Source organism: Mercenaria mercenaria, chromosome 8 (assembly GCF_021730395.1).
Source record: "Mercenaria mercenaria strain notata chromosome 8, MADL_Memer_1, whole genome shotgun sequence".
Lineage (NCBI taxonomy): Eukaryota > Metazoa > Mollusca > Bivalvia > Venerida > Veneridae > Mercenaria > Mercenaria mercenaria.
Genome location: NC_069368.1, coordinates 33,447,615 through 33,711,817, shown reverse-complemented (window position 1 = coordinate 33,711,817; position 264,203 = coordinate 33,447,615). Strand labels below are relative to the sequence as shown.

General features: G+C 36.5%; 8 protein-coding genes and 1 long non-coding RNA gene across 11 annotated transcripts; 6 read left to right on the top strand and 3 right to left on the bottom strand.

The window, feature by feature from the left end:
* Positions 1–2,174: 2,174 nt before the first annotated feature.
* On the top strand, positions 2,175–29,719 carry LOC123566620 (kelch domain-containing protein 1-like). The gene is made up of 9 exons (XM_053549102.1): positions 2,175–2,220; positions 2,541–2,660; positions 3,993–4,137; positions 8,965–9,036; positions 9,516–9,541; positions 17,774–17,926; positions 22,932–23,087; positions 27,921–28,094; positions 29,585–29,719. Exons 1-9 carry the CDS (start codon positions 2,175–2,177, stop codon positions 29,638–29,640), a joined length of 948 nt encoding a protein of 315 aa, XP_053405077.1. The 3' UTR covers positions 29,641–29,719.
* Positions 29,720–41,316: 11,597 nt separating this feature from the next.
* Positions 41,317–46,726, bottom strand: LOC123566614 (uncharacterized). The gene is made up of 2 exons (XM_045360884.2): positions 46,638–46,726; positions 41,317–43,063 (listed from the first exon to the last, which is right to left on the bottom strand). The coding sequence occupies exon 2, from the start codon at positions 43,054–43,056 to the stop codon at positions 41,317–41,319; it is 1,740 nt and encodes a 579-aa protein (XP_045216819.2). The 5' UTR covers positions 43,057–43,063; positions 46,638–46,726.
* A 980-nt stretch (positions 46,727–47,706) lies between these two features.
* On the top strand, positions 47,707–49,324 carry LOC123550837 (uncharacterized). Its single transcript, XM_045339234.2, has 2 exons — positions 47,707–48,222; positions 48,700–49,324. Exons 1-2 carry the CDS (start codon positions 47,939–47,941, stop codon positions 49,322–49,324), a joined length of 909 nt encoding a protein of 302 aa, XP_045195169.2. The 5' UTR covers positions 47,707–47,938.
* Positions 49,325–49,326: 2 nt separating this feature from the next.
* On the top strand, positions 49,327–49,800 carry LOC128558870 (uncharacterized). Its single transcript, XM_053549101.1, has one exon. It carries the CDS (start codon positions 49,327–49,329, stop codon positions 49,798–49,800), a length of 474 nt encoding a protein of 157 aa, XP_053405076.1.
* A 7,609-nt stretch (positions 49,801–57,409) lies between these two features.
* LOC128559010 (uncharacterized) lies at positions 57,410–81,068 on the top strand. Its single transcript, XM_053549702.1, has 3 exons — positions 57,410–57,968; positions 72,012–72,164; positions 80,162–81,068. The coding sequence occupies exons 1-3, from the start codon at positions 57,950–57,952 to the stop codon at positions 80,287–80,289; spliced, it is 300 nt and encodes a 99-aa protein (XP_053405677.1). The 5' UTR covers positions 57,410–57,949; the 3' UTR covers positions 80,290–81,068.
* A 48-nt stretch (positions 81,069–81,116) lies between these two features.
* LOC123566622 (ubiquitin-like modifier-activating enzyme 6) lies at positions 81,117–160,052 on the bottom strand. 2 transcript variants are annotated; one of them, XM_053549701.1, is made up of 33 exons: positions 159,953–160,052; positions 157,562–157,621; positions 155,879–155,973; positions 152,930–152,958; positions 129,380–129,474; positions 126,197–126,308; positions 124,217–124,291; positions 122,275–122,397; positions 121,048–121,171; positions 120,348–120,457; positions 119,745–119,807; positions 115,499–115,575; positions 114,827–114,896; positions 110,594–110,740; positions 108,744–108,811; positions 105,781–105,859; positions 104,900–105,055; positions 104,493–104,541; positions 101,169–101,304; positions 100,776–100,881; positions 100,024–100,113; positions 98,841–98,921; positions 97,010–97,138; positions 96,376–96,427; positions 95,646–95,709; positions 91,901–92,039; positions 91,402–91,519; positions 89,291–89,370; positions 88,576–88,689; positions 88,018–88,145; positions 86,156–86,243; positions 83,583–83,677; positions 81,117–82,868 (listed from the first exon to the last, which is right to left on the bottom strand). In XM_053549701.1, exons 2-33 carry the CDS (start codon positions 157,597–157,599, stop codon positions 82,748–82,750), a joined length of 3,051 nt encoding a protein of 1,016 aa, XP_053405676.1. In that variant the 5' UTR covers positions 157,600–157,621; positions 159,953–160,052; the 3' UTR covers positions 81,117–82,747. The 2 variants fall into 2 exon arrangements, with proteins under 2 accessions (XP_053405676.1, XP_053405675.1); XM_053549700.1 differs by lacking the exon at positions 159,953–160,052 and adding an exon at positions 159,770–159,884.
* Positions 160,053–160,116: 64 nt separating this feature from the next.
* Positions 160,117–217,720, top strand: LOC123566621 (microtubule-associated protein futsch-like). Of its 2 annotated transcripts, XM_045360895.2 has the most exons (5): positions 160,117–160,309; positions 186,847–186,945; positions 199,963–199,992; positions 203,438–203,586; positions 205,941–217,720. In XM_045360895.2, the coding sequence occupies exons 1-5, from the start codon at positions 160,177–160,179 to the stop codon at positions 211,107–211,109; spliced, it is 5,580 nt and encodes a 1,859-aa protein (XP_045216830.2). In that variant the 5' UTR covers positions 160,117–160,176; the 3' UTR covers positions 211,110–217,720. The 2 variants fall into 2 exon arrangements, with proteins under 2 accessions (XP_045216830.2, XP_045216831.2); XM_045360896.2 differs by lacking the exon at positions 199,963–199,992.
* Positions 217,721–234,112: 16,392 nt separating this feature from the next.
* On the bottom strand, positions 234,113–254,104 carry LOC123566624 (F-box only protein 33-like). The gene is made up of 5 exons (XM_045360899.2): positions 253,702–254,104; positions 251,448–252,136; positions 250,648–250,799; positions 249,296–249,436; positions 234,113–247,875 (listed from the first exon to the last, which is right to left on the bottom strand). The coding sequence occupies exons 1-5, from the start codon at positions 254,073–254,075 to the stop codon at positions 247,846–247,848; spliced, it is 1,386 nt and encodes a 461-aa protein (XP_045216834.1). The 5' UTR covers positions 254,076–254,104; the 3' UTR covers positions 234,113–247,845.
* A 7,705-nt stretch (positions 254,105–261,809) lies between these two features.
* LOC128559167 (uncharacterized) lies at positions 261,810–263,533 on the top strand. Its single transcript, XR_008372230.1, has 3 exons — positions 261,810–261,892; positions 262,507–262,748; positions 263,167–263,533. It is a non-coding gene; the product is annotated as an uncharacterized LOC128559167 (long non-coding RNA).
* The last annotated feature ends 670 nt before the right edge of the window (positions 263,534–264,203 follow it).

Genomic DNA, 264,203 nt, shown 5'->3' with positions numbered 1-264,203 from the left:
AAAACTAGGTCAGTAGGTCAAATAATAGAAAAACATTGTGACCTCTCTAAAGGCCATATTTTTCATGGGATCTGTATGAAAATTGGTCTGAATGTTCATCTTGGTGATATCTAGGTCAAATTCGAAACAGGGTCATGTGCGGTCAAAAACTAGGTCAGTAGGTCTAAAAATAGAAAAACCTTGTGACCTCTCTAGAGGCCATACTTGTGAATGGATCTCCATAAAATTTGGTCAGAATGTTCACCTTGATGATATCGAGGTCAAATTTGAAACTGGGTCACCTGCGGTCAAAAACTAGGTCAGTAGGTCAAATAATATAAAAACCTTGTGACCTCTCTAGAGGCCATACTTTTCATGGGATCTGTATGAAAGTTGGTCTGAATGTTCATCTTGATGATATCTAGGTCAAGTTTGAAACTGGGTCAACTGCGTCAAAAACTAGGTCAGTAGGTCTAAAATTATTAAAATCTTTTGACTTCTCTAGAGGCCATATTTTTCAATGGATCTTCATGAAAATTGGTCAGAATTTTTACCTTGATGATATCTAGGTCAGTTTCGAAACTGGGTCACGTGCGGTCAAAAACTAGGCCAGTAGGTATAAAAATAGAAAAACCTTGTGACCTCTCTAGAGGCCATATTTTTCATGAGATCTTCATGAAAATTAGTGAGAATGTTCACCTTGATGATATCTAGATAAAGATCAAAACAGGGTCATGTACCTTCGAAAACTAGGTCAATAGGTCAAATAATAGAAAAACCTTGTGACCTCTCTAGAGACCATATTTTTCAATGGATCTTCATGAAAATTGGTCAGAATTTTTATCTTGATAATATCTAGGTCAAGTTCAAAACTGGGTCACATGAGCTCAAAAACTAGGTCACTATGTCAAATAATAGAAAAAACAACGTCATACTCAAAACTGGGTCATGTGGGAAGAGGTGAGCGATTCAGGACCATCATGGTCCTCTTGTTAAAGAAAAGCCTTTCAGTTCAGTCTAATATTAGCGCAAGACATGAATTTGTGCATGCCCGATCCCGTTTATTGCGCGAAAATTAGTATTCCGCTAATATTAATACACTTACACAGTATCAGTCATGGAAAAATACATGGAAATACATGAAGATTTCTGAAAATAATTACAGTGAATTCTGAAGTAAACATATTATTAACATCAGACGTATGCTAATCAAATCTAACTTGTAGAGAAAAAATAGTATCTTGTTGTGTTATGCTCCGATGCTGGTGTCTTGGGAATCAATCGGTTAATGTCTAAATTGCAAAGACTCTGACTGAATTTAGTTTCTGAAGAAGGCTTTAGTGTACAGTCAGCAAACTTCATGGGGTGAATGCCTGTCATCAGTAAATGACAATCAATAGGACAAAATCATTGTCATTTTTACCTTAACCTGAAAATTAGTTTTGAAACTGACAGAAGGGTGATGGTCTGAAGTCAAAGTTGATATGATAATTGCCTGTGGTCAGGTGATGACACTTGATATTGGTGTCAGTAAGTCAAAGATCAAGGTCACAACAAGCTTGAATCTGAAACAGTTATTACATTATAACTTAAGAACACCTTGACCTACAGTCGTCACACTTCATAGGGTGTCCTATAACATGTGCAGTGGTGACTTAGGGGAGCATCTCATAGCCTGCAGCCTCAGGTCAGTATTGCAAACCCTCTGGTCCTTATATAATGTTCTTTTCTAGTCTCCATGGTAAGTGGTTTGGTTTTCCTAAACTTTTTACATATTTCAGCCAAGATTGTCCGTATTAAAATTGAAACATTATAAATAATATTCTGGTTAAACAATTAGGAATCATGTTTTGAATAATCTTACTGAATCCTACATCCCTGATATATCAAATTAATGTAGGTTGTATTTTGCATATTTACATCTTGCAGTCATTCCAGTATTTAAACATTTAAGAATTGTGGGGAAATTTATAACTGATATATATTTCTGAGAATTACGAAGAAGTTTATCACAAATACATCATTGTAATGGGGGAAGGGTGCGGTGGAGGGGTTGCAGCAGAAGTTTGGTGCTTTTAAAAACATGGCAACAAAATGTTTGTGTCCTGAAGAAAATAACTGCGAGTTTCCCCTTGCGTGAGGCATAGTATGCATGCTTCCATGGTAAAAGTTTGTGTTTGGTGGAGTCATAAAAGATGGGGATAATCACACGTAAAAGCACTGATATGATAAAAGTTCAATGTAGGTATGTAAAACATTCATTTTATTGTAGGTAGCTTTTCTTATGTTTGTCAACATGAGTGCTGCTTTTTCATGCTTTTCCTTATTAGAAAATTCCTCATTTATATGTAGATTGTCTGTTTTGAGAAACTTTGTTCCTTTCAGCATGTTAGCTTATATTTGATAGTCAAAATTGGTATAAATCTGAAATTTAAAGAAATGGAAAGTTCTTTGTAACATGTTTTATTTGATTTTACTTTCTGGAAATCTGTGTCTAAGGAGTAATTGTGTGTTATTAACATCTTTTTATGGAAAACATATACATAAAATACCTTTTTCAGTTAGACTTCACATGTGGACTTTAATTGACACTAAAAGAACACTTCCAGTTGGTAACAAGCTTTACCTGAATCAGGACAGTGGATGGCAGGACAGCCTACATGTATATGTTTTTGACACAGGTAAATAAACAAAAGTGTACCTATATGTAGGTTTGCCAGGTTTGTTTTTTTAGCTCGACTATCTCTGTAATTACTTGATGGATTTGATTCAAACTTGAAATACTTATTTCTCATCATCATCCACATCATCTGATATAAGGGCCATAACTCTGGCACCAATATTTCATGAATTATCTCCCCTTTTCACTTAGATTTTCAGGTTATAGTTTTGATGCACTTTCACTCTATCTCTGTTATTACTGAATGGACTTGATTCAAACTTAAAATAGTTGTTCAGCATCATCACCCACATCATATGACACAAGATGCATAACTCTGGCACAATTTTTCATGAATTATTCCCCTTTTTACTTAGAATTTCAGGTTTATGCACTTTCACTCTATCTCTGTTATTACTAAATGGATCTGATTCAAACTTAAACAGTTGTTCAACATCATTACCCTTATCATATGACACAAGGTGCATAACTCTGGGACCAATTTTTCATGAATTATTTCCCTTTTTACTTAGAATTTTAGGTTAAAGTTTTGATGCACTTTCACTCTGTCTCTGTTATTTCTGAATGGATTTGATTCAAACTTAAAATAGTTGTTCAACATCATCACCCATATCGTATGATGCAAGGTGCATAACTCTGGCACCAATTTTTTATTAATTATTCCCCCTTTTTACTTAGAATTTTAGGTTAAAGTTTTGATGCACTTTCACTCTGTCTCTGTTATTACTGAATGGATTTGATTCAAACTGAAAATAGTTGTTCAACATCATCACCCACACCATATGACACAAGGTGCATAACTCTGGCACCAATATTTAATGAATTATGCCCCTTTTTGCTTAGGATATACTTATATAGTGTTTTGATACATTTTATCTTTACCTCTCTTATTACTTTAAGATGATATTTTTGACATAGACTCAGGCTATTGTGCAATATCTTCATCCACAATTGGAGTCATTAAACACTCCAGTGACAGCTCTAGTTTCCTCAAATGTTCCCAGTTTCACTATCCAGCATCGAAATAGTCGAGCGCGCTGTCTCCTGTGACAGTTCTTGTTTAGCAAAACTGTAGCTAAGTTATTTTACTATGCAAGGCTATTTGGACTGGCAGCAGGACTGACCAGATTTAGTAAAACTGTAAATAGGCTACTTCACTGATGCTGAACCTAACTGTATGAAAGTAATTCTCGCGAACAAGGAGTTGATGGCATATCCAGACACGATTTAATGTGTTTTGATGATCTTTATTTTAAGTTAACTTTATGAACATTTTCACTAGATAGTACACAAGTTGCAGGGAAATAACATAAAGTTTTTAAACTATTTTCAGAGAACAATACATGGTACGAGTTAGAGGGTGAAGGTAACAAACCAAGTGCAAGAGACAAGTTACAGGGATCTGTAGTGGACTCGTGTATATACTATATTGGAGGGTTTGGACCACAATTTACAGGAGATGAGGAAGACTGGGAAAAGTGAGTTAGATTTTACGGCGAACCGACACAAAAAGGCCATGTAAGATTGTAGGCGTAACAAAAAATAATCATTTGTTTGATCATAATATGATAAGGAAGTGAACAACCACTAGCTAGATATCATCACTCCAGTTCAGGTGACATGAGGTCTTCTTTTGTTCACCACAAACTTGCATAATTGTATTCATATACTTGGTTGTTTTAATTAAAACATGGATTTAAGTTTATGTTGTGTTTAGTCGCCAAATTTGCATTAAGTTTATAAACATAGTTATAAGGCATACAATGTAGTATTGCATATCTGCATGTTGTGAAAATAATTGCTTTCTGGAAAGCCTAGAACTATTTTCAGTGATGTTGTTAGGATGGTCTTAAGAACTGGCAGATTTTTCTAACTTAGTATACATTTTGACACTGGTAGCAGCAGCCACTAATAAACCTCTCATAAACATCTTGATGGATCTTGATCAGCTTTGTCTGCAACATCATGTTAAAGTTTTCTCCTAGATTTGTTGAAATGGTTCTACTTGGTCCCTTTTAGGGAATACCAGAGCTAAAAACAGAGAAAAAAAATATATTGAAGGTTGGTAACACACTTTTGGGGAGTCACACCAAAATACTAGAAAAAAAAACATTTAAATAACTTTTATTAAAATGAACGTTCACCAAACTTTAGAGACAGGGACAGATGGTCAAAGTCCTCTTCACGTGAAAGACTTCAGCCCGTTGTATAATTTGGTTTGTTTGGATTATATTACCTCAGAGACTGGTCACAGTCCTTACATTTGCCAGTCATAGTCTCTTTATGCCCCCCTTCGAAGAAGGTGGGATATATTGTTTAGCAGATGGTCGGTCGGTCGGTCGGTCGGAATGTAGACCAATCCGTTTCCGGATGATAACTCAAGAACGCTTGGGCCTAGGATGATGAAAGTTGATAGGGAGGTTGGTCATCACCAGCAGATGACCCCTATTGATTTTGAGGTCTGTATGTCAAAGGTCAAGGTCACAGTGACCCTTAATAGTAAAACGGTTTCCGGATGATAACTCAAGAACGCTTGGGCCTAGGATCATGAAAGTTGTTAGGGAGATTGGTCATGATCAGCAGATGACCCCTATTGATTTTGAGGTCAGTATGTTAAAGGTCAAGGTCACAGTGACCCTGAACAGTTAAACGGTTTCCGGATGATAACTCAAGAACGCATAAGCCTAGGATTACAATTGTTGATGGGAAGGTTGGTCATGACCAGGAGATGACCCCTATTGATTTTGAGGTCAGTATGTCAAAGGTCAAGGTCACAGTGACCAGAAACAGTAAAATGGTTTCCGGACAGTAACTCAAGAATGCTTGGGCCTAGTGTCAGGAAAATTGATAGTTAGGTTGGTCATGATCAGCAGATGACCTCTAATGATTTTTAAGTCAAAGGTCAAGGTCACATTGGCCAGGAACAGTTAACAGTTTCTGATCTTCTTGTCCAAAACCACAGAGCCTAGGGCTTTGATATTTGGTATGAAGCATCATCTAGTGGTCCTCTACCAAGGTGATTAAAATTATTTCCCTGGGGTCTAATATGGCCCCGCCCCGGGGGTCACATGGTTTATATAGACATATAGGGAAAAACCTTGAAAAACCTCTTGTCCAAAACCACAGGGCCTAGGGCTTTGATATTTTGTATGTGACATCATCTAGTGGTCTTCTACTAAGATTGTTCAAATGATCCCCCTAGGGTCAAATATGGCCCCGCCCCGGGGGTCACACGGTTTACATAGACATATAGGGGAAAACTTTGAAAATCGTCTTGTCCAAACCACAAAGACTAGGGCTTTGATATTTGTAATGTAGCATCATCTAGTGATTCTCTACCAAGTTTGTTCAAATTATCCCTCTAGGGTCAAATATGGCCCCGCCCCGGGGGTCACACGGTTTACATAGACTTATATAGGGGAAAACTTTGAAAATCGTCTTATCCAAACCACAAAGACTAGGGCTTTGATATTTGTAATGTAGCATCATCTAGTGATTCTCTACCAAGTTTGTTCAAATTATCCCCCTAGGGTCAAATATGGCCCAGCCCTGGGGGTCACATGGTTCATATAGACTTATATAGGGAAAAACTTTTAAAATCTTCTTGTCAATACCTACAACATTTAAATTTTGACCACATGTATAGTTTTGAGTGGCAAGATGAACCTTGACATGAGTTGACCTTGATTTTGACCTAGTGACCTACTTTCACATTTCTGTAGCTACAGCCTTCAAATTTGGACCACATGCATAGTTTTGTGCACCGAAAAAAATTTTGACATTGACCTTTTGACCTACTTTCACATTTTTGAAGGTGCAGGCTTCAAATTTGGATCACATGCATAGTTTTGTGTTCTGAAATGAAATTTGACCTTGATTTTGACCTAGTGACCTACTTTCACATTTCTCAAGCTACAGCCTTCAAATTTGGACGACTTGCATAGTTTTGTGTACCAAAAACATTTTGACCTTGACATTGACCTTGTGACCTACTTTCACATTTTTGTAGGTACAGGCTTCAAATTTGGACCACATGCATAGTTTAGTGTACCGAAATGAACTTTGACCTTGAGATTGACCTAGTGACCTACTTTCACATTTCTGATTGTACAGACTTCAGATTTTGGACCGCATGCATATTTTTGTGTTTTGAATTGAAATTTGACATTGATTTTTACCTGCTACCTACTTTAACATTTCTCAAGCTGCAGCCTCCAAATTTGAAGCATATGCATATTTTTGTCTACCGAAATGAACTTTGACCTTGATATTGATCTAGTGACCTACTTCCACATTTCTCAAGCCACAGCTTTCAAATTTGGACCACATACACATTATTTTGTACCGAAATGAAATTTGACCTTGATTTTGACCGTGAGCTAGTCTTGAAATTTGGAACATTCAAAAAGGGTTCAGTGGATGGCACCATGATCACTTTGTTATCTCTTGCTAGGTTAAAGGTCAAGGTCAGATTAAACCAGAATGGTAGAACTTTTGTTTACAGTGAGCATATAATTTCTGTTCCTTGTGCAATTACTGAATGCATCAAGGGGGGCATTTCGTGTTCGACGAGCTCTTGTCTTACATATTTTCGTGTCGCTAGAGCTGTAGGTCTGTCAGTCCTTCCATCGACCACTCAGTTTCTGGATGATAACTCAAGAATGCTTGGCCCTAGGAGCATGGAAGTTGATAGGAAGGTTGGTCATGACCAGCAAATGACTCGTATTGATTTTGATATCTGTAGGTCAAAGGTCAAGGTCACAGTGACCTGGAACGGTTAAATGGTTTCCTGACGATGACTTGAGATTACGAAACTTAAAAGGGAGATTGGTCATGACCAGCTGATGACCCCTTTTGATTTTGAGAACATTAGGTCAAAGGTCAAGATTTCATTGACCTTGAACAATAGAATTTTTTTATGTCCCCGGCATCTACTGATGTGGGAGGCATATAGTGATTGTCCTGTCCGTTAGTCCGTCCGTACGAGGTTAACCAAATTGGACCGTTTCATCTAGCATCAATACCCCTTACTAGAATGACTTGATATTAATGCAGATGTAAACTGTGACCATTCCTCATCTTCAAACATCACCTGACCTCAGTTTGACCTTGACCTTGACCTCGTTTTGGACTTAGGTGCAAAATCTATCGACAAGGATGCCAACGGGGGCATCAAGCGTTAAATGAACGTAGCTCCTTGTTTTGCCAAATATCTAGGAAATGCTTTGGTCTAAGATTTAATACGGAAGCCACTTATGACTGGTAAATGGCCCAAAACTCTTGATTTGAGGTTAGTATGTCAAACATACAGTGCACAATGCATCAGCAGAGACATTTCGTGTTGTACGAACTCCTGTTTACGGTAAGTTACTTTCCTTCATAGTTATTACATGGTTAACTTCTGCTGCTGCTGAATGTAAGTACAGTCAGATATTCAACAGCTTGCAATCCATAAATGAAAGCTCTCTGACTAGGAAATATGAATATATAAAAAATAAAGTTTTTTTAACCAGAAACTCATTACCAGACAATTAGCTTGTCTTCTCCAGAGATAGTTCAGAATGAACTACAGTGTATTATACTATAATATTCTGTTTATTTTGATAGAATCTAGTATACATATGTACAGACATTTAACCATATGAAGATATTACACGTGAACAGTTCATGAATACTGGGAGATTTCCTTACAGTTTACAATAACGGTAGTATGTAGGAACAGTACATTTAGTATTTGCATTATTGTGAAATCAATTCAATTATTGGCATAAAATATCACGATTTGGGTAAAAAAAATGGATATTTTAGCATGAGACATGAAATTCTTTGATTTCAATGATTAAAGATACATGCCTAGATTTATGCCAACCTTTTTTTGGGAAATTTAGAAAAGAACTTTAGGTCGTTATTCCACCTGCGTGCAACATATTTTTTTTAAATATTTACAAACTTTTTATCTACAATAACACTCTTAATAAAAAGAAATATTTGTAGAAAAATCTCAGAAGTGTCAAGTCAAATTATTTACATTTGACAACATTTAGAAGGAACCTAGCTGTGCTTTGTGTTATATACATTAAAATATCTATTTGAACAGTACTAAAAAGTTAATACACCATTACAGTTTATTTTGAAAAGATTCTGATGTTTATCTGGAGGCATGCCCCATATAAGATAGAATAAATAGGAGTATTCTTTTTTGTCAAGGATTGACTCAGATAAAAAGTCAACAAAATTTAGTCCCGCATGAATATGAATTATTTTACAGTATACATTTGTAAAACTGTTGATGAGTCTTGTTCTAGTTATGACAGTTTGAAGACCTGGAGAAAGTTGTCATGTTTGTCTTGTCCAGTACAACAGCTGAAGTACAGTCTGTTTGTTTCAGCACACCAACAGACAGCACGGGGACGATTGAGGTCCTTCAACACAACCTTTCCTGTAGAACAGTCACCTGCTATCTCTTCTATAACATTTCTCTGTCTGCCACACACAAAAACAGTACCATCATCTGACAGTGTTATACTTTGAGGCTCAGTCATACCTCCATAACTACCAATCACCTCACCCTGCCAGTTTAACCTTGTAATTTTTTTCATTTTCCAGTCAGATACATAGATAGAATCAGTGTTAGTGGTAACATGTATTGGCTTGCTGAAAATATTTCCTCCTCTGACTGTTGTCAGTATAGTACCATTGATATCAAGAATTTGAAGTTTTGCAGGATCAAGAAATGACACAACAAGTTTCCCCTGACAGCAACTTATACCATAACATTCTCCATCAACCTTCAGAGTTTGTTTCTTCTTGAGTTTGTTTGAGGAGACTGATATAAACTGAATATTTTGTTTTTCAGGAAGTGTGACAGCAAGTTCTGTACTGGTAACTGAGATGACTTTACTTGGCCCAGTATCTAGTTGTAATTGATCAGTAACAGATAGACTGCGGGTATCCACCATTTTTACAGCTCTGTTAATGTAGTCAGTGATGATAAGTAGATCAGGAGTAAGGAGAGTCATTCCTGTTATCCAGCATCTGTTTTTATCTTTTGATGTTTTTACACAGATTTCACCCTGATGTGAAGTTTGTCTGGATTTTATATCAACAGCTGGAGGAGGACTTGGTTGTTTTAATGATTTCTCTGTGAATGTACCCAGTGACCTCTCCTTGTCAAGCAGGGTTGCTATTGATTTATCTGGCATAAAGTTGTACTCCTTGACATCATACGCTGCTGACTGATGGACACGTTTCTCGTGATCTTTGATCATTTGCTCAGCAAGTTTCAGCTCCATGAACAGTTTGTCTGCTTGTTTGGTTTTGTTGAGTAGTTTTATGGAGTCAGATGATGTCTTCAGAGACTTGATAACATCATCACAAGTTGTTTCTACTGTCTTCAGGTTCTTGTTATTTTCTTGTTGGATAGCTTTTGCTGCATCTTCAGCTTGTCTTTCTAATTCATCTAGTCTTTGGTTTATTTCTTTCCGAAACTTTTTTATATCAGCCAATACATCTGTCAGAGAACTGTTGGACTTTGCTGTAATTATCTTCATATCTTTTGATTTGTTGCAACATTGCTCAGTAACGGTATCCATAGCTTTCAAGATATCTCGATGTTCTTTACTATTAATGACCTGGCCAGAAATATCGGGGATGTAGTTGACTTTGCAAGATGTACTTGTGTGTTCAAGAGTAACGCATACACTGCAGAGTAAAGCTTCATGGTTCTGGCAGTAGAACTTGATCATTTCTTTCGTATGTTTAGGGCACGGTTTTATCAGGTTGTCAGGCTGGCTTGGATGAACAGAGGCTGAAGACATGGTTTGTGGCATGCTGTATTTATCTAGAAGGGTATGATGCCTTGAAAGGGTATGTCTCTTGTGAAGTGTAAAGCAGGTCTCACACAGGTGTTCCTTGCAGTCAACACAGTAACCATGGGCAGGGAGTCGAGGACCATCATGGTCACAAGGCTGACAGTACAATACTATGTCTTCATCAGAGCCAATAGTTGACAAGGAAAAATGTTTCGATATCTTTTTACCGGGAACAGCCATTTCTAAACTGAAATGTAAAATAAACAAGACTGACAGTAAACTTTACGGTCTTTATCAGAGCCCATTATTGAGGATGTAAAATTTTGGAACATCTTTCTACCAGGAACAGCTGTGTGAAATAAACATTTTCCATGTACATGTACTGCAGAGTTATGTACCTTTCAACATAGACAAAATCTGTATATTGGCATTATTAGCAATTATTTGAATATTGTTGTCCAAACTTCTTCCACAATTTTAAATGGATTCTAATGAAACTTTATGCACATGATTAACGTGAAATGTAGATGTGTGTGATTTTTGTGCCCCCCCATGAGTGGTGGGGGCATATAGATTTGGTCTTGTCCGTGCGTCCGTCCGTCTGTCCGTGCGTCCGTCCATCCATCCGTCCGTCCATCCGTCCGAAGTTCATGACACGCCTAGCTCATAAAGTATTTGATATAAATTCATGAAACCTTGCATGAGTCTTTATCATGATATGAACTTGCGCACCTCCTATTTTTCGTCTGGCTCCGCCCCCTATTTTTAGAGTTATGGCCCCTGAAATAGTCAAAAGTGCACATTATCAGCTTGTGACGCGCCTAGCTCAAAAACTATTTGATATAGATTCATGAAACCTTGCATGTGTATTAATCATGATATGAACTTGCGCACCTCCTATTTTTCATTTTGGTCCGCCCCCTATTTTCAGAGTTATGGCCCCTGAAATAGTCAAAAATGCACATTTTCACCTTGTGACACGCCTAGCTCAAAAAGTATTTCATATAAATTGATGAAACCTTGCATGAGTCTTTATCATGATATGAACTTGCGCACCTCCTATTTTTGTACCCCCCGACAACAAAGTTGTAAGTGGGGGTATACTGGTTTCAGGTTGTCTGTCTGTCTGTCTGTCCGTCTGTCTGTCTGTCCATCTGGCCGTCTGTCCGTAGACGCAATCTTGTGCGCACCATCTCTCCTTATCCCCTTGACAGAATTTAATGAAACTTCACACAAGTGATCAGTACCAACAGTAGTTGTGCATGGGGCATGTTAGGTTCTTTTAGAAAAAAAATTTGCAGAGTTATGGGACTTTGTTTTTTTGTTACTATACTATATACATAGACACAATCTTGTGCGCACCATCTCTCCTCATCCCCTTGACACAGTTTAATGAAACTTCACACAAGTGATCAGTACCAACAGTACTTGTGCATGGGGCATGTTAGGTTCTTTTAGAAAAATAATTTGCAGAGTTATGGGACTTTGTTTTTTTGTTACTATACTATATACATAGACACAATCTTGTGCGCACCATCTCTCCTCATCCCCTTGACACAATTTAATGAAACTTCACACAAGTGATCAGTAACAACAGTAGTTGTGCATGGGGCATGTTAGGTTCTTTCAGAAAATTTTTTTGCAGAGTTATGGGACTTTGTTTTTTTGTTACTATACTATATACATAGACACAATCTTGTGCGCACCATCTCTCCTCATCCCCTTGACACAATTTAATGAAACTTCACACAAGTGATCAGTAACAACAGTAGTTGTGCATGGGTCATGTTAGGTTCTTTCAGCTACAAAAATTGCACAGTTATGGGACTTTGTTTCTTGTTAACATACTATGTACATACAGTCTGCATATGCAATCTTGTGCGTGCCTAATCTACCAAACCCTTACACACAATTTAATGAAACTTCACACAAGTGATCAGTACCAACCCTAGCTGTGCATGGTGCATGTTACATTCTTTTAGATAAATATTCTGCATAGTTATGGGACTTTGTTTTTTGTTACTATACTGTATACATACAGTCTATATACATACAGTCCACATAATTATGCAATCTTGTGTGCGTCAAATTGCAATGTACTGTGTCAGTGCATGCCGGGGGTACATTCATCACCTTTAGTGATAGCTCTAGTTCATCTGGCTCCACCCCCTATTTTTAGAGTTATGGCCCCTGAAATAGTCAAAAATGCATATTTTCACCTTGTGACACGCCTAGCTCAAAAAGTATTAGATATAGATTCATGAAACCTTGCATGTATATTAATCATGATATGAACTTGCGCACCTCCTATTTTTCATTTGGGTCCGCCCCCTATTTTCAGAGTTATGGCCCCTGAAATAGTCAAAAATGCACATTTTCACCTTGTGACACGCCTAGCTCAAAAAGTATTTCATATAAATTGATGAAACCTTGCATGATTCTTTATCATGATATGAACTTGGGCACCTCCTATTTTTCATTTGGCTCTGCCCCCTATTTTTAGCTCACCAGAGCACAAAGTGCTCAGGGTGAGCTATTGTGATCGCTCACCGTCCGGCGTCCGGCCGTCCGTCCGTCGTCCGTCCGTCCGTCCACACTTTCCTTTAAACAACATCTCCTCCTAAACCAACAGGCCAATTTTGATGAAACTTCACAGGGATGTTCCTTGGATGGTCTTCTCTTAAAAATTGTTCAAAGAATTGAATTCCATGCAGAACTCTGGTTGCCATGGCAACCGAAAGGAAAAACTTTAAAAATCTTCTTCTCAAAAACCAGAAGCCCTAGAGCTTAGATATTTGGTGTGAAGCATTGCCTAGTGGACCTCTACCACGTTTGTTCAAATCATGACCCCGGGGTCAAAATTGACCCCGCCCCAGGGGTCACTTGATTTTACATAGAAAAATCTTAAAAAATCTTCTTCTTGAAAACCAGAAGCCCTAGACCTTAGATATTTGACATGTAGCATTGCCTAATGGACCTCTACTAAAGTTGTTCAAATCATGACCCCAGGGTCAAAATTGACCCTGCCCCAGGGGTCACTTGATTTTACATAGGAAAATCTTGAAAAAAATTTCTAAAAATAAAGCAGAAGGCCTAGGTCTTAGATATTTCACGTGTAGCATTGCCTAGTGGACCTCTACAAAATTTATTCAAATCAGACCCCCGGGGTCACTTGATTTTACATAGGAAAACCTTAAAAAATCTTCTTCTCAAAAAGCAGAAGCTCTAGAGCTTAGATATTTGACATGTAGCATTGCCTAGTGGACCTCTACTAAAGTTGTTCAAATCATGACCCCCGGGGTCAAAATTGACCCCGCCCTAGGGGTCGCTTGATTTTACATATGAAAATCTTCAAAAATTTTCTTAAAATAAACCAGAAGGCCTAGAGCTTAGATATTTCACATGTAGCATTGCATAGTGGACCTCTACAACATTTGTTCAAATCATGACCCCAGGGTCAAAATTGACCCGCCCAGGGGTCACTTGATTTTACATAGGAAAATCTTCAAAAAATTTCTAAAAATAAACCAGAAGGCCTAGGTCTTAGATATTTGACATGTAGTATTGCCTAGTAGACCTCTACAAAATTTCTTCAAGTCATGACCCGGGGTCAAATTGGCCCCGCCCCATGGGGTTACTTGATTGTACATAGAAAAATCTTCAATATTTTCTAAAAATAAACCAGAAGGCCTAGAGCTTAGATATTCAACATGTAGCATTGCTTAGTGGACCTCTACAAAATTTGTTCAAATATTGACCCCCTCAGGGTCAAATTGACCCAGCCCCAGGGGTTACTTTATTGTACATAGGGAAATCTTCATAAATTTGCTTAAAATAAACCAGAAGGCCTAGATCTTAGATATTCGATATGTAACATTGCCTAGTCGACTTCTACAAACTTTGTTCAAATCATGACCCCCGGGGTAAAATTGGCCCCGCCCCATGGGGTTACTTGATTGTACATCGGAAAAATTTCCAAAAAATTTCTAAAAATCATCAGTTTGACATTTGAAACATATTACTCTGGTGAGCGATCCAGGGTCATCATGACCCTCTTGTTAAGATACAGCCTTGAAATTTTGATGACATACACAGTTTTGCACACAAATCGTAAAACTGAATTTCATTGACCATGAACATGTGACCTACTGACTTTCTTAATATTTTATCATCAGTTTGACATTTGAAACATGTAGCTCATATTACTCAGGTGAGCGATCCAGGGTCATCATGACCCTCTTGTTTGAGTTATGGCCCCTGAAATAGTCAAAAATGCACATTTTCACCTTGTGACGCGCCTAGCTCAAAAAGTATTTGATATAGATTCATGAAACCTTGCATGTATATTAATCATGATAAGAACTTGCGCACCTCCTATTTTTCTTTGGGTCTGCCTCCTATTTTTTGAGTTATGGCCCCTGAAATAGTAAAAAATGCACATTTTCACCTTGTGACACCCCTAGCTAAAAAAGTATTTCATATAAATTGATGAAACCTTGCATGAGTCTATATCAAGATATGAACTTGCGTACCTCCAATTTTTCGTCTGGCTACGCCCCCTATTTTTAGAGTTATGGCCCCTGAAATAGTCAAAAATGCACATTTTCACCTTGTGACGCGCCTAGCTCAAAAAGTATTTAATATAAATGGTTGAAAACTTGCATAAGTCTTTATCATGATATAAACTTGCACACTTCTAATTTTTTGGCTGGTTCCACCCCTATTTTTAAAGTTATGGCCCCTGAAATAGTAAAAAAATGCACTTTTTCACCTAATTATGTGCCTAGCTCAAAAAGTATTAGATGTAAATTCAGGAAACCTTGCAGGAGTCTTTATCATGATGTGGCCTTGCACTCTTGGCATTCTTCTTGAGAATCTTACTCTTATTACAGAGTTATGGCCCTTGAAATAGCCAGAATAGTGGATTTTTTGTTTGTGATGCTCACAGCTCAAAAAGTATAGGGCCTAGAATAATGAACCCTTTTCATAAAATGTTTGTTGAGGCTATACCCAATTAAGACTGCAAACATTTGAATTATTGCCCCTTATTTGTGACTAATGTACCAGTGGGGGGGGGGGGGGGGCACACCCTGTGTCCTACAGACACATTTTAGTTTTACCTCAACTATGAATAAAGTGCACATGGTGAGCTACTGTCATTGCCCTGTTAACAAGAGTAGTGTTATTAAAAATTCTAGAGAGGACAATTTTTGCCTGATTTTTTTAAACTGTCAATGTTGGCTTCTATGAAGTTCATCAATGGGTCAAATACTAGAACAAAGAATATAAAAACCTCATTAGCAATCTACACACCACATATTTCTTACTGAACTTCATTAAACTTTGTCAGACTGTTTATCTACATTCAAAACTTGTTTTACCTCGAGTATAAAACTAGGTCACTAGATTAGATCAGGGATAACTTGGTTTACACTCAAAATGCCACATTTCCTACCAGATTTACATAAAACAAAGTCAGAATATTTGTCTTAATGAAGTTTTGGACAAACTGGATACCCGTTTTATTTTCGATAAGAAGTAGATCATGTTTGTTACAGTGCATTATTGTCCTCTTATTTCTGATATTGTCAGCACATAATATCATGAAACTTTCGCTTGAGCTAAAATTTCAATCATGTATCTATCAAATTATGAATATAGAATAAAATTATATACCTTTAGAAAAAGTCCTATTCTTGTTTAAAGTTTACAATCCTTTCTATTAATCTTTGAGGTTTATTGTTTTGCTGTTTCTATTGGTGATATCATATCAATTTGCTTCCTTGTCATGTGACACTGATTTAACAGATTTAAGAAAGAAGTTATTTCACGAAATAATAACTTCAGATAAAGTTTTGAAAACGGTATGTATCTGTATTAGGACTTAATTGATCTTTTAAAGGACCAAAAAGTAAAATACAGTTTTCTTTGAATAGTAAGTATTTATCTCTAATTGTTCTTTTTGAATGTCACTGAAGTAAGGCCATACTGAAGTAATTGTTAGATTATCATCCAAGTATTCTTTTAGAAAAAAAAAGGAGCAGGATGCTGAAGGATTAAAATTTTTATTTCTGACAGCTGTATCCTGTATGAAAACATTAAAAAGAAATGACAAACTAAAACTGAAAAAAAAATATATAGGAGTGTTTATGCCAATCAGATAAATGGGTTTTATAAAACATTTACAAAATTGAAAAATTAGTATCTTAACAATAAAAAGTGTCAGAGCAATTAATTTATCATGGCCTAAATAAATATTTGGCTAAAAAGAAGGGAAAACTGAGTTAAGATGTTCATGTTTATATAGTCATATGGATTAAATAACCACTGATACTTGACTGAAATGATGCTAAAATGACTTGAACTTTTATCAAATAATCTAGAAAGAATTGAAAACAAGTAAATTTCTATGTAATTTGATCAGAAGTACTAGTTCCCTTTTTGTGATAATATGTGGTTTAGTTTTCAGTTACTTGTTAGCTCGACTCTAGCTATTCTACTCACCCTGGCTTCGTAGTTGGCGTCAGCATCATACCTTGGATAAAGTTTTGCATGCAAGTACATATAGCTATCAATTTAAGGCATATAGCTTTGAAACTTATTTTTTCTTTTTCTGGGTCAACTACCAACCTCAATTGGTCAAGCCCCTTAACTCTGAAGTGTATTTTTGGCAAATTAGCCCCTTTTGTACTTACTATATCCTTATTAAAGTCTTACATTTAAGTTTCTATCTCCAAACTAATGCAGATATGGAATTGAAACTTCAGAGGTGTCTTCAGGGTTATAAATTTTAAGTTAGTTATAGTCTAAGGCCAATACCTTTGACATGCATTTTGGCCAAAAAATGCTGCCTTAAAGCATCCTTGTTAAAGTTTTACATGCAAATCATATCTGAAATTTCCAAAACTTATGCAGATTCTGGATTGAAACTCTATAGATAGTTTAACTTATAGGGTGATATTCCTGCTTCTGGGACAATAATTTGAATAGTCGAGCATTGGCTGTGTTATGGACTGCTCTTGTTTTCAAAAACAAGTTAGTCCTAGGAAATCTGCCTCCTTCCGTCCACCCATGTTTGGGTTATGCTTCAGTTATATTTGAAAACAATTTAGTCCTAGGATACCCTCAAGCTCACCCTGAAAGGTCAGAAGGGTGCAAGCACATTATTGCATAAGTGCACACACTGCCATTTTCCTGAATTGAGGGGTCATTTATTAGGGAGAATATGATACCTTCAAAATCTTATTTACCGAGGCTGCATTTTGTTGATGTTGATCCTTCAAACGTTCTTTTTATTTTTCAGCTACAAGTAAATGGTCACAACCAATGCAGATGAATCTTGGTGTGCCAACAGCACGTGCAGCACATGGTATGTGCACAGTGGGGCATGACCTTGTTATATTTGGAGGTAGAGATACAGAGAAACGGACGAATGATCTTCATATTTTCAATGTTGGTATGTTACTAGTATGCAAATTATGTCTCCCACCACACAGTGGTGTGGGAGACATATTGATTTACTCCAGTCTGTGTGTCCGTGTGTCTGTCTGTCACAAAGCTTGTACGCACTCTAAGTCGCACATTTCTCATCCGATTTTCACCAAACTTCAACAAAATGTGTCTGCCAATAAGTGCTCGGCCAAGTTCGATAACTAGCCAAATCGGCCTAGGCACTTTGGAATTATGGCCCTTGAATTACCGAAAAATGCTCAAATATTAGGCGCATTCCTGGAGCCAAAAGCACCCCTATACTACTCATGAGTAGTATAGGGGTCCTTTTGGCATGAGTAGTAGAGGGGTCCTTTTGGCTCCAGGAATGCGCATGCAGCCTGAGTAGTATAGGAGTCCTTTTGACTTGATGAATGTGCATGCGCTCTAGTAGGGCAAGTTCGATAATGAGCCAAATCGGTCCAGGCACTTCGGGGTTATGGCCCTTCAATTACCGAAAATCGGCCTTTTTACTCTTGTCCGTGCTCTAAGTCAAACATTTCTCACACGATCATCACCAAACTTTAACAAAATGTGTTTGACCATAGGTCCTCGGCCAAGTTTGATAACTAGCCAAATCGGCCCAGGCACTTTGGAATTATGGCCCTTGAATTACCGAAAATCGGCCTTTTTATTCTCGTACGCGCTATAAGTCCAACATTTCTCACCCGATCTTCACCAAACTTAAACCAAATGTTTTTGACCATAACTCCTCAACCAGGTTCATTAACTAACCAAATCGCCCGAGGCACTCGAGAATTATGGCCCTTGAATTACCCAAAATCGGCCTTTTTACTCTTCAAAGGTATATTTGTAGTGAGTAAACAGTATATAAAGACTGACTTGAAGTTTAGATGATTAGGCAGTTGTGGGAGACATGCGCTTTTCTCAAAAGCAACTCTAGTTGGTATCTTCTAATATCATTGGCTTAAAATTTCACAGTTTACTAAGAAATTTCATTGGTTTGAAAATTTAACAGGCGAGTTATTGTGTTCGCTATATGTCCGACTGTCAACATTTAGCTGGTATATGCGATACAGGCAGTATTTTTCAATTGATCTTTATGAAATTTGGTCAGAATAATTGCCTTGATAAAATCTAGGTCAAGGTCTAATATGGGTAATCAGGGGTCAAAAGCTAGGTTGCGAGGTCAAATAAAAGAAAAACCTTGTGTATGCAATAAGGACTGTATTTTACACTGGATCTTCATAAAATTTAATCAGAATGTTTGTCTGGATGAAATCTAGGTCAAGTTCGAATATGGGTCATCTGGGGCCAAAAACTAGGTCACTAGATCAAATCAAAGAAAAACTGAATGCAATAGGGACTACATTTCAGGCAGGATGTTCATGAAATTTGATCAAAATGTTTGCTTTAATGAAATCTAGGTCAAGCTGAAATATGGGTCATGTTGGGTCAAAAACTAGGTCACCTGGTCATCTGCCTATGCAAAAGGGGTCGCATTTTAAGCAGTATATTCATTAAATTTGAAATCTGATATTCATTAAATTTGATCAAGTTGTTCTCTGGTGACCAACCTAGGACCTAATGGTCCTCTTGTTTAATTTTGAATACATTCCATTCAAAATAATTTCATTCGTCAGGATCAATTTTACATAACATTTATTATGTACACATCAAACATTGGTTTTCTGTTAAATTGATCCTGACTAATGAAATCATTTGCTTCTTAGTAACATCCTTAACTTTTTGCAGGATATATTTCTTTGCCATTCCTCATTACAAACCCATTTGGTGGGGGATACCAATTCATCGAATTTGGTTGTTTGTTTAAATTTAATATTGGGATTTTACTTATTTGTTTGGATTTGATTGCGTGGAATGACACAATTACAAATTTCACAAAAAAAAACAAGTCTTGTTAATAATAATTTCAGAGTATGAATTTGGTACAAAGTAAGTCATCACATATTGGTATTTGTAAAGAAGGTTTGAACTTGACTATAAAAAGAGATTACATACAGCGGATGCAACATTGCTGTTACACTGACAATTGCCAGCAATGTTTCCTCAGGCCACATGTTCACAAAACATTTTTTGGTCTCAAGAGTTTGAGTTTGAAATTTTAATGTCAATTTTACTAATAAAATGTAAAACTTAAATTTCAACTAAGACTGACCATCAATACTGAATAGCTAGTTGAAAGTAGTTATAAACTTAAAAATTATTTTTAAGGTAGTAGAGGTGTAATAACAATGTTTACAAAATGGCATTTGCTTGGTATATTCTTAAAGATGACCGTGTTTCGCACTGCTTTGCAATTTTTTAACAACATTTACCATGCCCTTTTTTCAAAATTTTGTATAACTTATGGTATCTCCTCTAGCTCAAGTAGAGACAAATTTCAAAGTGATGACCACTTTACAAAACGTTCGCAAAGAACTCATTTTACCATTAATTTTAATAAAAGAATCATCAAACTATTGGTAAACAATTATAAAACACAAATTAAAAATATGAATATCATTTTATCTAGGGTTCCTCAAGTACACGGACTTAATGATACAGAATTCTAACTTCAACATAGAAAAAATAAGGTCGAATCCTGTGTTTCTGTTTTGAATTTTGCTTACTTCATTCAAAAATGACCTTGGGACAGACGTAAAACCTACCTAAATTTCTTCCACAATATGTAATCTAAAGAGTGAAAGCAAAATAGAGAACTTTTACCACATGTAACTCAATATTTTTAAAGATGTGTAACTCTACCCCTTCTGTTTAAGTAGTAAATTCAATTTGAACAGCAAGAAATCGCTTATCAAATTACTTTTTTTTCCATTTTTGTACAATAAATCAATCATAAGTCTTGAAAGAAGTAAAAACATACCAGAAAAAAATGGAAAATAAGAGAAAAAAAATTTGGTCCCAGTAGGGCTTGAACCTACGCCCCCTGAGAATTGCAGTAAAAGTGGGTTTATGTTAGGAAGTGAATACTCTTCAAAAAGGAGGTACTCTATTACACCTCTACTACCTTAAACAAGCTATGTAGATATAAATGACAAAGTTTTCTTATCAGACTCAGCTGAGACTGAAAAAATGTTTTGTGAACATGGGTCAGATCCTGATGTTAGGTTATTGTATTGTGCACTTTCCATTTGTAAGCAAGCTTTTAATAAAGAAAAATTCTTGGCTGAGGGAAGAGTGCCAACTTTCTGATTGTTCTGACATTAACTGAAGTTTGGAGTGGAGATATTTCAGTGAAACTTTCTTTAGATGCTCATTAATAATACAAGAGGATTTGGGATAGATTTTAGGGCACTCATCAATTGCAGATATTGTCATTTATCAGTGTCAGTGATATTTATGTCTCCCCCAGGAGACATATTGTTTTTGTCCTGTCCGTCCGTCCGTCTGTCCGTCCGTCCTTCCGTCCGTCCGTCCGTACGTCACACTTCATTTCCGAGCAATAACTGGAGAACCATTTGACCTGGAACCTTCAAACTTCATAGGGTTGTAGGGCTGCTGGAGTAGACGACCCCTATTGTTTTTGGGGTCACTCCATCAAAGGTCAAGGTCACAGGGGCCTGAACATTGAAAACCATTTCCGATCAATAACTAGAGAACCACTTGACCCAGAATGTTGAAACTTCATAGGATGATTGGTCATGAAGAGTAGATGACCCCTATTGATTTTGGGGTCACTCCATCAAAGGTCAAGGTCACAGGGGCCTGAACATTGAAAACCATTTCCGATCAATAACTAGAGAACCACTTGACCCAAAATGTTGAAACTTCATAGGATGATTGGTCATGAAGAGTAGATGACCCCTATTGATTTTGGGGTCACTCCGTCAAAGGTCAAGGTCACAGGGGCCTGAACATTGAAAACCATTTCCAATCAATAACTAGAGAACCACCTGACCCAGAATGTTGAAACTTGATAGGATGATTGGTCATAAAGAATAGATGACCCTTATTAATTATGGGATCACTCCGTCAAAGGTCAAGGTCACAGGGGCCTGAACATTGAAAACCATTTCCGATCAATAACTAGAGAACCACTTGACCCAGAATGTTGAAACTTAATAGGATGATTGGTCATAAAGAGTAGATGACCCCTAACGATTTTGGGGTCACTCTGTGAAAGGTCAAGGTCACAGGGGCCCGCACATTGAAAACCATTTCCGGTCAGTAACTTGAGAACCACTTGACCCAGAATGATGAAACTTTGTAGGATGATTGGTCATGCAGAGTAGATTAACCCTAACGATTTTAGGGTCACCCTGTTAAAGGTCAAGGCCACAGGGGCCTGAACATGGAAAACCATTTCCAATCAATAACTTGAGAACCTCTCAACCCAGAATGTTGAAACTTCATAGGATGATTGTTCATGCAGAGTAAATGACCCTTATTGTTTTTGGGGTCACTCCGTTAAAGGTCAAGGTCACAGGGGCCTAAACATTGATAACCAGTTCCGATCAATAACTTGAGAACCACTTGACCCAGAATGTTGAAACTTCATAGGATGATTGAACATGCAGAGTAGATGACCCCTATTGATTTTGGGGGTCAGTCTATTAAAGGTCAAGGTCACAGTGGCCTGTTCATGTAAAATAATTTTTTGGAAATAACTTGAGAACCACTTGACCTACAATGTTGAAACTTAATAGGATGATTGGACATGCAGAGTAGATGACCCCTATTTATTTTGAGGTCACTTGATCAAAGGTCAGGGTCACAGGAGCCTGAACAGTGACTTGAGAACCACTAGGCCACGAGTGTTGAAATTTAGCGGGATGACTGGACATGCCAAGTAGATGATCCCTATTGCAGCCAACCATCAGTGTCTCTTTGACTTTCGCTCCTGACCCCTATTGACTTCTTGCCTATAGGACTTTGCATTGGGGGAGACATGCGCTTTTTTACAAAAGCATTTTCTAGTTTGTCAATAAAATTCCTTTTCTTTCCTAATAAGTAGCCAGATACATGAAAAAAAAGAACTTTTTTTACAGATACAAGAAAATGGGATCTAGAGATGGAGGTGAAAGGTCAGTGGCCGGCTGCAAGGTCATTTCACACAGCAACAGGTGTTGGTAAAAGAGTGGTTGTTATGGGAGGCAGGGGACAGGATAATAACCATCTTGCTGACTTTCATATATTTGATACTGGTTAGTAAACATACTGTAGATAGAAAAGGCAGGCTATTTTGTGTTTTTATTAGCTCACCTGTCACAAAGTGACAAGGTGAGCTTTTGCGATCGCGCGGTGTCCGTCCGTCTGTGCGTCCGTCCGTAAACTTTTGCTTGTGACCACTCTAGAGGTCACATTTTTCATGGGATCTTTATGAAAGTTGGTCAGAATGTTCATCTTGATGATATCTAGGTCAAGTTCGAAACTGGGTCACGTGCCATCAAAAACTAGGTCAGTAGGTCTAAAAATAGAAAAACCTTGTGACCTCTTTAGAGGCCATATATTTCAAAAGATCTTCATGAAAATTGGTCAGAATGTTCACCTTGATGATTTCTAGGTCAAGTTCGAAACTGGGTCACGTGCCATCAAAAACTAGGTCAGTAGGTCTAAAAATAGAAAAACCTTGTGACCTCTCTAGAGGCCATATATTTCACAAGATCTTCATGAAAATTGGTCAGAACGTTCATCTTGATGATATCTAGGTCAAGTTTGAAACTGGGTGACGTGCCTTCAAAAACTAGGTCAGTAGGTCAAATAATAGAAAAACCTTGTGACCTCTCTAAAGGCCATATTTTTCATGGGATCTGTATGAAAGTCGGTCAGAATGTTCATCTTAATGATTTCTAGGTCAAGTTTGAAACTGGGTCACGTGCCATCAAAAACTAGGTCAGTAAGTCTAAAAATAGAAAAACCTTGTGAACTCTCTAGAGGCCATATATTTCACAAGATCTTCATGAAAATTGGTCAGAACGTTCACCTTGATGATATCTAGGTCAAGTTCGAAACTGGGTCACGTGCCTTTAAAAACTAGGTCAGTAGGTCAAATAATAGAAAAACATTGTGACCTCTCTAAAGGCCATATTTTTCATGGGATCTGTATGAAAGTTGGTCTGAATGTTCATCTTGATGATATCTAGGTCAAGTTCGAAACTGGGTTACGTGCGTTCAAAAACTAGGTCAGTAGGTCTAAAAATAGAAACACCTTGTGACCTCTCTAGAGGCCATATATTTCATGAGATCTTCATGAAAATTGGTCAGAATGTTCACCTTGATGATATCTACGTCAAGTTCGAAAGTGGGTCACGTGCCATCAAAAACTAGGTCAGTAGGTCAAATAATAGAAAAACCTTCTGACCTCTTTAAAGGCCATATTTTTCATGGGATCTGTATGAAAGTTGGTCTGAATGTTCATCTTGATGATATCTAGGTCAAGTTTGAAAGTGGGTCACGTGCCATCAAAAACTAGGTCAGTAGGTCAAATAATAGAAAAACCTTGTGACCTCTCTAGAGGCCATATTTTTCATGGGATCTGTATGAAAGTTGGTCTGAATGTTCATCTTGATGATATCTAGGTCAAGTTCGAAAGTGGGTCACGTGCCATCAAAAACTAGGTCAGTAGGTCAAATAATAGGTCAACCTTGTGACCTCTCTAAAGGCCATATTTTTCAGGGGATCTGTATGAAAATTGGTCTGAATGTTCATCTTGATGATATCTAGGTCAAGTTCGAAACAGGGTCATGTGCGGTCAAAAACTAGGTCAGTAGGTCTAAAATTATTAAAATCTTTTGACCTCTCTAGAGGCCATATTTTTCAATGTATCTTTATGAAAATTGATCTGAATGTTCACCTTGATGATATCTAGTTCAGTTTCGAAACTGGATCACGTGCGGTCAAAACTAGGCCAGTAGATATAAAAATAGAAAAACCCTGTGACCTCTCTGGAGGCCATATTTTTCAGGAGATACTCATGAAAATTAGTGAGAATGTTCACCTTGATGATATCTAGGTAAAGTTCAAAACAGGGTCACATACCTTCGAAAACTAGGTCAGTAGGTCAAATAATAGAAAAAACCTTGTGACCTCTCTAGAGACCATATTTTTCAATGGATCTTCATGAAAATTGGATAGAATTTTTATCTTGATAATATCTAGGTCAAGTTCAAAACTGGGTCACATGAGCTCAAAAACTAGGTCACTATGTCAAATAATAAAAAAAACGACGTCATACTCAAAACTGGGTCATGTGGGAAGAGGTGAGCGATTCAGGACCATCATGGTCCTCTTGTTGGGTGTGTGGATAAGTCAAGGAATATTTTTATTAGTGATTTCAATAACTTATATTTAAATATAATTTTGCCTACTGGTACAGTCCCATACTTTAAATTACATGCTCCTTACCGATGTGGGTTCGATCTTAATCAGGGTGTTGAATGTCTCATGTGAGGAAGCCATCCAATTTACTTACGGAAAGTCAGTGATTCTTTCTGGGTGCCTGCCATGATAAAATGATGCATGGAAGGCCATTTGGGGTCTTCTTACACCATCAAAGTTGGGAAGCAACCATATGACATAACTGTGTCAGTGCAATGTTAAACAAAAAAACCCAAAGAATTCAAATGCTGTCTACTTCATTTACATGTTGGGCCCTCTTGTGGTGAGCTCAACTTAGTCGCAACTTTTGGTGGTTTGATGTATATGCATGCGTCTGTCCGTACGTCCGATTTTGTCCTGACCATAACTTTGACATCCATGGACCAATATTTGGCATGAATGTTTACCTCAATGAGAAGGTGTGTCATGTGCAAACCACATGTTCCTTATCCTATCTCAATGGTTAAGGTCACAGTTGGAGATCAAAGTTCAAATGGAAGTTTGTCCGGAGCATTTCTTCTTCATGCATGGTGGTATTTTGATGTAACTTGGCATGAATGTTTAACGTTATGAGACAAGAGTGTCATGCGCAAGAACCAGGTAGGCATAGGAAATAGAGATCAATATAATTGCACCTTACTAATCCTACCAGGTGTTCTGTATTACAAAAGTGATTCTCATGTGACATTTTGATACAAGCAAAACTGTATTATCTGCACTATAAAATACTTACAAGTATTTCATTTTATTATCGGCTTGTTAAAAGTTATTTTTTCACCATAATTTTAAGTTGACAAAATCATAGGAACCAGGTTTTGAGGGGTAAATAAAATACATATGAATAAATCCTAAATGTTTTTGTTGTGCAAAAAAGTATCATATTGTGGTCTTAAACCGTTTTCATTTTCCACTCATTTGTGTAACTGCAAGGGAAGTAAACTAATAGATATCTCTGCTTATAAGTACTAGCCCAAGGCAAGAGTTGTCATTCTTTGTGGATCACAACTTTAAATTAAATATTTAAACTTCTGTAATTGATATTAACAAAACTATCATAAATTTCACAATTGTGAAACCATTTTTGGTTATGTCAAGGATTTGGAAATCAATATCTAGACTTAATTTAATGTGTTTCTATCATTGAAAATTTTAGGGTCTATCTCTAAATCAGGTCTAAGATCAAGGTCACACTTGACAGCTGGAGGGCTTGACATTCTACCGGTGTGCATACTTGTTTAATATGATGGTTAAGTCTAATGGTTAAATCACTTTTGGGAAAAGGAAAATACTTTTATGCTTATTGTTGGTTTTATACAAATGAATATGGTTGAAACTTCATTTTATATACCTGTCTGAAAGACTGGATGTATTATGGGAACGCCCCGAGCGGGAGGTCGGGTGGCACCCACAAACTGTCCAGAGCATACCTTCTTCATGCATCGAGAGATTTTGATGTAATTTTGTACAAATGCTCATCATCATGAGATAAAATGTTTTGCAAAGAATAAGACCCCTAGGTCTAAGGTCAGGGTCACACTTAGAGGTGAAAGGTCGATACATTGTTTGGAGCATTTCTTCTTCTTACATAGATAAATTATGATGTAACTTGACACAAATTTTCACCACCATGAGATGGAGTGTTATGTGCAAAAACCAGATTCCTAGGTCTAAGCTCAAGGTCTCAGGCAGAGACCAAAGGTCAGATACAAGGATTAATTACTTTTTCCGGAGCATTTCTTCATCATTCATGAAGGGATTTTGATGTAATTTGGCAAAAATGTTCACCACCATGAGACTGAGTGTCATGTGCAAGAACTAGGTCTCATGTTTTAGAATTACTTCCCTTTGTTGTTACTATAAATAGTTTATATTTTAACTGTTTTGTTACTGGCTGTAGGGAAATATCTAGACCACTTTTGGTACAACATGCATGTTACATGTGTCCAATGTTTAGGTGTATTTTGAACTATTTGTACCTGGTGAGGATTTTTGTTGGGACTAAGAATCTTTTTTTTTACAAAGGTTTAACTTCCCTTTGTTATAACAGGCGTATATTGTGACATTCTTGCACTCTTGTTATAAATCAAGTCAATACTGAGCTCCTTACTTTATGACTCTTGGAAAACATTAAAACTTCTTTGCAAGGAAATGTGCTTGTTTTTCACAGTAGAAGGCTAGGGCCTATAAAAGGGCTGTTTTTGACATTGTTATCTGGATTCCCTAATCATCTAAGAATGAAGTTGACTACTTTAATATATTGTAAATAATTTGAAAAATTTGATCAGTGCTATAGCATTAAATCTAACCATTTGAAGTTCAATAGGTACGATTTCATACAGTGAAAACTGGTCTTAGTTGTTTGTGTCTGGTTCCTGCTTTATCCAGATGTCTTCAGAGTTGATTCTATCTTTGTTTGACAGGTTAGTAAAAGAAGGTGGCATTAATAAAACATAATCAATTTAAAAGACTCATTCTTCTCTATTTTACTAAATTTAAACAGCACATACTAGGTCAACACTGATGCTTTGGTCATATTGTACAAGATGTATTCAGCAAATTCATCAATACCAGTGCTTGTGCACTTGATGTTTTAACAATTAAACGAGGTAAAATTTATGCAGTATGAAAGTGTACAAGGCAAATTGTTCATATTGTTGCAGAAACTAAGGAATGGCTACAACCCAATGTGTCTGGGGATATACCAGAAGCAAGGGGGCAGCACTCTGTTGCAGTTGTTGGAGACCAGCTGGTACTGTATGGTGGATCCTCAAAATTTAGTCCAGAAATAATGATGTGCCAAAATTTCCATGGAGATACTTATGTTTTACAAATAGGTAAATGTTGAACTGCTTACATTCAGTTTGTACAGCATATTTATTATCTTGAAGTACCCATTGCTCAGAGAGCTCAATGGAGAGTTATTGTAATTGCCCTTCTTCCATTATAAATGCACTGCAGATTTTAAAATATCTTGAACAGTTTTCTAAAGTCTGTCTCATCTCATTCTGGACCTCAGGTTTGACCTTACATGTAATAATGGAAAAGGATTAAAAGTAATTAGCATGTTTTTGTTAATTATAAAAAAGTCACCATCGAAAATATCAAGGATATTTTCAGCAGTCTTCTGGTTGTTTGAAAGAAGCTTTTTAGTGAAGCATGCACGGACATTATTGAATGCACCAACCAGCATTTGCTCACAATAATTTATTTGGACTGACCGTCTGTATTAGGGCTAAAAACCATTAGTCTTAATCCTTTATGACTTTGACAGTAAACATCGGTAACCCAGTTACTGGAACATAAATGAAAATCAGTGAAACAGTGTGCGTGTACCTCTGCTGAGACTGCTTTCTGCACCTTAATGGCTTAAACATTGGTACACATTTGACTTAAATTTCACTGACATCTAGAAAAGATTCTGTTCTGATTAAGTGAAAAAACAAAAGAACACTTTTTAGCAAAAAGCTGAAAAGGTATAACAGAAATAACTACTTAATCATTTGGAAAATGTGAATTCAGGGACCACATTGAAAGTAAATTCTACAAGTTTTCCTTGAGGTCATAATTCTTTCATGTCTATTAGATCAATTCAACATTAAGTAAACAGATGTTGCAACTTTGAGCAAACCTCCAAATTATGGTTATAAGAATGTAGCCGTCTTAGTGTGGACATCATGTCCTTTTACAACTTGAGTCAGTGGGGGAAAATCTCAAAATTTTGAATTTTAACTTAATTATAGATATTTTCCAAAGATAAAAAACACGCCTATTTTAGATAATTTTACAAACAAATTATACATGTACATAAATTATTGGAGATACAAAATCAGGGGAGGTAGACTTACAAAATAGTATGTTTTAAACACAAAATCTTGATAAAAGACATGGTAACGAAGAAGAGAAACTGTTGTTGCCTCTCCATTAGTCAAATTTTTGACACATTTCTTGAATGATCTTCATGAACTTTTCACAAAATATATATGGCAACAATATACTTAGCAAGTTTGTCCGCTGGCAAAAAAAAAAAAACCCACCATGGCATTGTGAATTTTCATTTACTGGGTAGTGTATTCAGATTTAGAATACATATCATTAAACTTTGAAGGAAGCTGCAACATTATTTATACTGTATTCTATTTGATGGATTCTCTGCTACATTTCAGTGTTGTGAAAATATTCAAAATTGATACAGTACATTAAATTTTATGCATCCTCTTCAACAGTTCAGTGATATGAAAGAATTTTCAATATTTGTTCCCAAAATTTTATTTAAACTTGAAAATGTTACAAATGCTTTAATAATCGATTCTATTGTCCATTTCAGCTGATGTATTGAAAGGCAAGGCAGAGACAGTAGATACTAATGGTACAGGCTCCTGATACCAACACTGATTGTAGTACTCTCATGCCAAGACCATTCATAAAGCAATAAAGATACCTTTACTTGTGAGATTTTTAAGTAGTTGTTAGGGTGATCATAATTTCTTTATACATACACTGTATAATAACTGTGATGACTAAATATTAACAATGAAGTGTTGGTGTAATTTTAGTGTGACAAATAATTCATTTACATCTGCATTTAAAGTACAAAGTAATGGAAGAAAGGAAATATTTGACAAACATACATGATCTAAGTAAAAACGCTGTAGACAAGGTCTTCAAAAGTGATATGAAAATGATTTTATGAACTAAATGGCATCGTATTGTTAAGAGCTGTTAAAAATTCAAGGATACTGGTGCTGTGAAATCTTTAATGATCTTTGGGTTTAATTTTGTGAATTTGGAGGTTGCATAAATCCATGAAAAACATTTGAAAACGTCTGTTTTCAGTTATTTTATTGAATACATGTATATACATCTTCATTTTGGCATGAAATAAGTTTGAGCTGAAATCATTAGCCCACTTGCTTAGCTCAATAGGGAGAGAGCAAATGTACAGATTGCCAGATCATGAGTAAGGTTTTGATCCCCAGCAGTGTGTATGTTCTCCATAAGGCTTTGATAAAAGACATTGTGTCTGATATCATGTTCTCCACCTCTTATTCATGTGGAGAAGTTGGCAGTTGCTTGAGGAAAATAGGTTTGTACTGGTAGAGAATTAGGTTAACTGCCCGCCGTTACATAACTGAAATACAGTTGAAAAATGGCATTAAACCCAAAACAAATGCATACCGGTATTAAATTTTATGCTGATGAAGAAGTGATCTTGCACCCTGTATTTGACTGTCTTTACCATGGAACAAATGATCTAAATATTAAACAAATTATTAAAGTAATTGCTTGTTTCATAATTATGATAAATGGACTTTGTTTTCTACTTTTATTATATATGTATAGTCAATTGTATAATAAATCATAAAATGCTGTGAACAGCACATACCATTTACTTCTTCATATACTGTGAAATTTCAGTGCAGAATCTGTCTTGACCTCTACACCCTTACCCATATGAAAGGATGCCAGCCAGTACACTAAGATTAAACATTAGTTATATACTGCATAATACAGTATCTTACTGGTATAGATATTGGGAAAATTATGATACAAAGGGTACAATGCAGATCGAATGAAACATTACTAAACATTAATTGTATACATGTACTTCTTTTGCATAAAGGGGTCTAAGTATATACTTACTTATACAGTATGTCTGGTAATCAACTTATAATTCTGCTGTGTTTAAGAAAATACAAGTACTGCATAATGACACAAAAGGCCATAAATGTAGACCTTTTAATAGAAAACCATAGTTGCAAGGTAAAATTGTAAAACTGCTGGACCTGGTATATATAATAATATGTTGGGTCAAAACTTCCGTAAGATTGAATAAATATTTGTTCAGTTCTAGATTACATTGTCACTGTTACTTGAAGGTCTTGTTGGTCACAATTTGTATTGAAACATTCATTCCTGCATTTCAGCAGCATATTGGGAGACATATTGTTTTTGCCCTGTCCGTACGTCTGTTCGTCCGTACGTCACACTTCATTTCCGAGCAATAACTGGAGAACCATTTGACCTAGAACCTTCAAACTTCATAGGGTTGTAGGGCTGCTGGAGTAGACGACCCTACTGTTTTTGGGGTCACTCCGTCAAAGGTCAAGGTCACAGGGGCCTGAACATTGAAAACCATTTCCGATCAATAACTAGAGAACCACTTGACCCAGAATGTTGAAACTTCATAGGATGATTGGTCATGAAGGGTAGATGACCCCTATTGATATTGGGGTCACTCTGTCAAAGGTCAAGGTCACAGGGGCCTGAACATTGACAACCATTTCCGATCAATAACTAGAGAACCACTTGACCCAGAATGTTGAAACTTCACAGGATGATTGGTCATGAAGAGTAGATGAACCCTATTGATTTTGGGGTCACTCCGTCAAAGGTCAAGGTCACAGGGGCCTGAACATTGAAAACCATTTCCGATCAATAACTAGAGAACCACTTGACCCAGAAAGTTGAAACTTCATAGGATGATTGTACATGCAAAGTAGATGACCCCTATTGATTTTGGGGTCACTCCGTTAAAGGTCAAGGTCACAGGGGCCTGAACATTAAAAACCATTTCCGGTCAGTAATTTGAGAACCACTTGACCCAGAATGTTGAAACTTAACAGGATGATTGGTCATGCAGAGTAGATGACCCCTAACGATTTTGGGGTCACTCTGTTAAAGGGCAAGGTCACAGAGGCCCGAACATTGAAAACCATTTCCGGTCAGTAACTTGAGAACCACTTGACCCAGAATGATGAAACTTCATAGGATGATTGGTCATGCAGAGTAGATGACCCCTAACGATTTTGGGGTCACTGTTAAAGGTCAAGGTCACAGGGGCCTGAACATGGAAAACCATTTCCAATCAATAACTTGAGAACCTCTCGACCCAGAATGTTGAAACTTCATAGGATGATTGGTCATGCAGAGTAAATGACTCCTATTGTTTTTGGGGTCACTCCGTTAAAGGTCAAGGTCACAGGGGCCTGAACATTGATAACCAGTTCCGATCAATAACTTGAGAACCACTTGACCCAGCATGTTGAAACTTCATAGGATGATTGAACATGCAGAGTAGATGACCCCTATTGATTTTGGGGTCAGTCTATTAAAGGTCAAGGTCACAGTGGCCTGTTCATGTAAAATCATTTTTTGGAAATAACTTGAGAACCACTTGACCTAGAATGTTGAAACTTAATAGGATGATTGGACATGCAGAGTAGATGACCCCTATTTATTTTGAGGTCACTTGATCAAAGGTCAAGGTCACAGGAGCTTGAACAGTGACTTGAGAACCACTAGGCCAAGAGTGTTGAAATTTAGCGGGATGACTGGACATGCCAAGTAGATGATCCCTATTGCTGCCAACCATCAGTGTCTCTTTTGAATCGCTCCTGACCCCTATTGACTTCTTGCCTATACGACTTTGCACTGGGGGTGACATGCGCTTTTTAGCTCACCTGTCACAAAGTGACAAGGTGAGCTTTTGTGATCGCGCAGCGTCCGTTGTCCGTCGTCCGTCCGTCCGTGCGTGCGTAAACTTTTGCTTGTGACCACTCTAGAGGTCACATTTTTCATGGGATCTTTATGAAAGTTGGTCAGAATATTCAACTTGATGATATCTAGATCAAGTTCGAAACTGGGTCACGTGCGGTCAAAAACTAGGTCAGTAGATCTGAAAATAGAAAAACCTTGTGACTTCTCTAGAGGCCATATTTTTCAATGGATCTTCATGAAAATTGGTCAGAATGTTCATCCTGATGATATCTAGGTCAAGTTCGAAACTGGGTCACTGCGGTTAAAAACTAGGTCAGTAGGTCAAATAATAGAAAATCCTTGTGACCTCTCTAGAGGTAATATTTTTCAATGGATCTTCATGAAAATTGGTCAGAATTTTTATCTTGATGATATCTAGGTCAAGTTCAGAACTACGTCACATGAGCTCTAAAACTAGGTCACTATGTCAAATAATAGAAAAAAACAACGTCATACTCAGTTCATGTGGGGACAGGTGAGCGATTCAGGACCATCATGGTCCTCTTGTTTACAAAAGCATTTTCTAGTTTCCTTTAAACATTTGAAAAATGTACACCGGAGTCAATAACCTATCGGTTGGTTGCTAAATTATCTTGTGATAAAAATTTAATGCAGATTTTTTTTTATCCCCCGCCGATGAAATCGGGAGGGGGGTATTGAATTTCATAGAATTTCATAAAACTTGACATAAACATGCACCATCATACTGCGATGATGCCCGTCAAATTTTATAAAGGATTGGTCAATTTCTCTTAGAGTTATTGCCCTTGATTTAATGAAAAATCTACATCTGCAGCCATTTCTCAGTAACAAGCAGGTAGAATTTCATGAAACTTGAAATAAATATGATCCAACATACTTCGATGATGCCGGTCATTTTATTTTTCAATTGGTCAATTTTCCTTAGAGTAATTGCCCTTTAATTGTTTAAAAATCTACAGATTTGTACATGACAAACCAACCCATTAGTAGAATTCCATTAAACTTCTTCCAATATTTTCCATGATCATTTAGTATAAGCATATGAAGTTTTGTACCCACACCTGGTCACCACCTTGCCTTGTGTAGGTTAATGTCTAAATTGCTGAGACTCTGACTGAATTTAGTTTCTGACTGTATCTTAAGAAGGCTTTAAAGTACATTCAGCAAACTTCATGGGGTGAATGCCTGTGATCAGTAAATGACAATTAGTAGGACAAAATCATTGTCATTTTGACCTTAACCTGACAATTGGTTTTGAAACTATATAGCAGAAGGATGGTAGTCTATGGTCAAAGTTCATATGATAATTGCCTGTGGTCAGGTGATGACCCTTTAGGTTTTGGTGTCGGTAAGTCAAAGATCAGGGTCAAAACAAGCTTGAATCTGAAACAGTTTTTACATTATAACTTAAGAACACCTTGACCTACAGTCGTCACACTTCATAGGGTGTTTGCCTGTCCTATAACATGTGCAGTGGTTACTTAGGGAGCATCTCATAGCCTGCAGCCTCGGGTCAGTATTACAAACTCTCTGGTCCGTATATAGTGTTCTTTTCTAGTCTCAGTGGTAAGTGTTGTGTTTTTCCTAAAACTTATTACATATTTCAGTCAAGATTGTCCCTATTAAAATTAAAACATTATAAATAAAATTCTTGTTAAACAATTAGGAATCATGTTTTGAATAATCTTACTGAATCCTACATCCATGATATATTAAATTAATGTAGGTTGCATTTTGCATATTTACATCTTGCAGTCATTCAAGTATTTAAACATGTAAGAATTGTGCAGTGTGCCCAATCACGTGATTGCGCTACGTCATTTTCAGCTCTAAGGTGAAAGTAATAAGGTAAACAAAAATTATAGACTAGGGCGTAAGTTTTTAATTCAATATATCGTGTTAATATCATGCACATGATTCGACACCTATTTTGAAAATGCTACCCCCAGTACTACGATTTCCCCACCAAAGCCTCGTTTTAACGCTATTCCTGTTCAACCACTTTCGACAATGTGCGCTCATTGTGCAAGTCAATTGAACAGGAATCGCGTTAAAACGACAAAGTTTTGTTGAGGAAATCGTGGTACATGGGGTAGCACCTTCAAATAGGTTTCGAATAATGTGCATGATATTAACACAATATATTGAATAAAAAGCTTACGCCCTGATTTATAATTTTTGTTTACCTTTCCACTTTCACTTTCGAGCTCAAAATGACGTAGCGCAATCACGTGATTGGGCACACTGTATGGGGAAATTACAAATACATGGGTGTGTGTGTGGGGTGGTGGGGGGGGGGCGGGGTTCCCCTTGCGTGAGGCATAATGTACATGCAACTACGGTAAAAGTTTGTGTTTGTTGGAGTTGGATGAGATTGGGATAATCACACGTAAAAGCACTGATGTGTTAAAATTTCAATGTAGGTATGTAAAACATTCATTTTATTGTAGGTAGCTTTTCTTGTGTTTGCAAACATGAGTGCTGCTTTTTACGCTTTCCTTTATTAGAAAATTCCTCATTTATATATGTAGATTGTCTGTTTTTAGAAACTTTGTTCCTTTCAGCATGTTAGCTTATATTTGATAGTCAAAATTTGTATAAATCTGAAGTTTAAAGAAATGGAAAGTTCTATGTAATATGTTCTAATTGATTTAACTTTCTGGAAATCAGAGTCTAGGGAGTAATTGTGTGTTATCAACATCTCTTTTTGGAAAACATATACATAAAATACCTTTTTCAGTTGGACTTCACATGTGGACTTTAATTGACACTAAAAGAACACTTCCAGTTGGTAACAAGCTTTACCTGAATCAGGACAGTGGATGGCAGGACAGCCTACATGTATATGTTTTTGACAGGTAAATAAACTAAAAGTGTACCTATATGTAGGTTTGCCAGGTTTTTAGCAAAACTGTAGCTAAGTTATTTTACTATGCAAGGCTATTTGGACTGGCAGCAGGACTGACCAGATTTAGTAAAACTGTAAATAAGCTACTTCATTGACGCTGAATCAAACTGTATGAAAGTAATTCTCGCGAACAAGGCGTTGATGGCATATCCAGACGCGATTTAATGTGTTTTGATGATCATTATTTTAACTTGATGAACATTTTCTCTAGATAGTACACAAGTTGAAGGGAAATAACATAAAGTTTTTAAACTATTTTCAGAGAACAATACATGGTCAGAGTTAAAGGGTGAAGGTAACAAACCACGTGCAAGAGACAAGTTGCAGGGATCTGTAGTGGACTCGTGTATATATTGTTTTGGAGGGTTTGGACCACAGTTTACAGGAGATGAGGAAGACAGGGAAGATGTAAGATTGTAGGAGTAACAATAAATTTTACTTTGTTTGATCATGCTATGATAAGGAAGTGAACAACCACTAGCTAGTTATCATCACTCAAGTTCAGGTGACATGAGGTCTTCTTTTGTTCATATGACCATAAATTTGCATAATTGTATTCATATACTTGGTTGTTTTAATTATGCCCCCCTTCGAAGAAGCAGGGGTATATTGTTTTGCAGATGTCGGTCGGTCGGTCGGAATGTAGACCAATCCGTTTCCGGATCATAACTCAAGAACGCTTTGGCCTAGGATCATGAAAGTTCATAGGGAGGTTGATCATCGCCAGCAGATGACCCCTATTGATTTTGAGGTCTGTATATCAAAGGTCAAGGTCACAGTGACCCTGAACAGAAACGGTTTCCGGATGATAACTCAAGAACGCTTAGGCCTAGGGTCACGAAAGTTGATAGGGAGGTTGATCATGACCAGCAGATGACTCCTATTGATTTTGAAGTCAGTATGTCAAAGGTCAAGGTCACAGTGACCAGGAACAGTAAAATGGTTTCCAGGCAATAACTCAAGAACGCTTGGGCCTAGTGTCAGGAAAATTGATAGTTAGGTTGGCCATGACCAGCAGATGGCCCCTATTGATTTTGAGGTCATTAGGTCAAAGGTCAAGGTCACATTGGCCAGGAACAGTTAAACGATTTCTGATCTTGTCCAAAACCATAGTGCCTAGGGCTTTGATATTTGGTATGTAGCAAAATCTAGTGGTCCTCTACCAAGATTGTTCAGATTATTTCCTTGGAGTGACCTTTGACAAACGGCTAACCTGGAAGCCCCACATTAGTCAAGCAGAAGGGAAGGCCCGTAAAAAGCTTGCCATGATGCGCAAACTTGCTGGAACAACGTGGGGAGCAAATGAGCAAATACTCAAGACAGTATATCAGGGAACAGTGAGACCCCATTTAGAGTATAGCTCAACTGCCTCCACTACTGCCAAAACTAACCAACAGGCTTTGGACAAGGTTCAGAACCAAGCATTGCGGATCATGACAGGTGCTACAAAGTCTACACCAATCTCCTTCATGGAGAAGCTAACAGACACACAGCCGTTACAAGACAGAAGACATGCAAAGGTTCTGCTTCAAGCAGAGAAGTTCAGGTCTTTTCAAGACCATCCCATGAAAGCCAAGCTAGATGGCTATACAAAGAATCGGCTCAAACGTAGCAGCTTCGTACATGAGGCAAAGAAACTCAACCGAGAGTTCAAAACTGAGCTGAGCATTCCAACGACTCCCTTAGGTAGTGAAGACATCATAAACCCACTAGCGAATGATCTGTCCTCAGTGACTGTGAGACTTGCTGTTCCTCGTCTTGACCGCGGGAAGCAAGAGGATGAAGGCATTCGGAAGAGCCTCACACTTGCTATGATCAATGAAGACTATCCTCCGGAATTATGGACTCATGTCTATACAGACGGATCAGCCACATGCCCGTCAAAGATGGAGGAGCAGGAGTTTTCATTCAATACCCATCTGGCAAGAGAGAAACACTACATGCAGCCACAGGAAAACACTGCAGCAACTATAAGGCAGAGACTGAAGCACTCATGAAGGCCGTCTCAATGGTTGAAGACTCGGCAGAAGAAAGCTCCTCAGTCGTCTTTTTCACAGATGCACTGTCTGTCATGGAAGCTCTGATCAACAATAAAGCTCCGCAGCTAGCCAGGAGAATGCAGAGCCTGAGTATAACCTGCAAAGTAGCACTTCAGTGGATTCATTCCCATTGTGGACTTGCAGGCAATGAAGAGGCAGACAAACTGGCTAAGCTTGGAGCTCAGTCAGAACAACCAACAGTACCTGTGAGTTACAAGGAGAAAGTCACCATCATCAAGTCACTAACGAGACCAAGGATGGAGGAAGATGCTTTTCATCTCCTTGATCGGTCTGAACAAGTGATGATGGTCAGGCTCCGCTCAGGGCACAACAAGCTCAATGCTCACATGAACAAGAAATACAGACTGACATCATCGCCAACTTGTCCATGTGGTGAAGAAGATCAGACTGCGGAGCATATACTTCAGAGATGTAAAAGGCACGACCAGGAGCGAGCTGCGACTTGGCCAATAGATACCTCAATCCACCAGAAACTGTATGGAGGCATTGAGGATCTTAGGCAAACCACAAGTTTCATCGAGGCTACTGGTCTGAAAGTGTAGATGCGAACGACAAGAAGAAGAAGAAGATTTCCCTGGGGTCAAATATGGCCCCACCCCGGGAGTCACATGGTTTATATAGACTAATATAGGAAAAAACTTTGAAAAACCTCTTGTCCAAAACCACAGGGCCTAGGGCTTTGATATTTTATATATGACATCATCTAATGGTCCTCTACTAAGATTGTTCAAATTATTCTCCTAGGGTCAAATACGGCTCCGCCCTGGGGGCCACATGGTTTACATAGACTTATGTAGGGAAAAACTTTGAAAATTTTCTTGCCCAAACCACAAAGACTATGGCTATGATATTTGGTAATTTAGCATCATTTAGTGGTTCTCTACCAAGTTTGTTCAAATTATCCCTCTAGGGTCAAATATGGCCCCGCCCCAGGGGTCATATGGTTCATATAGACTTATATAGGGAAAAACTTAGAATCTTCATGTCCATAACTTACATCATTCAGATTTAGACGGCAAGATGAACCTTGACATGAGTTGACCTTGATCTTGACCTAGTGACCTACTTTCACATTTCTGTAGCTGCAACCTTCAAATTTGGACCACATGCATAGGTTTGTGTACCGAAAAAAACTTGACCTTGTTATTGACCTAGTAACCTACTTCCACATTTTTGAAGGTACAGGCTTCAGATTTGGACCACATGCATAGTTTTTTGTTCCAAAATAAAATTTGACCTTGATTTAGGTTAATAGCTTAAAGGTCAATGTCAGATTAAACCAGAATGGTAGAACTTTTGTTTACAGTGAGCATATAATTTCTGTTCCTTGTGTAATTACTGAATGCATCAAGGGGGGCATTTCGTGTTCGACGAGCTCTTGTTAAAACATGGACTTGTGTTTATGTTGTTTTTAGTCGCCAAATTTGCATTAAGTTTATAAATATAGTTATTGTCCAATTTATTTGACCTGTCAAAAAATGGACCCGGCTTTCATTATATTCTGTTCGAGCCTATATAAGATTAACATGAAAGCCGGGAACATGTTTTGACAGGTAAATTAATTAGTACAGTATAAGGCATGCAATGTAGTACTGCATATCTGCATGTTGTGAAAATAATTGTTTTCTAGAAAGCCTAGAACTATTTTCAGTGATGTTGTTAGGATGGTCTTAAGAACTGGCAGATTTCTCTAACTTAGTATACATTTTGACACTGGTAGCAGCAGCCACTAATAAAACTCTCATGAACAGCATGCCGCCGTTACATGACTGAAATACTGTTGAAAAAAGGCGTTAAACCCAAAACAAACAAACAAACATGAACAGCATGATTGATCTTTATCAACTTGGTCTGCAACATCATGTGAAAAGTTTTCTCCTAGATTTGTTGAAATGGTTCTACTTGGTCCCTTTAGGGAACACCAGAGTTAAAAACAGAAAAAAATATATTGAAGGTTGGTAACACACTTTTGAGGAGTCACACCAAAATACTGAAAAAAAAAACATTTAAATAACTTTATTGAAATGAACGTTCATCAAACTTTGGCCGAAGACAGGGACAGATGGTCAAAGTCCTCTTCACGTGAGACTTCGGCCCATTGGATAATTTGGTTTGTTTGGATTATATTACCCCAGAGACCGATCACAGTCCTTACATTTGCCAGTCATAGTCTCTTCTTATATATTTTCATGTCACTAGAACTGTAGGTCTGTCAGTCCTTCCATAGACCAATTAGTTTCTGAGTGCTTGGCCATAGGATCTTGGAAGTTGATAGGGAGGTTGGTCATGACCAGCAAATGACCCCTATTGATTTTGATATCTGTAGGTCAAAGGTCAAGGTCACAGTGACCAGGATGGTTAAATGGTTTCCTGACGATAACATGAGATTACGAAACTTAAAAGGGAGATTGGTCATGACCAGCTGATGACCCTTTTGATTTTGAGAACATTAGGTCAAAGGTCAAGGTCACATTGACCCAGAACAGTAGAATCTTTTTCTTGCCAAATATCTAGGGAATGCTTTTGACTAAGATCACATTTAATACGGAGGTCACTTATGACTGGTAAATGACCCAAACATACAGTGCACAGTGCATCAGCAGGGACATTTCATGTTGTACGAACTCCTGTTTACAATAAGTTACTTTCCTTCATATTTATTACATTGTTAACTTCTCCTGCAGAATGTAAGTACAGTCAGATATTCAACAGCTAGCAGTCTATAAATGAAAGCTGTCTGACTAGGAAACATAATATATCAAAAGTAAAGTTTTTTAACCCAGAACTCATGAGCAGACAATTAGCTTGTCTACCCCAGAGATAGTTCAGAATAAACTACAGTGTATAATATTCTGTTTATTTTGATAGAATCTATTATACATATGTACAGACATTTAAACATATGAACATATTAAATATGTGAACAGTTCATGAATACTGGGAGATTTCCTTACAGTTTACAAGAAGGATAATATGTAGCAACAATACATTTGGTATTTGCAGAATTGTGAAATCAATTCAATTATTGGCATAAAATATTACGATTTGGGTAAAAAATGGCTATTTTAGCATGAGACATGAAATTCTTTGATTTCATTTTTTAAAGATACATGTCTGTAGATTTATGACAACCTTTTTTAGGAAATTTAGAAAAGAACTTTTAGGTAGTTATTCCACATGCTTGCAACATAATTTTTTTTAATATTTACAAACTTTTTATCTACAATAACACTCTTAATAAAAAGAAATATTTGTAGAAAAATCTCAGAAGTGTCAAGTCAAATTATTTATATTTGACAACATTTAGAAGGAATCTATCTGTGCTTTGTGTTATATACATTAAAATATCTATTTGAACAGTACTCGAAAGTTAATACACCATTATAGTTTATTTTGAAAAGATTCTGATGTTTATCTGGAGGCATGCCCCATATAAGATGGAATAAATAGGAGTATATTTTCTTTTGTCAAGGATTGACTCAAATAAAAAGTCAACAAAATTTAGACCCGCATCAATATGAATTATTTTACAATATACATTTGTAAAACTGTTGATGAATTTTGTTCTAGTTATGACAGCTTGAAGACCTGGAGAAAGTTATTTTTATCTGGTAAAGCATTACAGCTGAAGAACAGTTGTCTTGTTTCAGCACACCAACATACAGCATAGGGAGCATTGAGGTTCTTCAGCATAACTTTTCCTGTAGAACAGTCACCTGCTATCTCTTCTATATCATTGCTCTTTTTGTCACACACAAAAATAGTACCATCATCTGACAGTGTTATACCAATAGGCCAAGTCAAACCACCATAACTACTGATCACCTCACCCTGCCAGTTTAACCTTGTAATTTTTTTCATTTTCCAGTCAGATACATAGATAGAATCAGTGTTAGTGGTAACATTTACTGGCATGCTGAATATATTTCCTCCTCTGACTGTTGTCAGTACAGTACCATTGATATCAAGAATTTGGAGTTTTGCAGGCTTAACAAATGACACAACAAGTTCCCCCTGACAGTAACTTATACCAAAACATTCTCCATCAACCTTCAGAGTTTGTTTCTTCTTGAGTTTGTTTGAGGAGACCGATATAAACTGAATATTTTGTTTGTCATGAAGTGTGACAGCAAGTTCAGTGCTGGTAACTGAGGTGACATCCCATGGCCCAGTTTCTAGTAATTGATCAGTTACAGATTGACTGCAGGTATCCACCATTTTTACAGCATTGTTATAACTGTCAGTGATGATAAGAAGATCAGGAGTAAGGAGAGTCATTCCTGAAATCCCACATCTGACTTTGTCTTTTGATGTATGTACACAGATTTCACCCTGATGTGAAGTTTTTCTGGATTTTATATCAACAGCTGGAGGAGGACTTGGTTGTTTTAATGATTTCTCTGTGAATGTACCCAGTGACCTCTCCTTTTCAAGTAGGGTTGATACTGTTTTATTTGGTTTAAAGTTGTACTCTTTGATATCATATGCTGTTAGCTGTTGGACACGTTTCTCGTAATCTTTGATCATTTGCTCAGCTAATTTCAGCTCCATGAAAAGTTTGTCTGCTTGTTTAGTTGTGTTGAGATGTTGAATGGTGTCAGATGATATCTTCATAGACTTGGTAACATCATTACAAGTTGTTTCTACTGTCTTCAGGTTCTTGTTATTTTCTTGTTGGATGGTCTTTGCTGCATCTTCAGCTTGTTTTTCTAGTTCATCTAGTCTTTGATTTATTTCTTTCCGAAACATTTTTATATCAGCCAGTACATCTGTCAGAGAACTGTTGGACTTTGCTGTTATTTTCTTCACATCTTCATATTTCTTGCAACACCGCTCAGTGAGGGTATCCATAGTTTTCAAGATATCTTGATGTTCTTTGCTGTTAATGACCTGGCCAGAAATGTCTGGTATGTAGTCGACTTTGCAAGATGTACTTGTGTGTTCAAGTGTAACACATACACAGCAGAGTAGTGCTTCATGGTTCTGACAGTAGAACTCGATCATTTTTTTCATGTGTTTAGGACAAGGTTTGGTAAGGTTGTCAGGCTGACTTGGATGCACAGAGGCTGAAGACATGGTTTGTGGCATGCTGTTTTTATCTAGAAGAGTATGATGCCTTGAAAGTGTGTGTCTCTTGTGAAGTGTAAAGCAAGTCTCGCACAGATGTTCATTGCAGTCAGCACAGTAACCATGGGCAGGGAGTCGAGGACCATCATGATCACAAGGCTGACAGTACAATACCATGTCTTCATCAGAGCCAATAGTTGACAGAGAAAAATGTTTTGGCATCTTTTTACCAGGAACAGCCATTTCTAAACTGAAATGTAAAATAAACAAGACTGACAGTAAACTTCACAGTCCATAGTTGATGATGAAAAATTTTGGAACATCTTTTTACCAGGAACAGCCATGTAAAATAAACATTTTCCATGTACAGGTACTGCAGAGTTATGTACCCTTCAACATAGACAAAATCTGTATATAGGCATTAATAGCAATTTTGGGATATTGTTGTCCAAACTTCTTCCACAATTTTAAATGGATTCTAATGAAACTTTATGCACATGACTGCCATGAAATGTAGATGTGTGTGATATTTGTTTTACCTCAATTATGAATAAAGTGCTCATGGTGAGCTATTGTGATTGTCCCGTTAACAAGTGTAGTGTTATTAAAAATTCTAGAGAGCACAATTTGTGCCTGGTTTTTTTTAAAGTGTCAATGTTTGCTTCCATGAAATCGAAGACCAGTTCATTGGGTCAAATACTAGAACAAATAATAGAAAAAACTTCATTAGCAATCTGGACACCACATATTTTTCTTACTGAACTGCATGGAACTTTGTCAAACTATTTATCTTTTATGAAAACTAGTGCTAGTTAATCCCCGCCACAAGTGGTGGGGGTTATAGGAATGGTCTCCTTCCGTCTGTCCGTAACTTTGTCAAACTATTTATCTTTTATGAAAACTAGTGCTAGTTAATCCCCCGCCACAAGTGGTGGGGGGTTATAGGAATGGTCTCCTTCCGTCTGTCCGTAACACTTTTGTGTCTGCTCCATATCTCCTAAACCCCTTGATGGATTTTCATGAAACTTGGGTCAAATGATCACCTCATCAAGACGATGTGCAGAACCCATGAGTCAGCCATGCCGGCTCAAGGTCAAGGTCACAATTCGAGGTCAAATGTTTGAGCCTTCCATTTTGTGTCCGCTCTATATCTCCTAAACTCCTTGAAGGAATTTTATAAAACTTGGGTCAAATGATCACCTCATCATGACGATGTGCAGAACCCATGAGTCAGCCATGCCGGCACAAGGTCAAGGTCACAACTGAAGGTCAAAGGTTTGAGTCTTCCATTTTGTGTCCACTCTATATTTCCTAAACCCCTTGAAGGATTTTCATCAAACTTTGGTCAAATGATCACCTCATCAAGACGATGTGCAGAACCAATGAGTCAGCCATGCCGGCCCAAGGTCAAGGTCACAACTGAGGGTCAAAGGTTTGAGCCTACCATTTTGTGTCCGCTCTGTATCTCCTAAACCCCTTGAAGGATTTTCATAAACTTGGGTCAAATGATCGCCTTCTCAAGGCGATGTGCAGAACTCATGAGCCAGTCATACCGGCTCAAGGTCAAAGTCACAACTCAAGGTCAAAGGTTTGAGCCTTCCATTTTGTGTCCGCTCTATATCTCCTAAACTCCTTGAAGGAATTTTATAAAACTTGGGTCAAATGATCACCTCATCATGACGATGTGCAGAACCCATGAGTCAGCCATGCCGGCACAAGGTCAAGGTCACAACTGAAGGTCAAAGGTTTGAGCCTTCCATTTTGTGTCCACTCTATATTTCCTAAACCCCTTGAAGGATTTTCATCAAACTTTGGTCAAATGATCACCTCATCAAGACGATGTGCAGAACCAATGAGTCAGCCATGCCGGCCCAAGGTCAAGGTCACAACTGAGAGTCAAAGGTTTGAGCCTACCATTTTGTGTCCGCTCTGTATCTCCTAAACCCCTTGAAGGATTTTCATAAACTTGGGTCAAATGATCGCCTTCTCAAGGCGATGTGCAGAACTCATGAGCCAGTCATACCGGCTCAAGGTCAAGGTCAAAACTCGAGGTCAAAGGTTTAAGCCTTCCATTTCGTGTCCGCTCTATATCTCCTAAACCCCTTCAAGGAATTTTTTAAAAGTTGGGTCAAATGATCACCTTATCGAAACAATGTGCAGAACTTATGAGTCAGCCATGCTGGCTCAAGGTCAAGGTCACAGCTTAGGGTCAAAGGTTAGAGCCTTCCATTTTGTGTCCACTCTGTATCTCCTAAACCCCTTGAAAGATTTTCATCAAACTTGGGTCAAATGATCGCCTCATCAAGAGCTCATGAGTCAGCCATGTGAACTCAAGGTCAAGGTCACAAGTCAAGGTCAAAGGTTTTAGCTTTGTATCTCCTAAACCCCTTGAAGGATTTTCATGAAACTTGGGTCAAATGATCACCTCATCAAGACGTTGTGCAGAAATCATGAGTCAGCCATACCAGTTCAAGGTCAAGGTCACATCTAAAGGTCAAAGGTTTACCCTTTCACTGTCCATAACAGTGGCGGGGGATCCATTTTGTGTCCACTCTATATTTCCTAAACCCCTTGAAGGATTTTCATCAAACTTTGGTCAAATGATCACCTCATCAAGACGATGTGCAGAACCAATGAGTCAGCCATGCCGGCCCAAGGTCAAGGTCACAACTGAGGGTCAAAGGTTTGAGCCTACCATTTTGTGTCCGCTCTGTATCTCCTAAACCCCTTGAAGGATTTTCATAAACTTGGGTCAAATGATCGCCTTCTCAAGACGATGTGCAGAACCAATGAGTCAGCCATGCCGGCCCAAGGTCAAGGTCACAACTGAGGGTCAAAGGTTTGAGCCTACCATTTTGTGTCCGCTCTGTATCTCCTAAACCCCTTGAAGGATTTTCATAAACTTGGGTCAAATGATCGCCTTCTCAAGGCGATGTGCAGAACTCATGAGCCAGTCATACCGGCTCAAGGTCAAGGTCAAAACTCGAGGTCAAAGGTTTAAGCCTTCCATTTCGTGTCCGCCCTATATCTCCTAAACCCCTTCAAGGAATTTTTTAAAAGTTGGGTCAAATGATCACCTTATCGAAACAATGTGCAGAACTTATGAGTCAGCCATGCTGGCTCAAGGTCAAGGTCACAGCTTAGGGTCAAAGGTTAGAGCCTTCCATTTTGTGTCCACTCTGTATCTCCTAAACCCCTTGAAAGATTTTCATCAAACTTGGGTCAAATGATCGCCTCATCAAGAGCTCATGAGTCAGCCATGTGAACTCAAGGTCAAGGTCACAAGTCAAGGTCAAAGGTTTTAGCTTTGTATCTCCTAAACCCCTTGAAGGATTTTCATGAAACTTGGGTCAAATGATCACCTCATCAAGACGTTGTGCAGAAATCATGAGTCAGCCATACCAGTTCAAGGTCAAGGTCACATCTAAAGGTCAAAGGTTTACCCTTTCACTGTCCATAACAGTGGCGGGGGATTTATTACTGAACTTTATGAAACTTTGTCATACTATTTATCATTTATAAAAACTAGTGCTAGTTCAAAACTTGTTTACCTTGAGTATAAAACTAGGGCACTAGATTAGATCAGGGATGACTTGGTTTATGCTAAAAATGCCAAATTTCCTACCTGATTTACATAAAACAAAGACAGAATATTTGTCTTAATGAGGTTTTGGTCAAACTGAATACAGGGTTACTTTGGGTAAAAACTAGATCATGTTTGGTACAGTACATTATGGTCCTCTCATTTCTAACTTTGTCAGCACATAATAACATCTTAATATTGTATCTTTCAAATTATAAATAAAGATTAATATTCAACATACCACTAGAGAAATTCCTATTCTTGTTTAAAGTTCACAATTCTCTGTAATGATCTTTGTGTTTATTGCACTTATCAGTTTACTCCCATGTCATGTGACAGTGATAAAACAAGGTTAAGAAGTTATTTTGGGAAATGTTTAAATAAGTTAGATAAGTTTTAGATAGGTTAGATTAAGTTTTGAAATCCATATATCAGTTAATAAATCTTTTTTAGGAACAAAAAGTACAGTTAGCTTTGAATAGTAAGGGTTTAAACTGCTTTAATATTTTCTGTCACTGTTGTTCTTTTAATAATAGACATGTATTTTGGGCTAATTATGCCCCCTTTTAGACTTAATAAATTCTGGTTAAAGTTTTGCATGCAAGTTACTGCCTGCAGAACAAATGCAGATATTAAATTGAAACTTCACATGTGCCTTCGGGGTTATAAAACTAGTTGATTGCATCAAATCCCATATAATAACTCTGACATGCATTTTGGTCAAATTATGTCCCTTTTTTTTAGCTCACCTGAGCACGAAGTGCTCAAAGGTGAGCTTTTGTGATCACCCTGTGTCCATCGTCGTGTCGTCAACAGTTTGACTGTTAACACTCTAGAGGTCACAGTTTTGGCCCAATCTTAATGAAACTTGGTCAGAATGTTACCCTCAATAAAATCATGGACGAGTTCGATATTGGGTCATCTGGGGCCAAAAACTAGGTCACCAGGTCAAATCAAAGGAAAAGCTTGTTAACACTAGAGGTCACATTTTTGGCCCAGTCTTAATGAAACTTGGTCAGAATGTTACCCTTAATAAAATCTTGGACGAGTTCTATACTGGGTAATCTTGAGTTAAAAACTAGGTTACCAGGTCAAATCAAAGGAAAAGCTTGTTAACACTCTAGAGGTCACAATTTTGGCCCAGTCTTAATGAAACTTGGTCAGAATGTTACCCTATATAAAATCTTGGACGAGTTCGGTATTGGGTCTGTCTGGGGTCAAAAACTAGGTCACCTGGTCAAATCAAAGGAAAAGCTTGTAAACAAAGAAAACGAACCTTATCTGTCAAACATCGAAATTGACAAGTTAAATGTGTCACAATTGAAAGATTATTTACGGTTTCACAATCAGTATGTGTCGGGAAAGAAGAATGAACTTGTTTTAAGAGCTAAAGGTGTACAGAAGTTAGGCTTAAACGATCTCCAGCAGGAACAAAGGAACGCGGAAGTGAATTTTGAAAAAAGAAAAACTGAGAAACTTGTAACACCGCTCGGTGAGAAATTACCGAATCCAGAGACATTAAAAACGTGGAGTAATGATCTAATGGAATTTCCTAACTTCAGTGATGGAGATATTTACAATTATTTTGTATTAAAAATGAAAACAAAGAAACAGCTGAGATCCAAAGTGTACTACGCAGATAGACATGTACATAGCATATTGTACCATGACATTAACGAGAAATGTGAACACTGCTTTGTCAAATGTAAAGTTCTGCCATCCTTGCCAAGTGCCAATGTAAAAGACAATCCAGATCACAATGTTTGGCTTTGCCTGTCAAAAGTCACTGGTCAGGTCCATTCTGCAGAATGTGATTGTACAGCGGGGTGAGTGCATTGTCTCATTTCATTCACTTATACACCATATTAAAATATAATACATCCTCGAAAAATAATCTTAAAGCTTTAAAAATGAATTTGGTTTTAGTTGATAGTTGCGATTTATTTTCAAGGATTCTCTCAACCGGTTGACATATAACTTGAGGTTAACATAGTATTTTATTTACCTTGCCTTGATTTACCTTGATGTTGATAGCCGTCTTCTGAGTTGAAACTTGTGTTGGCCCAATTTAAATCATATATTCACAATAAAAAAGTTATGTTACACATGTACGCACACATTAAGGATGGTGATATATATGATTTGTTGCAGAAACTTTACTTTTTCGCGTACTTTTTCCTAATTCTTTTAATGTACATTACACACGTATATGGTGTACTGGGAGCACTGTTAGAATTTTATTTTCTTAGTTCAGATTTCTTATACAAAAATTCTTAAACCAATCAATTTTTCTTAACTTTCAGGAGTGGGGAAGCATGTAATCACATTGGAGCTCTGATGTACGCCCTTGCTGACCTAACAGCAAAGAAGAAGGATGGAACTCTGGCGTCGACTTCAAAAAAATGCGTATGGGGTCAGTTTAACAATCCACGGAAAAGAAAACTTACTCCAAAAAAATCTAGTGAATTAACATTTAGGAAATATACATTTGATTCTAAATTGGAGGCGGTAGAAAAGAAATCACGAAAAGAACTATTCATAAATTCTGTAGATGAGGACAGGTTTCGGTTAAGTCTTGAAAAGTGTAATCCGGCTGCAGGCTGGCTTCTTAACTTTGTTGAGAGCAAAGCAGTGGAGGAGGTTCCCCAGTTTCTTGATATAACTTTTAACTTTAAGGATAGTGTCGACCTAACATGTGCTGATGTACAGAAGACAATCACCACAAAATTTAATGAATTAAAAATGAGTGATGTAGACTGTAAGACAGTTGAAAGGTTAACACGAGGTCAAGGAAAAAACATTTTGTGGGAAGATGAAAGAAAAATGAGAGTCACCGCATCAAACTTTGGTGAGGTGATGTCACTGAAATCCGAGACACCTCGTGAAGGACCAATAAAAAGAATAATGTATTCTAACATTACAGAGTGACGATGAAAAAAACATACCAAGACTTTAAAGTGTCAGAGTGTGGACTGTACGTGAAAGGAGACACTCCATACCTTGGTGCAAGTCCTGACGGAATCGTCACCTACATTTCACAGGGCCAGATGGAAACTGGTGTTCTGGAAATTAAGTGTCCAGCATCGGACAGATGGAGAAATCTGCACCCAACAGACTGTGCAAAAGATCCAGATTTCTGTTGTGTGTCGAACCCAGTAACTGGTTTGTGTCATTTAAAGATCGGTCACAAGTATTATTACCAGGTTCAGGGCCAGATGGCACTGACCGGCATGAAATGGTGCGATTTTGTGATCTGGACATTAGGTGGCATGTCGGTTGAAAGAATAGAATTCAATGAGGAATGTTGGTTGGGCATGTTAGTTAAACTCAAGGACTTTTACCAGCATGCTGTTTTACCTGAACTGTTCTCAAGAAGGGTACAACGTGGATTGAAACTTTATTAGGTTTAAGTCAGAAACTTGCCTAATGAATTGTGCAGGAACAAGTTAAAAACTATATTAGGATCAGGACTTATCAATGATCAGTAGAAAATCTTCCAGTTTTCAGTGTTACCTCTTGAAATTATAAATGTTGAAATATGATATCTCATACAGTTGATTCCCTTAGTTCTGTAATTATAAATTGAAAAGAGATACCAAGTTTAAATTACATTTATTCACTTTAAAGTAATTGGTTTGTTGTCAGAAATCATTCCACCCCCACCCCTGAGCCAGGCAAAACACTTTTTAGCGGAATAAGTTAATACATTTGTAATTTAACCCTTAACCTGCTGGCGGCAAGTGATTCTGCCTTTGCGACCTGTGCAGTCTGATCAAGATCTACACTGTTTACCATTCAGTCAGTATATTTTTAGTAAGCACCCCTTTTAACATTTAATAATACTGTCCAGATTGAAAGATGGACAAGTTCATTACAGAAATTTAACAGAGTAAGGGTTAATTACTGGTACTGGTTTGACTGAATATTATGTTCAAACATATATATTTTTTGATAATTATATATATATATATATATATATTCAGCCTTTTACTAATAATTTTGTTTGTTGTTGACTGTTTATAAATCATAAAAATTTGCTTTTTCTTATGTTTTATTTTATGTAAAAATTTGAGGCATGATTGAATTAAATGTTAGATTCTCCACATTCACAAAGGACACAGTATGTTTAAGCTTTTTAAATGTTAGCCAAAAAGTCCATTTGGAAAATAAGAATTTGTCCAAAACTAGTGCCCAATGTAATAACACAATAAATTTTGATACCATACAAATATTTTTAAGACAAAGAGAATCTAACATTTTATTTGATTCAGCCTGAAGTAAATACACAAAAGAGCCTACATGGTTTTACAATTCCTTAAATATGAACATTTGACTTTCTTCGGTATCACCAATATATAAGAAATAATGGGCAAAGGATTGCCACGGAGTAAAAAAATTGATTTCAGTAACACGACCTACCAGTGAAAAGATTCCCTACCAACCAACCCACACAAAAAACATTGGGTTCTGTTACCGCAAACAAGCAATTTTTAATTATGGCCTTATAGGTGTAGGTAACAGCTGTTTGGTTTTAAAATCATCCTAAATAGAAGGTCTAAAATTTTGGGAGCTAAAGTCAGCTATGTCAGGTGCCTTTACTGTAAAGTACGGCCTAAAAGTTGTTCTTTTACGGTAACCATTACCAAAACTACTTTTAAAAATTACTATTTTTTAAGTGACCTTGACTTGAATACTTTATCATTCTTTCTTGCTGTATGGAACAATCTTGAACACATTTACACAATGCACAGTTGGCAACCACATAGGATTTTTCATACACAGTAGTTGTTGATGAAATATATAAAATGCAACATGCTGATTTAGAAACCTAAGACCCTCTTCTTTGATCTGATATGGAAGTCATTAATATTCATAAAGAGCAAGTGTGTAACTAATTAAGAATAAACAGAAATGTTTAAATGGAAATTGTCAAAAATCTGCAAATTGCTAGTGACAATGATAATTTCTGTACCCTCAAGGGTTAACAGGCCAAATGACATGCACATGTTAAAGATAACAGATCAGTAATGTACTGTAGATAAAATTTTATCCCCAAAATTATATTGTCACTTGATAAAAGGAACATCTGAGGTAGAACATTTTCAGATATGATCAGATTTACAGATTATCATCAGTTGCTAGTACAGTCAAACCTCAGAATAAAGGCCACTACTTTAAAACCTGTTTTCAGTGGTCAATATTTTCCACAAAAGAGACCACTTGCGTTTTCTTTCATTTTCCAAAGACATTATTGCTATGTACAGTAAGGTCTTACTTAAAATTGTTTGCTTCCGGTGACTTGACCCTAAATGTTTTAAGTCCCTTGGTGAATTTTTTAAAGTTTTTAACAAAAAAAGTTTTATTACTTAAACATGATCAGTGACGTCGGCAATCAACTAACTTATGCTCAAAAGGTATAACCCTGCTACTTGTATTCATTTAACATTTACCATGATGGACATGATTGATTCTGTCTGCGACCAGTGCTGGTCATCATAAACAGTCTGCAAATCTGTGCAGTCTGATCATGATCTGCACTGTTCGCCATTCGGTCAGTTTCTTTTTTGGTCTGCACCCCTTTTAACAGTTAATGGTGCTAAAGCCCAAATAAATAAATGTCCAGATTGAAAGATGGGCAGGTTCGTTATAGAAATTCAACAGGGTAAGGGTTAACAGCACAAAAGTAATTTAAAAAAAGTACTACTTGTTAATTTTTTTGCATGTTACTGGAAACAAACAATTTTTTAAGGCCTAATGTTACACTGTACATAGGCTTACACATTTCTTTCCAATCTACCATATACAGAGCACCAACATTGTAAGAGCAAGAAAACAACATAAATTTTGAATAAATTTATTAACATAAATAAAAAGATAACCACTTTAACCATGTTAACTGCAAGATCACAAGGCTGACAGTACAATACTACGTCTTCATCAGAGCCAATAGTTGACAAGGATAAATGTTTTTTCATCTTTTTCCCTGGGACAGCCATTTCTGAACTGAAATGTAAAAAAACAAGACTAACAGTAAACTTACGGTCTTTATCAGAGCCTATAATTGAGGATGTAAAAGTTTGGAACATCCTTTACCAGCAGCAGCCATGTGAAATAAACATTTTCCATGTACAGGTACTGCAGAGTTACGTACCCTTCAACATAGACAAAATCTGTATATTGGCATTATTAGCAATTATTGGGATATTCTTGTCCAAATTTCTGCCATAATTTCAAATGGATTCTAATGAAACTTTATGCACGACTGCCATGAAATGTAGATGTGTGCGATTTTTTAAGCTCAACTATAAATAAAGTGCTCATGGTGAGCTACTGTGATTGCCCTGTAACAATCGTAGTGTTATTAGAAATTCTAGATAGCCCCGTTAACAAGTGTAGACAAGGTGAGCTATTGTGACCGCTTGATGTCCGTTATGCGTAGTGCGTCGTCCGTCAACAATTTCTAAAAAATTCTTCTTCTTGAAAACCACTGGGCAGAATTGCACCAAACTTCACAGGAATGATCCTTGGGTGGCCCCCCCCTTTCAAAATTGACCACCTCGGTAGCCTTGTGATAGAGCGTCCGCTTCGAGTGTGTGAGGTTGTGGGTTCGATCCCTGGCCTTGTCATACCAAAGACGTAAAAATGGTACTAGCAGCTTCCTCGCTTGGCGCTCAGCATTAAGGGGATAGTGCTAGGACTGGTCAGCCCCGTGTCAGTATAATGTGACTGGGTGGGTAATCATGCCATGTGTCTACGGCGTGATATTTCAGTGAGGCAGCACTATAAAGTTGGGCATTGTGCTCACTGCTACAAGTAGACACCGTCGTTTATATGACTGAAAAATTGTTGAAAAAGACGTTAAACCCGAACACACACACACACACCCTTTCAAAATTATTCAAAGAATTGAATTCCATGCCATGGCAACATAAAGAAAAATCTTTAAAAATCTTCTTGTCCAAAACCACAGGGACTAGGGCTTTGATATCTGGTGTGTAGCATCATATAGTGATCCTCTACCAAAATTGTTCAAATTATCCCCCTATGGTCAAATATGGCCCCGCCCCTGGGGTCACGTGGTTTATATAGACTTATATAGAGAAAACTTTGAAAATCTTCTTGTACAAAAAAAACCACATGGCCTAGAGCTTTGATATTTGGTATGTAGTATCATCTAGTGGTCCCCTACCAAGAGTGTTCAAATTATCCGATTATATGGGTCAAATATGGCCCAACCCCGGGATCCCAATTTTTACATAGACTTATATAGGAAAAAAAGTTTAAAAATCTTCTTGTCTGAAACCACAACACTTAGACATTTGATATTTGGTTTGTAGCATTATCTTATGGTCCTCAACCAAAATTGTTCAAATTGTACCCCTTGAGTGAAAAGAGGCCCTGCCCTGGGGGTCCCAAGTTTTATATAGACTTCTATAGGAAAAAGCTTTAAAAATCTTCTTGTCTGAAACCATACAACCTAGGCTTTTGATATTTGGTTTGATGCATTGTCTAGCAGTTCTCTACCAGAATCGTTTAAATTATGCCCCTGGGGTTAAAATAGGCCCCATCCTAGGGTCACTTAGTTATCATGTGAGTTATATAGGAAAAATATTTAAAAAAGCATCTGATCCTATTTCCAAGACTGTGTCTCTTTTCAGGACGACCCCAAGTATTTTGATGTCACTTGACTGTGACCTTGACCTACTGACCTACTTTCTTGTTTTTTTAGCTCACCTGAGCAGAAAGTGCTCAAAGGTGAGCTTTAGTGATCGCCCTGTGCCCGTTGACCGTCCGTCCGTCAGTCGTCAACAATTTGACTGTTGACATTCTAGAGGTCACATTTTTGGCCCAATCTTAATGAAACTTGGTCAGAATGTTACCCTTAATACAATCTTGGACGAGTTTGATATTGGGTCATCTGGGGTCAAAAACTAGGTCACCAGGTTAAATCAAAGGAAAAGTTTGTTAACACTCTAGAGGTCACATTTTTGGCTCAATCTTAATGAAACTTGGTCAGAATGTTACCCTTAATAAAATCTTGGACAAGTTTGATATTGGGCCATCAGGGGTCAAAAACTAGGTCACCAGGTTAAATCAAAGGAAAAGTTTGTTAACACTCTACACTGCGAAAAATATGTGCATATACGGGAGTATACGGTCCCGTATATGTCTAATATACGAATATCATATAAAAGGTACCTTTCCTGAAAGTATGATCAAAACCTACGCCTTAAACATACTTTTGGACCTTGACAATCCCTAACTTTGAATACTGACATAAACTGTTGAAACGTATTTATGCTAAGTATGAATAAACGGATCCATGTGAGAAAAACATGAATGTCCAATTAAAGAATACGGGATTCCCGTATATGGAATGTTCCATATACGGGAAAAATGTTTCCGTATACGCCCGTATATTAGGAGTATACGGAATGCGTACACTCCCGTATACGGAACCATTTTCCGCAGTGCTAGAGGTCACATTTTTGGCTCAATCTTAATGAAACTTGGTCAGAATGTTACCCTTTATAAAATCTTGGAAAAGTTTGATATTGGGTCATCTGGGGTCGAAAACTAGGTCACCAGGTCAAATCAAAGGAAAACCTTGTTAACACTATAGAGGCCGCATTTATGAATGTATCTGCATGAAACTTGGTCAGAATGGAAATATTGATGATCTTAATATCCAGTTTGAATCTGGGTCATGTAGGATCAAAAACTAGGTCACCAGGTCAGATTAAAGGAAAAGCTAGTTTACACTGTAGAGGCCACATTTATGACCATATTTTAATGAAACTTGGTCAGAATGTTAATCTTGATGATCTATAGCTCAAGTTTGAAAATGGGTAAGGTGGGGTCAAAAACTAGGTCACCAGGTCAAATCAAAGGAAAAGCTTGTTTACACCCTAGAGGCCATATTTATGACTGTACATTTATCTTATGAAACTTAGTCAGAATGTTAAATTTAATGATTGTAGGACAGGTTCGAATCTGGGTTATGTTGGGTCAAAAACTAGGTCACCAGGTCAAATCAAAGGAAAAGCTAGTTAACACTTTAGAGGCCACATTTATGACCATATCTTAATCAATAAGTTAATGACACTTGGTCTGAATTTTAATCTTGATGATCTTTAGGTCAAGTTTAAATCTGGGTCAGGTGGGGTCAAAAACTAGGTCACTAGGTCATATCAAAGGAAAAGCTTGTTAACACTCTAGAGGCCACATTTATGACTGTATGTTCATGAAACTTAGTCAGAATATTAAACTTGATGATTTTTAGGTCAAGCTCAAATCTGGGTCATGTCGGGTCAAAAACTAGGTCACGGAGTCGAATCAAAGGAATAGCTAGTTAACACTTTAGAGGCCACATTTATGACCATATCTTAATGAAACTTGGTCAGAATGTTAATCTTGATGATCTTTAGGTCAATAGGTCAGGTGAGCGATACAGGGCCGTCATGGCCCTCTTGTTTACGATACAGCCTTGAAATTTTGATGACATACAGTTTTGCACACAAATCCTAAAACTGAATTTCACTGACCATGAATGTGACCTTAGTACTGACTTTCTTAATATTTTATCATCAGTTTGACATTTGAAATATGTAGCTCATATTACTCAGGTGAGCGATCCAGGGTCATCATGACCCTCTTGTTAAAAACTCTAGAGAGCACAATGTGTGCCAGATTTTTTTAAACTGTCAATGTTTGCTTCTGTGAAGTCGAAGATTTGGTCAATTTATACTAGAACAAATAATATGAAAACCTTATTAGCAATCTACACACTACATATTTCTTACTGAACTTCATGAAACTTTGTCACACTATTTATCTTTTATGAAACCTAGTTCTACATCAAATCTTGTTTACCTTGAGTATAAAACTAGGTCACTAGATTAAATCTGGGATAACTTAATTAGTTTTGAACACTTAAAATGCCACATTTCCTACCTGATTTACATAAAACAAAATCAGAATATTTGTCTTAATGAAGTTTTAGTCAAACTGGATACTGGGTTATTTTTCGGTAAGAAGTAGATCATGTTTGGTACAGTATATTATTGTCGTCTTATTTCTAACATTGTCAGCTCTTCGTAATGTCATGAAACCTAAGTATGCTTAAGCTAAAGTCTTAATCATCTATTAAATTACAAATAAAGAAATTACATACCAGTAGAGAATGTCCTATTCTTTCCTATTCTTGTTTAAAGTTTACAATCCTTCATAATGATCTTTATTGTAAATATTTTGCCCTCTCTATTTGTGATAATAATAACAATTTACTTCCTTGTTATATGACATAGTAATAAAACAGGTTTAAGAAATTATCTTACGAAATAATATCTTTAGGTTTTGAAATCGATATAATATCCATATACGAGTTTCTACATCTTATAAAGGAACAAAAAAAAATTAAATATACATTTATTGAAATACAATTTGCTTTGAATACTAAGGGTTTAAGGGGACGCATACTTTGAAATTAGAAAACAGTGGGTGGGGTATTATAAAATTTACCTGCAAAAAAGTACAAGGTTTTGGTAAATGAAATGAATACTGTTGAAACTGTTATAAGTACACAAAGGATTGCTCACTAAAATAAAAATGAGAAAAACTGAAACAAGAAAGTTATTGTTGAATTACATAAGACTTCTTGTGTACATTCAAAGTCAACAATTAAGACTTTTTGGTGCGAAAATAATAGTGCTTCACTTTGTCCAAACATTTATCAATGTCCTACAGATTCTAATTTAAAGAAAGAATGTGAAATAAGTTCACTGTCTTGCTTTTCATTTCGCATATGTGAGCTAAAACACATTATTTAGTTTGTTTACAAAGTAGTGCATAAGAAAAGATACGGTGGTCAAGGAATGCCACATTACAAAACTAAAAGAGTATATTCCCCTTAATACATTAAACATCTATCGTTACAGAAGTCTAGTGGCTTACAATAAAGGCCTAGAAATGTTGCCATTATTAATTTTTAACTTTGTATTCATGAACTACAATGCACTTTAATATCAAAACACATTCAACAAACTTTTGAATTGTATTGTCTTAAAAATCCCAAAAATAAGGTATGAAATTTGGTTGAGAGGTCCAATCAATGTGTATATGTGCAAAAGCAACATTCTAATCTTGTTCACAAAAGTTACTAATAAACAGCAGGAATGTCAATGATCAAAACTGGACGAATATACAGTTATCCTCACTTTAATGTCATTTATAATTTGTCCTTGAATTCTCCACCATACTTTTCATAATTCTGTTTGCACGAGTTGCACGAAAATGCTGTCATTCACGTAAAAAACGGGGTCAAATAAGTTGTAAATGCAATATCATCTAAACATAATTAATGGATTATGCAGTTCAAGATAAACTTTATATCATAACGTAACGAACATGTATAATGTTGTAACAACAACTTTACTTACACTGATTTAAGTAGCAGTCGGTTTATAAGTGACTTTATTGATTCATTTTGTGTTTTGTTATTGTTGTCAAAAAGTATAACGGAAGTGCCTCACAACTGAAGCGGAAACCAGTTTGATGCGCAAAGTAGTCCACTGTAAGTAATATTATTTGACAAATGTCCACAGAAATTAATAATTTTCTAATATTAAAGACGAATATCTGAATAGGATTCATTATTTGATAAGAAATTATAATCATCGACATGTTTTTTTAAAAATCGTACACGTGCTGACACCTAAGTTGTCTCCCGTTGTTTATTAGAGTTACCTTTCGTCCGGCACAGTAATACATTTGCAGTGAATCGCCGAGAAGTCGTGGGAAAATTAAAAACCATGTAAACAAACTAAAATTAACCACCTTTTCAAGATGAATTTCAAGTGATCGACATCATGCATTTAACCCGCCTGACCTGTGTAGCATCTTAGATATCTGTTCTAAGGTATTCATTGTGTAGAATGTCATGTTATGCCCTTGCAATGCTAATCCCACTCTGAGTTTTTTGTTTACATTTTTTATCAATGACAAATATGGCGTCCATCCCGAGATGAACAGACGTGGCGTTAAATTTTTACATGTTTAAGCAAACCTGGTGTGTTAGAAAGAAAATCTCATCCCTTCAACATTATTTGGAACACTGTTATCGTAAAAAACCTGTTTTTTCCTTATACAAAAGCTTAATATTTTGTGTTGAATGTACTTTCACAAAGACCTCTGTTTTCCTATTACATTCATAGTACCACATCCTTATCTACAAAATACTGAATATTACAGGTGTCCATCAGTATTATATCAGTTTAGGAATATGTTTTTTATTTTCCCACCATCGATTTTTAGCTCGACTATTCGAAGAATAGTCTAGCTATTCTACTCACCCTGGCGTCGGCGTCGGCGTCGGCGTCGGCGTCACACCTTGGTTAAGTTTTTGCATGCAAGTACATACAGCTGTCATTTAAAGGCATATAGCTTTGAAACTTATTTATTCTTTTTCTAGGTCAATTACCAACCTCACTGGGTCAAGTTCCATAACTCTAACATGTATTTTGAGCAAATTATGCCCCCTTTTTGACTTAGAAAATTCTGGTTAAAGTTTTATATGCAAGTTACTATCTCCAAAACTAATGCAGATATTGAATTGAAACTTCACATGTGTCTTCGGGGTTATAAAACTAGTTGATAGCAGCAAGTCCCATAACTCTGACCTTCATTTTGGCCAAATTATGCCCCCTTTTGGACTTAGAAAATTCTGGTTAAAGTTTTGCGTGCAAGTACATACAGCTATTACTAAAAGGCATATAGATTTGAAACTTACTTTTTCTTCTTCTAGATCAATTACCTACCTCACTGGGTCAAGTCCCATAACTCTGAACCTTATTTTGGCCAAATTATGCCCCTTTTGGACTTAGAAAATTCTGGTTAAAGTTTTGCGTGCAAGTACATACAGCTATTACAAAAAGGCATATAGATTTGAAACTTATTTTTTCTTCTTCTAGATCAATTACCTACCTCACTGGGTCAAGTCCCATAACTCTGAACCTTATTTTGGCCAAATTATGCCCCTTTTGGACTTAGAAAATTCTGGTTAAAGTTTTGCGTGCAAGTACATACAGCTATTACTAAAAGGCATATAGATTTGAAACTTATTTTTTCTTTTTCTACATCAATTACCAACCTGACTGGGTCAAGTCCCATAACTCTGAACCTTATTTTGGCCAAATTATGCCCCCTTTTGGACTTAGAAAATCCTGGTTAAAGTTTTACATGCAAGTTACTATCTCCAAAACTAATGCAGATATTGAATTGAAACATCATATTATATGCTTCCAGAGATTCCGGAGATTTTCAGATACGGGATGTTCACTTTCATTGATAAAACAGCTTTTCAGGTGAGTACATCTATAATATTGATACAAAATTCTTAAAAGCTCAAAAGTAGTACATTTGTAATTGCATTCTTTATTCTATCCCAGAAGTGCACTGCAGTCTAAGAAATATTAGTGCTCTCAGAATTTCAAACACAGTGCATATTAATGGCAACAAAATAAATATTTTTTCCTCTTTGTCCATTAAACACAATTTTCTGGCTATGGCAGCTTGCAGCAAATTTCCGCTACACACATTTCTGATATAACCATCCCTTTAAATCTGTGTGGAAATATGTTACATGCTGAAAGAGACATGTCACACCTCTTGCCTCCAGAGTGACAATAAAGTAACTGTTGATGTTTTCTTAAAACTATCCATTTCTATTTTCAGATTAAATACACAATGGAAGACAAAAAAATATTAGACAATATAACGGATCTAGAGCTTCAAATTCTTGGGATTGCTTATAAATTGAAGCAGAATAAAAGTGTTCCTGAGGCAACACATGCTCTAGAAACTCTAGCCAGAAGAGTCAAATGTAATTCTATGTCTCTAAACATTAGAAATCAAAAGGCATTAGAAGAACTACATGCCCTTAGGAGTGAAGTAAACAACTTGAAGGAAAAACTTAATACCACTGCTCGTGAAAAATCTAAATCATTGGGTGAAAATGGAAAGCTGCTATTCAAGTTAGCAAACATAGAAAGGGAATACAAGCAGTTACAAGAAAAAAAAGCTATAGAAATAGCCAACTTGGAAGAAGAAAATAAAAAATTCCAAGAAAAGATTACCCATCTCCAAACCCAGATTGAAATCCAGGCATCTCAGGATTTGTTTAGAGAACTGGATCAAGATGAAGAGGATGAAAACATCAGTAATAGTGATAAAAGTAGTGATGATGAAGGTAGCAAGGAAAATAAACTGAACAATGCTGATGTAAATAATGGAGATGTGAACAAAAATCAGGATGAAATCAACAATAATAATCAAAATAACAATAGTGATGTGAGCAATGTGGATGTAAACAATGTTCATGCAAAAATTGGGGAGAATGAAAACAGGAATGAACCACCTCAGAAAAAACTGAAAACTTAAAAAAACTATAAAGCTTTAAGTGCACACATCTGATGAGACATTTCATGTGAATTATGTAATCATGTCTCTTTTTGGACAAAACTTCACTTTGAATAATAGTACAAATTATCTGTACACAATACCTGGTTCGATTTTTTTACTATATATATATGCATTTCAAAAATGAACTACATATGTTTCTTTAATACTACAGTTGTTATATTTATAAAACTTGGCATGGTAATTTGTGTCCAATGGACACATTCCTACTAGTCCTAAACGTCTTTTGTATTTGTGACATGAATTATCACTAATAGAATTAAATAAATTTCAGATGTTATGTCATGGAAGTACGTAAGTAAGTCAACATTTTAGAGGTGATGGATTGTCATTACCAAAATACATTTTGGCAAAAAGCATAAACAGTCTTATTTTTAAGTCAACATACATTTATCTACTGTTTGCACATAATTTATTTTCTTTTTTATACTTAACTTATACTTAAATTTAAATGAAATTAAAGCCAAAATGTGTTTTGGACAATTGTTTTGTTTACTTTCTTACATATTTAACTTGTTTGCTAGTACACTATCAGAAATGAAGAGGATACACACAGTTGATAGTTTTCTAGCTTACTTGTTTTAAACTTATCACTTCTAAATGACTTACTTATTCTAATAACCTTAAATTTTTTATTTTTCAGAAGAAATAGTTTGCAGTCTAATAATCACTTTTAGAGGTTCTGGTGAAAATTATGTTTACTTCATCTTCAACTGACTGTCAGATGTCCAAACTATGAGGCACTGTAACAAATCACTTCGTTCATGATAATTCATTTACTTACCCTAATTTCAGGTAGCAGGGTAGAAAAAAAAATGATTACCTTATACATGTCAGATGTTCAGGTACTTATATTCTTATATTTGATATACTTCAAATAAATGTCTTGAACTTTGGATGGCAACAGAACATCAAATATTTATGGACAATTAATATCTTATAAACAATAATCATCAGTTGTTAAACATATTAAAAAGTAATTATTTTCTGATTTACACATTTAGTGTTAAGCTGTCCGATTTATATAAAACTACTTTATGTAAGTGGTCTTTAACTAAGTCTGCTATTTTCACAGTTTGTTTTGACTTAAGTGTGTCCGAATGATCTCCTTATTTGATACATTATACATAAGTACACTGATATTAAAACTTTATTTACAATTGCTTATTTCCTTTTCAGCTCACAGACACTTCCTTCTATCAAACAGAGGAGCACATGCTTACTTTGGAAATAAAAATTGTCCGCAGTGTCATAGAACATTTAAAACAAATCAGAAATTCATTGAGCATGAATGCTATATTTGTTCTGCATGTAGAAAAACATTCACAAGGAAGTTTAACTTTGTCAATCACCATTGCTCCACAGCTACCACATTCACCTGCCAACAGTGTAAAAAACTGTACAAGTCCAAAAGTAATTTAGAGAAACATAAATGTACATATTGTTTACTATGTGAAAGGATTTTTTCATCTTTTCAAAAAAAAAAAATCTCATAAGTGTGTTGAAGCAAAGCATAGACATCTACAGTCCAAGTTTAAAAATCACAATCACTTGAGCCTGGATTCTGCACATAGGCAGGAAAAATTAGTCTCTACTACTAATAATAAAATTCCTGCAAGCAATCAGTTAAGTGATGAAGACATATTTACACAGGATTTGGTAGAAATTAATAGTGTCATCGATGAAGAAAGAACTGCTCAGTACTTTGAACCTGTCAGATCTTCATGGCAGAGGCAACAGTGTAAAATGTTAAATCTGTCAGGACATACTACATTTGAATCTGATCATGTTAGGAAAGTCATTGGCATCCCAACAAATATTAAAACTATAAAAGGTGACGGAAATTGCTTTTTCAGAAGCATATCCTATGTTGTGACTGGAACTGAAGAAAATAACACATTTTTTCGATCAGCAGTGGTGAAACATCTGAAAAAAAATCCACAATTAGGCAAATCTTTATTTGATGGCAATCAAACAACACAAGAGTATTTAAGAACTACCAAAATGGACTGTGATAAAACTTGGGCAACACAAGTTGAAATCTTTGCCATGGCCCATTTACTGAAAACGAATATCTTTGTGTATTCACAACCAGAAAGAAGTAATTCATACAACTGGCTGCTCCACTCTGCTAATTTTGTGTACAGAAATTTTCAGCCACACCATCACAGTATTTACCTCAATCATAAAAACAGAAATCATTATGAAGTTGTATTAGATGTACAAACAACAACATTGGATATTCCGGAATATTTCAGACATGAAAGTCAAATATACAAAGAAATTCAAAATCAGTTTCAAATGTCTCAAAAGAAAAAAGAAATTCATAATAATAATAATAATAATAATAATAATAAAGACTTTATTTAAAGAGGCAACACAGTCAGGTAACCCGATCTTCCCTGTGAGCCTCATCATATATACAATATTTACAACAGTGTAGACTTTCAAATTAACATAGTAATAAAATACATAATTATAGTCGTGACAAAAAGTTATATAATGCAATAAATAATTTGAAATATATGCACACAGGCACTCACACACATACACTCACACATGCGCACACACATACAAAATGCACAATTATAACAGTAGAAAATGACACAGATATTTCTATAATTAATAAATGTGGAATTTGCCCCTGAAAACCATTTTTAGACCTGTGACCCTTTCCAGTATGCCAGGTATTTTAGTTTAAAACAACTTAAGTTTTCTGCAGTACGGACTTCAACAGGCAACTCATTCCATAGACTGGGACCTGAATAATCGAGACATTTCCGAAATATTTCTATGTTTGGCTTTGGCAAGTACAGATTTTGTTTTGAATCTAATGACCTTAAGTTAACTTTTTTGACTTTGTGCAAGTATGTGAATTTTGTTCTGAAGTAGTCTGGGCATATGTCATTAAGTGATTTGTACACAATGATTGCTTTTTTATATTTAACCCTGTCAGTAAATTTCATCCAATTTAGTGTAGTAAATAGTTCCTCTGATGGAGTGTCAACATTAGTATCAAGAATTGTTCTTGCTGCTCGTTTCTGAAGTGGATGAACAGCCAAACAAATCTAATGAATGCATTCAAAACAATAATAACAACAGTAACCTGTCCAAAAAGCAAAAAAACAACCTGAGAAAAATGAGATGGAGAAGTGTATCAAACAATCGACAATCAGAAAATGCCTACAAGAGACAAAGTCTTACAAACAGAACAAAGGAAATGCATCATAAGAGAGAAGTGAGAGCCTTAAAAGAAATACGGAATGAGGAAAACAGAAGGAAAAGAGAAAGTATCAACAGCAGAACTGTAGAGAAGAAATTAAAGCAGACAAGTAGAAAATCAGAAGAATTTAGAAATGAAGAAAACAGAAGGAAAAGAAACAGTTCAACAAGTAGAGACATGGAAAAGGACATAAAAAGAAGAAAAAGAGCATCTCAAGAAATGAGAGATAAAGAAAACAGAAGGAAAAGAAACAGTTCAACAAGTAGAGACATTGAAAAGGACATAAAAAGAAGAAAAAGAGCATCTCAAGAAATGAGAGATAAAGAAAATGAGAAGAAAAGATGTAATGTCAGAAGCAGAGTTGTAGAAATGAAAATAAAAAGAAAAAACAGAGCTTCAGAAGAAATCAGATTTCAGGAGAATAAAAGGAAGAGAGAAAATCCCAGAAGCAGGTTTGTGGAAAAGGAAATAAAATGTCAAAAAAGATGCTCAGAGGAATTTAGAGCCTTGGAAAATGATAATAAGAAAAAAGATGTGTCTAATAGATACAAAGAGAAAGAACACAAACAAATGAAAAGGGCAGACAATACATACAGGAAAATTGAAAAGCAAAGAAAACATAACTCAGCAACCTCTGAAACAGTGGAATCTCTCATTCACACATTCCATGATTTAGTACAGTCCGGCCCATCTTATATTTGTGCATGTTGTGACCAGTTGTGGTACCATGAAAGTGTAAAACAAAAAGAAAATGTAAGCTTGAACTCTGAACTAAAAGAGAACATATTTGTTGGTAGACAAAGTGTAGATGGAAAGCAATGGATCTGTTCTACATGTTATTTATACGCCAAGAAGAACAAATTGCCTCCATTGTCCGCGATCAATGTTAGCTTTCCTGTTAAACCTGAAATTTTGAATATTACCCATCTTGAAGAGAGACTTATAGCACCAAGAATTGCTTTTATGCAGCTACATGAATTGCCAAGAGGGGGTCAGATAAGTTTGACTGGTAATGTTGTAAACGTACCAGCCAACATCAATACAACAGTGACACACCTGCCACGAAAGACTGATGAAAATGCCTGCATACCTCTAAAGCTTAAAAGGAAAATTTCCAACAAACATCACATTCAGTTTCAGAGCATACGGCCAAACAATGTTCATCAAGCCTTGTCTTACCTTGTGAAAACAAGTGAATTATACAAGGAAGAAGGAATTACTATAGATGAGGATTGGGATGTTCCAACTGAGGACCCTGGAGATCATTTTACAGAAGTGCAACAAGAAGATGATGAGTGGGAAGAAACAACATTAGAACAGCAACCTGCTGGGACATTAGATACAATGTTGCAGCCAGCAGATTTATTTTCTGAAGAAGAAACACAAATATTTTCATTTGCACCAGCTGAAGGTAATCGGCCACTGAGTGTTTTTTTAGATAAATATGCTGAAGAATTAGCATTTCCAACAATTTTTTGTGGTCAAAAAAGACAAAATAGCAGCAGTCTTTCATACAATGACATTTGTAAATCTGAATTAAGAAGATCAGACAGGAGAGTTGCTGAAAACATTCCAAATATATTTTTCAAATTGAAAAAATTACAAGCTAAACACATATATGAAAAATCAAACTTAGTCCTTAGAAAAACAAAAGGCAATTCAAATAAAACTGCAGCTGATTTGAGATCAGTAGAGAATTTAGCAAAGTTATGTAGACTCAATGAAGGTTACAAAATTTTTAAAGATCTTAGAGGCTCTCCACCATATTGGGAAAAGACAAAAAAGGATCTTTTCGCTATGCTTCGAGTACTTGGAATTCCGACTTGGTTCATGTCATTTTCCTCAGCTGAGACAAAGTGGTCACATTTGCTACAAATTCTTTCACAAACAGTCAATGGGAAAATACTTTCATCAGAAGAAATTGCTAATCTGACTTTCTTCCAAAAATCTGCACTTATAAGAAAAGATCCAGTGACTTGTGCAAGACACTTTGACCACCAGGTAAAGAAACTTATCAATAATGTGTTACTAAGCTCTTTAAATCCAGTTGGAAAAATTGTTGACTTCTTTTATAAGGTGGAATTCCAGATGAGAGGCTCACCACATATACACATGTTTGTATGGGTAGATGGAGCCCCAAAGCTACAGGAAGATGAAGAAAGTAAAAAGGCTGTTCTTCACTTTGTGGACACATATGTGACATGTAAGAGAAACACACACTTGGACAATCTTATACCATTACAAGAGCACAACCATAGTAGATCTTGCAAGAAGAAGGGCGAGTGCATCTGTAGGTTTAATTATCCATTACCACCAATGGAGGAAACCTGTATTCTTGACCCTTTAGACGAATGCACAACTTCAGAAGATAGACAGAAACATACAGAGAACTGGAAAAAGATATCAAAAAAGATGGAAGATTTGAGAAAAACTACAGAAATTTACAATTTTACAGACTTCCTTAAAACCATGGAAATGACAAAAGAAGATTACATAAATGCCATTAGGTCTTCAGTCACTACAAAGAAAATCTTTTTAAAAAGAGGTGTTCATGAAACACGACTTAATTCTTACAATGAAACCTTGCTGCAGTGCTGGAGAGCCAATTTAGATATCCAGTATGTGTTGGATGCTTATGCCTGTGCAGTATATGTTGTTACATACATTGCAAAGTCTCAGCGTGGCATGTCCAACTTGCTTTACCATGCAGTCAACGAAGCCAAAGAAGGGAACACTGATCTTAGACAACAGGTCCGCTCGATAGGACACAAATTTTTAAATCATGTTGAAGTTTCAGCACAGGAGGCAGTATACTTTATTCTTCAAATGCCGTTAAAACAGTCTTCAAGAGATGTTGTCTTCATCAACACTTCACCACCACAAGAACGTGTTATGATGTTGAAAAATTTGTCTGTAATACAAAGCTTACCTGATGATTCACATGATGTACATGCTAAAAGTATTATTGACAGATATGCAGAAAGACCAAAGAAACTTCAAAATCTGTGTCTCGCTGACTTTGTAGCAAAATACAAAATTGTCTACAAAAAGAAAATTGACAGAAATGAAACAGAAAGTGATGAGGATGCTGATGACGCTGATGAGGAAAACCATGATACATTTATTCTACCTGATAAGAACATTCTGAAAAAAAGAAAAAGACCTGTCATCATCAGGTATGTTCGATACCAACAGTCGGTGGACCAGGAAAATTACTTCCGAGAAATTTTATTACTGTTTCATCCATGGACATCAGAAAAATCAATCATTGGTGACTGTCTAACATTTACTGATTACTATTTTGCAATAAAAGATAAAAGTGTCATTGAGGAGAAGATAAAAGAATACAACCACAATTCTGTTGAAATTGAGCAAGCAGTGGAAACTGCCAGTACTTTACTCAAAGAACAAATTCAAGCAGGTTGGTGTAACATTGCTCCTCAAACTCAAGCTGAGGAAGAGATGGATGAGCAAGAAGGTCACAGAGAAAGTGCTGAGTATGGGCCATTAGCAGCAACTTCAGAAGAATTAGAAGTATATTCTGAATTCATGTGTGACAGCACTTCCCAGAAACTTGAAATCATACAGAATGCAATTCCACATGAAGAATATTACAAACAAGTGGCATCCCTAAACACAGACCAACGCAGATTTTTTCTGTACTTACTTCATCACTTCAAAACAACGAATGAACCATTGTATGTGTTCCTCAGCGGAGGAGCTGGTGTTGGAAAAACAGTAGTGGTAAAATTGATCTACCAGGCTCTTATTCGCTGGTTCAACTTTAAGCCAGGTTCCAATCCAGATCAGCCAAAGGTTTTACTTGCTGCTCCAACAGGAAAGGCTGCTTATTTGATTAAAGGAAATACGCTACATTCACTTTTTTCAATATCAGCTAGCCAAGGATTTTCATACCAGAGCCTTACAAGTGACAAACTAAATACACTTAGATGTAAATTTGCCAAAGTAAAATTACTCATCATTGATGAAATCTCAATGGTTGGAAACAGAATGTTTTCATTTATCAACCAGCGTCTCCAACAGATAATGGGATCCACAAAAATATTTGGTGGAATATCCATTCTTGCAGTGGGAGACCTCTTCCAGCTGAAACCAGTCTTTGATGGTTGGATATTTTCAAACCTAAAAGATGAATACGGTCCTCTTGCAGTAAATCTTTGGAAAGAAAATTTCCGTATGTTTGAATTGCTACAGATAATGCGTCAAAAAGACAGTAAACAATTTGCTGAACTTCTTAATAGATTTAGAGAAAACAAACAAACTAAATCTGATATTACAGTTCTTCAGAAACATAGCATCCAGACAGATTTACATCACCCAGATTATCCTATCCATATTCCACATATATATCTAACAAAGGCAAAAGTCCAGACACACAATGAAGTGGTATGTGAAACCCATCAAGCACAGAAGATAAGAAACAAGTCAATAGATGTGGTTCTTGGAGATGTAACACCTGAAGTAAAACAAAGAATACTTCTGAAAATCCCAAAAGACCCTTCTAAAACCATGAACCTGGAAGAAAATCTCAACACTGCTATAGGTCTTAGAAATGAACTTTCAACAAATTTTGATGTTGAAGACGGCCTTGCAAATGGAGCACCTTGTATTCTAACTGCATGTGGGCCAGTGGATAAATCAGGACGTTACAAGTATTTATGGGTGGAGTTTGAAAATACTGAAATGGGTAAACAGTGTCGACTTCAGCACAAGAATCTGTACACAAAAGGCATCAGTCTGACTTGGACACCATTACATCGTATCAAAAGGCAATTTTCTGTAGGAAAGTATAAGGCTGCTAAGGTTTTGAGAGAGCAATTTCCTTTACGTTGTGCAGCTGCTAAAACTTGCCACAGATGTCAAGGAGACACTATGGAGTCACTTGTTGTGGATTTTTCAGGAAAACATTTCCCACATTCCCATTATGTAGGCTTATCAAGAGTTACGAAACTAGAAAACCTCAAAATCAGAGATCTAAATATGAAAGCATTCAAAGTTGATAATGATGTAGTCAAAGAAATGGAACGTCTAAGATTGTCCTCACTTTCACTTACTTGTCCTATTCAGACAGTTGGTTACTTCAGTATTGTATACCAAAATGTGAGATCACTCAGGAAACATTTCCAAGACATTCTAGCTGGTGAATGCTACAATTCATCTAATATTACTATTTTTGCTGAAACTAAACTTTGCACTCAAGATGAAGCACAAACTTACTCCATTTCAAACTTCAAACTGCAAAGGTTTGACAGTCCTGTCAACAGAAGCTATGGATTAGCTGTTTATTCAGAAAATTCTCTGGATATTTCTGTGCAAAATGGACATGAATGTTCACAGAACAATTATGTGGAAATGGTTAACATTGAGGTAAATTGTGATATACAACAGATGCCACTGCTAACCATAGTTGCTATGTATGTGTCGCCAAAAACAACTACCTCCTTCTTGAAGGATTTTCTTCGGAAGCTTTACCACACTTTATGCGAAAAGGATCAACCATTCATTGTCCTTGGTGATATTAATTTAAATATCTTAAGCCAAGAAACCAATTTCATTGAGGAAATACTCCACTGCACTCAGTGTATCAAAGTTCCTACTACAGATTTTGGATCAGTTCTGGATCACATATATGTCAGTTTAAACATGACAATACCATATGAATGTAGTGTGATAGAAAGCCACTTCTCAGACCACAAGGCAATATATATTTCTTTTAAACAAAACGAAGAGACATAATTAACTAAATATCTGTGACAGTATATATACATACATATATAAGTATCATGTGTATATATATTTATTATTGTGTGACATTCCATACCAAAGGAGTACCAGTAGTCTAAGAACTGTTTTAATATTTTATAATCAGCATATACTGCTCATTGTTACATTTGTTCTTTGCGCTCTTTATTTATTTATACTACTTCCTACAGAACAGACTTTGTGCATTTTGATACAACTTAATTCTGAAGAAAGTGACTATATCGAATAAAGGAATGGGCATCATGTCAAGAAACTAACCAACTTAAGATGCAAGTGTGTGACATTATGAAAATGCCAGAACTACACTACCTTTGCAATATCAGATACATTTTACATCTGATTATGTCAATATATCAAAACACCACACTGATCTTTTGCGGTCTATTCAAGAACTCCATTTCTTCATGTGTCATTACATTATGGCAAAGGAGTGCAGACTACTACTTTAATAAAATGGTATGTTTTACTAATTTTTTACAGTCTTCTATGACAAAAGCATTTATGGCCTTTCTACTTTATTTTGTTTCTATAGTTTGATAGTGGCATTTTTGTACTAAATAAACTGTTTCCCCATATACCAAATGATCTGTCCTTTATAACTCCTTTTATTGTATCAGGTCTCAACTTTAAACACTATAATAATGAAATACCTGTAGAAGTTATCTTAATATACAATCATTAATTTATATTGAAGTATAATTGCTCTTGTTGATCATTGTGAACATCCATAATATGATTTCCTTACCCATTATCTTGGTTTAGAAGTAAAAAGTCTCCAGAACTAATGTACATATTGCATTGAAACTAACAGTTCTTTTTTCATTTACTGTAATATTCTTGCTTCTGGGACAGCAATTCGAATAGTCGAGCACTGGCTGTCTTACGGACAGCTCTTGTTTGAATATGCACCCCTTCCGCATTGCTATATGAACCGTGAATGTAGCAATATGCTTCCACTTAAGGTATAGGTCCATGTTTCAGAGAAAAAAGTTCGAACGTCATCAAATCATGGAAAGAAAGCATTGTTTTACTTGAAAATTTGACAGCATATAAAACATTTATATTATTCTACAAAACCATTATCAATTTACTGATATATGTATTGAATTCCGGAAAGGGACTGCATGAAGGGGCCACACTTCTGGACAGTTCAGCGCCTTTAAAAACTCACCATTTTTTAAAAGCTGTTTTCACATCTTCGTTTTGATGCATTTGCAACATCGTGCGAGTGTTTAAACTTTACATAACTAGGTAAAACATCGTTTTTGACAATTGTTTACATTTTTTCTTTACAAATGGCATTCTTATTTAAAGGGGGACAACTCATTAAGAATATTTTAAGTATCCAACTCTGTGGGACAGAGCAGTAAAACATGTACTGGACAGATAAGTTGTGTGTCAAGATGCTGTTCATTCGTTAAAAAAAATCTGTTGTTTTGTGATATACTGCTAAACCTTAAATAAGTTTTCATATTAACTGCCGAGTGTCACGCAGGTAAGGCCATTATGAATAAGTTGGTATGTTATTAGTATTCTGTGGTATCTTGTAATTTAATTGGCTTGAAATTGCACACTTTTCTCAGAAATTTGTTGGTTTGAAAATTAAACCAATGGGAAGTTTTACTTACTAATGTTTGGATTTAGTTGCATGAAACGAGACAACCATAAATTTCACCAAAAACTAGTCTCCTTTGAATTTTAATGATGTCAAAGTATAATTTGGTAGCAAGCAAGCAATCACATGTTGTGTTTGTAAGGAAGTTTTTAGCTCGACTTTAAAAAAGGATTACATACACTGGAAGCAACATTGCTTATGACTGTCAGCATGACTCGGCAATATTGTCTCCAGATCCTGATGTTTAGTTAATGTGCACTTTCCATTTGTAATAAGGTTTTTAAAGAATAAAATGATGGTTGTCTAAGGGAAGGATGCCAACTTTCTGGGTTTGTGTGGAGATATTTTAGTGAAACTTTGTTAAGATGCTTATTTTTACTGTTACAAGGGGCTTTGGGATATATTTAGGGCACTCATCAGTTCCAAATATTGTCATTTATTAATGTCAGTAATATTTGGTCAAGAAAATGTCTTTTTCTTCTTACCCTTGGTAATGTAAAACAATGAACTTTTTACAGACACAAGAAAGTGGGATCTAGAGATGGAGGTGAAAGGTCAGTGGCCGGCTGCAAGGTCATTTCACACAACAGGTGTTGGTAAAAGAGTAGTTGTTATGGGAGGCAGGGAACAGAATAATAATCATCTTGCTGACTTCCATATATTTGATACTGGTTAGTAATAATATGGTCTTTTGAAAATGCATGGAGTGTTTTATAAAGCATTTCAAGTGAAGTACTGGTACTTCAATATAACCGTGAAAATATTAGGTTTATTTTTCACCAGACAGAACTACAAAATGCAGAAAATTTAGCTGTTGGAAACATAAGGAAGAAAAAGAAAATTTGTTTTAGATGAAAGATTGAAATATGTTTCATAAGTGAACACAAAATACTTTCAGGAACATTCTTACGTCTTGCATAAAAAAATGCATCCAATGTTCATTCAGTGAATTTTTTTCTATCATGTAGAGCTACTGAAACAAAAAGATATCCCCTGTGCAGGTTTATAGCGTTAGTTGTTAGACAGTCCTGTTGACGTATCTTGAGAAAATGAGCAAATAATTTGAAAATTTGTGAAGTGTTATAGCCTTCAGCCCAAAGTTCAATTGGTGGATATTTCATACAGTGAAAGCAAATCTAATCATGTATTTAGAAATTATTTGTTTTGGTGTGGTTGTTCTAATCCGGCCCCCACCAAAGATGAATGAATAAAGGTTTGGCATTGTCAATCTGGCTGCCTGTGTCTGAGTTTTTCCGAAATAGTATTGTAGTTAAAACCATCAAACCTCAAATAATCATTAACTAGCACATGAACCTTGCTCACATATAGTATTATTTCCCTTCAGTATTTTCACAGAAGGAGGGGTATTTTTTTTTCAGATGACTTTTGGTCTGTATGTAGACCAGTCCGTTTCTGGATGATAACTTAAGAACACTTGGGCCTATGACCAAGAAAGCTGGTAGGAAGGTTGGTCATAACCAGATGATGACCCCTTTTAATTTTGAGATCAGTAGATCAAAGGTCACGGTCACAATGACCCGGAACAATAAAAAAGTTTCTTGATGATCACTCAAGAATGCTTGGGCCTAGGATCTTGAAAGTTGACCTGAAGGTTGGTCATGACCAGCAGATGACCCCTATTGATTTTGAGATCAGTTGATCAAAGGTCAAGGTCACAATGACCCGGAACAGTTAAATGATTTCCCGATGATAACTAAAGACTGCTTGGGCCTAGGATCATGGTAGTTGATAGGGAGGCTGGTCATGACCAGCAGATGACCCCTTTTGATTTTGAGGTCAGTATGTTGAAGGTCAAGGTCACAGTGACCCAGAACAGTTAAACGGTTTCTGGACGATAACTTGCGAACGCTTGGGCCCAGGATCACAAAACTTGATAGGTTGGTTGATCATGATCAGCAGATGACCACTATAGATTTTGAGGTCAGTAGGCAAAAGATCAAGGTCACAGTGACCCGGAACTATCTTTCCAAATGATAATTCAAGAACACTTGGGCCTAGGATCATTAAAGTTGATTGGGAGGTTGTTCATGAACAGCAGATGATCCCTACTGATTTTGAGGTCAGTGGGCCAAAAGTCAAAAGCACATTGACCCAGAACAGTTAAACATTTTCCGGATTATAACTTGAGAACGCTTGGGCCTATGATCACGAAACGTTACAGGGAGGTTGACCCTATTGATTTAGAGGTCAATAGGTTAAAGGTCAAGGTCACATTAACCCAGAACAGTAGAACTTTTGTGTTCATTAACCAAATAATTTTTGTTTCTTGTGCATTTACTGAATGCATAAAGGGGGGCATTTCATATTCTACGAGCTTTGTTCCTATTGATTTAGTAAAATATTGGAATTTTTGACTGTAACTTAGTAACCTTTTGATCGATCTAAGATCACTGTAGGGTGCAACTTTTATCAGGATCACTTCATTTACACTGTACTATGGAGCAATAGCCCTTCAATAGTTTGATATATACACTTCTACATAACAAAGTAACCCAATGATAGATCTTCATGAAATTTAACAGACAGATCAATGATGGGCATGGTGCTTGGATATCTTTTATCAGGATCTCTTTAGTAACTGCAGTGTTACTGCCCTTTCATATAAAATCTATAAATTCCATCATCAGAAGTAACCGATTGATTGATGTTAGTGAAATTTAATACAAATATAGATTTAGGGCAGTTATATACAATCAACTTTTGTCAGGATATATTAACTAACTTAAGTTAGTTATTGGCGTATTTTGTGTTACCTTAAGCATTTGCTTAAAAATAAATCACATTATAATAAATTGCTCACTCCTGTTGTATGTAGCATATCTGGAAATTAAATATTTTTCAAAATCTAGACCCCTCATTCGCACAACAACCTATTTGTTGGGGGATATATATGCACTGAATTTGCTCGTTTTATATGATGCTGATATCATCAGACTTGGGGCTGATTACATGTGTCAGTAATTGATTACATTACAATTACTTTCATATTTTCTAATTACAATTACATTTGATTACTCTAAATTTGCATCAGTAATTGATTACATTACATTACTTGCACTCTAGTAATCATGATTACATTTGATTACTTTCAAAATAACCGTATGTTTGGATGACAGAAATTATATATAACTGAATATATGGTTTTTAGCTCACCTGTCACATAGTGACAAGGTGAGCTTTTTTGAACGCGCAGCGTCCGTGGTCCGTGTGTGCGTGCGTAAACTTCTGCTTGTGACCACTCTAGAGGTCACATTTTTCATGGGAATTTTATGAAAGTTGGTGAGAATGTTCATCTTGATGATATTTAGGTCAAGTTTGAAACTGGGTCACATGCGATCCAAAACTAGGTCAGTAGGTCTAAAAATAGAAAATCCTTGTGACCACCCTAGAGGCCATATTTTTCAATGGATCTTCATGAAAATTAGTCAGAATGTTCACCTTGATGATATCTAGATCAATTTCGAAACTGGTTTACGTGCGGTCCAAAACTAGGTCAGTAGGTCTAAAAATAGAAAATCCTTGTGACCTCCCTAGAGGCTGTATTTTTCAATGGATCTTCATGAAAATTGGTCAGAATGTTCATGTTGATGATATCTAGGTCAAGTTCGAAACTTGGTCACGTGCCTCAAAAACTAGGTCATTAGGTCAAATAATAGAAAAACCTTGTGACCTCTCTTGAGGCGATATTTATCATGGGATTTGTATGAAAATTTGTCAGAATATTCATCTTGATGATATCTAGGTCAAGTTTGAAACTGGGTCAACTGCGGTCAAAAACTAGGTCAGTAGGTCTAAAAATAGAAAAACCTTGTGACCTCCCTAGAGGCCATATTTTTAAATGGATCTTCATGAAAATTTGTCAGAATGTTCAACTTAATGATATCTAGGTCAAGTTTGAAGCTGGGTCAACTGCGATCAAAAACTAGGTCAGTAGGTCTAAAAATAGAAGAACCTTGTGACCTCCCTAGAGGCCATATTTTTCAATGGATCTTCATGAAAATTGGTCAGAATGTTTACCTTGATGATATCTAGGATAAGTTCGAAACTGGGTTATATGCGGTCAAAAACTAGGTCAGTAGGTTTAAAAATAGAAAAACCTTGTGATCTCTCTAGAGGCCATACTTTTCAATGGATCTTCATGAAAATTGGTCAGAATGTTCACTTTGATGATATCTAGTTCAAGTTCGAAACTGGGTCAAGTGCCGTCAAAAGCTAGGTCAGTAGGTCAAATAATAGAAAAACCTTGTGACCTCTTAGAGTCGATATTTTTCTTGGGATCTGTATGAAAGTTTGTCTGAATATTCATCTTGATGATATCTAGGTCAAGTTTGAAACTGGGTCAACTGCGGTCAAAAACTAGGTCAGTAGGTCTACATTGTCCGTGTCCGTGCGTAAACTTTGGCTTGTGACCACTCTAGTTTAAGATCCAGCCTTGAAATTTGGATGACATGTACAGTTTTGCACACCAATCTTTAAACTGTCTTTCAGTGACCATAAATTTGACCTACTGATCTACTTTCTAATATTTTAGCATCAGTTTGCCATTTGAAACATGTGGTTCAATTTACTCAGGTGAGCGATTCAGGGTCATCATGACCCTCCTGTTAACTTTTACAGATTTGATAATGCAATTAATGATTCAAAAGATTTGACAATGCAAGTAATGATTCATTAATCTGGAAACGAGAAACTTCATTTTTGGCATTGTCTGTCACTGTAGGCTATCATTGCACTAATCATCATTAACTTGTAAAATTTATTGCATTTATTTAACCTTTATTGAAAGCTGTGGCAAACAAACTAAAACATAATTTCCATTTTCTAATAAATATTCGTTATTTATGCTTCCAGGTATTTTTATATAAAATCAATTACCTTTAGTAAAAGCTGCGTAAAAACTTATCTTCAAATAGGTTGAAAAGTCAGATATCAGCAATGCACCCACAGAAATTATGGATGGGCACATTTTACATTTTGGCCTTTATGGGTCCAGAACAACCCTTGGGTTAAAATGAAATAATTCAGCACCCACTATGACATCTTTCAGTAAAGTGTTGTCAGTGAAAGGAATGGTTGGTTGCAGAGAAGGGACTGCTTACAAAAATTTTGAAGTATAAATTAGCCTTAATCTAATAATTACATTTTGGTTTCAATTCAGGCATGACATGTTTGCATTACCCAGGGGCATTGTGGTGTAAATTGTTGGTATGTTAACTGCTAATGTCATATTTTCTCACCTGTGCATAATACCTGAACCCACTGTACATAATGTAGGTGACACAGTGGGTTATTGATCCTTAATAAGTTAAGACTATAATAAGATGGCAAACTGCATTTATCATACCTCTCAATTGTTAAGGGATAATAATGAACTGAACTGTTTTTGAATACATTAGGAATATTCTTCAGATGAAGTGAAGCAACCATATTAGATAATCACATACATTTTTATATTTATATATTTATACCCTGGTGTCATACTATTCCTCCAGTAATCAAAGAGTAATCAAAAGTAATCATAATTACAAGCAGAAAATTCACTGGAATGATTACATGTAATCAGATTGAGGTGAGTAATCAACTACATTTGAATACTTGTATTTGAGTAATCAATTCCAGGTGATTACAATTACTGTATTCGATTACCCCAAGCCTGGATATCATCTGAATTTGCTCTGATTTTTCCTGTTGATTTTAACTTAGTTTGGTTCTAAGTTAATGTAGGTATAATTGTGTTGGTGCAACATTAAACAAAACAAAACAAAAATAAATAATACTGTAGGTGTCATAAATAGCAAATAATCAGTTGGACAGTTTCCCCGTTCACATACATATGTAACACGAAACGTGCACAAAACACAGAAAGTAGTACAGATTTTACAAGAAAGTGGTTTTGAACAAAAAATGCACATACACAGAATGTTTTAGTTTTCGGTACCTTTTTAGTAGTGTTATTGTACTCGCCCCAGCGCCAGCGTCTGCGTCGCCATTGGTTAAAGTTTTTGATAAAGTCAAATATCTCTATTATCAAAGCTATTGACTTGAAACATAAAATAGTTCTTTACTATCAAAGTCTACACCAGGAGAAACAATCCCCATAACTCCGATTTGAATTTTGACAGAATTATGCCCCTTTTTAACTTAGAATTTTTGGTTAAAGTTTTTGATAAAGTCAAACATCACTGTTACTATCAAAGCTATTGACTTGAAACTTAAAATACTTATTTACCATCAAAATCTACACCAGGAGAAACAATCCCCATAACTCTTGTTTTGAATTTTGACGGAATTATGCCCCTTTTTAACTTAGATTTTGTTGTTTAAATGTTTGATAATGTCAAATATCTGTTACTATTAAAGCTTTTGACTTGAAACTAAAAATAGTTATTTACTATCAAAGTCTACACTAGGAGACACAATTCCCATAACTCAGGTTTGAATTTTGACAGAGTTATGCCCCTTTTTAACTTAGAATTTTTGGTTAAAGTTTTTGATAAAGTCAAATATCTCTGTTACTATTAAAGCTTTTGACTTGAAACTCAAAATAGTTATTTACTATCAAAGTCTACACTAGGAGACACAATTCCCATAACTCTGGTTTGAATTTTGACAGAGTTATGCCCCTTTTTAACTTAGAATTTTTGGTTAAAGTTTTTGATAAAGTCAAATATCTGTTACTATTAAAGCTTTTGACTTGAAACTCAAAATAGTTATTTACTATCAAAGTCTACACTAGGAGACACAATTCCCATAACTCTGGTTTGAATTTTGACAGAGTTATGCCCCTTTTTAACTTTTAACTTAGAATTTTTGGTTAAAGTTTTTGATAAAGTCAAATATCTCTGTTACTATTAAAGCTTTTGATTTGAAACTTAAAATACTTATTTACCATCAAAGTCTGCACTAGGAGAAACAATCCCCATAACTCTGATTTGAATTTTGACAGAATTATGCCCCTTTTTAACTTAGAATTTTTTGTTAAAATTTTTGATAAATTTCAATATTTCTGTTACTATTAAAGCTTTTGACTTGAAACTCAAAATAGTTATTTACTATCTAAGTCTACACCAGGAGACACAATTCCCATAACTCTGATTTGAATTTTGACAGAGTTATGTCCCTTTTTAAATTGGAATTTGTTTTACTGGCAGAGCTCTAATTCAGAGTCAAGCACTGAGAAAAGTTGAGCACGCTGTCTTACGGACAGCTCTTGTTAATAAATTGAGTCTGTGAATCTGTTTTGCTCTTAAGGATGTACGAGCGTTTTTTTTTCAGGATATCCGCCATTTTGAAAAATGTTTCTTCGAATATTGCTTTCTAACAAAAGTTTTGCCAAAAAATAATGCTAAATAATTAAAATATGGCTAATAATGTACCATTTAACCAAATATATTATGCTTTTTGCGAAAAAAAATTTTTTCACCCTTATTTTTGGCTGGCATTTGCCTAAAATTGACGTAAGATTTACAATGGGGTAGGGACAGGTAATTTCAAATATCTATTAATGTAGATCAGGTTTGGTTTTGATATTTTTCTGACTGATACATATAATGTTAAGCTATAAATAAAATAAAAGTTTTCAAGATAGCACTTTATATTATCTGGAAAAATAAATTAAAACAAAAAGAACAAAAAATATCAAAATTTACCACTTTTTAACAGTTTTTTCTTAATAAATCTCTTAGATGCACGGTGACCCCAACTTTTTTTCTTTCCATTTTGAAGCATTGTTGTGTGTCATTAATGCTGCAAAATATTTTAAAAAATCTTAACGTCAGAGTTTTTTTTTTAGATCTAAATACGTTTTTTCCATTGAAAATGAAGTGGGTGGGGTAATTATGTCAACATGTAAAAATTAAAGAGATTTGTTAGTGACATTTGTGCTTATATATAACTGACATCACCATATATTCATATTAACCTGTAAGACCTGAAATCCCTATAAGATTAAGTAGGATATTATATGTTTTATAAAGTACCAACATTTTTTCAATTTTACAAAATTTCAGAAATGCGTAAACAGTAGGTGAAGAAAATACCATATAAAATTTAAACGAGTTCGGTGACCTATGTTTTTTCTGCTCTTGTTTGTCTTAGAAACTAATGTACTTCAAGCTCACAGGGTATGAAAAAATTCTTAACGTTAGAAAAAATTCGCTCGTACATCCTTAAGTAAATCTCTGCATTGCATACGTCCATTTTAAAATGGAGATTCCCTGTGGGTGCAGAAAGTAGGCATAGGTTTTTACAGTATGACGAGGGCAATGCCACGGTACATCGCCTTTTGTGTGAGGAAGCCAAACAAAAGTTATCAACCCCCAGTAATTCTGCCTTTGTAAAAGGATCGAAAAAATCAGTTATATCTGTATTCCCTTGACATATTTTATGCTTGCACCCCCAATTTTTATAGAAAACCCAAAGAATTTGAAACTGGTCATATAGGGGATGTAGAAAACCCTCATTTATAATTTAGACAACACATATTTTACAGATTCTTTGAGCATATTATGCAAGAAGTATTAAGCAATGTATATGTTGACTTTATCAAGTTATGCACTTTTTCAGCTTTAAGATTTGATTGCGAGTGTAAAAAGGGATGGAATTTAAACATACTAGCGTAAAAGGCATATTGTTCATATTGTTGCAGAAACTAAGGAGTGGTTACAACCCAGTGTGTCTGGGGATATACCTAAGCAAGGGGACAACACTCTGGTGCAGTTGTTGGAGACCAGCTTGTACTGTATGGTGGATCCTCAGAATTTAATCCAGAAATAATGATGTGCATCAATATATAGGATATAATGGCAGATGGAAAAGCGCAATCCTAGTTCTAGAGAACTTATAAATTACATGGAGATTAATTAAACATGTCCGGGAAATGTTTTAGTTGCTATAGTATTGCAGTCTGAATTTTCAGTTAAAATCCCAGCACTTCAAATAATATTTTGAGGTGAGACAGCCTAAACTTTCACTCTGATTTGTTATCGGGCCAGTTATGACCCAGTAATATTAACAAAATGACTGTGAACTGGAAGATGCCCGTCAGAATATCTAACTTGCACAGTAATGTTGTTTAAGCTCTCCAACTTCATTTTATTGGGTTTGTATAGGGTTTAACGATATTTTTTAACAATATTTCAGTTATGTAACGGTGGCATTTACCAAACAGTTTTCCTGGATTCTGTACCAGTACAAACCTGTCTCCGCAAGTAACTGTTAGCTTTCCCACATGAATCCGAGGTGATGGACAAACAATTTCAATGTCTAGTATCAAATTGTCATGGAGAACATACGCCTCTCCTGGGGATCTAAATCAAGACCCCACAATCCACAGATCTGCGCTCTCCCTATTGATCTAAGTGGGCGGGTCCAATCCAACTTCAGTTCAACAGGTTATGCTTAGAAATATCAGTGGATAAAAACTAAAAGAATCCAACAGTTGGTAATTTATTCACTGAAACAGTAAAAACTTATTTTATTCATCTTTAAACTTGTTCAGTCATACAGAACTACAGAAATGTTACCGGAACTTTAATGTAACAATTGTACATGCATGTGTACATCAATACACTGCTATGAATAAAATAATACAACACAATGCAATCAATGCATGTATAAGTTTAATTCATCACATCTATAGTTTAGAATTATCAATATAAACAATAACTACATGCACAAGCTTCAAAAATTCTTTAACAATAATGTAATTCAGATACAGTGAAATCAATTTTGCAAGTAAAATCATTTTCACAACAGTTACCCTGTGTATGTTAGTAAGGTTACCCCTGTGTACGTTAGTAAGGTTACCCCTGTGTATGTTAGTAAGGTTACGAAATAATACAGTCAAACTTCTTTAACTCGAACTCGGATAGTTTGGCCACCACCGTTCACTAGAACTCCTCGACAGGTCCTGGGAAAATCCCTATACAATGTATATCACTAGAACTCGTTGACAGGTCCTGGGAAAACCCCTATACAATGTATAATATTTGGTGGCTGGAACTACAGGTAACTTGCACAAATTTTTCTGGTCCTGTCCAGTTCGAGAGCACAAAGTTCAACTGTATATAGCAGAAGTGTGTTAAGAGGTGGTCAATCACATTTAAGCAACATTTACAACATCTTAAGTTTTGATGTATTTCTGGTAGAGGTATATCTAAGAAAACAAAAATTTCATTACTTTGTGTTACATCATTTTGTCCTTACCATGCTGACACAATTGATTCTGCCTTTGCGACCAGTATAGATCATGATCAGCCTGCACATACAGTGCAGTCTTACCAAGATCTGCACTGTTTGTCGTTCAGTCAGTATCTTTTTGGTAAGCACCCCTTTTAACAGTTAATAGTACTGTCCAAATTGAAAGGTGGACAAGTTCATTGTAGAAATTTAGCATGGTAAGGGTTAATTAAAATACCTGTTTGCTACATGTTAATTTTATTCTAATATGTCTGGTACTGGTATGTAAAACAGTAGATCAACCATGGTATCACAATTTCTTGGTAACTACAAAATGAAAGTCCTTTTCATTTGCTTATTATAATGACCTCAGTAAATTTTATTATTTATGCCACAACAGATCAATAAGAATATACATATAAATATAACATGAAAAGAAAGAATTTATTACAAAACATGGTTTCCGTACGTGGCTGGAGTAAAATTCTCGAGACCTATGGTGGCACCATATAGATCTGAGCAAAACATTTTATAATAGTACCTATGATGACCCTGTGTAGCTCTATGTAAAACACTTAATACCTCAGGTGTCTTTGTAATGCTCCAGTAAAAACACTTAAAATATGTGTAGCTCTATGTAAAACTAATTATGATGCCCACAATTTTCCCAAGGCACCTGGCTTACTCCCCTACCAGGTTTGTTCATTTGCACAAAACAAGTTAAAGGCTTCGACTTTCAAAGACACTTAAACATTTTGTCCTTCTTAAATTTAATTCGTATATGAGTTAATCATTTTGGTGGCTTAAAGATTGGTCCCAGATGTGAACAGTGGAAAAGTTGTAAATTGCATCAGAAATCTCTAGACTAGGTTCAAAATTAGAACATTCTGATATTTTAACCTGATTCAAATTCACTTTAAATTCACAAACTTGTTCATCAGCTATGAAAAAAGTCATATTTTGACAATCTGGAAGTCGGCTCTTTTAAAACAAATTAAGAATGTCACAACAGATACATGATTTTACGTAAAATAAATTAATACAGTATATGATATCACAGTCTGAAGAAATATCTTATTGGTGGCCCTCCTACATCCTCATCATCCATGGACTCAAATGATACAACTAGATCCATGTAAACATCTCCTGGTTTAGCTTTAAGCAACTTTGTCAGTCTGAAAAAGTAATAAAACAGGAACAGTTGAATATTTTCAACACAATTTTGATCATATGGCATCTTCTCCAGCTTTTGAGGATTTGTGGTTACCCTCTAGGTATCAGAAACGAATTCTAAAGAAAATGCAGCAAAGAAGTTTCATTCACTGCTTCATAAAAGACGTGTAAGCCAGTAAAGGTTGATAATATGAAATATTTTAAACTCTGAAGTATTTTGACAGTCAAACCAGAGCCCCCTGCCCCACAAGTACAGTTCCTGGTCTAGGCACAAGAATTTCTGAAATGAAGTCCATAGTATATTCCACTTGCACAGTATTGGTGAAAACTCTAGGCTGCCAGAAAGTCATCAGTGCTTTAAACAAAGCATGTTTAAGAACCAGCCTGTTGATTCAAAAAGATCAAGACTATGTTAGGCGGACCTGTTAGAAATGTTTTGTCATTTCTCGAAGTAAAATTTATTTCTGTTCTGGGGGCTTTCTCTAGCTTGGTCAGTCTGGTCAGACATTTCTATATCATTAGATATCCACTTGGACAGGATGAATTTTATGCCCTTTATCTAAACCACTTTTGAACAAGTTATCATGAAAAGGGTGCTTCACAAAACTGGCATAATATAAATATAGTGGCAAATAAATATTAAATGAAACTTCCACCCATCCTTTTTGAACCCTTCAAATTAATGGGCAAGTTCAATGCAGTAGGGATTTCCTTACTTATCTGGCAATCGTTTCCTGTGACCAGGCATAAATGTAGTGTAAACAATTTTTGTTCCGTGTCCAACAAAAGTCACTTCACTTCCAACTTTCTCCTGTAACAAAAAGGGGAGAGAATGTTCGCTCTGTTAAAATGACTATACTAGAAAACTACTCAAAAATGAAACCTATACTTTTAATGTTTTGGGTTTTACGTTGCATCAGTTCACCTAAGGTCAAGTGGTCCCTTTGCAAGTTTATTATTGCAGGGAAAGAGCCAAGATACAAATGCAGTTCTGCAAGCATTATTTCAGGCACCTTATTTCTGTAAACCAGCTGGATAGCTTCCTCTCATAAAAATATCATTCATGCCTTGCCAGCCCTCTCATGAAAATATCACTCATGCCTTGCCAGCTGGATGGCTTCCTCTCATGAAAATATCCTTCATGTCTTGCCAGCTGGATGGCTTCCCCTCATGAAAATATCCTTCATGCCTTGCCAGCTGGATGGCTTCCCCTCATGAAAATATCCTTCATGCCTTGCCAGCTGGATGGCTTCCCCTCATGGAAATATCATTCAAGCCTTGCCAGCTGGATGGCTTCCCCTCATGGAAATATCATTCATGTCTTGCCAGCTGGATGGCTTCCCCTCATGGAAATATCATTCATGTCAAGCCAGCTGGATGGCTTCCCCTCATGAAAATATCATTCATGTCTTGCCAGCTGGATGGCTTCCTCTCATGAAAATATCATTCATGCCTTGCCAGCTGGATGGCTTCCTCTCATGAAAATATCATTCATGTCTTGCCAGCTGGATGGCTTCCTCTCATGGAAATATCATTCATGTCTTGCCAGCTGGATGGCTTCCTCTCATGGAAATATCATTCATGTCAAGCCAGCTGGATGGCTTCCTCTCATGAAAATATCATTCATGCCTTGCCAGCTGGATGGCTTCCCCTCATGAAAATATCCTTCATGCCGTGCCAGCTGGATGGTTTCCCCTCATGAAAATATCCTTCAAGCCTTGCCAGCTGGATGGCTTCCTCTCATAAAAAATATCATTCATGTCTTGCCAGCTGGATGGCTTCCTCTCATGAAAATATCATTCATGCCTTGCCAGCTGGATGGCTTCCCCTCATGAAAATATCATTCATGTCTTGCCAGCTGGATGGCTTCCTCTCATGAAAATATCATTCATGCCTTGCCAGCTGGATGGCTTCCTCTCATGGAAATATCATTCATGTCTTGCCAGCTGGATGGCTTCCTCTCATGGAAATATCATTCATGTCTTGCCAGCTGGATGGCTTCCTCTCATGGAAATATCATTCATGTCAAGCCAGCTGGATGGCTTCCTCTCATGAAAATATCATTCATGTCTTGCCAGCTGGATGGCTTCCTCTCATGAAAATATCATTCATGTCAAGCCAGCTGGATGGCTTCCTCTCATGAAAATATCATTCATGCCTTGCCAGCTGGATGGCTTCCCCTCATGAAAATATCCTTCATGCCGTGCCAGCTGGATGGTTTCCCCTCATGAAAATATCCTTCAAGCCTTGCCAGCTGGATGGCTTCCTCTCATAAAAAATATCATTCATGTCTTGCCAGCTGGATGGCTTCCTCTCATGAAAATATCATTCATGCCTTGCCAGCTGGGTGGCTTCCTCTCATGAAAATATTTTTCATGCCTTGCAGGGTATAAGACCCACAGAACTGAGAATTGATTATTTGAAGTAAACAACTTGGCTCTAAAGGAAACCTGATTTAGGTAAATTCATGTTGGTAAAATACCAGTTGAATTTCAAAGACTTTAAAAGATTACATATATGAATTCAACAGTGATGTCCTCATATTTGTTGTGTATTTACAGTCACACATCCTAAATTTACATGCTAGATTACAAACATTTACATTAAAGCATATCATATTGTTGCAAATATACTTCTCTGTAATAGCTGAGAAGTTAAGAAAAAATTACCTACATGAACTGGACCTACAAGTTATGGAAATTTATCTTTAGATTTATACGACTTCTTTTCAACTGAGCATTTTAACCCTTACCCTACTCAATTTCTATAATGTACTTGTTCTTCTTTCAGTTTGGACAATACCATTCGAGAGGTGAATGCGAGGAAGTTCTAAGTGCTTCTTTATTTATATCCACTTAGAACTCTTTCGCATTCACCCCTCGCATTGACTGCTTACAAAAAAGATACTGATTAAATGGCAAGACATGCAGATCTTGATCAGACTGCACATCATGATCTACACTGGTCCTAAAGGCAGAATCAATCGTGTCCAGCATGATAAGGGTTATATCCCATCTCATCTCCACAATGCAAAATATTGTATAACTTACAAGAATTACTCATATTGACTTTCAAATGTGACAATGACCTTGGAGTTACCAAGCTATGACTATACACATGAATATGACTCATCAGTGCAACCTTGACCTTGCATTAAGTGCATGAGCCTTCAGTCAAAATATTGACTGGTTGCAAGTTGCACTATGTAAAGCATGTTTATCATGTAAAGTGCGCCATATAAATCTGTTATAATTTAAATTAAACACATAAAATCAGGAGGTTGACCAACCTTGAGTTTATCCAGCAGATTTTGTAGTGTGAAGTCAGGGTTACCTTCAATGTCCCATCTATCCCAGTTAGTGAATGTTATTCCCTCTCTGTAAAACACAAATAAATGTTTGAATTCATGCTTTTGTAAATAAATAGGTATCTTTGGTTGAAATGTCTTTTTGTCTTATATGTATTACCTAAAAAGAATAATCTAACAAACAGTTGTAACTGGTCATTTGCATAGTCATTACAAGAAACGCGGCAATGCCACGAAACCAGGTTTTCAACACTTTTCATAAGAATAAACAAGAGTGCCAGAATGTCACAATATACGCCCGTCACAGCAAATTTCTTTACTCTAGCACCTGTATTTGCAGATGTAATTTTAATTTTGTGGTTGTTTAGTAATCATTGTAATTCTTTTGTTTTTCTAAGTCCACAAAAAAACTCCTTACCAGGTAGAGATACCTTAAAATACACCTAAAATTAGAAAGTAACAACTATGTTGTACCACAGAAAAGTGGTCTTGGTTTTTCCCTACGGTCAATTATAAAAAAGTTACAATATAAGTTATTTATAGTAACAACTAAGGGAAGTTAATCTTTTTAAAAAAAGAAAGAAAAAAAAATACAAAAAAAAAAATTGTAAGTCCACACAGAAATCCTTACCAGGTAGAGATTGGTCAAAATACACCTCAAAATTGGATGTAACATGCATGTTGTACTACAGAAAAGTGGTCTAAATTTTTCCCTACGTCTAGTAATGAAAAAGTTACAATATAAGCTATTTATAGTAACAACAAAGAGAAGTAATTCTAAAGAAGGGAACTGCACAAGACACTTTGTCTCATGATGGTGTATAATTGTGCCAAGTTACATCAAAATCCCTCTATGCATGAAGAAGATATGCTCCAGACAAAGTTTTCATTCTTGTATCCTTTGACCTCTAAGTGTGACCTTGACCTTAGACCTAGGGACCTGGTTCTTGCGCATGACACTCCGTCTCATAATGGTGAACAATTGTGCCAACTTTCATCAAAATCCCTCCATGCATGAAGAAGATATGCTAACCCTAACCCTATTTTTAGCAACAATGACCTTGACCTTGATCCCAGAAACTCCAAAATCAATCCCAAGCTACAACTTTATATAAGTTTTCTATACACCAAGTTTCATCATGATAGCTCATTCCTAAGTTAAGTTATTGACCGGAAACCCTTTTTCTATTTTAAGTAACAGTGACCTTGACCTTGACCCCAGAAACCCCAAAATCAATCCCAGCCTTTGTCTTGATATAAGCTACATACATACCAAGTTTTATTCAAATATCTTTACCTAAACAAAAGTTATTGACCGGAAACACCAGTTTGACGCCGCCGCCGCCGCCCGCCCGCCCGACCGACATCTACCCCAATCTAATAACTCAGGTTTTCAACTTCGCTAGTTTCTATTGAAAACTAACTATGCCAGTTTCTATTACAAACCAGTTTTGCAAAGTTCTGTTGAAAAGCTTCAACAGTTTACTTGTGAGCAAATTTTGCCTATTTCAACTGAGACCTTTGTAGAACTACTACCTTCTGTAAGCCAGCTGGATGGCTTCCTTACATGATAGAATTCTACACCCAAAGCCAGGTTTTGAACCCAAAGCTGTGAGGGGCAGATGATTAAAAGTCAGCAACAATAACCACTCAGTCACAGAAGCTCACTTCTACACATCTGAACTACCAACAGTGTTATCACACTTTGGTATAATAGGGAGTTAATATTTCAACACTATCTTGTTGTTCCAAGCAAAATTAATTACAGTATGGTTAATATGCATATGATCATTTTCAACACTACAATGACTATCAGACAGAAAGTAAGGACATGAATATCTTACTTGACTACAGTTCTTTCTGCTGGTCCGGGCTCCGAGAACAGGAACACTGGTAGAGCCAGGTTCAGGAAACAGTTTCTGTACTTCTCTATAGGTTGACCTTGTACAACCTTTACCAACTCAACAGATATCTAAAGGGAAGAAACTATTTCTTAAATCTTTATTATTGATAACATACTCGTTTCTCATTTTGATAAATTTTCATTTATATTTTTAATTTATTTCATTATTTACTTTTGGTTGGAACATGTAAAAACTAGATATGCGTTCATGGACCATGCGTGTCGCTGTATGCATCTCTTGTCTGACAGTGTGAAATGATAACTGACTCAGCATGTGCACAACATGCTGAATAACAAATCTGTGAGGTCTGAGATATATGCACAACACAAATTTGGGCAGACAGACAAGGGCAACTATAAGTGCCTAGCCCCACCCCATAAAAACATTTGGTGGTGTGTGGTGGGCACAAAAAATACCAAAAAGGGAATTTTGTCAAAATTGGGGAATGAAGCCTACCAAAAGAGCCCCCCAAAAAACCCGCTAGAGTACTATACTGACCAATCCTGAGACAGCTGCTGTTGTTGTTGCTATAGCCGGCACAATACGTCCTGCAATTCTCTTGATACGTAATCTGTCAGCAGTCTCTATCTGGTACATACTACCTCGTAAATTCTGTAACACAACAAAATTATAGACTGAATTGGCATATACAGTCTGTCAAAGAATTCAAATAAAATCTTGGCACTTTACTGGAATGACAAAGCTCGGATATGGAATTTGGTTCTCCCAAATATTGAAAGCACTCAAAATGCTTTAGCAGCCAGTTATTAAACCCAGCTTAATTTAGTGGATTTTTATCCTTTAATGATCTAAAATGTGACACATCAATACTTCTATATTTTTCTGATAATATGCATTAAACATATATAAAACAGAAGTACTTATTCTTCCTAGAATAGATATTTTTTGTATACTACTTCAGGGGCCTCTAACTCTTCTGAAACTAAGTTCTACAGCATTCTCAACACAACTTGTCCAATCACTATACAGAGGATTAAGTTTGAAAAAAAAAAAAGATCTATTCATCCAAATATAATTCATGAGCCATAACTCTACAAAATAGAAAATTAGACAACATGCATGACTAAACTTGGCATCTATCTTTTCTATAAATTTGGTTAAATTCCAACCAACAGCTCTTGATTTGTAAATGACCAAGATTGGTGCTTTATTATCTGCAAAAACTACATAATAAATCAAAAATGCTACATACCGCTGCTGCTGTTATGAAATCTATATGACCATTGCTATCATCATCTTTCTCAAAGTTTGCTGGCATCATCTTTTCCAGGGCTGAAAATTTACAGGAAATCTTCACATACCTAGTCTAATAGATCTATATACAGTGAAACATCTGTAGCTGGAGCACCAATGCCTTTAGTATCAGGGCTGGCTTGAACAATTCATGTAGTACCAGTCAGCTTTCCCTACATTTGCTGTTTGAATTGCTCAAGCCCTTGACCTTTCTACTTGCAAATTTAACTGTATCAGGAATACATGTGTAACCATCAGTGAAACAAATCTTTACAATAACTTATAAACATTGAATACATGCAAGCAAAATAACAACAGACTCCCCTTTGAGGGAACAAAATGTACAACTTGCAGCACAGGCTTTAGGCTATATTATAAATCAACACAGACTGACCTACATACACTCAAAGGACTAAAAACAGAACATTGTGTCTACTTATTACAGCCCACAGGGCACTTAAAGGTCATCTACACATACTTGTGATTTAATTATTACACACCAAACTCTTCCCATATTTTATCAACTGATGGAATATATGCATGTACAGTAAACCTCGCTTATAACGAACAACTTTGGACCTCTAAAAATTGTTCCTTATAACCGAGGTTCCTTATATCCGTATAGCGAACTAGTTCCTTGTAAGCGAGGTTTGTATAATGAACACAATTTGTATGACTGATGTTTGAAAAGGGCTATGTGTTCACACACTGGACCGACCATGAATCTTTATGTGAGAAAGTTGCGAGTCTAGTAGTAGTACGGTCCTTTCCTGGAGAGATGGTTAGGTGAAGTTCCTGCATGTATATGACTGAAATAGTGTTGAAACACGGCGTTAAACCTAAACTAAGCCAATATGTACATTGGTAAGAATGACCGTAATTTCATAATTTGTGTTTATTTTTTGTCGGTTACTCCTATCTTCTTTTTTTATTTAGAGAGCTCTACGTTGTTACTATAAGATGTGCTGCAGTTTCTCCCCTTATCTTGCACAAGGATAGGCATCAATATTAATATAAAATCAATGTTCAAATTTTTATTTTGCACACTTTGTCATGTACATGTACAAGGGACCCAAATTTACATAAGGTGAAACCGTCATTAATATAGCAAAATTAAACACTACATATGGATTAAAGTGTAAATTATACCTATATTGTTTTCCTTTTGTCCATTTTAGCACCTGCTATAATGTTTACAATTGAAAATTTGGTAAACTGGACTGTTTGCCATTGTTAATCACAAGTAATTAACACATTTATTTATGATAGTATGAGACAATAATGACCAATATCAATATCCCAAGGTTTGGTGACCGTTACTGTTCGCTATAACCGAGGGGTTTTCCATTGAATTTCTTTGGAACTGAAAAATGTGTTCCTTATAACCGAGTGTTCCTTATAACCGAGTTCCCTATAACCGAGGATTTTTACATTGAATAAAGAAGGAATTAGATCGGGGAATTGAAAACTGTTCCTTATAACCGAGTGTTCCTTGTATCCGAGTTCCTTATAAGTGAGGTTTACTGTATTTATCATTTCTTAATTAAAATCTATTAGGACAGCCTTTGGCAACACTATAAGTGTCTTGCTTTAAACAGAACATTTCTTGTTGTTCACAACATGAACCCCACTTCACCATTTTCGAGCAGCATAAATACTGGCATAATAATTCCCATCTACAGTGAAAAATGCCTCTTAAAAGTCATAGTACTGACAGGTTATAGAACAGTATAACAAAAACATGCTATTTCTACACACCATTCGTACATCATTTGTTTGATCTGGTTTAACTTACGTATTTTTACCGGTATTTTAGTTATATGCAACACCTGTTAACCTAACATGGAATCTCTACCAGTGATGACTTGTTCTTCTAAAAACCTGTCAACTTTCCCACATACATCAGATGTGGAGAACAAATTACTTCAGTCACATTGTCTTCTCTCAAATCAGCATAGAGTACAAAATGCTGAGCTCGGAGAATCAAACTTGCAACCTCAATTTATGCTCTATCTACCAAGCTAGCCATGAGGGTTTTTCATACATTGGTAGACTACAATATGAACTTACCTTTGACATGATCTGTACTAGAGAGTACAGACTGTATCCTGGACCCAGCAATCTCAAGTTCATCTGTACTCAAAACTTCCTCTTTATTGCCTGTCTTTGTCTCATCCACTTCTATTTTCTATAAAGTAATAACTGACTATGAGCTGTCCTATAAGTTTGACACTCAGAGTGTGGGCTATGAAATTAACACTTTTTCAGTATGTTTTTGAGTCAAAATGACAAGTTAGGTCAAATGGAGACTTTTACAGCTTTTGATGGTAGGCAAAGAAATCAGGGGCCCATCCATGCAGTGTTTCAGGCATGTGCCAGCACATCTAAATCAAGGTTTCGGACCCACATTGGTGAGGGTTAAGTTATCCAATGTCAGCAATCATAATCACTCAGCCACAGATTCCCACCTTCAGTTTGATCATATACAAGGGTTATGATTTAAACAAAAGAAAAATAGATTTTCATTTCATGGCACACAAGAGTTTCTTCAAATCTGATAGTCATTTACCTTATTACTAGGCACAAAAGGTGAAACTTTGACTCCCAGTAAAATCTTCTGAATTTCTTGCTCGTCTATAGGTTTTGGTATGGTGATTTTATTGTTATCTGCATACAGATGTGCTGTTGCAATAACAAACTGTAGGTGCCTGTGAAAGCATAATACCAGGAGATTAACAACAGCTTTTGTAAAACAAGTATGCATCCACCCCCATGGTGGACCGTCCCATTTTCAGTTACATGATTACCATGACCTTGACCTACTTACCCTCAAAACATTAGGCATTATCTCCTTCATAAGCCTAATCATGCTATTAAGTCTGAAGATGCCAGGACAAGTGTGCTCAAGTTTTTGAGCAGAAATGGCTTCTAAGTTTCAGATCCCTGTGACCTTGACCTTTGATTTATTGACCCATTGGGGGTCATTTACTTCATAAGCCAAATCATGCTACCAAGATTGAATGTTCTGGGTCAAGTGGTTCTAAAGGTTATGAGCAGAAATCATTTGCAGAATCTCAGTATACTTTGTATAGTCTAGCTAAAAATAAATGTCACCAGCAGACTAACAAAGACAAGAGGACCATGATGGTCCTGAATCGCTCACCTCTTCCCACATGACCCAGTTTTGAGTATGACGTCGTTTTTTCTATTATTTGACATAGTGACCTAGTTTTTGAGCTCATGTGACCCAGTTTTGAACCTGACCTAGATATTATCAATATAAAAATTCTGACCAATTTTCATGAAGATCCATTGAAAAATATGGTCTCTAGAGAGGTCACAAGGTTTTTCTCTTATTTGACCTATTGACCTAGTTTTCAAAGGTACGTGACCCTGTTTTGAACTTTACCTAGATATCAAGGTGAACATTATCACTAATTTTCATGAAGATCTCATGAAAAATATGGCCTCTAGAGAGGTCACAAGGTTTTTCTATTTTTATACCTACTGGCCTAGTTTTTGACCGCACGTGACCCAGTTTCGAAACTGACCTAGATATCATCAAGGTGAACATTCAGATCAATTTTCATGAAGATCCATTGAAAAATATGGCCTCTAGAGAGGTCAAAAGATTTTTCTAATTTTAGACCTACTGACCTACTTTGACCGCAGTTGACCCAGTTTCAAACCTGACCTAGATATCATCAAGATGAACATTCAGACCAACTTTCATACAGATCCCATGAAAGGTATGGCCTCTAGAGAGGTCACAAGGTTTTTTTATTATTTGACCTACTGACCTAGTTTTTTATGGCACGTGACCCAGTTTCAAACTTGACCTAGATATCATCAAGGTGAACATTCTGACCAATTTTCATGAAGATCCATTCAAGGGTATGGCCTCTAGAGAGGTCACAAGGTTTTTCTATTTCAAGACCTACTGACCTAGTTTTTGATCGCAGTTGACCCAGTTTCAAACTTGACCTATATATCATCAAGATAAACATTCAGACCAACTTTCATACAGATCCCATGAAAAATATGGCCTCTAGAGAGGTCACAACGTTTTTTCATTATTTGACCTACTGACCTACTTTTTGATGGCACGTGACCCACTTTCGAACTTGACCTAGATATCATCAAGATGAACATTCTGACCAATTTTTATGGAGATCCATTCACAAGTATGGCCTCTAGAGAGGTCACAAGGTTTTTCTATTTTTAGACCTACTGACCTAGTTTTTGACCGCACATGACCCTGTTTCGAACTTGACCTAGATATCATCAAGATGAACATTCAGACCAACTTTCATATAGATCCCATGAAAAATATGGCCTTTAGAGAGGTCACAAGGTTTTTCTATTATTTGACCTACTGACCTAGTTTTTGACGGTACGTGACCCACTTTCGAACTTGACCTAGATGTCATCAAGATGAATATTCAGACCAACTTTCATACAGATCCCATGAAAAATATGGCCTTTAGAGAGGTCACAAGGTTTTTCTATTATTTGACCTACTGACCTAGTTTTTGATGGCACGTGACCCACTTTCAAACTTGACCTAGATATCATCAAGGTGAACATTCTGACCAATTTTCATGAAGATCTCATGATATATATGGCCTCTAGAGAGGTCACAAGGTTTTTCTATTTTTAGACCTACTGACCTAGTTTTTGACCGCACGTGACCCAGTTTCGACCTTGACCTAGATATCATCAAGATGAACATTCAGACCAACTTTCATACAGATCCCATGAAAAATATGGCCTTTAGAGAGGTCACAAGGTTTTTCTATTATTTGACCTACTGACCTAGTTTTTGATGGCACGTGACCCACTTTCGAACTTGACCTAGATATCATCAAGATGAACATTCAGACCAACTTTCATACAGATCCCATGAAAAATATGGCCTTTAGAGAGGTCACAAGGTTTTTCTATTATTTGACCTACTGACCTAGTTTTTGATGGCACGTGACCCACTTTCAAACTTTACCTAGATATCATCAAGGTGAACATTCTGACCAATTTTCATGAAGATCTCATGATATATATGGCCTCTAGAGAGGTCACAAGGTTTTTCTATTTTTAGACCTACTGACCTAGTTTTTGACCGCACGTGACCCAGTTTCGAACTTGACCTAGATATCATCAAGATGAACATTCAGACCAACTTTCATACAGATCCCATGAAAAATATGGCCTTAAGAGAGGTCACAAGGTTTTTCTATTATTTGACCTACTGACCTAGTTTTTGACGGCACGTGACCCACTTTCGAACTTGACCTAGATATCATCAAGATGAACATTCAGACCAACTTTCATACAGATCCCATGAAAAATATGGCCTCTAGAGAGGTCACAAGGTTTTTCTATTATTTGACCTACTGACCTAGTTTTTGATGGCACGTGACCCACATTCGAACTTGACCTAGATATCATCAAGGTGAACATTCTGACCAATTTTCATGAAGATCTTATGAAATATATGGCCTCTAGAGAGGTCACAAGGTTTTTCTATTTTTAGACCTACTGACCTAGTTTTTGACCGCACGTGACCCAGTTTCGAACTTGACCTAGATATCATCAAGATGAACATTCAGACCAACTTTCATACAGATCCCATGAAAAATATGGCCTTTAGAGAGGTCACAAGGTTTTTCTATTATTTGACCTACTGACCTAATTTTTGATGGCACGTGACCCAGTTTCGAACTTGACCTAGATATCATCAAGGTGAACGTTCTGACCAATTTTCATGAAGACCTTGTGAAATATATGGCCTCTAGAGAGGTCACAAGGTTTTTCTATTTTTAGACCTACTGACCTAGTTTTTGACGGCACGTGACCCAGTTTCGAACTTGACCTAGATATCATCAAGTTGAACATTCTGACCAACTTTCATAAAGATCCCATGAAAAATGTGACCTCTAGAGTGGTCACAAGCAAAAGTTTACGGACTGACGCACGCACGCACGCACGCACGGACGGACGGACGACGGACGCCGCGCGATCACAAAAGCTCACCTTGTCACTTTGTGACAGGTGAGCTAAAAAAATTCTAGGAGATTTGTTTTTCTGTCTTTGATGCTTTTTATGTTAATAAACCATCAAGTAACAAAGAAATGACAAAAATGTTACATGAATCGTCTGTTTTTCCTTGTGTTTATGATACCAAACAGTCATGTGGCTCATTCGCCTTGGCCTTGTAAGAAACAAACCCTACAGAAAGTTTGCGTAAACTTTGAGAGGTTTATGAAGATCAGTTACTTCCCTCCAAGGTAATGCGAGAACCAAATGCGTGTACTTACATTGGATTACCAGCATCAAATTCTATTGGAGTTGGTGGTCTTTTTGGTGACTGCCAAAACGGACCTGAAATATCACAGGTCAGATAAATTTAAACTTACCTTCATTATTTTCATATTATTTGGCTCCCTTTTCAACTTCCTTTTTTCATTTAAATATGTATTTCCATCAAACATACATTATCTATTAAACTGAATATGAAAGGGATAATAATGTAGGACTGAATTAAAACTAATTAAAATCGTGGAATGTTGGCAGGTAATTATGACCTCTGTTTGCATGCTTTTCAAGTTGGTTTAAAATCAATAACATTAAACTTTTTGGGCTTACAGGGTCAACCTTACTAGGACGACTGTAGTCAGGAATTACCTACCAAAGATCAAGGCCAGAGCATACAAAATTACATTACATACCCAACTACTTATGACAGGCCATATTGGGGTGGGGGCATTTACAAACAGCTGTTTCAGAATTTTATTCAATTGTTTTGATCAAAAGCAGTAAGACAAAAACCTACAACATGCAGGTCACAATTCTTTGTAAAACAAATTCATTTAGCTACTAGTTCAATAATATCAACTGAGAAGACTTTTCCTTATTTTCTTCCTGTGAAAACCAATGTGACAAGAGAAGGTAAATTAAAAAAAATGAAATTTACCAACAAAGGGAAGATTATAAAATTGATCAAATGACATAATCATCATCACCAAAGATTATAATTTTGTAACTTACTTCCATCAGAAATCTTGGTATCTAACGGAAAGGCATGGAGTAAATGTTTTGCCTGTAAAATACAAGAAAAGAAAAATGTAACTTGCCTTCTATTTTATCAAATGTTGCCTATGAAAAGTATGCACTGTGACAAAATGTTACAATATTGATTTATGAAGCTTTCAAGCTGAAACATCATTCACATGTTGCCTTATGAAAAAGAGTAGCAAAATATTATACTTTGTGACAAAGCTGTCGATCATTTTGAGACATGGTGCACATGCTTCCTATGTAGAGAGTGACAAAATGTTACAGTATTTGCTGGAGAAACTATCAATATGAGTTATGATTTACATGTTGGCTATGTAAAGAGTAATATTTGCTGACAAACCTTTCACTTTGAGATATGATTCATATTTCGCCTATAAAAAAGATAAAGATTATACTTGCAGACAAAATGGTCAATTTAAAATGAAATTCACATTTCACCTATGAAAAGCATGACAAAATAAAATGCTGCAAATTTCAGATACGATTCACAGGTTTGAAATTTCATTCGCATCTGAAATACATGCTACAAAGTCATGTCTAATTTCATAATCATTTTCTTCTGAATCAGTACTAAACTTGATCACTGCTATATAAGTTTACATACCTTGTGATTAAAATATTTTTCAAACTTAAGGCGACCAATATGTACACAGGATGCCCAATCTTTTGGCCGGAACACGAGCAACTTGCTTGCCTGAACAGCGCCATCTACTGGATCACTCCGGGATAAACGCTGTGTAAGAAAATACACATTATGTCACTGAATATCTCCGATATTTCTAGTTTATAAAATAATGGTACAACTGACAGTTTCTTTACACTGTTCACTTGTTTTGTTGGGTAAAGTGACATTTTTAAACAGTATTTCTTTTAAACATTGTACTCTCTTCATCTAACCAGTTTTCTAGATTCCCTACTGATACTGACCTATTCAAATGAATCAGAGGTTGAGGTTACGAGACCTTATACATGCTGTCTTCAGTTATTCATTAGAAAGATCATACGTTCTGTTTGCGATTTGAACCTAGGACCACCAGGTAATGATATATGTCTCCCCTGCAATTCCAAGCTAAGACCACCTGGGAGTGACGTATGCCTCCTTTGTGATTCAAACTTAGGATCAACTCATAGTTGTGTATGCCCTGTCTGCAAATTTGAACCCAGGACAATCTGGAAGGTTGGCAGGCTGACATGTCAGTGTAATTTACATCAAAATTATTGACAAACTTTTCATAAAAATGTCAAATACAAAAGGTATATTAACCTCCCAGCATTCATCATACATTTTCTCTCAACAAAGACTCATCTACAATTCCAATATACAATGTATTAAGCTGAAACATATCAATCTTTAGTGAAACTAGAGCTGCTGTTGAGAAAAGCGAACGTCTCCCACAACTGCTTAATAATCTAAATAGCAAGTCAGTCTTTATATACTGTTTATTCATTACAATTCAAGGCCCAGAACTCCAAAATGCCTTGACCGATTTGGCTCGTTATCAAACTTGGCCAAGGTCTTATGGTCAAACACATTTTGTTCAAGTTTGGTGAAGATCAGATGAGAAATGTTCGACTTGGAGTGCGGACAATAGTAAAAAGGCCCATTTTCCGGTAATTCAAGGGCCGTAACTCAAAAATGCCAGGATCGATTTGTCTAGTTATCAAAACTGACCGAGGTCTTATGGTCAAACACATTTTGTTCAAGTTTGGTGAAGATCGGATGAGAAATGTTCGACTTAGAGAGTGTGGACAAGAGTAAAAAGGGCGATTTTTTGGTAATTCAAGGGCCGTAACTCCAAACTGCCTAAACCAGTTTGGCTAGTTATCCAATTTGGCCAAGGTCTTATGGTCAAACACATTTTGTTCAAGTTTGGTGAAGATCGGATGAGAAATGTTCAACTTAAGAGTGTGGACAAGAGTGAAAAGGGCGATTTTTTGGTAAATCAAGGGTCATAACTCCAAAATGCCTTGACCGATTTAGCTAGTTATCGAATTTGGCCAAGGTCTTATGGTCAAACACATTTTGATCAACTTTGGTGAAGATCGGATGAGAAATGTTTGACTTAGAGTGCAGACAAGTTTTGTGACAGACACACAGACTGGAGTAAATCAATAATGTCTCCCACACCACTTTGTGGTGGAAGACATAATAACTGGAGCCTTTTTTAAAACACCCTTGTGCCATCACTCTCTCTTGTGCTGTCTGTATCGTTATGTTACAAAGTTCGTAAATTTGGAAATGGTAAAAGGAAAACTGTTTCTCAAACAAAGTTAGTAAGATACTGTAACCTTAAATACAGTTCTTTATGTTTGTATAACTTGCGTATCATTCAATGGATTTATGCACAAGATAATTCCACTTGAAAGAATGTACAGTCTGAAAGTGGCACCACCTGGACACTATTGTTGCGAGACTATTAGATTACCGTATTTACCTCTATAACTGCTGTAGTGTCTGTGTTGGCAGTCCAGAATTTGTTGAAAGCATTTGGTTTTTGTGTAAAAGAACTCTCAAACTGAAACACAATTTATATATACCCACTAAGGAAAAGGAAGAAACATTTGCTATATACATTTGAGCCAGGCCATGAGAAAACCAACATAGTGGCTTTGCGACCAGCATGGATCCAGACCAGCCTGTGCATCCGCGGTCTGGTCAGGATCCATGCTGTTCGCAAACAGTTTCTCTAATTGCAATAGACTTTGAAAGCGAACAGCATGGATCCTGACCAGACTGCGCAGGCTGGTCTGGATCCATGCTGGTCGCAAACCCACTATGTTGGTTTTCCCATGGAGCTGCTCATTTACAGATTATAAAACAGCTGCTTATTAAATATGCATGCCTGACTACAAACAAACAAATTCAATGAATTGGTATCCCCTAACCAAGGCTTTTGTAAGTGCAGCATTGCAAACTACTACAAGATCTGATATTTTCATCAGCCTTATAAGTTTGCTACATTTAGAATTAGAATTAAAAGTTCGCAAGGCTAAATATTTGCGATGTATGGTCAATTTGTTTCTATTTGTAATTACAATACCACTTCCACAAGTGTTTATTTTTGTGGACACAGTCAGTTTGCTAATATAGTGAAAATAAATCCTACAAACTACTAATTGTCGAATCAATGAAAGCGATACAATTTTATCACCTTTGGTAGGATACGAAGAGCAGGAATATATCAGTGACACACTTGAGTAAGCGAAGTTATTAAGCAACTGCTTTAAATCCCTCCTGGATGTTTTTACTATAAAAATACATCCCCTTTAACAACTTTCTCCTTACACAACCAAAGACCAAATAAAACTGGCCCCAGCAGATAAAACTGCCTGCAAATGTATCTATTTAATGATCACATTCAAAACTTCCCAAAGCTGGCTTATTGCAAATGTATACATGTCCTGGGTATACAAGTTACATATATCGTATAACAGTCCAGCAAACAAATAATGAGCAGAGTCAGTGGACTGCGAGAAGTCAAAGTGCATGGTATAAAAAAATAGTTCCTGTCTTTCAAACCTTACTAAATCTATTAATGGACCATTCTATTAAAAGACTAATTTTTGTCTGTCCTTTGTGTGTTCTCTTAATGCAATGTCCACTATATAATTTATTACCTTATCCCTGGCCCACTGTATACAATGTTCTATATTAGCAGGGAATGACTTTAGTGTACAGTAAGGTACCTCCTCGTCTGGTGGATCACGCTGGAATAATATAATATCCAACAAGGTATTGTATGAAATAGATATTAATTAAGCCTAAAATTTATTAAGAAATACAAATCTTGTTTTTTGACCACTATTTACAAAACTGCAAGATTGAGTAGGCAGCTTTTAAGAGCTTTAGTCAGTACAATTCAAATGCTTACCTCCTTCACATGATTCTTCAGCAAAATTCTTTCAATAGGGAATTATGTGAAACATGTTCTCCCAAAGTAACTGCCAACTTCCCTACATCAATCAGAGATGGAGGACAAATGATTTCAGACAATGTCTTTTATCAAATCATCACGTAGAACATACGCCTCGCCCAGGGCTCGAACTCACGACCCCACAATTCACAGATCCGCATTCTCCCTACTGAGCTAAGCGGAAGGGCCTCAAGGTTTTGGGAAAACCCTGTCTTAGATAGGCAGGCATGTAAGATCCCTACAATCTGACATAAAACTTTTGTAAAATATACTGGTAATTCACTGTAAAGTATATTTGGACGAGTACAAATAGATTTTTCTTTTACTTCAATCTGAAGGCCATTATGACCTACATTTTATTAATGCTACTCGAGATCAATGAATTGAGAACTTCGTCTGCTTTTACAGGGCAAATTTAATTCTTAGACTTTTAACCTAGAATCCTTGAAACTCTACCTGGCTTCCATAAGATTCTGTGAGATGAGCCACAATGACCTGAGTATGACCTTTAGTTCCCATGGTTCCTGACTCTAAAAGACTTCTCTGCGCTGTCACACATCGCCTGGAATCAGCCAGAAAAATTGTTGATGTATTAAATTCTTGCAGCAAACTTATTTGAAAAAATGACAAAATTTGACTTTAAACATTTATTTGAAAAAATTAAGAACTCTAGACATGTATATTTTGTGTCTGACAGTCTGTAGGAAAATTTTCATCTATCTTCTAGTTGTTTAACCTTGATTAAGCAAGACAGCCATACAATTGGGAGTTTTCATTGCAATAAACAGGTTTTTTCAATATTAGGGGTATTATCCTTTCAGATGCCAAAGAGATATGCAAGGTACCTACATGTCGACATATCTTCGTGCCTCCACATTATCTAGAGCATTAACAATAATGTCATGCCTCTCAAAGAAACTGTCGGGGTAAACTGTCTTCTCTGTTTGTACACACACTTTGTGCTGCTGAGGTTCAATACGTATCCCTAAAACATAATAAACAATCAAACAAGAGGGTCATGATGACCCTGGATTGCTCACCTGAGTAATATGACCTACATGTTTCAAATGTCAAACTGATGATTTTTAAAAAAATTTTGGAAGATTTTACATGTCAAATATCACTGCGACAAATATGTGCATATACGGTAGTATACGGTCCCATATATGTCTAATATACAAATATCATATAAAAGGTATCTTTCCTGAAAGTATGATCAAAACCTACGCCTTAAATATACTTTTGGACCTTGACAATCCTTAACTTTGAATACTGATATACACTGTTGAAACGTATTTATGCTAAGTATGAATGAACGGATCCATGTGAGAAAAACATGAATGTCCAATTAAAGAATTCGGGATTCCCATATATGGAATGTTCCATATACGGGAACAATATTTCCGTATATGCCCGTATATTAGGAGTATACGGAATGTGTACACGCCCGTATACGGAAACATTTTCCGCAGTGTATCTAAGCTGTAGGCCTTCTGGTTTATTTTTGAAGATTTTTATATGTACAATCAAGTAACCCTATGGGGCGGGATCAATTTGACCCCGGGGGTCATGATTTGAACAAATTTTGTAGAGGTCCACTAGGCAATGCTACATGTGAAATATCTAAGCTCTAGGCCTTCTGGTTTATTTTTAGAAAATTTTGAAGATTTTTCTAAGTACAATCAAGTAACCCCCATGGGGCGGGGCCAATTTTAACCCGGGGGTCATGATTTGAACAAATTTTGTAGAGGTCCTCTAGGCAATGCTACATGTGAAATATCTAAGCTCTAGGCCTTCTGGTTTATTTTTAGAAATTTTTTGAAGATTTTCCTATCTAAAATCAAGTGACCCCTGGGGCGGGGCCAATTTTTTACCCCGGGGGACATGATTTGAACAAACTTGGTAGAGGTCCACTAGGCAATGCTTCACACCAAATATCTAAGCTCTAGGGCTCCTGGTTTTTGAGAAGAAGATTTTTAAAGTTTTTCCTTTTGATTGCCATGGCAACCAGAGTTCTGCATGGAATTCAATTCTTTGAACAAATTTTGTAGATCTTCACCCAAGAAACATTCCTGTGAAGTTTGGATGAAATTGGCCTAGCGGTTTATGAGGAGATGTTGTTTAAAGTAAAAGTTTACGGACGCTAGATGCCGGACGGTGAGTGATCAGAATAGCTCACCCTGAGCTTTTGGCTCTGGTGAGCTAAAAACTCCTGTTTTCTGAAAATTGTGTAGTGAAATATGAGCCCCTTTCAAATGATATATATACCATAAGACAAGGTCAGAGGCCAAAGGTTCAAAATTTGCAAGTAAGTAGCAACTTAAACTAGACTAACAGCATATTATTGACTACATTCTGTGATCTTACATCAAACAAGAGCTGTCTAATGACAACACAGTTGATTATCTGAAGCCATACCACCTAATACTTGCTTTCAAAAGAAAGTTTTAGCAAATATTTCTAAGTTGAAAAGGGACATAATTTTGTTAAATTGTAAGCCATAACTATGAAACTTGCACTGTGACAAAAGACATGCTGAAAATATGAAACATATTGTAAAGTAATTTCTGATAACAAGAGGGCCATGATGGCCCTATACATCGCTCACCAGATTTGATCTGGCCTACTGACCTAGTTTTTGACATGACCCAGATTGAAACTTGACCTAGAAATCATCAAGCCAAACTTTCTGACTAAGTTTCATAAAGATTGGGTCACAACTGTGGCCTCTATAGTGTTAACAAGCTTTTCCACTGATCTGACCTATGGACCTAGTTTTTGACCCAACATGACCCAGATTCAAACTTGACCTAGAGATCATCAATACTAACATACTGATCAAGTTTCATAAAGATTGGGTCACAAATGTGGTCTCTAGAGTGTTCACAAGCTATTTCTTTGATCTGATGTACTGACCTAGTTTTTGACCCCACATGACCCAGTTTGGAACTTGACCTAGAGATCATCAAGACAAACGTTCTGACAGTTTCATAAAGATTAGGACACAAATGTGGTCTCTTAGAGTGTTCACAAGCTATTCCTTTGATCTGACCTACTGACCTAGTTTTGGACTCAACATGACCCAGTTTTGAACTTGACCTTGAGATCATCAAGACAAACATTCTGACAAGGATTCATAAAGATTAGGTCACAAATGTGCTCTCTAGGGTGTTAACAAGCTTTTCCTTTGATCTGACCTACTGACCTAGTTTTTGACCCAACAAGAACCAGTTTCGAACTTGACCTAGAGATCATCAATACTAAATTTCTGACAAAGATTCATAAAGATTACATCATAAATGTGGTCTCTAGAGTGTTCACAAGCTTTTCCTTTGATCTGACCTACTGCCCTAGATTTTGACCCCACATGACCCAGTTTCGAATTTGACCTAGAGATTATCAAGACTAACATTCTGACTAAGTTTCATAAAGATTGGGTCACAAATGTGCTCTCTAGGGTGTTCACAAGCTTTTCCTTTGATCTGACCTACTGACTTAGTTTTTGACCCCACATGACCAAGTTTCGAACTTGACCTAGAGATCATCAAGATTAATGTTCTGACCATGTTTCATAAAGACTGGGTCAAAAATGTGGTCTCTTAGAGTGTTCACAAGCTTTTCCATTGATCTGACCTACTGACCTAGTTTTTGACCCAACAAGAACCAGTTTCGAACTTGACCTAGAGATCATCAATACTAACATTCTGACAAAGTTTCATAAAGATTAGGTCACAAATGTGGTCTCTAGAGTGTTCACAAGCTTTTCCTTTGATCTGACCTACTGACCTAGATTTTGACCCCACATGACCCAGTTTTGAATTTGACCTAGAGATTATCAAGACTAACATTCTGACTAAATTTCATAAAGATTGGGTCACAAATGTGGTCTCTAGAGTGTTCACAAGCTTTTCCTTTGATTTGACCTGCTAACCTAGTTTTTGAACCCACATGACCCAGTTTCGCACTTGACCTAAAGATCATCAAGACAAACATTCTGACCAAGTTTCATAAAGATTGAGTCAAAAATGTGGTCTCTAGAGTGTTCACAAGGCAAATGATGACGAACGATGCACGACGGACGACGCACGTCGAACAATGACTGATCACAATAGCTCACCTTGAGCACTTTGTGCTCTGGTGAGCTAAAAAATGTATGATATGATACAAACATACCTGAGTTAATCTGTCGGACAGCCTGGGCTGCTGTAGTGCTCTTTGGTTGCTGGAAGTAGTAAAAGAACAACTTTATACCCATATATACAGTGGATCCTGCCTCAGCAGCCACCTGTATCAAGAAGCCACTTATAAACTAAATCAGGCACATCTCTGCTAGACATGGACCACAAAGCTTCCCAATCATCATTATACATACTGTAGGATTAATGCCATTTTTCAACAGAATTTCAGTGATGTAATGGCAGTCAGTTAACATTATAAATGTTCCTGGAGTCTGCACCAGTATTGACTAATGGCAACTTTTCCACATGACTCGGAACATGGAGAACAGATTACTGTAATTTCTATATATAGTAACATAAGTACTAAGAGAGGTGTTAAGATTTTTCTACTTAGATACTTACTCGTATATGCTGTGGTCTGAAGAGAAATTGTCTATTCAGATTTGATTTTTCAATGAGGTCATTGTCTGTAATAGTTATCTGTCCCTGTTCTTGAGTTGCCACACCCATCAAGGCATAATTCTTCAACATCTCACAACCTATAGCACCACAACCAACCTGGAAATATAGTCATATTAATGACATAACCTTATAGTTTTTATATTTTGACCGACTAGGATAATACAAGGATTTTCATATGAAATAGGCCTATAATTTATTAAAACCATCAAAAATATCTTTCTTGATAGTTAAAACAGTATGACAAAAATCTACCACATATGAACATTCTATACATATAATGTTGCCAATGGCAGATTTTATTTATTTATTTAGCTACAGTGCATGTTTTATTATCAACCGACTAATAACACTTAAAGACAAAAGGCTGGAGAATTTATGTGTGAATATTTTATGAAATTTCTGTTATCTCATCCATTAGATAAATAAATATGAATGCTGCAGGCAATAACAAAATACAGTCAATCCTGTGTACAAAAGCCACGCTAGTGACAGCAAAAACTGTCCTTTGTGTGAGGTCTTTATTCAAAGGTTGATTTTTGCATTAAAAATCAAACTAATGGTAAATAGAACAAAGTGGATTCTGTCCAGAGGTGGTTTTCATAACAGGTTTTGACATAAAGTTAAACCTGGCTTAGTGGCCACCTGCATTAAGTAGCCACTTGTCTTAAGCAGCCAGTCAGCTAACTTCCCAAACTGACTTTTTGTTTTAATTTCAACTTGTCTAATGCAGCCACCTGCTTTATGCAGCCAGATTGTATTGCTCCCTTGACTGAATGCTTAACACAGATATGACTGTAGTATATACAAACACAATGACTCACCATAAACAGTTTTAGCTGCTGCAGCTTCTGAAGTATATTTTCTCCAACACAAATTCTCAACTGGTCATACCTATCACCTCTACAAATACAACAAGACCTCTTATCTGACATCAAATTGTGTCTTTTATGTAAGTGTCAGGGTAGAGAGGTTGCCTGCTAGAACATGTTATAAAGAATATGTCTGCAGTATATTTCTCCAACATAGATTCTCAACTTCTCATTCCTATCCTCCCTAACATACAACAAAACCAGTTTCATCCAACCTCAAATTGTACCATGTATGCAAGTGCCTGATAAGAAAGGTTGTCTGTTATATCAACTTCTAAAGAATATACACTGTTGATTCTTGAAATGTTTCAACAGATATTATATTATGTTTACACATCTTGTGATCACTTAATAAATAACATTTTTACACATCTTGTGATCACTTAATAAATAACATTTTTGTCATATCCTGCAGGAGTGTGGAAATCCCAATATTTTTCACTTGTCTTAGACATAAAAATCCACTTGTCTGCAATCAAAATTCACTCTTCTGGTATTCAACATTAAAACCTGCTATAAACTGCCAATAATTCATTATTTCGGGCAACTTTATTTCATGATCTACAGGTAGAAACAAAAGCAGACATAATACAGTGTATTACTGTAACTGTGACAAAAAAAAAGCTATGAACACTTTTGCCTGTATACATGGCTGAATTTGCATCCGCAAGGCTGGGGAAACTTCAACAGATTCAGTAAAACAAAAATGCCATGCCAAAACATTGCCCGTGTGAAGCCAACTGAAACTCTTGAAATGAACTGACTGATTTTGAATCATACTGATCTTGCTATCTCTCTGTGCTTTTGATTTTTGTTATTACCTGACTATCGGCAAGCAACGTTCTATTAACGTATTTGTCCAATTGTTTACGTTTCCGGTTTCAATTCATAGAGTTACCATGTACAAGACGCAAGACCAAGACCTAATCAGAAGGTGGCAAAAAGATGCTAAATTTAGATGCAAGTGCATGGTTTTTCCAAAACTGCAGCAATCGAGAGGCCCTCAGTGGGTAAAACATGGATTCTTAGATAAGATTATTTTATCACCTCCATTAACTTCTAGCAACAGCGTTACTTAATTATTCTTGCTTTTTGCTCAATTTATACCTGACAAGGCAGTCTGAAAGACAGCTAAATCCCCCGCCATTGCTATGGATAGTGAAAGGGTAAACCTTTGATTTAAGCTGTGACCTTGACCTTAAACTGACATGGCTGACTCATGAATTCTGCACAACATCTTGATGAGGTGATCATTTGACCCAAGTTTCATGAAAATCCTTCAAGGGGTTTAGGAGATACAGAGCTGAAACCTTTGACCTTCAGTTGTGACCTTGACCTTGAGTTGACATGGCTGACTGTTGAGTTCTTGATGAGGTGATCATTTGACCCAAGTTTGATGAAAATCCTTCAAGGGGTTTAGGAGATACAGAGTGGACACAAAATGAAAGGCTCAAACCATCGACCCTTAGTTGTGACCTTGACCTTGAGCTGGCATGGTTGACTCATAATTTCTGCACATCGTTTTGATGAGGTAATCATTTTACCCAAGTTTTATAACATTCCTTCAAGAGGTTTAGGAGATACAGAGCGGACACGAAATGGAAGGCTCAAACCTTTGACCCTAAGTTGTGACCTTGACCTTGAGCCGGCATGACTGACTCATGGGTTCTGCATATCGTCTAGATGAGGTGATCATTTGACCCAAGTTTGATAAAATTCCTTCAAGGGGTTTAGGAGATATAGGGTGGACAGAAAATGGAACGCTCAAACCTTTGACCTTGAGTTGTGACCTTGACCTTGAGCCAACAAGGCTGACCCATGGATTCTGCACATCGTCTTGATGAGGTGATCATTTGACCCAAGTTTCATGAAAATCCTTCAAGGAGTTTAGAAGATATAGAGCGGACACAAAATGGAAGGCTCAAAACCTTTGACCCTAAGTTGTGACCTTGACCTTGAGCCGGCATGGCTGACTCATGGGTTCTGCACATCGTCTTGATGAGGTGATCATTTGACCCAAGTTTTATAAAATTCCTTCAAGGGGTTTATGAGATATAGAGCGGACACAAAATGGCAGGCTCAAACCTTTGACCTTGCGTTGTGACCTTGACCTTGAACCCACAAGGCTGACTCATTAGTTCTGCACACTGTCTTGATGAGGTGATCATTTGACCCAAGTTTCATGAAAATCCTTCAAGTGGTTTAGGAGATATGGACTGGACACGATTTTGTTACGGACGGGAAGACGGAAGGACGGACGCACGCAGACCATTCCTATAATCCCTCCGCCATGGCGGGGGATTAAAAATGTATGCTTGTCAACGGACAAACGGAATGAAAAAATGCCCTTGTCCGCAAACAAAAAGTCTCGAGTCGGACAAGTCAGATATAGGAGTTCCAAACCCATGTCCTGGAACATAGTTAAAATTTCAAACTGATATTATGTCTTTCAGCATTGCTTCAACTAGGCGTGTGTCCATAGGACACTGGTGCCCCCACTAAGTCAAGGGCCATAATTTTGGTCTGGCTGTGTGAAGAGATGAAATCCCATCCACAACTTGGCATGCTGTAAGGTTGTATAACTCTAGGTCAAATACTTTTTGAGATATGCACAACACAAATTCGTATGGACAGATGGCTGGATATACAGACAAGGGCAAATCTAAGCTCCCCACTACCAAAAAGTTTGGGGGAAGGGGGCACAAAAATACAGTAAAACTTGCATTAAAATATCACTTAAAGGAATGACAAAAAGCAGTCCCTTAACATAACATGATTTGTTCTTTAACAACAACAAAAATGAAACTGCAAACCCTGGAAAAGTTTTGTTTTCGGTTTTCATGTTTATACAAATAAAGGGCTTTTTTACCATTGATAAATGTTATACAAAGGTGGGAAGACAATAAAATACTTGCTTTGCTTGAAATAACTGGGTGTTTTCTCCATCATCTTTGTTTAATACATCCACAGCATCCAGATACAGCTGTAATAAAATCAGTATCTTCAATCACATGTCATCCTTGTATTCATTCAAACTTCTAACATATGCATGACTGTCCTAAACAGATTTAAAGTGAAATACTGATCTCTTGTGCATCAATGGCTCAATCACCTGGGTTAGCTCAAGCACCTGGGTTGGCTCAATTACCTGGGTCGGCTCAATCACCTGAGCTGGCTCAAGCGCCAGGGTTGGCTCAAGTACCTGGGTTGGCTCCAGCACCTGGGCTGGCTCAAGCAATTCTTGCAGTCCATCCAGTATCAAAGAATTCAAATTATGCCATATACATTAAAATCAGAACAACCAAGAGCTGTTTACTCCCAATGGAGGCCTGTTACAGGTAACCAAATGTTTCAAATACACTGTCACTTTGAAATTTGACTTCATGACCCAAGAAAAAAATAGGGGTTGTTTCGTGAGCAAAGGATATCATCTTTTGAAGTTTGACTACATAAGGTCCAAACCTTCTCCAGTTATTGATCAAGGACTGTTTTCAGCATTTAGCAACTGTGACCTTGACCTAAAACAATAAGGATCATCTTCTGGCTAAAGGTAATCTTTCAACAAAGTTTTGGGGCTGCAGGTCCAGGCCTTTTCCAGTTGTTTGCTTGGAAACCATTTTCAGTTTTGAGGCTACTGTGACCTTGACCTTTAATACCTGCTTCTGTGGATAAGTATTTGTTCTTTAGAGGGTCATTAACAGAGTTTTACTGTATTTCTTTAGAAGGCACACATCTTTATGTTCATGTAAGAAATTATGTTCATCAGAGGCATTACTGAAATTCATTATTTAGAAATAACAGAAAATGTCATTAAAACAGACTGTCAGTATTCTTAACAAGTGCTGTCGGAGGACAGCAACGCTCGACTATTCAACAGTCTTGTCAATTGAATGAATACAAAAGTCGATAAAAGGGGCATAATTTTGTAAAAATGGGGAAAAGGGTTATGGAACCTTCACAGAGCTTATCAGCTCATAAAGTGAACAAGTGCGTGAAGTTTCAATCCTTTCCCATAAGTGGATACTGAAATACCAGCTTACATACAAAAATTTAACCAAAAACTGCCAAGTCGAAAAAGGGGCATAATTTTGAAAAAAATTACAAAGTAGAGTTATGGGACCTACACAGTGCATGTCAGATCATGACAGTGAACAAGTGTGTGAAGTTTCAATCCATTCCCATTAGTGGGTACTGAGATACCAGCTTACATACAAAACCTTAACCAAGAATTTCTAAGTCGAAAAAGGGGCATAATTTTGACAAAAATGCAAAGTAGAGTTATGGGACCTACACAGGGCATGTCAGATCATGACAGTGAACAAGTGTGTGAAGATTCAATCCATTCCCATTAGTGGGTACTGAGATACCAGCTTACATACAAAACCTTAACCCAGAATTTCTAAGTCAAAAAGGGGACACAATTTTGTAAAAATGCAAAATAGAGTTATGGAACCTGTGCAATGTAGGTCAGTTTATCACAGTGAATAAGTGTGTGAAGTTTCAATCCATTCCCACAAGTGGTTACTGAGATACCAGCTTACATACAAAACCTTAACCAAATCGTGACGCCGACGCCGACGCATGGGTGAATCCAATAGCTCTACTATTCTTTGAATAGTCGAGCTAAAAATATGATAAAAAACATGCTTAAACAAGACCTATTTTCATAACTGTACATACATAACATTTTAAGATAATCAACCTCAAAAATGTATATATCCTGAAGGGAGTGCAGAACTTGTATGGTGAGGGGAAAGTTTCTTACCCACTGTTTGAGTGGCGTGAACTTGCCGGTGATTGCTTTCAGAGCCTCCTGTGCCACAATGCCACCAAGAGCAGCACATAACGGCAGGAAGCTTCCACGACATGTGTAGGAAAGTAACCGGATAACTTCCTCAGATATATCTCCACTCTGAAATAAACAGGACATTTCTTTTAGATAACATATTTTCAGGTATACTGTTGAACCTGCCTTAAAAGGCTTCTTTCACATCCCTGCAGGCTACTCATTGTCTGCACTGTTTGCTTTTCAATCAATAAATTTTCAGTGAACACCTCTTTGAATAGTAAACAGTATTGCCCAAATTGAATGATGGACCAGTTCAATTTAGAAATTTAGCAGGGTAAAGGTAAAGCCATCACCTGCCTGAAGCAGTCAGACTGTTTGTCTCCCTTGGCTGGCTTCTTATTACAGGTTTGAGGGTAGTTAAAAGAAAGATAAACTTGGATGGTGAAAAATTTTAGTTAACATTTTCTTTTGTGACACCTATATTTTCAGCAGAGTTGATATAAAATTGTACATATGACAGTGAAATGAGAATCAACAAGAAAATTAAAACTGGAATTAAATAGTTGTTGGTACACACACACAAAGCACAGTTTACATGAGACCAAACAGGACAAAAATTTTGGTTTTACATCTCATTTACATTGAAATAATAATATGAGGTATGGATTCAAAACTTTTATACCTGCAGGAATCACAGAGTTACAGCAAAACCAGTGTTCAGACCCTATAAGTTGCCTATCACGATCATGCATGGGGCAACAGTGGTTTCAATTCTTTTTACACCAACTGTCCCAGATTCACATGGGACTAAATATTTGTGCAAACTTGCAAATGATTTTTTTTTTTATTTTTGTTCAAAAGTTCAATTTTATCTTGGACATTTTAGTCCATTTGAAACATCATTTTAGACTTGACAAGAATATTTTGCCAAAACCTCATTTGTTAGTAAGTCTACAATCTGTTTGAACACCTATGTGTAACTTTTTTTTTATTTATATATTACAGTTTTATTTTGCACGATCCAGACATACATTTTTAACAGTCATCAAGGGTGGTTGTAGGATCTTTTTGCATTTTTGAAACATTTCTATATGGATAAGATTCAAATTTTGAAAAAAAAGTCTCTTAAATCTTGGAGGAAAAAAAAGCGGCTGAAATTTACAATGGAAATTCCCTCCCCCTATCCACCAACCCAACCAACTCCCATCAAAAGTTTTTTTTGACCAAACTCCAACAAGACCTGTCTGTAAGACAGCCAAGCTCGACTATTCGAAATATTGTCCCTGAAGCAGGAAAATATTACCCCAAATGTTAAATATCAAAAGAGTTTTAAGTTCAAAATGGGACATAATTTGACCAAAATGCATATCAGAGTTATGGGACTTGCTTCTATCAACTAGTTTTATAAATCCAAAGACACATGTGAAGTTTCAATTCATTATCTGCATTAGTTTTGGAGATAGTACCTTGCATGTAAAACCTTGACCCAGTGCAGTTGGTAATTGACCTAGAAAAAGAAAAATAAGTTTCAAATCTATATGCCTTTTAGTAATAGCTATATGTACTTGCACGCAAAACTTTAACCAGAATTTTCTAAGTCCAAAAGGGGGCATAATTTGGCCAAAATGAAGGTCAGAGTTATTGGACTCGCTGCTATCAACTAGTTTTATAACCCTGAAGACACATGTGAAGTTGCAATTCAATATCTGCATTACTTTTGGAGAGAGTAACTTGTATGTAAAACTTTAACCAGAATTTTCTAAGTCCAAAAGGGGGCATAATTTACCCAAAATACATGTCAGAGTTATGGGACTTGACCCAGTGAGGTTGATAATTGACCTAGAAAAAGAAAAAATAAGTTTCAAGTCTATATGCCTTTTAGTAATAGCTGTATGCGCTTGCATGCAAAACTTTAACCGGAATTTTCAAAGTCCAAAAGGGGGCATAATTGGCCAAAATGCAGGTCAGAGTTATAGGACTTGCTGCTATCACATAGTTTTATAACCCTGAAGACACATGTGAAGTTTCAATTCAATATCTGCATTAGTTTTGTAGATAGTAACTTGCATGTAAAACTTAACCAGAATTTTCTAAGTCCAAAAGGGGGCATAATTTGCTCAAAATACATGTCAGAGTTATGGAACTTGACCCAGTGAGGTTGGTAATTGACCTAGAAAAAGAAAAAATAAGTTTCAAAGCTATATGCCTTTAAATGATAGCTGTATGTACTTGCATGCAAAGACTTAACCAAGGTGTGACGCCGACGCCGACACCGACGCCGATGCCAGGGTGAGTAGAATAGCTAGACTATACGAAGAATAGTCTAGCTATTCTACTCACCCTGGCGTCGGCGTCACACCTTGGTTAAGTTTACATACAAGTTGCTATCTCCAAAAAAATATTCTGAAATAAGGAAGTGCTACTACCACTCTCTGGAGTTCTTTAGAATGATGACACTGTCCTATATTTAAAGAGATATCTGGAAAACAAGAGCTGTCTCCATAGGATGACACATGCCCCCGATGGCACTTTGAATGAATAGTTATGGCCAATGTTAGAGTTTAGGACCTTTGACCTACGGAGCTGGGTCTTGATAGCGACACGTCGTCTTACTGTGTCACACATTCATATGTAGTTATTTTAAAATCCATTCATGAATGACAAAGATATGGACCGGACACGCCCATCAATGCACTATCATGAAAAATGACCTTTAACGTCTAAGTGTGACCTTGACCTTTGAGCTATGGACCTGGGTCTTGCGCAAGACACGTCGTCTTACTTTGGTACACATTCATGCCAAGTTATTTGAAAATCCATCCATCGATGACAAAGATATGGACCGGACACGCCCATCAATGCACTATCCTTTAATGTCTAAGTGTGACCTTGACCTTTGAGCTACGGACCTGGGTCTTGCGCGTGACACGTCATCTTACTGTGGTACACATTCATGCCAAGTTATTTGAAAATCCATCGATCGATGACAAAGATATGGACCGGACTTGAAAATTGCGGACAGACCGACAGACAGTTCAAAAACTATATGCCTCCCTTCGGGGGCATAAAAAACCTTGACACAGACAAAGTGCAACGAACTTAAATCCAGTCTATCTTTGTTTTGTCCAAATACAACTCTATGTGATTTGAGAGAATAAGCAACAAAAGTAATATTCCATAAGTACCGTGAAATCATTGAATTTTGTGAGCACAAATTCTGCAAAAATATGCTCTTTCATAGGGATGTGAATTCTTGGTTTACAAGTTTTAAATAAAACAAGAGCTGTCCGTAAGACAGCCAAGCTCGACTATTCAAAATATTGTCCCAGAAGCAGGAAAATTTACCCAAAATGTTAAAATATCAAGAGTTTCAAGTCCAAAGGGGCATAATTTGCCAAAATGCAGGTCAGAGTTATGGGACTTGCTGCTATCAACTAGTTTTATAACCCCAAAGACACATGTGAAGTTTCAATTCAATATCTGCATTAGTTTTGGAGAAAGTAACTTGCATATAAAACTTTAACCAGAATTTTCTAAGTCCAAAAGGGGGCATAATTTACCCAAAATACATGTCAGAGTTATGGGATTTGACCCAGTGAGGTTGGTAACTGATTTAGAAACAGGAAAAATAAGTTTCAAATCTATATGCCTTTTAGTAATAGCTGTATGTACTTGCACGCAAAACTTTAACCAGGATTTTCAAAGTCCAAAAGGGGGCATAATTTGGCCAAAATGCAGGTCAGAGTTATGGGACTTGATGCTATCAACTAGTTTTATAACCCCGAAGACACATGTTAAGTTTCAATTCAATATCTGCATTAGTTTTGGAGATAAAACTTCAACCAGGATTTTCTAAGTCCAAAAGGGGGCATAATTTGCTCAAAATACATGTCAGAGTTATGGAACTTGACCCAGTGAGGTTGGTAATTGACCTAGAAAAAAGAAAAAATAAGTTTCAAAGCTATATGCCTTTAAATGATAGCTGAATGTACTTGCATACAAAACTTTAACCAAGGTGTGACGCCAATGCCAGGGTGAGTAGAATAGCTAGACTATTCTTCAAAAAATCAAGCTAAAAAGATAATAAAATAATAGGAATATCATTTTTTTGTTGAAATTATTATGATCAAGCGACACAACAACTCAATCAACAAAAATAAGACCCCAAGGAATAGTTACGATTTATTACACATGATATTTTTTTCTAACCTCTTGAAACATTCCTTGCCCTTTCATCTCTGAGACAATTGTTAACATCTTGCCAGCATCCTCTGAACACCTTCAAATATAAAATTATGTTTAACACTCGCATAATATAGTGCCCTTGACCTTGATACAAGGTGTAATGTATTTAAATATCTATTACTTCACTAATGATTTGAACAAGTCTGTAATGAAATAAGCAAACAACCTCAAAGTATTACATATATAACAAGAGAGTATACACAGCTGAAACTCTGTATCTCGAATTCTTAAGAACCTAGCGTTTTACATCAAGATACTCGAAAAATGACTTGAAATGATATTTTGTGCACCTGTCTTTTGGAAGGAACTTAAAAATGACTTTGAGATAGCCGGAATTTTGAGACAAACAAGTCGAGATATCGAATTTCAACTATATACTGTGTTGTAATTGTTTATACAAATCTATTGTCAAACCTGTGTAAAAGACCACCTGTACACAGACCCCACATGGCTCCAAGGATAAGTATTTGCCAATTTTAACATTTGTAGTGTATCTTTACTAGTAAATACAGAATACCTGTAAATGTGGATCTCCTTTTCACTTATCAAAGACAGGTGTTTATTAACAGATTGACTGTACTGTAATTTCTATTTTACAAAAATAAGTTTAAAAGACAGATCAATGTAATTTCTTACCATGTATTTGGTAGGTGTCCATGGGATTCAATGAATTTATGTAGTGCTGTAAAACCTGCATGTGTGCTTATAGGCAACTGAAAAATATATTTATAACAGCATAAATATCTTGAACCTCAAGTCCAACCTCAATTTGAAATCTGTTAAGGTATCAGACCCGTAATAGAGTACCTCCTTTTTGAAGATCATTCAATTCCTGCTATAAACCTACTTTGACTGCAATTTTCAGGGGTGCCTAGGTTCAAGCCCCACTGGGACCAAATTTTTTTTTCTTATTTTCCTTTTTTTCTAGTGAATTTTTTGTTTGTTTTGGTTTTAATGCCGTTTTTCAACAGTATCTCAGTCATGTAACCGCGGGCAGTTAACCTAACCAGTGTTCCTGGATTCCATACCAGTACTAACCTGTTCTCCGTAAGTAACTGCCAAATTCCCCACATGAATTATCAGAGGTGGAGGACAAATGATTTCAGACACAATGCATTTTATCAACAGTATCTCAGTCATGTAACCACGGGCAGTTAACCTAACCTGTGTTCCTGGATTCTATACCAGTACAAACCTGTTCTCCGTAAGTAACTGCCAACTTCCCCACATGAATTATCAGAGGTGGAGGACAAATGATTTCAGACACAATGTCTTTTATCAAATCGTCATGGAGAACATACGCCCCGCCCGGAGATCGAACTCGTGACCCTGCGATCTGCAGACCGATGCTCTCCCTACTGAGTTAAGCGGGCAGGCTTCTAGTGAGTTTTTACTTCTTTTAAGACTTACTATTGATTTATTGTATAAAAGTGGAAAATTTTCACTTGACAATTGATTTCTTGCTGTTCAAAGTGAATTCACCTCCGAAACAGAAGGGTTAGAGTTAACTTAGACATCTTTAAAAATACAGAGTTACATGCGGTAAAAGTTTTCTATTTTGCCTTAACTCTTTATATTACATATTGTGAAAGAAATGTAGATAGGTTTTACTTCTGCCCCAAGCTTATTTTTAAACGAGGTGAGCAAAATTCAAAACAGACCCGCAGGATTCGACTTTAATTTTTCAATATTGGAGTTAGAATTCTGTCTAATTAAATCCGTTTACTTGAGGCACCCTAGAAAAAAATGAAATTGTCAATTTTATTTTGTGTTTCATAATTGTTTACCAATAGGTTGATGTTTCTTTTATCAAATTTAACTATATAATGTATTCTCTGCAAATGTTTTGGATAGTAGCCATCACTTCGAAATTTGTCTCTACTTGAGCTTGAGGAAATACCATAAATTATACAAAATTTATTAAAACTAGATGTGTGTCCATAGGACACAGGTGCCCTGACTCCTGCCACTGTAACATGGTTTAATGACTCAGGTGAAACAATTTTGAAGATGTTTGCAACACAAACTTTTAAGAACCTTATGTTTATTTTTCACTTAGTTGGCCATAACTCTGGCCTAGCTGAGTAAAATCCTAAAGAGAACACTTCATAGGCTATAAAACAATCCTCTAATGTTTTATGATTCTAGGTCAAGTACATTTTAACATACATGTTTAACAAACTTTTTTTTGAGTAAGTCTGGACAAGAAGTCTGGTCTTGTGTAGTGAAATAATGACTGTAGGTAAAATATTTTTCCTAGGTCAGGGGCCATACAATACTGAAGAATCCGGATGCGAAACCTCAGGTGCACAACAGCACATGCTGACCAACACTCCTGTAAACTTTGGTGACTCTAGGTCAAATACTTTTGGAGCTATGTGCGACAAAACATTAAAATGACCAATTTTTACCTAAGTCAGGGGCTATAACTCCTACAGGACTGAATGAATCCAGATGCAAAACCCAGGGTGCACAACTGCACATGCTGACCAACATTCCTGTAAACTTTGGTGACTCTAGGTCAAATACTTTGCAGCTACGCACGACACAACATTAAAATGACCAATTTTTAACTAAGTCAGGGGCCACAACTCCTACACGACTGAATGAATCCGGACGCAAAACCCCAGGTGCACAAATTGCTGACCAACATTTCTGTAAACTTTGGTGACTCTCAGTCAAATACTTTTGGAGCTACGCACAACACAACATTACAATGACCAATTTTTTCCTAAGTCACGGGCCATAACTCCTACAGGACTGAATGAATCCGGACGCGAAATCCCAAGTGCACAATTACATATGCTGACCAACATTCCTGTAAAGTTTTGTGACTCTACGTCAAATACTTTTGGAGCAAGGCATGACACAACTCTAAAATGACAAATTTTTACAGTCAGGGGCCATTACTCCTTCATGACTGAATGAATCCAGATGCGAAACCTCAGGCGCACAACTATACAAAGTCATGCTGACCAACATTCCTGTAAAGTTTTGTGACTTTACGTCAAATACTTTTGGCGCTAGGCGCAACACAACATTTTCGGAAGGACGGACGGATGGACAAGAGCAGATCTATATGCTCCCACCACTCATGGGGAGGGGGCACAAAAAAAAAAACAAGAGCTGTCCGTAAGACAGCCAAGCTCGACTATTCGAAATATTGTCACAGAAGCAGGAAGTTATTACCCAAAATGTTAAATATCAAAAGAGTTTTAAGGTCAAAAGGTGACATAATTTGACCAAAATACATATCAGAGTTATGGGACTTGATGTTATCAACTATTTTTTATAACCCTGAAGAAACATGTTAAGTTTCAATTCAATATCTGCATTAGTTTTGGGGATAGTAACTTGCATGTAAAACTTTAACCAGAATTTTCTAAGTCCAAAAGGGGGCATAATTTGCTCAAAATACATGTTAAGAGTTATGGAACTTGACCCAGTGAGGTTGGTAATTGACCTAGAAAAAGAATAAATAAGTTTCAAAGCTATATGCCTTTTAGTAATAGCTGTATGTACTTGCATGCAAAACTTTAACCAGGATTTTCTAAGTCCAAAAGGGGGCATAATTTGCCCAAAATACATGTCAGAGTTATGGGACTTGGTGCTATCAACTTGTTTTATAACCCCAAAGACACATGTGAAGTTTCAATTTAATATCTGAAGTAGTTTTGGAGATAGTTACTTGCATGTAAAACTTTAACCAGGATTTTCTAAGTCCAAAAGGGGGCATAATTTGCCCAAAATACATGCCAGAGTTATGGGACTTGACCCAGTGAGGTAGGTAATTCATCTAGAAAAAGAAAAAATAAGTTTCAAATCTATATGCCTTTTAGTAATAGCTGTATGTACTTGCACGCTAAACTTTAACCAGAATTTTCTAAGTCCAAAAGGGGGCATAATTTGGCCAAAATGAAGGTCAGAGTTATGGGACTTGGTGCTATCAACTAGTTTTATAACCCCGAAGACACATGTGAAGTTTCAATTCAATATCTGCATTAGTTTTGGAGATAGTAACTTGCATGTAAAACTTTAACCAGAATTTTCTAAGTCCAAAAGGGGGCATAATTTGCTCAAAATACATGTTAGAGTTATGGAACTTGACCCGGTGAGGTTGGTAATTGACCTAGAAAAAGAATAAATAAGTTTCAAAGCTATATGCCTTTAAATGATAGCTGTATGTACTTGCATGCAAAAACTTAACCAAGTGTGACGCTGACGCCGACGCCAGGGTGAGTAGAATAGCTAGACTATTCTTCGAATAGTCAAGCTAAAAACGGCACAGTAACAAGTGTTTAAAAATTGCAACACAGTGAAACACGGTCAACTTTAAGAATATATACCAAGCAAATGCCATTTTTTAAACATTACTATTAGGGGTCCAATACCTTAATACATCTTTTGAACAAACACCACTGGGGAGGCTGAAAATGTATCTGCTGTGGAGGGGTTACTACTCTAATGAGGTTAATTCACTTCATATTAACTCTGATGGAAAAGAAAATATCAACCTTTGCAGAGGTGTACTGAATTTAAGTAGAAGTTCTTGTTTCTTTGTGTCACATCAAAACAATGAGACCAGTATGTCAGCCTGACAGGAAAGCCAGCGAACAGAGATTACAGTCAGTGATTCATATTTATATTTACTGTAAAACCATTATTTCATATGAATGAATTTTCATGTTTTTACCAATAGTTTTGAAAAATCAGGGTCTAAACAAATTCTACATTCTATTTGACAAATTGTTGGAAAAAAAATTCATCCGAGCATGCAGAACTAAATGTATCTCTTACATCATTAACTTAAAAAGACTTTAATGCTAGCTTCTTCTGTTTTCTAACTTTTGTTCTTAAAATCAAACACCTGTTGTATCCCTACCTCAAGCTTGCTGAAGTCTGTTATAAGAATGTCTGGCTTCATAAGCTGTTTTTCTAGACATTCCTGAAAAAATTCAAATTATCTGTAAGTTTTTAAAATAGAACTGGGCACATTCTGACAATTAAAAGTTAGTTTCTGTAGCTTTCCCCATTGATATTTGGCAGTACCTTGAGAAAAAAGAAGTGCTTTACACAAATCACATGGATTAACATGAATCCCCTCTGAATCGATTTCTAAAAGTGACATTCTAATTTCTTCCACGATTTTAACCTTAAGCCTTCTGGCAGCAAGTGATTCTGCCTTTGTGACTAGTGCAGACCAAGATCATTATCATTATCATGGGCTGCACTGTTTGCTATTCCATCAGGAAATTTTCAGTGAACATCCCTTCAAATAATAAATGCTACTGCCCGAACTGACTGATAAACCAGCCAATTTCAGAAATTTAGCGAGGTAAAGGATAACATAAATTAAGTCCTACTAATATAGACAGGGGAGTTCACTAAATGCTATTGATAATGAAAATTTAGCCCTGTGATTTCACTTAGATGTTATTTTCTTTACAGAACATGTTGCTTCAAAGAAATAATGACGAATACTTACAGAGGTAACAGTTTTGCCAATTTTCACCTGTGTACAGATTCCACCACTAATGTATGGAGCAAACTCCTCACCAGAGGTATCACAGATACTGAATGCATATGGTGATTTAACTGTGAACAAAAACAAATATTATTACATACCCAATATACATAGGCCATAACTACCAGTACATTGAAAATCACCGAACCATTATATGCCAAAAATATGCTCAATAACTGAAATATTGTTGGAAATGGCATTACAAAATTTTCAAAGAAATGTAATTCTTTCTCCTTTAAATCAATGCATACCTTCCAATTCTAGATGCCAATGAATCCTAGATGCCATTAAATGCACATCTTCCAGTCCTAGATGCTATTAAATGTACACTTTCCAATCCTAGATGCCATTAAATGCATACCTTCCAATCCTAGATGCCATTAAATGCATACCTTCAAATCCTAGATGCATACCTTCAAATCCTAGATGCCATTAAATGCATACCTTCCAATCCTGTATGCCACTGAATGCACATCTTCCAATCCTAGATGCCATTAAATGTATACCTTAAAATCCTGGATGTCATTAAACGCATACCTTCCAATCCTAGATGCCATTAAATGCATACCTTCCAATCCTAGATGCCATTAAATGGATACCTTCAAATCCTAGATGATATTAAATGTATACCTTCAATACTTACATACCATTAAATTCATACCTTTAATTTTACACTGCATATTGTTGAGTTTAGTCATTCCAGTGACTTCCCTGAATGTGACAGTATCATCAGTCTCAAAACCATGCATTTTGTTATCTAGACATGTCACTACACCGGGATTCTCCTGTAAAATGAGAACAATCCATTGTCAGAAAATCACTGATGTGTCCTGCCTATGTTAAGCACATCATTTTGCTCTTAATACTTAAGTACTTTTAGTTTTTGGCTTGAATCATGCATGCAATATACTTTGACTTATTATGGACATAATTTAGTTCTAATAAATTAATGGATGGTTGAGAAATGGTCTGGGAAGCACGACTTTGACCTTGGAACCTGGGTCTTGCCCCTGGCACATCATCTTGTATTGAGAACATTTGTGCTAAGTAATATTAAAATCTTGTGATGGCTGGAAGATTTAATGAAAGACATAAAACCTTGCAAACCTTTGACTTTCAAGCATGACTTTAACCTAGGAGTTACTGGCATGTGTCTTATGCACAACATAATTATCTGCCTCATGATGAAGAAAAACATTCTGCAACGATTCATATTATAGTCAATTGATTGGTGGCAGAGCTATGGACTATACATGAAACAGACCCTTTAACTTTGAGCTTAGAGTCTTTGTCTTGCACATTACACACTGACTGGCTGTAGAAAACATTTCTCACCTAACAGATTTAAATTCAATTGATAAATGTAAGAGATGAATTGTTCACTTAACATACCCTGTAGACTTTTGTGACAGACCTTACACTACAGAACTATTCTCTAATATATAAGAATGTTTGATTTTTCCTTTCAAACTATTATTTAAATGTGACTAAGCTGAAGACTGAGAGACTGGAAATATTTGAGCCAAGGTTTAGGACCATCTTAGGCATCTAATGGGGTCTGAGTACAAAGTCCTACTGAGTGTCGCAGGGGGCAAGGGCCCCTTTCCACAAAAGCAATTTCAGACTTTCAGAAGCACTTTGGATGATACCTCCTTGTTTAAATTTGATCAAAAACGTTTCAGCTGTAATGTGCAGTTAAAATCTGACATGTTTCATTGGCCGAATCCAAAATATGTCTGAATCTCGAAAAGCACATCACATAGTAACATCTTGATAAATTATTTTAAGCAAAAGAGTTCCCCCACATTATTTTCCGAATTCTTAATAGTATAAGTGACTGTTAACTAAAGCTATACTGCCAGATTAAGTCCTCTGATATAATACTCACTTTGGTAACATTTGCAATAAAAACTTCCTTCGGTTCTTCACCATTTGGATCTGCAACTTCAAAACTGTCGCCAAAATCACAAAATGCTCCACAGAATAGGCCATACACATCTGCACTGATAAACTACGAAAGAAAAGTTTTAAGTACAATTCTATATCTCATTTGCATATCACCTCCCACTTGATTCAAAGAAGAATTATCCAGTGGATTAAACAGAATTTTAACATGCATATTATATTTTAAACTCCAAGCAGTGATTATCTACCCCAGCATTAAATTAATCACAGCTGTCACAGATATCATGTGACCATGAAAGTCACATGACCATTGACAAGAATTTGAATTAATATTTTCTGATTTTTGATTTCATATTGCTCATGTTATCACCCACATTAGTCTTAAATCTCTAGAAAAAACTAAAAACAATTTCACCAATTAAATTTTCTAATCAAATGATGAAAGAAAACAACTGATCAAAATCTTGATAAAAATGCTGGTCTTAACTGCAATGGGAGACAACTGCTTATGTGATGCAATTGTACTGAAAAGGGTGACAACTGTGTAGAAGATTGTACTCTAAGGGGGAGACATCTGCAAAGGAGATTGTACTTTAAGGGAGACCACTGCATAGGAGAGTAAGGAGACTGGAATGTAAAGGGAGACCACTGTGCATGAGTTTTTACTTTCAGGTAAGACTATAAATAGTACTGTATTGGGAGACCGCTTTGTAGGACATTGTGATGTAAGGGGAGACTACTGTGCAGGAGATTGTTATGTAAAGGGAGACCACTGTGCAGGAGATTGTTATGTAAAGGGAGACCACTGTGCAGAAAATTGTACTGTAAGGGGAGACTACTGTGCAGGAGATTGTTATATAAAGGAAGACCACTGTGCAGGAGGTTGTACTGTAAGGGGAGACCACTGTGCAGGACATTCTGATGTAAGGGGAGACCACTGTGCAGGAGATTGTTATGTAAAGTGAGACCACTGTGCAGGAGGTTGTACTGTAAGGGGAGACCACTGTGCAGGAGATTGTACAGTAAGGGGAGACCACTGTGCAGGAGGTTGTACTGTAAGGGGAGACCACTGTGCAGGAGACTGTTATGTAAAGGGAGGTCACTGTGCAGGAGGTTGTACTGAAAGGGGAGACCACTGTGCAGGAGATTGTTATGTAAAGGCAGACCACTGTGCAGGAGGCTGTACTGTAAGGGGAGACAACTGTGCAGGAGATTGTTATGTAAAGGCAGACCACTGTGCAGGAGACTGTTATGTAAAGGGAGACTACTGTGCAGGACAAATTATTCTAAGGGGAGACCACTGTGTATAAGGCTGTACTGTAAGGGGAGGCCACTTTGTAGGAGGCTGTAATGTAAGGGGAGACCACTGTGTATAAGGCTGTACTGTCAGGGGAGGCCACTGTGCCGAAGACTGTAATGTAATGGGAGACCACTGCACAGAAAATTGATAACAACATAAAGCATGATTTCCACAAGCATGTTTTTTTTCATGACACCATCTGAAGTACAATGCAGTTGCACCAATGTTTATTTGGTATAAAATACATGACACACAGGTGTTAGACCAGGCTTTCCAACCAGAATACCTTATGGATTTCAGCTCATTTTTAGTTTATGCACAATTATGAATCTCAATGCCGAATTTTATTTTTGACCTTGGCACTATAGGTTTTGTTTTGTGTGAGACAATCATCTCATTATGGGGAACATTCGTGCTAAGTTTTAATGGATGGCAGTTATGGACCATAATATACTGGGACGGACTGACAAAGTGACAGACCGAAAGAAAGGTGAGACACAATCCTTGGATCCTTGAAGTGGTTTCAGCCAGTAGAAGACTAATAACCATATACATTACATGATGATTATGATGTCTATTCAGATGATGAAAATATTTTCAAAGACAGAAGAACTAGACACTGTACCTGTATTTCACTGGTCCGACAGAATGAATTCACCTTTACTTGTATCGAGTGAGGTAGCTCTGTCACTATGACACACTGAAACAAACAATGATCTTTTAAATAGTAATAGCAGGGCTTGGAAAAGTTTGAGCTGGTCTGAGATAAAATCAATTCTAAATTCACCTCAATTGGTGCTACCCCACCTACTGTATTCAACATTAGTAATATATTTGTAATCTGACAGAGAAAAGAAATTAATGTTTCATGTATTAAAATTGATTTACCAGTCACTGTAGGAAAAGATCGATCTCCAGTTTGTTACAGTCAAATCTGTGTTAAAGACCACCTCTGAAAAGAGACCACCTGGCACTAAAGACCATATCTTTTGTTTCCCATTTTAACATTTACAGTGTATTTTAACCTGTGAATAAAGGTCACCTCCTAATAAAAACCACATTTTGTCTCTCCCAAGAGTGGTCTTAATAGACAGGTTTGACTGTATAGCTAACCATTACTTTGTTGAAATTTCTATGTTTTTCCACGAAACACAGACAAAGACACAACTTACAAGGTACATTTTTTCCAAGCATCATGTCATATGACAATTTAACCCTTAGCCTGCTGCAGGTGAATTTAACAGCCTTTGCAAACAGCTTGGAACCAGATCAGACGCCGATTAAATCGGTGTCTGATCAGGTTCCAAGCTGTTTGCTACTCTGACAATATTTCTTCCAATTTTGGAGCAAATTGAATGAACTTCACAATTTTAGCAGATGACATTTCCAGCAGACGACAATTTATCTAGCATGCTAAAGGTTAATGAATTTACTTAAAATTTATCATCGTAAGATATTGCAGTATCAAGCAACATACACATTAAATTAATTTCTACTGGGCTGTGCTGCCACTAGCCACTACATTTGGTCAATTTTTATTATAACATCTTGTCAAACAAAAATATCCCTATGTGATGTAGAGCTATACAAACTCATCCTTACCAAAATTTAATGCAATAACCAATTTCTTTTTGTTGTTTTTTTTATTTCATTTTACTGATGCCTTTACATCATTTTTGAACAAAACTATCCATTTAAATTTTTACTGATAATTTCTCTTATTTTCAGACTTTCAGATTTTAAAAGATACTGAATTGCCATTCCAAAACACAGTCTGTCCAGGCAAAAAAGCATTTATACACGAGTAATTTTTTATTTATTTTGTTGGGTTTAACATTGCACCAACAATTATAGGTCATATGGCGACTTTCAAGCTTTGATGGTGGAGGAAGACCCCAGTTGCCCCTCTGTGCATTATTTCATCCCTAGTCGGCACCAGGGTATAACCACCAACCTTCCGTAAACAAGCTGGACGACTTCCTCACATGAAGAATTCAACACCCCCGAGTGAGGCTCGAACCCAGATCGATGAGGGGCAAGTGAATTGAAGTCAGCGACCTTAACCATTCAGCCATGGAGGCCCCATACATGATTATTGATCCTACAAGCTGGTCCCATAAACTGTGTGTGTTTTGGTTCAGGATCTTTTAGTTTTGGTTTCTTCTTGTAGCAGTGACCTAAATGCCAAACTTTATAGTGTTGCCTCATTGAAATATCATACACTAGACAATTGGCATGATACTTCACCCAGTCACATTATACTGACAATGCAGAGTGCCAAGTCAGGCAGCTACTAGTACCTTTTTTTACATCTTCGATAATACCCCACCACGGAACAATCCCACAATCTTCTGCACTCTAGTAAGACTAATTTCTTTGCAAATCACTGTTTGGGATATGTTATTTCTTAATGAAATGTTGTTTACCACATGGAAGTACTGGCTGCAAGAATTTTAAGGAAGTGTTTGACAACCAGTCTCTGTATACAGCATTGTCATTGGTCAATTTCAAAACATGTATTCAGAACCTACCAGTCAAATGCTGGAGTACACAGAATGATTTCAAACCTTAGCATTTTTTACCTTGCATTTTCTATATGGTTTACCTGATATTGTTTTAGGTACTGTAGATCAGTCGAGTCATTCAGTGGGGTGGTCAGTGTATGAATGCTTACATATGGATTTAACTCGGACAATCTTGGTACACTGGCCTCTGCCCTGAAAGAGTTAAAAATTATCCAATGTTATAATCTTTTCTTTTACAAAATAACTAGAAAAACAAAATTAATGCCACTCTGGAAATAGTAATCAATCATAAATGATAACCTGACAATATCCTAAGTTAAGTCTTAACTTTTATAACATTCTGCTGGTCTCCAGGGCAGTTAGTTGGAACATTTTCTGCTTTCATTTTGATTGTTAGGTCAAAAATGTGTATTTCATATGAGGATTGTTTGTTAATAAAAATCTTGAAAGATCTATTGACCAAACCCCACATAAACAAGTGAATGAAGTATTGCCATGCAATACAAAGTCCCCTACTGGAAGGCACCTAATTTTCTCTACTGCAGTATAACATAATGAATTGATATCTGTCAATGATGTATAAACAATATTGTACTACATATACAATATGTTATAACAACACACTTGGATTAAAATGTGCATATATAAAAACCCACAGTTGTTTTCATATTGAATTTTTTTGGCTGATTATAAAAATGTTATCATGTAAGTTATTTATAGTAACAACAAAGGGAAATTAATCTTTAAAAAAAAAAAAAAAAAATAATAATAATATAAGTCCACAAGAAACTCTTTACCAGGTAGAGAAAGGTCAAAATACACCTAAAAATTGGATGTAACATGCATGCTGTACCACAGAAAAGTGGTCTCGATTTTTCTCTACCGCCAGTAATAAAAAAGTTACAATTAAATCTATTTATAGTAACAACAAAGGGACGTAATTCTAAAAACAAGGGTGCCTCATGGTGGTGAACATTTGGTCCAAGTTACATCAAAATCCCTCCATGCATGAAGAAGAAATGTTCCGTACAAAGTCATTCTTGAATTTGACATTTGACCTCTAAATATGACCTTGACCTTAGACCTAGGGACCTGGTTCTTGCGCATGACATGTCTCATCCAGGGGAATATTTGTGCCAACTGATATCTAAATCCTGCTTTGCATGACAAAGTTATAGACCGGACAGGAAAAAAATCCTCTTGACCTTTGATCCCAAAGTGTGACCTTGACCTTTAAGCTAGGGTACTGGGTGTCGTCTCATCAAGGGAAACATCTGTGCCAAGTAATATTAAAATCCCTTCATGGATGGCAGAGTTATGGACGGGACAGGAAAAAAACTCTGTTGACCTTTGACCCCCAATTGTGACCTTGACCTTTGAGCTAGGGGTCCGGGATTTGCGCATGACACGTCGTCTCATCATGGGGAACACTTGTGCTAAGTGATATTAAAATCCCTTAATGAATGTCAGAGTTATGGACCGGACACGAAACAGACCCTGTTCATGCTATGTTAACATTTGACTGCTAAGTGTGACCTTGACCTTTGAGCTAGGGGTCTGAAAGTTGTGCATGACATATCGTCTTATTATGAGGTACATTTGTGCCAAGTAATATTAAAATCCCTTCATAGATGGAGAATTATGGACCGGACAGGAAAAAAACCTTGTTGACCTTTGACCTCCAATTGTGACCTTGACCTTTAAGCTAGGGGTCCAGGTTTTGCGCATGACACGTCGTCTCCTCATGGGGAACATTTGTGCCAAGTAATATTAAAATCTCTTCATGGATGGGAGAGTTATGGACCGGACAGGAAAAAAGCCCTGTTGACCTTTGACCTCCAATTGTGACCTTGACCTTTGAGCTAGGGGTCCGGGATTTGCGCATGACACATCACCTCATCATGGGGAACATTTGTGCCAAGTAATACTAAAATCCCTTCAAGGATGGGAGAGTTGTGGACCGGACAGGAAAAAAGCCCTGTTGACCTTTGACCTCCAACTGTGACCTTGACCTTTGAGCTAGGGGTCCGGGTTTTGCACATGACACGTCGTCTCATCATGGGGAACATTTGTGCCAAGTAATATTAAAATCCCTTCATGGATGACAGAGTTATGGACCGGACACGAAATTGCGGACGGACGGAATGACGGAATGACAGAATGACGGAATGACGGAAAGACGGAATGACGGAAAGACGGAATGACGGAATGACGGAAAAGTGCATTCCTATAGTCCCCAAAACTGGTTTTCAACCAGTAGGGGACTAATAAAGATATTTAAACTTTTCACCCCAACAATGAGCAAGAAGCTTTTAAGTGAACTTTAGACAAAAATGACTGCATTCTCCAAAAGAAATTTCAAAATATTGAAAAATTATTACATGTACAAAACAAATGACTGTAACCTGTTGGTAAGATAAGTTTTTTTTTGCAATACAACCTTTTATTTTATGCTAACTAATGAAATGCTGTATTCTATCAGTTAAATATTTTCATATTTCATCACCCACACTGTGAAAATATGAAATCTATATTTTCACACTGTGAGATATATAGCTCCATCCCCTCATTACACTGTGTATGAATTTTAAATTATTTGCTTAAAACAGGATGAAAATTGTAGTTGCACTTTGTTCTTTATAGCTTATTTCTCGATTCGAATTATTTTACTTAAAGAGAATTTCATAACATTATGCAGCAAAAAATGAAATAAAATGGAACTTAATGTTGTATGCGTCATTTTAACGTCACAGTACGTCTGACGTCATGTCTGTTTACGCGCGTCTGTTTCCCGCGCTGAGATTAAAAATAGTTGCAAAATGCAAATCTCAATGTAATTGAGCATAAAATAAAAAGAAAATTTGTTTTTTTTTCGTGAATATGGAATATATCTCACGTCGAAGTGAGAAAATTTTCACGTTTCCACTCGTGCTATGAGCTCGTGAAAATATTTAAAATTTTCTCACTTCTCAGTGAGATATATTCGATATTCACTCAAAACAAACAAATATCCTCTATATAATGAAGTAAAAGGAATACATCTTCCTTCAATTAAGCAATATGGCAAATTTCCAAGGTACCCCTCCCATCATTATTTCAGGCACAGACAAGCATCTATGTAGAACCACCGCAGATCAGCTACATAGCTTCCTCACATGTACCAGCACATTAGTTTGGGGCAAATGATACAAGTCAGTGGTCACATACATCTCACTGCTGCTGAGGCTCTGATTTTTTAACATAAGAAAAGACTGAGAAGATACCTAGTCCTTTGTTTCTGTACATCCTCTTCTCTCAGAAAGAACTGTGTCCCTAGATCCAATGTACTTGAAATGTTTGGGTCTTGAACTGTCAAAGACTAAAATATAAAAATAAAATGAAATGATAAAATAATTTCATAAAAAATTTTTTAATGAAAAGTTGTGTCTCCAGGTTATGAAGCTACGAAATCAATTACAACTGGCATGAATCGAATTATTTGTAGTTCATAACATTACCAGTATAATTTGCCATTTCCATAGCTAATACAAAGCTCTAATCTAACCAATGCAGGGTCAGCTGTTGTTTTGGGCTGACTGGAAGTTGTCTCCCTCCAGCATCAATGGCTCAAGCAGTTTATTTGGTCTGCAGCCATGTGTTGTATATTTTCTATGTTTGGACAGCTTGAACTCTAAGAGCAGTTATTTCAACCTCTTGCGACTACGAGTAATCTGTATTTTCCCGTTTATACATACACATTTTCACATTTACACTACCTTTTTATATCCCCCTTACTGGGGTTTCATTAATCTTTAGCCTGCTGGTGGCAAGTGATTCTGCCTTTGCGATCAGTGCAGATCAAGATCAGACTGCACATCCATGCAGGCTGATCATGGTCTGCACTGTTTGCAATTCAGTCAGTAAATGTTCAGTGAACACCCCTTCAAATGATAAATGGTACTGCCCAAATTGAATGATGGACCAGTCAAATTTAGAAATTTAGCAGGGTAAGGGTAAATTACTGAGGTTGAAGGTGGAAGTTGCAAGTACAGAGTGCCTGCAGATCCTCCCATTAGAACTTTATTTGCTACAGCAGGAGAAGCCAGACATTCAGACCATTATAGCAGGGGGAAATCCTTGCAGCCTGCCCTTAATTAACCCTTAGCCTGCTAAATTTCTAAAATGGACTGATCCATCAATCAATTTGGGCAATACCATTTATTATTCAAAGGAGTTTTTACTGAAAATTTACTGACTGAACAGCAAATAGCACAGAACACATCTGTGCATGCTGATCTAGGTGTGCGCTGGTCGCAAAAGCAGACTCACTTGCAGCCAGCAGGTTAAAAGTTAAAGCCCTGCACCCAGAAATGGGGTAGTATACACTGGTGAGCGATGAATTGTAGAAGTACAGTCTTCTGGTATGCCAGTACATTACTTTGCCCTTAAAATTACTGAGTATAAAATAATCAAATATTACAGAGCACTCCTGAACTTGATATTTGCATCACGTTTAATGTGACAGTTAATCTTTAGCTTGCAGCATCAATAAAATGCTTTTAATGGTAAAACTCCCCTATACATGATATTGATTTCTACAACTTTTCCTGTCAAAATTCTACCAATAATTCTACCAATATATTTTACACCCAATTAAGTAAAATGTAATAAGCAATACCCAGTTGTGTGGCCATTTATCAACCTTTGGACAGGCAGTCAATAAGTTAGCTAAAGGCTATTGTAAATATTTAACTAAGTCAATAATAATTGTTTTATAGATAATCCCTCCAAAACAAATAGACAGAAAAACACAGAAAAGGAAATTTCATGTCATATACGTATTAATTAAGTTGCCAGAAAAGGGCTGACAACAATTTTATTCTATATGTAAGCCTTTGAGCACTCTGTGTAGAAAGATGTATGTACTTCATCTAATAAATAATTCAGCATGTATTTTTATCATCAATGACACTCAATACCACTGTATTTACTCGCACATAAGACAATGTTTTTCTCCTTAAAAAATCAGATCTAGTGCACTGCCGTGTCTTATGAGCGAGTCAATGTCACTGACCTGAAGTATATAGAAGAGTTGTATGAGGACAGCAATGCCTGACTATTCAACAGCCAAAGTTAGTTGAATGAATACAAAAGACGGAAAGAGGGCATAATTTTGTTAAAAATGCAAAACTTGAGTTTTGGAACCTGAACAATGCATGTCCGTTTCGATCCATTCCTATTAGTGGGTACTAAGATACCAGCTTACAAACAAAAATTAAAAGTAAAAATTTAGTTAATAATCAGAAAAGGGTTGTTATTTTGTAAAATGCAAACCAGAGTTATAGAACTTGTACAATGTATGTAAGATTATCACCTTGGATAAGTGTGTAAAGTTTCAATCCATTCCCATTAGTAGGTATTGACATGCAGCTTACATACAAAAAAGGATATAATTTTGTAATAATGCAAAGAGTTATCGAACTTATGCACTGCACACCTGATCATCAAAGTGTTTGTTTGTTTGTTTTGGGTTTAACGCCGTTTTTCAACAGTATTTCAGTCATGTAACGGTGGGCAGATAACCTAACCAGTATTCTATACCAGTACAAGCCTGTTCTCCGCAAGTAACTGCCAACTTCCCCACATGAATCAGAGGTGGAGGACTAATGATTTCAGACACAATGTCGTTTATCAAATAGTCACGGAGAAAATACGCCCCGCCCGAGGATCGAATTCGCGACCCCGAGATCGGTAGACCAACGCTCTTACCTACTGAGCTAAGCGGGCGGGCTCATCAAAGTGAAAAAGTATGTATAGTTTCAACCAATCCCTGTTAGTGAGAGATAACAGCTTACATACAGCCGGCCCGCATAGCTCAATAGGGACAGTACAGCTCTACAAATCCCAGTGTCATGAGTTTGAGCTCTGGGCGAGGCGTGTGTTCTCTATGACAATTTGATAAAGGACATTGTGTCACCTCTGGTTCATGTGGGGAAGTTGGCAGTTTCTTGCGGAGAACAGGTTTGTACTGGTACAGAATCCAGGAACACTGGTTAGGTTAACTGCCCGCCATTACAAACTGAAATACTGTTGAAAAATGGCATTAAACTCAAAACAAAACAAAAACTAAGCTGAAAAGCCAAGTCAGAAACAAGGCAAAATTTTGTAAAAATAAAATGCAAAGTAGAGTTATAGAGCTAGTGCACTGCACATTGCATAGTTTCAACCCATTCTAATTAGTGAGCTTACAACCCTGTCTTATAGGACAGTCTTATACATGGGTAAATAACAGACAGGAATCAAGGAGTCTGTTCATTTGGTATGAATGCAAAGGGACAAATAAATGAAAAATTCATTTCATGTTTTTCAGTAGTAAATTGAAATGTAGCACTGGGTTGTATTTGAAATTTTCACTATGAAAGGCATTCTTGTTTTGTTTTTAAATTACATGTAAGATCGAAAAATGTTCTTTTCGTTAACACCAGATGCAGATTTCCACTTGTGGTTGTGCCACTTATGAAAACACTGCATCTTACATTCACTTCCTGAAAGTTATCTGAATCTTAACAGTTAACCAAACCAGAAAACAATCAAATTTCTTCCATATATATAATAGCTGCTGACAACATCAGGGTGCATGTACCACGTGACTTTTTCGCTAATCTGGCGGATTCCTCGATAAAGGTAACATTTTCTTAAATATCTTTTCACCAACTTGTTCAAATAAAAAGAAACATAGATGAGTGCCATCTCATATGAAAATCCAACACTCGGCTGCAAGTTTTTTGTTTCAAAGTCCGCTCGTTTTCTCTAGAAGTGCAACCGCGCATCTGAAGTGAACAAATTTGAGGATGTTAAGACGGGGGACATTTCGCAAATTCTATAGATAAACCCTTTAAAAGGCCATAAAAGACTACTTTGCGACACGGGTATTTGTATGAGTGTTGTCTTGACGTATACACTTTAAGAAATTACAAATTAAGAGCCTAACCAATAGCTTCCGAGTCCAGATTTATCAAATTGCTAAGCAGGGGTCCGTTTTTCTTGATGCTAAGACGGGGGCGTGATTAAAAAATATGTTATTGGAAGTCTTGTATTTCATTAACCTGCTTCATTTAAGTTTTTTTTCCATGTTTATACTGCTTACTTTAAGAAAAATCTAGCTATATGTCTGGTAAATTTCAAATTGTTATGACAAATGAAAGCTTTTCGCGGACTGTAAACTGTAAAATTTTACCTAAAGTGAACTACTTAGTACTTAATTTGACTGATTTAATTGAAAATGCATCAACTTTCACTTTATGTACTACATTTCTAACGCGATTAAAGTGTCATGTCTAGATAATTTTATAGTTTATATTGAATTCTGTTTCAGCCGCGTTAACTTTAAGTTTTTTAGGCTGAATAAATACATTTGCGCATCTGACATTAGCGATAGTAAGTTGTCAAAAGAAATCGAAATGTATATGTTATTTCCAGATATCTTATTTTAAGACATTTGTTCAGAATGTCCTTTCTGGTTTAAAAATATGAATTATTATTACCATTGTAGTACTAAAGCACATTTACATTTCAGACATTTGTGTGCCAGGAATGCGGAAGGGCTTATAATTCCAAAACAAGAGGGTCATGATGACCCTGGATCGCTCACCAGAGTAATATGAGCTACATGTTTCAAATGTCAAACTGATGATTTTTAGAAATTTTTTGGAAGATTTTCTGATGTACAACCAAGTAACCCCTGGGGCGGAACCAAGTTTACCCCGGGGGTCATGAATGGAACAAAGTTTGTAGAAGTCTACTAGGCAATGTAACATATCAAATATCTAAGATCTAGGCCTTCTGGTTTATTTTTAGCAAATTTATGAAGATTTCCCTATATACAATCAAGTAACCCCTGAGGCTGGGTCAATTTGACCCTGGGGGGTCCAGATTTGAACATTTTTTGTCTACTAGGCAATGCTACACGTCAAATATCTAAGATCTTGGCCTTCTGGTTTATTTTTAGAAATTTTTTGAAGATTTTCCTATGTAAAATCAAGTGACCCCATGGGGCCGGGTCAATTTGACCCCGGGGGTCATGATTTGAAAAAAAATTGTGGAAGTCTACTAGGCAATGCTACACGTCAAATATCTAAGATCTCGGCCTTCTGGTTTATTTTTAGAAAAATTTTGAAGATTTTCCTATGTAAAATCAAGTGACCTCTGAGGCGGGGTCAATCTTGACCCCGGGGGTCATGATTTGAACAAATTTTGTAGAGGTCCACTAGGCAATGCTACACCTGAAATATCTAAGCTCTAGGCCTTCTGTTTATTTTCAGAAATTTTTTGAAGATTTTCCTATGTTAAATCAAGTGACCCCTAGGGTGGGGTCAATTTTGACCCCAGGGTCATGATTTGAACAAATTTGGTAGAGGTCCACTAGGCAATGCTTCACACCAAATATCTAAGCTCTAGGGCTTCTGGTTTTTGAGAAGAAGATTTTTAAAGTTTTTCCTTTCTGTTGCCACGGCAACCAGAGTTCTGCATGGAATTCAATTCTTTGAACAATTTTTAAAGAAGACCATCCAAGGTACATCCCTGTGAAGTTTCATCAAAATTGGCCTGTTGGTTTAGGAGGAGATGTTGTTTAAAGGAAAGTGTGGAGGGACGGACGCCAGATGGTGAGCTATCACAATAGCTCACCCCGAGCACTTTGTGCTCTGGTGAGCTAAAAAGCCTTCTGCGCCACGAAAGAGGCCACAGAAATCTTGGACCTTACATGTATAACTGCGGTGAGCAGTCTTTTCCGGTGAGACTAATAACATTATTATATTACGATCTCACATTGGCATATTTTAAGCATTGCACATTTTGTCCATCTCTTCTTACTTCTAGAAATTGGTTTGACTATAATTTGGATTACTTTACATTTTTCACAGCTGATACTGCCGTGGTTTGCAGGAGACCGTTTGGTCCTGTGTTTCAATGACCCTTAGTATGATCTGGTGCCCAACTTCTCAATCAAAGTAAATTTGAAAATCATTTCGAATTTCAAAATATGGTCATTTATGATATACTTTCGGTCGGAAAGGTAGCCCTTTTCCCCTTTATTTTTTTTTATTAATTATTGTTCTTCATATATTTCAACTGAAGTGCATTTAGTATATTAATAAATGGGTTCAAAACGAAATTCTGTGACAAAAATGCATTTAAGAAAAATTCTTGTTGATAAGAGTAAAAAATCCTTTATTTTTTAATGTGAATTGAGGCATTACAACCTGGAATGATTGTACTCGACTTCCTTGATTGTAACCAAATGTTTGAAATTATTGTTACCAAAAATGTTAGTTTGTTGCTAGGCACGTTTTTGTTTCGATGATACTGTTGGTAAAAATATATGGTTTTTTTTGTATCCATTTCCAAAAGTGTTTGTTTTACTATACAGCAAAGAAGGAGAAATTGTACCGGGCCGACACCACAGAGTGAAAGTTGGTGCATTTTTCATTAAATCAGTCAAATTAAGCATTTCACTTTAGGTAAAATATGCAGTTTAAAGTCGGTAGAAAGCTTTCATTTGTCATGACTATCTTAATTTTAACATACATATAACGGGATTATTCTATAATGAGCAGTATCAACATGGAAAAACTTTAACGAAGCGGGTAAATGAAATACCAAAGACTTCCATTACCAAATCGTTGAATCATGCCCCCGTCTTAGCATTAACAAAACCGGACACCTACTTAGCAATTTCATAAGTCTGGCCCCGGAAGCTATGTAAGGCTCTTACTTTGTAATTTCTTAAGGTGTATATCCCTGTTTCTCGTATTCTCGGGGTTTCTCATATTCTCGTTTTTTGCCTTAAAGTTGTCAAATAATTTAGTGTTTGTTATTTTCTAGACAGGCATGGTACAAAACTGACACACTGAAAATTTCAAGTAATTTGAACGCATATTGACGAAACATCAGCATTTTATTCAGTTTTTAAAAAAATCCTTATTTTTTCCTGGTGGTGTTAGCAAATTTGTCATAAATGATTGATTATGCAATTAATTGTCATATTTCTTGATGTATTTACTACAGAATATATAATTTTATTACACAATGGTAATTTTAATGTTTTAAATACTACAACTTTTTTGTGGTGAAAAGTCAAATCTAAATCCACGGGAATACGAGAAACTCTTGGTCCATTTCTGCGGGTGAGGGTGGTATCAAATACAGTAACAAAATAATTAAATGGGATAATTTCTGTAACATTTTATGACTCCATCTGAAAGACAAATGAATTTTCTACAAAATAACACCCAAAACCTCTTTATGAAATGGTTAATCTGTTACTGGGAATAAAAACAACCCCTTAAGCCCCCGAGAATATGAGAAAACAGGATATGTCGCGAGAATATTCATACAAATATGTGTCGCAAAGTAGTCTTTTTCAGTCTTTTAAAAGGTTAATTTATTGAATTTACGAAAATGTCCCCCGTCTTAACATCATCAACTTTGTTCACTTCAGTTGCGCGGTTGCACTTTAAGAGAAAACAAACGGACTTTGAAACAAAAAACTTAAAGCCAAGTGTTGGATTTTTATGTAAGACGGCACTCATCCATGTTTCCCTTTATTTGAACAGGTTGGTTAAAAGCTATTTAAGAAAATGTCACTTTTATCAAGGAATCCGCCATGTTTTTGGCACCCCAGATTAGCGAAAAAGTCACGTGGTACATGCACCATGAACATAATTATATATTAAAAGAGTCTGAAGATATATGCTGACACGATGGACTTTCACATGCAACACACCCACCCTGCAAGGATAACATTTATGAAAAGTTTCACTGATATCCCTTGGAAATGTTTGAACCTTACAGCTGAGATGTGACTTGTTTCCAATTGAGCTGAACTCTTGTACAGATGGACATGTCACTGTGATTTACTATCTGCCTTCCTCTTTGGGAATAAAGACAGAAATTATCTCTCTTCAGCTTATAGCTTTAATGCAGATACATATTTAAAAGGGGAAGCTAGTTCTAAAACTTCTAGACCTGTATTCAACAATGATCTTAACCTTAAATAGCAGACATAAGAGATTTATATTTTAAAAATATCAAGTTGCCGCAACTTCCTATATGTAATGTATATCTACTGCTAAAACATTGCGAAGGCTACATTTATGCCAAGTTTCATAAATATCCATACAAGACTTAAAAATATAGGGCACCTAGTCATGTAGTTCTGTGATACTTTCCCTGACATCTAGTCATGTAGCTCTGTGATACCTCCCCCAGGCTACATTTATGCCAAGTTTCATAAATATCCATACAAGACTTACAAATATAGGGCAAAATGTAACTTTGGCCTTATATTTCCAAAGTGTAGACCAAAGTTTCAGACTTAAAACACTGATGAATACAGACCTAGTTTTACGATAAAATCAGCCAATCCTTAATGCAAGTAGATAAAACCAAAGGTCCCTCCAACACACAGATATACGGTCATGTATTATTCATGGCCCCTACAAAAACAGATGTTCAGTTATCCCCCAGTTACTTGTCTGACACTTTACCAATGACCAAAACCTCTGGGCCCCAGGGACAGTTCAAAGACAAACTGACACCAACTTAATGTAATTATCGAGTGCATTCCATCATGATTACATTAATTACCTATCATTATGTGTAAGTATGGTTAGTTGTAACCTAGTTATGATCAACAGAGGTCTCTTTCAACAGAAGTGTAACAGAGACATTGTAAAATCCATTCTCAGCCAATATCTAAGACAATACAGGTCAAAGAAGGCATTTTTCTTTTCATTTTTGTTATCAAAATTTAATAGTTTGTTTTTCAGTCCAATTTTTTTAACAAGGTGGGTTAGAAATATTTGACTCAGTTATCATGTTTTTGGGTTAACTTACATTAGCCTTCCTACTTAGCACCTTTGAAAGTACATTTTACTTCAATTCTATTCTCCCCACATAGTCATTTAATTTTGTGGTACCTCCCTGACTTGTCATGTAGTTCTGTGGTACCTCCTCACCTTGTCATTTAGTTCTGTGATTCCTCCCCACCTAGTCATGTAGTTCTGTGGTACCTCCCCACCTAGTCATGTAGTTCTGTGGTACCTCCCCACCTAGTCATGTAGTTCTGTGGTACCTCCCCACCTAGTCATGTAGTTCTGTGGTACCTCCCCACCTTGTCATGTAGTTCTGTGATACCTCCCCACCTTGTCATGTAGTTCTGTGATACCTCCCCACCTAGTCATGTAGTTCTGTGATACCTCCCCACCTTGTCATGTAGTTCTGTGATACCTCCCCACCTTGTCATGTAGTTCTGTGGTACCTCCCCACCTTGTCATGTAGTTCTGTGATACCTCCCCACCTTGTCATGTAGTTCTGTGATACCTCCCCACCTTGTCATGTAGTTCTGTGGTACCTCCCCACCTTGTCATGTAGTTCTGTAATACCTCCCCTGACACCTAGTCATGTAATTCTGTCACCAGTACCTCCTTACCTAATTATTTAGTTCTGTGATATCTCCCCTAATTGTCATGCAGTTCTGTGGTACCTCCCCACCTAGTCGTGTAGTTCTGTGGTACCTCCCCACCTAGTCTTATAGTTCTGTCACCAGTACCTCTCCACCTAATCATTTAGTTCTGTGATACCTCCCCAATAGTTCTGTCACCAGTACCTCCCAACCTACTCATTTAGTTCTGTGATACCTCCCCAATAGTTCTGTCACCAGTACCTCCCCACCTACTCATTTAGTTCTGTGATACCTCCCCAATAGTTCTGTCACCAGTACCTCCCCACCTACTCATTTAGTTCTGTGATACCTCCCCAATAGTTCTGTCACCAGTACCTCTCCACCTACTCATTTAGTTCTGTGATACCTCCCCAATAGTTCTGTCACCAGTACCTCCCCACCTACTAATTTAGTTCTGTGATACCTCCCCTACTAACTATGTGATATACCTCCCCACCTAGTCATTTATTTCTGCAGTATTGCTTAGCAAGCTTACTGTAGTTCTGCAAGGGTAACAGAAGTTGTCACAGGAGACAGCGCGCTCGTCTATTTCAGTGCTAGATAGTGAAACTGGGTACATCTGAGGAAGCTGGAGCTGTCACTGGAGTGTTTAATTATTCAAATGTTGATGAAGATATTGGACAATAGCTTAAGTTTCAAAAAATTAAATCAGTATAAAAGGAACATAATTTATGGAAAACTTCTGCAAAAGTAATGCACTATGTGTCATATTATGTAGCTAATAATTCGAAACAGCTATTTTAAGTTTTGATCAAAACTATTTAATAATACTGGAGATGCGGCAAAAGTACATCACAACTTGAACCGCAAATTCTATTAGTAACAAGCAAATTCAATGAATTGGTATCCCCCGCTGAAAGGTTTTGTGGTGAGGAATGGCAAAAAAATATGTCCAGCAAAAAGTTAAGGATGTTAATAAGAAGCAAATAATTTCATTAGTCAAAATCAATTTAACAGAAAACAAATGTTTAATTAACTAAATGTATGATACTTTGATCCTGACTAAAGAATTTATTTTGAACGGGATATGCTTACTGTAATAAGCTTAGTTTTTAAAATTAAATGCAGTTATTGAAATGTGCGCTTGAAGTTTAACTGGAACGAAATATTGTCTTTGAGTGGTTTGGCACCAGATGTTGCTGTTTAACATGTCCATTTGAACTTAAAAGAACAGATGTCCTTAAGAGAACACAGGTAAGATATCTTGAACATGGCTGAGGGCAAGGTTTGTGCAGTCACAACTTAACATGTTGAAGGTTTGAACATTTAAAAAAAAAAAAAGAATGGAAATATATATATATATATGTGTATATATATATATATATATATATATATATATGTGTGTGTGTATATATATATATATATATATATATATATATATATATATATATATATATATATATATATATATATATGTATATATTTATTTTTTTAGGGGGTGGGGGTGCGGGGGAATGGGTGAGGAAACAAAATTTTACATGTTGATTATAAATAATGATGGAAAAAAAAAAGAAAAAAAAAAAAAAGTGGGTGAAGTGGGGGAGGGGTTGGGGGTGGGCAAAGCATGCATGATCAGTGGTGGGTGGAGGTAGGGGAATGGTACAACTTGCATGTTGATAAATATTCATGGAAGGTTTGAAAAAAATCTAAAATAAGGAATGGAAAAAAAACAAATTTTTTTTTGGTGTGTGGGTGGGGAGGGGTGTTGGGAGGGGGAGGGGGTGTGACCATGGCAAGTGGGTTACCAGGTGTGGGTGGCAACTTCACATGTTTATAATTAATGTTCATAGAAAAGAATGTGTCGTAAACCCCAGTCCCGGGGTTAAATTGTTCAACGAGGACCCTAAATGTGGTTGTTGGCAATGTTCTTACTGCTCGAGTTTTGGGGGTAAATGTTCAGGATGACCGACACCACTGGCTTAATTAATTTAAGGAAAAGCCAGATTCCTTATAAAGCCACTTTCTGGGCTATTTTAAAGTTAATATAATGCCAAGTGCTGTAATAATAAGTTTAGTTATTATAACACCACTTAGATTATAAATTGGAGAAAATCAACACATGTAGAATTAAATGAAAACACAAGAGTAAGTCCAATTTTATAAATCTATTAAAATCTAAAGTCCTTTCATATAACCACACATTCACAACTACAAAGATTTAAATTGTGTCTACGAATACGCTCTTCTGCAATTAATATATACACCAATTATGCAATTTAGTTCCTTTAAAAATATGTCAAAATTATCAGAAAAGTCCAAATAAAATTAATGTATGTAAATTTCAGTAATTTTCTTAAGCAAATAAATTAAACTCCAAATTTCTAATTATTCCCCAATAAAAATAAAGTCCAAAGTTCCTAAATTGGCTCCAAATTTCCAATAATTTCCTAACTAAGAGAAGTGTTTAATCCAAAAGTGTAAACTAGAAGAGCCAAGAAATAACTGATAAGCCCATATTTATAGAGAAGCACCAAAAATGCTGCAATCTGATTGGTCAATGACATTTTCCCAAATATGTAAAACTTTTCTCACCAAATGCAAGAAACAGAATAAATGTCATCAAAAACCAATTACATAAACACAAACTAGAAGAAAAACTGCACCTTCTCAGTATATTTCAAATTACAAATAATGATTTAAAAGTACTTAAATCAAGTGTCAAAGAATTGACACACAAATTCTCCCTAAGATATCCAATATGGCTGCCAAAATCAGTCTTCACATCTAAGGGCCATTTTTAAAGGATTACAACAGAACAGGGCTTCTAAAAATCTACAAAATTCACATAACTAAAAATTAATATCCCTGACATGACAGTTAAGTTTCAGACCTGAACAATATCTCTATATATTTTTAATAAATAATTTTCATTGGCCAGCTCTAGTCACATAAGAAATGGACTAGCAAAATGTAAACAAAGTAGATTTTTCAAGATTGCTTTAAAGCTACATAATGTCATGTCCTCAAACTTTACATAAATATTAAGACATATATTCACAATATACTGAAAGTGGATATACCATGGCAAAATATAAAATATGTACTTGGGAGCATTTAATGGTTTCTGCTGATAACTTTCTCGAAGTCGGGAGTTTTTTATGTATATTTTTGGGAATAACTTGAACAATATTTACTCAATAAGGTTCAAATTTTCAGCAAAGCTCCGTCTTAATGTATTCTTTAATATATGATAAAAGAACATGGTAATGTAAACTATTTATTCAGATATTTACAAAAAGCAAAATATTTCTGTGCCAAAACCCATGCAGGTTTACCACACAGCTCCTCCCTTTGGAAAGAATGCATTTGACCAAAATGCATTCCATTCCGGCCTCGGAATGTCACATACAACATATTATATAAAATATTGAGGTTTTGGCAAAAATTTAATATTAATAAATTGCATGAAACTAGCAATATATATATCAACATCACGCAAATATTAGCAATATGCTATCAGCTGGTTCAACTCTATATCAGCTGAAATAATTCTTACTCCTTACACCAATATTTCACAAAACAAATGGCACCATTGCCATGACTCCTTAAAATGCACTTGTACTGAATAATTTGTATTTATTTTTCTTTCACAATAATAATAATTAAATCTCAAACCAAAATAATGAACAAATGAACATAATCAGGTATAAATGTACTTTCACCATATGTAACATTATGAGCACCTGCAGACTTGCAAAGTATTACCAATCTACTGACAAACTTCAAACAATATAGAGACAGGTAAGTGTTCGACCTGGCAATTTAAATATTGAATGAACAGTCACAAACTTGACATACACAGAAATGCATAACTTTTGAATGCATTAATTTAAGTGATATCAAAAATACCAAACAGTAATATCTTTAAGAAAAACAACTCTAACCATATTGCATCAAAAGTATTTATATTTTACACAGTATATAACTGTTGGATACACTATGAATGTAAGATAGAAATACTCAAAATAGCCTTTCATACAAATCAGAAGTAATCCAGTCCACCAGTGAACGGTGCAATGGTAAATCCTAGCTCAATTCCTTTGAACGGTACCATGCTAAATCCAGAATCAGCAGGCAGGCGGTCTTCTCAACAAATCCCAGCAAAACCTACAAACTCATTAACAAAAAAGTTTAATAACAGTCGGCTAGACAGTCTTTAAAAATTGACACACCCAATCCATCACAAATAGAAATAGCACAAATTACTCAATAAAGTTCAAAGTCCTATAAAACCATAGATGAACTTTATAAAGAGTCTTACAAGTTAATTAGTCTGATTGATCTGAAAAGTTCAGTTCCATTTTCAACACAAAATTAAACTTCTGATGTCCACCACTTCACGATCAATAATTCTCAAAGTCATCTATTACTCTTCTTGGAAGTTTACGGATTCCAGCCATCAAATCTATTGATATTTTTTCTACAAGGAAACATCATATAAAATGTTACATTGTCTTAGCTGTCTAAATAGCACACATTTGAATAGACAGCACAGTTCTGCAATTCTGGTCCTATAGCATCAAGTTTATTTTACAGATATTTACAAAAGAAGTCACTGTCTTCAGCAAAATTCATCATATATGGCTATAATGAAATAGTCAAATATAGATGGAAACATGGTAAATTAACATTTATTGTCACAAAGTCTTTTTGATGAGTTGGTCAAAAGTTGTCTCCTCCGCTTGTCACGAGCCTTATTAGATGGTGACCTATACTTCATTGTTGGTATGCTCGAGCTTGAAGTTTTGTTCTTTTCACTTTCCTCGATTCTGGAAAGGGAAGTTGTTAAGTCTGTGCAAATGTTGATAACACACTTTCGCATTGATTGTACTCTGTCATAAAGTCCTCTCCCTGGCGCCCAACATGAGTACTTTTCCCCATGAAACGAGTTGTATTTTTCTTACAGGTCTCAAACCATGTAATCATCTCTACAGCTTGATAAATGTCTCTAGGTTTCTTTGTAAGGACATCGTAAGCCAGTCTTTGGTCTGGAAGTCCTCTTAGAAAGTGTTCCACAGCAAGTTGTTTGTATATTTGAAATCCAATCATCCCTGGATATGCCCTTGCCATAAGCTGATTTACCCTTGCACTGTATTGTTGAAGTGTCTCAGAAGGGTGTTTTTGAATACTGTACAAATTAATCCTATGGATTTCTGCCACCGCACTCTGCCCAAAACGAGTTGTTAGAGCCTTAATGAGTGTCTGTGTGTTTTCACGTGTATCTAGGGATAAGGTAGAGGCAAATTTCACAGCATCACCTTTTAAGGCCAAGATTAACTGTAATCTATATTGTTCATCTGTCCATGCATAGTATTTAGAAAACCGTTGTAGCTGCCATAAGAAAGCCTCAAAATAACCTTGCTTCCCATTGTAGGTAGGTAGTCTGTATCTGGGTTCATAAAAGTCTCCTTCATACTGGTCCAGGTAGCTTGGAGTGTGATTCCAATCTTGGTCACAATTTCTCATTTTGGAATTAATTCCTACATGCATTCTAGAATTAAAGTCAGTATTCATTCTAGAATCCATCCTAACATCACTTATTAAATCCATTTTAGAATCACCATGTCTACAGATTCTACTCCAAAGCCTTAACTTTTTATTAACTTGTCTCAGAATTGTGGAAATATTCTGGAGTGTGATTCCTATCTTAAGTCACAATTTCCTACACTGGTATCAGTTTCATCATAACATCCCAGAATAACTGTTAAAATCCATTCTAGAATCAACTTTAAATCACTTTATTACATACTTTCATGAATCACTTTGTCTACTCCATTAAATGATATATAGCTTTTCTGTACATTAGATACAGATTTTTAGCCTTTGTCACAAAATTTGGGTTTTAAATCCTCTTTCGATGTAAGTATCCCACAATTATGATAATCCACTTTAGAAAGCTGAAGAAAGAGCATCTATGGGATTAATTATAACATTTAACTTAGTAAAATACATGGAAAAATGTAGCAGGCGCACCGATGCTGTACTCCCTGCACTTAACTCTAAGGTTTAAAGAAAATGTAGCAGGCGCACCGATGCCGTGCTCCCCTGCACTTAACACTAGGTTAGTAATGATCGCAGGTGCACTGATAACGTGCTCCCCTGCTCTTAACACTAAAGTTAGGAAAAAATGTTGCAGGAGCAAAGACTAAGAGCTCAACTGCATCTACAACAAAAGTTATGAAAGAAATATAGGCGCACCGATTCCGTGCTCCCCTGCCCTTAACTCTAAGGTTTAAAAAACGTTGCAGGCGCACCGATGCCGTGCTCCCCTGCATCTAACAAAGTTTGAAAATGTAGCAGGCGCACCGATGCCGTGCTCCCCTGCTCTTAACTCTAAGGTTTAAAGTATGTGGCAGGCGCACCGATGCCGTGCTCCCCTGCCCTTAACCCTAAGATTAAAAAATGTAGCAGGCGCACCGATGCCGTGCTCCCCTGCTCTTAACTCTAAGGTTTAAAAAAATGTTGCAGGCGCACCGATGCCGTGCTCCCCTGCACTTAACACTAAGTTTGAAAAATTGTGGCAGGCGCACCGATGCCGTGCTCCCCTGCACTTAACACTATGATAGGATTTGGAAAGTCAGAAAAAGTGAATGACCTGATTTAATATTCACAGGCCCAATCACCCAACTGAAGCTTTGTATAGCAATAGAGGAAAGCCTAGTGACATTCACAGGCCTTTCACACTATCACCACAAGAAAGGAGGAGTTGTGATGCAATAAGCGATAGAAGAAAGCCTATTGTATAATACAGGTCTTCCCTACTATCACCTATGTTTCAAAGATAAGAGTATAATCCAGTGGTCCTGTTGAACTGCTGAGGTCCGATTCTTAAAAATGATTCCTGCAGTATAAATTATTTCCAAATAATATTCCTGTATGAAATCCCACTTCTGACACCAATTTTGTCGTAAACCCCAGTCCCGGGGTTAAATTGTTCAACGAGGACCCTAAATGTGGTTGTTGGCAATGTTCTTACTGCTCGAGTTTTGGGGGTAAATGTTCAGGATGACCGACACCACTGGCTTAATTAATTTAAGGAAAAGCCAGATTCCTTATAAAGCCACTTTCTGGGCTATTTTAAAGTTAATATAATGCCAAGTGCTGTAATAATAAGTTTAGTTATTATAACACCACTTAGATTATAAATTGGAGAAAATCAACACATGTAGAATTAAATGAAAACACAAGAGTAAGTCCAATTTTATAAATCTATTAAAATCTAAAGTCCTTTCATATAACCACACATTCACAACTACAAAGATTTAAATTGTGTCTACGAATACGCTCTTCTGCAATTAATATATACACCAATTATGCAATTTAGTTCCTTTAAAAATATGTCAAAATTATCAGAAAAGTCCAAATAAAATTAATGTATGTAAATTCCAGTAATTTTCTTAAGCAAATAAATTAAACTCCAAATTTCTAGTTATTCCCCAATAAAAAATAAAGTCCAAAGTTCCTAAAATTGGCTCCAAATTTCCAATAATTTCCTAACTAAGAGAAGTGTTTAATCCAAAAGTGTAAACTAGAAGAGCCAAGAAATAACTGATAAGCCCATATTTATAGAGAAGCACCAAAAATGCTGCAATCTGATTGGTCAATGACATTTTCCCAAATATGTAAAACTTTTCTCACCAAATGCAAGAAACAGAATAAATGTCATCAAAAACCAATTACATAAACACAAACTAGAAGAAAAACTGCACCTTATCAGTATATTTCAAATTACAAATAATGATTTAAAAGTACTTAAATCAAGTGTCAAAGAATTGACACACAAATTCTCCCTAAGATATCCAATATGGCTGCCAAAATCAGTCTTCACATCTAAGGGCCATTTTTAAAGGATTACAACAGAACAGGGCTTCTAAAAAATCTACAAAATTTCACATAACTAAAAATTAATATCCCTGACATGACAGTTAAGTTTCAGACCTGAACAATATCTCTAAATATTTTTAATAAATAATTTTCATTGGCCAGCTCTAGTCACATAAGAAATGGACTAGCAAAATGTAAACAAAGTAGATTTTTCAAGATTGCTTTAAAGCTACATAATGTCATGTCCTCAAACTTTACATAAATATTAAGACATATATTCACAATATACTGAAAGTGGATATACCATGGCAAAATATAAAATATGTACTTGGGAGCATTTAATGGTTTCTGCTGATAACTTTCTCGAAGTCGGGAGTTTTTTATGTATATTTTTGGGAATAACTTGAACAATATTTACTCAATAAGGTTCAAATTTTCAGCAAAGCTCCGTCTTAATGTATTCTTTAATATATGATAAAAGAACATGGTAATGTAAACTATTTATTCAGATATTTACAAAAAGCAAAATATTTCTGTGCCAAAACCCATGCAGGTTTACCACAAATGAAAGAAATTTAATGAAATTCGCCAAATGGTAAGTTTGTTATGTTATGTGGATTTTTAGACAATTAAAGGGCAATAACTCTGAAGTTACAAAAGAAATCCCTACGAAATTGTGTGTGCACAACCATATTATAGTGCTTTAAATTCTGTTTAAGTTTCATAGTTCAAGGTCAAATATATCAAAAGTTATTGCCATATCTATAGATCTATAGTACCCTATATAGTTAACACTAGAAACTTCTAAGGGCCATAACTCTGGTGTTACTAGGGCAATCTGACTGAAACTTGATGGGCCCCATAACCTCATAGTGGTGAACATGTATATGAAGTTTGTTTGAAAAAAATCTAAAATAAAGAATGGATTTTTTTTGGGTGGGGAGAGGGGTTGGTGTGATCAAGGTAAGGGGGTGACCAGGTGTGGGTACACAACTTCACATGTTTACAATAAATGTTCATGGAAAAGAATGAAAGACATTTAATGAAATTCTACCAAATGGTAAGTTTGTTATGTACAAATATGTGCATTTTTATAAAATTAAAGGGCAATAACTCTTAATTTACAAATAAATGCGAATGAAATTGTGTGTACACAACCACATCATGGTGATCTAAATTCTGTTCAAGTTTCATAGTTCTAGGTCAAATATATCAATAGTTATAATGCAGAAATTGCCATATTTATAGTACCCTATATAGTTAACAGTAGAAACTTCTAAGGGCCATAACATTGGTGTTACTAGGGCAATCTGACTGAAACTTGATGGGCCGCAAGAACTCATAGTGGTGAACATGTATATGAAGTTTTATATAAATATTCCCAACCATTTTCTAGATATGGCTCCGGACGGACGGACGGAAGGACAGACAACGCCAAAACTATATCCCTCCGACTTTCATCGGGGGATAAAAAGAGGGCATAACTTAGAACGTACTGGTGCCGTCATTATCAAACTTGTGTTGTATGATGTGAATGATGATGTGGAACAACCATTTTAAGTTTGATTAAATCCATTTAGTAACAGCAGAGATATAACAAGAGCACCACCTTGCGGGTGCTGTCGCTCATCTGATTTTTTTGTATAATAGAAAAATTGTCCTACCCATGATTTTCTAAGTCCAAAAAGGGCCATAATTCTTGCAAAAAGCAGGATGGAGTTATGTTTCTTGATGTACATAGTCAGCTTATGATGGTGAACAACTGTTGCAAGTTTCAAAGCAATAGCTTGAATAGTTTAGGAACTCAACCAAGAAAACTGATTTTCTAAGTCCAAAAGGGGCAATAATTCTTGAAAAAAGCAGGATGGAGTTATGTTTCTTGATGTACAGGATCAGCTTATGATGGTGAACAAGTGTTGCAAGTTTCAAAGCAATAGCTTTGATAGTTTAAGAGAAAAAGTTGACCTAAACATAAAACTTAACCAAGAAATCTGATATTTTCTAAGTCCAAAGGGGCCATAAATCTTGCAAAAAGCAGGATGGAGTTATGTTTCTTGCTGTACAGGGTTAGCTTATGATGGTGAACAAGTGTTGCAAGTTTTAAAGCAATAGCTTTGATAGTTTAGGAGAAAAGCTGACCTAAACATAAAACTTAACCAAGAAAACTGATTTTCTAAGTCCAAAAGGGGCAATAATTCTTGCAAAAAGCAGGATGGAGTTATGTTTCTTAATGTACAGGGTCAGCTTATGATGGTGAACAAGTGTTGCAAGTTTCAAAGCAATAGCTTTGATAGTTTAGGAGAAAAGGTGACCTAAACATAAAACTTAACCAAGAAATCTGATATTTTCTAAGTACAAAAGGGGCCATAAATCTTGCAAAAAGCAGGATGGAGTTATGTTTCTTGCTGTACAGGGTCAGCTTATGATGGTGAACAAGTGTTGCAAGTTTCAAAGCAAAAGCTTTGATAGTTTAGGAGAAAAGCTGACCTAAACATAAAGCTTAACCAGGCAACGCCGAGGCCGACGCAAACGCCAATCAAGTGATGACAATAACTCATAATTTTTTTTCAAAAAATCAGATGAGCTAAAAAGCATCAAAATTAAACTAGTTCTAAGTAAAAAGGGGATATCACTATAAAACATTTGTGCCAGAGAGACTAACCTTGTGCCATATAAGGATGATGATCTGGAAAAACTAATTTAAGTTTTAATCAAATTCATTAAGTAATGACAAAGATATAGTGAAAGTGCACCACAATTACCCTGAAATTCTAAATAAAAAAAGGGGGCATAATACATGAAATATTGGTGCAAGAGTTAAGGCTTTTGTTTCATATGATGTGGATGATAATGTAGTACACTTATTCTCAGTTTGAATCAAACCCATTTGGTAATAACAGAGATAAAGTGCAAGTGCATCTTTAACCTTAAATTTTAAGTACAAAAGGGGGATAACTCATAACATACAGGTGCCACAGTTATGGCACTTGTGTCAAATGATGTAGGTGGAGATGATGAACAATTATTTTAAGTTTGAATAAAATCCCTTGTGAAATAACAGAGATATAGCGAAAATGCATCAAATTTAACATAAAATTCTTAAGTGAAAGAGGGCATAATTCATAAAAAAAATGGTATCAGAGTTATGGACCTTGTGTCATATGATGTGGGTGATGATGTAGAATAGCTTTTTGAATTTTGAATCAAATCCATTTACAAACAACTGAGATAAAGTGAAAGTGCACCAAAACTTTAACCTGAAATTCTAAGTACAAAAGGGGGATAACTCATAACATACAGGTGTCACAGTTACGGCACTTGTGTAAAATGATGTAGGTGGAGATGATGAACAATTATTTTAAGTCTGAATTAAATCCCTTGCCAAATAACACAAATATAGTGAAAATGCATCAAATTTAACATAAAATTCTTAAGTAAAAGAGGGCATATTTCATAAAAAAAATGGTGCCAGAGTTATGGACCTTGTGTCATATAATGTGGGTGATGATGTGGAATAGCTTTTTGAATTTTGAATCAAATCCATTTACTAATAACAGATATAAGTGAAAGTGCTCCAAAACTTTAACCTGAAATTCTAAGTAAAAAGGGGTGATAATTCATGAAATATTAGTGAGCCATATGATGTGGGTGATGATGAGGAGTAACTATTTTAAGTTTGAAGCAAAACCATCAAGTAAAAACAGAGATAAAGAAAAAGTGCATCAAAACTTTAACCAAAGTGCCGACGCGGAAGTACACCGACACCAACGGCGGGTCGAGTAGGATAGCTCTCCATACTTCGTATAGTCAAGCAAACAAATCTTAACCTTCTTTCGCGGGGGAATAATTTATGTGGTCTTTGTTGTTGCGCCAATCCACAAAATCAAATCCCCGTATAATTTATGTTATAAAGTTGAAATCATCACAAAATAAAAATAGCTGTTTTGTGCAAAACCATGAAATTTTATATCCAACATCTTAAATGATTTCATAGGTCTGGCGATATCCATGATTTGAGAAACAATGCTTATGTTTGATTTATGTCGTAAAGGATCATTATTTTTCGAGGCATTTTTAAATATAAACATGAACTTCAAGAATTTTTTTTTCAAAAAAGAAGTTGCCAGAGAATTTAAACAAGAGGGCCAAGATGGCCCTAGGTTGCTCACCTGAGAAACACACTATAACAGTGTATTTTGGTCAGTTTTCATTAAGATTGGACTAAAAATGTGGTCTCTTGAGTTTAAACAAGTATTTTCTTAGATATGACCTAGTGACCTAGTTTTTGACCCCAGATGACCCATTTTCGAACTCGGCCTAGATTTCATTAAGGAAATCATTCTGACCAATATTCATGAAGATCAATTAAAGAATACAGCCTCTATTGCATAAACAAGGTTTTCCTTGATTTGACCTAGTGACCTAGTTTTTGACCCCGGATGACCCATTTTCGAACTTGGCCTAGATTTCATCAAGGTAATCATTCTGACCAATATTCATGAAGATCAATTGAAAAATACAGCCTCTATCGCATACACAAGGTTTTTCCTTGATTTGACCTAGTGACCTAGTTTTTGACCCCAGATGACCCATTTTCGAACTCGGCCTAGATTTCATCAAAATAATCATTCTGACCAATATTCATGAAGATCAACTGAAAACTACAGCCTCTATCGCATACACAAGGTTTTTCCTTGATTTGACCTAGTGACCTAGTTTTTGAACCCGGATGACCCATTTTTCGAACCAGGCCTAGACTTCAACAAGGTAATCATTCTGACCAAAATTCAAGAAGATCAATTGAAAAATACAGCCTCTATCGCATACACAAGATTTTTCCTTGATTTGACCTAGTGACCTAGTTTTTGACCCTAGATGACCCTTTTCAAACTCGACCTAGATTTCATCAAGGTAATCATTCTGACCAATATTCATGAAGATCAATTGAAAAATACAGCCTCTATCGCATACACAAGGTTTTTCCTTGACTTGACCTAGTGACCTAGTTTTTGACCCCAGATGACCCATTTTCGAACTCGGCCTAGACTTCTTCAAGGTAATCATTCTGACAAAATTTCATGAAGATCAGTCGAAAAATACAGCCTCTATCTCATACACAAGCTAAATGTTGACGGACGACAGACAGACAGACGACAGACGCCGGATATCGAGCGATCAGAAAAACTCACCTGAGCATTGCTCAGGTGAGCTTATAACAAGAGCTGTCCGTAAGACAGCGCGCTCCACTATTCGGGGATTTGACAGTAAAATGAATATATGTCTGAATAAGAGACCTCTACTATAAGAGGATGATACTCCAAGGGGCATAATTCCATCAAACACACAAATTAGAGTTATCTGGATTGTTACAACAAATGAAGATGATGATGGTAAAGATATATTTTGAGTTTCAAGTCATTATCTTATATAGTACCAAAGTTATGTCCAGAAAACAAAGTTTGTTAAAAAAATTTAAGTATAAAAGGGGCATAATTTGGTCAAAAATACAAATCAGAGTTATGGGGATTGTTACCACACATGCAGATGATGGTGATAAAGATACATTTTAAGTTTCAAGTCTTTATCTTATATTGCGTTAAAGTAATATCCAGAAAGCGAAGATTGCAAAAAAAGTTTAAGTACAAAAGGGGCATAATTCTGTCAAAAATACAATTAGAGTTATGGGGTATGTAACCACACATGCAGATTATGATTATAAACAAATGTTTTTAATTTCAAGTCATTATCTTTTAAAGTACCAAAGATATGTCTATTAATAAAGCTTTTGAAAAAATTTAACATGAAAATAATTCCAAGTATAACTCCTTTGTGACCTTGACCTTGGGTATAATGGGGCCAGCCCCTGCATATACTAGGTCTGTATACTGGACAATGTTTATGAGAACTTACAGTAAGATATAAGCAAAAGTAACAAAGTTATGACAGAAAAACAAAGGTTGCCGAAAAACTTTAACCTTAAAAATAACCTAAGTGTAAGACCTTGGTGACCTTGACCTTGGATAAAATGGGCCCAGTCCCTGTACATATTTTGCTTGCATACTGGACAATGTTTATGTGAAGTTACAGTAAGATATAAGCAATAGTAACAAAGATATGACAGAAAAACAAAGGTTGCCAAAAAACTTTAACCTTAAAAATAACCTAAGTATAACAGCTTGGTGACCTTGACCTTGGGTATAATGGGTTCAGCCCCTACATATACATTGTTTGTATACTGGACAATGTTCATGTGAAGTTACAGTAAGATATAAGCAATAGTAAGAAAGATATGACAGAAAAACAAAGGTTGCCGAAAAACTTTAACCAAGAAGGGTCACGCCGAAGCCGACACCAACGCCAGGGCGAGTAGGATAGCCCCCCTATTCTCCGAATAGTGGAGCTAATGAGTATGTTCCAAACACAGGTGCCGGGCGTGTCCCCTTGTCCCCTTCCCCTTCCTAACTACAGATAGAGCTAAACAGCTTACCTTTATTCCAGCAAGAACGATGTTTTTCCCTGCGAACAAATAAAACAATCATTTTAAATTAATGTTACTCAGAAGTTAGTCTGTTTTAAAAAAGATCCGACCTGTGAAACATTTAGAAAATAGTTGAAACCCATTCTGTCTAAATCTTGTGTAGCCTGCTGGCGTCAAATAATTTTGACTTGCAACCAAAGCAGACCGAGATCAGGCTGATCATGGTCTGCACTGTTTGGTATTCAGTCAGTAAATTTTCAGTGAACATCCCCCTTTGAATAATAAATGGTATTGCCTAAACTGAATGACAGACCAGTTCATTTTTGAAATTTAGCAGGCTCAAGGTTAAACTCTTCAGAAATAAACAAGAAGCTGCGTTCAATAAACGCTTGGTGCCCCCGGTGGCATCCTTGTCGATACAAAGCAACCTAAGTCCAAAACGAGGTCAAGTTCAAGGTCAGGGTCAAACTGAGGTCAGGTGATGTCTGAAGATGAGGAATGGTCACAGGTTACATCTGCATTAGTATAACATTCTAGTAAGGGGTATTGATGCTAGACGGAACAGTCCCATTTGGTTAACCTTGTACGGATGGACGAACGAACGGACATGACAATCACTATATGCCTCCCGCATCAGTAGATGCCGCGGGCATAAAAAAGACGGCCATGGCGGGTGAAGCGCTAGATCACTCCCCAAAGTTTCACAATTCAAACAGGTTCACAGACAGATGGGAACTAGTCCCTCAACAGTTGTGAGTTTACAAATCAATTTAATTAGAGTTCCTTTGAAAAATCATTTGTGCCATATTGTTTTAGTTTTTCAAAGCTCCATTAATATTAAAGGAGGATTTTAGTGGGATGACAACTATAAAATATCAGATCATAAAATAAGTCATCCCGATAAGCCAAATGAGTAAGGCTAGGTAGAGTCCTAAAAACAACATTTTCTGCTATTTAAATTATTTGGAAAGCAGATCCTGAGATGATTTTCAGATTTTCATACATGTTTAACCATATACAAGGAAAACTACCCCAACTTTGGTATCCACCGTTCCTGATGATTCAAGGTGGCTTGAATTATTTTGGTAGAGGGTCACCAAAGGAACATTTCTGTGAATTATTTTGAAATTGGGCTAAGCAGTTTCCAAAAAGAAGATTTTTAGGCAAAAGTGGAACACATCCTCTACTCAACACTTTTTTCTCACAAATTTCTTGGTATAATGTCTCCAGTGGAACATTTGTGTGAAAGCGTTATTGAAATTTTAAAAAGTTACCACAATATATACCCAGTATGTGAACATGCACACTAGCAGCCATGAGACAGATCACAATAATTTGTATAACTTTTGCACAGGCTTTACAGCTGCAATATTTCTGTGAAATTATTTCAAAACTAGACCAGCAGTAAACCAAGTGGGTTGAATCTTCAAAACATTAAAATTTGATATAAAAAAGTATTATCTGACATTAAAAAATTGCAAATTAAGTAAAAAACAGCAGATCTATTAAAAACTTGTAAAAACTTATCAGAATTTTGACTATCTCAGTCATTTCAGATAATTTTATTTTACTCATTTCAAAACATTTCTGTAACTTAAAGGTTGGCTTATTTTGAAATCACTAATATTTGCGGGGGATATTGACTTTCAGTGATTTCATTGTTGACTCAATCCACACAATTAAATCTCAAGGAATAAGTAAAATTCCTATTAATTCTATATTCTAAGTATATCCACAAATTCTTCTTCCAAAAAAAAAACACATTTTGGCCAAAACCATCAACACCATGCCCTCAAAATTACATGACTGCACAATACTGAAGAGGCCACTTTCTCCAAATACAATTTTTTAACAAATTTTAAGAGGGTTTCATTTTTTACCAAAGAAATTTGTTTGTTTTAGAATTAACACCATTTTTCAACAGTTTTTTAGTTATGTAATGGCGAGCAGTTAACCTAACCAGTGTTCCTGGATTCTGTACCAGTACAAACCTGTTCTCATCAAGTAATTACCAACTTCCCCACATAAATCAGAGGTGGAGGATGAAAAATTTTAGACACAATGTCTTTTTTCAAATCGTCACGGAGAACATACAACCCAGAAGGGGAACGAACCACGACCCCCAATCAGCAGATTTGTGCTCTCTGTATTGAGCTAAGTGGGCGAGCTACCGAAGTAATAAACCAGGACAGGTGTGTATTCAGACTCAGTGCAGACAAGGGAGTGACAAGGTGAAATTTGAACAAGTTAGTTTAATACAGGTGCTTGTTAACGCAGGTTTAACTGTATAATACAAACTGAATTCTGTGAAATCATTGACTAATTTTCATCATTTTTCTGCAAAATTATATCCAAACAAGAGCTGTCACTAATGGTGACAAATGCTCATCCCAAAACCCTCCCCCCTCCCCCATGCAGCGCCTTGACCTTTGACCTGGTGACCTTGACCTGGTGACCCCAAAGTCAATAGGGGTCGTGTACTCAATAAGTACTATCAGAAGGTCCTGGGTGCAATGGTTCACGAGTAAAGTGCCTTCATGCAAAAAGTAAACCTTGTAAAGTTAACGTTGTGACAAACTAACGGACGGACAGTTGAAAACTAATATGCATCCCTTCGGGGGCATAAAAAACAAGCAAGGTTAATGCTCTTTTATCTTGACACATGGAAATCCCTAAATTTACATGGCAAGGAAATAGCCGTTTTGGGCAAAAACGCAAAATTTTATGCTCAAGAAATTCATGATTTCACAGTATACCAAATCACAGTAACAATATAAGGTCCTCACTCTAGCAAGGGTGACTGTCTGAAATTCAGCAACTTAGCAGGCACAAAATCTATTACTGTAACAATCAATTCAATAAATATCAATTTCATCCTGCAGCCTGATGAACCACCAGAAAAACATACAGCTATAATATCCAGTTTGTAAAATTTACTTCAGTATCAACTTAACATACCAATTTCAATGCCAAGTCCACCAACCCCATAGAGTAAAACTGATGCCTTAGCCATTCTCTGCATAGCACCATCTCCCAGTACATATCTCTGACGACTGAAGAAAGAAAATAGAAAGTACAAAATATAATCAGTACCAGAACTAGATGTGTGTCCATCGGACACTGGGGCCCCATCTTCCTGTCACTGTACATGGTTTCATGAATCTAGGTGAAATACTTTTCAACATATACCGGTATGCAACACAACTTTTAAGCACTTTATGTGTAATTTTCACTAAGTCAAGGATCATAACTCTAGTCTGGCTGAGTGAAATCTGAAACAGAACACCAGGAGTAAAACTTCACATGCTATGTAACAGTCCTTTGATGTTTTATGACTCTAGGCCAAGCATATTTTGAGATACCTGAGACACAAACTTGTATGTCCTTAATGCACATTTTTTACTTAGTCAAGGGCCATAACTTTGGTCTTCTAGACTGAAATCCATACAAAAAAAAACACAAGTGGACAAATTCACATGCTGAGCAATATTCCTGTAATGTTTCATAATCCTAGGTCAAATACTTTGAGATATATGTGACATAAACGTTTAGGCTCTTTTTATGCATATTTTCGACTTAAATCAAGGGCCGTAACTTTGGTCTGGCTGTGTGAAATCCCAAATAAAACAGGTGCATAACTTCATATGCTGAGTAACAATCCTGTGAGGTTTGGTGACTCTAGATCAATTATTTCTTGAGATATGCACGACACAAAATGTTGAAATTTGAATGTACTGGCATAGGAACAGATAATGGCAACACTAAATGCTCCCCAAAAATTTTGGGTGACACAAAAAGATCAAAATATAAATTACCTCTTGCTGTGTGTAAACATCTGCAAACCTTTAGTTGTTTTACAACTAATATACAATATATATATAATATCTGAGATGAACAACTTCTAAGTATATATCATGTAAATTAACATTATGCACCATGCAAGGTAGTTTAAAATTTCCATGTCAGGTGGATCTTCAAACTTTACAAATGAATCTTGTTACAAAATTTATATGATTTTAACAGGAGGACCTCTCACTTCAATCTTTACTCGTGGATTTTGCTCAGTAGTGGATCTAGCAAAGCAGTTTAATCTTTACATGCAGATCTTGTCCAGTACGTACAGTTCATAGTTAAAGTGTGGATCTTCCAAAGTAGTTCATATGGTTGCCAATGAGTTTAAAAGTTACATAAAGTCACTGAAATTGCCAAGTAGACCACAAGTTGAAACTATAAATGTGGAACTTGGCAGACTGTTCATACAAATAACATGACATTGTTATGTGTGGACTGGGCTTATTTCAAACTTCGCATGCAAGTCTGGCCCAATAGGTAAAACTTAACACCTGGATTCTGCCGCATTATTCAAATTTTACAGTGGATTCTTCTGATAATGGTCCTCATGAATCTTTCAGACAAGTTAAAAAGTTATTAAAGTTTTACTTGTGGACCGTGTTTTAAAAGCGGTTCAAGTTTAACTGAGATTGTTTTTTCAGTAGTGCAAATTTAACTTACATGCTGGTTTTACTATGCAGTGCTTAGCGAAATCCATGTGTAAAGTTTGAAATTAGTCCTTGAAATTTACCCATGTAGTGTAACAACAAGTAATGTAAAAGTCACATCTTAGTATTATAAATCAGATACCTGTACAAGGAATCATCAATCTCTACCTCTGTTGCCATGGTTACTGATGGTATCCTCAGCCTGTAATAGAGCAATTTAACATGATTAATCATTTAATAAAATAATATATTTGTAATATATATATTCTTTTTTTATAAGAAATCCCGATAAGCCAAATGTGTAAGGCTATGAAAAATTAGGCTTCTCAGTGGACAAACGGAATGAAAAAACGCACTTGTCTGCCGGCCCGCCGTTAAAAAGTCCCAAGTCAGACAAGTAGGACACCCCTACTTTATCATGACATTAGGGGTTCTAACTGACCAATCAAAGATCTGCATTTTTGAGTACCTGCCAGTTTCCACTTGGGTATAACGAAGTATATTTACAATGAATATATAGTGTCTTTAGAAATACATATAGCACTATTTTAGAAATCAAATTAAGATTTTTTGCTGCACATGCCCCAGATGATGCTACAAATAACAAAACTTTCAATTTTCATTAAAATGTTATATGGATTTAATACCTTTCTTTTGAGATTTTACACAAGGAATCTATGATAATGTCCGAGTAAAATGTAATCACTACCCAAGTGAAATTAGTATCATACATGTGATCTTCCGCGCGGGAGGGTCAAAATCCCGATATTTTCACCTTGCCTCCCGTCTCCCGACCAAAACCATATTTCTCCCGCTTTTCAAAAAAAAAAAATAAAAAAAAAATAAAAAATCGTATTAGGACTGGGTTATTTATAATTGATAATTACCGAGGAGTGCCAAACATGTTTACACAGTAAATCAAAGTGTCACCGACTGTTGTGTATTATACATATTTGACACACATGTAGCTGGAGGAAAGAGTTGTTTTTTCACAGATGAATTGTTTGTGTTGATAAGGGATTAGAAAGCAAGTGGGCCTTTTACCACTGTCCACTGGACCGAATATCGGTCACAATTCAATGCCATATTAGGCTGCCAGGTTTTTACATTTGAAGCATACAACTCCCAATATAAAATTAAACCTAAACTGGAATATAATTTTAATTATTCTAAGAAAAGTTTGTTCCGTCAATAAAACAATAAAATTATAATTTTAGAGAGACCCTACATTTTAAAAGGGTTGTTATATTGTTTTTTGCAGTTATGCCAATTTTCTTACAATGGTTTTACATCAGATTAAATTTCTTATAAATATCTGGATTACCTGTAGTGAAAAATTGTAAAATCACACATCATATTAAAATGTATGTAAAAATCATCAACTCTATTTTATGGTTATGATGGTAATCTCATGTTAATGGGCATTTACTGATTCTCTTTAATATTTTTGTAATAATCATAGTATTTTTTTATAAATCGAAAGAGGGTGGTAAGGTAAAACATAGGCTTCTCAGTGACAGACGGACTGAAAAAGCTTTGCCAGTAACTGGGGCCATAAAAGTCCAAGTCATGAAGTAGACAACCTATTATCTTTACATTAGGGTTCTAATACCAACAAAAATTGATTTTAAAGAGCATCCAGTTCCTGTATTAATCGAAGATATTTAGAATGAATTTATTCTTTGGAATACATTACATTTTGAGAAAAAATTAGATTTTTCTCAATTGCCCACAGATTATGTCGAATAAAAAACTTCATTTTTAATGATAGATTATACCTTTCTGAATGACACAACAGTATTAGGGATGTCGGAAATTAATCAACAGTGTAATTAGTATCATTCCAGAATGTTTCGTTTGGACATGTTACAATTTATAAGGAATATAACAGCTAGCGAATTTAAATCAAAATTTCATTTCTATCTATCTTCGAACACTTGCTTAACTCCCCTTTCAGATGTTATTAGCAGGTGCGCAGTCAGTGCAAGAGAAAGATTTTTACAAAAGTATTGACAGTGAGATGTCAAAGTGAAAAAGTGAGACTGAAAAAGAAGTTAAAAGTGTTAGGTTTCTTGCAGGGGAAACACACATTATTATAACATGAATATGCTTCATATAAGGCCATATATTACCAGAAATTGAACCTCTAGGCACTTCCTCAAATCAATAGAAATATATCAATTAATTTTAAATTTTCTTTTTAGCAACTCAGTATGCGACGACCCTGAACTCCAATAATATGTCTGCATACATGATGATTGTGTTCTTTTTGGTGATAAAAACATATAATATATGAATTTAAAAAATCCGACAAAATTAGATTAGAAAAGCTACATTAACCAGTTCTTACATTTTTGTGACGACAAAAAAAGTTGGGATATCCGAGAAAGAGTGCCCGTCCGAAAGATATACTGGTTTTCATAGCCAAACTATTTTTTTGCTTCAGTTTCAGAATAATGACAACCTTGGCTAGTATATACGATTTTCATATGCATATTAACTATCAAAACTGCATCTTTATGTTTGTAAATACCTGAATTTGCCTGAAAACCCTCACGTTCACTAAAATTGTGCAATTATTCTACTTTCGATATTGATTACCGGCACCGGAAACGATGCTGAGTTTTGTATTAGGACGTTTGATTGGCTACTTGCAAAATGTCCTTGATTCTATCCAATCAAATTACGCTATACAAAGATTGTAGCAGTGGAGTGATCGACAGCTGTCTGACTCAGTCATTTTGCTACAGAATTGCGATGGATAACTTGAATTCGGAAGGAGGGATTGATTCCCAAAGTGGTGCAGTTAAAGGAGCTGCACTTTTACTTGTGATCGGTGAACCCTTTTCAGAGGAACATAAAAAGCTTATTCTTGGAGAGATTTCTAAAGGTAGGGCATTTGACATTTTTGAGCCAATTATGTAGACGGTGCGACCTGTAATATCTCCACTGAAAAAGTATCCCATTTTTTTGTCTTGAGCAGGGTTGTAGCTTCCTAATTATAGACTGTTGCAGAGTAACATGTTATGTTATTTAATGAAATAAAAAAGAGAAAGAAAGGAACAAGATTTTGTTTTAAATTCTTTGGTATAGACAGTAAAAATCTTGATATTTGCACAAAAAATAGTTACAGATTCCCCTTCATTTAATGTTCTGTGTTCTACATATAATTAGCCCTTCTTAATGTGACATTTTAATTCATTTAGTGATTCTTTCAGATGCTAGCATTCTTTGAAAGTGGTATTAAATTACTCATAGCTGTATCGTTGTCAAAATAATTCGCGTCAAAATTACTAAGCTGTAATCGCTATGATTTATCATTTCTTACAACATTATAAATTGCATTTCATTCTATATATAAATGTAATTCTTGCATATGCATACAATCTTGTTTTTTTTTGACTTGAGGAGCCAAGTTACTGACCAATACCAGTATCATTGGACTATCATAATCATATGTCTTAAAGAAATAATTATTTATATATTAAATACTGGGTACTGTTACATGTTTTCTCAAGTGAGTGCTATATGTACACAGTATTTTGTTTTTAGATCTAATGTTTTTATGTTAAATTTATAGAAATGAGAGAGACAACTTGGAATAAAATTATTCTCTTTTTAGATATTATAGGCTTATAGATAAGAGTTTTTGCTTACTCAAAAGTTGAATGCAGTTTGTGCTGCTTGTTACAGTAGACCAGAGATCTGAAAGGATCTTTGATGCCATATTGACAGTTTGGAAATGGCATGCATTATTAGAACAAAAATCTGGTGAAAATGACACAACTGTTTCTGTATGATAAAAAATTAAGATATATTATTTGACTAAGTGATTGTTCCATTAAAATTGTTGTTAATATTGCATTTAATTAGAGATTTATTATAATAGAAAGATCTTAAATGAGTTTATAATAATAATACTAAGCCATTTTTAAGGAGAAAAATATGACTTATTATTTAGTAGAGATGATGAAGATACTTTTTATACCTTCCTAGTGTTTACTTCTGGTATCTACTTGAAACCCGAAATGCAATTTATTTGTGAAAAAACATATCAAGTGGAAGCAGGCATAAAAGATTATAAATATATGCAAATACAGAGGTGCTCTAGACCTTCAGAGAGTAGTATTTATTTTTATGAATGTTTAAAGTTTAAAACAATTTAAAGAGGATACGTTAAAAGGAAAAAATGGAGAAGGAAGTTAATGACAGATAAATAAGGAAGATAATTCACTTTTTTGTCTGTTGTTTCAGCGATCAATTTGTAAAGTTATATAAGATGTACAATGGATGTTTTCTAGATGAAAATTGTTCGAGCTGTGTCACTCTCTCTTGCTTTCTTTGTTGGAAACTTAAGTTTTTGAAGGTTTTTTTTAGGTAGATTAGATATCCTTGCTTTTGCATAGATACACCCATAACATAATCGGTTATGCATATTTAATTACTTCTGAAAGAAACGAATTTCTAGGGAAATATTAGGTCTGCATGAAGCAGAGGAGTAATCTCCCGAGGAAACTAATACTGAAAAATATTGAATTGTATTGGCAATTGCTGTTGCCTCACCAGGTTTTTACACTGGCTGTTTTTCCCATTATGAATGAGTCATGTCTGATATCACTGGTTTGTCTGCAGCTTTATCAGTAAGCTCTCATGCCTTTAATTACCAAATAATCATTAATAATAGTTAACACATCAGTGTTAGATTGTGCCATGATTAGGTCAATATAATTACCGGAGTACTCTGTATATTGTGGGTATTATAGTCATAGCATTTGTAGGATAGTTGAGGTAGGGTTCTGAGTCTTACCTTGTGTGCGCGCAATATTTATGCTCACAGCTAGTAGTCTATCATTGAAGATCCATATACTTCTATCATTGAAGATCCATGCATATACAATAAAATACAATACAAAGATTTTATACAAGGAACATCGGGGAAACCTACAAAACCTGGCCACGTTTAACCTCTTTACTATTGGGACCTTCGTATTTAACCAAAAAAGCTTCCTTGTATTCTTTTTTTTTTTTTTCAAATTAAATTAGATTTTGACAATTTAATAATAATTTAAGGGCTAAAAATAAGGATTGGAGGGTGGGTGTCTAGGAAACCCGTTTCTTATCCTGTTTCTTCCCCCATGATCTCTTGAAAATTTACTTCTATCAGTTTAATTGAGTCTGAAAGAATACAATATAGCTGCATGTAAGTCCATTTAATAAAACTGTCTGGATATGATTTGGATTTGCACTTTCTGTTGTAGATGGTTTTGCACTCGTTTGCACATGCAGAATGATGTTTTTATAAATTCTGGTTTACACACTTCAAAGCAGGAAGCCTTATTTATATTGGGGATTGGGTGTGGGGGATGTGGTGCTGGGCACTGGGGCAGTCTTCATTGAAAATAAGTTAACATTGCAGATACATTGTATGGGGGGCATTTGAAGCGCACAATTTTACTCTTGTAACTTCTAGTCAGTTTTTATTTAAAAAGAAAATAAATAAAGTACAGACATAAATTATTTCATGAATTTTATGGGCTAGTGGTTTTGATCATGGTAGAACCCTGGGATAAAACTTTGGGTATCACAATGCCCCGAGGTTATAAATGAAAAACTTGGGAAAGATATTTTAAGGGTTTCAACAAACTTAATTTTACTTAATATTTCCCAAAGCCCATCTTTAAAGTGCCCTCCTTGAAATTCAGGGAGTGGGGGTTGGGTGCATTTGCACCTCTCATACACCTTTAATATTATTTTGTTTTCATAGAAAAAGTATCTAGGGTATGAGTATTGACTAATTGCTTGTAATGAGACTAATGGTACATTTTCCCCCCAAGTACTAGTATTTTCTTTGGAATGAGCAATTTCAGGTTGCTTGCCAAGTTCTATTTATTTTACTCCAAGGAGTGTGCATAATGCTTGCTCTCTTACACATGAAACGTAACATTTGGATTGATTTTACAATTATTGAGAGAGAGGGTCTTGTACACAGCTTGAAGTAGTTATGTATATTTTATGACTCAGCCAGATGTAGTATGCACTATACACAATATTTTCTTGTATGATTTAACCCACTTTTTTTATGCTGTAAGGAGAATATATATCATTGCTGGAGTTGGAGCTTTTTTCCGCATGCCAGAGTTGTGGGATCTTGAATAAACACAAACAAACATACAGCTAAAGAACGGTGTCAAGGGTATTTCGACATAAAATGAGTTAAGTGTTGAATTATTAAGCAGGTTTTAACAGGTTCTGATGGTGCAAGGACATTCAAATTTTTTCTCTTTATGTTGTGCCTGCCTTCCCCACTTTTTAATGGTGATGTTTCCTTGTTCCATGTTACACCATGTATGTGCAAATCATTTTTGCTCTCTTACTGACCTAAGTACATCTTACAGTTTTCAGTTTTCTGTCTCCCATGTTTTTGTATATACAAAACATTTTTGCTTGCTTACTTGCGTTAATACTGTGCTCAGCCACGCTGGGGCACAAGGGTATGTGTGCTGCCCTTTGTACCAAACTCGTGTCCATATCAAAAAAATATCTTTAGGGGCATGGTACATGTAGTCAATATAGATAGGTCTTGTCGAAGAGACATCAAGAACAAATTTGTTAGGAAATGCAGGGTTCGACACTAACGGTGTCCCGGGGGCCCGAGGATCCCAAATTTTGAGGAGGAACACCAACTTCTAAAAGCTGGGATTCCGGCTGGATACCTATTTTTTTGTCAATGATATCCAAAAAGTAAAAGATTACCTGTTTGAAAAATATTTTAGGGCCAATATTTTAATTAATAATCAATCGCTTTATTTTCGTTCTTTTCTCCGGATGTTTACTAACTCAAAATATGGGATTTCGTCATCATTATTTACGTACAAGATCATGTGGTTACTATTTAAATATATCGGGTACTTTTCAAAGAAAGACACCGGGGTTTTTTCCTACATGTGCACGACGCTACGTCATGGAAAATTACTGAGAAAACTGCTTGCAACTGGCCGGTTCGCGGGACTTTCCTCGTTCTAAAAATAACCATTTAACATCTAAGTATTTTTAAATGTTTTAGGTCATGAAGGTCACGCGTGATACACGCAGATTTCCCCTGAACAACAATTTGTGTTTACGATGGCCTTACACAAAGAAGTATAAAATATATTTATTTTTATAGCTCTTTGCCTTACATAACGGGAAGTGTTAATCAAAACAGAAGGACCGCGGCTTCCAAATATTTTATGACACCCCAAGAGTTAATTGCAGCGGAAGTCACCCGTGATGTACCGACGTTTGATCATCAAAATATTACTTAATAGTATCTAAAAATATTTTAATTTTTAGCACAAGAATACTGTAGTCGGTTACGAGTCTTGATCTCCGCGATCTTTTTGCTCTTTCAGAAATTTTACGATCCGTTATTTTTGTAGTGTTATTCAGTTTGATGGGTTTTTTATTTATATATAACTACTTACCGATTCCGATTCGGAAGATAAGTCTATTAACTATAAATCAAACTTTCAAACATCAAAACGAAATTGTATATGAATTTCAATGTGAAAGTAATCCAAAACAGAATTTTATGCCTAAAAATATAATTCCCTTACTTTAACACTTTATATCTTCAAACCTCAAAGAGAAACTACAATAAATTTTGTATCATCGCATTCATCGGAAATATAAATGCCAGGTAATATTAAGATTTTATATTTTAAAATATATGAAGAGAAGTCAAGAATTTCAAGATTTTTTTTTTGATATTATAATTTTTAGTGGTTGTCACAACAGACTTGACAATGATTATATCTATAAGATACAAGTATATCTATAAGATACAAGTGTCTCCAAAGTCGAGACCTTGTCTTGACATTGGCAAACATGTAAATTGATATCAGTTTGGATACATTCTTCTGTAGGAGTTAAGGTGTCAGCCACTCAATACAGAGGTTGCGGGTTCGAATCCCACTGGGGTCACGGCCGTAACTTCTCATAAGACACCTGTTGTGATTGTTTTTATATATCATATTATGAGGGATCCCAAAGCCCAAGGAGGACCCCCAGATTTAAAAAGTAGAGATTCCTTTGGGAACCTTGTTCAAATAAGTTAGTGTCTAACCCTGAAATGTCTTACATGTATGTCTACATCCAGTAACTATAGTTGCAGTGTAATGCACAGATGTGTCATATTTGTTTGGAACAAATAATAGCTACTTTAGTGCAAAATGACTAACCATTTTTGGTGTAATATTGTGATGTAATTATAATGACACCTTGTGTTCAAAACATTTTCAAGGATGTCAAACAGAGATGGCTAAATAAAAGTTACTGTCACATTTTACCTCTTCTTTGAAACAGTGGAATGGTAAACGTCAGTGATGTATTTTATGTTGAAATATAGATAAATGCCTTATCTGATGATCTGTAGAGAATTTATGAGCTTTTTACTTAAATGTATGTGTAGAACAATAGTTTTAATTTAAAGAAACAAAATGGTTTAGCCAGCGGATTAAGGTACATGAAAATGAAACTTGAAATTAGGCATAATGGTTTGACAAGAAAAATGTCACTGTTAATGAGTCAAATTCAGTTAGGCTGTGGGTAAATTTAAGCTGCTTCTCTTTGAACCATGCTCTGCTGTTACTCGGGGCCTCCGTGGCCGAGTGGTTTAGGTTGCTGACTTCAAAAGATTTGCCCCTCATTGATGTGGGTTCGAGCCTTACTCGGGGCGTTGAATTCTTCATGTGAGGATGTCATCCAGCTGGCTTACGGAAGGTCGGTGGTTCTACCCAGGTGCCCGCTTGTGATGATGTAATGCCCAGAATGGCACCTGGGGTCTTTGCCCCCCCCCCCCCCCCCAGTGTCAGAGCTCAGAAAGTTGCCATATGACCTATAAACCCAACAAAATGTACCGGTATGTAGGGGTATGGATACTGCTGTTTGTACCATTCTCTTCCTCTTTACACAAATATGTATATAGGGCCATTAGGGGATAGGCACTCTCATTGTTACATACCCCTGGCTATCACACAAATATGTCAATAGAGTCATTGATACTTCCTGTTGTCTCATGCCCCTCACTGTCACACAGACTTGTATATAGCGGAGTAATGGGAGCTCCCCTTTGTGCCATACCCCTGTCTGTGACACAAACATGACCGTGAGGTTTATTTGTGCTGTACTTAGATTTCTTATATTTGTATAATATTTGGCAAGAATTGTAAGTAACTTGCACTTTTACATAAATACAAATTGTTTATACATCCACTTTGTTTGCCTTAGGAAAATAATGTTGTATAACCATTCATCTTGATCCTGAAACTCAGGGTAATGTTTAAAATGCTGTTAAGATCTTAATAGGTTTTTTATCTCCAGGAAGAATGCCTTATCAGTTAAGTAAACTAATGATATCATGCAGGTATGAGGTTATGATTGGGTTAAATCATAGTATCATATTTTTGATATATTGGCCAAGAGTTCCACAGGTTTTGAGGTATAACAGACATTTCCAACATGGAGGAAGCTTCATGTGTCTGGCACTTTGATCTACAGGAACTGGGGTAATGTGCCAGACTGTGAGAACATGGTAATTGTGTTTGTTGTGCCAAGTTTTCTGTCACAAGGTTTCTCAGCAGAGAGCAAATATTGGTATTAGTGGTTAATATGACCCTGGCATTTGTCTTGTTTTGATCGTGTACAGGAATGTTCTTGTCTTCATGTTTTACCAAAGGGCATTGGTTCTTACCACATGAATTAATGCTTGCAGAGATGTCTGCAGTCTTCTTCCACCATTAGGGGACCTGCATGGCTGAGTGATCATTAATGTTGCTGACCTAAATAACTTGCCCCACATAGATGTGGTAGATTCGAGCCTTGCTTGGGGTGTAGAATTTTTCGTGTGAGGAAGCCATCCATCTGGCTTACAGAAGCTCGATGGTTCTACCCAGGGTGCCTGGAGGGGCACTTTGGGTCTTCGTCCACCATCAAAAGCTGCCATATGGCCAATAATTATGTTGGAATGATATGAAATCCAAATAAAACAGAAATCTTCCACCATTGAATTTCAGTAGTCACGTCCAGCATGACGGTATCGTGAATCCTGTACAGTCAGTGAGGTATAAGCTGCTGACTATGAATTACTAGGCCGTCAACAATGTCGGCTTCATCAGGGTTTTAGGGTAAAACTATGTTTTTTCCCCATCAACATAAGGTAAAGCCAGCATATTTTATGACAGCGTTTGAGGTATCCACTTGTCCAGACATAAAAAAAAAAAGAGTAGAAAATCGACTTGAGGAGAGTTGAACCTGCTGTAGCACTCATCTTGCAGTGCAATTTATTCATCAAAAACTTAAAAGTAAATCCAATAAAGTCAGAGCTATACAGAAGTTTGATACCTAAATGATGGAAAATGATGACTGAATTTTTTGTTAAAAAGTGTAATTTCCATCAGTTTCCAGTATGGTACTGCATTATGAACGCATAAGCCAGATGATTGGTAGTCCACGACAAGATTCCAGTATGTTCTAGTAGACTGCAGATAAAAATTGTTGTTCCTTTTCAACTTGCTTTCAAAGAATTTGTTGAGTTCTGCAAAACAAAATTATCCAGTTTGCAAGTTAACTGTGTCCTGAATTTCTTTCTTTCTTTCCTGTATCACCTTCTTCCTGAAGTCACCTCCCATTTCAGCCATTCTCCCATGTCACATACCTTTTTCCTTCCTACTTCAGACTGAAGAATTCCACAGTAATTATTCCTAATTGGAGTCACTAAGACTTGACAAGACACACAATTTCCAATGAATTCTAGTTCATGCAATATCTCTGGCAGAGAGAAAGTAAGAGAATCAATATGAATCAGTAAATTCCATGAATAATCTCCTGTCAAGATCATTTCTAAAGATAGGCTCATTGAAATGCTCCCCTAGTCAACCAAGAGGCATGGTTGTATTTACTATCCTTTTCTCTTGACTCTGTCCTGGCTTGTTCAAGTCATAGATAATGGTGTATAATTATATACAACATGGTTTCTTAAGTGGAGGTCAAATGCTTGCTCATGCTCATGGGTTATCTTAGTCATTTTGATATAGTTTTTTTTTAGAAAACCTGGTGTGCTTTTGCCAGATTTTGTTATAAGAACTCTAAAAATGTTTGATGTCATACCCAGGATGAACTAGTGTTTTGGGACAGTCATGAAACAGCAATAAAAGATTCTGGTACCAATATGGATACGTGAAGTATTTCTTTCACAGCAATTGTGTGTGTATCACCGTTCACCAATGAAGGTGAATTTCAAAACATATACTCACTGAACATGCTAGAATATCGGAAGATAATGCGGAAATCGATTAAATCATTTTGAGCATTTTTCAGGAAATCCCTGGTGCCGTGTACAAGGACTTTCTACACATGTTCATGTCTTGAAATTACATAGATGTAACCTTCCCATTGTATGAGAAAAAAATGCACCAAATGTCTAGTTTTTGGTACAGTTGTGTGTGAAATTACGTAACTAACGAGAACCCTCCTGGGAACCGACTAAAGCCAAAGAAACTGAAATTCATCTCTATAATTAGTACAGGTCCAGCATAATTATGATTAGAATGTTATTGAATTACAGTAAATCAATAGTTAAATGCTGGTATTGTTTATGGTTCCATGAGGCCACAGGGTGATTCTGAGGACAGACAGTAGACGGATCAATATTACACAGACATTTATGTTAATGTTGGGTTTATCTTTCATTGAGATTATTCATTCTAAAAATAGGACTGATTTTCTGCCATGTTATCCATGGAATCAATATTTTTTTTAGGAATAGAAGAGAGAAATTTTCATTTGCATATTTATTTGAATACGTTGGCCGCAATGTTGGAGACCATGTTTGGATCTAAAGCTTCACACTGAATTACTAGTAACTGTTGTTCCCTGGCATTCCTATGCTGTCAGAGGTTCACCAAGACAGCTTTCTTGGTGTTTTCAGGACTGATCCTGATTTCAGGCTTTTGACTGGCAGAATTATGTCTCCCACCACACAGTGGTGTGGGAGACATATTGATTTACTCCAGTCTGTGTGTCTGTCTGTCTGTCCAGGCATTTTGGAGTAACGGCCCTTGAATTACCGAAAAATCCGCCTTTTTACTCTTGTCTGCTCTCTTAAGTCAGACATTTCTCATCCGATCTTCACCAAACTTGAACAAAATGTGTTTGGCCATGAGACCTTAGCCAAGTTTGAGAACTAGCCAAATCTACCCAGGCACTTTTGATTTATGGCCCTTGAATTACTGATTGGATCCACTCGTTCAGACGATCTAATTGGATCCACTCGTCTAAACCATCTAGAGAAACTAGACATTTTTCATAGTGGCATGTGGGAGACATGCGCTTTTCTTAAAAGCATCTCTAATTTCCATATATAAGAAAAAGGATATTTCACATTTTAGAATTTAGATTTTCAGTCTTTCTGGTTTTTTACTCAATCCCACGCCTGTGAGGAAAACAAAACTTTCGTCAAATCACTTCTCAAACTGCTTGTCAAGTTCTTTTGTGACTGACTGTTATCATTGTTTGTCCTCCTGACAGTGACCTGTGCTTGTATAGCAACTCTATGGCCGTATACAAAGGACATGACCAATGCAGGACTGAGAAGCCTCCCTTACTTAAAGGTCAGTTTCAAGGGTTCAGATACTTTGTTAGTTTTTGTGGAGTTTCCTATATACCGTAGATACCCGTGTATAATGCGCAGTTTTTTGACCCCCGGGACCACCCCCGAATTGTGGGTGCGCATAATACACAGGTATAGACAATTTTCCAACTTCAAAACAAGTTTGTTACCGATGTTCGCCATTTTGGTAAAGGGAAACTACTCCCCGCGCTTACTGTCTCCGCTAAAATCTAAGATTGCCGTTACGTTCCGTAAAACATCGAATTGTTTATTTTTCTTTCAAACAAAATTAATTTCATATAAATTTAAAAGTATTTTGACAAAAGAAATGTTTATAAATCACAAAAATTATGTTACTAATTAAAGATCGAGAATTATCTTTAACCGAGATCAAACTGTGAACAACATAATTGACACGAGGTGACACGTTGATTGCCGGTAATTACTGGCTTTATGATCGTGACAAAAAGACTATCACACCTTTTGTTATCAGTTTAAATTGAGAAGCTCATGTCATTTTGAAAGATACCATTCCGAAATATTGAATCAGCTGCTATTTATTTATTCAAAATACTGAATTAAAAAAGGTAAAACAACAAATATAACAATAATTTACTGGTTTTATTTTCGAGAAAACAAAAATCGATAGTACCGTGAGACCGATGCTGCTCTCCGCCATGGAGATAAAATTTATTACCGGTGTCGATGTAAACTCTACTTTCGTTTTCCATCCACCTCAAAATTGACCAAAATTTTTTTTTTTTTTTTTTTTTTTTCCCAGGATTTTGGACTAAGATCGGGGGTGCGCATTATACACGGGTGCGCATTATACACGGGTATCTACGGTAAACTATTGCGGTGTTTGTCCATTAACTTTATTATAACGTATTGCGGTATTTCATATATACACACTTCAGTGGCAGATAACCATGCAGGCATTTTTTATGCAATGCCCTTTCTTTCATTCCTACAAAATGGCTTGTTTCTATCAATAAAGTAAAATAATAACATGAAATACATAATGCAGTTAGTATTTACTGCTATAATAAACATTCTCTAGGGAATAGAGAAGTTACTGAACCTTGCTCTATTAATTAGGACCGTAATCTGGTTGCCATATGGTATTGATATTTTTCTTCCAACTTTATTAAATATTCACTGCAGTATTATTATAAAGGCCATCTCTCATCCTATAGTTTCTGGTCTTGCTAGAGTCAAATACTGGTACCCTGATTTTTCGTCCTTTTTCAATGCTGTTTTAGTCGAATACAGGCACCATTCTAACTGTAACCCCTCAGATTTTAGGGTTTCCTCCTTGACTCGGTCATTACAGTATGACCTTTCAAGGGTAGACAAAAATACCTAATACTTTTAATGAGGTTCGGGATACTTGTGTCTTTCAGTGTAAGGCACCGAGTGAACACTTGATTAATAATTTTAAATTTGGTGTTCATTAGCGAAATATTTTTCATCCTTACATGTAAAACAAATTTATTTTTTTCTTTTTATCATGTTTTTTCATTGGTTTTGTCACATGCATTGGGTAATGTCAAAATCAGAATCATGATGTCACAATGTTGTTATGGAAATAAATTTAAATTTGAATTTCTGATTATTTATGATTTTATTGTCGAGCCCGCTTGCGGTGAGCTCGACTTAGTCGTCACTTTTGGCGGGTCGGTGTATGTGCGTCCGTGCATGCGTCCGTCCGATTTTGTCCAGACCATAACTTTGACATGCATGGACCAATCCTGTTTATATATGGCATGAATGTTTACCTCAATGAGAAGGAGTGTCATGCGCAAACCCCATGTTCCTATCTCAAAGGTCAAGGTCAAAGGTCAAATTGAAGTTTGTCCGGAGTATTTCTTCTTCATGCATCGTGGGATTTTGATGAAACTTGGCATGAATGTTCACCATTATGACACGGAGTGTCATGCGCAAGAACCAGGCCTCCTAGATCTAATGTCAAGGTCACACTTGACAGCTGGCGGGCTCGACATTCTGCCCGTGGGCATACTTGTTCTTCCAAATGTCAAGTGTACTTCTGTAACAGTGAAATTTTTTTGAAGGTGTTGTATGAACAGGTTGTACCGTATTTTGTAAATTCAGACTTCATAAGATGTATTAGGGCCATTATTCAAGTTACTGATCTTAAACTTTTTACAGACCCTATTTAGAAAGCCTACTATTTAAGGGGCAGCATGCATCTAGTGTGTAAGGTTACATGTTCTGTGGGCACCATGACTAATCCATCATGAATGATTAAATGAGATTGTGGTCATATCAAACAAACATTTTGTTTATTTGTTTTTGATAATAAAATGCTGTAGGGCAGTCACAATTTTTTTTTTTTTAATCTAATATTTGTGTTTAAATCTTGTGATGATAGGAAACAAGGTAAGATATCAGCAGGAAAATATTGTTAGCTCACATGTCACAAAGTGACAGTGTGAGCTTTTGTGATCGCGCAGCGTCCGTCGTCCGTCCGTCCGTGCGTCCGTGCGTAAACTTTTGCTTGTGACCTCTCTAGAGGTCACATTTTTCATGGGATCTTTATGAAAGTTGGTCAGAATGTTCATCTTGATGATATCTAGGTCAAGTTCGAAACTGGGTCACGTGTGGTCAAAAACTAGGTCAGTAGGTCTAAAAATAGAAAAACCTTGTGACCTCTCTAGAGGCCATATTTTTCACAAGATCTTCATGAAAATTGGTCAGAATGTTCACCTTGATGATATCTAGGTCAAGTTCAAAACTGGGTCACGTGCCTTCAAAAACTAGGTCAGTAGGTCAAATAATAGAAAAACCTTGTGACCTCTCTAGTGGCCATATTTTTCATGGGATCTGTATGAAAGTTGGTCTGAATGTTCATCTTGATGATATCTAGGTCAAGTTCAAAACTGGGTCACGTGCCGTCAAAAACTAGGTCAGTAGGTCAAATAATAGAAAAACCTTGTGACCTCTCTAGTGGCCATATTTTTCATGGGATCTGTATGAAAGTTGGTCTGAATGTTCATCTTGATGATATCTAGGTCAAGTTCAAAACTGGGTCACGTGCCGTCAAAAACTAGGTCAGTAGGTCAAATAATAGAAAAACCTTGTGACCTCTCTAGTGGCCATATTTTTCATGGGATCTGTATGAAAGTTGGTCTGAATGTTCATCTTGATGATGTCTAGGTCAGGTTCGAAACTGGGTCAGCTGCGGTCAAAAACTAGGTCAATAGGTCTAAAAATAGAAAAACCTTGTGACCTCTCTAGAGATCATACTTTTGAATGGATCTTCATGAAAATAGGTCAGAATGTTCACCTTGATGATGTCTAGGTCATGTTCGAAACTGGGTCACGTGCCATCAATAACTAGGTCAGTAGGTCAAATAATAGAAAAACCTAATGACCTCTCTAGAGGCCATATTTTTCATGGGATCTGTATGAAGGTTGGTCTGAATGTTCATCTTGATGATATCTAGGTCAAGTTCGAAACTGGGTCAACTGTGGTTAAAAACTAGGTCAGTAGGTCTAAAAATAGAAAAACCTTGTGACCTCTCTAGAGACCATATTTTTCAAAAGATCTTCATGAAAATTGGTCAGAATGTTCACCTTGATGATATCTAGGTCAAGTTCGAAACTGGGTCATGTGCCTTCAAAAACTAGGTCAGTAGGTCAAATAATAGAAAAACCTTGTGACCCCTCTAGAGGCCATATTTTTCATGGGATCTGTATGAAATTTGGTCTGAATGTTCATCTTGATGATATCTAGGTCAAGTTTGAAACTGGGTCAGCTGCGATCAAAAACTAGGTCAATAGGTCTAAAAATAGAAAAACCTTGTGACCTCTCTAGAGGCCATACTTTTGAATGGATCTTCATGAAAATTGGTCAGAATGTTCACCTTGATGATATCTAGATCAAGTTTGAAACTGGGTCACGTGCCATCAATAACTAGGTCAATAGGTCAAATACTGAAAAAACCCTGTGACCTCTCTAGAGGCCATATTTTTCATGGGATCTGTATGAAAGTTGGTCTGAATGTTCATCTTTATGATATCTAGATCAGGTTCAAAACTGGGTCACATGAGCTCAAAAACTAGGTCACTATGTCAAATAATAGGGAAAAAACGACGTCATACTCAGTTCAAAACTGGGTCATGTTGGGACAGGTGAGCGATTCAGGACCATCATGGTCCTCTTGTTTTTACTGAAGTTGCCTGCAAGTCTGTTGCAGTATTTTGATGTAAATATACTGCCATGAATTTCAATATGAATGGCTCCAATCAAGTATTCAAACATTTAAAACTTTTAAGCAGAATAAAAAAAAATGTTGTTTCATCTTCCCTCCTGGGGCCTCCATGGCCGAGTGGTTAAGGTCGCTGACTTTTAAATCACTTGCCCCTCATCGATGTGTGTTGGAGCCTTACTCGGGGTGTTGAATTCTTCATGTGAGGAAGCCATCCAACTGGCTTACGGAAGGTCAGTGGTTCTACCCAGGTGCCCGCTCGTGATGAAATAATGCACATAGGTGCACCTGGGTCTTCCTCCACCATCAAAAGCTGGAAAGTCGCCATATGACCTATAATTGTGCCGATGCGACGTTAAACCCAACAAAATAAATAAATCATCTTCCCTCCTACTCATTTTGCTTTTTTAAAAACTCAATAGACATCTAAGGTTGCACTTAGCACTTTTAATTAGGTATCTACTACTAGGGGTGCAGCTGGCAAAGAAAATGTAAAAGAATACATTAAGAATAAAATGTCTCGCTACTGTACAATGCATTAATCAGGTTTGATATTAGTGACCAGTATTATATATCTTGTAACCGTCTACGTATTGATGATTTGCAAAACTTGTACATGAACGAAAAACTGCCTCAGTAGCTTGATGGTAGAGCGCCAGCTTCATGAGGGGAGGTCATTGGTAAGCAGCCCAGCTGCGTCAAGCCAGCTCAGAACCATCTTACAGGAGCTTGCTTCTTCTGAATAATTACCTTTATATAGCAGTTCCTTGCCTAAAGCAGTCAGTCAGCTAACTTCACAAGTTGACTTTTTATGTTCCACCTGTCTAAAGCAGCCAGATTGCGTCATTCACTTGGTTGATACTTAATACAAGTTTGACTGTGGACTTTATCACTAAAGTGAGATAACAAAAATACTTAATACAAGTTTGACTGTGGACTTTATCACTAAAGTGAGATAACCAAAATAGGCAAGTCCCCCCCCCCCCCCACCCCACACACACACACCAAAAAAAAAAAATTCTAATCAATTTATCTGAATTCAGTCCACGAATCAAAATAAAGCCACGAAATTTCATTCCCACGCCACGACATTAAATGATTTCACAGATTTATAGATAAAGGTGATACATCATTGTCTATAATGATGATCAAATTTTTTCATTAGAAAATCATAACTAAGGTTGAAAAGGCAAGTTTAAATGTAAATAATGTTAATAACCTGTTGTTTGTTGAAACAAGAAAAAATCGGGTCAAGTTAATGTATGAAGTTGCCCTTGGACATAGTATATATCTACAGTCATTCATAAAAATTCCTCACATACTTTTCATTTAGTTTAGATATAGGGATCATTTTACAGCTAAATGTAGAATAATTGTGGAACATTGCATGACCAGCATTCCATTTGGAATGGTATATAATAATGACAGCAAACTTGGGAATACTGTGATCACTTTAGTGGAAGCACAGGAATTCCAAAATTTGTTGAAACCACACCTTTTTAACAGTTTTTAGTCATTTCCAAATCAGCCGGAAGTGTCAAAAATTAAGGTCAAATAAGCACTGCAATTGTTGATAATAATAGGGAAACTATTAGTATGATTATCTGAGTTTGATACATTTTACCATTTTAACAAGACCCTGTTTGTTTGTTTTTTTTGACTGAAAACTGTTTGGTATTATGCAGCAATTCACTATAATGTTTGTCACAATTATTACGTCATAGCGTCAAGCGTCATGTAGCGGCCTGCTGGAAAAGAAACCCACGCAAAACAGGCAAATATTTGGTGGATGTCATCAAGGCTCCGCATAATAACCTTTAATAATGTGTTTGTATTGAAATAATAGATCTCAAACAGTGATTTGCTCTGTTTGTCTTTGAGATGCGTATTATTATATCACTTGGGCTGGGCCGAACGTCAAACCACTGTTTAGGATATAGTATTTCTAGCTTAACAGAATCGAAGAATTGTAAGTGCTAATAGACGTCAACTTTGGGAACAGACCCCTCCATTCAGAAAATATATTATTACATCAAATCGTAAAAAACACTGTTGAAGTATTACAGTCAATGGATGGCAGATCAGCAGTTTGTACATGACAGCACTGGGATACAATCAACATCCAGTCTATTGGTTTTTTATTGGATTTATGTAAATTATTCACAGCTTCCTAATTCTCTAGGTATGTATGGTATTTGTTAAGTAATACCATATCTACACAGACATGTTGTAATGTTGTTGTAGCGGTGGTGTTGGTGTTTGAAGAGGATTGACAAGATGCCCTGAAGTTTTCTGAAATTTGATACTATCATGCTAGTCTGGAGTTTGTCAGAGCAGCTTATGTTTTTCTTGACAGCATTTAAAAAATGTTCATGGCTATTTTGGAATTTTTTTTTATTTAGCATATAATATTATATATTTTCGGCCATACGTCGACTTTGGTCATAAGACGAGTGCCTTATATGCGCTGTGTTCGATCCGAAAATGGAGAGAGGACCATGACTGTGTTCGGTTATGCAGCCAAAAGTCAACCCTTGACTTCAGAACTAATTATTTGGTCAAAAAACCTTGACGTATGGCCAGAATTATACTGTAATTATCGTGAATGAATTGTACTAAAATCTGAATAAAACTGCAAAGCATTTCATTAAAACATACCTAAGATAATGTAAGTTTTACACTAGGCACACAACTGCAAAGTGGTATTCATCTTTTGTATCCTTGTTTTCACAAGGAACACTTTGATCAGATGTCTTGCAGAGAAACAACCTGTTTCCATCGCAATTGTATTCAATAACCTTTTTATCAAGTTCATTGTTGTCAGAAAGGTCGATCTTTATTAGAAATTAAGAAGACTATATCTTATAGTGTCATATGAGTAATATAACAGTTAAGGTTAGGCCACTACAAAATCTGTAAATGTTCTGAAGTCTTGAAGCTAGAAATTAATTCTTTTGTGCTACATGTAGATGTTTCATGATACTTTTCTTAAATAGTTGGAACAACATGATCAAGTTTCCATGGTAATATTTCTATTTCGAGTGTCTAGACACAAGAAGAAGCATTTAGTAATTCCCTGCACATGGCAAGGATTGTGGAAGTATCGATTGAGTAATTCAGCGTGGAAAACATTGACATATTCAAATTGATGTAACAGTCTGTCCAATCTTTTATTTTTTGTCTTACGTGTTGTAGCTGATATGGCAAATTTCACAGAGCTCAAACCATGTGGAATCCATGTAGAATCCAGTCTCTTGAGTGTTATTTAAAAAAGTAACAATGTCTAACTTGATTTGACTATAGTTAGGTCCCATAAGGCTTTTTTATTTTAAGTAAAAAAAAAACAGATAAACCAGTAAGGCCTTTATTTTTTGACTGTTCGTTTTACAAACCGTGGAATTGCCCAAGTGTTTTAGGAGGAGGGAATAAAATTAAAAATAAAATTTCAAATCCCAGTTTTATTTTACTGTAGAAAAGGAGTATAGAGTAAAAAATAATGAATAATGACAGAGGAGAAAATAATAAAATAAATTGATAGAAATTCCCCGACAGAAAATAAAATTCCCCAATTTATTTTGTCGTAGTAGGGTTTGTAAAACGAAGAATAAAAAAATAACGGCCTAAGTGTTGTCAAAATGGTGAGTATACAATAATGACATGATTAGAAAAGCATTACTTTCTATATTGCACATAGACTTATATGATCAGAGTGATAAAGGGAGGTAATAAAACAATGGATTCCATAATGCTTCCTATCTAATAAACCATTTTTGCAAACCTTTTACAAATATTTGAGAAAACAAATATATAGAATATTATAATTAACAAAACTTTAAAATTAGGAAGACTTAATAGCCAGATAGTCCTTTTAGATCATTATTGATATCAGGTACGTCAAATTGGTCAAACTTGCTAACTTTATGGATTTTGGTCATTGGCGATCACATTTATTCCTTGCCCTCATTATTACTTAACACATCCAACGTAAAAACCTTCTTGACAGCTTTTTTTTTTTTTCAAAATTGTAACTCTGGATATTTATTTGGCATTGGCTGTCAAACTAGTTGTTTGATTAAGGTCAAGGTTAACTTTACAGTTGGAAATGGTTTGTGGTTTGAAAAGAAAAACAGTGTTTTTTTTTGGGGGGGGATTTAACTGTATCTTGTTTTGGGATATTACAGAGTGTATTAATTACCGCCCACTTAGCTCAGTAGGTAAGAGCGTTGGTCTACGGATTGCGGGGTCGAGAGTTCGATCCTCGGGCGGGGCGTATGTTCTCCATGACTATTTGATAAACAACATTATGTCTGAAATCATTAGCCCTCCACCTCTGATAATTCATGTGGGGAAGTTGGCAGTTACTTGGGGAGAACAGGTTTGTACTGGTACAGAATCCAGGAACACTGGTTAGGTTAACTGCCCGCCGTTACATGACTGAAATACTGTTGAAAAATGGCATTAAACCCAAAACAAATACAGAGTGTATTAAAGTTTGACAGAAGATGCTCTGTTAAGACAGGGCTTTTTAGTCCTCTTGTGAATATCAGTTGTCATATTATTGTGTAAAATCTGTTTTTATTGTGCTTTTAAAACACCTTTAAAACTATTTTATTGTGCTTTGGTCATACAGAATTGATTGATTTTAAGTAATTGGATAATTTGATGGCATGAATTAGTTGGTGTGGGAGATGTTTTGCAGGATGACTGGCTGGTCTGAGAGTTAACGAAGTAAGTTAATTACAGTATGCTATAATCCCCGAGTTCAATTATGGATTGAGTGATTACAGCTGAAGGTTGTCCTGACAATAATTAGCCAGTACAGTCTGCTTTAGTTACCTAGGGCACTTTCGATTATAATTTAGGCTCAACTGATATCATTTCATATTTGACCTTTGGCCCATGAAATAGCATCGTCTATTATGTACCTTAAACAGGAGAGATTCTGCTGTTACTTCCCCTCATTCACAACTCCACCCAAACACACAACCACCAAGGCAAAGAATAGGGGGTATGTTGATTTGCTTGAAATGTTCGTTCTCTTGGTTGGCAAAATTTAACTGTCCCACAGTAGACTATTAACTTTTGTTTCTTATCAGGAACTGGAGAATTTAGTACTTTGGCTTACACTAACAGTGCTCAAACTTCTTAGCATGATTGCTTTTGGTCAGCAGATGACCACTGTTGTCAGATTATTTTAAAAGTAAATAAAACTTATAATGCAAAGATAAATCTTTCGCCATTGCTTCATCAGTACGCATGCCTGAAAACATGATGAAATTCTACATAATTATGCCATAATGATATGTTGGGATAGCATCTGCCATTTCTTAACTAAAATAGTTTTGAAAAACTGCAATAAGCCAAACACAAACAACAGAAAGTGTGGAGGTTTTACAACAACACTTCGACAAAAACAACAGGAATGCATGCTGGAAAGCCAAAATTAATGCTTGTAGGTAAATATCTTGTCCTGAAAATATGTGTGTGTTGAGTACACCAGAGATCTCTGTCTGCTGTAAGTGAAAGTAAATAATACATCTAACATTCATAAATCAGGTCAGAATTCTTTTGTTTGTATTAGATATGTTGCTTCTTTGAATACCTAAAACCTTGAAATTGCAAATATGTCCAGACAATTAGCAAAGGATAGCAGCCCAAAAAAGAAGGGGTATTGCAGTTGCTGTGATCTTTTTAATATCACTAAACACAGTAAATGTTACTGGGAAGGCGACATAGTTTATTGCTTTTCCTCAGTGTTTTATATGTTCTGTTAGGTTGAACTAGTTCATACTTACACAGGTTTTTGCCACTGGAATGCACTGTAGATTTTGTATGAAGATCTGAATTTTTATATGCCCAAAGGGACATATTATGTTAGGACGCCAGTGTTCATCTGTCTGCAATTTTGTGTCCGCTCTAACTCTTGAACCCCTTGAAGGATTTCGAAGAAACTTAAAACAAATGTTCCCCACATTGAGACGATGTGCTGAGCGCACGTTTTGGATGGCTTGCTTAAAGGTCAAGGTCACACTTAGCGGTCAAAGGTCATTTGACTTTGTATGGTGTCCACTCGGTAACTCATGAACTGCTTGAAGGATTTTAAAGAAACTTGGCACAAATGTTCACCACATCGAGACGACATTCAGAGTGCATGTTTTGGAAGGCTCCCTTCAAGGTCAAGGTCACACTTAGAGGTCAAAGGTCATTTGACTTTGAATGGTGTCCACACTGTAACTCTTAAACTGCTTGAAGGATTTTAAAGAAACTTCAGATCAAGGTCACACTTAGGGTAAAAAAATTCTTGAGTTACAACAATTTAATATTCCCTCATAGATAGACTGCACTTTCTTAAAGAGTACTTACTGCCAAATTCTAGTGGTCCTTGGCCAGTGCTGTGCACTCAGTGACCTTGGCCATTGCTTTGCATTGGTGTTTTTAGGCCATTGTCCTAGGCTATTGCCTGGCACTTAGTGTCCTTGGCCATTGCCTGGCACTGGGTGTCTATGGCCATTGTCAGGAACTCAGTGGGGTTTTTTTTCCAATGCCAGACACATAGTGTCTGTGTTGCAAACAATATGCCATTTCTACAATGCCATGATATTGTTTGTATTCAAACTGAGAATTCTGTTTCATGTGGCATGTTTTGTAGTTACAGTTTTACGAGTGTATACTGTTAAATCACGTATTTGGCTTGTCTTAAAGTCATAGTGTCTGTGTTGCAAACAATATGCCATTTCTACCAATGTCCATGAATACATGTATGTAATTTCAAACTTGAAGAATTTCTGTTTCATGTGGCATGTTTTGTAGTTTACAGTTTTACGAGTGTATACTGTAAAATCACGTATTTGGCTTGTCTTAAAGTTTGTTAATTACAAAATTAGAATTAGTTCTTGTAGTAATGTCACATTTATGGCCAGGTCCTGCATATATTTGAACCATTATAACAATATTAGAAATATTTATTTTCGCACATACAGACAGTTTATGAATATAGTGAAAATAAATCCTCTTGCAAAACTGTTTGATTTTTCAGCAATCATTCAGGGAAACAACCACATGAAACAGACTCTTAGCAAAATTAATTGTAACAGCCCAGCCATATGGGCGGAAAGTGTTTAGAACCGACAGGTGTTCACCAGGTGTGATCACTTAATTTAAAGAAATTTGCCTTAAATTTTCATTTAAAATTGTAATTTCATGTGACTGTTTTCTACATTCTTATTGAACACTCCTACTTGTGTATAGGATATAAGTTTCAAGCAAGTCACCACAGTCGTCTGAAAAGCTTCGAGTTCCAAATCACAGTTTGTTCAAATTCAAATTTGAACACTGAAACAGCCACTGACTATTCAAGTGTTTTACACTACCTTCAAGTTCTTGAAACACTTGTAAAATCTAATTTTGCTATTAAATACTTAGTATGTTTACTTAAAATGAAGCATTTGATAGAATTGTTGAACTTATATAAGGAACTTGGAATTATATGTTAATTGGGGTTATATTAGAGTCAAAGGCACCCATCCGTTTGTCTGTTATGCTGTTATATATCACTGAACTGTGTACTGAATTTTCAGATAACTAAATATAAAAGGTTCCCCCATCGTGTTGTGACTGGAACCTTATATGATTCAGATTCAAGGTCAAGGTCACACTTAAAGACCAAATAGCTTGAAACATGTCAGCTCCAATCTGTGTAGATGTTCATGCATGACCCAGGTCACTAGGTCCAAGGTCAAGGTCACTCTTCGAAGGCAAAAGTCAAATTTCTCTTGTCGACTCAATATCTTACAAAGTTGTGAAAGTAGTTTTTAACACAAGTCATGCAGAGTGCACATACCAGGTCTCTGGATATAAGGTCAATGTCGCGCTTGAAGGACAAAGTTCATGAACACAACAGTTTTCTTTCCCTGTGTCAAAGCAGTGACTGGGGTATAGCTACAATCATAGCTCTAGTTGAACATATATAGGGGATACAGTGGCTTGAAGCACACATACATACTGAAATCTGAGTGTGATTTATCTGCTCTTAAAAGTCGATATTTTCAGTATTTCCCGACTTTCAGGTGCAGGTAATTCATGATCAAGCCTGGGTGCCTATGATTTTAAATACATATTTCTATTTTAAACTTGATTCTCAGTCAGTACACAAAGTTTAAAGTAATTCTGCTGGTAGGAAAATTTTTGTTCTATATACATACAGGGAGGGAACTGTCCCATTTACCTTGCTTAACTGTACGAAGTTGTGCTGTACTTACTTTCCTTGAAGGGTATCAGATGTTCGCTGTAGAGAAGCTGCACTGTATTTACATTCCTGGAAGGGTATTAAATGTTCACTCTAGAGAAGCCGCACCGTATTACATTTCTTGATGGGTATCAAATGTTCACTCTAGAGAAGCTGTACTGTATTTACATTTTTTGATTGATATCAAATGTTTATCAGTTGATAGATGGTCCTTGATGATTGTTGGAACTGAATTATGAGAAAATATTTATTATTTATTTCAGTATAAATATCACAAGTGTTGACTGTTTTATATATGTGTGTTTACCAATGGGCAGCAACCATGATGGAAACATAAATACAGAATGTTGTCTGTTTAGAACTGTGCCAAAAATTTGAATATTTTCAGAGAGATTTCCAGTAATTGATTAGATAATGTTTCTGTAAGAAATTTAGAATATGGAGACTTCCAGACATAAGATTAAAATCAAAAGTTTGTGCAAGATGTGTGTTTACATTTCCCACATTGAAATGATTGTTTTAAACTGAGTTGACTGTGGTGAAAGCTTCCAGATAGGCATTCTCTGTGGTCTCTGCAGCCAAGGGTTAATACTGCTGACTAGGGATCTCCATAGCTAAGTGCTGCTGACTATATGGATCTCTATAGCTAAATATTTCTGACTACAGGGATCTCCATAGCTAAGTGTTAATGGTGCTTACTAGGGATCTCCATAGCTAAGGGTTAATGCTCAGGGTTCTAGCCAGGATTTTCTGAAGGCATGTTGCAGAAGGATATTTTCTGACGAGCAAAGGGGTGGGTGCGGGAGGGGTGTCCCTTCCTGCATGGGGGGTATGGGGGTCACCCCAGAAAATTTTGTGTTACTACAACTCTTTTTGGTGCATTCTGGTGCATTTCAGAGTGAAAAACATAGTGGTATTTTCAGTGATTAATAAGCATCATTTACATGTACAACAAGAAAAGATATTAGGTCATAAAAATCCTATGGAGTTATTTGCTGAATGACAATTAAAAGTTCATCAATTTTAAGTTGCTAAAAATGTTCATTTACTATTTATTGTACATAAAACAACACAATTTTAGCGCTGCACACAGATCTATTTGTATTTTAAAGTTTATGTCTTCTATTTCTGCGGAGTTTATTTGCTGAAAACTTATCTATTTTAAGTTTTTGAAAATGTCAACTGTTTGTTGTACATACATGTAAAACAACATAATCTGAGACTGTCATCCAGGGAAACGCTGGTTTCCATTTTGGATCAATGGCCATTTGGCGTGGCTGGGAGGGATTCTGAAATTGTGACCGGGGCCTCCGTGGCCGAGTGGTTAAGGTCGCTGGCTTCAAATCACTTGCCCCTCATCGATGTGGGTTCGAGCCTCACTCGGGGCGTTGAATTCTTCATGTGAGATAGCCATCCAGCTGGCTTACGGAAGGTCGGTGGTTCTACCAAAGTGTCCGTTGGTGTTGAAATAATGCACGAAGGGTATTTCAAACTTTTCTCTACAAGTTCTATTTTGAAAGTGACGACAGAAAACATTAATTCTTGCATTGTCTTTTCGATATTCCGCCCGAGAAAACACATTTCATACATGTGAAAAACATTAATATTACGGCGATAATTGTTCAAAAGCATTTTACCGTGTTGCACAATTTTTGACTTAATTCCTTACGTTGTCTTTCCTTGATTGCGAAAAACATTCGGACGATAATTGTAGAATCATCTGTCATTATATCTAATGACATGTATAATCTTAAAACTTGCGAAAACAGTCACTTTCATGTACACATCCCAAGATGCCGCCTGTCAAAGGATTTAAAGGCGGAGCTACGATGAAATTTACGTCACATGTTCCACATATAGGAAGCTGTCATTGGTTTATCGGTTATCTTAACTCGCATCGCTTTACCTAAACTATCGGGTAGCACGTGGAAGCTTTTCGAATACGCTATCGGATTAATCGGGGTGTTTATTGGGATGATTTATGACATGTCGCTTCGGCAATTAAGGGATGACGGGGGAAATAAGGGATGTCAAATATACAACTCAAAGTCTGAAGGCATGTCGCGCGTGACAGGCGATAATAGCCTGGCGAGAACCCTGATGCTGTTGACTAGGGATCTCAATACCTAAGTGTTAATGCTGCTGAAACTGACTAGGGATCTCCGTAGCTAAGTGTTAATGTTGTTGAGTAGGGATTCCCATAGCTAAGTGTTAATGCTGCCGAAGCTGACTAGGGATCTCCATAGCTAAGTGTTAATGCTGCTGAAGCTGACAAGGGATCTCCATAGCTAAGTGTTAATGCTGCTGAAGCTGACTAGGGATCTCCGTAGCTAAGTGTTAATGTTGCTGAGTAGGGATTACCATAGCTAAGTGTTAATGCTGCTGACTATGCAGGGATATAAATTAACACTCGCCCAGTGCGACTAGATTTGAAGCTGGTCGAGTCAATTTTCCAAGATAGTCGCCCAGCCGGCGAATGGCTTCGGATTCTCCTAATGTCAATATTCTGGGTTTTTCCGAGACTGTCTTATTAATATGCACGACATCACTTAAATCGACCAATTAAAATTACCGATATATAATTCGACCAATCAGCATACGCGGATCATTTACTCCATCTCTAACAATGGCTGCGCCCATAGAAATACAGAACTAGAAAGTAGAGGTTATTGAAGGCTGTTAAAGAGCTTAGAACGGCCGGTCGCGGCAACAAAAGGAAATATTATCAGGATTATGAAAAGACCTAAAGGCCAATGAGGACTTTTAATGAAAAATGGGCTGTTAACCGACTGCAACATGGTTTGTACTTTTTGTACAAGTAATAATTGCATGACAGTTTGCGAGTCCTATAACTTGACAATGTAACAAAATACTAGAATTCAGATGTCCATAAGCGTGCAGTCTCTATCAAAATGCCCATAAACAACACAAATCTTCTAGTGCTGCAAAAATCATTCAAACTTTAAAGTAAGTGCGTCCGTGTTTGAAACTATGTTTAGAACATGTCATGCACTGGTTGATTATAATTTTCCTCTTTCAATGTGAGTTTGATGAGTGTTCTGTATTTATATTTAAGATTTTGATGTATTTTGGCAGGAAGTAAATTACAAGACTTATTATTAAGTATGTAGATCTAAACCACTGTTAGTATATTTTTCCGCTAATAATAGCTGGGCCCCTAACTTTTAGGCTGGGCCCCTAGAATTTGCCTGTAAGGAGCCCAGATGGCTAATAGGGTCTGAGTGTTAATTTATATCCCTGCTATGGTTCTTTATAGCTAACTGTTAATGCTGCTGACTAGGGATTTCCATAGCTAAGTGTTAATGCTGCTGACTAGGGATCTCCATAGCTAAGTGTTAATGCTGCTGACCAGGGATCCCTGTTGCTGAGTGTAAATGCTGCTGACTAGGGATCTCCATAGCTAAGTGTTAATGCTGCTGACTAGGGATCTCCATAGCTAAGTGTTAATGCTGCTGACTAGGGATCTCCATAGCTAAGTGTTAATGCTGCTGACCAGGGATCCCTGTTGCTGAGTGTAAATGCTGCTGACTAGGGATCTCCATAGCTAAGTGTTAATGCTGCTGACCAGGGATCTCCATAGCTACAGTGTTAATGCTGCTGACCAGGGATCCCCATAGCAAAGTGTTAATACTACTGACTAGGGATCCCCATTGCTGAGTATAAATGCTGCTGACTAGGGATCTGCATGGTGGAGACTTCATTGTTGCTCACTTACAGCTTTGGGTTCAAAGTAAGCGCAAAAGATGTAAAAATCTTGATGTGAGGAAGCCAGGCTTATTTTAGGCATTAAGTCGAATTGCCTGCTGTTGCCTGAAATAATAACTGGAGAGCGCATGGGGCCTTCCTTCACTATTATGAGCTTGAAAGTTTCAATATAACCTGGGACTTAAAATCGAATAAGTTTACTTTCTGACCGCTATGTAACCTGTCTAGTATGGAGAACACATGGCTGCCATTCTACAGGGTTCAGGTTTAATCCATTGAGGAAGTGAATGTTCGCTCCAAGTAGGAAATGAATGTCCCCTTCAAGGGGGAAATAAATGTTCTCTTAACTGACAATACAACCAAAGTCATGTGGGAAGGTTGTCAGAATTTCTTCAGATTTTCACAGATGTCTTCATCAATGTTCTTTTCTCATGCGCTTCACCCATACTATGAACATGTATTTTAAAGAAAGGCAATTTTCCAAGAGTCGTTGCCTTTTGTTGATATTTACAACTTTTGTAGACATACTACTATAGTTTAAGGTAAAATTTTATCAAAACCTCCTTTTCTGCTTTCAGGATTTCGATGCTGGGATATAGATGCAACGGGTATTGATGTAAATGATGAACTTGCACAGATTGCAAACAAAGCAGATCTCGGAGAAGAAGGCCCAAATGGTAAATATAAAGATTTTGAAGAATTTTCTTTGGTTTACACTGTGTTCATATTTAACTTGATTTTTTTTGCAGCATTCAGGTCTTTAGATATAATACCAAGGCATATCAGTCTGGACATTTTTGTGTTTACACCTCCCTTGAGAATCTGGTACGAGTCATTTTGGTACATATGTTTTGAGTGAGATCTTCAAGGTCGTGGTCTGTAGCCTCATATCACTTGCTGTTACTGTTCAAATCATTTGTCCTTTATAGTTAAAGACACTCAGAAACAGTTCTTATATTTTGTAAAAGCCATTTAGCTGGTGCTCATAAGTCTGGTTGAGTAGCTTTGTCAGGTTTCGTACGGGATTTTCTTAATATCAGGTTAACATGTTCAGATAGCATGTACAGCATAAGACCAAGTTGCTGGGGTACAGGCAAGGTCTGTATTTTTAATCCCCCGCCACAAGTTTACCAATTGTGTCCGCTGCATATAACTTAAACCCCACGAAGGATTTTCATGAAATTTGGGTCAAATGATCATCTTATCAAGACTATGTGCAGAACTCATCAGTCAGCCATGTTGGCTCAAAGTCAAGGTCACAACTCAAGGTCAAAGGTTTGAGCCTTCCATTTTGTGTCCGCTCTGTATCTCTTAAACCCCTTGAAGGATTTTCATGAAACTTTGGTCAAATGATCACCTCATCAAGGCAAAGTTCAGAACTCAGGTGTCAGCCATGTTTGCTCAAGGTCAAGGTCACAGCTCAAGGTCAAAGGTTTTAGCCTTCCATTTTGTGTCCGCTCTGTATCTCCTAAACCCCTTGAAGGATTTTAATATGACTTGGCGCCCCATTCGGTTCTGGGACGATCTATGTATGAAAAGAATTGGAACCACTGCCTTACCCTTGCATGATTGTAAGAGGTGATTACAAGGGTCTTAACACTTGGTTTTGCAGTAACTATGTGATTCCAGCAGGTATGCAAATTTTGATTCCATACCTCATGCTTTTATTTAGATGTAAATGAAATGTGAACCAAAATTTGTAGTCCTATTATATAACCTATACTGTGTTGGTGCGCCGTTAAACCCAAAAAATAAATAAATAAATAAGTAATATGACTTGGCTGTAATATTCCCATTATCAAGACGATGTGCAGAACTCAGAATTCACCCATGACAGCTCAAGGTCAAGGTCACAACTCAAATGTTTGAATCTTCAATTTCCTGTCCCCTCCTTTTCTGCTAAATCACTTGAAGGATTTTAATGAAACTTTGGTCAAGTGTTCCCCTTATTGAGATGGTTTACAAAACCCATGAGTCAGCCATCCAGGCTCAAGGTCAGTGGCATAACTTAAGTATTGATGTCTTCATACATGGACTATGAAATAAACTGAACAACATCAATGCTTCCACTCATTACCATTAAACAGCAGCGGGGGATATCACTGTCTTTCAGACTGCCTTGTTATTCCTAGAAAACTGTTAATGAAACTCAATTCAGTAATTCTTCTCTTACGACATAGGCAGTCTAAGATCAGGCAAAAGATCTTTAGAAGAAGGAAGTTTTTTCACTCTACTGACAGAATCGATTTACTGAGAGTGCATTGAGCAAATGCACCTGTGTAATTCATATTCTTCTGCAGTGTATAACAAAATACTATATCCTTCTGTGAAATCATTTTATTTTGCGGGACAAAAAATTCTGTGGTTTCGCCAGACATTACACAAATTTTTCAGGCTAAATATGAAAGAAATTTGAATTTTATTCATTCATATGGGGGTTGCTACAACCAGGATCCAAGGAATAATAATGATTTTGGGCTTTTCCGGAATAAGTGTGTCCTATCCCTACTTCCATCATAGGGCAGTTTTTCATGATAAAGACTCAAACCAACTCGCAAACCTTGATGAGTCATCAATAATGAATCATTAATGAAAGTACAGGAGATCATTATAAATAAAACAAATCACTTCAGGATATTGATTTATGTCAGTGAAATTTAAGATTTCTTTCAATATTTGTAATATTGCTTATTGTAAGCTAATATTTGATATAGATTGAATAACTAACAATTATATTTTTTTGAAAATCTTGTGTAAATAATGTTGCAATTTTAAGCATTAGATTGTGTACACATTGTTCTCTCAAACAACATTTGAAGTAGATTTTGCTTGGAAATTAACATTTAGATTATGCTGTATAGGAAAGATATTCCATTTGCAATAATAGGGTTATATGGATTTTTATCCCTTGATTAATAGAAGGTTGTAATTGTAAAAGAACTTTGAACTGGATTATGCTATAACTGAATAATGTTCTTCAAAGTTTTAGTCTAAATCCAGTTCCTATAACTGTGTCAGCAGTTTAGATGCCAGTTCCTCCTGATACCTCATCCCTCTGTCTGACACCTAACCCCCTCCAGTCTGAAACCCTTAGTCATCATCATTCTGACACCCCCAGCTCTCATCAGTCTAACACCTTTCCCCCTCCAGTCTGACACCTACAGCCCTCATCAGTCTGACACCTAACCCCTCCAGTCTGAAACCCCAAACTCTCATCAATCTGAGGTCTCACCCCCTCAAGCCTGACACAACCTGAGCCCTGATCAGTCTGCCACCTTACCCCCTGAATATTCAGACACTTCCAGCCCTCCAGTCTGGCACCTCAGCCCTCCACAGTCTGACACCCCACCCCATCCCCACTTTCTATAGCTCTCTGATGAGAACAATTCTTTCTAATGATTTGTGGAGACCATGGTCAGTAGGTTCAGATCCCAGTAAACATTTAACTTAAAAGCAGTCTGTTTGCAGCATACTTGAAAGATTATTGATCATGTTAGAAGTGAACGACTTAATTGACATTAAATATAAGATCATTTTATTTTGTTGTTAAAAAAACTCACTGCTGTTTCATAGGAATATCAATATTTTTGATTCCAAATTAAAGGTAATACTAATGGAAGTATTTGGAAATACATTAAAATTAATTCCTATGGATATTAATAATATATTTTCATATCAGTTAAGTTGGCACTAACCTAAAATATTGTCTCATTCAGCTTCCTGTTGTGGAAGTTAATTATGGCCGCTTTGGTTATTTAGAAATCAATAAATACCAGGTGCCAACCATTTGAGATAATTTATATTACAGGGAGACTTCCACAGGTCTGTTGAAATGAATAATTAAAATAATCAAAGGTTAACTCCAGCATAACTGATTACAGTGTTGATATTCTCTTCAACTTAATAATAATGTCTGGTTGCTATTATGCTGATTAGTCTACAAGAGACAGGAATCGGTTTCTTTAACAAGGTCTAGCTCCATAATAAGCCTTTTTGGTTGTAGTATACATAGGCCAAAACAAATGTGAAGAGTTTTACGGGCTATTTAGAGGGGTTGAGGGGACTGAACTTGCCCTCCAATTGTTTTACCGAGACTCCAAGCACCTGTATGTAAATGTTAACATTTAAAACACATGACAATGTGCTTTCTCAGCAGTTTGACATTTGCCTCAGAAATGTAACATATTCATTAAAGAAAGAAAACACTTCCATTTTGATGTGTTTTTCTGCCTATTTTAATCATGGTATATTTTTCCTATTCTGCCAGACCCACTCCGCATTTCCCTAAAAAGGAAGAAAACATTTATTTTGAAGGACATCTGAAGGAATATTTCCTTAGGTATCATCCAGACTCATTTCTCGCACAATTTGTTGGTCAGTATAAGAAACGCAAATAGTTTAGTTGTAACCTCAATAATTGTTGTGTGAGTGCAAATTAGCACTCAAAGATGAGTCATCAAACTGAGTATGGGCATGAATATGCAAATTAACTTGTCCTTAACAAAATAGATAACATTTCAAACAATTTTAGAGTGTTTAAAGAAATACGTTCTGTTTTCTGTAATGATTTAAATACATGAATTTTGCATAATGATTTTTCAAGGATTTTGTAAGTTTATCTTAAGCAAAAAAAAACAAACACAAAAACAATCAAGGTGTTCGAACATATGGCACCATTTTTACAGACTTTTTGGCTCCAGAACTAAACCATTTCATGTAAATCAGTTTTTAATTGTACATTTTAATTGATCAGTGAAAATTTAATGAATTTACCAGATACCAGTACAGACAGCCAGAAGGCAAAGCTATTGTTAAAAGTTGTTGGAGACTGGTACCAGACTACTGTGCTATTGATTTTAGAATCAATCTATATTTCATCCCAGCTATTGATCAGACAAGCTTACTGCACTTTCATCTGCATCTTAAAGTGCACACAGCTGTAGAATGATTGTAGTCATGCAATGGTTAGGCCAGACAAATATAGCAGAATGGGTTCTGGTTAACATGATCGTGCTGATTGTAGTCATGCAATAGTGAGGCCAGACTAATATAGCAGAATGGGTTCTGGTTAACATGGTCCTGCTGATTGCAGTCATGCAATAGTGAGGCCAGACTAATATAGCAGAATGGGTTCTGGTTAACATGGTCCTGCTGATTGCAGTCATGCAATAGTGAGGCCAGACTAATATAGCAGAATGGGTTCTGGTTAACATGGTCCTGCCGATTGCAGTCATGCAATAGTGAGGCCAGACTAATATAGCAGAATGGGTTCTGGTTAACATGGTCCTGCCGATTGCAGCCATGCAATAGTGAGGCCAGACTTATATAGCAGAATGGGTTCTGGTTAACATGGTCCTGCCGATTGCAGCCATGCAATAGTGAGGCCAGACTAATATAGCAGAATGGGTTCTGGTTAACATGGTCCTGCCGATTGCAGTCATGCAATAGTGAGGCCAGACTAATATAGCAGAATGGGTTCTGGTTAACAGCAGAATGGGTTCTGGTTAACATGGTCCTGCTGATTGCAGTCATGCAATAGTGAGGCCAGACTGATATAGCAGAATGGGTTCTGGTTAAAATGGTCCTGCTGATTGCAGTCATGCAATAGTGAGGCCAGACTAATATAGCAGAATGGGTTCTGGTTAACATGGTCCTGCTGATTGCAGTCATGCAATAGTGAGGCCAGACTAATATAGCAGAATGGGTTCTGGTTAACATGGTCCTGCTGATTGCAGTCATGCAATAGTGAGGCCAAACTAATATAGCAGAATGGGTTCTGGTTAACATGGTCCTGCTGATTGCAGTCATGCAATAGTGAGGCCAGACTAATATAGCAGAATGGGTTCTGGTTAACATGGTCCTGCTGATTGCAGTCATGCAATAGTGAGGCCAGACTAATATAGCAGAATGGGTTCTGGTTAAAATGGTCCTACTGATTGTAGCCATGCAATAGTGAGGTCAGACTAATATAGCAGAATGGGTTCTGGTTAATATGGTCCTGCTTTGTGGGAACAAATGATCATATTCATGCAATAGTGAGGCCAGACTTATATAGCAGAATGGGATCTGGCTGGCATGATTGTGCTATGTGGCATCAAACTACAGTGGTCCTCTAAAAAGGCTGTATTCCTGTGTTTTCAGCTGGCTTGTCAAAGGAGCATTGGCTCTACCTATGCACGCCCATGATGAAATAATGCCTGGAGAAGCATCTTGTGTCTTCTCCACCATCAAAATCTGGAATGTCGCCGTATAACCTGTAGTTGTCAGTGTGACACTAACCCAACAAAAAAAAAATGTCAAAAAAGTAAGAAATACAAACATTATGATCAGGAGAACTTCTGCTGAAATAATCAAAAAGAGGAAAGGTTGTTTGACTTTACACCATATTTAGCAGAATTTAATTAACTTGTTAATGAATTTCTGGAGGAAAATACAAAAAATTCACTATCTGGCAGGAATCATACAGACAAAGCAGTAATCTGGAAGAAGGCGTTAATTGTTTAAATCCCCACTAATGGCAATAACCATGTTTCTTAAATGTTTTTTTTTTTCTAGAATTGGATTCAGGAATATGATTTCAAAGCTTCAGGCTTTCTTCATTTAAATCCGACAAAATTGCACAAACTTTAAAATTGGCAAGTCAGAAAATTCAAGAACTTTGTGTTCAAGCTTAATCAACTCAGATCGACAAGGTTTGTGCGTCTAATTCTGTAAATGACAGAGAATCAGAGTCTAGAGAAAACCTGTCTTGTCAGAACTTATTTTAAGCTTTCCATTTCACTTAATACTTCCAAGGGAAAGAATTGAATCTGAGTTTCGCTGGTCGAAATCAGATGTGCCAGTCAGAAAGAAAGCCCTAAAAGTTCAGTGGTAGTAAATGATATGTAGACAAGTGTTACAGTATTTAGTCTGTGAAATTTGAAACAATCCAGTGAGCTTGCATTTTTACAACAGAAATCAATGGACTTGATTTTGATTAGTACAGAGGTATGACTGCATTTTGGATATTTATCAGTTACATTAGACATGGAAACCCCTCCAGAATATTGCATTTAGACAGAACGTAGGAAGGAATAATCAATTCTGTCTGGACTTTCTTTAATAAATTCTGAGAGAAGATTTCTTACGCAGTCAGAAATTCCCAAATATGAGAATTGTTCTTCATGTTAATATAATACGATAAGTATAACATTATTGGCATTAGCCAAAGTCTTTGAAAAGAAACTGTGGGTGTGTAATATCTGTCTGACAGGCACTGAGCTATGCCAATGCTAATGCCAGGGCCTACAGTGCCTCCTTATAGCTATGTCAGTGCTAAGGCCAGGGCCTCCATGGAGCTGTGCCAATGCTAAGGCCAGGGCCTACATGGAGCTATGCCAGTGCTAAGGCCAGGGCCTACATGGAACTATGCCAGTACTAAGGTCAGGGCCTACATGGAGCTATGCCAGTGCCAAGGCCAGGGCCTACATGGAGCTATGCCAGTGCCAAGGCCAGGGCCTACATGGAACTATGCCAGTACTAAGGCCAGGGCCTACATGGAGTTATGCCAGTGCTAATGCCAGGGCCTACATGGAGCTATGCCAGTGCCAAGGTCAGGGCCTACATGGAGCTATGCCAGTGCCAAGGCCAGAGTCTACATGGAGCTATGCCAGTGCTGAGGCCAGTGTCTACTTGGAGCTATGCCAGTGCTAAGGCCAGGGCCAACATGGAGCTGTGACAGTGCTAAGGCCAGGGCTACATGGAGCTATGCCAGTGCTAAGGCCAGGGCCTACATGGAGCTATGCCAGTGCTAAGGCCAGGGCCTACATGGAACTATGCCAGTGCTAAGGTCAGGGCCTACATGGAGTTATGCCAGTGCTAATGCCAGGGCCTACATGGAGCTATGCCAGTGCCAAGGTCAGGGCCTACATGGAGCTATGCCAGTGCCAAGGCCAGAGCCTACATGGAGCTATGCCAGTGCTGAGGCCAGTGTCTACTTGGAGCTATGCCAGTGCTAAGGCCAGGGCCAACATGGAGCTGTGACAGTGCTAAGGCCAGGGCTACATGGAGCTATGCCAGTGCTAAGGCCAGGGCCTACATGGAGCTATGCCAGGGCTAAAGCCAGGGTCTGCTTTGAGCAATGCCAGGGCTAAGGTCAGGTCCTACATGGAGCTATGCCAGTGCTAAGGCCAGGGCCTACATGGAGCTATGCCAGTGCTAAAGCCAGGGCCTACATGGAGCTATGCCAGTGCTAAGGCAGGGCCTACATGGAGCTATGCCAGTGCTAAGGCCAGGGCCTACATGGAGCTATGCCAGTGCTAAGGCCAGGGCCTACATGGAACTATGCCAGTGCTAAGGTCAGGGCCTACATGGAGTTATGCCAGTGCTAATGCCAGGGCCTACATGGAGCTATGCCAGTGCCAAGGTCAGGGCCTACATGGAGCTATGCCAGTGCCAAGGCAGAGCCTACATGGAGCTATGCCAGTGCTGAGGCCAGTGTCTACTTGGAGCTATGCCAGTGCTAAGGCCAGGGCCAACATGGAGCTGTGACAGTGCTAAGGCCAGGGCTACATGGAGCTATGCCAGTGCTAAGGCCAGGGCCTACATGGAGCTATGCCAGGGCTAAAGCCAGGGTCTGCTTTGAGCAATGCCAGGGCTAAGGTCAGGTCCTACATGGAGCTATGCCAGTGCTAAGGCCAGGGCCTACATGGAGCTATGCCAGTGCTAAAGCCAGGGCCTACATGGAGCTATGCCAGTGCTAAGGCAGGGCCTACATGGAGCTATGCCAGTGCTAAGGCCAGGGCCTACATGGAGCTATGCCAGTGCTAAAGCCAGGGTGTACATGGAACCTAGGTCAGGGCCTACATGGAGCTGTGCCAGTGCTAAAGCCAGGGTGTACATGGAACCTAGGCCAGGGCCTACATGGAGCTGTGCCAGTGCTAAAGCCAGGGTGTACATGGAACCTAGGTCAGGGCTACATGGAGCTGTGCCAGTGCTAAAGCCAGGTGTCATGAACTAGGCCAGGGCTCATGAGCGTGCCAGTGCTAAAGCAGGTGTACATGGAACCTAGCCAGGGCCTACATGGAGTTATGCCAGTGCTAAAGCCAGGGTGTACATGGAACTGTGGTCAGGGCCTACATGGAGTTATGCCAGTGCTAAAGCCAGGGTGTACATGGAACTGTGGTCAGGGCCTACATGGAGCTATGCCAGTGCTAAAGCCAGGGTGTACATGGAACTGTGGTCAGGGCCTACATGGAGCTATGCCAGTGCTAAAGCCAGGGTGTACATGGAACTGTGGTCAGGGCCTACATGGAGCTATGCCAGTGCTAAAGCCAGGGTGTACATGGAACTATGATCAGGGCCTACATGGAGCTATGCCAAGAAGAAATGAAAAAAAAATGAATCATCTCCAGGAGATGTAACAGAATATTGTCTCATCAATCATCTAAAAAAAAAAGCAACATTTATTCTGCAGTATACAGTCTGTTAAGTGTGAAAATGATTTGTTGGCAATTGTTCCCAGGACACCACCAGAAAATTACTTATAAAATGGAGACTAAATCAGAATTCTTTGGACCATATGTATTTAATATTGAATTTGGCTGTAACTCTGTTTATCTTTGTGATCAAGACTAAAAATGGAAACATTTGGACCTATCCCTAAGACATTTTCTTTTGGCTGCTGTTCCTGGCTCTTGCAGATAGGTCAAAGCCAGTCAGTTCATTAATGTTTTGATACAAGTTGCTGACACAGACACTGAAAGAACTGAAATGGGCAAAACATAGGTAAATCACATTGTGCATGTAGGTAAACAACATTTTAAAAACCAGCAGATAGCTTATATGTTGTTGTATAGCAGTTGTGAATTATTGTTGAATTAACCAGTTTAGCCTGCTGGCCGCAAGTGATTTTGCCTTTGCGACCAGTGCAGACCAAGATGAACGGATGTGCCGTCTGATCATGGTCTGCACTGTTCTCTATTCAGTCAGTAAATTTTCAGTGAACACCCCTTCAAATAATAAATGGTATTGCCCAAATTGAATGATGGACAAGTCCATTTTAGAAATTTAGGTTTATCTTAAATATCCATATGAAGATGAAGGCAGTGTTGCAGCACATCCTGAAAAAAAAGAACTCTGGAGGAAACTTTCTTTGAAGCAGTACACACATCAATAGAAGCTGTATATTAAGTTTACAACAGATCTTATTACTGTAAGAAGTCATTTGTAATAGTCTTGTAAAGGTATCAATTGTAGTTAAACCTGACACTAATACTGCTGAAGTGGTATTTGAGAGTCAGTTAGACCTACACAAGTGGTTTATATTACAACAAATACAAATGTGACATTGTCAGAGAGCATGGATGATGGTGGTTGGCAGGGTGATCTTGAGAAAGTGATTTGTATGCAACAAATGTGGCTGGTGTGAGAAGTCAAGGGTTGTTTTTTTTTTTAGAATTTTTGTTATTGTGTGACAAAATGTAATAAGAAACAGCCATTTATTTTGTTTTACCTGTTTTAACACTGCATGATATCAACGTATGCATCAAAGTGATAGAGTTCAAAAATGAAAAGAGTCTTTAAAACGACACAAAGCATCTTCTGCTACTAGGATACCTTCGAAGGATCTAAAAAGAATTTTAAGTCAGTTTTATTATTTTGTTACATTGTTGAAAAAGACAGAGTTGACATGAGTGTCTTAATTCAGACTGATAAAAAAATAATCTTTTTTTTTACCAGTCTGTTTAAGAAAATCAAATGGCAGATAAATACCAGCAGCTAGAGGGAAGGCCTACTTTGTCAGCTGCAGTCTGGTTTGTTGTTGACTCTTTGGCCTCGGTTAAAAGTAATACACATCCTTAGTATCATAATAATTATGACCTTTAATATTTTTTTCGTTGGAATAAAATTGAATATACATACAATTAATTTGTCTAAAGAAAATATTGGCTCTTACCTATTACAGACTGCAACAGCCTCGGTAGCCTAGTGATAGAGCGTCAGCTTCGAGTGCGGGAGGTCGTGGGTTCGATCCCCGGCCACGTCATACCAAAGACGTTAAAAATGGTACTGGCAGCTTCCTCACTTGGCGCTCAGCATTAAGAGGGTAGTGCTAGGACTGGTCAGCCTGGTGTCAGTATAATATGACTGGGTGGGGTGTCATGTCACGTGTCTACGGCGTGATATTCCAGTGAGGCAGCACTATAAAGTTGGGCATTGTACTCACTGCTACAAGTAGACACCGTCGTTTAGATGACTGAAAAATTGTTGAAAAAGACGTTAAACCCAAAGCACACACACTATTACAGACCATAAGGGTATTCATAGTGTCCAGCCGTGATAGTTAAGCGAGGGGAATAGTTTCCCATTAACAGACAGGCACAAAATCATAAACAAATTCATTACTTCTAAAGCTTCTGTCTTATTTTGTAAGGAAAACTGTTTTCTGATTTTAAATGTTTTAACTTTTCAAATTTCTAACAAAATTTAAGTTGGGAGGTTCAAGCTATAGCCTTAATAGGACAAATTTTCATATGATTATATTGCTGGTGAATGGACACGGAAATGGCAAATTTCAGAGAATTATTATGCCTTTCAATTTTGATCATTTTGTATCAAATTGTTGGAACAAAATGAGATCAGCTGCAATTTTCAATGAATTTATAAACCAAGGGCATTGAGACTAAGAAAACAAAGGCCTCAGGTGTCAATTAGAGGTAAAATCTATCTGAACTATTGATGTCTGATACAAATGATTGTAATAATGTGAATAATAATGACAGACGGCTGACCAGACATCCCAGACAAACTCTATTGGGATATATCATTATAGCCTCAAGATTTTTTGTGACAAATCTTTGAAAGCAGCCTTGTGATTGGTCAGAGAATGCTGCCTTGCTATTGGTCAATGAATGTAGGTATGCCATTGGTCAGAGAATAGAGCTTTGTCATTGGTCTGTGTAAAGATTATGCTTACAAGGCAATGAAACACTGTAGTTTTGAGAATGTCCTCTGAAATAAATACAGCTGTTTAATGTTTGGACATGCTCAAGAGATTGTAAATTTAGCTCAGCAGTGTCACGATTGGGAGTGACTCTTGCATTATAGAGTTTTTGCCTTACTGAGAAAACTGTTTCCTGGTAAAATTTTAGTTTATGCTCAGTTTTCTTGATAATTACTAATGCTGATGTTGATGCCTTTTATGGCAGTTAGACATAAATTTTCTTAAAATTGCACAAGTTTCTACTGAAATTTAAGATGTTGTTGTTTATGTCATATATGTGAGGCTACGTAGGTGTTGCTCTTGCTGTCCTTGTGGGATTTTGTTCCTGATGAATTTATGAGCTGAATGCATGCTGTGTCTGATATCTGAGAGAATCTATTGATTGAAAACTTACATAAAACATTCTGGTATGCGAGGAATGTTACACCTGGGGAAATGCTATTGACTTTAAAGGAAAAATTCCATATTGTGATTACAACAAAGAAAGATAGTATAACATCTGTACATATGATAGCCATTAAAGATTTGTTTCAAAATACAGCGGATTTCTTTATAGTTTTTTTTTGTCAGTCTGCTTTCTAAAGAAGTATTTAGTGACCTCTGAAGCAAAAGTTTATATCAGAATACTAGTATTGATCACGTACATGACTGATGGTTGGATAAATAGATTGCTTAGAATAGGTATCCTGCAATGAGCTTATAGACAGGATCGAAATGGTACTATGACATTTACCTTTCGTATACCTTTTTCCAAGAAATCTCTCCCTTCATAGCCGATATTTGTAGTAACCAATAATTGGGCCTATGACAAGCATTTGTCTGTTTTGTGGTCCGTATATCTCACTGACACACTGACCTTGAAAAGATTACCTTGACCTTAAGGTCACAGCTGATCTTAAGACTGAAAGAAGTTTATGGGTTATGCTTTGGACCTCAACCTTAAAACTGCATGGAATGACTGCCTTTGATACGTAATCTGATCACCCTATCATTTTTGGAGTAGGTATGCCAAAGGTCAGGCCAGTGTTACTTTGAGACTGAAAACAGGTAACCAGTTAATAACTTCAGCACGCTTCATATTTCATAAAATGTTTGAACAAGGAAATGTCCGTGTGAAATGTGTCCATGATCTCAGTTTCAGCCATTTTGCACCAGAAGACACATTTTTCATGCTTTAAAACCACTTACTGAATACGTCCTAATCCCTGCTTAGATGGACTTATTTGAGTCATATATGATTGTGCCTCAACGGGACGGAGAATAATTATTTACAACAAAATAGGATAGGAGGGAATTTAAATTAATTAAGAAATAATTTATAGCAAAAGAGTGTTTTAACACTATTTATGCATGATGGGCGGTTATACGTTGGACATAATAATTTCACGAGGTGGCAGCCCAAGTGAAATTATTTGTACGATGTATTACCACCTGAGTGTATAAATATTGTTGAAACACAGTTTTGCTATTAATTATTTCGATTCTAATATGCTGTTAATCTAAAACAGTAAATAAAATATAGAAGCGCTCTTTCTTTTTCACAACAAAAACTTTGACGTCATTGCACATGAACGTGACGTCATTCTAGTGCAAGAGTGTTTTTACAGAGACAAGCATATTAGAATATGATTATAGCAAATAATTAAGTATCTCTTTTGAAAATTTTTGAAAAATTCCTGAATATAATTGTTTGTTTTTCAACTGTGTTCAGCTACCAAGTATGGATACCATTTGAAGGAGGGTAAGATTTTTTTGGAAGTCCAATATTTCCCCTCTTTCATTTCTTTGGTATCTTCACTGAGTGGAAATGATTTTTTTTTACTTTTTTAATTAAAAAAAAAAAAAGACTTTTACCTTGATCAGTTTTTCAATATGATGTTTACAGGTACATGTAGGAGTTATTCAGTGAAGTTTCTTTCTTTTTCTTTGAAGAAACATGCTTCGTATAATGAAGAAAAACATTTTCCACCAGTGTTATAATACAATGTATACTTATTGCATGCATCTACTTATTGTATAAATACTTGTCTTACACTTGTATATTGTTAATATTGTGGTAAAGTTTTCTTCGGTACCCCTTTTCTCTGGTTCCCTTTAATGCAAACAGTTACTACTGTGAAATTGCATAAAACTTTCGGCTATACTCAAAACTTACTGGAGTAATCCAAATGAAATATTTGTTTGTCTGAATTGAATTTCATGAATTGAAGTCAGTGTTTTTTCCCACTGATTTGGGAATGGGGCCGGGGCCTTTTCAGTAGGGAAAAAGGTGACTGGGAATGGTAAAAAAGTGCTATTTTTCATTGAAATGTTACAATTAAGAAAAAATTGGTCATAAAATACAATGAGTTTGCATATTGCTTTGCTTTGTGTTTCAGATATGTAAGGTTTCATAAATACAATCTTGGCTGAGTTTTTTTTTTAACTAAAGGAATTTTATTCTTGAAATTTGGGGAAAAAAACATACTATTTGCCTTTAGAATTGGGGCCTAATTTTGGCCCCAATTTGGCCTAAAACAACAACAACACTGGGAGCAATCATGAAATCAAAGGATATAAGCCTCACTCAAACTCGAGTATTAATGGTTTCACAGTATTGAATTGGAAGGTATACAAAAAAACAAAAGTGAGGGATAGTCTTGTCTGTTCTCTTATTGCTAACAAAACAACAGTGTCCCTGACTCACGAGGAATGTATTCATGAACATGCAGTGTTTGTGTCATTGCCATGGATTAAAGCCAATTTGTAACTGCTGTTTTATAATCCCATGCACTTTCACATGTACCTCTACTTTTCAGTATTTTCCGTTATGTGACTATGAATTATTTTCTCACGCTTTCTTTGTTGTACCGTATTTTGGGACTTTTTCAGCGTGTACAAAATTGAACAATTTCATGTAAAATGGGGCGAGTGTTAATATTATTTAGGCCTGTATAATACTAATTTACCATGTAACAAATACCAGAGAGTACTTCAACAATATCCAATTTAAAACTTGTTTCTAGCTCGATGGATGAAAGATAAGGCCATATTTACTCTTTTGACAATGGTATAACAGAAGCTATCAACTGTTTGTACTTTTATTACCAAATCACTGATTCATGCCATGGCTAATTTTAGTACTGTTCTGCGGAGATTAGGCCGACAATTAACTTCGTCCAAATTATCCCAAATTACACATTTCTCTACGTAATTATTTTAATATACTACGCACATCTAAGTACATCTAAGTATTTTAAGCTCGACTGTTACAAAATTAGGTTAAATTGCACTCACCTTTCCGTCAATTTTAGCTCTCCTGGGCACAAAATGCTCTCAAGGTGGGCTAATATGATTGCCCTGTGTCCTTGACCATTATTAAAAACACTTTTGGCTCAGTCTTAATGAAACTTTGACAGAATGTTTACCTACCAGTTAGATAACGTTCAATCTTGAATTTCAGCTAGGTGGCATGGTCAAATGTTAACAGTCTAGAGGCCTCATTTTGTACCTGATCTTCATGAAACATAGTCAGAATGTTCACCTTTATGAAGACAAGGTTAGGTTCAAAACTGTGTCATCTATGGCAAAACCTTAAGTCACTAGGTCAAAAGATCATATCAAATCCACTGTTTTAAACTCTATATGATATGCTTGTTCACTGTGATGATCTGACATACCATGTGCAGGTTCCGTAACTCTTTTGCCTTTTCATAAAGTTTTTCCCTTATTAGACTTAACAACTTCTGGCGAAGTTCATAAGTGTAAGCTTGTATCTCATTTAACATTACTTACTGTTAAACAAAATTGTTGCCCTTTTGTATCTTTTTATTCAGTGTGTATTTTTTGAACATTTTTTAGCGCAAAGCTGTTAAATAGTTGAGTACTGTTGTCCTTTGTCAGCTCTTGTTATATATACTGATCATTTTTGTCTTTATGCACCTGTATTAAGAGAAATTCAAATTTTATTTTACTGCCAGTTGTGCTATTTGAATTTTTGATATATTACACATGAACAGTCAAATCCATAAAGGGAGGTAATCCGAACAGTGGATTCAGTAGTACTTTCTACAGTGTTAATCAAATATTCAGACATTAGACAAACAATTATCTAAAGTAGGATTTAAGAAGAAAATAATATATTTTGTGTTATAACAAAAAATTTGGCAGCCACATTTTATACAGAGTTCTTTAATCTCTCCTGGTGACACGATTGATTATATCGTCCTGTTAACAACTTTGCTTCTGTAGCCTCTATGATTATAAAAAGATAACGGTAGTCACCATCTGGACACTTGTTGTCCAAACCGTAACAAATTTCTCTTTGTCTTTATCATTTATATCATTATAACAATTATTTCAACGTGCAGCAGATATACATTAGCTGCATGACATTTGAATGTTATATTCTAGTTATTATACAGATTATCTGCCATTCTGTTCTTCTAAAGATACCGTACTGCCAAAGAACTGGCCCAATTGCAAGTTTGTTTATTTTTCAGAACAAATAACTAGAATTTTAAGAAATGAATGTTTACTCTAATGCCTAATGTATGCTGCACCTGTCTCTGACTAATTCAGAATGCATAATCGTGAAAGCTGTTACATGTTTGCGGCTTTTCTATCGTGTTTTCGAGGTAACATAAGCAGTATTGGATTAACATCTCACTTGCTATGACTGAGCCCACCCGCTTAGCTCAATTGGGAGAGTGCAGATCTGTGGAATGTTGGGTTGTGATTTCAGTCCCCAGGTGAAGTGCATGTTCTTTGTGACAACCTGATAGAAGACATTGTGTCTGGAATCATTTGTCATCCCCCTGTTAACATAATTACTTGCAGAGAAGATATATGACATTTTTTTGTCAAATCGCTGTAAAATCTAACTCACTGTCTTGTACAGAATACAGGAACTCCGCTTTACTAGGTTAACTGCCTGTTTTTATACACCTGAAGGGACGTATTATGTTATACCCCCGGTGTCCATCCGTCTGTCCATCGGTTAGCAGTTTCATGTCTGCTCGGTAACTCTTGAACTGAATATTTTTAGAACATTGGTATCTTTTTGATGTTAGTAACTTAGTAATATCAGCTGATAAGACTGATTGGTGGTTCAGACTTCAGGAATTGCTGGAAGATTCTTATCTTCCTGGAGTAGCAATGAAATACCATTCTTCCTGTGAATAATAGAAATGTTGCATATATTTCAGGGGAGAGAGTTATTCGACACAGCTCAGAAGGCCTGTCAACTGAGATACTGGTGAACCCCCAGGCACAGACGGTGACTATTGCAGTTAAAAATTTCCTGACGACACCAACCAAACACAAACACCTGATATATTCTGGACATGCTTTCCAGGTAACTATAACTCTGCATTTTAACGAATATCATCAAAAGATATGTAATTAATTCTATGTCACTATATGGAAAGGGGGAGACCATTGATTTTGTCATGTCTGACTGTCTGTGTTACACAGAAATTGAAGAGACAACTTATTCAAATTGCTTGTCAAAATTTTATGACTATTGTATCAATCAGCATTTTCAGGTCCAGTCATTCCTGGCAGAGTTATAGCCCTTTAAAGATATCTGTAAAGTTATCCAAAATATTTTTCCATTATTTTGATTGCCTTTCATCAGTGAATTTATATCAAGCCTAGTTTTGTGTTTTACTGACATTTTGCAATTTTATAAATTTTGCAGAGTTACTACTCTTAGAATTATTTCTTTTATGAGATCAAGTTTGTTCAGAACTCCTGGGGTGATTTCTGCTAAACTTTAAATGTAAAGTTTCTCCAAAACTCCTTGTTAGATTTCTGTCTTAACCCGGTAGAAAGGATTAGGTCCAAGATGTACTTATCACTGTCATTTTCTGGCTGAATGATTTCAGATGTCAATCATTTTGTTTTTACACAAAATTTGTAATCCTAGGGTTTAATACATTATACCACCATACAGTTCCAACACCGAGACCTATGAGTGTCCAACTTTATAGGATGTTTGTGTTTGGTCAGCAGATAACATCTTTTTTGATAAGTGTGAAAGTCAAGGTCACAATAAACTCGAGAGTGAAAACCCAGTTGCTGGAGAATTTTAGGGCCCTTGTTGTCAAGCTTTATAGAATAACTGCAAGTTGTAAGTTAATTACTATTGCTGTTTCAAGTGTCAGTAGGTCAAAGGTCAAGATTACGATTGCCAGTTTCCAAACTATAACTGGGAAACGGTTAGGCATAAAGACTTGAAACTTCAAAGAGTGCTTGTCTGTAGATGGCTCTCACTGTTCTGGGGTCAGGGGTTAAGGTGACAGAATACTCTAGATTGAAGTAACATTCCAATCCACCTTGGATAGGCTAGGCTACAATGGGCGGCCATATGTGTTTTACAAACAGCTCTTGTTTAAACCACTTCTTATTTTCTTGAAAATAATTTGAAGATTCTAGAAAATAATTTGAGATGGCATCTCATGCAATGATGATAAATGGGAAGTTGAATCTTTGGGGATTCATTTCTGCGTATTAGACAGTTGCATTACTCCATAAACTTTCGTACTGAACAAACAACATTTTCACACTTTACAACTTTAAAATTTGAAATCAAGGAATTTATGTCTCTGGGAAATAGAAAAAACTAAGAAATTTTATAATCGACAAAATAAAATAATCCCATCTTTTCCCAGTAGTCTAAAGTCTGTTGAAAATACACAGAGAATAGAGCAAATGCTACTTTGTGGACGTATTATTTTCCCGTATTGTAAGGTTCAAAACCATGCAACAAATATCTCCATTGAAGAGATATGTGATAAAAAAGATTTTTGTTGATAAGAGTATCAGATTCTAGACTGTGTGAGTGTTACGAAAATTGGGCGTCATTCCTCACAGAAGTACAAGAAATATGAAATGAAACTGTTAATCTGTCTGTTCATCTGTTCAATCTAACCATTCTTCTGTTCCTGTACTGACAACTTTCAAACATTAATCAAAAGGTCAAGGACAAGTGACTTTAAACTCTTTGTCTTCTTTTACACTTTGCCTGGAATGCCTTACTGTATGACAATTTCCTGTCTTATTTAATTTCATAAATATCAAATGACTTTGAATGGGACAGTGTTAAACTATTGAATACTGTCAACTGAGGTTGAACCAAGGGTGACAGTATTTCTCCAGATATTGATAATTTTACTAGACTGCTCAACCTTATTAAACCAAAAGAATGGAAGTAATTTTTGAATGTGCACCCTTTCCACAAATTGATTAAGATACGTTATTTGAAAAGAAAATTTACTAACTCCAAGACTGTTACAGACATACATGTACATTTCACTGAGTCCCTCTGCATTAAAAAAGCTTGCAAGTCATGAAAAATTTCCAGCATCTCTGACAGTAAAAGACTGTAAATGTATTAAACAGTATCTTTCTCTGAAAATAAATCAATAGAAATAAAAACAGTATTTTTGATAGAAAAAAAATAAAAATATGTAACATTTCTTATAGAGGAGTTTTTTTGCATTGGTAATAAAAATGAGGTATAGTATTAAATAAGATACACTATAACTTGTACCCAGAGTTACTAGAAGAGCGGGTCTTATTAAAGTCAAAAGTTTTAAGTTAAGTGGATCAGCGCTTGTTCCAATTTTAGACATTCCTTTCTGCTTGAGATATTTTTGTTTCTTTATTCTATAATTTATTCTTAAAATATTTTCCTCACCATTCCAGGGCTCTGGAGCATGGATTCTCCAAGATGACACATTCACATTCAATAACTTTGCTCATGTGTTCAGAGATCAAGATATTGGTAATGCGGTTCGTCAACAACAAGGGAGCAGCCTCTACATTTACACTGGATCCAATGGGGACTGGACCAATGGTCACATAGCCAAGAATGACTTTTCTAAACTGTTAGATGTTAAATTAAATCCAACGGATAAACTAGAAAATTTGCATGGTGTGTTACAATTCACAGCATATATTAGCAATTTTGTAAGAGTTAGGCAGTTAAATGAATTATTGCAGTCATCCGACGTCGTAGGAAACATAAGATTTAGTCGCCCTACACTTTATATCTTCCCAGGATGCCAGGGTGATTCGGCACTTTTCGGTATCAGTGGTTTTAACCTATTGGTTAATGGTGGATACAGTAGAAAAGCATGTTTCTGGGATTTCACTCGACACTTAGATAGAATTGACGCTGCCTTAATGACGCATCTTGGTACAGACAACCTGTACGGATTTGGTTCAGTTTTACAGAGAAAGAGCATTGAGAATGTACACCCAGAGATCGGATTCATGTATGTAAATGCCTCTGATAAAATCAAGTCTCACCCACACACAGAAGCAAGTATGCCGAAAGAAGAAACATTGCAAGTGAATTTAGCTGAAGAAGGTAACAAATTGATACAGTATGCTAAACAAATTGGACCAATTCCACAGTCATGTTCCCGCACCCAGTCTGGCCAGACAATAGAACCAATCAATTTGTACCACAAGGTAGGGATTGGTTCCTTGGATATGTACATCTTGAACCCTATCACAGACAGCAAGGAAATGAAAGAGTTCTATCAGCAGTGGAACCAGAACGTATCCCATTTTGGAACCAATCAGCATATGTCTCTCCCAAACACCCTGTCAGTTTGTGCTTTGCTTGTGTGGCAACCAAGTAATCCCAATGACAATATCACAAGAATCTTCTTTCCTGGTAATGCTCCCCAGCACAAGGTGCTAGAGGGTTTGGAGAAACTGAAGAATCTGGATATTTTGAAGCATCCACAGTGCTCTAAGGCATCTTTGACTGCCAAACCAGCGGCAAAGAAACCAGCAGGACTTTCTTCTAGGCCACCAGCTAGGTCTAAAATTTCCCCAGTTACTACTCCTAAAAATGAAGTTGCTAAAAAGGAAGTGAAAGAAGCACCTGCACCTAAGCCCTCTACTCCAAGATCCAAAGCTGCTCAGACACCTTCCCAGAAAGCAAAGAGGGAAAAGGAAGATGTTAACAAAAAGACAATGAAAGCTCCAGAAAAAGTTAGTAAGACTGAAAAACCTGAAAAGGCAGTTAAAGCAGAGAAAACAGAGAAATTGAGTAAGGCTGGGAAACCTGATAAAGTCAACAAGCTGGATAAAACTGACAAAGTAAACAAGGCTGAGAAAATTGACAAAACTAACAAGGCAGAGAAAACTGATAAGCCCAAGAAAACTAGTAGTCCACCAAAGGGGTCTGCGAAGAGTTCAACTTCCTCTACACCAACAACTTCCTCCACACCAAAGGAAGCAGCATCTCCAGTTAAAGAACCAACATTAATTGGTAAACAGGAAGAGCCAGCTGAGATGAATGCTGCTCCGCAAGCTTCTGTCCCAGACATTTTAGACACTGCCCCACAAGCTGAACCACTTATGAATGGAAACCAGGAGTCATCAGTTGATCCACCAGCCTTCTCTTCAGAGCCGCTTCAGCCAGTGCAAGCAATGACAACAGAGCAGCCAGAGTCTCTTATAGACATTACACCATCCTCTGTCCCAGAACCAAGTCAGTTTTCTACTGAACCGACTGGTGCACTTGACAGAGAAAAGATGCTTGAACTAGGTATCTATGATGAAGACCATGATATTGAACAAGATCTGAATGCTCAGCAACCTCCTGATAATTCAGACAAAAGACTGCCACAGATGTTTGGTGGTATGGCTGATAGTATGCACGAAGATTTAATGGATGACATGTCTGCCCAAAATGCCATGCAAGGAAGTTTCCATGGGGATCTCATGTCTGGAAGTATGCATGAAGCCATGTTTGATAACAAAAGGCCATATGATGGACCGTTTGGTCAGAATGGTGACACAGCTATAGAAGAAGTAACTACTCCTGAAGATGATACATCAGAAGAAATACAACCACAAGCTCTCCCTGAACCTGTAGCTTATGCTCCAGAAAGCTATGGACAGGAACCTGATGTTATCCCAATTGTTAGTGCTAAAGAGGAATCCCAAGCCATCTCTGAGCCAGAGGTTACACCAACTTCACAGGAACCTGATTTACTACCTGTGAAACAAGAGACAGAAGAATCGCATGGTTATGACGAGGAAAGTACTGTTCCAGTTGAAGATAAAGCTGGATATCCTGCTATGTTAGAAACACCAGATGAAGTAGAAAACACTTTACCAGAAGATATACAAGAGAAAGACTTAAGTGAAGAAACAGAGAAAGAAGTGATCCCAACTGATGAGCCATTTATTGAAGAAAAAGTACATAGCGAACCAGATGATAGAGAGTTTGAAGCAAGTGAGCAAGCAATCAAGGAAGAAACTCTTGTGGAGCCTAGTGAAGAGGTTCTTCCAAAAGACACTGTTATTGCAGATGATGTAGGAGCTGAACCACTTCAAACTACAGATCCTAATGAACAAGTTGGTAAGGATTTAGGCCTAGCTGAAACTGAATTTGAAGAAAAACCATATGCAGAGGAGAAAGAACCTGAATTGCCTCTTAATGAAAATGCAGGCATGGAAATTGGGGACAAACAAATAGAAGGTCAGAAGGCTTTTCAGTTGGAAAATAATATAATGCCAGATGATAGAGAGTTTGAAGCAAGTGAGCAAGTTGCTAAAGAGGAAGCACTTTATGAGCCTAGTGAAGAGGTTCCTCCAAAAGAATCTGTTATTGAAGATGATGTGGGAGCTGAATCATTTCAAACCACAGAAGTAAAGGAACAAGTTGATAGGGATATAGGTCTGGCTGAAACTGAATTTGAAGAAAAACCAAATGCAGAGGAAAAAGAACCTGAATTACCTCTTGTTGAAGATTCGGGCTTGGAAGATGGGAACAAACTAATTGAAAGTCAGAAGGCTTTGGAATTAGAAACTGACATAATGCCAAATGCTGCTCAAAAGGATGAGTTGCTGGTGGATACTTCTGAGCGATTTGAAGACAGAAGTGCTCCAGAATTTTCACCTGAGCCAGAATTGACTGCTCAAGACATTGAGCCTGAGCTTGAAACAGTTCAGCGTGATACCCCTGAGGTTCCTGATGTCATAGAAAGACCAATTAGTCCAGAGCCTGACCAGCTGGAGCAAGAAAAGGTGATAAAGGAACCCATGGAAGAGGAAAGCCTTATTTCCCAGCCACTAGAATCAGAAAATAAATTAGAGAAAAGAAATGATGCATGCATTGAAAATGATTTTGCATCACTTGAAGATAATCATCATCATTCTGAGCAAGGTGATGAATATGAAAAAGGAGAAGCACCAGAATCCGAAGAAGAAAGGGCAGAAAGTCCTGACTCTCAGTTAGGTGCCCAAGATATCAATAGAGATTCTCTTGAAAGAGATAATGTCAAGGAGCCCAGTCCATTTTCCAGTGATGACCAAAGAGACAGTATTGAGAGAGAAGTTGAAGAACCAGCTACAGAAGGTATTGAAGAGACACAGAGGGACAGCATTGAGAGGTCACTTAGTCCAGCAGAACAAGAAAAGACGGAAAAGCAATTTGCTTCAGCTACTGAAAATGAACAAAAAGCAAGTGTTGAAAGATCACTGTCACCTAATGAAGAGGCAGAACAGAGGCAAAGCATGGAGAGATCAGCATCACCAGAACAAAGAGAAAGCACAGAAAAATCATTTGAAGATGAAAGTGATGATTCAGAGGAAGATGATGATGATGACGAGGAAAGTAGCTCTTTTGAACAAGAGGAAGTGACAGATGAAAAATGCTTGATACAGGATAGTGTAAGTGATAACCAAGGAGTAAAAGGTGATGAAGGAAAGATAATTGAAACAGATAGTCTTGCTGCTCCAACAGATTCCTTAGCAGACCAGCAAAGTGACAATCTTTTGACAACAGAATCAGACTATACAGATGCTAGTTATGGTGGTCAAATTGGATACCACGAGATAGATGAACAGGAGGGAGATTCCGTTGAAGGAATCGATGAGAAAGATGCTTTTGCTTCTGCACCTGTTCAAAAGACAAATCCATTTGGTGATGGATTTGAACAGTTTGGTACCCCGAGTTTTGGATCAGGCCCAATGAGCAACCGTTTTGAAACAACTGAACAGCCTGGAACAAACCCATTTACTAGTTATGAAAAAGCATATGAAGATGAGTCTAGTTCACCTGATAATGATGTGGGACCATCTGGAGGACCTGCTGGGTTCAATCCTCTGTCAGAGTGGGGTGAGCCAATGGGTCTTCCCTCACCAGCTCCACCAGAGGAGAAAAATGAAGCAACAAAAAAAGGAGCTAAGAAAGCTTCAAGTGACACAAAGAAACCAGATTCAAAGAGGCCAACATCAGCAACCAAGAAACCAGCACCAAAACCAGCTACAAGTAATGGTGTCCCTGACAAGTCTAAGAACCGGCTCTCGTTGGGAGGGGCTACTGGTAATGCCTCAAGACTTTCAATGGGCAGTAAGACTGCTCCAAAACCACGACCAGCAACGGCTCCTGCTAGCAGTGAGTCAAAATCTAGAGTCAATGGAACAAAGAGGCCTGCAACCTCCACAGGTTTAAGAGCATCACCTGCAGCCGTTAAAATGCCACCCCTCCCACCTTTTCATCCATTTAATGTGGACCTTACATATATTCCAAACCACGGTAATTCAAGTTATAGCGATGTAGAATTCTTCAAGCGTGTGCGAGCTAGATATTACGTACTCAGTGCTCTTTCACCAAACACACACATTTTGGATGCCCTGCTTGAAGGAAAGAAGACCTGGGAAGACAAGTCACTAGCCGTTACCGTGATACCAACATACGATAATGAAACTCTGAGGTTATGGATGACTTTGCACAAAGAAAAGTTAGCAGAAGAAAAAGTAGAGATCGCGCCGTCAGCCAGCAGGTGCACGATTCAGCTGCAAGACCATGAGACAAGCTCCTCGGCATACAGATTAGAGTTCTAGTCATTTATGTTAAATAACTTTAATGCTTAAAATGTTGAATGGAAATGTGCTGTCAATCTGCTTCTAAATCCAAAGGTTGTCTTACTGCACATCATACTAAACTTTTTTAGTTTTTCATACATTGAAATTTAGTATGAAACATGTTCTCTGAAAGAGGCGGTATACAATAGTGCTATAGTGAAGTATAGAAAAATATGACAGTTTCGTTTGCAAAATGCTACAAGGTTTGTGTGAATAATTGACAATGTGATAAAGAAGGGAACAAAACGTTCTGTAGACATTGTGTTTGTGTAATGTACATTGGTGAATCTCTTATTTATAGCTATAGTTTGTGCAAACAAATGCCATGGTTTGATTTATGATATAACATAGTTAGAAGCTTCAAAACTGTGTAATATTATTTTGTAAATGTTTACACTTGAACCTTTCTTGAAAAAAAACAACAACCCTGTCCTTCAGTTTAAGATGAAAGATTTGTGCCATTTAAAAGACATAGTGTAAATTCAATGTTCACAATTGTTTAAACCAGATAACTACATTAAGTTGTAAAATGATACCTAAATCAGGTTTTTTACAGCTGTATATGTAATAAACATTCGTTGGGTACTACTCCCTTGTTTTTTTTTAGAATGTATTGACACTAATGGGAACAATTTTTCTATGAATAAAGTTGTTGTAAATGTCAGTATATGTTAAAAGAAATAGAAAAAAATAACAAACAAATATAACTGCATGTGATTCTGTCTCCTATGTGTTATTGGAGCTTTAAATGGATACACTTTAGGAAGTTAAATTGTAATAATGGAAAATACATGCAGATAATGGGTCCACAGAGTTAGCATTTATAGCATTGATTTCTGAATTAATAAAATGACATTAATTGCTGAATTAGCTAGACAGTTAGCATCAGTTGTTGATTTAGTCGAACAGTTGTCATTTATTGCTGAATTAACCAAATAAATAGCATTTATTGCTGAAATTAGTCAAACCGTTGGCATTAATTGCCAAATTATCCCAGCATTTAGCATTAATTGTTTAAAACAGATGAAAAGTTAGCATTTATTGCTAATTAAGTCAAACTAAAAAATTCATCATCAATATTTAGTATGTTTACCAAACATAATCAAAAGATAATGTGACAATGTGTACCTGTTACCGGCATGTATATATACACAACTACAACAATTTTCTACATGACTGTATATACTTATATATAACCTGTTCTAGCAGTATTCATTATAGTTATTAAGTGTGATGTGTAGCAGTTACAAATAAGTGTATATCTTTTGTAAGTTGTTGTTGCAATTTTAAGTTTGTATTTTTTTTTCTTTTGGCTAATTTAGCAGATCCTGGCTTGGAAATTTTTGCATTGATGTTGTCAAATGATAAAATTCATACCCACTATTTATTGTCTTCATCATTCACACATTTTATGGGCTTAAAATGCTTCAACAGTATGCTATATTGGAAGAAATGTACTGTTTTTTAAGTTGATAAAAGTCAGGTTTTAATGCTGTCAGGCCAGGAGTAAAAGGGAAACCGAATGCCTTACTATGTTTGAACGCCATTTAAAATGACTCCTTAAACTAGCTATAGTACTGAAGGAATTTTTGGATGAGGTCATTTAAAGATATACCAGTTTGAACCTTTTCAAAATGGTGGACAAAGAGGCAGCCATTTTGATGCTTTTGGGTCAGAGTCATCTCCTCCACTTTTTACAACAAGTATACCTTTAAAGTTATTGAAATTAAGAAACAGTTTTTTTGTGAATTATAAAGGTGACAACATTGTGATTTAGGGTGTTTTAAGAAGCAAGTTGTTTGTAGATGTTTCAGTCTTTTTGCATACATGTTAAGGATAAGGGATTGTTTATATAGACTGCCTTCTTAAAAAGTGCCTGTATATAGATGGCTGCTGAGAGTTAAAATTGTTATGTGATGAGTAAAGTTTGTTGATGACTAGAAATTGTGCCAGCATGTGTTGGAACTTCAGTGAAAACTTTTGCATACTGTATAAACTACTTACTAAATATATTTTTAAGGATCTTTTGAATATGTAGATTGGTTCCAGAAACTTTTCGGGGGGAAATGTTTAGATCTTAAAAAAAAGCTCAAAGTTAACCAGTCCATTAATGCATTTTGTAAGCTCAAGTTTATCCAGTCCATTAATGTATTTTGTAAGCTCAAGTTAAATAATTTTATGTATGTGATGATTAGTAATGCATTGTTACACGCCGGTTTGTTAGGATCAATATGTAAATTTGATACATACCTTGAAAGTCTGTAAATTATTGATGAAAGGGAAGAAATCCTGATCAAAAATCATTTTACATTTTGTTTACTGATCATTATATATATTCAGAGTAAGTGTCATTTAACAATGTTCTATTAATAAACACAGTGTCATTTAACAATATGACTGTAATAAACACAGTGTCATTTAACAATGTTCTATTAATAAACACCGTGTCATTTAACAATGTGACTGTAATAAATATAGCTGGAACATGATGTGTCATTACACAGTGTTCTATTGATTAACATTGACAGTGTTATTGAATAATGTTTTATTAATAAATACATGTTGTATAGACACAGTTAAATACAGTTGTCAATAATGTTATTAATAAGCATGGATACAGTCAGATATAAGTGGGGTTTTTTTTGGGGTTTTTTTTTGAGAATTTACTTAGAGCTTGGGTAAAGAAGAGACATTGCTATGCAGGTGTAAAAAGATTTTTGTATGGCTCACAGATATGCTTGGAAGGTGTTTGTATTGGCTATGTTGAGATATAGTGTTTAATAAAGCCATTTTGCTTACTGAATGTTTAGCAGTGAATGTATTTTTAAACAGATTGTCTATGACTATCATATAAAATAGGATTTCCAGGAATACTGCCTTGTGTACTGTAAAACACTTCCAATTTGTGCAGATTTTATTTCGCAAAATTTCTTTACTTCATCAGGTTTTAATCCAGTTCAAGTTGAAATCGCAATTTTCTTAAAAGTTAAGCTGGAAAATGCATGGTACGGACATAATTTCAGATATACTTAATATTAGGCCAATGCAAATATTAGGGGAAAGTGAGTACAGTTCTGACAAGGAAGTGTTTTACAGTAGACATACATTGGATAGGCCTGTGTTCTTTTTTATAAGGGCTCAAAACGATATGTACAGTTGACTCATCTGACTTCAGTCTGATTATGATAAGGTAGCAGTTAATCTTGTTGCTTGCCAAGATTTCTAAAAAGAAATGTGTACTATGTGTGTGCAGGTGCAAAAACATGAAGGATCCTTTGTTATGTTTCGTATATGTCTGTTTTTTCGTACTTATAACAGTGCTTGTATGTAAAATTTGCTTACATAAAAAATGTATGTTCAAGGTGATACCTTATTAAGATGTGGACTGTATTTTCCACTATGATATATTAGGGAAAGTGCTTAATAAGAAAAATCTGATATGTTTAAGATACAGTATGTAAAACTATTGTTAAAAAAGAACTTATTTGGAAAAAGATCTGTAAGTGTTCTAACACATTTTTTTTTCGACACAGTGAACTAATTTGCGAATTCATGTGTTTAAATGTAACATACATAGCGAACTGTTTGTAAATATTGGTGAAGGATCCATGTTCCAAGAGAAATCATTGCATACAGATTAAGCTTTAGAGCTTAAAGAATATGAGCTTAGAGCTTAAAGAACTTTGAGAGCTTATGTTTATATACTTTTGTACACAGTGCTCATGAAACGTGCTTTATGAAGCTTGTTTAGATACAGACTTGTCACAATTGCTATGTATTATTTGATTTTTATGCTTCAACAGTTATATTCGATAAACAGTTATGTTTGGTAAAAGATTATGTTCGGTAAATTAATGATTACCTTTGGTATGATTATATATGCAAATTATCATGTTAATTGGTAGATGAATTTGCAGGCCAACAGAATTAGACTTGATTTGAGCCTGGCTTTATTGGTGCAATCTTGTTCTATGTACACTGGGATTTATTCATGAATATTCAAACTACATCAAAGTTTTGAAAACAAAATCTTTTTTTCGAAATCAGTAACTTGAAAATTGTCGAGAAGAAATGATAACTAGGTGCCAATAGAAAGCCAGTGGTCTTGAGTGGCAATAGAAAAGCCAGTGGTCATTTAGTAACAATAGAAAGAAAATTGTATTCAGTGGCAATAGAAAGCCAATGATCCTAAGAATCATTATAAAGCCATCATATTATAAGAGTGGCAAGGTTCTTTTATTTGGATTGTCAAGGACTACTGATGTTGTGAATAAAATCCCAGTTGAGAATCTAGGAAAACTTGTGCAATAATAAAACAGTGTTTGTATAGTGGTGTCAATAGATTTAGCTAAATCATTTTTCACAAATTTTTACTGTTAACACTATTTACTTGTTATTTCTTAGGAGTAATTTTTACAAATTAATAAAGATCTGTTTTTCTATATACATAGAACTCTGTGTTCACAATAAAATATCATATTTCATAGAATATTTATAATTTGTATATACTCCTTTTTTTTACATTCTTTTGTTACTTCTGTTTAGAATTCTAACTAGCTTTTTTCCCCACCAATCGAAATGTTAAAGATTATTATCCCAGCCTTAGTGAAAGGTTTATTATGGTTTTAATAAGATTTCCAGTCTTATTGATGAAGTAGTTACAAAAACATGATGTCATAAAGAAATATAACTCCTAGCAGTGATTACCTCTCCTTGTATAATATTAATCTATGCCTTTATGAATGAATATTGCATAACATGAAAATAGCGCCACTGACCAAAAGAAAATCAAATTGAAATTTTTTATTTTGATTTTTTTTAATGTTATGGTAGACATTAGTTGCATGTCTCAGAAAAAAGTTCATGGATAGTTAAAATTAACAAATAATCAAGACCTTCGAGTTGTTTATCGTCTAATTTACCACGGTTCAGAGTTAAGATGTGTCGGAATTAAACCACGAGGGCGTTAGCCCGAGTGGTTAAATACTGGAGCATCTGAACGATGAACCATGGTAAATTAGACAATAAATAACAAGAAGGCCTTGATTGTTTTCATTCTGACATGCTCATTGATATATTTTAATAGATATTATACTGGACTTCATTTACGCGAGGAGTAATGTATCGGACGTCATACGGCAAATTGACGTCATAATGCTCTATTACTGGTCCGCGCGTCAACCGTTGTTTATCGCAGAATATACAGAGCTTGATTTCCTTCTTTGTTTAACTGGAAATCAAACCGAGTCATGTTAGAATAATTAAATAAAGAGAGATAAAAAAAACTGTTTAAATATAGCTCTCTTCTGCAAGGGGAGGTCACTCTGTAGGAGATTGACAAAAAATTAGATATGGTATACTTTGATGGTTTAAAACATTCTAGTATAGAGGGCAATAGAGAACATATTAAAAAATGTTACGAAGGGCAGTATTTAAATAGTGCTAGATAAGGGTTTGTTAATGGGGGTTATCATGTTAGAAAAAATAAACACCATGTTATTAGAAAGTATAGTTTTTTTACAGATGCTTATTATCAGTTTTTCATGCATTTTTAAAGGACATTACAGTTGTTCAAGATTTCAGCGGTTAGTTTAGAAAAAGCAGTCATTGTATTATTTTTCCAAACATTGTTGATTTGGGAGATGTGTTATTTTTTTTTATTCAAACATGGTGATTCTTTAATGTTTATGTATTCGTATATTTAATAAATTTCTTCCAACATTCACAAAATATTATTATCTAGTCAATGTTCCTTTAGCATTAGCGTATTAACTGCAGTATTCTTAATGCTGAACACTATGGTTCAACTATACGTACATATGAGCCGTGCCATGAGAAAATCAACATAGTGGGTTTGCGACCTGCAAGGATCCAGACCAGCCTGCGCATCCGCGCAGTCTGGTCAGGATCCATGCTGTTCACTAACAGTTTCTCTAATTGCAATAGGCTTTGATAGCGAACAGCATGGATCCTGACCAGACTGCGCGGATGCGCAGGCTGGTCTGGATCCTTGCTGGTCGCAAACCCACTATGTTGATTTTCTCATGGCACGGCTCATATATATTTTTTACTTCTGAATATTTTCAGACAGCTTCAATTGTATTGATAATATTACTTAAGCGTCATAGTGTAAAGACAACTTTAAACATGAAAATTGCAACATGACCATGACCTTTTAGAAACGCTTTTTCATAGATGTTGCTTTTGGTGTTCAAATTTTGTTGCTTTGGCAATTTGTGAAAACATTTACTGTAATGATATATAGATTAACTCCTAGAGTGTTGTTGAAGGACTTGTTATAGGCTGGTCAGATGCACTCTAGGGAAGAACGGAGCAAACACAAGAGTAGAATAAACCGTCTCTCTCCTAATGTAAGAACTGGCAATTATAGGGTCGGGGAAATATTTATTGTGTTCAGACTTTAACATAGTGTCATTACCAACTTACTGTAAAAAATTTTTTACTGGGTTCAAACTTTGCTAATTACAGTATGCTTAATATTGCAATGTTTATAATATATATATTATGTGACCTTCTTTTTTGCATCATTGTTTTTGTCATTGCCAGAAATAAAAAAAAGAAAAAAGCCATTTTGAGTTGTGCTTTTATTTCAGAAAATGGTTATACAACGTGATCTACCCCTAGTTCTTGTCTGCTGTAAAATCATACATTTTCGCTGGTTCAGAATTTCGCGAATTTGAAATTTTGAGTTTGGTCGCAAGGTTTAATATTCGTGAAATTCTAAAATTAGTATCGTACTTTAATTTGAATTATACAAATGGTGAATATCTGAGAGTGTTAGTTTTCACGAGATGTAGGGCCTCGCGAATGTATTGAGAAATTTAAACCCTCGCGAAAATTTCTGCTTTAATAGCTGAATAAGGAGAATGCAGATCTATGGATCGTGGGGTCTTGAGTTCGATTCCCGTGCAAATCGTATATTTTCCAAGATGATCTGATAGAAAAATTGTGCCAGAAGTCATTCATCCACCTATGATTAATTCTGAAAAAGTATGCAGGTACTTTCGGAGAACATGTTTGTACTGGTACAGTATCCAAGAATACTGGTTAGGTTAACTGCCCGCTGTTGCATCGCTGAAACGGTGTGCCCAATCAGGTGATCACGCTATGTCATTTAAAGCTGGAAAGCGAAAGTAGAAAAGGTAAAACAAAAATATAAATTAGGGCGTTAAGTGTTTTATCAAATTTATTGTGTTAATATCATGCACATGAATCGAAACCTATTTGAAAATGCTACTCTCGGTACTACGATTTCCCCACCAAAACCTTGTTTTAACGCTATTCTTGTTCAAACACTTTCGACATTGTGCGCTCTGAGGTGTTCTCACGGCAAGTCAATTGAACAGGAATAGTGTTAAAACGAGAAGGTTGTTGTGGTGAAATCGTAGTACCGGGGATAGCACTTTCAAATAGGTTTTGAATCATGTGCATGATATTAACACAATATATTGAATAAAACACTTACGCCCTGATTTATATTTTTAGCTCACCTGTCACAAAGTGACAAGGTGAGCTTTTGTGATCACCCTTCGTCCGTCGTCGATCCGTCTGTGCGTCAACAATTTCGTGTCTGCACGATAGTGGTTTCGTTTATGATTTTATTTTAACCAAACTTGCACATAACTTGTATCACCATAAGATCACGATTCCTTTCTTGAACTGGCCAGGCCAGATCCCATTATGGGTTCCAGAGTTATGGACCCTGAAAGGGCCAAAATTAGCTATTTTGACCTTGTCTGCACAATACCAGCTTTATTTATGATTTGATTTTTACCAAACTGGCACACAACTTGTATCTCCAAAAGATCTTGGTTCCTTTCTTGAACCAGCCAGATCCTATTATGGGTTCCAGAGTTATGGCCCCTGAAGGGCCAGAATTAGCTATTTTGACCTTGTCTGCACAATAGTAGCTTCATTTATGATTTGAATTTAATCTAACTTGCACAAAACTTGTGTCACCATAAGGTCTTGGTTCATTTCTTGAAAGGTCCAGATCCCATAATGGATTCAAGAGTTATGGCCCCTGAAAGGGTCAGAATTAGCTATTTTGACCTTGTCTGCACAATAGCAGCTTCATTTATGATTTGAATTTAATCAAACTTGCACAAAACTTGTGTCACCATAAGATCTCGGTTCCTTTCTTGAACCGGCTAGGTCCCATAATGGGTTCCAGAGTTATGGGCCCTGAAAGGGCCAAAATTAGCTATTTTGACCTTGTCTGCACAATAGCAGCTTCATTTATGATTTGATTTTAACCAAACTTGCACAAAACTTGTATCACCATGAGGTCTTGCTTCCTTTCTTGAACTGGCCAGATTCCATCATGTGTTTCAGAGTTATGGCCCCTTAAAGGTCCAAAATTGGCTATTTTGGCTTTTGCAGCCATATAGAGACTTCATTTATGGTTTTATTTGAAACAAACTTCCAAAATATCTTTAACAACAATAAATCTTGGATTCCATGACAAATCAGATCCAATTGTAGGTTCCAGAGTTATTTTATATCTGATTACCTCCCCTGATTGTAATCAAAATGGATTTATATCAGTAAGTCCTATTATAGGACTTATTTGAAATTTCATTATTGTTATTAATTGGACTGAGACAATGAGGGTAGATAACTATGGACTGATTTTATGTCAAATTACCTCCCTTTATTTCAAATTAAATTGGGTATATCTCTATAACTTATGAAGATACTGATCTGAAATTTCATTTATGTCAACAGATTTATTTGGCAGATCCTTCTTTTGTTCACTTTCAATATTTTTTTATTTTAATTACTTCCCTTTTACGTTACTATAAATAGCTTATTTTTAGTAACTTTTTTATTATTGGCCGTAGGGAAAAACCGAGACCACTTTTCTGTGGTACAACATGGATGGTACCTCCATTTTTTAGGTGTATTTTGACATCTATACCTTGTAAGAATTTTTTTTTTTTTGGTTAAATTTCTCCACTTTGTTGTTCCTGTCCTCATGGCCCTCTTGTTTGTTTACCTTTTCTACTTTCGCTTTCGAGCTCAAAATGACGTAGCGTGATCACGTGATTGGGCACACTGAAATATTACCGAAAGTGCACTGAACACTAAACAAAGTTTATCTTATCGACCTTCTTAAACTCGTTAAACTCGCTTTTTTGATCGCCGTGTTCATTGTCGTCCGTCCATAAGTCGTCCGTCGTCAACAATTTGACTGTTAACACTCTAGAGGTCACAATTTTGGCCCAATCTTAATGAAACTTGGTCAGAATGTTACCCTCAATAAAATCTTGGACGAGTTTGATATTAGGTCATCTGGGGTCAAAAACTAGGTCACCAGGTCAAAACAAAGAAAGAGCTTGTTAACACTAGAGGTCACAATTTTGGTCCAATTTTAACGAAATTTGGTCAGAATGTTACCCTCAATTAAATCTTGGACGAGTTCGATATTGGGTCATCTGGGGTAAGAAACTAGGTCACCAGGTCAAGTCAAAGGAAAAGCTTGTTAACATGCTAGAGGTCACATTTCTGGCCCAATCTTGATGAAACTTGGTCAGAATGTTACTCAATAAAATTTTGGACGAGTTCGATATTGGGTCATCTGGGGTCAAAAACTAGGTCACGAGGTCAAATCAAAGGAAAAGCTTGTTAACACTCTAGAGGTCACAATTTGGACCCAATCTTAATGAAACTTGGTCAGAATGTTACCCTCAATAAAATCTTAGAGGAGTTTGTTATTGGGTCATCCTGGGTCAAAAGCTAGGCCACCAGGTCAAATCAAAAGAAAAGCTTGTTAACACTGTAGAGGCCACATTTATGACTGTATCTTTATGAAACTTGGTCAGAATTTTAATCTTGATGATCTATAGGTCCAGTTAAAATCTGGGTCATGTAGGATCAAAAACTAGGTCACCAGGTCAAATCAAAGGAAAAGATAGTTTACATTGTAGAGGCCACATTTATGACATAACTTAATGGAACTTGGTCTGAATGTTAAACTTGATGACCTATAGGTCAAGTTCAAATCTGGGTCAGGTGGGGTCAAAAACTAGGTCACTAGGTCAAATCAAGGGAAAAGCTTGTTAACACTCTAGAGGCCACATTTATGACTGTATCTTCATGAAACTTAGTCAGAATGTTAATCTTGATGATCTTTAGTCAAGTTCGAATCTGGGTCATGTGGGGTCAAAAACTAGGTCACAGGGTCAAATCCAAGGAAAAGCTTTTTAACACTAGATGCCACATTTATGACCATATCTTAATGAAACTTGGTCAGAATGTTAATCTTGATGATCTTTAGGTCAATAGGTCATTTGAGCGATACAGGGCCTTCATGGCCCTCTTGTTTTAAGAAACAAATGTGTACATCCAAAACTTGAAAGCATTTGCAAATAGTTTTGTCTCTTCCCCACACACCCACTGGGAGAGGCATTGTTTTTGCCCTGTCCATCCGTCAAAACTTCATTTCCAATCAATAACTGGAGAACCATTTGACCTGAAACCTTCTATCTTCATAGGGCTTGTGGAGTAGACGACCCCTATTGTTTCTGGGGTCCCTCCATCAAAGGTCAAGGTGACAGGTTCCTGAACATGGAAAACCATTTCCGATCAATAACTTCAGAACAACTTGACCAAGAATGTTGAAACTTCATAGAATGATTGGACATGCAGAGTAGATGACCCCTACTGATTTTGGGGTCACTCTTAAATGTCAAGGTCACAGGGGCCTGAACATGGAAAAACCTTTTCCGGTCAATAATTTGAGAACCATTTTACCTAGAACCTTCAAACTTCGTAGGGTGAAAAGAATTAAGAGTAGATGACCCCTATTGTTATGGGGGTTGCTCCATCAAAGGTCAAGGCCACAGGGGCCATCCATCCATCACACTTCATTTTCGATCAAGAACTTGAGAATGCGCTTTTCTACAAAAGCATCTTCTAGTTTACATAAAATGTTTCTTTCATTGACAAAAACATTACATAAAGGTCCATGCCCTCCGCTCAAAGGTTAAGATGACACTTCAGGGTCAACTATTTCAGCTAACTTCCTTGACATCCTTCAAAGGATGATATGATCCAGATATATATCTCTAAGGTCAAGTTCACATTAAAGATCCGGGCACATTTAGGGCCGAGTTCGCGTCAAAGCTCTAGGGAAGGTTAGGCTGTTGTGTAAATTATTTTACTCCCAGCTGTAAAGTAACTGACCAATCAGAAACTGGGCCCTGGAAATATGTAAAACTGTTTTTCCCCTGCACATTATGCGCTGTGATGAAAAGCCAGGAACCAGTAAACCCTGCCTCTGAGTGGAGTTTGAGAAGTTCAGCTCTTCAACAGGGAAGGTACGATCGGTGTTCTAACTTCTATACCGTTCTAGAGGGTTACTGAGTATAGTGTCGGTCTCTACTCAACCCTAGTGCTTCCTCGTGAACTTAGCCCTAGGGTGTTGAAGGATTGTGGTATCTTCCACTTGTTTGGTACACAACTGTCCTATCAAATAACCCACCATAACTGTTTCATGCAAGACCAAAGCCAAGAGCTCAGAGGTCACACATTAAGTAGCCCAGATCTGGTCCTGGCAGTAACTTTGATCTGCTTCATAACTGAAAATTTATGTGCAACCAAAATACCTCAATGAGACAACATATTGCACACAAGACTACTTTAATATCGAAGTACAAGGTCACAATCATGTTTAAAATATCCTGTGGGTTTTAAGGTTTTAACTGAGCTTCTTTTTTTTTTTTTGGTTGATTTTTAGCTCACCTGTCACAAAGTGACAAGGTGTGCTTTTGTGATCGCGCGGTGTCCGTCGTCCGTCCCTGTGTCCGTCCGTAAACTTTTGCTTGTGACCACTCTAGAGGTCACATTTTTCATGGGGTCTTTATGAAAGTTGGTCAGAATGTTCACCTTGATGATATTTAGGTCAAGTTCCAAACTGGGTCACGTGCCTTCAAAAACTAGGTCAGTAGGTCTAAAAATAGAAAAACCTTGAGACCTCTCTACAGGCCATATATTTCAGGAGATCTTCATGAAAATTGGTCAGAATGTTCATCTTGATGATATCTAGGTCAAGTTCGAAACTGGGTCACGTGCCGTCAAAAGCTAGGTCAGTAGGTCTAAAAATAGAAAAACCTTGTGACTTCTCTAGAGGCCATATATTTCACAAGATCTTCATGAAAATTGGCCAGAACATTCACCTTGATGATATCTAGGTCAAGTTCGAAACTGGATCACGTGCCATCAAAAACTAGGTCAGTAGGTGAAATAATAGAAAAACCTTGTGACCTCTCTAAAGGTCATATTTTTATGGGATCTGTATGAAAGTTGGTCTGAATGTTCATCTTGATGATATCTAGGTCAGGTTCAAAACTGGGTCACGTGCGGTTAAAAACTAGGTCAGTAGGTCTTAAAATAGAAAAACCTTGTGACCTCTCTAGAGGCCATATATTTCATGAGATCTTCATGAAAATTGGTCAGAATGTTCACCTTGATGATATCTAGGTCAAGTTCGAAAGTGGATCACGTGCCATCAAAAACTAGGTCAGTAGGTCAAATAATAGAAAAACCTTGTGACCTCTCTAGAGGCCATATTTTTCATGGGATCTGTATGAAAGTTGGTCTGAATGTTCATCTTGATGATATCTAGGTCAGGTTCGAAAGTGGGTCACATGCCTTCAAAAAGTAGGTCAGTAGGTCAAGTAATAGGAAAACCTTGTGACCTCTCTAAAGGCCATATTTTTCATGGGATCTGTAGGAAAGTATGTCTGAATGTTCATCTTGATGATGTCTAGATCAAGTTCGAAACAGGGTCATGTGCGGTGAAAAACTAGGTCAGTACATCTAAAAATAGAAAAAGCTTGTGACCTCTCTAGAGGCCATACTTATGAATGGATCTCCTTAAAAATTGGGTCAACTGCGATCAAAAACTAGGTCAGTAGGTCTTGAAATAGAAAAATCTTGTGACCTCTCTAGAGGCCATACCCTTGAATGGATCTTCATGAAAATTGGTCAGAATGTTCACCTTGATAATATCTAGGTCAAGTTTGAAACTGGGTCACATGCCTTAAAAAACTAGGTCAGTAGGTCAAATAATAAAATAACCTTGTGACCTCTGTAGAGGCCATACTTTTCATGGGATCTGTATGAAAGTTGGTCTGAATGTTTATCTTGATGATATCTAGTTCAAGTTTGATACTGGGTCAACTGCGGTCAAAAACTAGGTTAGTAGGTCTAAAATTAGAAAAAATCTTTTGACCTCTCTAGAGGCCATATTTTTCAATGGATCCTCATGAAAATTGATCTGAGTGTTCACCTTGATGATATCTAGGTCAAGTTCGAAACTGGGTCATGTGCAGTCAAAAACTAGGCCAGTAGGTATAAAAATAGAAAAAACTTGTGACCTCCCTAGAGGCCATATTTTTCATGAGATCTTCATGAAAATTAGTGAGAATGTTCACCTTGATGATATCTAGATAAAGTTCAAAACAGGGTCATGTACCTTCGAAAACTAGGTCAATAGGTCAATTAATAGAAGAACCTTGTGACCTCTCTAGAGACCATATTTTTCAATGGATCTTCATGAAAATTGGTCAGAATTTTTATCTTGATAATATCTAGGTCAAGTTCAGAACTGGGTCACATGAGCTCAAAAACTAGGTCACTATGTCAAATAATAGAAAAAACGACGTCATACTCAAAACTGGGTCATGTGGGAAGAGGTGAGCGATTCAGGACCATCATGGTCCTCTTGTTTTAAATAATGTTTAGCTGAACTATTCAAGAATATGACTAGTAAAGCTATCCTACGTCACACCTTGGTTAAGTTTTTCGTACCAGTCCACATTTTGACAAAACCTTTTGAGATACAGCTTTGAAAATTTCAACACTTGTGTGCCTTCACCATTTCTAGTTTTAGGCAAGAGTAACTCCATCAAGGATTTTGTCTGAATTATGACCCCTTCAAACTTTCAAATCTTGCTCAAGTTTTTCGTACCACTTCATATTTTGTGTAAAGTGTTTGACATATGGCTTTGAAACTTTTATCACTTGTTTATTATAACAGTCTCTATCTGGAAGCAAGAGTACATAACTCTGTCAACTATTTAGGACTTGGAAATTGATTTAGTTTTCGTACAAGCCCATGATTGTTTTGTAAAAACTATTTGACACGAGGCTTTGAAACTTTGAACTCCATCTATAGGCAAGAGTACACAACTCTGTCAACTATTTTGGCTCAATTATGTCCCTTTTTGGACTTGGAAATTGATATAGTATTCTTTTTATACGCCAGAATGAAACTCGATGTATAATGTGATCATCTGGTTTGCCCACTGAATTTGTCAGCTCTAACTTCAGCAGTGCTTGTAAAATGTTTAAAGCATAAAAAGTTAAGTTTTGCATCTTTTTGTTAAAAAGTTGAAAAAAATTCTCAAGGCCATAAAAACATTTAGGGTCGGGCCAAAAATTTAGGATACCGGAAACAAACAATTTTTTACGCCTTATGTTAGCTGAAAATGATACTGACGTAGGAATATGAAAAATTAAAAAAAATTCTGTCCGTATAAAAAAGTCTAGAAAGAGTCCTTAAAATTGCAAAAATTAACTTAAGCAGACCTTTTCCAAATTTAGTTCAAAATGGACACTTCAGTGCTGTTACAATATATATCACAAGAAATCAATTTTATGGGTACAAAATTTCGTGATATTGGTCAAAACAGCTATCTAATGGGGATATAAATTTGAGCATTCAGACTTTTGGACATAGTTAACCCTTATCATGCTGGACAGGATTAATTCAACCCATATCATGCCAGACGGGATTAATTCTTCCTTTGCGAGCAGTGTAGATCATGATCAGCCTGCACATCTGTGCGGTCTGATCAAGATTCTGCACAGTTCGCCATTTAGTTGGTACCTTTTTAGAAAGCACCCCTTTTAACAGTTAATGGTACTGTCCAAATTGAAAGATGGACAAGTTCTTTATAGAAATTTGGCAGGGTAAGGGTTAATGGGAATTTTTATGTTTCACTGGAATTAGAATTTGTAGACTGACCCAACCACAAAAATTAGTCCCACCTTGGAAGTTGGTAATTCCACTGCATTGGAAATGAAGAAACCATTTTTATTACATGCTTTTCAGTGAATTATTGAATATATCTGTAAATTATATCAGGTATTTTCACAGTGAAAAATGAGAAATGGGTAAATTCGTTTAGTCAAAACATGAAATTAAAAGAACATAATTTTGTTTTACATGTAAGATCAAAATATATTTCACTCATGAACACCATATCTTACAGTTTTACTCACTCATGAAAATATTGCATCTGGTATTTACTCCTGAAAGATATTTCAATCTTAAACTCAAACAAACAAACAAATTTCCCCGCTATTTATAATATAATTATTATCGGGTTCTTTTTTCCCAATCTATACATTGATTGCTTAAGACTTAGGAAGGTATTTTTCCAGGTGTAGGTTCCTTTCCGACTTATCAGTAAAATGTTGGCTATATTTTCTTTTTGATGAAAGACCAGACGGGTTATCACTGGAATTTAAAACAAGAGGCCCAAATGGGCCTAAGTCGCTCACCTTTAAGATTAACCTTTAGCCTGCTGGTGGCAAGTGATTCTGCCTTTGCAGCCAGTGCAGATGGTGCCACGGATGTGCAGGCTGATCATGGTCTGCACTATTCGCCATTCAGTCAGTATCTTTTTGGTAAGCACCCCTTTTAACACTTAATAGTACTGTCCAAATTGAAAGATGGACAAGTTCATTATGGAAATTTAACTAGGTAAGGGTAATGTATCTGATCATAAAAGGGGCCAAACACCCCAAACTGAACAAATTATGAAAGGACCTTATATTGATGCCATAGACCAGGTTTGATGAAGATCCACTGAGTGGTTCACGATAAGTAGTCATTAAAATGTATATAGACTGCCCCCATTTGGACATTTTTGAGAGAGGAGGATCTTTTAATGATCCTACAAACCAAGCCTGATGAAAATCCATCTAGTCATTCATTAGAAGAAGTTGCTAAAAGGTATTTCTGGTTTTAGTTCTAGCAGGCCTTAGAAGAGGCCAGGTCTCCCCAATTGAAACTTTTGGAAAAGGGTCTTATAATAATGCTACAAATCAAGTTTGATGAAGATCCATCAAGCAGTTCATGAGAAGGAGTCTTTTGAAGGCATTTACATTTTTGTTCTAGTGGCCCCTAAAAGTTGAACCGACTGCCCCATTTGTACAAATTTGGGAGAGGACCTTATACTGATGCTACAGACCAAGTTGGATGAAGATTCATCAAACGGTTCATGAGAAGAAGTCTTTTAAAGTCATTTCCTTTTTTAGTTCTAGTGGCCCCTAAATGGGGTCAATTGCCCCCATTTGAACAAAATTAAGAGAGGACCTTATAATGATGCCACAAACCAACTTTGATGAAGATCATTCTAGTGGTTCATGAGAAGAAGTCATTAAAAGGTATTTCTAATTTTGGCTCAAGCGGCCCCTAAAAGGGGCCAAGTGCCCCCATTTGAACAAAATTGCAGAAGGACTTTATAATGATGCTACAGATCAAATTATGGAGATCCATTATGTAGTTCATGAGAAGTCTTTTAAAGGCGTTTATATAACTTTAGTTCTAGCGGCCCCTAAAAGGGGCAAAGTGCCCTCTTTGGGGAAATTTGGGAGAGGGCTTTATAATGACGCTACAGACCAAGTTTGATGAAGATCCAGTAAGAGGTTCATGAGAAGAAGCCTTTTAAAGGCATTTCTATTCTTAGTTCTAGCGGCCCCTAAAAAGGGTCAACTGCCTCCATTTGAACAAAATTGGGAGAAGACCTTAATATAATGATGCTACAGACCAATTTAGATGAAGATCCTCTTAGCTGTTCATGAGAAGTCATTTAAAGGTATTTCTAATTTTTTGCTCTAGCGGCCCCTTAAAGGGGCCAAGTGTCCCTATTTGAACAAATTGGAAGAGGACCTTATAATGATGCTAAAGATCAAGTTTGGTGAAAATCCTTCAAGACCAGATCATGAGAAGAAGTCGTTTAATAAAAAGTATTTCTAATTTTGGTTCTAGCGGCACCTAATGAAGTTTGAAGGTTCTGGGTCAAATGATTTTCAAGTTACTGATCAGAAAGTTTCTAATTTCTGGCCCCTGTGACCTTGAACTTTGATCAAGTGACCAAAAAATTATTAAGGGTCATCTACTCTACATTTCCAGTCATCCTGTGAAAGTTTCAACATTCTGGGTCAAGTGGTTCTCAAGCTATTGATCAGAAATGGTTTTCCATGTTCAGGCCCCTGTGACCTTGACCTTTGATAGGATAACCCCGAAAATAATAAGGATAATCTACTTTGTAAGCCCTACCACCCAATGTTCCAGTTCAATGGGTTCTCCAGTTATTGATCGAAAATGAAGTGTGAAGGGCAGATGGCCCTCTAGACCTTGACCTTTGATGGAGTAGTCCCGCAAACAATATGGGTCATCTACTTTGTAAGTCCTATCACCCTTCTAGTGACCTTGACCTTTAATAGTTACCCCAAAATCAATAGGGGTCATCTACTCTGTTTGTCCAATCATCCTATGAAGTTTCAACATTTTGGGTAAAGTGGTTCCCAAGTTATTGATCGGAAATGGTTTTCAATGTTCAGGCCCCTGTGATATTGACCTTCAACAGAGTTAAAAATCAAAAGGGGTCATCTGCTCTGCATGTTCTGGGTCAAGTGGTTCTCAAGTTATTGATCAGAAATGGTTTTCCATGTTCAGGCCCCCGTGACCTTGACCTTTGATGGGGTGACCCCACAAATAAGAGCTGTCAGATGACAGCGTGCTTGACTATTCGAAGAATTGATTGAAGAATGGGGTCAAAATAATTCTACAGATATTCAGACAAAAGAAAAAAATACATTAGACAAACAATGCTCCTGTATTTGTGGATTTCAATAAGTCTTGCACTAAATGGCAATGTGTGAACCAATTTCAAAGTCCAAAAAGGGCCATTATTCAGCCAAACAGATGGAAATCATGATGATAAACAAGTGTTAACAAAGTTTAAAAGCCATATGTCAAATAGTTTAGACAAAACGTGGACTTGTATGAAATCAGAACCAATTTCCAAGTCCAGAAAGGGCAATAATTCAGCCAAAATACATGACAGAGTTATGTACTCCTTCCTACAGATTGAGACTATTATACTGAACACGTGATAAAAGTTTCAAAGCCATATGTCAAACACTTTACACAAAATATGAACTGATACGAAAAACTTAACCAAAATTTCTAAGTCAAAAGGGGCCATAATTCAGCCAAAATCCTAAATGAAGTTATGTACTCTTGCCTATAACTGGACATGGTGATGGTAAACAGGTGTTGAAAGTTTCAAAGCTTTTATCTTCAAAGACTTTGTCAAAATATGAACTGGTACAAAAAAACTTAACCCAGATTTTTAAGTCAAAAAGGGCCTGAATTCAGTCAAAATCCTTGATGGAGCTATGTGCTCTTGCCTATAACTGGACATGGTGATGGTTAACAAGTGTTGAAAGTTTCAAAGCTTTATCTCAAAAGACTTTGTCAAAATATGAACTGGTACGAAAAACTTAACCAAGATTTCTAAGTCGAAAGGGGCCATAATTCAGCCAAAATCCTTGACAGAGTTATGTACTCTTGCCTATAACTGGACAGTCATGGTGATGGTAAGCAAGTGTTGGAAGTTTCAAAGCTTTATCTCAAAAGACTTTGTCAAAATATGAACTGGTATGAAAAACTTAACCATGATTTCTAAGTCAAAAGGGGCCATAATTCAGCCAAAATCCCTGACGGAGTTATGTGCTCTTGCCTATAACTGGCCATGGTGATGGTAAACACGTGTTGAAAGTTTCAAAGCTTTATCTCAAAAAACTTTGTCAAAATGTGGACTGGTACGAAAAACTTAACCAAGGTGTGATGCCGACGCCGTGGTGAGTAGGATAGCTCTACTTATTCTTCAAATAGTCAAGCTAATAACAAGAGGACCATGATGGTCCTGAATCGCTCACCTATCCCCACATGACCCAGTGTTGAACTGAGTATGACGTTGTTATTTCTATTATTTGACAAAGTGACCTAGTTTTTGAGCACATGTGACCTAGATTTCATCAAGATAAAAAATTCTGACCAATTTTCACGAAGATCCATTGAAAAATATGACCTCTAGAGAGGTCACAAGGTTTTTCTATTATTTCACCTAATGACCTAGTTTTTGAAGGCACGTGACCCACTTTTGAAGTAGACCTAGATATAATCAAGGAGAACATTCTCACCAATTTTCATGAAGATCTCATGAAAAATATGGCCTCTAGAGAGGTCATAAGGATTTTCTATTTTTCGACCTACTGACCTAGTTTTTGACCGCATGTGACCCAGTTTCAAACTTTACCTAGATTTCATCAAGCTGAGCACTCTCACCAATTTTCATGAAGATCCATTGAGAAATATGGCCTCTAGAGAGGTCACAAGGTTTTTCTATTTTTAGATCTACTGACCTAGTTTTTGATCGCACGTGACCCAGTTTCGAGCTTGACCTAGATATCATCAAGATGAACATTCTGATTAATTTTCATGAAGATCTCTTGAAAAATACGGCCTCTAGAGAGGTCACAAGGTTTTTCTATTTTTAGACCTACTGACCTAGTTTTTGATGGCACGTGACCCGGTTTCGAACTTGACCTAGATATCATCAAGATGAACATTCTGACCAACTTTTATAAAGATCCCATGAAAAATGTGACCTCTAGAGTGGTCACAAGCAAAAGTTTATGCACGCAAGGACGGACGGACGACGCGCGATCACAAAAGCTCACCTTGTCACTTTGTGACAGGTGAGCTAGAAAAACAACAAGAGGACCATGATGGTCCTGAATCGCTCACCTCTTCCCACATGACCCAGTTTTGAGTATGACGTCGTTTTTTCTATTATTTGACATAGTGACCTAGTTTTTGAGCTCATGTGACCCAGTTATGAACTTGACCTAGATATAATCAAGATAAAAATTCAGACCAATTTTCATGAAGATCCATTGAAAAATATGGTCTCAAGAGAGGTCACAAGGTTTTTCTATTATCTGACCTATTGACCTAGTTTTTGAAGGTACGTGACCCTGTTTTAAACTTTATCTAGATATCATCAAGGTGAACATTCTCACTAATTTTCATGAAGATCTCATGAAAAATATGGCCTCTAGAGAGGTCACAAGGTTTTTTCTATTTTAAACCTACTGGCCTAGTTTTTGACCGCATGTGACCCAGTTTCAAAATTGACCTAGATATCATCAAGGTGAACATTCAGATCAATTTTCATGAAGATCCATTGAAAAATATGGCCTCTAGAGAGGTCAAAAGATTTTAATAATTTCAGACCTACTGACCTAGTTTTTGTCCGCAGTTGACCCAGTTTCAAACTTGACCTAGATATCATCAAGATGAACATTCAGACCAACTTTCATACAGATCCCATGAAAAGTATGGCCTCTAGAGAGGTCACAAGTTTTTTTATTCTTTGACCTACTGACCTAGTTTTTTAAGGCACGTGGCCCAGTTTCGAACGTGACCTAGATATGATCAAGGTGAACATTCTGACCAATTTTTATGGAGATCCATTCACAAGTATGGCCTCTAGAGAGGTCACAATGTTTTTCTATTTTTAGACCTACTGACCTAGTTTTTGACCGCACATAAACCCTGTTTCGAACTTGACCTAGATACATCAAGATGAACATTCAGACCAATTTTCATACAGATCCCATGAAAAATATGGCCTTTAGAGAGGTCATAAGGTTTTACTAATATTTGACCTACTGACCTAGTTTTTGATGGCACGTGACCCACTTTCAAACTTGATCTAGATATCATCAAGATGAACATTCAGACCAACTTTCATACAGATCCCATGAAAAATATGGCCTCTAGAGAGGTCACAAGTTTTTCAATAATTTGACCTACTGACCTAGTTTTTGAAGGCACATGACCCACTTTCGAACTTGACCTAGATATCATCAAGATGAACATTCTGATCAATTTTCATGAAGATCTCATGAAATATATGGCCTCTAGAGAGGTCACAAGGTTTTTCTATTTTTAGACCTACTGACCTAGTTTTTTGATCGCACGTGACCCAGTTTCGAACCTGACCTAGATGTCATCAAGATGAACATTCAGACCAACTTTCATACAGATCCCATGAAATATATGGCCTTTAGAGAGGTCACAAGGTTTTTCTATTATCTGACCTACTGACCTAGTTTTTGATGGCACGTGACCCAGTTTCGAACTTGACCTAGATATCATCAAGGTGAACATTCTGACCAATTTTCATGAAGATCTTGTGAAATATATGGCCTCTAGAGAGGTCACAAGCTTTTTCTATTTTTAGACCTACTGACCTAGTTTTTGAAGGCACGTGACCCAGTTTCGAACTTGACCTAGATATCATCAAGGTGAACATTCTGACCAATTTCCATGAAGATCTTATGACATATATGGCCTCTAGAGAGGCCACAAGGTTTTTCTATTTTAGACCTACTGACCTAGTTTTTGACGGCACGTGACCCAGTTTCGAACTTGACCTAGATATCATCAAGATGAACATTCTGACCAATTTTCATGAAGATCTTGTGAAATATATGGCCTCTAGAGAGGTCACAAGGTTTTTCTATTTTTAGACCTACTGACCTAGTTTTTGACCGCACGTGACCCAGTTTCGAACCTGACCTAGATATCATCAAGATGAACATTCAGACCAACTTTCATACAGATCCCATGAAAAATATGGCCTTTAGAGAGGTCACAAGGTTTTTCTATTATCTGACCTACTGACCTAGTTTTTGATGGCACGTGACCCAGTTTCGAACTTGACCTAGATATCATCAAGGTGAACGTTCTGACCAATTTTCATGAAGATCTTGTGAAATATATGGCCTCCAGAGGTCACAAGCTTTTTCTATTTTAGACCTACTGACCTAGTTTTTGAAGGCACGTGACCCAGTTTCGAACTTGACCTAGATATCATCAAGGTGAACATTCTGACCAATTTCCATGAAGATCTTATGAAATATATGGCCTCTAGAGAGGTCACAAGGTTTTTCTATTTTTAGACCTACTGACCTAGTTTTTGATGGCACGTGACCCAGTTTTCGAACTTGACCTAGATATCATCAAGATGAACATTCTGACCAATTTTCATGAAGATCTTGTGAAATATATGGCCTCTAGAGAGGTCACAAGGTTTTTTCTATTTTTAGACCTACTGACCTAGTTTTTGATGGCACGTGACCCAGTTTCGAACTTGACCTAGATATCATCAAGATAAACATTCTGACCAACTTTCATAAAGATCCCATGAAAAATGTGACCTCTAGAGTGGTCACAAGCAAAAGTTTACGGACGGACGGACGGACGGACGACGGACGACGGACACCGCGCGATCACAAAAGCTCACCTTGTCACTTTGTGACAGGTGAGCTAAAAATAGGGGTTGTCTACTCCATAAGCCTTACCATATCTCCCTCTGTGAGGATATATATATATATATATATATTCATAATTATATGGCACCAAGAAGTTTATATGGCAGTAACTAAATCCATGGAACCAAGTTATTTGATGACAATAGTTTTATGGCACCAAATTCTCATATGGCACCAGGTAGTTTCTTTGGCACTGACAAGATCTATAGAACCAGTTAGTTATATCGTACCATGTTGTTTTATGACACCAAATAATTATGTGTCACCAAGTAGTTCTATGGCACTGACTAAATCTATGGAACCAAGTAATTCTATGGCACAGAATAGTTCTATGTAAGCATCAAGCGAACTGCAGCCGAGTACAAATAAATTTGGTCATTGTACAAGTTTCTCTCCGAAGAATTGGACTTGTACATCAAAGACTGTACATTCAGGGCTACCTAAACAATGGCCAACAAATCACTAAAACAATGTATTGCTTAAAAGGAGCACAGAAGCTCTTTATTTATTCTCATTTCAATTTTTAAAAACATCAGATAAAAGTGTATTTAGATCATCTTTTGGTACAAACAAATTTGCTCATCTTAAAGCAATAACAAAGTAGTTCTTGTTTAACATGTAGATGTGATCACATTAACCCGTATTACTACATTAAAAAAATAACACTTTCGTTTTCATCAGATCTTATGAAATTATACATAAACAAATGATAGACCATCTTCTACTTTCTAAAATCAGAAAATGGAACATAATAAAAGTAATTTTCGTATACATATATGCCACTAAGAATTGTGTACAGTATATAAACATCACACCGCTTCAAGAGTGACAGTCTACATCGTCAATCCTAGGAAAAAATTTCCCCAAACGATGATAATATTACTGTCCCACGAAAAGCAATGTGATTTTAAAATATTTTTTTATCATACTAAAAAAATAGATAGGATTTTTAATTTGCAAATTTAACAAATTAATTGATAAACTGTTTTAGAAAAAATACCTAGTTCAAGTCCATCTTTTTGCCATACTGTGTTAAACAAGAGGACCATGATGGTCCTGAATCGCTCACCTATCCCCAAATGACCCAGTGTTCAACTGAGTATGACGTCGTTATTTCTATTATTTGACATAGTGACCTAGTTTTTGAGCACATGTGACCTAGATATCATCAAGATAAAAAATTCTTACCAATTTTCATGAAGATCCATTGAAAAATATGGCCTCTAGAGAGGTCACAAGGTTTTTCTATTATTTGACCTAATGACCTAGTTTTTGAAGGCACGTGACCCACTTTTAAACTTGACCTAGATATCATCAAGGTGAACATTCTCACCAATTTTCATGAAGATCTCGTGAAAAATATGGCCTCTAGAGAGGTCACAAGGTTTTTCTATTTTTCGACATACTGACCAAGTTTTTGACCGCACATGACCCAGTTACGAACCTGACCTAGATATCATCAAGCTGAACATTCTCACCAATTTTCATGAAGATCCATTGAGAAATATGGCCTCTAGAGAGGTCCCAAGGTTTTTTCTATTTTTAGACCTACTGACCTAGTTTTTGACCCAACGTGACCCAGTTTCGAATTTGACTTAGATATCATCAAGATGAACATTCTGACCAATATTTATGAAGATCTCATGAAAAATATGGCCTCTAGAGAGGTCACAAGGTTTTTCTATTTTAAGATCTACTGACCTAGTTTTTAAACCCACGTGACCCAGTTTCGAACTTGACCTGGATATCTTTAAGGTCAACATTCTGACTAATTTTCATGAAGATCCATTGAAAAATATCGCCTCTAGAGAGGTCACAAGGTTTTCCTATTTTTAGACCTACTGACCTAGTTTTTGACCGCACGTGACCCAGTTTAGAACTTGACCTAGATATCATCAAGGTGAACATTCTGACCAATTTTCATGAAAATCCATTGAGAAATATGGCCTCTAGAGTGGTCACAAGGTTTTTCTATTTTTAGATCTACTGACCTAGTTTTTGACCCCACATGACCCAGTTTTGAACTTGACCTAGATATCATCAAGGTGAACATTCTGACCAATATTCATGAAGATCTCATGAAAAATATGGCCTCTAGAGAGGTCACAAGGTTTTTCTATTTTTAGATCTACTGACCTAGTTTTTAACCCCACCTGACCCAGTTTCGAACTTCACCTAGATATCATCAAGATGAACATTCTGACCAATTTTCATGAAGATCCATTGAGAAATATGGCCTCTAGAGAGGTCACAAGGTTTTTCTATTTTTAGACCTAATGACCTAGTTTTTGACCCTACGTGACCCAGTTTCGAACTTGACCTAGATATCATCAAGATAAACATTCTGACTAATATTCATGAAGATCTCATGAAAAATATGGCCTCTAGAGAGGTCACAAGGTTTTTCTATTTTTAGACCTACTGACCTAGTTTTTGACCCCAGGTGACCCAGTTTCGAACTTGATCTAGATATCATCAAGGTGAACATTCTGACCAATTTCCATGAAGATCTTTTGAAATATATGGCCTCTAGAGAGGTCACAAGGTTTTTCTATTTTTAGACCTACTGACCTAGTTTTTGATGGCACGTGACCCAGTTTCGAACTTGACCTAGATATCATCAAGATGAACATTCTGACCAACTTTCATAAAGATCCCATGAAAAATGTGACCTCTAGAGTGGTCACAAGCAAAAGTTTACGGACGCACGTACGGACGACGGACACCGCGCGATCACAAAAGCTCACCTTGTCACTTTGTGACAGGTGAGCTAAAAAAAGGCTTGCAGAACTCCCATTGATTCCGACACTAACTACTGTCAACACATTCAGTAGTAATATTTTGCTAAAAATAGACCAACCAAAATAATGTTATTTTTGACAGAAATAGTAACAATATCTAACATTTGTTATATGGGAGATTTGCACTGGACATAAAAATGAAGTATAGTAATAATATTGTATCAAAATGCTGCATTAAAATTCCAAGAACTAGATCTTTATGAAGTTGTCAGGGAATTAGATAGTGGTCATGCTTTTTGTTGGTGAAATGGCGAGCAATATATAAACATTTTTACATTGATCTGAAGAAGAATTTTCTATAATTTGAATTTTCCTCAAAACATGAGCTGTTACAGTTACACAGCATTTAGATAATTTACCCTTTTTTATATCTGATGACTTAAAATGGCGAAGCACAGCATTTGCTTGTTCTTTGAAAGTAACCGACAATTTCCCCACATGATTCTCAAGTGGAGTATGAATGACTACAGACATATTGTCATCAGTAAACTTGTCATGGTGAACCTACATCTCACCCAGTGATTAAACTCGTGACCACTCCACTCACTATTTTCTACAAACTGGAGGGACCTTGAGCTTTTACTGCTAAATTATGCATAATGGCACTGAAAATCATTTATACATTCCGCTTTAAACTCTGTTAAGACAAGAATAATGACAATTCTCACTTATGGTACAAATGTACTGATCAATTAATGCTTGTAAGCAAACATTACAAAACAGTTTTTAACATCCTTAAGAATAACAAGAATTAATAACTCTTTGATTTATTACATGGTCCCTTTAAATAAGAAATTGCCAACAAAAAACAATTTTTGAAAGAGTAATTTAAGTCAAATATTTCTCTATACCGATGTTTCATGACATTATGCAGACTTGTTTAGATTGATAAGAGTCCAGGAATACGATGTCTGTCCCGACTCACCTTAATTTGGTCTGACTTTGACAATCATTTAATAAATGCCTATATACTGGCAGAAGCACAGTGATATCTGTAAAATAGTTTTAACAAGTTTCAAATACAATAAAATGAATCTCTGCTATTCCTGATAATTTGAATGTCAACCGGTAAAGTGTCATAAAAAAAGCACTATAATATGTTTTAAATATTTAGGTGATAGCTTGTTCCCACTTTGCAGAGCTTCCTCAATATATGAGCCACACCATGAAAAAACCAACATAGTGCATTTGCGACTAGCATGGATCCATGCTGTTCCCTAACTATTCTCTAATTGTAATAGGCTTTGAAAACGAACAGCATGGATCCTGACCAGACTGCAAGGATGCGCATGCTGGTTTTGATCCATGCTGGTCGCAAACGCACTATGCTGGTTTTCTCATGGAGCGGCTCAAATATAGTTATCAACATCAGAGACTGGAAATGTCAATTCTAAATATCAAACGGCTAGAAAACATTCTTGAACAATTTCAGGCAGTGAGTTGAATTTAATTTGAAGTGAATACTATAAGACTTCTGATGTGTTCAGTCAATGCAGTGATGTTAACATGCACTTATGAAGTTACGAGCACATGTAATGAAGTTGCCTGATGTGGCCTTGAACACAATTTTTTCTTCTTTTCTCTTCTTTCTTTCTTCTTTCGAAGTCAACTTATGACAGGCTTATTTTACACAAAATGTTTTATGAATTTGCATTTTCGAAGATCTAAGATTATTTTTTGTGGCAAGAAGCAACTGTAAATGGCCACCTTAATGCACCAAATTTCACCTTTTTACACATTTTAAATGCTATCAAAGATGGATCAAGAAAAAATGCAGATTTATGACCTTTATTGACCAGGAATAAAATACAAGAAAAAAAAAACGTGTATACTGTGAAAAACGTCCTAAACGAAAAATATCGGAGTGGGGTTAATGCCAGAATAGTTTATAACAAGTTTGGCACAATTCTGAGTACCAATGTTGTTTAAACCCTTTGCATGCTGGACACCATTGATTCTGCCTTTGCGACCAGTGTAGATCATGATCAGCCTGCACATCCATGCAGTCTGATCAAAATCTGCAATGTTCGCTATTCAGTCAGTATCTTTTTGAAGCACCCCTTTTAACAGTTAATGCTAAAGTCCAAATTGAAAGATGGTCAAGTTCATTATAGAAAATATTAGAAAAAGTTGCAACAAAGTGGAAAGGTCTTGGGAAAGGTGAAATCACAATACCTCACCTCTGATCTCTATACCTGTGCAAGCTAAAAGCTCGGGACATTTTCTAATACAATTTAGCAATACAATATCCAAAAATCACTAAAACAACATCATTATACCAAACAATACAAAAATAGCTGAAGTTAATTAAGGTAATCTTTTCTCTATGTTATCCTTCCCCAATTTTCAAACAAACTGTTCTGTAGAGAGGCACCTGCAATGGCATGTTTTCTTCCTTACATTTAAAAGGAGCTTATATATTGCCTGATTCTTTTGAAATAATATTAACTGGAGTCACTAGATGTGTGTAAGAAATGGATCCTTTTTTCAGTGTAGATCTTATATCATGGCAATAATTCCTTTTTTTTCCAGAAATAACAGTGCTGTACATCAGAAATAATTTCCGAAGAAAGTCCGAAATATTGTTTGCTCATAAAGTATCTTTTCCTACCTCCTTGTTATGTACGAACTATGACATATAGGGATAATCATGACAAATTTATTTATAATATCATTGCTAATATCTCACACTGTCTCAAAATGGCCGCCAAATTTGTCAAGGGAGGTAATTATCACAAATATCAGAAACTATCCAAACCCTGAAAAAAATGGCTTGTATAGATATTAATAATATTTGAACCTTAGTAACATGTTATTCAAATGCTTTGGATACTAATATATAATGTTCTTAACAAGTGATGTTTCTGAAAGACATTGGTTTTCAATGGCAATTAACATTTTAAAATATTTTGGTCGCTCATGTTTTGACCCTGATATTAAGTTAAAACAATAGAAACTACATATTTACATTTTCATGATCAAAACAAAATGATTAAATCCCAAAATTTACATAGAATCAATCTGATGTACAAACTACATAGTACATGGTCCTATGCTACATACAAAAGTCCAAACTTTGACAACAACAAAAACCTGATATTACATCAATAAATTTTAGGACTGTATACAACTATTTAACGCATTTTTTGCAGTACCTCATAATTTGCTATTATAATTAATACATATTTTTCCACACAAAAAAATGCATAATTATACAACGCTGTGCATTGTAATGAAGGAACTACTGCAGATATACAAACTTTTGTGTAGAAAACATTTAACACTTAGAAAATGAATGATAGTTACACAAACTAATATTTCCATGCACTATATTTTTCTCATTTAGGAGCATTATTTTTCCAACGAATATAACATTGAAACATTCAATAGTTTCTTATAACACTAGAGTTAACTTCTCTTAGTCTTCCATTTATATCAGATAAAATAATTCATTACGATCAATAAATGTCATTTTTTTTTCAAAATTCTAAAAACACATTGTATTTCTACCCCTCCTCACCATCTCACCATTTTACTAAGCATTTTCTTTTAAAGCTTGCCAAAATGACCCAATTTAAAAATAAACTCTTTGTAGCATCAAACACAAAGTCATTAAAAGTTAAGTTTTTGTGAAGAAAGAAAACTTCCATTTATAAGTTTGTCCTTTCAATGATCTTAACAAAAATTTTACATTTCGCTTTTGCACAAGGCTATGACATTACAAAATTTATGTCAGAAAGCCAAAAAATGTTCAATAAAATTTATATTCTTTTCTGTTCCTGTAAAAAATCATGTTCGAAACATCTAACTCTTTTCAAGTGTTTTTTTTTCTATCAATAGTGTTTATTTTCTATCAATGGTGTTTATTTTTTATCAATCATCCTCTTTTCACAAAATGCCAGGGTATGGTTAATTTTCTTTATTCAATAGTTCCACTGAAACCCGTGACTTAACACATACGTAATCTACCTTTAGAAATTCAGTCAAGCACTTAAAACCATGAACAATTGCTTAAATAAAAATATCTATTCATCTGAGACAGACACTTTGAGCAATTGCTGACAAAACAACAGTTCCAGCTTGAAACTTTATCAATATTTGATCTGCTAGCATTATCTCGAATAATTATAGACAAAGTGCAAAAATATATGCATTCTCTATTTTGAGAAAAAAGCATGCAGAACCAATACGTCACAAAACCAATACATGCATGTTGAATAATCTGCGAGACAAAGAGATATGATGAGTTAATGCAGAATGCAGTCCTAAGTTGAACTTTGTAACTGACTTGTATCTGAATATGAGCCGTGCCGTGAGAAAACCAACATAGTGGGTTTGCGACCAGCATGGATCCAGACCAGCCTGCGCATCCGCGCAGTCTGGTCAGGATCCATGCTGTTCGCTTTTAAAGCCTACTGCAATTAGAGAAACTGTTAGCGAACAGCATGGATCCTGACCAGACTGCGCGGATGCGCAGGCTGGTCTGGATCCTTGCTGGTCGCAAACCCACTATGTTGGTTTTCTCATGGCACGGCTCATATATTTTTAAATCAATATATTTCAATTCTTGAGCACTTTTAATAGCTATGTAAAACGTTAAGCACAATAAAATGCTGTAGAGAATCAAATTTTCAATGTGAAAAAAGCAGTATCAGTAATAAATATCGCACAAGAATTACAATACTTCCTTTCAATGCAATATAAAAGTTTCATACATGTGATATTAAAGCAACTGCTTCATACATTAGTGAATAAGAACGCACAAGGCTTCAACTGCATGTGATATTAAAGCTACTGTTTCATAGATGAGTTATTATAGGATGTACAAGACTTCCATCCTAGGTGCTATTAAAGAAACTGCTTCATAGATGTGTGAAAGCAACATATACAAGACTTCCAGCCCAGGTGCTGATAAAGCAACTGCTTCATAGATGAATGAACAAAGAATATACACAGCTTCCATTCCATGTGCTATTAAAGCTCCCATTTCATACGAGTTATTAAAAATGCAATGAAGGCAAATGTTTCACAGATGATCTAACAATCAATCTAAATTTTCTCTTTTCTTACATTCATAGATTTTTACATAACAATATCTTACACAAAGAGCATAAAATAAGCAGTAAGTAAGACATTCTATTGGAAAATTCTAAGCACGAGTAGTTATTAGAATGCACTTATACTTAAGCAGCATTTATGTAAGTCAAATGCTCTACCTTAATGCCCACTTGAACAAAATATTTCTTGATAAAAAGATTTCCATATATTTTTGATCTTCACAAAAATCTGTGATGAGTGAGATAGAATATGTCTACAGTAATAATATACAACAAGCCCACCATACTCGATTGATTTTCTAATGCAACAGACAAAACAAATGCGAATGGCACAAAAGAAACAGAACAAAAGGAAAGAAACTGGACTAAAGGAAAGAAACTAGACTAAAGGGAAGAAACTGGACAAAGGTGAATAAACTGGAAGCAACGGGAGAGAACTAACACTACAAAGCTTAAAATCTGTGTAAACTAACAGTTCAGAGCAGATTAAGGTGCTTTCTCATGAAAAATGTTCCCTAATTGTTATAAAATTTTCTTAAGTTATCCCTTTTCTTTTTATTTGATAAATTTTTACTATAAATCTTTTACCTCACAATATACAAAGTTGTAAATCTATGTTGATATTTTGATAGTCTTAACTAGTAGTTTTAACAATAAGGAAACTTTAGAAATCCTATATGTGTAATACCCAACTAGCTTACGTAAGTCATCAGCAAAATCGTTAAAATATTGACTCATCCTAGTTGTGTTTGTCACTTAACGGTGAAAATCAATTTTTTTTTTTTGGATAAACAGGATTTTGATTTTTCATCCACTATTTGACTTAAATCTCGCAAGAATGCAGCCTGTAGGCTAACTACAAGATTACAATATCAAATATAAATAAATAAATATGAAGTTACACAATCTCCCTCATACACTCTTGTTCTAATAAAACACTTCCATATTACTAACCAATTATATTTACATTTTATAAAAAAGTCTGCTCGATCATGTTGCCAAATACACACAATATCACAAGCTAAAATATTTCTCAAATGACAAAGAAAATTATTTTTCAGAATTTTGTTTTTTTTTCAAAAAATGTTTGAACAATCAGTACCACAGTTATAAAATTGAATAAAATCAACTTAAACTAAACTTAATTTATCAACTGAAATAGTCCTGATATGTATTACATTTGAAAAGGTTTAAACCAGCATAACAATAAATTTTAGCATGAAAAAAAAATCTCTGTATTTGTTCTGTTGGGGGTTTAACGTCTCACCAACACAACTGAAGTCATACGGCAACTTTACAGCACAAGACCCCAGGAGTCCCTCCTGATGTCATGTCATCACGGGCGGGCACCTGGATAGAACCACCGGCTGTCAGTAAGCCAGCGAGGCGGCTTCCTCACAGAAAGAACTCTATGCCTCATGTAGCACTCAAACCCAAATAGGCAAGGGGCAAGTGACATGAAGTCAGCAACCGTAACCACTCAGCCACAGAAGTGTCATAATGATTTTTAAATAACACAACACGAAAATCATACAGATCTTCTAAAATCAACAGTTTTTTTCATAATTAAACAGAACTGAAACTGAGATCAAAGGAAATACAGAGTATTAAACAATTCACAAACAATTATTAGATATCATCACTTCAAAAGAACAAGAGGACCATGATGGTCCTGAATCGCTCACCTCTTCCCACATGACCCAGTTTTGAGTATGACGTCGTTTTTTCTATTATTTGACATAGTGACCTAGTTTTTGAGCTCATGTGACTCAGTTTTGAACTTGACCTAGATATTATCAAGATAAAAATTCTGACCAATTTTCAAGAAGATCCATTGAAAAATATGGTCTCTAGAGAGGTCACAAGGTTTTTCTATTATTTAACCTATTGACCTAGTTTTCGAAGGTACGTGACCCTGTGTTGAATTTTACCTAGATATCATCAAGGTGAACATTCTCACTAATTTTCATGAAGATCTCATGAAAAATATGGCCTCTGAGAGGTCACAAGGTTTTTCTATTTTTATACCTACTGGCCAAGTTTTTGACCGCACATGACCCAATTTCGAAACTGACCTAGATATCATCAAGGTGAACATTCAGATCAATTTTCATGAAGATCCATTGAAAAATATGGCCTCTAGAGAGGTCAAAAGATTTTAATAATTTTAGACCTACTGACCTAGTTTTTGACCGCACGTGACCCAGTTTCAAACTTGACCTAGATATCATCAAGATGAAGATTCAGACCAACTTTCATACAGATCCCATGAAAAGTATGGCCTAGATATCATCAAGGTGAACATTCAGATCAATTTTCATGAAGATCCATTGAAAAATATGGCCTCTAGAGAGGTCAAAAGATTTTAATAATTTTAGACCTACTGACCTAGTTTTTGACCGCATGTGACCCAGTTTCAAACTTGACCTAGATATCATCAAGATGAAGATTCAGACCAACTTTCATACAGATCCCATGAAAAGTATGGCCTCTAGAGAGGTCACAAGGTTTTTTTATTATTTGACCTACTGACCTAGTTTTTTAAGGCAAGTGACCCAGTTTCAAACCTGACCTAGATATCATCAAGGTGAACATTCTGACCAATTTTTATGGAGATCCATTCACAAGTATGGCCTCTAGAGAGGTCAAAAGGTTTTTCTATTTATAGACCTACTGACCTAGTTTTTGACCGCACATGACCCTGTTTCGAACTTGACCTAGATATCATCAAGATGAACATTCAGACCAACTTTCATACAGATCCCATGAAAAATATGGCCTTTAGAGAGGTCACAAGGTTTTTCTATTATTTGACCTACTGACCTAGTTTTTGAAGGCATGTGACCCACTTTCGAAACTGACCTAGATATCATCAAGATGAACATTCAGATCAACTTTCATACAGATCCCATGAAAAATATGGCCTCTAGAGAGGTCACAAGGTTTTTCTATTATTTGACCTACTGACCTAGTTTTTGAAGGCACGTGACCCACTTTCGAACCTGACCTAGATATCATCAAGGTGAACATTCTGACCAATTTTCATGAAGATCTCATGAAATATATGGCCTCTAGAGAGGTCACAAGGTTTTTCTATTTTTAGACCTACTGACCTAGTTTTTGACCGCACGTGACCCAATTTCGAACTTGACCTAGATATCATCAAGATGAACATTCAGACCAACTTTCATACAGATCCCATGAAAAATGTGGCCTTTAGAGAGGTCACAAGGTTTTTCTATTATTTGACCTACTGACCTAGTTTTTCATGGCACGTGACCCAGTTTCGAACTTGACCTAGATATCATCAAGATGAACGTTCTGACCAATTTTCATGAAGATCTTGTGAAATATATGGCCTCTAGAGAGGTCACAAGGTTTTTCTATTTTTAGACCTACTGACCTAGTTTTTGAGGGCACGTGACCCAGTTTCGATCTTGACCTAGATATCATCAAGGTGAACATTCTGACCAATTTTCATGAAGATCTTGTGAAATATATGGCCTCTAGAGAGGTCACAAGGTTTTTCTATTTTTAGACCTACTGACCTAGTTTTTGACGGCACGTGACCCAGTTTCGAACCTGACCTAGATATCATCAAGGTGAACATTCTGACCAATTTTCATGAAGATCTTGTGAAATATTTGGCCTCTAGAGAGGTCACAAGGTTTTTCTATTTTTAGACCTACTGACCTAGTTTTGGAAGGCACGTGACCCAATTTCGAACTTGACCTAGATATCATCAAGATGAACATTCTGACCAACTTTCATAAAGATCCCATGAAAAATATGACCTCTAGAGTGGTCACAAGCAAAAGTTTACGGACGGACGGACGGACGACGGACACCGCGCGATCACAAAAGCTCACCTTGTCACTTTGTGACAGGTGAGCTAAAAATAACTTGATGATAAATAGTCAGAAAAATTGCAAGAAATAACTTTGGAATGTATTTCCTATTTTCAAGCAATAAATAGCAATACACAAAATACAGATCTCTCTCATATTATTAATGGCTGAAAAAAATACAATTCAACATGTTATGGTGTTCTAATTTACATATTCAATATCATGTGCTTGATGTACTAGTATCCAGACCACATTTGGCATGAATTCAATACTGATGTTCAGGCATTTTTCAAAACAGAAATTGATGTAGAGTAAGTTTGTTTTATGAACTCCTTAAATGATCATGAACTGTTTAAATTCAGCAAACCAAAATGGTGGACACATGCTTGTTTTAAGTTACTGTTTACTCCAACTTTTCCATAACAAAAGTTTTTTCCCCTGATTTTGATTCGAATACAAGACAAAATCACAGATACTATGAACTCTTTCAGGATAGTAATAGGTGTTCATTAAGTTTTCAAAATATCTTGATTAGTTTTGTCAAAAACTTCATGTCTTTGATAGAGTACTTTCCCAAACTTTTTTATGTAAAAACTTTTTGAAATATCAGAAGTTTGCAATAAATGAACATTCCCATGCCAAAATTTTGTAAAATCTTTTTTTTTTTCAAAAAATCTTTTAAAAATGTATTTGCAAGTTCTGATTTTGCCCAATTTTTATTTTACAGTGGGAAAAATATGTTTTGGGCCATGAAATTCATATTATAAAAAATATTTCAAGAAGTCAAAAAGATCATACTACCAGCCTAAGAGATCGATAAATAAATATATAGTTTATATCTGGATCTTGAAAATAATGCCACAATTCAAGAAAGATTTCTAAACAGTAGACATTTGCACAAACTAATTTTTATCATAGATTTTTAGCTGATGCTTAGATATTATCAAGTATTAGAAAGTTACTATACATACATGCATACATACTGAAATTTTTCTGTAACTGTAAAATCAGTTAATTTCATAAGCACGAAATTTTGTTTTACCGCTATTTTGCTGGGACAAGAATTCATGGATTTCAAATTCTTAAGAAAAAATAACAGAAATATCTTTTATTTGTCAAGATTTTGTGAACAGAGGCAACCACAAACATTAATCCCCACCCTCAAATATTTTAAAATGATTTCACACAACTTACTGAGAACTCTTTTATTCCAGCACTTTACATAACTTACCAAAAAGTGGTAGGAAACATAACAATAAATAACTTACAAACAGAAAAGACTAACATTCATAATTTAAACAGCACTAAAATTAGAAGTTTTGAGTTTGACACCTCATCCCGATCAGGACCAGAATGTACTTTCTTTCCACTAATTCTGTTACAAAATTCCTCTCTAAAGCAGAAAATAAAAATGTCTATTAAAGAAGTTTCTCTCCTAAGACTTTGATAACAAACTATTACTGAACAATTATTTATTAAACAAAATTTCAACTGTAATAATTACAATAATGTCACAGAAATATGAATACCAAGCTTCTATTTAAAATGTGCCAAAAATTCCATCACCCCAGTGACAAAGAGTGTTTTGCCATAATAACATAATAAAAATCTGTTTAAGCAATGGTGCAGAATGAATTTGATTTAAATCTTAATTATTTAAACCTTGAATTATCAATAAGGGTATCTGGTCATGTGATATCATACAATAAATATGTGAACAAAGAGAAGCACACAAAAAAACAAGGTTAAAACCGAAAATGTACACATATTTATACATTATATACAAAATCCTTAAAGGGGCACCCATCCAGATTTGCCCTTTTTTAAATTTCAAATGTGCTTTCTATTGATTGTACTGTAAGTAAAAGCAAAATCTCTGAAGATATATAGATAAGAACTCTAGTGTCAGACAAACAATAGAAATGTGTTTTATATAAATAAAAATCAACTTTTAACTGCAACATGATGTTCGATATATCTAGAATATACACTTCTATCTGCATATTTTTTTATGACTATCTGGAGGTGTCCCCTTTTAAGGATAGAAACTTTCGTGTTATATAATTTCTTTTTTTCAAAATTACAAACATGTGAGGCAGCTAATTGTGGAACTTTTTTAAAACGATGTAACAAGATCATTACATAAATATACAAACAACGTGGACTAATTTCTCCATCTCTTAATTCTTCTTGTAAAGCGTATAAAAGATGGCAATGGCGGAATCATAATTTCAACATCATGTGATGGAACAAATATATAAATATGTCAACAAAATTATTTGTATGTAATAAACGCATAAAATTTAGCAATTCAACTAAAACAATATTAAGTTCTTGAAAGCTCGTTGTAGTTATTCCACTGGCTGACGACGTGGTCATCAAAGTTGGACTAGAATATTTTGTTGTTGGAGAAATGTATTCAATACGAATGTCAACTCCAGCACTCATTTTTTTTATCACAATAGATCAAACATTGTGTTTGTTATCACATGAAAGGTCTCTAACTAGATGTAACTGTTCCAGAAGTTCCCTGCAACAAGAAGAAATCATTTCAGATGTCTCCTCTGATTTGTTTTGCTAGAGTCACAAAGACACAATTTGGAAAATGTGGACCCAACAGCTTTTGATTAAGAAATAATGTATAGAAAAACTGTGTTTTAACATTATTAACACATGGTAAGAGGTTATACGTCTGGGAATAATTTCATGAGGACGTAGCCCGAGTGAATTATTCTGGCGACCTATAACAGATTTTGAGCGTATTAATTTATGTAAAATACGATTTTGCTACACATTATTTTGATTAATCTAAAATAGTAGATAAAATATAGTAGCGCTCTTTTTTGATCGCAACAAAGACATTGACATCATCACACATTAACGTCACATCATTTTAATGTGAATGTGTTTTAACAGAAACAAGCATATTAGAATGTTGGATAGGCTCTAGGTGCCAATCAGAATTGTTTAAGGTAAAGGCAGGCCCCTAGGTAGACCTACAGGCCCTTCCCTAATTCAGCTTCCTCACAAGAGTTCTACACCCTAACTGAGCTTTCAAACTTATTTTTGTGAGGTACATGTGTTCTGAAGACATTAACCTTCTCTAGTCTGCCACAGAGACCCCTCTGCTTCATGTGGGAAAGTTGCTGGTTAATTTTGCTGAGAAGCGGCTTTAAAATCACAACAAATACGAGGTTTAAGAAATAAATACATGTAGTTGTATTTTTAAAACACACTTGAACAGATAGTCCATAAATTTGTATTTTTTTCTTATGTTTAGTGTCACAATGACAAAATTATAGGTCATTTGGTAACTTTCAAGTTACAAGTAAAATATTAAACTTTTCACCTTTTCATGGAGGAGGAAAACTGCAAATGCCTCTCCAGGTATTAGTTCATCCCAGACAGGCAAATGGGTAGAACCACTGACCTTCTTTAAACTAGCTGAATTACTTGTTCACATGTAAGAATTCTACACCCCAAAAAAGGCTTTGATCCTATAGCAGTGACAGACGAACAATGGATAAAATGCGCTAAAATTTAGGAGCTGACACTGTCAATTTTCAAAACTCTTGAGTAATTCAAGGAAAATCACTCCTGACATGGAGGGTCCTGCTTTGAGTATCCATCTCATAATTGATCGAGCTATTATGACCACAAATATTGTGACCAAGTTTGATCAACACCAGGTTAGCACTAAGAACTCTGAAGTTTAAATAAGAGCATCGCCAGCGGGAGCTACTGCTCCTCTGCAAGTGCTTGACAATATGTGAAAAAAAGAGTTATAGTTCAGATTTTCTAAGTAAATAAAGGGCCATAATTCTGACAAAATGCATGTCATGTTAGAATTATGGTTCTTGGCTTACACAGTCCCCTAATGATGATAAATAAGTGTGCAAAGTTTAAAAGCTGTAGCTGTTATAGTTTTTAGGTAATGCAGGCTTATTTACATTTACAGGTTTTCTGTACTGTTGGTCCTTCAGCAATATATCATTGTAGGCCACTTCAGCATCCGCCCAGTCATCAAACACGGCATCCGGTAACTGGTCATCCTCCAAGGGCTTCCATGTCCTCCTTAAACTTGATGAGATCTGCAAGTACAGATAAATATTGTTTTGTTTCTTTGCCTACGTGACAGGTGAGCTAAATATAACTGTACAGAAACATTCCAGGGAACCACATTAGACCTCTGGTATACAAGAATCCAACAATTCTGTACTCGTGTAATTTCGTTAACCCTTATACACGACAAAAGCTGGATTTAAAAATAATCTCCCAAGAATGTACTACATGTAGGTACAAGTGTACTGTATTCTTCCCGGCATTCTCTAGAATTACCGAGGGGACTGATACATGTATATCCTTTCTAAAAGCAGCAATATACCGTACAAGTACATATTTCTGTGGGCTTAATATTCTGCGATTTTTTCAAAAATGAGGTGGTATTAAATTTCTGCGTACCTTTTTTCTGCGGTGTCTTCCTTCTCACGTTGATTGGATTTATTTGTGCGGTTCTGTATTCACCGGTTGTTTCATTAATTTCAAATAGACAGGTACGTATTTTGTTGTTATTTTGACAGTTATGTTGGTTTCCGGATTGAAAATAAAAGTTGACGAATACTATACGAATTTCATAAATACAGTCATGCCAAACAGACATGATAAATGCTTGAATCTATATTTTACAAACATTCTCATCTGTGCATTGTAACTGTATGATAAATTTTGTTAATCACGCCTTTTTCAAGACCCATACAAATAACGGTAAATATGACCATCACCAGACGGATCGGTTAACAATAAACACAAAGAATACAATGGAGTGTGTTTGTCACATAATTTAAGAAAATTGAAACTGGCAGCTGACTGCTCAATAATGAACGAAAATCAAAACAAATTTGATGTTTTTATTATGTTTATACAACAGCAAAACAATAATGAAACAGTTCTATTATACTACCGTTACTTCTTAATTCTTTAAACTTGCTTCATCGGCCTTCGGCAACATGTGGGACAAAAGCCGATAACGCTATAGGACATTTTCTTATACTTAACCGGGTTATAATGGCGGCTTGTATCATCGTATCGCGGCATGTCAGGACAACATTTTCTGCGGATTTTAAATCTGCGGTCTTGTTGTCTTCCGCAGAAATAAAGTTCCCGCAGAAAAAAGTACTTATACGGTATTATTCAGAGAAATTTCAGTAGTTAATTTTTGACATATCAAAATCAACTTTCTCCTTGAAGTTAATAGATGAAGTCAAAAATTAATTTTTGTACCGAATACTTATACAACATTTACCATTTCTGCAAATTCTGGGTCAATATTTCCAACAACTTCTATGTTGTCTTCATCCACCCAGTGCACACACGAGGCTGGAATGTGTAGTTCTTGGAGACCCTCTCCTCTCAGACGTGCAATAGCCACCACATCATGGTCTGACATCTCGTAACCTATAATTACAATATTGCATCATGGCATAGACATGAAACATACATTTAACCCATTACTCCATGGATACGCGTTTAGTCACATAAGCGACCAGTGTAGATCCAGATCAGCCTGCACATCCGTGCACAGATGTGCTGGCTGATCTGGATCTACACTAGTCTCAAATGTGATTAAATGCGACTATCCATGGAGTAATGGGTTTTAAAGCAAAGGGGTACACTTGATTAAACCTAAAAAACTATTTCTAAAATTTATTCAAGGATATGTCATTATTTTTTACAACTTCAGCAGAAATAAATACAGATTTTCATCCTTATACAAGAGAGGTCGATATTCGGCCATTTCAATCCCTGGTTGTATCATGTCAAAAGAATCTTTTGAAAAGATGTGAAAAAAAAACAGCACCAGTAGCTACATTGCATGGTACTTACTATTTTAAAGGTTAACTAGGACTGGTAACGCAAGTATAGATAAGTTGTATTAAGTATGTGTCACCCGGATACCTTGTTCAAGTTGCTGGTTGCAGAAGAGCTTTGTAGTTCATGCTGTCTGTTGATTCATATGCCATTTTAAATAAAACTTACTTTACCTTTAACAACTAATCTTAAAAGAAAGGTACTATTTCTATCAAAATCATTTCAATACTTTACCAATCAGAGTGAAGTGAGACAGATTCAAGCATTTCCATGCCATCATGACAAATGGATCTTCATCTGTGGTCACTTCGTAAACTGCCGGCACACCTTGCTCAAAACCATCAACAATGTGTACAGACTTTAATGTGTTGCAGTAAGAGTTGGCCATCAATCCCAAAGCAGGAACATTAATATTTGAGCAAAAGAATTGTCTGAAATGTGTCAGCGGGAGATTTTGCTTCAAAATGTCTAGAAGTTTTGACACACCAGTGTAGGAATGTATCAAATTGATTGTAACTTCAATGCGTTTATTGTGATTGGAAAACTGCCGCCAAGAAGCATTGGTAACATTCTCATGCTCAGGGCCTACTCCATGCACATGGATATTCAAAGTTTCCAGTGGCTGTCTACTGGGTTCTGAGAAGATATGAAGCAACTGATTATCCAGAAAGTCGTAATCTATGCTCAAGTGCTTCAGGCTGGTGAAAGTCCGAAACTTGTAAACATCTAAGTCTACAATACCGTAATTGTCAGAGTCTTCCTTTACACTGGCCAGATGGAGTGCCTCTAGAGAGTTACCGTGAAGACTTGACAGTCTGTCCAGGAAGTATCCGGAATGTGCCAGAATCTCCTCAGAACAACCCAGTGACACATGCCTCAACTTCCTGCTTGTCCTAATTATGCATTCAAGCCGCTGCGCAAACCTGAAGTAAGAAAATGTAAATGGTAAAAACAAGGTTTAAAGAGCTGTTTGTTGAACACATACAATGTATGTCTCCATTATCCCAGACATGATGTTTGCCTGATACAGATTACCAGTGTTTGTGTGTATGTCTATCCCTGTTGGTAGTATGACAAGGGGCTTAAGTTAGGCCTCAATCTTCCCTGCAAAATGTATATTTCCCCTTTTTAATGATAATATTCTCATAACAAAAATATTTTAACAAATCTACATGTATGATTATTCAATCAAGGGCTTAACAGTGACCATGCACCTTTTTTTTCAAAATTCAATGTGTTATGACAGTTTTCCATTCAGTGCTCTGAATGTAAACCATACCCATTTAAAACACAAGACAATGTGCTCATAACACCTTTGTTTATAACACTGCTGTCACATTTTTTGCTACGAACATAAAATATATTACTCTTAGCATGCTAAATTTATAAAATGGACCAGTCCATGATTCAATTTGGGCAATACCATTTATTATTATTTGAGGAGGTGTCCATATTGACTGAATAGCGAACACTGTTTTTTGTTGGATTTAACGTCGCACCGACACATGGTAAGTCATATGGCTACCTTCCAGCTTTAATGGCGGAGATGCCTCTCTGTGCCACTCTGTGCATTATTTCATCACGAGCGGGCACCTGGGCAGAACCAACGACCTTCCGTCAGCCTGCTGGATGGCTTCCTCACACATATATGGCTCAAAAACAGCACCTCTGCACAAAGGTCTCTATTTGTTACCACTCTATGTCTTTGGTAACCTATGGTCACCAGGAAGTTTCAAAGTACTAATCGAAAAAAAGAAAACAACCTCCTCTGTATTTGTGAATCCTTGATATTAAAATCATTTTTAATGAAACAACACTGCTGGGAAATGCTGCAATATCTGATATCCCTGGTCTCCCAATCTCTACAGTATTGTCTACAGATATTGATCCATACCATATCAATTGAACATAAATTTCAGCTGTGCCATTTAACAACTGAGAGAAATGATGCAGCAACCTCTTAGTCAAAATAATTTGACGTTCTGATTGTTTTATATTTGTGACCGGCAATCTAAACATCAAACTTTGAAGGACCAAAATAATGGAGGATGAATCACAGTACATATATAGTCATGTAAAGTTAATTTGATTTTATCGCTTGAAAATATTGGCGTACATATTGGCATGTGTACACGCTAAACATTAATCCTGTACTGTACACACATAGGTTTAAATCATCAGAACATTCGTAATTTTGGATATTATTTGATAGTTTTTACATAAATCAATGAGTAATTGAATCTCCTTTTGATACATGTATTTCCTAGGATTGTGTCAAATTAGTTGGGACTAGCTAACTCTTGTGAGCAAGCTTCTCAAATAAACTGTTAATTTGTTAAAGAGAATGTCATATATTTTTAGTAGTCTGGTAACATTACACAAGTAATACGACATTGACAGTTGTCACGTGATCATTGTTTATGTTTACAAAACGTTGCTATTTTTAGAATACAGCTGATTGGCCTAAATTCCGAACAAAAATATTTACCTGCCACTGGTCACGGTTTCTGTCCATTCTATATGACAACTACGAGGCTGTAACTGCAGAACTTGTAGATTCTTATTATCACAAAGTATCTGAAGTATTTTGTAACAATCTTTCAATTCCTCGCCATCGTGGGGGTCGAAATAAATTGCGCATTCGCGTACAAAACGTCCGCAAACGTCTGCCAAAAATTTGTTCTTTTGTCTGCGGTTTCTACGCAGGCAAACCGAAAGCTTAGGCCACAATTTAGCTTGGAACAAATAAGATCTCCATCTTCTACAGACTAATGACGCATGTAATCTGTCCTTCAATGCAAGATACGAAAGTATTTCCACAATTATGACACTGGGCATAAGTTCCCAGCTGTGTCCTGCCATTTGCGTATCTTGTCTGACGTCACTAGTCACGTGATTGATTATATATGGTACGTACTAGAAGGTATAAGACCACTAATTGAGGATCTATCTATCTTCAGTAGCTGTCAAACCCTTTAAGGGACGTAGCCATAGCCACAAAGATTATAAGTAGAAAATAAAAGAAAACCGGGCCAAATAAAAGGGAAAGGAAAATGTGTTAGTGATTTAAAAGATAAAAGAAATTGGCTAGGAGTCCGGAAAAGTTGTCATATGAAAATGTTTACATACCTGATTAAGTACATATATCTTCCAAGTAAAACAATAAAAGTTTTCGATTACGGCGTACAAATTGCTATTAATTATCTGTCGAATTTGCGATCGTATTTTTCCCGGGATTAAAGAATTATAAGTACTTCTGTTTCCTGTGACTTACCATGTATTTAAAACAACGAGAAAAATACGTAAACAAATGTTTGAAATCATCTCCCGTTTTATAATATATAGTCTGCTCTTTTTAATACACTTCTCAGTATTCATACTGATTACCAGACATCTAGCCTGCCCTGTACGGGTTGTCTAGAGGTCCGGTAACCGATAAAAACAGGGATGAAGAGCAAGGTTATGGTGAAGTATGTTCAATATGGCAAACATCGGCACTGAACTGCTAAAAAATTGTAATTGTCAGTGGTTGCATGGATTAGCTCCTCCATCTTTGACGGCGCATGTGGCTGTTCCGTCTGTATAGACATGAGTCCATGTTTTCGGAGGATAGTCTTCATTAATCATAGCAAGTGTGAGGCTCTTCCAAATACCTTCATCAAGTCTCACAGTCACTAAGGGCAGATCATTCGCTAGTGGGTTTATGATGTCTTCGCTACCTAGGGGAGTCGTTGGTATGTTCAGCTCAGTTTTGAACTCTCGATTGAGTTTCTTTGCCTCATGAACGAAGCTGTTACGTTTGAGCCGATGTTTGGTGTAGCCATCCAACTTGGCTTTCATGGGATGGTCTTGAAAAGACCTGAACTTCTCTGCTTGAAGCAAGACCTTTGCATGTCTCCTGTCTTGTAACGGCTGTATGCCTGTTAGCTTCTCCATGAAGGAGATTGGTGTAGACTTTGTAGCACCTGTCATGATCCGCAGTGCTTGGTTTTGAACCTTGTCTAGAGCCTGTTGGTTAGTTTTGGCAGTAGTGGACCAGGCAGTTAAGCTATACTCTAAATGGGGTCTCACCGTTCCCTGATATACTGTCTTGAGTATTTGCTCATTTGTTCCCCACGTTCTTCCAGCAAGTTTGCGCATCATGGCAAGCTTCCTACGGGCCTTCCCTTCTGCTTGACTAATGTGGGGCTTCCAGGTTAGCCGTTTCATCGGAGTGGAGTTTGATCTGGTACTTTAAGGGTGACAGGGATGCTGAATCAGGTTTGGAATTTTTGAGGAGGGAGTGGAATATTTTGGTGTTTGGTTTTGATGTAGAGGAGGCATCAATCAGGTTTACATTCAAAATATCGTCAAGGTCTTTTTGATAAGCCTCTTTTTTTCTTTTGGACTGTATGTTTGGGGTCCAAGAAATATTTACGATCATAGGATTTGTTTGATTTCTTTAATTTTCTGAAGGTCCTATCACACCTTCTGATTGTTTTCTTTGGAGCTTGATTCCGCGCTATTCCGATCAACATTTTTCATGATTTATTTATATTTGACTTTGATATAATATTTGAGAAATAATTTACCTCGGCAACATTAATAATATGATATAAAGCACGATATATATGTAGGTAGTGTTTTTAACTAACATTAGACACAGTCTTAAGTCATTCCCTGTTGTCCAGATGCTACGACATCGTGGACCGTTGGGGTAATGAGTAGTGGAGCTGTGACGTTCCTTGGAAGTCAAAAAAATAAATAAATAAAATAAAATGAATACTGGTGATTCAATAGTGTGGGGCTTCCAGGTTAGCCGTTTGTCAAAGGTCACTCCAAGGTATTTTGCCTCGTCTGCTTCAATCAGCGAAGTATTTCCCATTTTGATTTTACCCGCACTCTGCTTTGACGACAGGGAAATAGACGATTTCTCTCTATTGATCGAGACACACCAATCTTCAGCCCAAGCTGAAAGCTTGTTGATGGCTTCTTGCATCCTTTATGTGGCTGTTGTGGCATGTTCTTCCTTACACCATAACACCAGATCGTCAGCGTAGAGTGCAGCCATAGCAACTTTCGGTAGTTCAGACACCAGATCATTGATGAAAAGCAGGAAGAGTGTAGGGGATAAGACTCCGCCTTGTGGGACACAATTACGCAACAGGAACTTCCTACTGCTGGCATGTTCTAAGCTGACTCTTGCTCTCCTGTTGTAGAGATATGACTTTATCCACCTCAGCATGTGACCTCCTACTCCACTCCTCATCAGTTTGACGAGGAGTCCATCAGTCCAGACTTTAAAAGGTTGCCCCGTACTATGTCTCAGTGTTGTTATAGATTTACTGATTCCTTGGAATCATTGAGCATTTATTTGCGCGGCTGTAGACTTATGGTTTATTATCTTTTGTAGTCACAACAGCGGACATTTAGTGCTGTGTGGAAGCTGTAAAAGGTTGCCCCGTACTATGTCTCAGTGTTGTTATAGATTTACTGATTCCCTGGAATCATTGAGCATTTATTTGCGCGGCTGTATAGACTTATGGTTTATTATCTTTTGTAGTCACAACAGCGGACATTTATTGTTGTGTGGTAGCTGTAATAGGTTGCCCCGTACTATGTCTCAGTGTTGTTATAGATTTACTGATTCCTTGGAATCATTGAGCATTTATTTGCGCGGCTGTACACTTATGGTTTATTATCTTTTGTCAAACACATGCTGCAGATCAATCCATGCTGTAAGCACGACTTTCTGCTCTTGGAAGGCGTCCTCTGTCTCTTGCGATAGATAAGTAGTCTGGTCCTCAGTGGAGAGGAATTGTCTGAAGCCAGCTTGTTGCGTTGCGAGTAGGCTGTTAGTCTCCATATACCACTTCAGGCGTGCATTCACAAACCTCTCCATGGTCTTTCCAACACAGCTGGTAAGGCTGATTGGGCGAAAGCTTGCAGCCTTCTTTGGACCCTTCCCTTTCTTGTGGATGGGGATCATGACTGCCTCTTTCAATATCTGTGATTGCAGTCCTTGTGTCCAGCTTTAGTTGTAAATTTCCAGGAGTTTGCAAATTGCTGCAGTGCCTAGTTGGGTCAGCATTTCATTTGTGAATCCATCCGTCCAGGAGACGTCTTTGTCTCCAACTGCCTAAGAGCTGTCTGTAGCTCATGTAGTTTAAGACTCTGCTACATGCATTCTGATGTCACTTGGCTTGTCTGCCTTTCCCTTTTTTTCTCTTTGGGCTTCCCTTTGCCGTTCCCTGTTGATGGGGATGTTGGAAACATCTTTGTAGTTAGAAGCAAAAGTGTTTACTCGTCAACAGTTCACCATTCTCTTCCAAAATTACTGAGCCTCTTCCTGTTTCTTCATCGTTCAGCTGTCTCGTCAATCTCTACAGCTTTTTGCCATCCCGTTCTAGGTTGAGCGAGGCTGTTTTGTTTCTCCAGCTCTTCCTCTGTGCTTCCCGTCTGATGAATTTGGCCTTGGCTCGCTGTAGAGAAAGGTTACTTTCTTGTGAGGGATTGTTTTCTGCTTCCTCCCTGGCTTCCACATAACTTTGCCTGTAGATTCTCCAACTCATCACTCCAGTAGGGCTTATAGTCCTTTCTTGCTCCCCTGTAAGCAGCCTTTAGTATACTGGCGTTGAAGTCTTTGACAACCCGGTAGATGTCTCTACCTTCCACTCTGATGTCTTTACACAGCTCATCACTCAGACTTTGGTAAAAGGTCCATCTGGCCTTCATGTAGTTCCATCTGGGGATGTTAGGTGAAGTAGAGGCTATACGGTCCATAGTAAGATGGACTGGGCGATGGTCGCTACCTCCTAGTTGCTCATCGACTTCCCGCTTGACATGTCCATGTATGTCATCAGTACATAGAGCAAGATCAGGGGTTGATGTTGTTCGCCATCTTCTGGAGTAAAATGTTGGGGGATCATCCGGCTTGTTGATGAAGTTAAGCTTGTTATCATCTTGTCAGGTCTCCACTTCCTCTCCACGTTTATCCAGGTGGTCATATCCCAAGCTTTGTGAGTGACTGTTAAAGTCTCCTACAATGGTGAACCTGAATTCAGCAGTTGTAACTTTGTCAAGGGACAGAGCTTTGTCATTTGGAGAGTAATATACCGGTATTCACAAGGTTCAAGTTGAACTCGTTCTTTCTGAGGCTCAGAACTTGGAACTCGGAGTCAGCCATATTCGTATTGGTCTGGACAGCGCTGATGTTGTTCCTGACCAATGTCATGATGTCTCCTTTTCGTCTGCCAACTCTGTCACAGCGAAAACACTGGTATCCCCTGACTTTGAAGGATTTCTCTGGCTATAGGTGAGTTTCCTGAATGCAACAGACATTGATGTCTTTCTCATTGAGGATATGCTTAAGTTCAGCTTTCTTGTTGAAGACACCCTTCGCATTCCAATGCATCAGCCTGAAAAGGTTCTTGCGGATTGGTTCTTCTCCTTGGTATGTTCCTCATTCTTCTCTTTGCATGTTGTGGATTGAAGGAGGGATCCCCAGTAGCTGTGGGTGGACTCTGTCGAGGCTCAGAGCCCGGCACTGAATCTCCATGGAGGGACCTTTCAGCCCCACATTGTTGGATACCGGATGGCTTTGTAGTCATAGCGATATAGCATGGTGCTGTGGTTCGTTAGGAGAGTGTCAATGGCCCAACACCTCTGTCTTCAATTCTCTAGGTTTCTGTCGGGGTTACCTCACCCTTACTTCCGAGTTCATAGTCTACCCTGGGAACACAAGGACTATTTGTCCCATAGCTGGGGGTCTGTTCATAGGCATCAGGGCGTGTCCACACACCGGTGGGCCTGGCATGCCACATGTCTGGGGGCAGACCTCCTCCGAGTCCCCTGCAGTTCTGCCTGAGGCCGCAAGGTGCTCAGTTACCGTGTGGCGCCAACTGGAGGCACTGCAAAAGGGCTTGACTGCAGAGAGGCTATGTACTGGCAGGGAAGACTTACGCACTCGGCTTCTTGTTCACCAGAAGGCTAGCCAGCGGCGGAGGCTGAAAGAGGAAGGTGACAAGCACATAACACACAGCACACCACACTTGACGCATCAGCGGACCAATGTTGTTTTGCAAGCGATATGGGCCTGTAGTTGGCTGGGTCTGACTTGTCCATGGAGCTTATCTATCTGGCGTTTACAAGGATACTTGACATTCTTGGGTAGGTTTGACTGTCTTCAAGTGGTGAGTTTTGTTTTAGATATGCTCGGAGTTTCAGCTTGCAGTAGGATGCTAAGTTTAAGGGTGATTTTGGGCTAAATACCGACTGAAATTGCTTATTTAGAGCTGCTGCTTTTGAAGTTTCATCGGAGTGGAGTTTGTTTTGGTACTTTAAGGGTGACAGGGATGCTGAATCATGTTTGGAATTTTTGAGGAGGGAGTAGAATATTTTGGTGTTTGGTTTTGATGTAGAGGAGGCATCAATCAGATTTACATTCAAAATATCGTCAAGGTCTTTTTGATAAGCCTCTTTTTTTCTTTTGGACTGTATGTTTGGGGTCCAAGAAATATTTACGATCATAGGATTTGTTTGATTTCTCTCAATTTTTTGAAGGTCCTATCACACCTTCTGATTGTTTTCTTTGGACCTTGATTCCGCGCTATTCCGATCAACATTTTTCAAGATTTATTTATATTTGACTTTGATATAATATTTGAGAAATAATTTACCTCGGTAACATTAATAATATGATATAAAGCACGATATACATGTAGGTAGTGTTTTTAACTAATACTAGACACAGTCTTAAGTCATTCCCTGTTGTCTAGATGCTACGACATTGTGGACCCTTGGGGTAATGAGTAGTGGAGCTGTGACGTTCCTTGGAAGTCAAATAAATAAATAAATAAATAAATAAAATGAATACTGGTGATTCAATAGTGTCACAGTCTAACACAGTTGTGCCTACTTTTTTATGTAGATATATAGTACTGTTTTGTTTATTGAAAAGTGCGCATAGTGTTTCATATTTAAATGCTTCCATTTTTGTGAAAAAAGTTCATAATCGGTCCAGTATTAAGAAAATTAGTGGTTTCTTACGTCTGATTTATTTTGTATGTCGGATGGGCCTGATTTTGTCAAGTTTATTTTTGTGCTGTTTTTTTTTTTGTTGTAAATAATTCCCATTTTCAGTCATTTGCCCGTGGAAGGTGTTTTTCCCGCTTATTTGTTTTCCCGCATAAATTAACGTATATATATTGAACAAAAAAAGAAACACCCGCTTTCTATACATATTTTTTTAATTTTATAAAAAGAAATCAAAATGTCAAATGAACTACATTGTACATATTCGGGCGAACGATTATCTGTCAAATAAAACAAATTATAACTGGATTGTACGCATTGCGCGCGCGCACACACACACACACACACACACACACACACACACACACACACAAAAAAATGAACTCGATACCTTCGTGCATGCACGAACCAGTATAATCCGTGTTGATAAAATCAAACCTTTCAGTCTGATTTTATAAACGTTGTTGTCAATAAGAAAAAGACATTGAAAAAAATTGAAATTTATTCAGTTTTCTTTCTTTTTATATGCCTAGAATTCCACTAAATTTACGTGAACGTGCCATTGGCATGCTTAATGCTGGTATGGCGACGAATGAGGTTGCTAGGTTTGTGGGCAGTTCTAGCCGTGCTATTCAAAACCTCAGGCAGCGTTTTCAAGCAACAGGGCGTACGGAAGATTAACCACGTAGTGGACGTCCGCGCGTCACGACGCCTGTGCAAAACCGCTATATCACGAACACACCTACGTAATCGTTTCTAAACTGACACTGCCACTGCTGCTAACACCCCTGGTACGCATAACAACCGAATATCTGACTAAACTGTACGCAATCTTCTGCGCGAGGATGGTCTACGGGACGTCGTCCTTACGTTGGCTGTGTTATGACGCGACGTCACCGCGTAAATCGTGTTAATTGGGCACGTACACACCATTGCTGGTTAAGGCAACTATGGAACAGCGTTCTCTTCTCCGACGAGTCGAGATTTTCCATTCATCGAAGTGATGTCAGGCTTCAAGTATACCGTAGAAGAAATGAACGTTATGCCGACTGCTGTGTACTTGAACGACATCGTTCTGGAATGGAGGTTCCGTCGTGGTCTGGGCAGGCATTGCGCATGGTTATCGCCTACCTCTCGTAGTGATCGAGATGAGATTCTTGCGAGGCATGTCATCCCACAGTTTCAAAATAAGGCCAATATCACTCTTTTGCAACAGGATAATGCCTCAAGCCGTACAGCTAGATATACTGTGAATTTCCTCAGGATGAATAACATTGCATAATAAATGACTGGCCCGTCAAAAGCCAAGATCTGAATCCCATCGAACACCTGTGGGATGATTTGGACGAGCGTGTTAGACGTCGACCTATTCCAGTTAATGCTCACAATGTTGGTATACGCAGAAGAATTGTTAAATATGTAAGTTAGTGAAAGAATTTGCAGTGAAGTAATAGTGACGTAAATCAGTGACGTATATACAACACACTTTTTATAACTGAAGCACGTGGCATTCCGAGAATAACAGAGTGTATGATGTACTTAAGGAACTATCTTGTTTGCCTTTGTTTTTATCGCACATTGGTTTTCAGGGGTGGTATAGTACGTCATCAACAGGTGCGCGCAACACTTCCCGATGCGGCTTTTTTGTGTCAAAACATCTCGATTCGGTGAGTAAACTTGCGATTATTTCATTGATAACTAATAGATTCGGAAACGACATATAGTCGAAAGTACCCGCACATGCGTCTAGTTTATAATTTACGTTTGTATTTTTCAAGAAAGCTTTCCGTGTAAGAGAACATTCGTGCTCAATGCACTTCATGGAAACACTTCCCTATTCACCACACCATATTATGTCGCATAACAAGAGTTTACATGCATTTCTGATAAATCCAAGCATTGACGGATGTTCTTTTATGGTAAACAGATGTCAGTGATACCTTGATTAGTCATTGGAATCTAAACTTTCCGAAAAATCAGTAAACTAAAATTTCGCCTTCCCGGTTCACCAACTGAATTGATGTCCTTCCCGGCTCACCAATTTCCAGCATGACTAACATCGGGCTGGTGCTCATGTAAATGTGATCACGCTTGCCTGGAAGTTCTATTAATTCGAATAACTAATTGTTAACTAGATGGTCCGTAAACTTCATTTAAGCATTTGAAGATAATATTGAAAGAACGAGGCATATCTTGAACATAATGTTGTATACATGTACTATAAACGTGCATATGTATGATATAATTATGTTCTATCTTGTCCTTATATTTGTTATTTTAGGTACATGAAAGATGAAAAAGGAAACAAAACTTCTAGTCTGCATCAATGGAATTCTCAATATATGTTTAAAAGGATTGCTGAGTGATCGGCATGCAAGACATAATTGACGTATTATATTTTCCAAAAGCTGTACGACATAATATTTGAGAAGTGGAGAACATCCTCTAACGGAATTACCCCAGACAAGGATTTCAACGCTCAACTAGTTCTCCGTACCAAACTTTGTCAGTTGCTGTTTGAAGGTTTGGATATAAATAACTGATTTAATTTCAATAATGTTAAGTAGATAAACCTTAATAAGGGGTATAGTTAAATAGGCACTTCGACACATGATAATATAAATAGAAAGTATTTTGGAAACCATTAGTTAACTTGTTAATCTAATTATTTTTTCATGATAACTATATATGGCGTGTCACCGAAAATAGTCGAGTATGATGGCTTTGATTCCGAACTTGAGTTCAAGGCAATACTCAATGAGACAAATAAGATTATGCATTGATAATATGCTAAGTAAAGCAAAATTATATAGTTAAATTATTATCATGTGCTGTTTTTTAAAGGAGCAACCTTTTAATATATTTTTAAAAGTATAAAATTGCACCTATGCAGTTTAGTTTTTAATGATATGCTACTATTTTATTTTGTTTAACGTTTCAGGGCCACGTGATCATCACAACTGCTCGAGAAAAATGAGAAATTACTGTATCGCGCCAACGAAATGTTCTTATTAAGGAGTTTTAGATGTGCGCAGGGAAAGAACAAGAGTGACTGCAACCGAATTATAATTACCACGTAGTACAATGGGACATCGATTGCATCTACACTAGAAAGCGTTTCAGGATTTAATATTTTGCTTACAAATCTGAGTGCACCCAATTACATGTTAAAACTCGAAGTGAGCATGAACACTGGTAGAACAACTTTACTTGCAGTGTAAACTATTTTGCTTTTCTTAAACTGTTTAGTTGTTGAAAATGTTGTTGTATAAAAGATTATTTAAAATAGGAAATTTTACTGATTTTTTATTTAAATCCTTACACAGTGGAAGCCGTTGTGACATAAACATACGCACATACACTTTCAAGACATAGCAACATCTTCCTTTTTATCAGCTAATGTTATATATTTACACAAATCAACAAAAGTAGATTTGTTACTTGATTGTAGCAATTCTAAATTTTATACACACTTATAAATACGAGTATAATGATAACGTTTCATTAACTTTGGACGTAATAACTCAACATTTAAAAAAATGAAATTCACCTTAAAGTTTCATTAAGATCGCATATCTGACAAATTCTTTCCACATTGTATGCTTTAATCTTCTTCGATCAAGAAGTAGTGTACATCTCTATGTCACATATTCTCAACAATTGGAAATATTCAGACACGACAGAAAGACATGAAGTGGAGAGGCACTGCCTAAACTTTAAAATCAACAAAAAGCAGAATATAATAACTCTTGAAACAATTAAACTGGAAAATGTTGAGGTTTTGCGCAACTACACCAATTATAACTCAGAAATTTCATTAAAAACACACAAAAATTGATAAAGTGGCAATGTAATATAATCTGTGAACGTTTACTGACCGAAACATAGAGATAACAAAAATATTTACATTGTTGTGTTTTACCCGTTATGAGCATTAGTGTCAACTACATTTCATACAAAGTTTAATACTGCTGTTGC

Excerpts from the sequence above, each read along its gene's own strand:
- LOC123566621 (XM_045360895.2), top strand. The coding sequence starts at position 160,177 with ATGGATAACTTGAATTCGGAAGGAGGGATTGATTCCCAAAGTGGTGCA. Across the intron at positions 160,310-186,846 it reads TCTTGGAGAGATTTCTAAAG|GATTTCGATGCTGGGATATA; the intron begins GTAGGGCATTTG and ends TTCTGCTTTCAG. Across the intron at positions 199,993-203,437 it reads TGGATACCATTTGAAGGAGG|GGGAGAGAGTTATTCGACAC; the intron begins GTAAGATTTTTT and ends CATATATTTCAG.
- LOC123566622 (XM_053549700.1), bottom strand. Across the intron at positions 96,428-97,009 it reads AAAAATATTTTAATCACAAG|GCAAAACATTTACTCCATGC; the intron begins GTATGTAAACTT and ends TGTATTTTACAG. Across the intron at positions 91,520-91,900 it reads CTTTTGTGCCTAGTAATAAG|AAAATAGAAGTGGATGAGAC; the intron begins GTAAATGACTAT and ends ATTACTTTATAG.
- LOC123566620 (XM_053549102.1), top strand. The coding sequence starts at position 2,175 with ATGGGGATAATCACACGTAAAAGCACTGATATGATAAAAGTTCAAT. Across the intron at positions 9,542-17,773 it reads TGACAGCAAGTTCTGTACTG|CTACAAGTAAATGGTCACAA; the intron begins GTAACTGAGATG and ends TTTATTTTTCAG. Across the intron at positions 23,088-27,920 it reads CTTTCATATATTTGATACTG|AAACTAAGGAATGGCTACAA; the intron begins GTTAGTAAACAT and ends ATATTGTTGCAG.
- LOC123550837 (XM_045339234.2), top strand. The coding sequence starts at position 47,939 with ATGGAATTTCCTAACTTCAGTGATGGAGATATTTACAATTATTTTGTA. Across the intron at positions 48,223-48,699 it reads GAATGTGATTGTACAGCGGG|GAGTGGGGAAGCATGTAATC; the intron begins GTGAGTGCATTG and ends CTTAACTTTCAG.
- LOC123566614 (XM_045360884.2), bottom strand. The coding sequence starts at position 43,056 with ATGGCTGTTCCTGGTAAAAAGATGCCAAAACATTTTTCTCTGTCAACT.
- LOC128559010 (XM_053549702.1), top strand. Across the intron at positions 72,165-80,161 it reads CTTCCATATATTTGATACTG|AAACTAAGGAGTGGTTACAA; the intron begins GTTAGTAATAAT and ends ATATTGTTGCAG.
- LOC128558870 (XM_053549101.1), top strand. The coding sequence starts at position 49,327 with ATGAAAAAAACATACCAAGACTTTAAAGTGTCAGAGTGTGGACTGTAC.
- LOC123566624 (XM_045360899.2), bottom strand. The coding sequence starts at position 254,075 with ATGGCAGGACACAGCTGGGAACTTATGCCCAGTGTCATAATTGTGGAA. Across the intron at positions 252,137-253,701 it reads GAAACCGTGACCAGTGGCAG|GTTTGCGCAGCGGCTTGAAT; the intron begins GTAAATATTTTT and ends TTCTTACTTCAG. Across the intron at positions 250,800-251,447 it reads GTCTCACTTCACTCTGATTG|GTTACGAGATGTCAGACCAT; the intron begins GTAAAGTATTGA and ends TTGTAATTATAG.